General features: G+C 37.7%; 1 protein-coding gene and 1 long non-coding RNA gene across 3 annotated transcripts; both read right to left on the reverse strand.

Annotated features, from left to right (window-relative positions):
* Positions 1-11,475: 11,475 nt before the first annotated feature.
* ca10a (carbonic anhydrase Xa) lies at positions 11,476-201,704 on the reverse strand. 2 transcript variants are annotated; one of them, XM_081392295.1, is made up of 10 exons: positions 201,519-201,704; positions 200,698-201,098; positions 180,098-180,172; positions 110,420-110,562; positions 32,720-32,905; positions 28,115-28,210; positions 25,313-25,385; positions 22,459-22,613; positions 20,293-20,467; positions 11,476-12,285 (listed from the first exon to the last, which is right to left on the reverse strand). In XM_081392295.1, exons 2-10 carry the CDS (start codon positions 200,756-200,758, stop codon positions 12,263-12,265), a joined length of 987 nt encoding a protein of 328 aa, XP_081248421.1. In that variant the 5' UTR covers positions 200,759-201,098; positions 201,519-201,704; the 3' UTR covers positions 11,476-12,262. The 2 variants fall into 2 exon arrangements, with proteins under 2 accessions (XP_081248421.1, XP_081248422.1); XM_081392296.1 differs by lacking the exons at positions 180,098-180,172; positions 200,698-201,098; positions 201,519-201,704 and adding an exon at positions 111,618-111,710.
* Positions 201,705-204,082: 2,378 nt separating this feature from the next.
* Positions 204,083-209,816, reverse strand: LOC308707345. The gene is made up of 5 exons (XR_014032162.1): positions 209,601-209,816; positions 209,242-209,354; positions 209,103-209,146; positions 207,935-207,999; positions 204,083-204,673 (listed from the first exon to the last, which is right to left on the reverse strand). It is a non-coding gene; the product is annotated as an uncharacterized lncRNA (long non-coding RNA).
* Between the last annotated feature and the right edge of the window lie 78,542 nt (positions 209,817-288,358).

A 288,358-nucleotide genomic window follows, 5' to 3' on the forward strand; every position in this document is an offset into this window, starting at 1 on the left:
CTTGGTCTTGCATTGCATTTTTTGTTGTTTTTTTTTACTCTAAATGTGTTCAATGTCGCGTAAGTTGATGTGTTAGGGAATTTGGCTATTAACATGTAACATTAATTAGATTCTGCTGAAATGAACGAAATGACTTGATAAAAGATTCGCTCATTTTGATGAACGAGATTCAAAGTCAGTAAAATGATTGCAGCGATGGGCACTGTAGCTGAAAACATCATGTCTGTTGAGTGCATGAATATAGTGACCTCATCATTGCAACTCGATTTCTGCGCTATCTCGAATGATTTATAGCTAACAGTGCAAACACAATGTAAATAAGAGAATTCATTGTGCAGTGTAGATGGCGTCATTCAGTATAATGGGAGTTTTGGCAAGAGTCCAGAATTCAGTCACTATTAAACTAGTGTTGTGTGATTGACAGTTCCAGCGATTATAAAGAGAGGGCTTTTTAATCGCTTTCTGAAGGCTATTTAATTTAATCAGAGTTTAAATAACAGAATATTTTTCATGCTACTAAGAGAAACCATGTGAAGTTGACCATTTAGTCACTGGTTTGATTTACGGATGCATAAACGGCAATAAACGGGTTTGAGATAAAGAACGTCTGACTGTACACAAATCATTACATATCAGTAATCACTGATCACAAATTAGGCATTAGAATTAACAGTTACTTACATGTTGTGGCATTACTGTCGGATCCATATCTTACAGTAAAAGTCTGTTTGCAAATCCTGTGCAAAAAATATGACTTTTACCAAAGAATAATGCTCTACTGAGACATACACATAGTTGAAAAATAAATAACCACTAGGCCTATCTTAGCATTAGGATCCTTTGGAAGGTAATGTTATTTTTAGTCCAGTGATCCTGTATCTCTCTTCTCTTCTGAGTCACGCACCAGTGGGCGAGGCCAAAGACACAATGCTGTAGAAGTAGGCATTGATTTGATTCTGCAGAGGTGGTCTTTCATTGTTCTAATACGTCGTAATTTGACAATTCGAAGAGTCGTTTTCAGAGCTTGGTTTCAATAAAAGCTGTTTTTGGACTTACGTGGAAGTTTTAAGTTCTGAAACTTACAGGATGTTTTAATTACAATGACCTCTTACATGCCAAAAGATCAAGGAAAATTTGATTTCTCAATTCATGACCTCTTTAATCCGAAAGCTTTTGTATTCCTCAAACTTTGCATTTTCTTGCAAATGTTCTGTCTGACTGAACAACCAAATTTTGCCCTTTACCGTCCTGTTTACTTTCTTGCCATTGTTTGCTTCATCTGGCGGACTTTATCTGACAAATACACTGAACAAAATGATGAATGCAACACTTTTGTTTTTGCTGCCATTTTTCATGAGCTGAACTCAAAGATCTAATACTTTTTCTATGTACACAAAAGGCCTATTTCTCTCAAATTTTATTCACAAATCTGTCTAAATCTGTGTTAAGCCTGGTTCACACGGCAGGATAATTAGGCCGATTTTAGCCCAGATTCACCCCTTCCGACAATCTTAAGGATGCTCCGATTATCGTAAAATAATCTGATCAGATATTCCTGCCGTGTGTGGTGTGTTTTGGCCCGATTTCTCCTCGTGTGTGGTGTCCCCCGTGACAAACGAGCACGCAGCCTGTGGACTGTGGCATGTAGATTTTTTCTTTCATCCATTGGCTGCTCTATACTATAGTATTTTATCACGCTATCATTCATTCAAGTGCTAAGAAACAATTCAAGTGCGATAAAACGCAAAAAAGAAATCTCCTCTCTGTGTGATGAACACACACACACACACACACACACACACACACACACACACACACACACACACACACACACACACACACACACACACACACACACACACACACACACACACACACACACACACACACAGAGAGAACTCATGCGCACAGAATCCCGCTTCAGACAGCGTGCTGCCGCATTGAATTCTCTTTCACGCTTGAACGGACAAAAACACACAAAAGTATGCCAAAATGTTCACTTTGTCAATTATCCTCGTAAGCACAGTATTAAATTACGTTTGATCTCGAGGGATTTTGCGAGATTTCCCGTCTGACCTGGGAATGCTCGGGAGTCAAATTGGTTCGTGTGTGATGTGTTGATTTTGCCGTGTGGCTGCGCACCACACACTGTACGACCAAAACTGTTTGACCCGTGATTTTTTATCGCCGTGTGTGGTGTCTCTCAGTCCCGTGTAAACCAGGCTTTAGTGAGCACTTCTCCTTTGCCAAGATAATCCATCCACCTCACAGGTGTGGCATATCAAGATGCTGATTAGACAGCATGATTATTGCACAGGTGTGCCTTAGGCTGGCCACAATAAATAGGCTGGTTGGGGTCCGAGAACCAGTCAGTATCTGGTGTGACCACCATTTGCCTCACGCAGTGCAACACATCTCCTTCGCATAGAGTTGATCAGGTTGTTGATTGTGGCCTGTGGAATGTTGATCCGCTCCTCTTCAATGGCTGTTCGAAGTTGCTGGATATTGGCAGGACCTGGAACACGCTGTCGTATCTGAGATCCAGAGCATCCCAAACATTCTCAATGGATGACATGTCCGGTAAGTATGCTGGCCATGAAAGAACTGGGATGTTTTCAGCTTCCAGAAATTGTGTACAGATCCTTGCAACATGGGCCGTGCATTATCATGCTGCGACATGAGGTGATGGTCGTGGAAGAATGGCACAACAATGGGCCTCAGGATCTCGTCACGGTATCTCTGTGCATTCAAAATGCCATTAATAAAATGCACCTGTGTTCATTGTCCACAACAAACGCCTGCACATACCATAATCCCACCGCCACCATGGGCTACTCGATCCACAGCGTTGTGGGAAAATTTTGTCATGTCCCGTAGGGATGGGACGAAATATCGTTTGACGAAATATCGCGATACAAAACGTGACGAAACGCATCGAGGTCGAAAAAAATGGATCGCGAAATAAAGATAGATGGCACTGCTGCATGATTTGCATAGTATATGTAATAAAATATGTATATTTTATTGACACTGGAACAGTATGCATTCAAAAAGAATGCTTATTTAATTCAATAATAAATATTACAAAAAGTTGGCTTTAGCTGGATTCGAACCCCAGTCTCGGTGAGCACCTGCAATAGAAAACAGTGTAATATAAATGCGTGATTTTCCCACACGAAGAAACCGGAAATTGTATCATAAGACCTATGCTGAGGAAGACATATCTCTGAACGTCACATTTCACCTTTTCTTTTCGATTTTCTGCGTTTTTCGCATCCACAGCCTGTATTTTGAATGGTGTTTGACAATTCAGAGCCACCGTGCAAGCGAACGACAAAATCCAGCTGTTCGGTTCTGTCTGCCCAGCGCTTCCGCCGGCCGTGTGTGTGTGTGTGTGTGTGTGTGTGTCCATACCTTAGACATACTGCCAGTCTCTGTTCAGGATCGATTGGTTCACAGAAATTGGTCGTCTTCTTTTTAATATGTGGCTCCAGTATCGCTAGCAAAGCATCAAACTGTTCCACTGACACTCTGAGGTAAATTTTGAATTGCTCGGGATAATTTCGCAACTCCTTGATAAGGAGGTGAAACTCCTTCCTCTCGGCGCAATCTCAGGATTGGATGGACCCAATATTTTCCTCTTTCTTTTTCTCTTTTTAAGAAGAAAGAGGGCAACGAAATCATCCTCACTGCTTGACGAATCCATTTAGTATTTTTTGCGGGTTTTTTTGCGCAAAGGTTTAATAAATACGCATCGGACTCAGTGTGCAAGGTTTCTGTGCGTGACGAATTTTAAGACTGACGAACACGAAAAAACGCATACGAAAATTTCGGACTCAGTGTGCAATGGCCTTAAGACTGTCTGTAAGCTATGCCATGCTGTCATTCCGTACACCACATCCAACACATCAAACATGAACCACCACCTTCAACGTCACCATAATAAAGTTGTTGTTATACAGTAATATTTTTTTCTTTTTTGATATCGTATCGTGACGTATCGTATCGTGACCCTGGCATATCGAGCTGCATCGTATCGTGAGTTTAAGTGCATCGTCCCATCCCTAATGTCCCGACTCCTGAAACGCGAGAGTCTAGTATCAGCGCCTGCAGCGCGCTTGACGCTTGCCTTGTGCAACCCATTTTGAGAGAGAGAGAAGGACGCTGCACCGCTGAACACTCGTGCGGTTTGTGAAATTTCTTCTCTGAGAAAGTTTTAAAATGATTGATTTGATTTTATAATCTGTGTGGATTCATTTAGGCTACTCATACAATCTACATGCTAAAGTGAATCAATCTTTGCAGGGGAATTTCCTGCATTATAAGAGGGAGACCTGCAGGAATAATTAAAATTATGCACAATACCCGCAATCTCGCGCCGGAATTCGATCCCTGTGCTAGAATCTCTTCCTCGTGTACCTTCATAGGTACATGTTGTGTTTCCACCTTTAGCGGTAACAGTTTTCTTGCATATTTTGCAAAATATTGTGCTTTGTTGGAGGTCTGACCTCTTGTAATCAAACCACTTCCATACTATTGAAGTGGCTCCCTTTTTTAGGTACTAAATCGTATTCGGAGGTTGACATCCTGCTCTTACTCTGACAGGTGTTGTTGTGCGCGCTAGAAAACATAAATGCGTCATACGTCATTGCGTCACTATATCATTGATATTGCGATATGATACTTTTTTTTTATTATGTAAAATGTATACCGGTGTAATCGTGGACGGTATGATATGGCGCACCCCTAAGGTACAGGTAACATGGAGAAAAGTACACTTATACTATCAACATTGTAAAAATACAAAGCTGGTTGAAAATCTCCAAACTTATCCTTTAAATTACTGTAACAGGCAAGTATATTTATTTTGTAACAGTTACAGAGTTCAGAAAGTGCTGCATGTCAGGAATGACCCAGCACTGACCAGCACAGCCCTTTTTGAAAATTTGAAGTAGCAAATTTGAACTAGAGGTGAAATAGACTGCATTACCTCTCTTGATTCAGATCACACTCTCGTGTCAACAAACTCTGTAGTATGGTTCTGATGTGTGCTCTATGTTGCCAGTAAGCATTATGGATCCAGCGTTTCCTGGGAAGTAGATGTTAATGTCTGCGTGTGGTGAGCTGACGTGTTGGGGCTGCGTTTCTTTAGAGAGGCTCCAGATGAATATGACCAGAATCAGCACATCTGGCAGGGCTGCGACTTTCCCCCTGTTTAATATGTGCAGGAACCCGCATGGATCTGGTGTAAAAACTGGAATGAATAATTGATGCACTGTGGTGCCACAAAGCACTTTCTTTCAGCTAATTGGATTTAAAGAGAGAGGGATAAAATATTATCATTCAGCCTGTGTGCGCTGAAATGGTCAGAGAGGTAGAGAATAATAGCATCTGCACCTCGCTCATTAATCCAGGTTGCCAACTTGTTAGAGGCTGAGTATTTGATGTTTCAAGGGGCACTGGCACAGTACATTCTGGCATAGATGTGAAACTCTGATGATTCTCTCACCACTGACCTCCTTTATATTTAGCTACATCTCATTTTCTCAAACTCATGACTAATGCTGCATCTTTCCAAGTGATTTGTGTCACTCTTGGAGAGACATTGCGGCTTCGACGAGGACTCCAATGAGCAATGATCTCCAGAACATGGACAAAGCACTCATGTGTAATGCTTGGGAATTAAGTTTGTAACTATAATCAGCCTAAAGAGGAGTACATCTCCAAATAATCACATTTTGTGTGGACTGATTTGGCTAGAGTGGTGCAGTCTGGGTAAAATAACGAGACGCACAAAACAGAGGGATGTAAGTGGGTGGAGAGAGGGGGGGAGAGTGTCAGAGGAAGCCAAAATGAGAGGAGAAACTCTGAAATGCAGCCCGACGGGCATCTTGTTTTTTCTATACGTTGAGGAGATAAACAGGAGAGCATACATTGTGAGCTCTGCTGGGCTGTGAAAATAAAATCCCAGCGGACTGGAGAGAACAATTTGCAGCCATGCTCTTGTGAAAGGTTTCTTCAACATATACTGGCAGGCAGGAGCATTCCATCTGTTGGCTAATAAAAAAGAAGGGAGAATAAGAATAGGACAACAGAGACAGACCACACTAATAACACAGTATAACATCACCATGCATATTTTAGTTCAACTGTGAAACCCCTGTAGATTGGTTTTAAAGCAGTGGCGGTTCATGCATAAAGATGTATTTTTTTTCTTTCATGCACAGTAGCCGGGGAATTAATCACTGCATGAAGGCTCCTCTGATTAGTAAATTGACCAATCAGAATGGATATTAAAATGATGCGAATTGATTACGTCGATTACGCATGTTTTGTTCCTCCCTAATCCCCTTTTACGTTTAACAAAAACAAAACTCTAGAGCAGATGTCATGATAATGGCTAGTATGGCAGTGCCACTTAATAGGAGCCTGCACATACTGTATTCAGGACTTTTCAGCGACAGTATCAAAAATGGCCATGTCCATAACATCGGGAAGTTTTATCACAATTGACAGCGTGTTATTAAATAAACAAGTCCAATCGAGGTGTCAGTTCATCCATCAGATATTTTAAACAACTAACAAGGAATTTAAATGATTAGTAACCGAGTGCAGAAAGTACGTTTGAGCCACACAGCTCATAGCCACTGCAGCTTTGGTGGGTCTGCGGATGAACACAAATCATTTCTCCATCTCCGTGAGTAAACTAAACCCGTCATGATTATACAGTTCAGTGTGGCTCTCACATTATATGATGTAGTACTGTGGCAGACAACTAGTTCAATGCGGTTCCGTTCATTCAGCGCGGGTTTGTTGAGCATGTGGTTGTAAGTCCTGAAAATGCGCAGGTGTCAGTTCGGTTATAGAACGAGGTTGTCATGCTCAAAAAAACAATCGATTACTTCAATGCGTCGTTCCAGTCCTAGATGCAATGACCAAAAAAAAAAAAAAAAAAAAAAAATCATTGTTACGTGTAACCTATCAAACCAATTAGCTTTCAGTATCACATTAGTGTATCATCAAGCCTGCTTGTGGCTAAAAGGGATAGTTCACCCAAAAATAAAATTTCTGTTATTAATTACTCACCCTTATGTCATTCCAAACCCGTAAGACTTTCATTCATCTTCAGAGCACAAATGAAGATCTTTCTGATGAAATCTGAGAGCTTTCTGTCCCTCCAAATACAGCTACGCAACTGACACGTTGACACTTCAATAAGTTCATAAAGAGATTGTAAAACTGATCCATATGAATAGAGCTGTTTAGTCCAGATTTTTTGAAGAGACATGATCACTTTACATGATGAACAGATTACATTTAGGCTTTTATTCAAATATAAACATCGATCAGCGAACATAAACAGAAGCTCAACCGAACCTGCTTGGTGGGCAATAACAAAGCTCATTGCGGAAGCTCAAACATGCTGCGTAACACGAGAACAAACCTCATTGCGGAAGCTCAAACGTGCTGCATAACACGAGAACAAACCTCATTGGTTCTTGCGGAAGCTCAAACGTGCTGCGTAACACGAGAACAAACCTCATTGGTTCTTGCGGAAGCTCAAACATTGATTCTCTGACATCGAGTGAACATGCTTGAGTTTCTGTTTACCACAACTGATGAATAAAAGCCTAAATTCAATCTGTTCATCTTGTAAAGCAATTGTTTCTTCAGAAAATTCTATTCATATGGGTTCATTTTATGATCTCTTTATGAACTTATTGAAGTGTCAAAGTGCTAGTTGCGTAGTAATTATTTTATTGTTTTATATTAAATTGTAGTAATTAATAACAGAATTTTTATTTTTGGGTAAACTAACCCTTTAATGCAGAAGGTGGAAAAATAAGAATAAAAACAACAACCAATGTTATAATATGCATAAATGAGTTAAGGATAAAGAACAAGCAGAAGATACAGTTACTAAAATTATGAAAAGGTGTTTTCTTGTTTATGTTGATCATATGCTGTAAACCAGCGGTCGGCAACCATATGGGATGTGGAGGGATAATCACAGAAGCGTGCACCTCTAGTTTTGCGAACGATTGGTTGAAACAGGCTTGCCTCAAAATGTACGTCCGTATGCAAGTTCGAGGGACTTTATTTAAATGAAGTACTCATCTATAGCTGTTGTCACATGGCAGTTGATTATCCCTCTGCGTGCCAATGTGCCATAGGTTGCCGACCCCTGCTGTAGACAAATTCTTGATATGTTGTGTTGGTGACTGGAAAGGTTACACCACAATGTTAATAATCAAAACTTTTTTAAAGATATCAGGAAGAGATATCTGCTTTCCTGGGAAAATTCCCTTACAGATCGCCACTGTTAGATAAAAAGAGATTTAACAACTGAATAAAGGGCAGGGGCCACGAAAACAATCTGTTTGAACTTTCTTGACCATTAGCAAGAGAGGCAAAGAAATGCCCATGAAGCTCTTTAGAGCCAAAAGTTACTCTAATGCTATCCACCTTATTCCTACGCCCCATGAGGCTTTGCGCATATTATGGGTGTAACTTCCATTAAGCTGTAAACAATCAGTGAAAAGGCTCGCTTTATGAATGCAATACTTTAAAAAAGTGTCACAATGAGATGACATTAATCTACTCACCCTTCAACCATCGAACATTAAAAAGAAATTTAAAAGTGTAAAAGCATCAACAAGGTATTTCTAAACAGATCAAATAACCCCAAAAGCGTGAGTCTTTCTATAGCAATAATGGTCGGGTTAAATACTTTATCACTGTAGTAATATGTATCTGTATCTGTATTATGTAACTTATGTTGCCTTAATCAAAAATGTTCATTAACTTCAGCACTACGTGATACTATTTAAATGTGATTTCTATCATTTTGACAGATTATTAATTGCATTTACCTGTGAAAACAAACCTGGAAAGAGACGTGAGGATTTGAGGAGAATAACGAGAGATTCTTCGTGCATTCCAGTGAATTATTAATGGAATATACTGTATCGTAAATTAAATTCGGAAGAACAGACCACAAATGTGCAGTATATGTTGTACTTTTTCATACTTTTACAGCGGATTGCAAAGGGAAAAAAAATAATCACAAGGAAAAGAAAGCAGTGACTGAAAAGAGCTCTTGCCATAGATATTCTTGTTATAACATGTCACGTTTAAATATCAAGTATAACGTTATTCTCATGATGTCTGAAAGTAAATCATAAAGGAAAATTGGCAGCTCATCCAGTCAAACTGACGGATCAGCTTTATTTGTAGGGCAACCTTATGATTTGAAATGATTCGTTTCAGCCCCTTTTGAGTGGAAGCTCCCCAAACCGGAAGTGCCGCCCATAATTCAAAACGCAGTAAGGTCGTCAGGAATAGGTGGATAGTACCAAAATGAAATTGTCAGGCAACACTTTTACATATTTATGAGGGGGAATGGCTGTGACTTTCTTGACCCTAAAACTTGTTTTCATTGGATTACAAAGCAGGGATGACTAGCAACGTTTGTCTTCAGGTGAAGCTGAATGGCAACCATGAGAGAGAGCACATTCTCTCAAAGACTGACACATTTCAAAGAGTTTACCAGTCACCTGCAGGCTGTGGGAATCACAATGAGAATCTGGATGTTTTTTAGGATGAGATAAAAACAAAAAGAAAGGAAAGGAAAGGGAGCACACCAAGAGTCACATAGAGGAAGAAAATCATGACTGAATTACAGAAGAAAAACATACTTACTGGGTGAAAATCTCATAAACACGTTCAGGTCACATTTAACTCAAAAACTAAAAAAAGATTAAAAAAAAAAAATTACATTTGCATGAAGTTAATTAAGCCTGTTTTGAAATGTGACAATGTTCCCACACACTCTCATTACGGCATTATTATTTTATTATTATTATTGTGAATCCCATTGGTAATTATTAGGCCTACATTTACATTAGATTCTCATTACTGTAATATAATTGTACTATATTGCAATATTAATAATGGAAGGATTTTCATATAATTATATACATAAAAAGCCAGTATAAAATGCTAATGTATTATTTTATCATATAAATGTTTTGCATTACAATTTGCAGAATTTTGCATTAGAATTGTTTCACATTAAAGTAATACGAATTGGGAGGCAAAGTCAACATCTCATAAAATATTGAAAAGGATTTTAATGATCCAAAATTGAAGCTAGATTAAATTTAAAATGTAATTTATTTATTAAAAATATTTGTTCATGATTTTTGTGAGTTGGATGTGCTATTGACAGGTTTTGTGTGATTCAACCTACCATGGCTAAAACGGGACATATAGTGGTCTCTGTCTCATATAGCCTTGTTATTTGTACACGCTGTGACTATACAGACCACAACATGTAAATAGGAAAATGTTTGCATTATTTTGTCACTTATTGGGATTAGTATGCTACCTTATCCATTTACATCCAGTCTTTGTGCTAAGCTAGGCTAGCGGTGGGTGCATCAAATAACACTTACAGAACGCACAGAAATGAAAAAGGTATGTATGGACTTATCTAACTCTGGGGGATACTGTGAATAAGCTAAAGTCTCAAAAAGTCGGAGTGTTCCTTTAAGATGACCGTTATTGACATTCAAAATGATTGTTATGGGTCGAGACTCGGAATAGATGTTTGTTGAGGAAATGCCGTCTGACCATAGCACTGAGCACATTTATTACACATTTGAACATCTGGACATCTTTGTCTCCGTGGACTTTTAATAAAAGTCTTACATCATTTCATGCGGCAGCTGCTGCACTTAAATTCCCTGAGAGCCAGAGACCTTTTCATTGCTTTATTAATGTAATATCATTAATATCCTTTGAACGTCTGAGTGCCTCTTTTTCAGTTTTGGGATATTTATAGTCCTTAGCAGGAGCAGGTATCACAGAGAGGAAAAGTAAGTGTGCTCCACTGAGATTTACTCAATGGGAGGCGTTTGAGGCCGGGGGTGATTATTTGTCAGGAGTAAAACACAGGGAGTATTTATCTATCAAAAGGCTCAATTCTGTTTCTTCCTCTGCAGGCCTGATAGAAAAATGGCCACAATAACCATGAGTGCTTGCTGTTGGAACTTTCTGTCTCTCGTTATCTTTTTATTAGCCGTCTGTGAGGTACCAAGATAAAATACTAGAATCACAGGCTGTGTTTTTCTTCACACCAGGGTTAAAACAAGAGGTATGCTTCATTGATTGAGATATAATTAAACCAAAAGGTGGTGTGGGGAGGATCAATGTGGCTTTCACTCGCTGACGGCAGCGAAGTCCACAGCAAATCAACACTGCAGTGTTCCTCGAACCGGCATCAGCCTCATTAAACATTCATTAGAAATCATCTCGCAGACAAAAATGGGATTTTAAATCAGCTGATTCCAGTCAAAAATAAAACGAATCGCCTAAACAGCTCCACATCAAACACTGATTAAATGTAAACTTTTTTTGAAAAGTTATCTAATGCTTATGTAAAAGAAATGACCAAAGTGAAGACATTGAAAAATATTCACAGAAATTAACTTTCCAAACACATTTATTGGGCCAATAACATTACTCAAACACAGTGTATGACCATTGTAAACAATGAAACAGAAAAAAGGCATCAGCTCTGCTCCAGAAAGTGCGCCAAGCGTAAAATATTCGACTTTTTTCCCCCATTTATTTTCCCTCTGATATTACTTTTTTTAAATGTTTATTTGTATCTTTACATATTCATTTTCAGCATGAATAATTATATTTACAAGGCCAAGACACTTTTTTTTTTCCACAGACAACATCACCCCACAGTCTTCTTTATGATGTTTTTTGTCTTGACAATAAACTTGCAAGGCTGCCTCTCCCTCCTCTCCACAACGTGAACGAGAATAAAGATTGAGAATGCAGTTGTTTCAAGGATGTTTTTGTATTGGTAGGGTGGTTCAATGTCCCTTTTTCCAAGATTGGTAGCAAGTCGTCCATATGTACAAAGGCTAAAAACATTCAGTTCCATTTGTGAAGAGCCTATGAAATAAATGTTATTTTTTTTATATATAGTGCTTTTCCCAAAAAAAGGTATCAAAACATTTGTGTAGTTATAACTGTATGTCACTAGCTTTGATTGGATGTATGAAATTGGATCGCTTTGCCAACAGTGCAAAGTCTCTTCTTGCTGGGTTTTTTTTTTTCTTTACAATGCCATGACTTTATCTGGCAGGACACATGTCAGTCTTCATTCTGTACTTATCCATGAGCATTTCTCTTCATTCTCCTCCACGTAGTTAGTGTTCTTGGGCTGGTCCGCATGCTGGCTCTATTTCAGTAGCCATTCATTCACTGTATGGGGCAAAATAATAATTATGATATTCTTCACTCTTGATGATCACCCTTCATTTTTAAAGGTATAGCGGAGGATCTTTCCAAATTTTAGATAAGACCTGCCCTCTCCACTTTTTGAAAAGTTTGATTGATTCACCAGAATGATTGACAATTAGGAGGACCAATAGTTTAGGTTACCCACCAGGAAGTAAAACATCCTCCGCTATACCTTTAAGTCATCATAAGATCACATATTTTTTTCAAATAGCCCATATAAAGTGCCCTGTATTGTGTGAAATGGCCTTTTCTGGACCTAATCGACGACACTCTTGGTTTGCGAAAGACATTTTACAAATAAAACATTAACTCTTTTCCCACCATTGTTGGAAATTCCTGTCATTTGCGAGACCACTCTTCCCTGTCATTGACAGAAATTTCTGGCTTTCTGTGTTTTCACTGTTATATGTTAAACGAGCGATATGTAAAATAGTGCAATCATCAACATTAAACATCATATAAATCAAAACTGCTTAATGTTACTGAATGAAATGTCGGCCCAGGACGAGCTAGGAGGATAACTGTGCAAGCTTTAGGGGAGTTGATGGACTCAATCTACTTCATCTATGTTTTGATCATAATTCATTCTGAATTCGATCTGATCTTGTCTGACAAAAACGTGTTTTTCTCAGCTTTTTGCTATAAATGTTGCTTATTTTGTGGAACTTACCCACATTCAAGTGTTGATAAAAAAGGATGCATGCAGCTTGAATAAAATATTTTTTTTGTTGTTGTTTAAAAGCAAGAGGGTCTGTTATTTTTATATATTGCATATATATTTAGATATGCATACAACAAAATATTCTGAGGGCCATGAAAACTTTGTGAAAATGAGAAATTCTGCCAGTGGCTGGCAACTTTGAAAAACAATGCTGGCGGGGAAAGAATTAATATTTAACAATATATATCCTGTAGCCACTCAGAAGAACAACTCAATACGTTTTGAGCATGCAAAGAAACCTTAAGGGCTATCAAAACAAATACAGTGTAAATATATTTATTTAGACTATGCTATAAATGAACTGCACAATGTATCGTTTCAGTATTGACATCACGATGAGCGCATCCGGGATCGTAGTTGATCAGTGATCCATACGGACCAGATGCAACGGTTCGAAACTTGGTTGATTCGCTGATTATTTGTAAAGCTTAACCAATATAGAGGCAAATCCTGTCAGTTTAAACATTCAAGTGAGTTTAAAGCATTTAAGCGCAAGAAGACGTGAAAGAGAATTCAATTCTGAACATGTGCTTTCTGCACAGACAGAATGCAAACACTGAATTCTTTCTGAACCTTTTTGTGCTTGAACAGACGTACATGCAAAATTGTCACAATGCCCTTCTCGACAAGTATTATTGTAAACACTGTCTTAGGTGAATGTAAAAAAACCCAGATGCACATAGATCCGTGCATTAAGTCTTAAAGTGACAGCAGCCAAACCTGCTGCCGTGTGTCATTCATTTGAATCAAACAAAAGAAAAAGACAATCACTTTTGTAGCTTTATCAACGATTAATTATATTTCATTTATACAGTGCAGACTTTGCAGTGTTATTTTACATAATTACATTTCTGTTAAGCTTACCTGAAAAACAAAACACTGTTTTTGTTCCATTGTATTTAACTATATACTTGTAATTTGATCATTTTCAAATCACTCCCCTACAAAATCACCCAAATCATTCTAGAATGGTTAATTCTTTCCAAATATAGTTATTCAATTCATCTGGTGAAATCTTTTCATGTATATCGCAGAAAAAATAAATATCACTGTTTTTTCCAATATCATTCAGCCCAACAAAAAAGGCTTAACAATTGATTTTTAATCAAATTAAAATCACTAAATAATGTTAACTGGTAAGAACACATTCACTAACCTGAACATTGTCCATTACATATAGGCCTGTCGCGATAGTCAATAAATCAATTAATCGCACGATAAAAAAAAAGAGCTATTAAGTAAGGGATAATGTATAGTGAGCCGGTTGTTATAGTGAATAACAACCCCGACAGGCTGAACGGGATCCCGACGCGAAGCGGAGGGATCTTGAATCAGCCTGAAGGGGTTGTTATTCACTATAACAACCGGCTCACTATACATTATCCCGCTTATTACATGGCTACCTACAAAATAAATAAATAATTTGCCGCGAATTATTGATTTAAAAAGGGGTTATTGATTTAAAAACGATTGTATTGCTTCCGCTAAAGAAAATAGTCCGTTCCGCGTCCATAGCAATGCGCTGTTTTTCATGGCAACGGTCTGTTATACTTCGCAGCGGTCTGTTATAAAGAAATAACAGACCGCATTCTATATTGGAATTCAGCCAAGCCATGTAATAATGAGCGGATAATTTTTCCGGCCGCGATAATTCCATTTGCATGCTTGTTTGTTTTCCTCGTCTCTCTCTCTCTCTCTCTCTCTCTCTCTCTCTACCAAATAGACTGGATGACCACTCTCGGTTCCTTAGCGTATAGGAGGAGTGAACCCTCTTGTCAGTTGCATGGTTTTTGTGTGGGGAGGCGGCGCTTGTCAGTCGCATGGTCTTTGTATGGGAAAGCGCCGGCGGGACTGCCGGGAGAGAGAGAAGACGCTAGTTGTGAGTTGAAGGGGGGAAAAATAGAAAAAGATGGAATTGGTTTCAAAGCCAAACGCGACAACGAGCCCGATCTCATGAAAATGCGTATCTATACAACGAATGTTATTTCTCTTGCCATTTATACGCCAAAAATAGTTTTTGTGTGCATATGATATGCACTTTATGGCGTGTAATACGCACACACACCTCACCCCTAATCCTAACCAAGTATTTTCAGGGCGTAGCATAAACACGCAATAAAGCGCGTCTCCGTCTTCCCGACAGTAAATTACACAATCACTCGGGCGTTTGTTTAGTCGACAAGTAACAGGAGGATAGTGCAAAATGCTGTGGTATCCTGTTGAGGCTTTTTTTTATTTGTTTACAAAGGTCCTAACTGGCAGTTTTGCCTGTTATGGAATGTATCACTATATGTCTGAGCCTATAGTTTAATATTTTTTGAAGTGCAATTTTGTTTACATCCATTTTATTTATTGTTTTTGGTATTTATTCAAGTGAATTTTTTTGTTAACAGACATTTAGAGTCCATTGCTTTTATTGTTTTTGGTTGTTTTGTTCATTTTTTGTGGATATTTAAAATGTTTTTCATTTTCAATGTTTAATATTCTTAAGAAATAAAAGTTTATAGATCTCTGAAAAGGTGTACCTGCATTATTATGCCATTATCATTATATTAGATGAAAATGGTCTCGAACGACAATATTATCGTTTATCGAAATAATTTCTTGGACAATTTATCGTCCAGCAAAATTTGTTATCGTGACAGGCCTAATTACATAGTCCCTTTAGAGTTACTGCTCTCATAAAATGACATGTAGAATTTTAAACCAATATATTTAAAACGTACTGCTGGACTATATTTAATAACCAACAATAAATGTTTTAGCAAAATGTATATTTTAGTGATAATTATGCGTTCGTTCACTGAAGTCTGGTAAGTTTACCGGAGACTCGCTTGCTGTCAGCACTAGCCTTAATGCAGAATAAAAATTCTTTGTGGCAATCACAAATAAGGATATAAGCGTAAGATGCAAGTTATGCGCCTGGAAAACATCTCAATTGCTCTGACAGGCCAAGATGTGTGCATTTTATTATGAGTTAGTTTGAAGCGCTTAATACAAAGCATATCTCACTTTTCCCTCTGTATCCTATTGTTTATGCAACAGTTTTAAATAGTGTCATTTGAAAAATATTTTCGATACTGTATATCTTTTGAAGTCAATGTAACATCCAGGCACAACTGTCACAGTCCTGCAAATAGTCACTGATTAATATTAATAACTAAAGGTATGTGAAATTTTGAACAGAATCATTAGTTTAAATTCAGTTATTTTGTCTTGTGGAATATACAGTGAGGAAAATAAGTATTTGAACACCCTGCTATTTTGCAAGTTCTCCCACTTAGAAATCATGGAGGGGTCTGAAATTGTCATCGTAGGTGCATGTCCACTGTGAGAGACATAATCTAAAAAAAAAAAAAAATCCAGAAATCACAATGTATGATTTTTTAACTATTTATTTGTATGATTCAGCTGCAAATAAGTATTTGAACACCTGAGAAAATCAATGTTAATATTTGGTACAGTAGCCTTTGTTTGCAATTACAGAGGTCAAACGTTTCCTGTAGTTTTTCACCAGGTTTGCACACACTGCAGGAGGGATTTTGGCCCACTCCTCCACACAGATCTTCTCTAGATCAGTCAGGTTTCTGGGCTGTCGCTGAGAAACACGGAGTTTGAGCTCCCTCCAAAGATTCTCTATTGGGTTTAGGTCTGGAGACTGGCTAGGCCACGCCAGAACCTTGATATGCTTCTTACAGAGCCACTCCTTGGTTATCCTGGCTGTGTGCTTCGGGTCATTGTCATGTTGGAAGACCCAGCCTCGACCCATCTTCAATGCTCTAACTGAGGGAAGGAGGTTGTTCCCCAGAATCTCGCAATACATGGCCCCGGTCATCCTCTCCTTAATACAGTGCAGTCGCCCTGTCCCATGTGCAGAAAAACACCCCCAAAGCATGAGGCTACCACCCCCATGCTTCACAGTAGGGATGGTGTTCTTGGGATGGTACTCATCATTCTTCTTCCTCCAAACACGTTTAGTGGAATTATGACCAAAAAGTTCTATTTTGGTCTCATCTGACCACATGACTTTCTCCCATGATTCCTCTGGATCATCCAAATGGTCATTGACAAACTTAAGACGGGCCATGGCATGTGCTGGTTTAAGCAGGGGAACCTTCCATGCCATGCATGATTTCAAACCATGACGTCTTAGTGTATTACCAACAGTAACCTTGGAAACGGTGGTCCTAGCTCTTTTCAGGTCATTGATCAGCTCCTCCCGTGTAGTTCTGGGCTGATTTCTCTCCTTTCTTAGGATCATTAAGACCCCACGAGATGAGATCTTGCATGGAGCCCCAGTCCGAGGGAGATTGACAGTCATGTTTAGCTTCTTCCATTTTCTAATGATTGCTCCAACAGTGGACCTTTTTTCACCAAGCTGCTTGGCAATTTCCCCGTAGCCCTTTCCAGCCTTGTGGAGGTGTACAATTTTGTCTCTAGTGTCTTTGGACAGCTCTTTGGTCTTGGCCATGTTAATAGTTGGATTCTTACTGATTGTATGGGGTGAACAGGTGTCTTTATGCAGCTAACGACCTCAAACAGGTGCATCTAATTTAGGATAATAAATGGAGTGGAGGTGGACATTTTAAAGGCAGACTAACAGGTCTTTGAGGGTCAGAATTCTAGCTGATAGACAGGTGTTCAAATACTTATTTGCAGCTGTATCATACAAATAGTTAAAAAATCATATATTGTGATTTCTGGATTTTTTTTTTTTTAGATTATGTCTCTCACAGTGGACATGCAATTACGATGACAATTTCAGACCCCTCCATGATTTCCAAGTGGGAAAACTTGCAAAATAGCAGGGTGTTCAAATACTTATTTTCCTCACTGTAGGTAAATATGTTGTGCAGTACTAAACAACATACAAAATGTCTTGCTATGTTTCTAGTTCTAGCTCCTGTTCTGTAAGACTCCATAACATTGTGTGGTTTCCCAGAACGACAATTTTCTCTTGCACTCTGAATATCACCACCTTAAGCTAAAATGTAACATCAATTAGCCTGCAGACACTTTACTGTGTGAGCTACAAAATAAAATGTCTTCCTGGTTAAGATACATGACCTCAGATGCCTAACCAACACTAATTAAGTGCTCCTCTAAGATATTTACATCTTTTAACAACCCAAATGTAATAAATGGAAGGAACCTTTTTTGTATTGCTCATTTACCCGCCGGGGTGGTAAATTCAACCTCTCAAATAAGTGCCGCACGACTCCGATTTATCAGTTCACTGCTGTATCAACAGTACAAGAGAATTCTCCATAGTGAAATTTTGAGATAAGAGCAGGCTCAATAAAGAGACTTTTTCTTTTTCTTGTTAATGATGCTTTAGTGCTGAAACAATATGCAAAAATATCTAAGGCATTCTGGTAGAAGCACACAGACATCTTAAGATGCCTCTCCGAGCAGACTTATGCTTTACTGAGACTCCTAAAAATCTTAAACAAGCTAAGTCAATAAATGATGCATGGTCAAGAGGAGATTACCAGTAATTATCTGAACACTTTCAACAGGTTTATTTTATATATAACACACATTTTCTGTATACATGACACATTTAAGGAAATGGGTAATTATACGGTTGTTTTGAGGGTAAATATTTGCTCGTAAGCTACTGAATAATTCATTTCACTCATCTAATATCTTCAGAATGCTTGTTATGTTTATGTGCATGTGCTCATATTTTGGAGTAAAACAAAACATACTTGAATCACACATTAGCTTATTATTAAACCTGTTTGAGCTACCTGGTTGCCTACTGCCTACTAACGGCTTTATGAAGTAGTGTTCATTTTGACAGCTACATTTTATTTAGTTTGTCATAGTCTTTTTTTTTTTTTTTTACTAAAATGCCTTTTAGCTTTAGGCATATTTTAGTCATCTGAATTGTTTTAGTTTTAGTCGACTAAAATCTAATGGCTTTAGTTAAATTGTAATGCATCAATTAAGCATTTCTCTAAAATTTCCAATCTCATTATAAAATCCTGGAGAAACATCTATTAGACTGTTAATATTAATGGTATTAAGGTTTAAACATGCAATAGAGACAGATTTAACTGCTGTCTTTTTAATCTTAAAATGAAATAAAACCACTTCTCATAAAGAAACATGAACATTTAATTTTTAGTCTTTTTAATTAATGATGCATTCTTTAGAACAACTTGCAAAATTAATTCTTTCAAGCATTTCATATTTCAAGAATATAGATTAATCCTTATTGAAGCTATTAAAGTTATTCAGTCAAGAGCATTGAGGGATTTTCTCTATTTCTTTTTCTGTTTGATTAACATGACGGACAGCAGCAGGTTTGTTAGATTGCTGTAAGTTTAAGGCTGAATCCACAGATCCAATACACTGATACACATCCAATATTCTCCCAACTGTTTACGTTCATTTAAGACATAATCGACTGTGTTTACATGAATACTTGCCGAAATGGACATTTTGACTTTCAAGTTTTTCAAGCACGGAAAGACGTAAAAGAGAGAACAATGACTTGTACGTTGACATCTGAGAGGCGGCTTTCTGGACATGCAGAAAACCGGATTAAATTGGGCTCTCTTTCGCCTCGTCACACTTTTTCAGTTTCATCCAAATGTCTGCTCTTCTCTTTCTCCCAGGCGTTTACATTTTTTAATGTTTTATGCAGCAAGTGTATGCTAACTTATGTCCTGGCGGGTTGATAAGGCTGTTACAATTAAAATTGGCTCATCTACTACACATGACATCAGTTCTGACTGTATCTATTCCCCCCCCAAAAAACTCCCTCACAATTTTTTTTTTAAAATAAAAATGTCAATGGATTTTGTCATTCAAAATGTTTTTTTTTTTTTTTATTTAGTTACTTGTTTCATTTTCATCAGGGAAAATGACATTATTCGTCAACAAAATTAACACTGTAATGAAGGTGTTGCAATTAAATCTTTTGAATAAACAAACATAGCAACTGCCTTTACAAAACACTTCAAAATGTCACAAATGTTTAAAGTGAGGTAAAAACTGAGGAGAATAAAGGAAAAGTCACTTATTTTTGATGCACCTTTTCAATAGTGACCTGGAAATTAAACTGTAACTTTTACCTTATAACTTTAGTGAACTTGTTCATTATGACCAACAATGTTACTCTGCTTTGGAGTCAGTGTTGTTTTGGAGAAGTGATGTAATCTGTAGAAACGCTTTTAGTTTAGTGTCTAATTCAAAGCGGGTTGAGAGATCACAGAGAGAAGCACAGAGACACTGACCTCGGTACTGCAGCTTCTGTGCCCTGTTGTTGGGGCAGTCCTTGCCCTGCATGCTGAAGTTGATGTTGGTGCGGATACAGCGGTTGTTCAGAGGCTGTACTGGGCGCACGTTGTCACTCATGCTGAGGAATATCTGCGAGGGCTGGTTCTGACTTAGCAGTCGCATGGAGTGCATCTGTAAGGATGACACAGACAGAGCAGACGTTTTATTTCGACTGATAGCAGGTCATGCAATTATCACAGTCAATCTGATCCCAACAGACCCGCATCAAAAAGCAACTTGGGAGCTACGTGAGAGTGTCATTCAAGAACAGATTATATTACATATCATCAAAACAGTGTATCTGCAGTGTCAAAAGTGACACATTCTGCCTTTAGGAAGCATGGCGTTAGCTGAATCCTTAAAAAAAATTATTCATAGATCAAGTAAATAAGATTTACTTGATTCTATTTTTGTTTACTTGCTATTTTGAAGTTCTGAGGACTTTTAGTAACTCAGCTAATGCATCTTGTTGCAGCTTTTCTATTATAATAATCTGCTTTTTTTGTTCAAGACCATAAAGCAGAGCCATGGATGACATGAATTAATGCTTTTTCTATTTAAATAAGCTTTACAGTGAAACAATGGTTTTCTTGTTAGGTCTCATTCGCCCTCTTCCCAGCATCCATTTGTACATGAATAATTAATGTTGCATTGTGTGACTGTTTGCCAGTTTTATTTACACTGTTGTTCTTTTGTGATGTCAAGATGAGTTTGTTCCTTTACTTAAAATGATCAGGTAGTTATTACTTTTGTTGTGTTCCAAGTCTTGAGGTCTGTGTGGCGTTTTAAGCTGAGTTTAAAGGGGTCATATAATGGTACATGCACTTTTACAAGTTGATTGTACTGAAATGTGTGTTGGCAGTGCCTGTACACAACCATCATAAAATGATGAAAATCCATCCAGTGTTTTTTTTTTAAATCTTCTTTTATGTTTTCCCCCATCTCAAATCAAGCCGTTCGATTTTGTGGCGTCACAAAATCGACGCCCCTCCCACGATTGTTGATTGACAGCAGCGTTTCAACACAGACCCGCCCTCACTCGTGAGCGAGCGAGCTGTCAATCATAGTCCGTGCGGACCGGCGCGGTCGTTGTTGATACGCTGGAGCACTGTGTATGAGCAGAATGGCGTCTAAGCGATTGTGGTGTTCTGTTCTTGGGTGTAATAACGAACACAGCAGTCATGTTGATGTTCCTAAATCTGAACCGCTGAAGACGCAGTGGCTGAGTTTGTTTTCGAAGGGAATATTCCCCACAATCAACGTCAATGCTTTCATTGCGCGAATCATTTCACACACCAGACTGCTTTACAAACGAGGGTCAGTAATGTTATAAAGCTGGTTTTGCTAAGAAGCTGCTCCTGAAAAAAGGATCGGTACCAACTATTCGTGTTCCTACTGCACCTCCAGAAGAAGTGAGTGAGTGTAACGTTTTATTAACCTTTATATTAATATTTATATTAATTTATATTTATGCAAAACGCTTGCTGCATGCTTCACGATGAATGCGTCTAAGGTTTACACTCAGGGTACATTACGGCATGTTTTCTATGTACGACATTCTCAATATAATACATAATCCCACGTTTATAATGAACAACGCGTTATGGTTATTGTGTTATTGTATTATTTCAAACGGTGTACGCACAGAACAGAGGGGCGGGGTGAGCAAAGCTCATTATCATTTAAAGACACGTGCACTTAAACGGCGTGCTGAAAACAGAGCTGTTTTTGACCAGGTAAAATGAGTGTTTTCTTACAATACTAATGAGAATTTGAGACTTTTAATTTAGACCCTAAAGAATCATATTAGCTTGTACAAAAATGGCATTATATGACCCCTTTAAGAAAACACTGATTTCTCATGGAAAACATTGATATTAGTTATATATTAGACATTTTGAACAACCATGAAAATACTGGGAACTATTTGCATAGAACAGAACTGATTAAAACTGAAATACTTCATACAACTTCTTAGAATGACTTGATCTAAATAGGTCATTGTTACAGTATGGCAGCAAAGAAATTCAGTCAAATTCTTACATTTTATCCTTCAAGTTTAACAAACAGGATTTTAATGTCTCTTTTTTTGTTTGTTTTTTTGACAGTGTATGTTGATTTACCTGCATCTTTGTGACGTAAATTGGCTTGTTCATCAGTATCCATGTTGCAGTCTCGTAGCACGGTGGGATTGTCATAGACCCTTCGTAAGTGATAAAACTTGCTGTCTCTGGATAGACCTCCTCGATGTTTAGCCCCGAGAGAAGGTATGCATCATCTACTCGCACACAAAGGAGGAACACATGCTAAAGGAGGAACACATGCTAAAGTATCTTATCGATTAAAACTCATCTAGAGAGCCTTTTCATAAACATGAATTTGTCATTTTAATTATATAAATGGTGCACTTTCCAGCCAAGTCTAAAATTCAATATATTAAGTAACAAAAGAATGTCTTGAAATTGTCCAAACAACAAAAGCAAAGCATAAAGCAACAAAGGTAACCAAAAAGTCTTAATCTTTGCTTGTCAACAATTCGTTTTAGTATTTATGCTTTGCCTTTGATTTGTTGGATGAATGGTGACAGCGCATGTTATTTTGACTTCACAATAGTGGGTCTACATGAGATAATGCGGCACTGAATTTATGAGGAACAGCAATATTGAACCCACCTTCCACTGACAACAGACGAGTAATAGGTTCCGACTCACGTCAGATAGAGGAAATCATTCGTTATTCTCCCTCCATTCCATTGATTACTACTCTATCTCTTATCTCCCTACATGTTTGCTATTCCGCCAGCGTCATTGCGCAGAACTTTGATAGCTTTGGTGGCATAAATAATTCCTTTTGGCTGTGGAGGAGGGGGATACGTTTGAAAAATACATGTGCTAGCTCCACAGCGAGGGCTGGTAGTAGTGCGTTTCCAAAGATTCAACGGGGAACGGAGCGGGAGGCAAGAGAGGCAGAGTGGGGAGCTCTGACAGCTGTCAAAGCCCACGCTCCTCTGCCCTCCCCCTGGCATTGCTGTCGAGTCCTCCCAGAGTTCATGCGCCGCTGCGGCCTGGGAGACACGCACGAACCACCAGGGGTCAGAACATTTTATCTATTCATCCGCTCTTTCCCCATCTCTATTAATTCAATTATGAAGGCCTTTTTTCAAAAGTCCCTCTGGTGAGTTAAAGGATAATGCCACGGAACATTTCCACTACACTGCATGTCAGTGTCGGCCATGAACTATTCCCAAACTAGAAAGTGGTCTGAGTTTTCGAGGCTGAATACATTTGTCTTGTGCCTTTAAACTGCTGCTGTCAATCAATGATTAGCATTAGGTTTTAGCATGAATCACAATTTCTAGAACAATAGGCAAAGAATCTCATGACTAAATTTCCAGGTACAAGCTATTTGTTTGTCCACAACACAATCAAATCACAAAACAGCCTATCAGAAGAGTTTCTCTCCGTTTGCACTTTCTTTCAGAACGCGCTACAGCTGAACAGCATAAAACTAAGAACACATCTTATATTTTCTAACGTGAAAATATAACGTGATGCTTCACCAGGCAACATGATTTTTATGTTTTTTCTAAAGGGATTTCTGGGATTTGTTAATTTGCGATTAAAATTTCAACAAACGAGTAATGAGGAATTATGTATCTTTAGCCCTGTTCAGATGGGACTAGTTATTTAAACGACGTTTGAGTTACAATTCTTATCACTCGACATCTGTGATTTCATGTACCAATTTGGACAGGTTTGACATGGGTTTTTTAGTTTACAGAAGCTCAACTGCTATGTTTGCGTGCATCACATATGACAGAGATGTCTTTTTAATTCATTATTTATTGATATAATTTTCATTTATTATAAAAACCCTATTTAAGTAAACTTCACAAGTTTATATAATTTTATGCTTATAATAAACAAAATTTGTTCAGACAAGCAGCATAAGGTTTCTTTTTTGGTGGATCTGACTCAAATGAGTTTTTTTTTTTGCAGTCTGAATTGCAAAAAAAGAGATGTTTACAAATACACTACAGCTCAAAAGTTTGTGGCAAGTTTTTTTTTTTATTAATACTTTTATTCAGCAAGGATGCATTAAATTAATCGAAAGTAACAGAGTAAAGACTTGTATTGTTTTAAAAGATTTCTCTTTCAAAAATTTTTTTTTTTTACTTTCTATTCAAAGAATCCTTACATTTATCATGGTTTCCAAAAAAATAATAAAAAGTTTTTTTCATACCAATAATAAATGTTTCTTGAGCAGCAAATCAGCATATTAGAATGATTTCTGAAGGATCATGTGACACTGAAGACTGGAGTAATGATACTGAAAATTCAGCTTTGCCATCACAGGAATAAATAAAACTTTAAAAAACATTAAAATAGAAAGTTATTTTAAATTGCATTAATATTTCATAATATTACTGTTTCTGTCTGGTGAGCATAAGAGGCTTCTTTCAACTCTAAAGTTTTGATTGGCATTGTATGTGGTTTAAAATCGGATTATAATTGGTATAAGTCTGAATGGTCAGATCTAATTTTCAAGTATGGATGTGACATGAATGTAGCATCTGTGCACAAAATTGTGGCTGAATACATTAAAATGAACTCGTTCTTTCATATTCTCTATGTAGCGAATAGCAAATGAGTCAGCAGTGTTGGACACAGTATGCATGAATGCGTAACATGCCTTTGTCGTTTATTGTCTCATGCGTCAGCACCGCTGCAAGATGTCATGATAAACATAAGCAGAAGCAAAATCTCCAGGTTTCCCCACTGACATCTACTCTCAGATCTCATGGTGATGCTTACATCAGAACTCCAGCAACTGATAAAGATACACCTGATATTGACTACACTGCCTGAACAAACAAATCTGATTTCATCACTTGCAAAATGTCAGTACCATTGATCGAATTTGAAAACCAAACTGGATTTAGTGTTAATGGTCAACAAAATAATTTTTCCCACTTACTCTTATATGTTATTCTTGTAATGGTGTCTCTGTTCAACATCCGATTCAGAAATGAATTTGACGTTTCTGATATCTGAAATGGAACAAATGTCAAGAGGGGAAGGGCAGAACAGTGAAAACAGATGAGAAGGACAGAGTGATGGACAGGAGAGGGGGAAAGTAAAGAGAAACAGCATTAGTGACAACTTTATTTCCAAAGTGCAGACAACATGACAATTATTTCTAAACAAAGATCTCAGGGGGAGTGAATCTTCCAGTCGTTCAGTTTATAATGTAAAAGTCTGGGGTGTTAGCACACATCTCTTGAAATTTACTCGATCCATTAAGGTGCTGTTTTTTTTACTGCATTCAAATGCATCAGGATGAACACAACAGGGTTCTGTAATTAAATGACACCTGATAGAATCATTTGACAAACTGACGTGTTTGTAATAAAACTACAAATGAGTTCTTCAAAAAATAAAAGCATTAGAAATTCTTTGACTCCACTTCAGTTGCTAATTTGAAATGCTTTCAATCTGAATGATTACAAGAAATGTGCCTCGTGACTACAACACAAATTGCTTCTCTTTTGACCTCCTCATTGAGTGAACAGCGAAGATTGAGGTTTAAACGTCTTTGGCGCATCATTTCTAGACTTTCTGTGATATAACCTGGGGCTGCAGCTAGCCATTATCTCTTCCGAGAAATAATTAGGGTTGCACAGCGTCTGGAGGAAGAAAAAAAAAAAACAGCTTTTGCTATCCCTTACGATTAAGGTTTTTGCCTTGCTAAGAATACTGCATTTGCTAACAAATTCACAATCCATACAAATAGCTGTTTATACCACAAGCAAAATGGCTGGCCTCTCCTCAGCCTCCTCCATTTTGTGTCTGTCCCTCCAAATGGTGCATTTTCTTGGGATTCTTTGCTTCAAACTATTAAGACTCATATGGGAGTCCCTCCTGGAGGCGTGATGACAGAACAGGGAACACAGCATGAGGTACCTCAGAAAATAGCTTTGGGAATGACTCGCGTCACAGAGAAAATAGGAGTGAAGTCTCAATGTTCTCAGTCAGATCACTATAAGCGGAGGACAATGACTGCAGTATAGTATATCTGAACACTATTCAACAGCTCTTGTATTATGAGTCAAATCTAGAAATATATCCTTCATATCCGGTTTATATCCCATATACATTTATCAGGGTTTTACTGAGTAACAATAACTTTAGAAATGCTATAGTATATTACCACAAATATTTAAACTAACACTTTAATATGGCAGATAATACAAATTCTTAAAACATTATCATTTCCACAAAAAAAATCATAAAAATGAATTTATATTTAAAAGGATAAACAAAAATATACATATCTGTAAATTAAATCTCTTTAAAAGTATATTATGTCCTGCTAGCATGAGAAAAAATTTTCCTCTTTAATAAAGTTTCACTGCTGTCTCTTTACTTTTTGTTAACACCATCAGCAATCGTCATCCAAATTGTGAAGAATGTATTTGAGGATTTCAAATAATTTCCCTCATTTAGCATAGGTGTTATTAGCTACTAACACCAGCAAAACAAACATGTTTGATATGCAAAAATATGGTTATTTTGACAACACTGTTTACTTCAATAGATAGAGCTGATAGTTAGTTTGAATGTGTTCTCAATTCATTCTTAATCAAAGTCAAATTTGTCATATCTATATTTGACAGGACAGTAGGCCTACACATTTCGTTTTTTGTTTTTTGTTTGCATGTTCAGTTTTGGCATATAGTGAGTGATCCCAACACTAATGCATAATTGTATGTACTCAATTCATTCACATATATCTTATGGTTTCTGATTAGTATATAGAATGCCCATATTGGTTTGATGTAGAGATGTTGTAGTATTAGCTCACTATAGAGTGAGTCAGTGAGCATAGGCACCAGACAGAAGAGGTGAGTGGACCCGGATCACGTCCAGGGCAGAGCAGACTAAGCCTGAGAGTGACACTGGATTGGTTAATTATCTTAGCTTGAATTCTTGTCCTGAGGGAAAACATTAGATTATGGTCTCCCCACAGTCCTCTAATAGAGCACGGGAAAGTTATTTCACAACCTTGTCCTTCCAGAATGACTGGGAGATGCACACTCAGTTTGCCTGTTGTCTAATTGCATGGCTAATTGACTCTCTTCCCCTATTCATTCCTCCAACCGCCCATCCATCCATCAATTAATTGAATGTGCTGACTCAAATTGAGCAACAAATTGAGAAATAAATGCTGTTCTTTTGGAACTTTCTATACATCAAAGAATCCATAAGAAAAGCATCACGGTTTCCACAAAAATATTAAGCAGCACAAATGTTCTGAAATTTTTAAGATGAAAAAATGTTGAAGACTGGAGTTATGATGCTGAAAATTCAGCTTTGATCACAGGAATAAATGACATTTTAAAATATATTAAAATAAAAAGCAGTTATTATAAATTGTAGTAATATTTCACAATATTACTGTTTTTACTACATCTTTGATCAAATAACTGGGAAACCTTTTTCAAAAATGTGTAATAATAATAAAATAAATAAATAAATAAATAATTTTATTTATGTATTTTTATAAGCATCCTTAAAACAGAATAAATTGAGTATAACAGCAAGAACAAAGCAAATATAGTGATTTGGATTTACTTATTTTTGCTGGGAAAAAAAAAAGTACTGATAAAGTACTAGTAGTATGGAGATCAGCTGAGATAATGCAGTGAAAATATTCAAGTTTAGAATACTTGAATTCTGTGCTTTCACTTTGAGTGTTAAATGTATGATCATTACTCACCTTCATAAATATAGACACTATCACCAAGCCATTCGGACTCTTAGCAGCTTCTGTGTAGTTTGTGTACAGTTCATGGTTGTAATGTATAAGCTGCACCTGTATAATTAAAAAAGACAAAATGGGCAATTATAAGGTTTTGACTTTGTTCAGTGAAAGAAATGCCTCCCTACTTCTCTATTTGCTCACTATGAAGGACAAAAGTGTGTCAGCATCAATACATAGCAAAAGGAAACTTGTTACATCTAGCCTACTGTCTTTGCTTTCATATGAAATATGAAAGCATAATTAGGAATAATTACTGATTGATAACACTTTGGATGGTAATCCAGTTTTCATAGTGCGGATTTAATCGTACAGCCTATTTTCACCCCCCATAAATATGTGACAGTTTGAATGAGCTGAGAGTCCAAAAGTTTTTGACACAAATGGCTCTGAATCACAATCACAGGTAAACAGCTGCTTCGGTCTTTGTTTGAACATGTCTGTCAAATTTAAATTCGAATTCATTGTGAAGCACGGCTAATCTTCCACCGGTGAATCGCTTGAACGCACACTGTCCCTGTGAAAGAGCTTTAAAACTTAGCAGAGCCAACAAATGTAGAGATTACCTTGAGAAAGACCAATTATTGTAAAATAACTTTTTCTAATGGAAAAAAGGGTCCCCTCCAAGTTCGTATTTAACTACAGAACACTGTTAACAATTTAGGACCGTTTCTGGGAACAGCTTCGTACATCTTTTTAGTCAGAAGTGATCAATTCTTTACCAAGCCCTGTTTAGCCTGCTGTGTTTTTTTTAAAGAAATAAATTAAAAACTGTGGCTGATCGTAATTATGAAATATGCAAAAGGGGGAGCCAGGGAGTGACAGATCGTCTATAAACTTAATCAAGTGTGGAGGAACGCGATTACAGAATGAATGTTAATTTGATTAGATTTTTTAGGGGAGGGAAGCCAGTTCTTTCTCTAAACTCTTTAAGCAAAGAGAGTTTAAAGGATAGTCTGAAGCGATTGAATGCCAAACTTTAATACACAGTCAGCTGACATTATAGCCTTTCTAAGAAGTTGCATTATACGTGTGAAAAGCTGAGGTGCTCATCTCACTGCATCTGTTGGTTCTGTGAAATCTGCAGATGGTGGAGAGGTGTCGAACATTAGCAGGAAATGTTCAGTGCATCTTTGCACACAGACGGATCTGTCAGAGCGAGAGAGGAGAGCTGTCTCTGCTTCGATGGGAGACGGCTTATGCCTCTGGTGGGCCCCCTGACAAGCTCTTTATTGTCTGATAGCTGGCTTAGGCCTACCATCGGCGAAATATGAAGACAGCAAGTCGATAGCAAAAAGAGGGGTGGACAGCGCTAACAGGGCAAATGAAAAGCAGTCGTCTGGAACCACCATCTAATAGTGGATGCGCTCAAAGCAAATAAACGGAAAGCCTGGGAGGACGGAGAACAGTCCTTATTTAACTACATTAAGATGTCCTGTGAAGGAGCATGTAGCCAGTGAAACCTGACCGACTGCAGCTCAGCTAACTTTACCGGTAGCAATGCAGTGTTTTAGCATGTTTTTTAGTAGGATGGGACAGAGAGGGCTGTTATGCAATTTTGGTGGAAGTTTGATGGTTTCCAATTTTATGCGGCACTTTTTAGATGGCACTTTGCTATATTTAGGACATATGAAAATGGGATTTTACTGAGCAAATATACGGTGGCATCTAAGCACTGAACAGTGATGATAATTTGTTATTTTGCAACCATTGATAATTAGAAATTAATGAAAGGGTGAGAAGGGGATCTAAAACAGAAGTGTGGGCTATTAGACAATTCTGCAAATCACCAAATATGGTGTTTATTTATTAGTTCAAAGAAACACAGAAAAATGTAAGGCATGAACATTAAATAGACTTTATATATCTGCAAAAACATCCGAGACGTTAATTTAGAAAGAACATTATATCTGCATAGCTTTACATGCATGTCTTATTAAATGTAGATTATGCCAGGATTCAGCCAAGAATATAATACTATGTGGTAATAAAATGTATCACTGCATAATGTTATTTTATGCAATTGTGATGTATTTGGAAAGTTCACCCAGCTTTTTTTTTTTTTTTTTCATCATTTACTAACCTAAGTGGGGTCCAAAACCATATTGGACTTCATTGGCTTTCATTGTATCGAACAACATGAGAGTGAGTAAATGACGACTTTAAATCTTTGGGTGAACTATCGCTTTAATCTAGAAATGACGGCTAAAATGCTGAACACATGTACTGTATTCTCCCAGAATGATTACAAGGTTTATTGATAGTCACTGAAGCATGTGAAATGGAAACAGACACATATTAAATCTTTGTGGAAAGCTTTCCAGTTGTTTGCATGCAACTAATAGTATCTAAAATGGAGTACAAAACAAGTTGTTTTGTTTTTTCCAAGGGGAAATAAAGAATGGAGGGAAACAACCTGTGCAGGTTTTTTTTTTAAGCGAGGTTTCTGAGAAACACCTTGAATATTTTAACACTCATTTCATCAATGGTGTTTCATTTTCAGCTTGTGAGTAAGACTGGCCATATCGGATCTGGGAGAATGAGGCATGTATTAACTCAAAGGTGTTGCAATGCATCTGCAGTGAATCAACTTCCTTGTGGGTGCTGTGAGCATCAGTCAAACATAATCTTTTATTACTAGAGAACAAATGAGAGAAGAGGAAGGCAGACGTGTTGAATGTTACAGAGACAGACATCCAAATAAAGGTTAAAATCTTGGCTGCATTTGAATGCAAAATGAATGTTTGGCATTTTAAGTTGTAAGATTCTTCCTCTCCTTTCTCTTTTCAAGAACAGACATGGGCTCATTTGGTTTAATTTACAATCTCAGACAGGTTTTTAAACCGAGCTATTCCTGAGCATGAAGAAGAGTGTTCCCAAAGGCTCTTTCATAAACGCCATTTTCTTGAGAATTTTTAGTCACCTGGTATTTTTGTACACAACAGCAACAAACCTAGCTGCACATTGATAATGCTTGTTAAATTTCATTTAAATTTTAATCGTGGCAACAAACAGGGTCTGTGTACCTTCTGGTAATTAGATTTTCTACTTGAAAACAGAAAAACAAGACTTGAGGTTTTTCGAATTTTTGGTTCATGGGTAAAAAAACCGCCCCTTTAGTCAACCCTCTCCAGTCTTCTGTATGGTATACGCAAGCGAGCCAAGCTTTTTCACGAGATTCCTGCAGCTTTGTCGTGTACAACTGCTAGCGGCGCTTACAAGCCAAAAAAAATCTAGATTTTCTAGGATGATGCATGTTATTTGCAAATCGGTTTACTTTATTCATAACCAATAAAATGCCATTTGGCTTTATGCGATTAAACCAATATTGAGGAAAAATGTATTCATTTTATTTTCAAAAGGTCTATTTAAGAAAAACCTCAGATGCAGCATGCTTTCACTCGCTATTACAAGCAGAATTAATATTTTTTAATAATAACTGTGTTTCATGGGGAAAACCCAACCCCACACAAAAATAACTAATATTATTCATAATAAAACTTTACTTAAGTTTTCATCGTAATAATTAGTCTACTGCAGTGTCTTAAGGCCCAATTGGGCTGTACTTTGGAAATTATGAACTGAAGCGAGATCATATTAATGCCTTTACTGTCACTATTCCAGATCATTTAAAGTTCTGCATTGATTCAGTCTTTCACGTAGGATATAGTTTGGGAAAAGGCCATCTAGTTAGTCTGGCTATCACCAGACCAAGCTCAATCTTTTAAGATTGAACATTAGTCTGGGGAGTCTGCTCTGTATTTTCTACTGCACAAGAGGCGTGATCAACGGGCATAGTTCAAATGACTCTGTACGCAATTGGATAGTCCTTCAACCAATCAGACCAACAGTCCGGGTGACGTACTTTGCAGCGAAAACTCCAGGCAGGAAACGTGTCAACAAACGTGTTGGTTTGGAGCATTGATCAACGGTTTGCAGAAGCAGCAATTATAATCATTAATTACTGAGGATTTGCCTGTCAAGCTCACACTTAGTTTGTTGCCACACAAATCGTTGGTCTTATTACCCTCAAAGGGAAATGTCAGGACTTCACTGACTGGTGACTTTATCAAATGACGGAGGCCGTAGTGCAGTACATGTCAAATGTACACAGCGAGTGTAATTGAGATGCTTTTTTCCATTGGTATTGCTCTGTTAGTGGGAGACTACTTATATTGGAGAATGAGAACAGTAAGTCATCAGCAATACAGTTAGGACTATTTCTGCCAAAAATACAGATTTTGTTTTTTTAGTATGTTAAGATATATTGTTCAGCAGGGTGCAAACATTACTGTATCATAATCTGATGCAAACCATGTTAAACATTTCATGAAATGCGTGCTCTGAGGCACTTTGTAACTATTTGTCGATGCATAAAAACCTACGCCATTTGCTTTCAGCGTACACCCGCTGTTGACCTACGAGGCCTGCTGTCTTTACACATTTCTCTTAGATTGTGACCTTAAAAGATCAATAGACTGCCAAATACTACCAGCTACTGGCGCTTTACAGATGATCTGTATCCCACTCATGACGCAAGACTAACAGGAATCAGAAGCTCACCTCCCCAGAGAAAGCCTGGCCGTTGAGGAGATGCTCAGAGCCCTGTCCGTCCTCACTGCCAAAGTGCAACCTGATCTCCTCCAGACGATTGCTGTACGTCATTGGTCCACCCGAGATGTTCACCAGGTGCTCTTTGTCCAATCGGAGAGATACATGGCGACCAGTGTTGTACATCGTCCCTCCCACCTTTAGAAAAAAACAGATATGGTTAAAAAAAATAATAATAATTCAACAAAGAATTAAAACAAGACCTACTCATCAAATAAATGAAAAGAAAAGACCAATGGCATGTCCAGATTTTTTACTGAGGCTACACCTGGGGCACAGACTCATTCAAGGGTGGCTTCTCTGATTTATAATGTGCTTGTCTTAGAAAAGGTTATGTGCTAAATGAGCTAGAAAGGGTGGTAAGTTAAAGCCAGATGGCAACCAGCTGCATATTAACTGCTATTTGTTGGCTTTAGAAAAAAATAACAACATGCTTTCCACTCTAATTAAACCAAAAAGACTGTATCTGGTTTAAGTATGAACGCCAAGCCTCTGATTTGGGAGATGGGATAAATTTGGGGAGAACCTGAGTTTGCTGATCAAATTTTAGGGCTGGCTAGAGCCATCCCAGAACACCCATGTGGACACGTCACTAAGATATTTCTGATACATATCCCAGGTGTTGATTTTTATTAAAACTAACAGATTTCAACTATTTGTTATAAGGAGGACACATTAAAATGTCTTAAACTTTTTATACAGATTATATTGCTTATCCATTGTCCTAGACCCAGACATTCAATCTTAAAATATGAAAATACATCATAAAAACACCAATTATTACATATTTTAAACTATCATGAAATCGTTTCAATATTTTTGTTGAAATTTGTTTCTAATAAAAAAAAAAAATCCCTCATAATTTCTAGCCTGACTATGTCAGACTTCGTACTTCCGCTCAATTTCAGTTCGCTTCTGTACTCAGTCTGAGATAGTGACCGCTTTCCCCGTTTTCCTCCGGCCTCAAAACAGCCGGCCAATCAACGAACAGAGGGCGGACTGAGAGCCGTGACGTAGACGCTGATTGTACCGTGGATGCGTAGATTTACTTCACATAATCTGCAAAAGTCGTTCACAGCCATGTTCACTCATGTTTGTTTTCGCATCATACATGTGTTTACAGTGGATATAACCCCCGCTTTTCTAATATGCCATGCCAGACTCTGTCTACGAAGCAAAGCGAAGTAGCAAAGTTTGGTATTACCAGGCTACATAATTTCCACCACATCCAACAATTTTGCCCATAAATCTTTCCTGCAGAGTTTGTGTACCCTTTTATGAAGCTAAATCATACTAATATTTTATTGTGTGTCATTTACAATCAAGCTGTAGTGATGTAACGATCACCAGTGAGAGTGCCCTGAATTACTATCAGAGGACACACCAACCCGGACAATCACCACACATCCACAGACTCCATTCCCCATAATCCTTTGTCCAGACTAATCAGCCATGATCACATCAACCTGTATGTCATTACCTTGTTTAGCTCACCCCATATAAGCCTGATTTTCACATTCATTTCCTGAAAAGTCTTGTCTAGTGTTTCTACTGCTGTTTGTGTATTCCTGTCGTTGTTCTCCAGTCTCCTGCCTTCTCTTTGTGGATTTTTCCTTTGTTCCTGGATTATTTCGCGTTTATGTTTGTCTATTAAAACTTGTGGTTGCATGTGGATTCCCTCTCTGCCTCGTCCCTTCTTACGTGTTACAAGTGACAGTTTGAAAATATAATTTAATTGTGTATTTAATATACATAAAATGCAAGCTTTAAAAATTGTAGTGTGTAAGACAAAGGAGTCTTCCATTTTATTCTACAAAGATATTTAAAATGTAATTTCCATCAATTCATTTCCACTCCATGCTAATGAAAGCATGATAAGTGTGTTTTAAGAGAAAAGTCTACAGGGCCAACAGTGCCTATAACTGAAGTAACACCTCTACATCGAATCGTTTTACTGACAAACAGATAGTGGTCTGTAATTAAATTATATTCTCATTCTCGATGATACTGTAACATGTAAAAACTCAATTGGAAGGAAAGAAGCTGGTGTGACAGATGGAAGAATGAAAACAAAAGAAGTGTGTCCTTAGAGCCGAAGAGAGTGAGAATCTTCTCGGAATCGATTAGATCTGAGGCTTTAAGAAGAGAGCACGGAGATACAAAAACCACGGATCGCAATCTTTATCAGCGTATCTGCTTATTTATTTATATTCAGGAGTTGTTCCAAAGTGAGCCATTGAAATTCCAAACACAATGCTAGAAAGGCTTCCATGGCTCTTATCTTCCCTTTTCTTTTTTGCCTCTTTCTTTCATTCTTTCATTCTCTCCTCTTACGACTTTGCCTTCAAAATTATTTTCCCTCGCCAAATTCCCAAAGAAAGAGGCCTGCCCACACATTGTAAATATTTTATAGAACCTCTGAAAAAGCAATGATTTGTGTAGGGTAGAAAGAAGAGGTGAGGAAGAGAGGGGGAGAGGGGGAGAGGGGGGGGGAGGAATGGGAGGCGCAAAGACCATCCTTGAGAAAAAGGTGAGTAAAGACAGTATAGCCACACTCAAAGGATCTGCACAGTTACCTCTGGGTGCTGTACTCGTCTGAGAAAAGGGCAAGACATTTGAAAAACCCTGAAGAGGTCATTTCTCAATGATTATTCATGAACTAGAGATGGCAAAGTGAGAAAAACGAAAAAAAAAAAAGACTCCCTGCCTGTCGCACATGCTGAACTGAGATGTTTCTGCTACTATCCAACAACAGCGCCGAATGGACCTCAGTTAGATGTTTTTATTTCTTCCAAAATTGTCCATTTGTCCATTATTGATGGCCAGTCTATGCTGACCATCTTTGTAACACTGTATGGATGTTTTATTTGAGAGATATATGTGGGGGTGTATTCACTTGCAATGTACTACCCAAATGATTTCAAATATCAGATGGAAAAACACTACACAGCTCCCATAGCAAGACCAGTACAGATGTTACCGGAGGGTATAAAGATCCTCACATGGAGCACGTACTCGAATTTCTTGACTTCATGCACTGCGATTCTTATAAACATTAGTCTGTGTATTGTTTCATCTCGGCATTTTAATTTTCCCAAATGCGTTGAGCTGTTTCACCTCATAATTTGTATTAATGTATTCAAAATCATGCTAGTAAATGCTCTGCTGCACTTTAATTTGTTGATCCAACAATTTTAGGAATGACACATCGCATTGCTCTGACAACAACTGCAAAACACCACAGCATTTTGAATTAAACTAAGCTGATGTGGCAATATACTTGACATCTGTAGATGTACCAACACAGGAGTTAATTACATTTCAAAATACATCAAAATAGAAAACAGTACCTCTGTGTAATATTTTAATTTGACATGTATTAGTTTTTTTTTTTTTTTTTGTTGTTGTTTTTAGTGTTTAATCAAATAAATGCAGTCTTGCTGGGCACGAGAAACTTTTTTCAAAATCTTACCAGTCTACAGTATGTGTGCGTGTACTGTATGTAAATATCAAATTACATAACAGCTCTAAAGCTTTCCTTCTGGACTGCTCTGCAGCAATAACTAGCTATTCCAATGTGTAAAGATCACATAAGCATGGGTTGAATCTATGAAACATTGTTTCCAATAGCTTAAAGCCAAAAGGCCAGTTTTTAGATGCTGCTAATACTCTCTGGTCAGGTAATCATGATTGCATGCTTTGAAATTAATATCATGAACACTTTTATAATGTACCAGTGAGACAGCAATGAAATAAAGAAATTAGAGAGCACATGCTCTGTTAAGGGGATTGGCATTATGAGATTCTGTAAGGATTTGAAAGGCTGATATCAGGATGAAAAGGATGTAAACCAATTTATTTCACAGTCTCCAATGTACTGTACTGTTCGGTCAGTATAAGTGATCACTCACTTCACTCGTCTTTCAGCAACATTGTAGAAATTACAGCATTACAGGGAAGATGGTTTAGCTATATTTGAATGACTTTATAAGTCTGGTAAAATTCGGTGTTTATTAAAGCATCTAATTTTTAACAAACAAAATATTTTATACAAAATATTTTAACCGTTTTAATTTAATTGTTAATACTTATAAAATGTAATAAGGTATACTATAAAATGTTTGGTATAATAATGAATTACCTAATCAGTTATTTATTTATTTTCATATTTTCTAATGCCAGTGTTATGCCAGAAATAAACTTCCATAGTCACAAATGAAATCCTTGATCCAATCAATCATTGGATGAACTTAAAATCCAACAAACCTCTTGAAGGCCATGAATCACGGTATGAACCAAAAAACAAGCTAACCACAAGTTACTCAATTTCAAATAGTCACTACAGTAACAAGGTTACACTGAAAGTTAGCTACACAAGTTAATTATTGTAAAGTAACTAACTATTTTACACTAACGTTTCTGAATGATGAAATGAACACACATTTTGACAGACCTGCATTTTGATTCAGCCAAAACAAAATTCAATAAAATGAATTGGATGTCTCAATTCTAGAAAGGTTAAAACAACACGCATACTGTCAATAAGTGAGAGAGTAAGATTCCAGAGTTTCTTATGTCGGCCCTTTATTTTGAACTTCTTGTTTTTTAGCCCAGGGCTGTGTCCAAAACCTAAGCCAGCTACCTTTCTGCCCAGTCAGTCAATGCCTAACCAGACAGCTTCTAGACAAGCTTTCCTAGGCACGATAACATCATGTCTAATGATCTAGAACAATTTCAAGTGAGTGTTAATTACCAAGTGGATATTTAGTGGCTACAATGCTCCACACTCCAGAAGTGGAGTCATAAGTGGATTTTTTTTTTTGTTCACATTTCTAAGTACATTTTCTCCTTTCTTCAGACAGTTAATTCATTCCACCAATCAAGCATGCACAGGATTGTGGGATATCACAGGAAGCACACATTACATTCAAAACAGATGACAAGCACAATGTCTTGTTGCCTTCCTACCGCAAGATACGCCAATGTCATGTGTAACGTTCACTGATCACTTGTTTAATCATTCGCTCTTGTGTATTTATACCCTCTCAGGTTTCTCTCGTCTAGCATAGTTCCACAATGTGTTCTGAGAGTTTTGGTGCCATTAGTCTTGCTTTGAACTCTTATCTGATTCTAAATTTAGTACTGCACTTGGGTCCTTCATCACAAGGTCACTCCCTGCACTGGATTGTTGTAAACTCCCAGCAGCTCTTGTGGTTTCAGTTGTAATGAGCAAATTTTAAGGCTGTTTCTGGCACCCTGTGAAGAAAATCAGGCTAAGACCATAATGCATTTATTAAATGACAAGATTTTTTTCTTGCCAACACAGGAGTTAATTACATTTCAAAATATATCAAAATAGGAAACAGTACCTCTGTGTAATATTTAAATTTTACATTTATTAGTTTTTAGTTTTTAATCAAATAAATGTGTGACAAATCAGTGTCACAAATCAGTGACAATATGCTGTTTTTAGTTTTTAATCAAATAAATGCCTCTTCTTTCCTCTTCTCACCTCTTCTTTCTAGGCAGAGCATTTACAACGCTACACTGATAAAAAGAGGAAAAATATTACATACTTCTCAATCTTAACAGAACCTTTTAGTCAAATCAGTGACAAGATGCTGTTTAGTGACACCACACTTAAAAAAAAAAAAAAAAAAAAAAAGGAGTCAAGATTAAGGCAATAAAAGTTACACTGAGCCAGCCAAAAACAACTATCATGAATATTTGAGAAAATAAGGGGCCTGTGTCAGTCTACTCTCTAGTTTAATAGTGAACTTTTCCATTTTTTAGGACTGTCCCATTTGCAAAATCATTCCAGTGCACTGATCCCAAAATATCATAAAATTAAAAATAAATAAATAACTTGCCAGAGATGTCATGATTTCTAAATCATGTCATGAAGTGTAAATGTATAGACAGTCTTTTTTTCTGTCTGATTTTATTTTGTTGTTACTAGTGTGCATGATTTCATCAGTTGTTATAACAAGATTAAAAAGACCCTCGTTGTAGAGGTCTGCTACCCGGGTTCGGGTTAATGTTTAATGAATAGCCTTGGGTTCGGGTCGGGTTCGGTTTTGTAACTTAGAAAAACTATATAGGCTATACATACAGTGAGGAAAATAAGTATTTGAACACCCTGCTATTTTGCAAGTTCTCCCACTTGGAAATCATGGAGGGGTCTGAAATTGTCATCGTAGGTGCATGTCCACTGTGAGAGACATAATCTAAAAAAAAAAAAAATCCAGAAATCACAATATATGATTTTTTAACTATTTATTTGTATGATACAGCTGCAAATAATTATTTGAACACCTGTCTATCAGCTAGAATTCTGACCCTCAAAGACCTGTTAGTCTGCCTTTAAAATGTCCACCACCACTCCATTTACTATCCTAAATTAGATGCACCTGTTTGAGGTCGTTAGCTGCATAAAGACACCTGTCCACCCCATACAATCAGTAAGAATCCAACTACTAACATGGCCAAGACCAAAGAGCTGTCCAAAGACACTAGAGACAAAATTGTACACCTCCACAAGGCTGGAAAGGGCTACGGGGAAATTGCCAAGCAGCTTGGTGAAAAAAGGTCCACTGTTGGAGCAATCATTAGAAAATGGAAGAAGCTAAACATGACTGTCAATCTCCCTCGGACTGGGGCTCCATGCAAGATCTCACCTCGTGGGGTCTCAATGATCCTAAGAAAGGTGAGAAATCAGCCCAGAACTACACGGGAGGAGCTGATCAATGACCTGAAAAGAGCTAGGACCACCGTTTCCAAGGTTACTGTTGGTAATACACTAAGAAGTCATGGTTTGAAATCATGCATGGCACGGAAGGTTCCCCTGCTTAAACCAGCACATGTCAAGGCCCGTCTTAAGTTTGCCAATGACCATTTGGATGATCCAGAGGAGTCCTGGGAGAAAGTCACGTGGTCAGATGAGACCAAAATAGAACTTTTTGGTCATAATTCCACTAAACGTGTTTGGAGGAAGAAGAATGATGAGTACCATCCCAAGAACACCATCCCTACTGTGAAGCATGGGGGTGGTAGCATCATGCTTTGGGGGTGTTTTTCTGCACATGGGACAGGGCGACTGCACTGTATTAAGGAGAGGATGACCGGGGCCATGTATTGCGAGATTTTGGGGAACAACCTCCTTCCCTCAGTTAAAGCATTAGTTAAAAAAATCATATATTGTGATTTCTGGATTTTTTTTTTTTAGATTATGTCTCTCACTGTGGACATGCACCTACGATGACAATTTCAGACCCCTCCATGATTTCTAAGTGGGAGAACTTGCAAAATAGCAGGGTGTTCAAATACTTATTTTCCTCACTGTATAGTTTGCGTGCCGTGTGCTTGGCTGCTTGCTGTGTTGTGATCGTAATTATATGAGCACGCCAAAGAGAGAAAGTAGGCTACGTGCGCAGTTTCAGCTGTCCTCCTCTGATTGCGGTGTTGTGACCGAAATAGCGTGCACGGGAGCACATGCGCAAAAAAGTTTTGTAAAATAATATATATATCATTTTTATTTTATCACATATCATTTTACAAAACTGTTTTGCGCATGTACTCCCGTGCACGCTATTTCAGTCACAACACAATCAGAAGATGGTGCTGAAACAATCAACTCTCAATTCTGTTCTCTTCCTTCATAACTCTTACTGAGAAGGATATGGTTGTGCAACTGCATGAACTTTGTTTTGAAGTTTAATGTTTGAGTTCCAGAGGAATTTGTGACTGTTTCACCTGTTCAACCACATCAAAGTTTCGTAATTAGTAAGTCCGTACTAATATTTACTGTGAGAAACGGACCTCGGGTTCGGGTCGGGCTCGACTTAAAATATAACCGTATAATCGTGATTACATGATAAATGATTTCGGGTACGTGCTGGGTTCGGGCTTAAGTTTAAAGCCCGTGCAGACCTCTACCTCATCGTAATTTTTATTTGTTCATTTATGCATGTCCTGCAGCTTATTAAAAAAATATGAAAGCTATGCATGTAAAAAATAAAATAAAAATTTAATAAAAATGTAGGACAAGCACATATTGCATAACGGTGCTGTACTTTTTTTAACAGCTAAAATGAAAACATAAATACCAGCTATGTTTTATTGTGTAACAGCCCAATTGCAATTATTATTGTCCCAGTGTTTAATGGATCAAGGCCCTTAATAGTCTCCAAATTTATGTTCATTGAATTGACATCATATAGGGAACTAGAGAGCGGAATGAGACACAGTCAAACATATCTGCATTGTTGTCTGCTGAATGTGCCCTCCCTCAGTGTATTACACACTTCCACACACATCCAGACAGACATGCTTGGTCTTTCCGATGTCCTGCCTCAGTTATTTCCACCTCAGAGATCCCTGCCTTCAAATCTGAGCAAGCTAAAAGGAGTTTACAGTTTTCGCCCATGCATCCCTACACATTAATGCAAATTGACCTCTGAGACTCGGTTAAATTTAGAAATGATCTAGTTTCTCAAAATGGTCAGTAATGCCACTGCTCCTAGTTTTAATTGCCAACACGCTGCTAAACGATGGATTACACAGAAGACCCAGCATGCAACCCCATCGCATGTTGCAAAATTTGTTCTGAAATAATCCAGCTAGCACAATTAAATGTGCCTTAAAAGGATCTGCTAGCTGCACTGATTCACCAGACACATCTATCCCCCTTTTAAACAAGTTTCCTTGTCCCTAGCATTTCAAGTCAAGCGTATCAGCTCGCCCCCATTTATTCACTTGATTGTTCTTTTGTATGCTGTTTTGTATTAATTCACCATTAGTTTGCTTGTATGCTGACTGTCAGCTATAGTTACTGTTTTCTGCTACTAGTTTCGGTCCCACTAGAAAGCAATTTTTGTTCAGACCAGTAAAAGAAAAAGTGTGTAATAGAACATACACTTCTTCACACGTTGCACACAAAACAAACAACTTGAACAGTGTAGTCCGATTCGCAAATAAATGGCTTGCATGAACTTTTTAGTGAATCAAAACATACAGTGCAAGCAATGGCTGTGGCAAAATCGCCCCTATACCCTCATTCACTATTCCCTAAATTACTCCACTTATATAGTCCACTTTGTGGGACTGAGTGAGCACACTCAATAACATCTACTATGGCTACAAATGGCTGTGCTCACAAATAATTACCTATTTGAGGGTATGGGGGTGATTTCGGGACACAGCTAATGAAGCTCAATTCCTGAAACAATACATCGAAATGAATTTTTACAGAAACACTGAAAGCAAAATTAAGGTTTTCTAAAGTTCTAAACTAAAGTTTCAGTAATTGGGTAATCAAACTTGATATGCTGTTCAAGGTTTTGTGTTCACAGGTTTTAAACCAGTCAAAGGAAAAATTCTTCAGGAACAAGCCACCTTCAGCCAAACAAATTTCCCATATTGCAGTCAAAAAAAAAAAAAAAAAAAAATAATAATAATAATTATATATATATATATATATATATATATATATATATATATATATATATATATATATATATTTTTTTTTTTTTTTTCTGTCAAGAATATTTTCAGTTGCTGAATTTTTGGTGCATCATTAGTCTCAAACAGCATGTATAATTTACAGCATTAGCAGAGAAAGAATTTAAAATGAAGAGTTTGTGAATTTGAATCGCAATGAATCGAATATCTCCATTGACCTATGTGTTGAGTAAGATATTAGTACAAACAAAATGTCAAAAATGTATGTAAATCATTCAAATTTAAGTAAAACAACTGAGGGGTGCACAACTTAAAATTTCAATGAAAACACATATATATAGTAAGCTTTTGATAAAAACAACTTTGACGGTGCAGCTTGCCAGGCTACAAAATGACTCATTAAGTAGTTAAATTGCAGTCATGCTGTCTTTTTGAACATAGTTACAAGTCCATATTGGCTGTAGGATTGTCTTTCAGTAAGCTGCTTTTGTTCACTGTTTCACATTTATCAAAGTGGGTAAAAGCACAAGCAAAAATATCCCTTCTGCTTTTGCTTCTGCAATGACTGCTTTTGTTACAGAGCTGGTTCAAAGAGTTTAATAATGAGACCCTTCAGAGGAAGAGGAGAGAGGGAAACATGAAGGTCTAGTGGCTGATCAGAAGATGCTGATTCAATAAATAACTCAAAGCCAGGTGTTCCAGATTCAAGGTTCAACTATTATCACGCCAATACGAGTTGCTATAGAAATACACAGGGAAGAAAAACAAGGCACATGCTCACAAGCAGCACATCTGCACTCGGAGTACATTTATCATGCACTATTGTGTTCATGGGAGGATGTGTGGAGCAGAGGCGGGCATTGCAATTAGGCATCCATATATTGTAGCATATCACAAGGAATCTCCCTGAGGATGAAATCTTAAGCTCTTCGATGTCAAATTTATTTTGATTATAATATCAACCTAGATCTAGACATCCATTTAAGGCTCAAATAGAGAAGTTAAAGCCTTCAAAGCTGGTGTTACAACCCCAAAAGGGCAGTTACAATGAAAACATTCAAGTGTACAAGTAACTAAAAACTATGCAGGAAAATCACTGCGGGCTTGTGTACAGTATCAAGGGAGGTAGATGGAGGCGTTGTGTGAACTGATCAAGGTCTGGTCATTTTTATTGCGGATATGAAGCCCTATATGACAAAGACAAGCTTCTCTCACTTCAATGAGCATTTTCTGGAACTTTGACAATCAGAGCCTCGGAGGCAGAGCAGACTGGAGATGAGAGGGAATATGGTGGTGCTCCAATAAATCATACATTACAATTGTTTTATTACAGCAAGGGGTGTTCCTGTCCCTAAATCCCTCTTAATATAATTTTTTATAAAATAGCAACAATACATTTTTGGAATAAATATATTTTTATAAATATGTATTCATATTATTACAAATAATTATTTTGTAACGGTCATTATGCCTGTTTTCCCCAAACATGAATACACATTTTTATATACAAACAAATAGTTCCTATGAAACTATTTGAATATTTGATTAAGTGTATAACAAAAAAAAAGTAAAAAATTGGTGTTTGAAAATGAGTGTTACCAAATAATTAAAACAGTTAACAAGAGTCAATTGCCTTTAACCTTAGACACACAAGAATTCTCAAGCGCAACAATTTAATACAATATAGCCTACCCTTTTTTCCATTCAAAAACAACATTAGATGTGTATATTTCTTTGATTTAAGATATATATATATATATGTGTGTAACTTAGAAATAAGTTTTTACTTTTTTTAAATTGGTCTATATATATTTTTTTATAATTTAATTATATAATTTAATTAAATAATATATTTTTTTATTATAATTATAATATTTGTATTAATTTCCAAAAGAAAGAAATTAGGTAAACTTATTGAAAAAGAAATCAATGCAAAAAACTACTGTAAATGTGTGATCAGAATTAGGCAAATGCAACTTGAAGAGTTGTCCTCAGACAGTGACAATGGCAGCATTTATGTGCACGATTAAGAAGCCACATCTGAACTCCATCTGTTCCTGCTGTGTGCCCGTCGCACCCATGCCAACACAGCCAACCTGACGCCACCCCAGCGCCGTTGACAAATTAACACTTAAACACACCCTTGGCTCGCTCGCAACTGAAGAAAGCCAGAGGGGGAGGAGAGTGGGTGGAAGATTAAATTAAAGAGCAGAGAGGTACTTCGCAGGACTCGGACGAGTTGACACGAGAATCTTGGCCTGGCTATTGACAGTGAAGCCAACTCATTAAGATGCAGGAGCAGAGGTTAGCTGTAAAAACCGATGTCTTGCCACATATCATGGTGAGCCGGGACGGCAGGAACACGTTTACAGTTATAAGTTATTGTGTGCGGCTGCGAGGGGATTGAGAGATGGGATAAGGATGTAGCCTAAAGCTTTTGCTGTTCTGGTAAACCAGCACTCAGACTTCCCCTCGTGAATTCGCTGTCATCGCATGAATAAACAACGTGCAGGTAACACTTCAGGGGACGTCAACGGGTAAATAACCAGTGCTAAGTGGCACAGTTGCTGACTGCTTTCATATAGAGATTTAACAGATGTAATTTCCCAAATATACACACAGTGTGTGGACAGGTGTGGTTAGATTTAAAGTTTTTCACAGCCATGTTTCTCTCTCAGACAAGTCTGTCAAAACTCTTACTGCATTCTAAATACCAAAGAACAGATGTTTGGAAGAGATTCTATATATATATATATATATATATAGAAATTTTGTGAAATATATACATACAGTATATATATAAAAATCCCAACAGCTGTCAAGTTATGGCAAAAAAGTCAAATCACAAGATTTGTATTCTGCATAAAACACATTTGGCAATGAAATTAGAAACAGCGAAGACGGTTTCTGCAGTGCCTGTAGACTTTGTCTGTATTTTTTTAACGTTTGATTTATGTATTTGCCTTGCTGTTCAGATGAGTTCATTCTTCAAGGAACTGCCATTCTTGGCCCGAGGGTCTTTTTTTTTTTTTTAAGGCAGCAATATGTATCGGGGGCTGTTTTGAGTGGGAGAGAGTAGAAGATCTGGAGGGAATTCAGCAGAGGAACATAACAAAACCCATTGCTCTTTGAGCAACTAGCATTTCCTATATTTTCCAAGCTAGCAAAAACAATCAAAATACATTTTTAATCTGCCAGATGATAAATCTTATTGCTTGATGGTGAGAGTTATTAAAACGTACGTAATTATTATTTTCAAGGCAAGGCAGGTAGCTCAACAAAACGATCCAGTATAGTGAATTCAGATTTCCTACCTGTGTTGACATCCCATTAAACAGGAAGTTAGAGATATAAAGCCCTTTTAAGCCATGAGCATGATTTGTTACTTGTTATTGGTAGTCAGAAGTAAGTTGTTTTAGGGGGAGGGACTTTCTATTTCTAGAGAGAATGTTACTGGACAATAATTTTGTGAGCGCAAGATGAATCATCCATGTTATAGTCCATTTTCCTGGAAGAAAATTTAATTTTGAAGAGATCGTTTTGTCAGCGTAAAAACAGCCTCAAACAAGAATGCATAAAACTGCTATTTTAAAACTGCGACTTTAAGCACAGATCTTAGACACTTAGTTGTGTCATATTTTATATATTTCTGTATAAAACAATAAAAATATTAAATAACTTCCACTCAGGTTTATCACTTTTAAAGAGCTCAGAGAAGTTCACGAGTTCAGGCCTCAGTAGATCATGAGACCATGAGGTAGATCAGTTAATTCTTAATATCATTAATTCATCTTTGTCACTAGGATATGTACAGACAACTTTTAAGCTGGCTGTTGTTAAACCTCTTATTAAAAAAACGCAACTTGATCCTAGAGAATTAGTCAATTATAGGCTCACAACCTCACAACTATGTTTCTTTTTAGAAAGAAATGGTATCTGTGAGGATTTTCAGTCCATGTGATTTAGACCATACCATAGTACTGAGACCGCTCTCATTAGAGTTACAAATGATTTGCTCTTATCATCCGACCATCTTTGTATCTCTCTATTAGTGCTACTGGATCTTAGTGCTGCATTTGATACCATCGACCACAACATTCTATTGACTCGAAAATTATGTTGGCATTAGTGGAATTGCACTAGCATGGTTCAAATCATACTTATCTGACCGTTATCAGTTTGTAGCAGTAAACAAAGAAATGTCATATCGATCAAAAGTTCAGTATGGCGTACCACAAGGCTCAGTACTAGGACCTTGGGAGATATCATTAGGAAGCATGGCATTATTTTTCACTGTTATGCTGATGATACTCAGCTCTATATTACTTTGCACCCGACGAAACGCACTAATTCACAAAATTAATGGAATGCATAGCTGATATAAAAATTTGGATGACTAGTAATTTCCTACTACCTAACTCAGAGAAAACAGATTCTAATTATTGGACAAAAAAGTTCCTCACTTAATAACCTAGAATACTGTCTAACACTTGATGGCTGCTCTGTCGAGTCTTCGTCGTCGGTTAGGAACCTGGGTGTGCTCTTTGATACCAATCTTTCATTTTGAAAGTAACGTTTCTAGCATCTGTAAAACCGCATTCTTCCATCTAAAAACATATCTAAATTACGACATGAAAAATGCGGAACAGTTAGTTCATGCGTTCATGACCTCAAGGCTAGATTATTGTAATGCTCTACTGGGTGGTTGCCCTGCACGCTTAATAAACAAAGTCCAGGTGGTCCAAAACACAGCAGCTAGAGTTCTCACTAGAACCAGGAAGTATGATCATATTAGCCCTGTTCTGTCAACACTGCATTGGCTCCCTATTAAACATCGTATACAATTTAAAATATTGCTGATTACTTACAAAGCACTAAATGATTTAGCTCCCCAGTATTTGAGCGAGCTCTTAACGCATTATAGTCCTTCACGTCTATTGCGATCTCAAAATTCTGGCCAGTTGATAATACCTAGAATATCAAAATCGACTGCTGGCGGTAGATCCTTTTCCTATTTAGCACGTAAACATTGGAACAGTCTCCCTAACATTGCCCGGGAAGCAGACACACTCTGTCAGTTTAAATCTAGACTAAAAAACATCTCTTTTACCTGCCATTCACATAGAACATTATACATTTATATTATTAAAATCAGTTAAATGATTATTAGGCTGCATAGATTAGGTCAACTGGAACCGGGGACACTTCCTATAACACACGATGAACTCGTTACATCATGAGAAGAATGGCATCTACGCTAATGTTAGTCTTTCCGTTTATTCCGAGGTTTACTGAAGTCAGCCGGATCCGGGCCGTATCCAGATCAGACGGTGAACCGTCTGGACACTACCACAACACAATCCCTGAAGTGCCAGCCTCATCAGCCCTGTGAAGGCCTCATGGACACCTCAACAAACCCGTCTCCATACCGGCGTGATGACTCCGACCTCCAACCAGATGGACCTGGATAAATATTGTGAATGTTCTAATCCAATCTAACTTGTCACCTGATGGAGTTTTGGTTCCTTGTCACTGTTGCCTTGGCTTTTGGCTTTCTTAGTTGGGGACATTTAATATTCAACAATATTATTGATTATTATTATAATATTAACAATATTATTATTATCTGCCTTACTTCAGGTGGACGATGATGCAATTTTCTTCTAGAAACAAACATTGGTGTATTATTTTCATGTTATCACTGTGAAGCTGCTTTGATACAATCTGTCTTGACATCATGAATAATGAAGCAAACAACACATGCCAAAACTACTTGTGAGTCATTATCTGAATCTTAGTTGGTCTTTAGAGAGTTTTTTTTTTTTTTTTTTACCCACAGTGCAGTGCTGCTGGCTGGATGAGGAGCACCTGCGAGATAAGAGAATGAACTCAGGGTCTCTCTCTTTGTTGCGAGTGTGTGACTCACAAGCCTCTACATTATCTCTCTGAGATAAAGCGTCTTTTAATGGGTAGAATGTGCAGCACTTGTAAGGATCCAAACCCAGGCGATGTGAATAATATAAAGCAGAAGCTGAAATGAATAAATGTAATATAATAGGAGGGCACTGAGATTCACTGTCCTGAGAGAGCAAGAACAGTCAATATGCTTTACATCAATGCACAGTCTGCTGCTTTCATTATTGAAATTAATCACTAAATGTCTAATTGAAAGGGGCTAATGGTAGCATTACCTGAGATCGATGGATGATCAATAATGCGGAATTATGGGTGTTATCATGTTGGTGTTACTCAGGGGTAATCTGGGTCAATATATGTTCATGTGACATATGAATTGGAATTTGCCTCTGGACTGATGAATGTTTCATAGCTGACTCTGACAATGAATCTCATCCTGATCAATGTTCTGCAATGTGCTGGTACAGCCATAAAGCAACAGCAAAGAAAAAATAAAACTGATAAGAGTGCTTTTATTTGGTGACATCTTTTGTTTTAGCCAATTGCTAGATCTGAGCTACTTATTAATTTTATTTTATTTTTTTTACCTTACATGTATTATTATTATTATTATTATTTTTTTTGATAGTTCATAGTGGCCATGGGTTGTAGAAAAGCTCCAAAAATCACATGCTATATTTTAAGTTCTCTGAAGCCAAATAATAACTTGCATGATGAACGGACCGAAATTAAATATATTTCCAGTTGAACATCAATAACAACAAACATTATTGGTTCTAAAGTGCTTAACAACCAAACATTATCTTCATCAAAGGTGTCACATTTAATTTGAGAGCCACAGTAAAAATAACTTAAGTTTTACTTTTAGTCTTATTTCAGTATACTAATGGAAAGAAGACCAAATGAAAGTAAGCGCCTTTTTGAAAAAGAAGTGCGCTTAACTGAATTGAATGTGCACTTGAAGTCTTAAATACGGTGGCTGAGAAGTGCAAAACAAACCACAATTCCGAAAACAAAACAACAAATTTATAAACGCAATGGAAAACTTGCTAACTTGTTAATTTGTTTTTAGTCTTTCCATTGCGTTTATAAATTTGTTGTTTTGTTTTTAGAATTGTGGTTTGTTTTGCACTTCTCAGCCACCGTACTTAAAAGTATAATTTTATTAATCATAGTTTACCATAAATGCATGTCAGTATATTTGGCAGTATATTTTAACCCTATTTAAAAAAGACAATAGAAGTATGAAATTATATAAAAGTCATCAAGTGGATCAAAAAAGCACTCTAAAGTTCAAGTAATTGAATTCAATATAAATTTAAACTATAATACATTTTATTTTAATTTTGACTAACATGCAGTTAAGTTTCTGAAAACATTTCATTCAGTTTGGACTTAAGTAAATAGTATATGAAGAGTTCAGATGCAAAAGCCTCTAAGTACCATCTGAAATTTTCTTCTAGAATGATCATTTTTATCAAGCTCATATATTTAAGTTCAGTAATTTCACTTAAATGACAATTAATAGGTAATTTTCATTACCATTTAAGTGAAATAACTGAATTTAAATATACAAGCTTGATACAAATTATCATTGTAGAAGAAAATTCCAGATGGCAACTCTTCATATTATTACTGTAATAAATACTCTTGCTAAATTGCACTTCTGCTTCAAAAGGGGTATGCAAAAACTGTGATAGCATCATTGCTGTTTGAATGGCAAACAAAGGGTGATTTTCAAAGTATAAAACTTACAAATATACAACTATTTAATAGCACAGCTGTTATGTATGCTTTTGGTGAATTATTTTGTGACACACTGCTACTGTAATTCATGCAGGTGCATTATTTTGTCACTGTCTGTCCATCATTATAAGAACATGTCGATATTCTAGTAAGACATAACACCCAAGACTGAAATTATCAACAAAACAAAGCTTAAATGGAGCTAAATTAACTACAGAAGATACTTTAGAACAAATCTCAAGTCATTATGTTTGAGAAATATCAATACATTGCTGTAATAGAAGAGGAATATCAATACAAAACTCTCCTCGCAAGCACTGTGATAATGTTCTAAATCGGTCTATTTTAGAAAAAAATCTTCTTGTCATACCTTCCACTGCCTACAGAATGCACTTTGCGCTCTAGTTTCATTCTTTATGAAATAAAACATCAATGCAGTCCTTTGGGTGGGAATGCACATGGGGTTAAAGGTGTCTGAATTGATAAAACAGTCTTGTGAATTAGTCAAAAATCAATCCACCCACAACCCCCCATCCGCAAACCAATCCGCTGCCATATCCATCGACCGTAATGGCACTAAAGTCGAGATGTGCTCAGCCACAGCCGAAAATTAAACTGCAAACTGGATCAGGGTGTTGAGACCAGGATCCTTGCAGAATTACTTGCATACCTCATACTTTACACAATTGTTCCTCAAAGAAAAAAAACTGGGTCATGGGATGTCATCCTATCAGCCTTCTGGGAAATCTTCTCTTCCATTCTGTTGACATGATTCTCCCTGGCAATGTTTCTTCCACCCTCAGAAGAAAGCACACTTATAGACGACATATGGCGCATAGAGGGAAGCTATCGTGTAGGTACATCAGGTTATGGGCTTCCATTCTTTTCCAGAGAAGGTGAAAGATTAACTATCTGCTTCTCTTCCAGCACTCTGTGTCATGCTCCTGGGAGATAGTGACCCGCTGTTTTAGATGGATAAGCTATAGTTTATTCAATCTCAAATGCCAAGGGTAGACTGAACCTTTGAAAAGCCTGACTGAACTCGCTCCCCAGCATAGCAATAGGGAGTCAGGCTCTGTGGGAGAGCGGGGTATTTAAAGGAGGTTGGGAATGTCAAGGAATAGCATTCAACAAAGTGGAAAAGAAGCCAGTGTGCAAAGGCTTAAGCTACAGTAACACACCCCAGCTGCTCATAGGCCTTATGTGATGGCAAACGGCAATCAATAGCATGTATGTGATCAGCCTGCAACATCAAACTGTACATATGTATCTGAACACAGTGTCCTGAAGAGCTGAGTGGCGGTGGCACTCTGATGGCAGCTTGGAAAGCAGGCAAAGGGCCATATTAAATGTATAGGCTGCTTTGGCTCCCAGTTGTGAAGGTTTCATGAGCACAAGCCAGCTGTTCCTGTCGGCCCCCCATCTTTCCCAGATGCACACAGCTGTAGTGCCTTTCACATGGCCTTCTCCAGAGACTCAGAGCTGTCACGTACCGCATAAACTGGGTCTCTGTGTCTGACACTGGTTAAACCCTCATTATAGAGACCAAATGCTTCTGAGATCTTTTGTCGGAGGACAAATATTTGTTCCAAAGAAAAAGATGTAGGCTGTTCCTCTCTGAAGATTCATATTGTATGTTGTTTACGTTTTCTTTTTTTACTTAAACATTTAGCAGTTGTTATATATCAGAAATACAGACAAATAGTGGACATTTTGTGCGACACTGTGGCACCTAGCGAAATTACAAAAATACAGCATATTTTGCAAACACCCCTTTCGCGCAACGCTTGTGAAGAGCATGTCTCAACAGGTAAAAAGTAGGTTACTTTTAAGATGATACATCACAAAAAACAGTCAAAGCAAAGCACCATCAGTATCATCATGAAGCTTTTTCATATTCCTATTGTACTATTATTATTGAGTTTTCAGCACTATTACGACATCAAGATGACAACAGTAATTTTAGTGAATAGATGAGCATTTATGCTAGCAGTCTGCCCGCCCCCCTGAAGTGCACTAAGACCTAACCACTGGAAATGAAGTATTAACAGTTATACTGTTCAGTAGTAGAAAATGAGACCAGGGGGCATCATACGAGACTTCACATTTGGAACTGTCGTAAAAACTGCAATGAGAGTTGCTGCCAATAATTAGCCTGACTCCACACTCTGAGTGCATGTGATTTTAAAGCTTTATAACTGACTCCCACATTGCGCTCTGAGCTGTGGATATTTTTAGTTTCATAAGATCGAGTCTGAAACGCTTGGTAACTAGGAGCCTAGCCAGGATTTCTTAGAGAAATGCTTGAAAAGAGACTACTATCCTATAATTTCCTACCGCAGCAACGGTAGGAAATAAATAAAATAAATAAACATAAAATTGTAACAAATATGTGTACGTCTAAAGGTGCTTTGTGGTACATGAGCACCATAAATATGAGGCACAGAAAGACTTAAAGGAACAATTCAGACAGAATTTTTTTCTTCTTCATGGTTATTTTCATACAGAAGATTCTCAAAGGAGAAAATAATGCCTAAATTCAAATGTCTGTTTCTGTTAGGTCAGAAACATGGGCAAATTTCCGAGTACATTAAAGATTAAGCATTACAAATGCATTTTAATATTGCACCTAACAGTAAAGCATTAAGGAAATTTCCACAAAATAAACTACAATATGCTAATTCAGCCAGCCAAATTAATGTTAAGGTGTCAATGTCAATCTTTCATTACTATTTTTACAGGGAAAAGTTTGAGGGCGAGAAACATTCAGTTTTCAGCATTCTAATTCATTTTCCAATTTCCAAATGTAAGTAACCGGCCCTGTGAGTCCGGTTGGAAGGCACACGATAGCTCATGAATTAACAATATTCATAAAAACACAAATAGGTTGTGAAGCTTTTAGCAATGTGAAGTGAAAAAAAAAAAAAAAAAAAAAACACCAATGCTATGCAATGTTACCTGCATATTTATTCAGATTGATGCCTTTTTTCTTGACCTTACATCAGTATGTGCCACTACATTATTCTACTCTCATAAAGTAAGGCATAAAAAGGCAGATGTAAGACTTTTATGAACATGAAAACTCTCTGAGGAGAAAAGTGTTACTTTCAGCGATCAGCCGTGCTGGGCTTCCATAAGATCCTTGTGTTGCCGTAATGTCTGCATGTTATCTGGGCTAAAGTTTACAACCTTCATCTGTATGCTTGGCCCCGCATGCCCTTGTGATTGATTTTCAATGAAGTAGAGATGCCACTGGGACTTTCCTTCCAAGCTGGACAGAAAGAGTGATCATCATTGTGTTGATTCCAAAAACACATTACATTACAGCACATCTTCGATTAATGTCGGGCTCACCCTGGAGTTTTACCACATGGAAGGGTGGAGCAATGAAACAGGAAATGAAAACATCATCTATATAAAAAAAAAAAGCTTAACCCTTAGAGGTCGGCAATCACGCCGGCGTGATCTGCACGCTTTTTTCCTTATGAGTTGAATGGAGACCCCAAATACTCTTTTGACTTTGATTTTACAAAACAAGTTTCATACATCAATCGATTCTGTTAAATGTGTATTATTTTTGTGTATACTCACAATAAAAACAAAGTGTTGTGCTTTTTGCCAAATAAAGAAAAATAAACACGAAGCGAGTTCTGCCTTCTCTCTGCCAGTGTAGTCCATTCTGAAACGTGTCCGAAAATGAACAATAACTCAGTGAATACTCATTCAAACAGGCATACAGTCACATAGGCATGAAGCTTGAATTCTCTTCTTTTAAATGAAGCAATTTATATAAAAAACAAATATTCTCATCTTGTGAAATCTGTATTAAAAGAGAGCGATTCCAGTCGACCTCATTAGAGCTAATTCAAATGTAATGTGACTCCGCCCACAGAGAGCGCGTGCTATTCAAACGCAAATGGCTGAGGCAATTCAAGCAAACCTGAACGCCCCCATCAGCTCGAGAAAACCAAAACACAAATTTATTGAGATCATTACTTGTTTACAACGCAGCGCTGTGAGGAATAATGAGGAATACGAGGAATACGAGCTGAGGAATACTATCAGAATTGAGGCCCTGGAGGTCTATCATTTCAGCCAACAAGGTTGTCTTTCCAAACGGTATGGAGAGAGCAGAATGAGCTGGAAAGATTGAGACAGCAAAAGACAGAGTGGAAAGGAATTGGAAGACATTGTGGCATGAGAATAATCTCTGTGTGCATCAGAAAATAAATAATGCCGTGTATATAACGATGATTATACATATAACAGTGTTTCTTGAATTAAATATTTGGTTAAGATAATTACTGAATAATGACTTGTTCTATAATTTTACACTATAAATTTCATCCTGTTCCTCAAAGCTATCATGTGGCTTCAGAAGCATTGGGAAATAATAAAATATAGTGCTTTAATGTCTTTAACCTTTTTTTTTTAATATGCTGCTTTGGTTCTTCAAGAAACATTTCTTATTATCAATGTTGAAAACAGTTGTACTGCTTAGTACTTTTGTGTAAACCATTTTTTTTTTTTTTTTTTTTTTACCAAATCATTTTTCTTAGGATTCTTTGATTAACAGAAGGTATAGAACATTTTAGTAACAATGAAAACGCATTTACCATCACCTTATACTGTTGTGGAATTTAAAATAAAATAAAAGTATTTAAAAACAAAATATTGACCCTAAACTTTTTTAAAGATTTTTGCTTAAAAGAAATGCAGATTTAGGAGTTGTTTACACGACACCGTTTTCAATTAAAAATGTAGAACACAACAACGGCGTTTTGGGTGCCTGAAAACGCAAACTTTTGAAACTTTTGAAAACGGTTTCTGTGTAAACAACAAAAACGTTAATCTCTGAAGACATGATGTTATGCACATGCATATTACGTGTTCAGTATATGTGATTTCAGTAAATCATCGCCATCTAATGGCCAGGCAGCAAAATACAGCGTTTTTAGTCATTTTCGCGGATCCGTCAGCATGGGTCAAACTAGTCAGTGTGGATGACATTGACAGGCTGTGAAAGTTAAATGTAAAGTGGGGTATGTTAACTCAGAGGGGTGGCCTTTGAACAAATTAGCATATTCATGAGATGGGACATAGCAGTCCACGATGGCACGCCACACTCCTTGGCAGTCTTGTGTAGGAGATGATGTCTGACTTGGCATAGAGAAACTCTTCTTAAAGCCGCATCCATCTAATTAGCTATCTGGTGATTTTAGCGCCTCTATTTCTCTACTTATCCATGTTTTATTCTGTTATATTAAGAAGCCTTCAATAAACCCTGAAATATGGATATCTTAGGATATGTCATTAAAGACCAAGCAGACTGTCAATTAATAGACAAAAAATATATATTTAATCTGCTCTAGTTTTACGATTGATGTAATTATTATGCTTCTTTTCTTCCTTTAATATAAAATGAATGACTAGTCTTCATATCATTCCACAATGCTGTGTTACTATAACAACAAATTGACTTAACAAATTGGCTTAATTGTCGCAATTAAACATTCCGATATCACAGGCACAATTTTCTGATAGTGGCTTACAAATTGGTTAATTGTATGTTTTGTGTTGGCTCTCAGTGGAAGGGAGCAGGGGAGTGCAATGGTTGTTTTTGATTCCTTGTCCAGTGTCGGTAATGATGCCGCTGCCTGGCTTGCTGCAGTGCTGATTGAACTGAAGGGCGCTCAGGAAAAGGATGAGGAATCTGAGCCAACAGAAGCTATTGCAAAAATCACACAAGAAACTTAATGACACACAGTGACACTGGCGATGATGTGCGCAATGTCAAAAGGGAGCGGAGACACTTAATTCAGTTCTCTGTGACCACATTTGGAGATGTTGGCAGGCACATACAGAGTTCAAATACACCAGCAGGCCTTCTGAGGATGGGCTGAACTGATTAAAAGAGAATCTTCAAATCAAATAGGGCTCAGGGTTCAAAAATAAAGACTTTTTTTTTTTTTTCTGCTGGCCTGGTCTGAATAATAGCAGCAGATTTCTACTGCTGTTGCCAATATTTTTGCTGCTCAACGCCATAAAAAATATTACTTTTGTTTTAGCAACATATTTTGTGTGAAAAGATGTCTGTTCATATTTTTTATTTAATGTGAACTTTACATCAATTATAAAAAAAAATAATATTTAAATAATTGTAAAAAAAAAACAAAAAACATTTTACATTTTTTTTTTTTTACTATATATTAACCAGACAGCTATACAGGGCTCTCAAGTGTCACGCTATGAGCGTGACAGTCACTCATTTCGGTCTTTTGTCACGCACTCCCGCCACACATTGTATTTCTCACGCGGAAAAACTATTTATGCCGCAGCGCCCAAAATTTCTCTGGCCGTGCCGATCTCACTATGGTTCGGCAGCCAGGAATCAAGCGCATCTCCCCTAGCCGAGCCTGCCACTTATCAGCCAATCAAAAAAAAAAAAAGAAAGGGGCTACACAATAGCCAATCAGAAAATAGCACTATTGTATCTGGGTAAGATTTAACGCAACAACCAATGAAAAAAAGCACATCCTGGAATTGTTCACGTGATTCTGCTACAGCGTCTTCGTTCAAAGTTTCGTTCACCCATAGAGGAAACCGATGGAGCTCCGAGCATCACTTTGAGCACAGAGTAAGTCATGATGATCTCCTGTTTTAATGTTACAACAAATTCACAACTTGTTTGACACAAACAAGGACAACTTGACTGCTGTTAGAGAATGTTTCCCAGATAATTAGCATCAGTTTTTCGTGAGTGTCTAACTTAACCAACAGTTTTACAGCCTGTTCACTGACAACACCTGCTCAGAACAAGTAGTCTAGGCCTTGTCATATTTTCGTTATCACACGATGACTGATATATTGTCACATTATAAACATCTCTCTCTCCAAATATGCTTAATAATTTTATTACCACTAAATAAATTAAAGTGTATTGCATAGTCGATGTTATAGGTCACTTTTAAAATCATGTCATATATTATAATTATATCCTGGCCATGGATGCATTGATCATTGCATCTGTCTTTCAAAGATGTCAGGTAAAAAGCAATTAAGCATCCTCTCATTCGCCCTGAGAGGAAAGTCCCCTAAAAAGGCCAGGTTAGAGGATGCTGTCCCAGAGAAGGTGGCGAAAAGGGTAGATCCATTAGAGGAGGAGACAGTGCAGGTGAAGGCAACAAACACTTTCAATAAACAACACCAGTCATAATCTCTCTCTCTCTCTCTCTCTCTCTCTCTCTCTCTCTCTCTCTCTCTCTCTCTCTCACACACACACACACACACACACACACACACACACGGAAATTGAATAAATACTTTGTATTTGAGCAATTATTAATAACAAAAACACTACTAATAATATTATTAATGAAACACCCCATTCTCGTGACCCGTCCAACCCCACCCCCCCGTCGTCGTCGTCGTCGTCAGGAGGTCGGTCGGTCACTCTTGCCTGTCTTCAAAACTTGAGAGCCCTGGCTATAAATGGCACACATAAATTCACGAATTTTGTTTCCATCTTCATCTCCTTAAGGGAGGAAAAACACTATAAAACTTTCACTTTTGTGAGTTCACTTGACACTGCACTGTAGTTTGTGACATGCATTTGGCATGCAGTCAATCTCTGCAAGGTCATGAAAAAAAGAGCTTGTTTGATTCTGGGGGGGAAAGTCAGTGACCTACTTCTCATATCGCTTTAAGTATGTAACTGATGCAGTTTATGTGTTGCAAATTTAGGCATAGTCAATTTTAACACTCCAAAAACTTGAGAAAGTGTTAAAGTATTTACATATTTACTTTCCTGCCATGAAAACAAAAATGCAGTACCAAACTTTCCAAAGAAAACCGCTTGCGGGAGATGCTGATATGGAGGTTGAAAAGTTAAAATGCAATAGAAACCCAAATTAATATATACAGATCTTATTCACACAGCATTATATTTTTCCTTTCTTTCCTCATTTGGTTGCATCTATATTTAAACGCATCGTCTCGCAACTAAGCGGTTTATGAAGCATTCTGACACGGCGATTATACGGCCCTCCACAACAGGGTCATTCCCAAAGCGCCATCACACAAACAACAAACACAATGACTCCTAACAACTCAAAAACAACTCTTAGGCGAGAAATCTTGCAGCAATTAACAAGTAACAGTGTCAACTGGGAATAAAGCCACTGTTCTTCTTGATGGCTCTGAAATGAGATTCTCTCCATTTTGAAAGGGCCCACAAAGGAATGGAGATCACTAAATAAGCCATTGACAAAATAATTGTCTGTGATTTTCAACACCTGTTTGGATTAATTTGACATCTTTGCTTTCCTTAAAGTCCAGTGATGAATGTACAGCTGAGAAAAAAACTGAATCAACAGCGATTATTTCAAGCGCAGGCGGTTCTGAATAAAACGTTGGCTTTCATCTCATTTGGCTATTTTGCTGAACTTTTGCTGACATTTGCTGGCAGATTTTTGACATTAATCTGTCATTTTGATGTCTAAGCAAATAGTAAAGTATGTGTGGTCCTTCAAACGTATTTATTATGAGCTCCATTCAGGATTCTTAAGTGAACAAAGATGGGAAACCCCCCGGGGGAGCGGAAGCATGTGGCTGCGGGCTGCATGCTTTAACAACAACATATTGGGGCAAAGGGCACCTTCTGTTCGACATGTATCCTCTGGATCATTCGAAGCTGCAACATCATTCTGAAACAAAACAAAACTACTGTAACATCTGACAACTGCCTTCCTAGGATCTGATAAATGACTATGTTAAAATTACCTTTAAATACTGAGCAGAGGAAAGGGATTATGGGAGATTTTTAAGCTTCTTACTCCCTCCTCCTGCTTTAGATTTTAATTCTGCTTGCTATTCCCTGGTGGCAACTTCTTTTGCTGTGGTGGCACAGAGAAAAAAGGAGTTCTTACTGTCGCCTAAACTGAGAAAAGGAGAAAAATACCCTGAAGTGGATCTTGTGAAGGTTCTCAAGGGCAGCATTTCCTGTAGTGTATACACATGATACGAACATTGAGGGACTAATGAAGGCCTGAGTAACTTTGAAACGAGTTGTTCAGAGGAAAAAGCCATGCCGGTCCATGTGTGCCCGATAAAATGTTCACGTCAAAGTATGGATACAACAACAGATGTTGTGTGCAGAATGTAGGACGAATCCTGCCCAAGAGGCAAAAAATAGGACAATACTGGAGAGGGTCAGAGAAAAGCGTCAACTTAATTACAAGAACATAATTTAAAAAAATGATCTGAAATATGGTTATGTACCTAAAATGACACTCCTGATTGGAAATACTAGAGACCTTGTGTCAAAATGTATGGCTATCAATGTTAATCTGATCCATTCAAGGGCTTTACATTTCAGTCAGACATAAGAGATTTCATTACATTGGCACATATGTGTCACTTTTGTACTGATATGTCAGCCAAACAGACCCTCCCTGGATTTGCACACCGTGAAATGCGATGACACTACTTGCTGTCATCATATCTGTCAAAATGTGTAGCAGATAGGGTCTGCAGATTGATTTTGTTCGTCCATTCTTCCACACAGTCCCCCTGCAGCTGCATATGAATAACAGATGGGATAAATTAGCTGGGAAATTGACGGCCAGTCAGATTTGTGATAACATGAACTAGCCCAGTATATTACAGTGCGGCTGTCAGATCACCTGGAAAAAACGAAAACAAAAACAATGTATCGCTCCACTGAAAATGAACGCTGAAACATCAGTGCCCACTGCCAGCCGATGACCAGCCCCATTAGCCATTTTTGGCTAAATTAAAGTGATTACATCTGACAGATCTATGCATATAGCCTGCAACAAATCTTAACCTGAGCAATGAGGTATGAGAAGAATACCCTTGAATTTGGCAAACGCCTGCTTCTGTAACTCACTTGCCAAGTGTCACATAATGTGTTGCACATGATGATTTTGCTCACTTGTGGATGTGTTGCCAGAGAAGAGCTGTTTCATCAGGCACAGAGACATTTGAAGCTTGTAAAAGCATCATAGAGGAATTTACGGCAGCTGTCTGCAGAGGCTGGATTTAGGACCAGTCCTAAGGATGTGTAAAACCATCTATTTTTTAAATCCACTAGGTAACTTAATCTGTCTTAAAGAACCCCTGTATAATTAGGTTTAGTTTATGGTTTCCTGACTAGACAAGTTTCTTACAGGGCCAAATTGTGTGTATAAAAAATAAATGCATTTGTCTCGAGACATAAACGCCACATAACAGCCTAAGTCTAAGATCCGTCTGCATGTTTATGGCGGTAACAGTAGTGCTTTTTAACATTATCTGACCTCATATTATGGAAACATGAAATAGAATACAGAAAATCAAAGAAAGTACAGAAAGAGAGGGGCAATTGAATGGGAACGAGATCTGGGACAGACTCGCACTGATGCCAACTTTTTAAAGAGGGTTTTACCGCACAATCAGAAAAGTCATAATACACATAATGCAAATATACGTTTTTTTTTTAGTTTTTTTTTTTTTATACAATTTGGACAAAGGCGTCTGCTAAATGACTAAATGTAATGTAAATGTAAAATAAAATAAAGAAATCTGAAAAAAAAGGTATCATGGTTTCCACAAAAATATTAAGCAGCACAACTGTTTTCAACATTGATAATAAAAAAGAAATTCTGAGCTCAAAATCATATTAGAATGATTTGAGAAGGATGATGTGACACTGAAGACTGAGATAATCTGTCTGTCTGTGCATCTGTCATTGTTGGATAACAAATGTTCTAACAATGTGCATAGAAAATGTTCTCATAACAACAGAATGAGATTAGCAAGGTTGGCTAGTCCATGTAAGAATCCTGACCTGATGAGAGGGTGAGCGAGTCTCCTAATCCAGCACATTGTTCTTCCATGGCCTGCTGAGAAGGTTGGAAAGCAATGCACGTTCCTCCAGTGTAATCCCTGGCCATGAACTGACCCCAGCAAGTGCCATCCCTGAATCACAACACATTGTTTTTAGCCTGTTGGGCGTCTCGTTGCCCCTAGAGGGCCAACGGCAAAATCCCAAACAAAAGCCTTGCTGCACTCTCCCTTAGAAGAAAGACAGTTTACAAGCTTGCTCTTTCCCAAGTGGATGACAGTTAGTACTGTAAAGAGACTATCTGACAAGGACCCTTTGTCAAGGACAAGTTCAAGAACATTCCAGAGCACGCTGAGCAAAACTAAAAGGAAAAGTCTAAGACCTTTTCTCTTTTTGGGGGGATGTGTCACATAATCTAATGCTACACTGAGTCAGTGGTCAGGGTGGAGACTTATGGGGCAATTGAGCACAGTGGTCAAATAGCACTGGGAGGTTTCTTCAATCACTTTTAGCCTAGAGAGCTGAGAGGCAAAGGACCTCTGCTAAACAACTGTGAGAGGAGCAGACAAACTACCCCTGAGAGGTGAGCGCTGGATACACAGAGGAGCAGTTCGTCTGAGCATGTCAGTTAGTACAGCACACCAATTATTTGGGCTGGGAGAAAAAAATCGATTCAACTAGGTATCGTGATTTTTTTTAAACGATTTTAAAATCAATCGATTTATTACAGAATCGATATTAATTCAAATTAAGATGAGGTTGACAGAAGTTAGCCACTTTCGTTTCAACAGAGGATGAAATGTGTCGTTATCTTTGAGTGTTGAGTGACGTAATATCCCTTTCAAGTGGACGCGTGAAAGCGACGTGAGACTGAATGCATTGAAAAGCCCTCGCGCTACTATGCTGAGAGAGAGATAAGACACTAGAGCTGCACGATTCATCTTTAAAAGACTGTGATCTTGATTCAAACACCCACGTGATCATCTTCCAGTTCGTCTGTCTATTAAACCTTTGACAAAATCATATCGCAACATTCAAATCTGTGTTGGCGCTGCCGCTGACCCGGAGAGAGTAGTCATGAAACAGCAGTCTTTTCAACCTCATACAAGTATCATTATTTCTGTACAATAGTTCAAATTATCATAAAAGTACTGGGATATAAGTTTCAAGTTCAAATATAAACACTGATGTCTATGATAGCGATCAAAATAGAGTAAATCAGCTTTGGATAGAAATTTGCCGCTTAAAATAACGCATTTATCGATTATATTGTTTCGCCACTAGGTGGCGACAAGTGACTTTTAAAAAATGTATTTGTTATTGAATCATTTAATAAAGAGAATGTAGTACTGTATGATGCTGCTGAAATAAGCCAGAAAGATGTGATGAATTCTTTTTGTAATATGACTCATCTTATACATCATGTACAGTCTGTATAAGTGAATGGTTTAACTTTTGCCTATGGTCCTAGTGTTAAAGAAATAACAATATTTTTAAGCAATATCAAATCCCAATACTTGTAGAATCGCAATTCGTAAAAAATATCGTATCGGCACCCAGGTATCGTGATAGTATCGAATCGGGAGATAGGTGTATCGTCCCAGCCCTACCAACTATATTGGCTTTCCAGCCAGATCTGATGACCGATGTCCGTGGTGCTGAAAATCACTGCCCTGCATTTAAGCTGAGATGGTGCTGCTCTCCAAGGTGCTGAACTGGGTAGATGACTGCATTAGCTCGATCATTAATCAATCTTTAATTACCTGCACCACAGAACTGCAGAATTTTTTAATGAATCTTAAAGTTTCATTTGACTAAAATGCTACTTTGCTATTCAGTGGTCCAATCTTTTTTGTGTCAGACCAGGTTTGGGGTTGTTAGCATCACTCAAGTGCAAAACGCTGCCATATTAGCAGTTCTTAAATGCTATTAAACTGGGGCCGACTGGCAAATTACAAAGTGGATGTGGAGGCCACAAAAGGGATGAAACAAAATAATTCTCGCAGCCCCAAGGAAGTAGCTGCATTGCCTCATTTAAGTTCTCTCTTTCACAAGACCCCTTGTTTTGTCTGATGGCTCGTCAAGGCGCTATCAGCATTTAACTACCTGCTGTTTAGTCCATCTGTCTTCTTTTTAAGGCAGCTCGGTGTGAGGGATGCCGCGGTAGAGTGGGGAGAAAGAATTATAGCAAAAGAAACGTTGTGGAAACAACTTGAGAGTGTGAAGGACTTTCAACTTATCATCCTCCTCAGTTTTTGCAGATACCACAAGGGGAGGAAGTGCAGCTGCCTGTGAGCTCACACCTGGGAACTTCAAAAAGATACCCAGATGCTCATGTCTGCTCAGAGCAGGCCTGCGATGACAGACTATCAGAGGCAGCGAGAGACAGCCAGAGCTAATGCAGTGAAGAATAAACATAAAATGAAACTTACCTTTCAATAAAATAAATGAGGTTTCCTTCACAAGACACAACGGGAGATGACAATAATAGTGCCATGCACTATTCCCTAAGTGTCTCTGAGAGTCAGTAAATCTAACTGATACTAGCAGTCAGCACAGGGAGCACTTGACCCCTCCTTTTAATGACTCTATTAGAGTCTGACTGAGAATCCACCATAAACCCGTTGGAAATGCTGATTCACCCATCATTAGTGCCTCATTTCAGGTCTCTCCGTACCAGTCAGGCACAGCTTGTTTGCCCCCAGGCCCCTCACACATACATTTGCTGACTGAGCCCCTATCTTTCTTCCTTTATTTCCCCCTGAGCAGCCAGCAGAGGGAGTGGGCAGACTAATAACTAAAAGGACCACGACCTTGATCAAGCTGGCAGGAATAACAAAAAGCAGGAACAACATTCCTCAGAAAGGCACACAGACTGAACAGGTAGGTCCTATTTAAACGCTCTGATCTGTGAAATAATAGCAGCCTACCCCTGAATTGTCATTTCATTCAGTGTCAACTGATCAAATCCGGATCGTTCCTCGCCTGTGAGCAAATACAAGGTGTTTTTCTTTTTTCCTGTTCCTGCCTTCCCTCACTGCCATCTGGAAAAGCTGGCTGCTCGCACAAGGACTTGGCTCCTTCATGAAGCTCATGTGTTTCTGTGGAGTGAGAAGGGAGAACAACAAGGGGAAGGTGTGGCAAAGTGTTTCTGGCAACTGTTTCTCTCATGGCAGTCACCTATTGTGATGAGGGCAGACAGGATGGCTGCAAAAAGAGAAGGGAAGGTTGAGCAGGGTCGTTGGGGGAGGGCTTAGTGAGGGGGTGGCTGGTTGGAGCCCTGCTGAATTTTACATGAAGCTGTCGATACGAAACAGCGTCACTGCTTTTATACCGGCACCTCCTGGGAAGCCTGTAGCGTCTTGTATGGTAAATGCTCAAAGGTTGGTTTTTAAATCCATTTTAATAATTGTCGTTACATTAACAAACTTTTAAATGAATTTAATTTAACCAAATGATAAAATAGTCTTTCATTAAAAAGTCTAAGTCTTTTTAGATGTGCCAATAATTGTGCCTATAAACACTTTTTAGAATAAAAAAAAAAAAAAACTACTGACAAAATGTGTATCTTGAGATAAAAAGAACAACCACCAGACAATAATTACTAACAGTTGATGCTGAATGTGTTTGATTCACTAAAAATAATCAAATCGGAGTCATTTGTTTGATAATAGGATTACAACACTGGTTGTGTGGTGTGTTTGATTAACTAAAAAGAGCCGACTCAGAATTAGTGTGGGAATCGGACAACACTGATCACGCTGAATGTGTTTGATTCACTAAAACATACTACTCATTAGAACCATTCATGTGGAAATCAGACTATACCATGCACTGTATATTTTTGATTCTTTAAAAAAAAAGCACAGCACAGTGTTCTGTAAATGGACCGTACTAGTCGCACAGAACTAGTCTGTTTTGCGCAGTAGATTCATTAGCGGTATTGCTGAATAAGTATTGTAGGAAACTGTGTCAGAGTATTTTATCTATATCGGCAGAAGAACACACATTTAAGAACCGTTAACGTAACTGAACGCCATTCATGACAAATTATAACAAAGCTTGTGCTCTCTGGAAGCCATCAGGCTATCTTAGGAGAGTTCAGCCACTGCTGGTAGATTTTTCAAGCTCTCTCAATCAGCTTTGTTCAGTAAATCTCTCTAATTTGGGCAGAGCGGAATTAAAAGGCCAGAGCTGAGAATAAAGAGCACTGACAAACATGAGGCACATGGATGTGGCTCGAGTGTTTATGGCCTCTCTTTAACAGGCAGTACTTTGCGGATGTAATCCCACTGCCAGGCTCCAGTACTTCTTTCCATCGACAGATTTGTGGTGTCTCCCTTCTATTGATTTCTCTCCTTTCTTTATCACTCAGTGTTTACTGTAAGCGAGTTCTGTAGCTCTTTGTGTCTCAAGCTTTGTTGCCTTGCATTGGACATCTTAAATAGAACAGAAAGGCAGAGAGAGGCCAATCTGGCTTGTGTTATGGAACATGTTAGGAAAAAGGTCTTTTGCGGGAGGAAACGAACACTAAACATGTCTCTCTTCAAGTTTACGTTATGAGCACATTTTCAACTTTTAATGGCTTCTGCACTTCGCCTAGAATGGGATGCTGTTGGTGGCATTGAGATGCTTCTGTTTCAAAGGATTACTGCTATCAGCACTCAGAGGCAATTTGTCTGGGAAATGCATCTTTCCCGGGATAGAAATGCACATTGGACAGGTCTGCTTTCCATAACTTTGACAAATTACCTCATTACTACACCTAGCTATGGATGAAAGTGCAGGAAAGATTATGTTCATCAAGTCCCCTACCTACTATAGAGGCTAACATGAGGGCGTTTAGCAGTACAACAACATTGTCTGACCACACCACATCCTACCACAGGTGATATCTCAATGTTCACAATCTCTAATATGAGTATCCTCTGTAGCCATATAGATTAAGTTAATAGCCCCTATAGGCGTTCAAATTTATCATGGTTCTGTTTGAATCAGTTTTGTGTTCATGATTTTGGTTCAGAAAATACACTGTAATAAAATCTTTTTCCATGTAATTCTTTTGGGCAATTTATTGAGTTCAATTTATTGTCTGTGTTGCATATTATTAGTGTTGTCAAATCGTTTGTCAAATGTGTTTGTATGCATGTATGTGCATATACTGTATGATATGTATATTTACATACATGCATACATAAACTGTATATTTAATTGTATATTTAAACGTCTCATTAAATCTATTTCAGTTTTTCACCATAATAAAGGACATTACCATTAACCAATCAGTTTTTATCGTAGCATCTTTTACAGTCTTTTACCGTCATTCAATTTGGCTAATATTAATATAAATGTCTATAAATGAGTAAAAAAAGTAAAAGTAAAAAGCAGCACATACATACACACACATACATACATATATATATATATACACACATACATACATACATATATAAATACACACATACATACATATATACTTATATATATATATACACACATACATACATATATAAATATTATATATATATATATATATATATATATATATATATATATATATATACATACATACATACATACATACATACATACATACATACATACATACATACATACATACATACATACATACATACATACATACATACATACATATATATATACACATACATACATACATATATATATATACACATACATACATATATATTATATATATATATACACACATACATATATATTATATATATATATATACACACATACATACATACATACATACATACATATATACACACATACATTTTATATATATATACACATACACACATACATTATATATATATATATATTTATATATATATACACATACACACATACATTATATATATATATATATATATATATATATATATATATATATATATATATATATATATATATATATATATATAACATTACACACATGTAGGGTATTTACTTGTATAAACCATATGCTTTAGTAAAATGCACCACACTGAAATGACACAAATCCACTTGCATTGTGTAAGATGTCAACATTTATTGTTTAATAAATATATGGAAAATAGATAATAGTTTTGTTGCAGTTGTCAAAGATGGGTCACTGTCAACTAAACATCACGAGTGTTCCACTTTACAACGTTGATATTTTTGTTTACGTACGTACAGTGTACATACACAATACTAGCACCACAAAAATGCTCCAGTGACAATTATTTGTGATTTGTTTACTATCTTTAGGGATTCTTTACTTAAATCATTTATAAATAAGCATTTGAAATAAGGTTCACTTTTTGCAGGATAAACAGTTTTTGCTATTATTGCAACATACTTAAGCAATTCATTTGAGTACCGTACTTAAATGGGTCTGACTAGTGCTGTAACTGTCTCTATCATGGCCCAGTTCGACAGCATCAATTACACTCAGATTTATATTTGCATCTTTGTACATACATTTGCAGCTTGACCTGTACAGTCAAGTATGGTAATGACTCTTGAAATTGGACAGCTTACAATTCCAACACATTTAAAATGTATGTTTTCAGAGGTGTTGTTGAACACGGAGATGAACCTTGGCACAGAAGCGTGGGTGGTGAACCGTGCAGTTCCAATTTTTGATGGGAACTTTTTCAGCCCTAATAGCCAGACATTCTAAAACATTTACAAAGCCCATTCACAAGCCTCTTTACACATTTCTTTATGTGGCCTTGCAGGCTAAGGCTTGTTTTGTGGGCGGACAGACTAATGGGATTCAAAGGGGGAACAGATTGTTCACCAGAATTCAGTACACACTGAGCATCTCCGTAAAAATCATTATTGTTTTATAACTCTCTCCTCCACCAGAGGTACAAACAGAGCCATTCCTTTCTAATCATTTCAGTTAATTTCGACCAGTCAATCTCACAGCCTCTGAAGAACTGGAAGGCTATCTTCCATAAATCAAACAAGTAAAGCTGATAACAGTCTAACCCACCAATCACGTCAGTTCTTCCTCACTCTTCGGCTCTCCCGGGCCGGTCCGAGTGTCTGTTTACACTGGCCGCTTGGCATCTCCATCAATAGTAAAACAGTATTTGAGCTGGCTTCACTCAGCTGTCATTCAAACTGTGAGTGCCACTAAGAACATGCCATAAACAATGCAAGGGGAAGCAATGAAAACAGCTAGAGGACCGACATGAACTTCTCCAAAGTAAACACAATGGAATGAGATGGCTTCATGTCTCCTCTGACACAACGGTTTCATCATCCAACCCTGTGCGCTTTCTTTTATGTGAACGGTTATATATATTGAAGAGTAGAACAAACTGAGCTGCAATATTCTTTCTGTCAATAGTCAAGCATCAAAGTCAGGACAACCTCATATCCTTTAGCTTCTTGTTTGAGGTCAAGAGTCAATGCACAAAAAATGGAAAAAGAAAAAACACCAAATGTCATTACATGTGCCCATATTCAAGGGCCCAATTGGATTTGAGCGTTTCTGACAGCTCTCAAATGGCAATGAACATTATGATGCTCAGCTTTATAATCAAAGCTGTTTCTTGTTTCTGTATGCTTTCAATCTCGCTGCATTTGCTGGGTTAATAGTCAGTACTTGGTGCTAACAGCCTTGGACTCAGGGCTGAAAAGAAAGCCATGTGTGGGTTCCTCAGAGTACAACTGAGCTAGAGAGATCTGCTTCATTCTCTAGCAGGTTTAAAAGAGCACTTGCAACATTAAATGCTGTGCAATATAACAGAAACATTTCCCCCTTTTACATTTTTCTTTCACAAGTTTATAGACACACGTTTGTAGCATGTATATATGAAGAGTTCAGATGCAAAAGCCTCTAAGTGCCATCTGAAATTTTCTTCTAAAATGATCATTTTTATCAAGCTGGTATATTTAAAGGGTTAGTTCACCCAAAAATGAAAATTCTGTCAGTAATAACTCGCCCTCATGTTGTTCCAACCGCGTAAGACCTTCGTTCATCTTCGGAACACAAATTAAGATATTTTTGATGAAATCTGAGCCATGTCTCACTCCTCCATAGGCTGCTATGTGACCGAAACTTGCTGGCCCAGAAAAGTTATTAAAAAGATCGTTAATATAGTCCAAGTAACTCCAGTGGCTCAATCTTAAGTATATCAAGCGACGAGAATACTTTTTGTGCGCAAAAACAAACAAAAATAACGACTTTATTCCACTTTTCATTTCCTTCTCTCTGGGCCTCGTAGTGTTTTTGCGCTGCGCGTCTGTGTTGCACGTCATCACACATCACACACATGACCGGCGTCGGCCAATAGTGAGCCTACGTGGTGACGTGTAACACAGACGCGCTGCGCATAAATACTACGCGAACCAACTAGAGGTCCAGAGAGAAGGAAATGAATAGTGGAATAAAGTCGTTATTTTTGTTTGTTTTTGCGCACAAAAAGTATTCTCGTCGCTTGATATACTTAAGATTGAGCTACTGGAGTCACTTGGACTATATTAACGATCTCTTTAATAACTTTTCTGGGCCAGCAAGTTTCGGTCACATAGCAGCCTATGGAGGAGTGAGACATGGCTCAGATTTAATCAAAAATATCTTAATTTGTGTTCCGAAGATGAACGAAGGTCTTACGCAGTTGGAACAACATGAGGGTGAGTAATTACTGACAGAATTTTCATTTTTGGGTGAACTAACCCTTTAAGTTAAGTTATTTCACTTAAATGGCAATGAAAATTACCTATTAATTGTCATTTAAGTGAAATTACTGAACTTAAATATTCAATCTTGATAAAAATGATCATTCTAGAAGAAAATTTCAGATGGCACTTAGAGGCTTTTGCATCTGAACTCTTCAGCAGAAAGGATACTCACTGGAGAATTTGGTTGAGGAAACAAATGAATGTGGCTGCAAATATCACCCATTTTATGTAGCATTTCCTTCAGTAGCTGTGTTGTGGGAATTCAGAACAGATAAACTTTGCCCCATAAACAAGGCTGAGCATTGCTAAGTCATCTGTTTGGGATAGTCAGGTTCACATTCCAACCTTTAGCAGGATTTAATGATGGAGAAGGGTCACCACACAGTGCTATTTCTGGGACACTCCTGTATGATTGCACCCTATCAGCGGTGTCAACAGATCAGTCTGCCAATGAAGGCTCAAAGGTCAAAGCTTTTAGCTGAACAAAAGGCCAATTTACCTCCAATTCAATCTTTCTCTCTTTCTCAACGCCTGTCTTTCATTCATCTATCCTCAATCTGTCATCCTCAACCCATCTATCCACAATGTTCATATAAATCTGACTGAGGTGACTGCCTTAGGAAATTGATTGCAGATCTAGAGAACAAGAGTAATGTTTATGGAATGAGGCAAAGAAATAATGTCTTAATTGATTTTATGAGCTGATTACTGGACACGTTCTGTGTGTTAACTTTTATTATTCAATTACATTAAGGTTAGAGAAAAGTGGTCAGTGATGATACTGTATGCTCATTTTGCTCATCCTATCAATTTATATATATATATATATATATATACTGTATATAAAAAAAACACTTCTATGATGAGCATGTTTTTAATTTCTAAACATATAGCCATACACATTTCAGAAATAATATAATAATGAAAAAAAAAATCCTTAAAATAATTAAATTAAAATAATTATATTCTTGAAACAAACCTAGTGTAGTTTGCCATGGGGATATGGGATATGGACATGGATCCTAATGAAACCAACATTCAGATAAAAAGATATGAAACAAGAAATTCTATCATAATGTGTTGTTAAAAAACATGTAACAAAAAAAAAAAAAAAAAAAATCAAAGAGTACATATAAGAACTTAGCAAATGCTTAAACAAAAATATTATTCTTCATCGTTACCCAAAAATGTGACCAATAATTGTACAAACTAGTAGATTAATCTGTTCCGAGTAGTGATGTCCAGTTTGCGAATGAATCGTTTTTTTTTTTTTTAAGCGTTTTTTTATTATTATTATTGAACTGGTTGAAATGAGCCAAAATCCTAAAGTAAACAATCCTATGATTTTTTTTGCGTTTTTCAACTCATTCAGCACTCTAGTAAGTCCAACAGTACACACTGATCTGAGAACAGGCTTTCGGACATACATTCAACACGTGAAAGGTCTGCCAATGATTTCATAAATTGGGGGTGAAATGTGTGTTTCTGATGTCTTTTGCTGAAAAGCATAAAGTATAGAGAAATAAAACATATTGGAAATATAATATAATAAATAAAAAAACAGGACCAAAGCACACGCATAACCGGCAAAAATATGCTCAGGATTGGGTGCTTGACAAAGGAAATAATCAAAAACAGATTTCTGACGAAGAGCCTGCTTAAATCTGAAACGTAACTCGTATTGTAACCCGTGTGCAAACAAAGTTGACTCAAAAGAGGGGGGAAATGAAAGATTTTTTTTATGGTTTCTCATGGTTTATGTAAGAAGTTGAGTTGATTAAGACAATCGTTTTTTTTATTTTTTTTTATTTATATGCTCTAGACATGTAAAACATCCACGTTTCACATTATTATTGGGTGCTTTAATAATAGAATTGCGTATATGTGACTTCATTGCACAATTACGTAAACAAACCAGCAAATCACTTTTTAAAACTGGTGAATTGAAAGGAACTGTCTGAAAGAACAAGTTTGCAGAGAAAAAAAAAACTGACTTCCCATCATTAGTTCTGAGCACTTCGAAAATTCGAAAAAATTTATCTCAGTCCTTTTTCATCAACTTTGATATACATTTTTTTCTAATTCTACCAGACATCCCTGCTCTCAATTCAAAATATCCATGTCTGGCTTGATCATTGAGCGTGCACTTAGTCCAAACTTAGATAAAAGCTATCAAGAATGCACTTTGAGGCTCGTATTGCAGCAATTCGTCAAGCCACAACATTTATGGCGAGCGGCCTGAGAAGGTTTACATTACAGTTTTGTGGGGTAGAGCCACTTAACAAGCAAAGATACTGTATACCAAACAACACTACTGTATTCAAAAGCCCCCAATATCGGCCATCATATCACATGCTCTCCTGTTTCTAAGATTATCTGATGGAATGTGAGTGAGAAACGTAGCATACTTAGCAGATAACAGGAGAAGAAACTAAAATCTATTATTCATATTTCAACCATAAGCGGCTGATAAAGAATCGAAGGAGGGCATGCTGCTTTTTTTTTTCCTTTCTCTTTTCATCAAGGTCATGCGTATTAGAGATCACAGAAGACATTGAAAGTATGTGTGCAATAATACACTCACAAACACACTCTCTAAAGTGGTCCAGTAGCATGTATCACCAGACTCCATCAGAGGAAGGTGTAAGAGGTATATGTTTCCAGGTAATGGAAGCTGGCAATTCCATTTAGATGCTGGAGTGTTTATGTCTAAACTTAACCCTGTTTTCTTCAGAATGCCAACTAAGACAAATCTGGGCGAGAGAGACATGCAATTTCAATAAGCACAGGAATACAAAGTGGTGGAAACCAAAGAGAACACACATAGTTTTACACATTTAAACAACTAAAAGCATTTTTCCACTAGCCCAATCAGGTCTATCGCAATCTGCTGCTTTCTAGAAACCTTCAGAAGAGCCTCATGTGCAAAAGCACTATAGTTAACATCTGATGAGACACTTGGGCCAAATTCACAAAACAGCTGCACTTTAGCACAAAGTATTTCAGCTCAAAAACCTGTCATATGCAGCTTCAAGAGCACTTCAAGTTGGGAAGCTGTTATTACGAATTGTCATGCATTCAAGATGGAAACAAATTGCCCAGGTAGCCAAACCAGAACAAATAAAGAAGAATGACTACAAAAACTGTTGAAACAGTAGATAAATATATTGAAACAGCATATCTGCATAACTTTACTCAACCTATATAATTTATTTATACACGGTATCTAATGAATTGATTCAAAATAAGTGTAATTCTTTATAATCAAATAAAAAGTTAATATATAACTAAATATTTAACATTTTTACATATTTACCATTTTATTCATTCTGCTTTCTAAAGACTGAGATTAATGTTGTTTTATTCAATGAACAGCCCTAAGTTTTAGCAGTCAGAAAAACAAAAAAAATATATTTTTAATCTATTTTAAAGGGGGGGTGAAATGCTATTTCATGCATACTGAGTTTTTTACACTGTTAAAGAGTTGGATTCCCATGCTAAACATGGACAAAGTTTAAAAAAATTAATTGCACGTTTGAAGGAGTATTTCTGTGCCAAAAATTGTCCTTCCGGTTTGTCACAAGTTTCGGAAAGTTTTTTTCGAGTATGGGTATGTGTGACGTCAGATGTAATGGAATTTCCTAATATGGGTCCTAAGGGCACTTCTCCGGTAAGATCGCGGGCGCGCGCGCACTCCTAGACCAGAGAAAGAGAGCGAAAGCAGTTCGCCATCAAAGCGCCCTGCCCGGCTTTAGGGAAGTCAATGTCACCAAAGAAGTGTGTTTTTGGTTGCCAGGGCAAGACAACCCTGCACAGATTCCCAAAGAACCCGGCGTTAAGGCACCAGTGGATGGAGTTTGTTTTTCCTGAGCATAAACGGAGTTGTGTAAGACTGTTGTTCCCTGCATTTCGACGATAATTGTTTTATAAACAAAACCCATATCGACGGATTTGCAGATCGTCTAATGCTTAAGGATCGAGCAGTCACAATGATAAAGGTTCGGTGAGTAAAACTGCTTCTATTGTCTCTGTGTGTTGTCACTAGCTCGGCGCGTTAGCACAGCTTTAGCTTCGCCCACACGGCCCGCCTTCAGCCGCTCGTTTTTTTCCGGAAAGACTCGGTACATCCTATCTTTCTTAATATAATATAATAAAACTAAAGACTTTTTGGAGATATGAAGGATGCAATACTACTCTATAGGTACTCAAGATTAACAGGAGATTGAGTGAAAAGGAGCATTTCACCCCCCCTTTAAAGATTTATACCTCTTGCAGTAATACAGTAATGAGTAAATCCAATATACACGGTCAACATACACGGTCAACATACAAAATAAAATAAAAACTTCATATAATATCTGAATTCCCTAATACTTCACAATATAAAAGCCAATTATTTAATTTTAAACACATGCTGTCTTTACAATGTCACGCTTAACATTTTCAGCCTGTATATTTTCATACATGAAAATATACAGGTGTGTTATATTTTAGAAAAGAGATATCTCATATTTTGAAAGTTTGAAAACCATTATTACTACTGAAAAACAGCACTGTGGGGAGAGAAAACAAAAATCACAAACCTTCACTGCCATCTACTGCAGACGTGCTGCCCACCATGTTTCATGTAGAAATGCTACTTGGATATCACTGAGAAGTTTCCCACTTGTAAAAAATAACTTGGCCATTGTGCATTTGAATCATAACTACAATATCTCTGACTCAATTTGAAGGGAGTATTATTCACTAACCTCTTAAAATTTAACTTGACCAGCCGCTATATTTGCTGCCTTCAAAAAAGATGTTAGTGTGCATTCTCTGTAGATCCTGACAGCAGTAATTCATCAAAAAATGCTCAAATGATGAAGAAAAGCATTATAACTGCACATAAATCCAGATGCTGGTGCAGTTGCACACACATTCTGCATTTTAAATTCCCTCCATCTTCCACAACGCAAAAGTTGTCTGCAAGATGGAAAACAGAGTTGTGAAAATTGCATTCAGCACAGGTTTTTTGGCAGCAATTGGGCTGTTACCTGATTTGCATAACTCCTGTAGTGAATCTGGTGCTAGAACAGCACATACTATACACATTCCAAGTGAATTACATCCTTATGTTCTTTCTGTGCTTTATGTTTGGGTAAACTTGGACCGAATTACGTCAAGATTTCACTGATTTAGTCGGTTGTTGTTTCTCAGTACAGGTCAGGTCAGTACAGAATAAAAAAGTATTTTTACCAAACATCATTATCATTGTCACTAAGGACAAAGTTTGGAGTGGTAGAAGATCAAAGCATACACTAACAGTGGTCCCTGGTGCTCTCCGCACTGACTTGAAGAGGTGAAGGACACTTTCGCTGCAAGACCCAGGCTTTGTTCAGCTGTGCTTTGATGCAAACTTCATGTCCTAATTTCACTTGTCACACTTGGTTTCTCAGACTGCTGTTGCGTTTCTTCTCCATCTGAGTCCAAGTGTGTGGGTTTGTGTGTGCATGCGTGCGACCATGTGTGTACAATATTTCCTTTTCTCTCAGCCTGTGAAGGACTTTTATGAGAGCTCCATTCATATTTCCTCTCAAGGCACTCTCTGTAAAGACTGCACAGGAGGAAGCAGAGCTTCAGCTATGGACATGAAAACACTTGAGAGTTCTCCTGCAGCCTGTGCCACGTGCTGTTCTTATAGGTGGTTTGCAGTCACGTGATTGTGATGACGCGCGAAATTCAGATGGAGGGCAGGAAGTGAAGAGCGGAATGGACGAGATGGAGGAAACTACTTTTAGACGCTATTACAAGAGAAAGATATAACAAAAAATTGAAACATATGTTGGACGTGATCCTTACGTTATGAAGAGGAGCGATTTTTCAACTGAATTGAAAGATTTGCCTGTAACATTACATTTGTCTTCAGTTACAGAGGTAACTTACAAACTCAACGAAAAGAAGAAACAATTACTTTAACTTTACAAAGTTCGGAAACTGGTACGTTACACAAACATAGCCCCATAAGTTGTATTAACTCACCTTTGACGAAGTGAATACTCATAGGCGTCGATTTCGGTGGGGACGCGTACCCACCAGATTTCGTCACGAGTCATTTTGTACCCACCACTTTTAACTTAACGTCCATAATAATTGGAATTTTTTTTTACAGTTTTCAGTGGTTATGAGGAGCAATATGAGAGAGACATTTGGTGATTTGGTGATCGAGCCATTTTTTCCGGCGTTTTTCTGTCAATTTCTTGCATTTTTCCCCCTTATGAACAACAACTTTTGGTACACGATAAAAACTCCTTGTGGTTTCTCGGTTTGATCGATTTGAGCAACCATAAACGACGCAAAACATAGGCATTTTGAGTTTGTTATAGTGCTTCTAAATGTAGCACATTACTTCCTGCCCGCCATCTGCATTTCACGCCATGGCAACGCAACGCAGTGACGTGACGTCATATGCAAACAAGCTATTGCATGTTCTACGTGAGACTGAGGAAAGAAGGCACAACTCCATCAGAATACCTCATTTTGAACGGCTGTCAATGGCGAAAGATGCTTTATGCAGTCAGATGGTGTCACCCACCAGAAGGGGCTAACAGAGCCATGCTGTAAGGACACTGTAACCTTAACTACAGTATGAGATGGAAGATACAGGTCGTGTGGGTGCTTCGGGGGTGTCAAATGCCCCCAATTAAGGCTTGAACCCCATGCAAATTAAATCTTAATTTTAAAGGGCATATTTATGAAAAGCATACACTTTGGGACCCACTTCTTTCAATAAACAAGCCATGTTTTCGTAAAAAAATTAAACCATTAGCTAACATAAAATGAATCTAACATGAAAAGCAGCTAGTTTTAAACTCATTAACCTTGGTATTCAAGATAGGATAAAAAAAAAAAAAAAACGAATGCTCTTGATGATTTTTGTCATTTAAGTTTATTTAAATAATATATATATATATATTTTTAACTACAAAACAACACTTGGTCCCCCTACTGACCGCTTAATTTATATGTCATTTTCAACAATGTTAATTATAATCTGTTAGTCAAATTTTAAATTGTATTACCGTATACTCAATTTTGTTAGAGTTGCAAAAAATTTAGTTTTTTTGTTGCTGAAAGAAGTCTCTCAAAAAGTGGGAAAAAAACATGAAATGTTATTACAATTTCAAACTCTTTTCTATTTTAATATATTTAAAAATGCAATTTATTCCTGTGATGGCAAAGCTGAATTTTCAGCAGCCATTCCACTCCACAGAACCTGATTTTACGAATTGCAACATGTTCTTGGATCAACATCTTTGTTGATCCTGGATCAACATTCCAATCAACCAATCAGATTTGGGAACGTGCTTACAGTTTATGTCGTTTAGGCTTAAAACCAGGGTAAGGTGCTTCTACATCAGTGTTATTCACCTATCATTTTCCTCTGATTTTAGGGATAACTTAAGGGATAAGGATATGGTTAGGATTACATTTTTGGACAGAAATGTTGTTCCAGGATCAACAAAATATGTTGACCCAGGAACACGTCTAACTCCGCAAAATCAGAACGTGCATTACACTCTAGTCTTGAGTGTCATTATAATATGTTGATTTGATGCTCAATAAATATTCCTATATTAATACCAACATTTAAAACCGTTTTAATAAACCTGCTTAATATTTTTGTGGGAACTGTGATCTTTTTTTTTTTTTCAGGATTCTTTGATGATCAGTATCTGGCGGTACATAAATTTACTATTTAGACACCATATTTTAGTGTTTGTAACAGTTTTAGATGCCATGTGTTTTGTTTTGCGTTTTGCTCAGAAAGTTTGTATACCTAACTGTTTTATAGGGACACCAAATGACAGAGTCTGGCCTCAGTTTGCACCCTGAAAATGTCCTACATAGACTTCTTTAAAACGGACAACCCCCCTAAAAGTCACTGTATAATTGGGTTTGATCAAGTCATTATAACTACCTCATAGATGCCAATTAGGGAGGGAGAGACAAAGAGAGAGACGATGTACAGTGTAAAAAAAGAGATAAATAATAGTAAAAGAGATAAAGGGATAGAGAGCGTTAGGAAGAGGCAGACATTATAAAGAGGAGAAAAAGAGAAAGCTAGGCAGAGTAGAGAAGCCTCCACTGTCAATTTCTTAGCACAATCGATTCCTGACAGAAAGGCTTGTGGCAAGAAAGGGAATTAATAGCCCTCAGCGGAGTCCAAACAGTGCAGGCTCACTGACTCCAGAGAGTTTTCCTCTGACCCTACACAGGGAGATTAGTGAGCTGTGACTAGCATCCCCTGATCCTGAATCAGTTTAAGCACGTTGATAATCCAAAGCCTGGGGATTTGAGTCTCCCAACAATGCACAGGGGTCCTGCTGGGTGTGCTTGCTGCCTCTGATTTCCGTCGCTGGATAGGTTTGGAGGGCGTTAGGACAAGCAACCAGCACTTAAAGGCAACATGAAACAGCATTCCTAACACATTTCACTTCTGCAATGTGAATTTCTGAGTGAGATATAAAATATGGGTGGGATTTTGAAATAATTGAATCATGAACTGTTGGCTGCAGCAATACTGTTTTTTCCCCCTGCCTTTTAGTCCTTGGTTACATCAGTAGAAAAAAGAAAGATAATACATTTAAATGAATAATAATAATAACCCCCCCCCCCCCCAATTACAATAATGTGCACTCAAATAAGACCAGGGACATTCATTAAAAAAGTAAACTGGCTCAGTTTGTCAATGTTGTTATTAAGACTAATGGAGATTTATGCTTATTGCTAACAACTACAATTTTATCATCATGAATATGGCTAATGTCATCCAGTTGCATAAACAGTTAAACTGCTCTCTAAAAGTTTTACAAGACAGACCAGTTTTCATTTTTTTCCTGTAATGACCGAGTATGTTTACACCAAAAAAAAAAAAAAAAAAAAAAAGTGACAAAAGTCAAAGTGCAAAGACAGATGGGACGATTTAAAATAAAAAGCACCAGATTTCCTCACATTTTGAGAAGCATATGGGTGACGCACATCTACTGTATGTACGTTCTCTGTCAGATCTGAAAAAGCACTTCTGATATTTCAGAGCATGCAGCCATATGGAGTGAGAGACCTTGGATGAATGGATCTCGGTCAAAAGTTTGTTTGATGTAACGCGGTTTGGCAGGCAGAGATGCTGCTTTATGAAGACTGGTGAAAAATCCAGAAATTAAATTGCCCAAACCCACCCCTCCTGAATCTCTGTACACGTGAGAGAACTGAACTAAAACTGAAAATAACTAAATGAAAGTATGACTTAGACCTTTTCTGATTCATTCTGGCAACACAATCATGCAATATGTCAGCAATAATACTGTAAAAATAGATACTTTGACAGATACTTACAGTTCTTCAGATTGCCAAAACCCTCTAGAGAACATGCATGCAGGTGCTAAGATTGTCCCATTGTAAACTCAAGGAACTTCAATGTATAATTTAACTGCCTCAATTCCATTTTTTAAATACCTATTTCCATTTTTGTAGCTCTTCAGGGAACTGTACTTTGTAAAATTGTGCTTAGATGTTGTTCAAAGGGTTCCATCAGTGTGGCGACATGAGAAAAAATAAACATTAATAAGCAAAATATTAATACATTATTTATTGAATAATTAAAGTATTTTATTTTAAAAAAAATGTATTAGTAAATATTAATAAGCAAGCAATTTTGAATACCTCTTTCTCGCTGCCATTTAACTGCATAACATCTAGAAACCTGTCTAGAAATCAATATCAGCATCAGCCGTTTAACAACCCATAATGGTTGAACACTTGTGCTATTAGTATTAACCAAACAGTCTGTATTAAGCTGAAAACTTTTGTAGAACTTGTCTGCTGAGACACATGCTATATAAAACGAATGTCATTCACTGTTTAAAGCTAAATGACAGCAAGTATCATTCTCCAGTTCAAGTGAATGGTTTTACTGGCACAAAACTCATACAACACAAACAGATGTCTAATTTCTCTTAATAACCTTGACCCATAAATGCTAAATTCTTGAACTCCGATGTTCTCATTATTCTATTGCTCAGCTGTAGAACTATATGTTCTCCGACTCAGTGAGTCATATTTACTGGAGCGACAAAATAATTACCGTGTTCAATGTTACTGCAGTAGTGGCTAGGGATGGGAATTGAAAACTGGTTCCACTCGAGAACCGGTTCTAAGTTTTATGAACCATCAATATTGTATTGTGTCCCAGCCATATGTACAGAGCGTGAACTCACAACTGTCCCTTTTGTCCTTTATCGGGTACCATAGAACATCTGTGCGTCATGACGTCAAAGCACCCTTGAGCAAATGAGGGAATCATGGAGAGGAAGAGACGATCTAAAGATCTTTATTTTACTAAACGAGACGAAAATTATGCCGTTTGCAATAACTGCAAGGCTGTTATTTCGTGTAAGGGTGCAAATACAAGCAACATTCTTAAACATGTATCTACCCATGGTACTAAATTGCAGGAATGCCTTGTTTTAGATCCGCTGCAAACTGCCCAAGCTAGCAGCACCATAACCTCCGTTGAACAGGGTAATGTAATGTTAAATATCACTGGCGTCTTACAAATAACAGGCATATTCTATGAAAACATGTACAGTGAGGAAAATAAGTATTGAACACCCTGCTATTTTGCAAGTTCTCCCACTTAGAAATCATGAAGGGGTCTGACATTGTCATCGTAGGTGCATGTCCACAGTGAGAGACATAATCTAAAAAAAAAAAAATCCAGAAATCACAATGTATGATTTTTTAACTATTTATTTGTATGATACAGCTGCAAATAAGTATTTGAACACCTGAGAAAATCAATGTTAATATTTGGTACAGTAGCCTTTGTTTGCAATTACAGAGGTCAAACATTTCCTGTAGTTTTTCACCAGGTTTGCACACACTGCAGGAGGGATTTTGGCCCACTCCTCCACACAGATCTTCTCTAGATCAGTCAGGTTTCTGGGCTGTCGCTGAGAAACACGGAGTTTGAGCTCCCTCCAAAGATTCTCTATTGGGTTTAGGTCTGGAGACTGGCTAGGCCACGCCAGAACCTTGATATGCTTCTTATAGAGCCACTCCCTGGTTATCCTGGCTGTGTGCTTCGGGTCATTGTCATGTTGGAAGACCTAGCCTCGACCCATCTTCAATGCTCTAACTGAGGGAAGGAGGTTGTTCCCCAAAATCTCGCAATACATGGCCCCGGTCATCCTCTCCTTAATACAGTGCAGTCGCCCTGTCCCATGTGCAGAAAAACACCCCCAAGGCATGATGCTACCACCCCCATGCTTCACAGTAGGGATGGTGTTCTTGGGATGGTACTCATCATTCTTCTTCCTCCAAACACGTTTAGTGGAATTATGACCAAAATGTTCTATTTTGGTCTCATCTGACCACATGACTTTCTCCCTTGACTCCTCTGGATCATCCAAATGGTCATTGGCAAACTTAAGACGGGCCTTGACATGTGCTGGTTTAAGCAGGGGAACCTTCCGTGCCATGCATGATTTCAAACCATGACGTCTTAGTGTATTACCAACAGTAACCTTGGAAACGGTGGGCCCAGCTCTTTTCAGGTCATTGACCAGCTCCTCCCGTGTAGTTCTGGGCTGATTTCTCACCTTTCTTAGGATCATTGAGACCCCACGAGGTGAGATCTTGCATGGAGCCCCAGTCCGAGGGAGATTGACAGTCATGTTTAGCTTCTTCCATTTTCTAATGATTGCTCCAACAGTGGACCTTTTTTCACCAAGCTGCTTGGCAATTTCCCCGTAGCCCTTTCCAGCCTTGTGGAGGTGTACAATTTTGTCTCTAGTGTCTTTGGACAGCTCTTTGGTCTTGGCCATGTTAGTAGTTGGATTCTTACTGATTGTATGGGGTGGACAGGTGTCTTTAACTAACGACCTCAAACAGTTGCATCTAATTTAGGATAATAAATGGAGTGGAGGTGGACATTTTAAAGGCAGACTAACAGGTCTTTGAGGGTCAGAATTCTAGCTGATAGACAGGTGTTCAAATACTTATTTGCAGCTGTATCATACAAATAAATAGTTAAAAAATCATATATTGTGATTTCTGGATTTTTTTTTTTTTTTTTTAGATTATGAAAATTATATTTTCAGACCCCTCCATGATTTCCAAGTGGGAGAACTTGCAAAATAGCAGGGTATTCAAATACTTATTTTCCTCACTGTATAACTATTCCATCCCCGTTTTTATAGAGAATAGTTTTAATTCTATATTAGGAGGAATAATTTCTGACCTGTAAGCTTGTGTTTACAGAAGATTTTTATTTATTATTCAGTTTGCTTACTCAAGTGTAAGCTTTAAAACAAATAAAACCACTTGTTTTTTTTGCCTACTAGAGTATTGCATGATAGATTAGATTTAGGGGAGAGTAGTCACATGGGGAAGTTCACAAGATTACATCCAGTACAATTGCACACATTCTTACTTTCTCTAACAGTGGTTTTATATTTTAGTTTCTAAGGCCGGTGACACACTGGATGCGTGGCGTGAGCGTGGCGTTTCTGTTGCGTGTCAGCTGCGTGGCGGCTGCGTCGCGTTTTCCATGTCTTTGCACACCAGAAGCGTGTCTGACGCGGCGCTGCTGCTGCTAGGTGACATATTGGTGATATATTTGACATATGGGGAGAGAGTGGTGGAAGGCCTATACTTGATGTTAAACATAAATATATAGCAGCAAAGACAACGTCGGCAGTGTTGACGGCAATATAGACTATAGAATATTTCATTCTGTATTGACAGGTGCAGTATTTGAAAATCGATATTTTTTTAAATTGCATTTATATTTGCATTTATGTCAAACCCTAGACACTTTCAAACATCAAAATGACATTTATTAATATGTATTCGTGTCAAAATGTCATATAAACATCATTTCCTATTCAATTTTGCTTGGAAACGCTTCCAAGACGCTTGCGTGTCGCGTGAAAAATAGGCGTTGGTTCTATTTCTAGAATGCACGCGTTTTCCGCGCGGCTCGAGCCGCGCCTGAGACGCGCGTGTCACGCACGCAGTGTGCAAGCTCTAACCTGTTAACATGGGAGCCGAAATAAAAACGGACCCGCCACGCAGCTGAGACGCTTACGCCACGCATCCAGTGTGTCACCGGCCTAACATGCAGTTCGAAAGCATCTAAAAATGAAACATCAATTTTCATCCTCCAAAAAAACATTAAACAGCAAGTTTGCCATAGCCGTTTGGCAAATAACTGAACACAATAAAATCACACTGACAGACATCAAAACAAGTAAAATACTGTATATAATTAAGGTACATTTTAACTGAGTTCTCAGGACAAGGGTATTTTTCATACATTTTATGGTCGGGCAACTTGTCACATTTGTATTGGAGTGATTTTTAAAAGTTATAAATGTAGTTCTTAGCCACAACGATTAGTATCGTTAATTATTATTTCGGCTTGTTTTTTGTATCTTTTTTAAACAAATCTATGTCATTAATTGTTTGGAAAATATTTTTACTGTTTAAATTTAGCTGTAAAGCCTAAATTAGGCTGGTCAACATGTTGAATTAATCATGTATTTTTTTCCTGGGCAATAATGATCTTCAATAGCTTCTTATAGCCAATACTTTGATGTCTAAACAGAAATTGGCTTTCAAAAATAAACCAACCTTTAGACATACTGAGTTGAGTAAAAAGTGTAAACTAGCCACAATATAACAGAAAGAAGAGCTGTTATGATGTACTGATATGTGGGTCCCACAAATACAAACATTCTCTATACACATGCTTTTCATTGAACATCAAATCTCCAGTGTAGAAAGACAGCAGGAACATACAGGGGGGTTTATTCATGTGAAACTCCTCTGTAGCTCAGCTGTACAATAAAATATAACCTCAGTGTTTAGCATGCAGTAGCTGTCTGAAAAAGACCAAAACCCCATGCTTTTCTGCTCAAATTCTGGTCATGTATCGCGCTCCAGTGTTTTTGAGGTACAATATATAATAAACGAGTCTGTGACAAAAATGACAGATTGTAGTGTAGTGCATCTGTGAAAGTCAGGATTTTGGAAGCTTCCCAACTTAAAAATGTGAAACAGAGAGAGAGAGAGAGAGAGAGAGAGAGAGAGAGAGAGAGAGAGAGAGAGAGAGAGAGAGAGAGAGAGAGAGAGAGAGAGAGAGAGAGAGAGAGAGAGAGAGAGAGAGAGAGAGAGAGAGAGAGAGAGAGAGAGAGAGAGAGAGAGAGAGAGAGAGAGAGAGAGAGTGAGTGTGTGTCAGGATTTTGGAGGCTTCCCAACTTGAAAATGGGAAACTGAGAGAGAGAGAGCGAGAGACAGAGAGAGAGAGAGAGAGAGAGAGAGAGAGAGAGAGAGAGAGAGAGAGAGAGAGAGAGAGAGAGAGAGAGAGAGAGAGAGAGAGAGAGAGAGAGAGAGAGAGAGAGAGAGAGAGAGAGAGAGAGAGAGAGAGGAGCCGGATGAAACGGGAAAGGAGAGGGAGGGAGTAGAAGGGAAGTCGAGAAATAGAAACACGGGCATGCAGGAAAATGAGGAAGTGCCTCCAAACAGCAGAAACTTTGGGGAAGAATAAATGTCACTGTTCCAAAAAGACTGAAGCCATATTAATCTCCTGGATAGCCTTCAAGCCCACCGCACATTAGAGGAAATAGCCCAGCTAGACTGCCGACCCATTCAATCTTCCCTGCATTCCTCCGAGAATCTTTTGTACAGCCAAGGCCCAATGCAATAAAGAGTGATTGAACATCGCTTGAGAAACCACCCATGGAAGGAGCAGGTTTATATTTTAATTATATCAAACAATAAAGCTGGAGAAAATCAGTAGAAGCAGGTAAAGGCCACAATTTACTGCAAGGCAGATCTATTTACCTCATCAGACTGTGATGGCTTTTTATTGATGTTAAGGGCACTGCTTTGGAGAGGTGTGCTGTATAATTATACAACATCAATCTCACACAGAACACACCATGGTATTTGATGTAATTGAAATTATGGAAATTGTCAGGCGCTGTTTTAAAAGAAAGATTATTCTAGTGTGTGCGTGTGTGTGTGTGACAAATAAAATGTGTAATGACATTTATTGAATATAAAGAATTGTAATGTGTAATGAATTATTTAATCAGTCCCTCCAGTTTTTCGCGATTCCGCGATCGCTGAATACAACGCAAAATCAACAAATTGTCGCATTTTTTTGCGATCCAGCATAATTCCTAATTTAACCGCAAAATAATCACAAAAATGAAAAAGACCTCACAAAAAATTAAATTATAATCACCCAATTAAAATATCTCTAGTTTAATTAAAGTTTCAATGCATTTTACGTGGATACAGATGTTGCGCACACGTGATGTCTGTGAGCGGTCTGTCAGAAACATGGCGAAAGAAAATTTGTCTCACCTGCCCTCTCACATAAGCGCCAAGGAGCGGGCTACGCAATATCCTGATATATTGCACGAGAGCATGCACGAGAGTGGGGGTAAATTGTTTTGTGTTGACCGAGTGACTGCCTGACTGCAGTGTGTGTGTGTGTGTGTGTGTGTGTGTGTGTGTGTGTGTGTGTGTGTGTGTGTGTGTGTGTGTGTGTGTGTGTGTGTGTGCGCGCGTGTGCGTGTGACTGACTGACTGCGTGTCACCGCCTGTCAGCGTAAATTCTCTTTATAGCGCTTGAACAAATACACATAGCAACAATTACTTCAAAATATTCATCTTGGCTAGTATTTACGTAAAACTATCAGTAATAACTGATTGGGACGTTTGTCATTACTGTAGTAGGTCTTAAAGTGACAGTAACCTAATTTACCTGCTGTTGTCAGTGTTGTTAATGTTAATCAAGCAACAACAATAGCTACAGCACAATAATAAAAAACCCCCCCCGTAAATTATCCACTGTTTGTAACTGTATCCTTGTATTTATTTGTCCTGTTTTGTTTATTTTTGTTATTTGTTCCTTTGTTCCTTTGTTCTTATTTCATTACTGAGTGTTTACTTGATTATTTAAATCATTTCTTGGATGTTCCTGGTTGTGCCCATAGGTTGTTTTAAAAGTTAATTTGATGAGAATTTGATTAGACCAAAATAAACAAGCTTTATGCATTTTGTTTGTGATTTGTGTCATGTATGACGATTGTGCATCTGACATAATACTTTTATGGTAAATGTGATGTCCTAATTATAAAATATAAAAATCACAAATTTTTTCACAAATTTCTGGAAATTACCACCACAAAATCAGTCATTTTGATCGCAAAAATCACACAAAAAAATTGTGAAATCCTGGAGGGACTGTTTAATTGCTGTGTTAATACATATTTTTTTATATTTATGAAGAGAAAAAAAAAAGACAAATCTGGAAAAAAGTTAAATCTGAATAATTTTACTTTATGATTAAATGCATAATGTTCTGGAAAGACATCAAAGTGACAATAACAGCCGATTTCCTCTTAGATTCTAATGGTATAAATCTCCTCTGAAGTGTAGGAGAAATGAATTCAACAATATGCTTTACTTCCAAGGATTTTTAATAAGTATGATAAATGAAGAGTTGTACATGTCGAAAAATATAAGCAACGCAAGAGAGAAGGACAGCAATTACGTAGCTACACTTTCTCGGGTATGAAAAAAAAAAAAAAAAAAAGAGTGAAACAGCTTTTAAAAGACTACATGTAGTTCCACTTTTTTAATTAAATTTTATGTTGATGGTAAATAAGCCCTGAGCATTTTTATTCTTGTGGCAGAACTAAGGTTATATGTCAAGAATAGGGATGAGCGAGATCTTGCCTCATCTCGATTTTCCAGAAACAGTTCTCGAGTTAGAATATCATTATACGACATGCTGATTGGTTTACGGATTGGTGGCTGATGGGATTCTGGCTTGTTTGGCCTCTGCCCTTGTACATCTTAGAGGCATATATAGATCTCCGATCTCCCCAAGCGTGTGACACATTAGCGATACGGCTCTCTTGTGATGCTAAATGACAGTGCGTTGAGCCGTTGGTTATGCTAATTCAGTGCTATATCGTCGATAAACATCAGGGAAAGGAGGATAGAAGTGCATGCAGGCCTCTTTGAGAGGTTGTGGCCTTTAAGCCCCCCTTCCAACACCACGGTGCTAAACATCCCCGGGAGTGAGTCTCGACCCCCCAGAGGTAGTCGTGTCAGGCTTCATTCTGACACAAGGCTAACCGCAGCAGGCACCGCCAGACAAAGGTCACGGTGCATATACAACACCTCCTCTCCTTGCTGATTTTCCTAGCGGGACAGAAGAGCCTCTGTAATATTCATTAGGATTGTGGGGCTTCCTGTAGTTGTGGGATTACACAAACCAAACACATAGAATTGAAAATGTTGTTTGTCAATTTGCTCAAATTCTTGACAGCTGAGGTAAAACAAACCACTGTGGGAATGTTTGATGGGGTTTGATAGGAAGCTCTGATTAGAAGTTAAGTAAAACAAATATCTAATGATGAAATGTGATTGGATGAGACAGAAGACCAGCTGATGCTTGTCTGGAGTGCATGTGTGCCTGACAGCACAATCTTAGAAAGCAGCGTATCAAGAGTGCACTATGTAAACAGCTGAAAAATCAGATAGATTCCATCCATACATTCATCCATTCATCCATACATACATACATACATACATACATACATACAAAAATAAAATCAAATATTAAATCTCATTAGCAATTCTGCATCCTGTTTGGATGTATACCTCAACTCAAATGATTTAAATTGACTAAATAAAAGGAAACAAAAATGTCTAAAAGTAAAGTTAGATTAATTTAAATATCTATATATCACAAATAAATATTTAAAGTAACTGCAACAAACAAATAAATAGATATCTAATACTGGCCGATTACTGATATAATACCGACATTTTGTGCATCTCTACTGGTTAGGATACTGTGTCACAAAATAGAACAGACATAAAATACTTATTTATAAGTTACATAGATGAAGGTGTTGTCAGTAAAGTAGACTGGGTCAAGCAACTGAAAGTCTGTGCTCCTCTGTGCTGTACACCTGATATTAGGGGTAGTAATGGAGTCATTTACCTCAGCTGTCAGAACATACAGAATAACTGCCCTTCCCTGGATCCCCTGTGGTATCCGAGCTAAAAGATAACATTGTGTTTGGCTGGCAATAAAGCCCTTCGAAGTTGCATCTAAACAACTGTGTGACATGATGAATGTTGAGGTCTGGTTTTTCTGCCTGGAGTTTTTCCTAACTCTGTCTGCACTGTCATGTTCACACAAGTTTTACATCAGAAACTAATGCTGTTTTTCCTTCAAAATCAGATGTGGGATCTTCCGACTTGAATCTCTGCCTTTCAACCGTAAAGTGCTCCTTTAAGACATTTGAACATTTAACATTTGAACATTTAAAAGTTTGGGTAAACGGGTGTTGCAAAACCTTGCATGAAGTTCAATATACGTTTTTATATAATATAAATTATAATTTATAATAATAATAAAAAATACAATTTATATAAACTACCATGCAAAAGCTTGCCTTGCCTTGCCTAAACCTTTTTGTGTGACACCACGCAGGTTCTCTGTAAAATCGGGGTTGCAGATTTCCAAATGTCCTAGTTAGAAGTCCATCATCAAGTGTTGTTCATTACATTTCTCCAAGTATGGACTGCAGCCTGTGCTCAAAGTAGGCTGGTACGCACTTCTATATTTTAATCTGTAGTGTACCCTCACTTTTTCATGCACATTGTTATGCCGAATTCTGTTATGCCGAGGCATTTTCCTTTCTGGTTCGGTTGAAACACGCCCCATAATCAAAGGTCAATGGAGCAGTATCAGACTCACATTCTGACTAGAATCTGAGTGTGATGACGTCAGGCTAAGGTTTAGGATTAGGTTAGGGGGTGGGGGTGGGGTTAGGATTAGGCCAGCAGGTAGCGGCCTCAACGAGGGGTGTAATAATATGGCAGAAAGTTAAAATTTGGCACAACTTCTCATATGTTGTTGGTACTCTGACCGCCAACACCGAAACATAGAATCAAGCTATTAAAAAGAAACATGGATTGACACCAGAATGTAATTTCACCATAAATGCGTGTAATTAAACTCTTCGTGTTCCACAGTCAACAAATGGCTTTTTGCCCAGGTTAAAGCAAGGAATACTACTATGGAAGTCAATGGATGTCGTCAACTGTTTGATTACCAACACTCTTTAAATTATCTTCTTTTGTGTTCAACACAAGAAACAAACTCAGGTTTGGAACAACTTGAGGGTGAGTAAGTGATTATAGTGAGTAAGTGAACTATCCCTTTAACTAGGCTATTACTTTATTGCAGTTATGTTATCAACCAACTTTGCATGTGTAGATAATACCACAAAAGACCATTTTGCAAAAATAAATTAAACAATCAAATAAATCTCATGAGGGAACCTTGCAAAATGGTTCACACTTCAACCATCCAATGTTCAAACCAAAAGTGCGCCCTTGCAACCGAGATTAAATAATCTGTGGACAGCAAAACATATGAAGGACTAAAAATGACAGAACGAAAAATAAATAAATAAATAAAAGTAGAAATAAATAAATAAATGCAGAAATAATAGTAAAAATAAATACATTTTGGTAATATAAATGGCTATTTCTGTATTTTTACATGTATTTATTTATTTATTTATTTATGCATTTCTATATGTATTTATTTATGTATTTATACATTTATTTATATATTTATGTATTTATATACTTATTTATTTATATATCTATATGTGTATTTATTTATACATTTATTTATTCCTACATTTATTTATTTCTGTATTTCCACATTTCTACATTTATTTATTTCTGTATTTCCACATTTCTACATTTATTTATTTCTGTATTTCCACATTTCTACATTTATTTTTCCCTGCGCATGTATGCTAATTGACCAATGGCTAACCACGCCCCCAAACGCGATGAGCCAATCACAGTACGCATAGCTAACCCAATACACTTGGACGTTCTCTGCTTCCTCGTCCATTGCAATGCATTGCGGTTATCAGTTTTCATTCGTTTTTATGTTTTTTTCTTGTCATTTTGGCTTTAAAACAGCGTGTGTGTGTGTGTGATTTTGGTTGGGTGACAGTTGTAGGTTACAGTTTGACAAGAGTTTACAGTTTGACAAAAGCACAATGTTGTGTTTTACACAAATATAAGTAGGCTAAACACTTTGCAGTTTTAATTATGTCCTGTATGAACAAAATGGAGTATGTTTTTATGTTTCCACTGTTCGATCGCGCCCCGGCGCCCGCTCTCTGACACACACACACACACACACACACACACACACACACACACACACACACACACACACACACACACACACACACACATTCCAGCAATGCAATCTTGACATCGCAGCCTGTCCATTATTCTGCGCTCCCACCAAACGCGAATAGGGCGTCAAATTCGCGCGTATCCGCGTCTATTTCGACGCTTGAACATTTTGAATCCAAAGCGAATAGGACGCGCGTATAAAGCGAGCATTTGAAGCGAAATAGCACCAAACTATAACGTTTACACTGTGAACTGTAAATCTTTGTTCTGGAGCTGAAGCTTATCGACCTTCTCAACAATAAAATTATTAATATAACCCTCCGATGCATATTTAAGGCCCTTTTGGTGACATCGAGATGATATATAATCTTTCTGTCTCCAAAAAATCATCAATTGCCTCCTGTGAAATGTATCCTACTGACAGCTGCCAAAGCGCCTGTTACCGAATGTTGACTGAGTGAGTGGAGGGGGCGTCGTTAGCCATTGGTCAATTAGCATACATGCGCAGGGAAAAATAAATGTATAAATGTGGAAATACAGAAATAAATAAATGTAGAAATGTGGAAATACAGAAATAAATAAATGTAGAAATGTGGAAATACAGAAATAAATAAATGTAGGAATAAATAAATGTATAAATAAATACATATATAAATATATAAATAAATAAATATATAAATACATACATATATAAATAAATGTATAAATACATAAATAAATACATATAGAAATGCATAAATAAATAAATAAATACATGTAAAAATACAGAAATAGCCATTTATATTACCAAAATGTATTTATTTTTACTATTATTTCTGCATTTATTTATTTATTTCTACTTTTATTTATTTATTTATTTATTTTTCGTTCTGTCATTTTTAGTCCTTCATAAAAACAAGCCATGTGGTTAAAAATTGTTTAAGAAGTGACAGAAAGGTGGATCTGCCAACATGACACTCAGTTGAGAGGACTGTGTGGCCAGTGAGCCTTGCCTGTTTGATGTGTTGATAGTGCTGTGCACAGGAAGCGAAGCATAAAGGGCAGAGTATGCAGTCTCTTGACAGGTTAGTGCTGGCATACCTTTTATCTTATGACTATTGCACCCAGACGCAGCACCTGGCACCTACCTTTATAGCACAGAGGGACTTAAACTGACCCAGATAGATGTTTGATCACGGTTAAAACACAACTAGTTTAACATGGAGAGGTGGGGTAAGGTAATAATACCATAATACCAATAATACCAATAATAAAAGTAATAATTACCAGAGCTTCTCTGTGATTTTAGTCCCGTCCGAAAGTGCCATCTCAGTATTCATTACGGACAATGTCAGTAAAGATAACGGCGACTTTTACCTTCAGTAAAAAGGTCTGGAAAAATTACCTCAGGTAATACTAATCCCGTGCGAATAGACCCGCTGTAAATATGTGCGTAAATATTTTGTCATTTCCTGTTTAAAAGTAGTTTTCCACGTTTTTTCAAGTATGGAGACGCTTGAAAAAGCATTCAGTGGGACAAGACGCTAGACGCTGGGACAAGTCTGTGGCAAAACTTCAGATCAGAAAGTAGATCGAAAGCACTTGTTAGAGGCACGAAACATCTTTTAGCGTTAGGTAAGTGCCTATTACCAACACAATCCAATCTGAAGTTAATTAATACATCATTCGACCAGACATAACTGTTTTATATATAAAAATAGGTTATATGTTTTTCCGCACGTGATATCAGGAAGCAACGTAATACGCACATGACGACAGGTGGTTGACGGCAATGTGCAAATCGAGTTTCCCCTCCCACTTCTGTTCCATTAATATTACACACGTTCTGTGGTAAAATTGCATTACTCCATCTACCCTTGTAAAGTTAATCCCGTCCGAATAGGGCTTTAGTCTACCTCTGAGTTTTACTTCACAACCACGAGAACTAAATTATATAGAAGTGAAGAGAAATCATAAGCCCTATTCGCACTGGATTAGTATTATCTTGGGACCACGTGTGATTTAGAAATTACCCATCCACATCTGAATTTCGTGTGGCGCATTCGCACGGGATAAGCGAAGCCTGTGATTTTACTCGAATTTACTGACTTATCTCCCGGATATGATGCCATTAGGCTATTGCTTGGAAATGTCTTGTCATTATAGTAGGGCTGTCAAAGTTATCGCGTTAATAACGCGTTAACGCAAAATCATATTAACGGCACTATTTTTTTTAACGCTCGATTAACGCAGCGCGTATTTTCTGTTTGACCCGTGGCCCAAAACCTAGTTGGAGAAATGGAGATACACAGTGTTGCCAACTTAGCGACATTGCAGAACCATTTAGCGATTTTTTCCCTTCAACAAAGCACCCAAACCTTATTTAGTTTCTGAGAATCTACCGGTACCGCCGGTACTGCTCTCCCAGCACGCGCGCGCGCCTCTCTCTCTCTCGCGCTCTCTCTCTGCGTCTCGCGCCGGAGAGAGGAGCAGCGCTTTAATTCAGTTAAACACAGATATGATGTTGCTTCTCTAATTTTACATGCAAGTATAGCCGAAATCGCAAAACAGATATTGTGTTTATCTTATGTGTATTTGATTTCATCAGACGACGGCTCGATTATCAGGATTTTTGTGCAGATTAACATCTTGGAAGGGAGAGCTGGTTATGTCTTAATGGGTCGCGTTTCAGTCACCATTTCATATTCATTCCGTTGTTTGACAACAGAAACAGTAAAATATACAAATGAAAACAGTTTTATTGAGAATTTAGCTTCATCAAAAAGGGCACAGAGAGAGACAAACTATAATGTAGCCTAATAATAAATAATAAATGTACATTTAGCATTTTCAGAAGAGCTGCCCTGTCATGCAAAAATCTAAACATGTTTGTGTTAATTGCTCAGTGCAAAGAAAGAGAAGTAATGGGAACCTGGTATTTCTTTGTTCTTTCTACATGTGTCTAATAGACATGAACAAGTTCTTTGAAAAACATCTATGACCTTTGAAACATGTCTCGTCTTCATGCTCTATGTTGACTATGGTTTCAATAATAAACATACATTTGCATAAAGCATCCATATTTATCCATGCCCACGTTGATTAGAGTATTACAAACTTGAAAAGTATTAATTTAAGGTACATTTAGAACAAATAAAAAAAATGTGCGATTAATCATGAGTTAACTCATGACAATCATGCGATTAATCGATTAAAAATTTTAATCGATTGACAGCCCTACATTATAGGTCTAGCTGTATGGAAATATCATAAACAGAAGAATGTTCCTCACTGCGCATGCTGCTAGTCATTCATCTCCATCTAATCATTCTTTTTGTTTTTGCTCTTCTGATGGTTTTCAGCTTTCTCTTTCTGCAAATTGTATAGTTGTATGGTGTAGCCTATAGTGATATGACCCAGCACCCAAAATACTATCACCAGGTAATACTTATCCCGTGCGAACAGGGCTTTAGAATCACCAAACATCATAGCACAACTCCAGCAGGTTATAAATACTTAACCAGTCCATACACACATAAGAAATCGTGCGTGGTTAGGCAGACTGGGCCACAGGAAACTGTACCTTTAAGTGTTTCACATTTCAGACGTCTTGTAAGGCTCTTATAAGATGTTCGTTTGCACAAAGGTTGATCTGCATCATAAAGGTTTCTTAACCTGGCAGCTCTCAGCAGTCTTGCTAAGAACTGTCAAAACATCGACTGACACATAAAATGTGTAAAATGGTGCAAAGTTAATTACATTTAGTTGAATGAATCATTTATTTGTCATTTAGCAGCCACTTTTCATTTAACATGCCTCACAGTTCACACCTGGAGCAACCTGATGTTAAATGGGGAAGTATAGAAAGGGTGAAAACCAGCAGTTCACAAGGATACAGATCACTGGGATTTAAATGTGGGTTTACAATCCTGAGCTTTAACCCGGAATCTAGCTCAAAACTGACAACATAAAAAACAAAACAAAGAGAGGAACAGTTCTTGAGATGCAGTAATTTTGCTTGTGGTAATATGAGTTCCTTGAGGAGACACCTGTCATTGGTAATGGTGTATTGGTATTGATAGGGTTCGTAGGATGATATCTGGAATGGGGCTCAAAGATGCAGCTATGGTTTTGATATAAACACAAGATGGAATTACCGACAGAAAACCAAATCACAGTGATACCTGACAGACAGCAGTGGAATATGAGGCTTTACTATTTACCTCAGGGGAGCACTTAACCGACCGTTCACCCAGCATGCACTTCCATCAGGCTTTCAGGTGATTTTGTGCCTTTACATCCTGAAAATTATATGGATCTACATGCAGTTTTAAAACCCCAGAAATCCACAAGTCAATCTGATTTCTTAATTATTATTATTTTTATTATTATTATTTACTATTTCTTCAAAAACAATGAAAGAGTAAAACATATTTCATGCACTACCATTCAAAAGTGGTGGGGTTGTTTTAATGTTTTTAAAAGTAGTGCTTACTAAGGCTGCATTTATTAGATTAAAAATACAGTAAAAATGGTAGTATTATGAAATATCATTAAAATTTAAAATGACTGTTTTCTATTTTAATATATTTTAAAATGTAATTCATTCCTGTGTTAACAAAGCTGAATTTCGAAGTTCAAACAGCATTTATTTGATATAGAACCGTTTAGTCGTTATGGTCAATTTTGATCAATTCAATGCATCATTGCTGCATTAAAGTAAAGTATTATTATTATTTTAAATTTGACCCCAAACTAGATTGTATATTTTGTTATACAAACAGTATTATTATTAATACCTTCTTTTCAGACAATCACTCAACAAATCTGGTAAATTCTGCAAATGTATAATGATGGTCACACCTGTAATTTAAATAAGCTAAGTATTAAAATATGTCCCTCATATCATCGTATATTTAAATTAATTTCAAGTTTGTTCATTCAGACATGGATGGCAGAATGTGATTTCTTATTTGTTGAGTCATTTAAGAAAACAAGTTTTTTTTTCTGTGCAATTGATTTTTTCATCATTAAATTCCTCAGAAAACAAAGTGTTTTCTGGCACATTCTGTCCTGGTTAGCTTAAGGCCTTGAAAACACATATCCATCACCTTTGTATGAACCCAGTCCTTCTAAGTTTCTTAAAACATCCAATTAAACAACTTCAGACACATTGTCCTGTAAAAAAAACCCCTCAAGTTCACCTGAAGCAGAAAAAATATTCCATTTGAAAGGACATTTCCAGTGTGTTGCTCCATGATAATGATGAGGAAGGCATAATAATCATTCTATGTGGAACAAAGGGGAAATGATTTATACTCCTCTCTTCATCCATTTGCATTTTATTAAGTAACTGCCTGCCTGTAATGGCCAGACAGAAATTAAGGTACCGAAGATAAGAACTTTGGGTTAAGCATCATTACACCAAGAGAGATGAATTCTTTGATGAAGATGACAGCAAAGAAATCCATTGAGCGTACCTTCATCAAGGTCTGCATTGATCTTTTGGCACAGAGGAGCCGGGGATATGCATAAAAGTCCTGCAGTTATGGAACCTGGGAACAGAGCTGTTTCATCAAATATATGAGTTATGAGTTTACCTAAAGATGTCATGGCACGTTTGGCTTCAATACAAGGTCACGTATCTCTCTGGATACACCACAACTCTCGGCTTTGTTTCAACTTTAAGGTTAGCTGTAGGCGTATGCTAATTGTTTTTGGAAGATAATGCCCTCTTGACACTTCTTGAGATCAATACAGCTCACCTACACTGCTGAGGCCAAATTATATGAGTGCTGCAGAAAGTGTGAGAAAACCATCAAAACAGGCTCTTCTAACCCCAATGGTGTGATTTCATATCTGTTGGTGAAACACCTCAATCCAACCTCTGTCTTCTGCCGTACAGTGCATCACTCCAAAAACTGGAGCTGAATCAATCATTTAAAAATTACAAGGAGGTTCTTTTGAATCCTCCTTTTGCTATCTTTTCATAAATGGAATGGAAATTATGTTTTAATAGTCGTCATCTTCAAATTTGCAGATGCTGCTCACAGGGCAACGGAATGTATTTTTAAAAGGTTGAAAAGGAAAGCGTTTGATGATTTTAAATGCAATGTTGAAAGACAAAGGGAAAAGGCACAACTGACAAGTTAAGAAGCTATTTCAGACACTGATACATCGGTTGCCTGACTCTCACAAAAATACTGGATAGCAAAATGACAGGCGTAGAAATGAAAGAGAATTTTGAGGACTGAATGTGAAGAAAAGCTGATATGACTAATATTTCAATGTGAAGACATTTTATATGAGATAAAAGGCCCCATGCGTTACGTCACGTACACTGAGGCAGGAAAGATGGGCATCTGAGACAGAATTTTTAGAGTCTCTTTCAGGAGCAATTTTGTAAAGGGATGGGAAAATGTTTGAAGTAATATTGACAGCTAGAGCACAAATGAAAATTTGGGAAATGGGAATAAACTGAATAACGTTAATGTGCTTAAAGGGATAGTACACCCAAAAATGAAAAAACCTGTATGATTTCCTTTCTTCTGCTAAACACAAAAGAAGACATTTTAAAGAAGGTTGGTAATTAAACAGTTGCTGGTCCCCATTGACATCCATAGTATTTTATTTTTTTCTACTATGGAAGTCAATGGGGTCCATCAGTCTTTTGGTTACCGGCTTTCTTCAAAATATCTTCTTTTGTGTTCAGCAGAAGAAAGAAAGTCATACAGGTTTGGAACAACTTGAGGGAGAGTAAATGATGACAGAATTTTCATTTTTGGGTGAACGATCCCTTTAATATGCTAAAAAGAAAGTACAATCTAATGGGAATGCATTGAAACATCCCATGATTTTGTTAATTAAAAGTAAATGACCATATGCATAATAAAGGATAGAAAGTGCAAATGTACCTATCAACTTATTAATGTATCATTAATCAATACCTACCTAGATAATAGATGTCCTTATTCCTGTGAATTACTTGTTTGATACCTTTTACTAGTTCCATACAATACAAATAGCAAACTAAAGAACATAAAAATAAATAAAATAAATAGGTTGTGCTAATACTTGATGCTCATAATAGTGAGCTGGGTAAAACCACACACAGTATGTGAAAATAACCAGTGCTAGTATAATGCAATATACACTAATGAAAGCTGTGATGTAGTGCACTGCACTGTATGCTGAGAATTCATTTTTCATGCAGGACTCTTTGCATTCGGAACAATCAGTCATCCTGACAGCTGGCCAGAGGGTTCTTGCCCATGTGTCAATCAGCAGACAAGAGAGGCGTCACCATAAGACTCTTCAGCAAGCTAATATAGAGATATTTTACATCCTGTCCTGTTGTCACTAGATATCTTCATCATCTAGTTTTGCTCTCACGATGTGTTAATTTATGTGTTCTCAGTGTATCATTGCTATAGGGATATGATAACAGAAGTTACCAAAACCTAGTCTCTAAACTCATATTTTCATTAGGAATCGCAGGTGAAGAATATCATGGGCATTGATAACATTTAAGCTTCATTACACCAAGCATGATTAGGCTATATATTCTCAGATGTAGTAGAAAACATACAATGTTATGAATCTATATGGGATATTTTTAGATTTAGATCAATAGTACTTATGATGCAGTATAAAAGTTACTGAAATAATGAAATGATATATACACACAGACATACTATATATGAACCTGTGCGTTCTTCATTTGTATACATGTTAAATGCAGTAATGGAAATGTATTAATGGACTCAAATGTCTTGATGAAATTAATGTCAAATGAAAATCTTAAAAGCCATTCATTTTAATGAGCATTCCAAAAAAATATTCTAATTCTTTAGAAGAACCATTACAAACAACATATGAAATTATGGGTTCATATTATAAAACACTGCATGTGAATTAATTCCACTCATGGCCCTCCAGCTGATGTAAAACAACCAACACCACAACACTTCACTCCATTGTTTGCTAATTTCAACTTGAGCTTTATGGAACAATACATCTCTGTATAATTATTATAATGTGCATTCACATAACAAATGGGTGGTTTTAATATACAGTCACTTACTGAGGCAAATACATTAGCGCTCATGCAGACACAGAGTCTGTTTGGGTGGAATACGGCACAATTCATCTATAGGTACAAATGCTGAAATATACACAACTGGCTTATTTATATAGTGTACGCCTGCACAGTATATCAAAAGCTGTACTACAGGTTTCGAAAATGCAAATTTTTGGCAAATAGATCAATATTCGAAATATAAAACTAATTGGAATGAATGGGACCTTTTAGACACAAAGATTTCTGAATTGCGTGCTAACTGTTGCGATACGAAACTGGTGTAATGTGTTCATTTTAAATCAGGTTGTTCATTGACCTTATTAGCAACCAACGTCAACATGAGAACACACTATTCCCTCCACTGACTCACAGCTTAACTGCGCTTCCCCTTGTCACTATCGGTTATTTATGTCATTCTCTTTCATTGTCAGACTGTTGGCAAACATAAACGTGCAAAACATATGTTACATATCCCTGCTGATCACATCTGCTGGCTAATCTACAGCTAGAGCTATACTATGTCTATCTATTTTCTACGCAAAAAAATACAGCACCAACTAAGAACAGCTAGCAGATTACGCCATAAAACTTTAAAGTTTCAAACTAAGCATACATTTCGCCCATCACACAATGTTAATATTGGGTCAGTTGTGTTCATCATGCAGAGAATAGGAAGGGGCAGAGCTATACAGCAGGAACAAAAATGATCTTTTAATATTTATATCAAAAAGACTACATTTATATAAAAAAAAGACTACTCAAGGACCACTGAATCAGAGTTATAAATCAATTCACCAAAATGACAGTTTGAACCGATTCACAAAAAGGAATCAAACTAATCAACTTGTTTTTGCTACATGATTTTAAACACAAGATGCTTTTAAAACATCTTAATGCTCTCATACTTGAGTCTACGTTAATGACATGATGATGGTCTTTAGGAAACTTAATGGCCAAATAAAAAGTGCATTAAAATCATCATAATATTCAAGATGTTGCCTAATGCTCCCCTATGCTTTTTCAAATATTACCTTTCAGGCAGTGTAATATAGCTGTTTGTGAATGTAAAATGTCTGCTAATTTTAAATATCAAAGCGCACAACAAATAAAGTTATTGTCTCCTAAAAGAAAGAATCGATTTTCACTTCCTGTTACTAACCTATTTAACACATTTGTATAATTCCAGCCTATGGTCTTCACTGGCTGCTCCCAATGATGTCTACTTTGACCCGCTCTCAAACACATAGTTGTAGCTGAGGCCTGGAAGAGTTTGTTTTTTGGTTGTCGATGTGATGAGAAGACGCTGTTTTTAGCACCGTGATTACATTTTGCATGCACACAGGATGAGGACTCGTGCTGAAATTGATACAGAAAAACCAAAGGCATCGTTCATATCACTGTCTCAAGCGCTGAGGAAGCCTCCAGAGCTGAAATTCAGATTTTGTTTCAGACATGCGCTGTAAGCGGTAGACCAATCACAACAGACTCAGCCATCTGACCAATCAGAGCAGAGTATAGGCTCGTGGAAAGGAGGGGTTTAGAGAGACTGAATGGTCGAACAAACCGTGAGATTATGTGCAATGTACATTATGAGAAAATTAAAGTGTTTTTTGCCCTCGGATGCATGTAAAGGTCGACCGTTTGATCGGTTTTGTTGATTAAAAAACACCCTCAAGCCCGACCCAAATGTTTAGTCACGATTGTTACCACCTACACTCACCTAAAGGATTATTAGGAACACCATGCTAATACTGTGTTTGACCCCCTTTCGCCTTCAGAACTGCCTTAATTCTACGTAGCATTGATTCAACAAGGTGCTGAAAGCATTCTTTAGAAATGTTGGCCCATATTGATAGGATAGCATCTTGCAGTTGATGGAGATTTGTGGGATGCACATCCAGGGCACGAAGCTCCCGTTCCACCACATCCCAAAGATGCTCTATTGGGTTGAGATCTGGTGTCGGTGGGGGCCATTTTAGTACAGTGAACTCATTGTCATGTTCAAGAAACCATTTTGAAATGATTCGAGCTTTGTGACATTGTGCATTATCCTGCTGGAAGTAGCCATCAGAGGATGGGTACATGGTGGTCATAAAGGGATGGACATGGTCAGAAACCATGCTCAGGTAGGCCGTGGCATTTAAACGATGCCCAATTGGCACTAAGGGGCCTAAAGTGTGCCAAGAAAACATCCCCCACACCATTACACTGCACAGTGGTAACAAGGCATGATGGATCCATGTTCTCATTCTGTTTATGCCAAATTCTGACTCTATCATCTGAATGTCTCAACAGAAATCGAGACTCATCAGACCAGGCAACATTTTTTCCAGTCTTCAAATGTCCAAGTTTGGTGAGCTTGTGCAAATTGTAGCCTCTTTTTCCTATTTGTAGTGGAGATGAGTGGTACCCGGTGGGGTCTTCTGCTGTTGTAGCCCATCCGCCTCAAGGTTGTGCGTGTTGTGGCTTCACAAATGCTTTGCTGCATACCTCGGTTGTAACGAGTGGTTATTTTAGTCAAAGTTGCTCTTCTATCAGCTTGAATCAGTCGGCCCATTCTCCTCTGACCTCTAGCATCAACAAGGCATTTTCGCCCACAGGACTGCCACATACTGGATGTTTTTCCCTTTTCACACCATTCTTTGTAAACCCTAGAAATGGTTATGCGTGAAAATCCCAGTAACTGAGCAGATTGTGAAATACTCAGACCAGCCCGTCTGGCACCAACAACCATGCCACGCTCAAAATTGCTTAAATCACCTTTCTTTCCCATTCTGACATTCAGTTTGGAGTTCAGGAGATTGTGTTGACCAGGACCACACCCCTAAATGCATTGAAGCAACTGCCATGTGATTGGTTGATTAGATAATTGCATTAATGAGAAATTGAACAGGTGTTCCTAATAATCCTTTAGGTGAGTGTATTTGCATAAGTTTAAATCCAGCTGGTCGTTTTTATGCATTTGTTATCCAGTGAAGTTGCATATTTAAAGCTAGTGAAGTGAGACAGCAAAATGTATCATCATGCAGCCAACAGAAACATATAAACAAATCTTTTTTTTTATTGTCACTGTAATACATGCATTGATATTTAGATAATCGTTAAGTGTCCTAAAATAGAAGCTAATAAAGTGTGAATATAAAATATGCGTGTCAAATTTCAATGTCATGGCCTTTATGCAGATAATTAAAGACGGCCATCTTTAAGCATGACTGTTTGGATTTGTATGAAATGGTAACACTTTACAATTAGAGTCCAATTGTAACATAAGCTTAATACAAGTATTGATACATTTTTTACAATTTAAAAGTTGTTAAAGTCATTATCTTAACATTAGGTAATGCACTTTGACCTAACATGAATCATTTTATACAGATTAATGAATATATTCATATTTTTCATATTTAAAAAGTACAGTATATTTTCATGGTACAGTACTTAAAAAATGTATTAAAGTTCAGCACTACTTTATGTGTTATGTTTATTTTCATTCAGTATCCACGGTTATCGGCCAGCGTGGTCCAACCTAGTTATCGGCAAAATCCACTACAGGTCGACCTCTTAAACCCACTGTAGGAGACCTCCAAAACAAAATTAGGAACATTTAGAAACCGTTAAAAAAGCATAATAGGGGAACTTTTAGGGGCATTTTATATAACCAGCAAAATTATATCAACAGCAAAAATCATAGTGAACATATTGTGAATTTTTCCTAATATATTTTTATGCCCTATATTGTAAAATTTGTAATCATGCATGAGAATCTTTTTTTAAATAAGATTACGGACCTGGCCATGGTTCCAAATTGACCATGAGAATATGTCTAATTGGCAAACTGACATGTAAAACTGTCTAAACACTATATATATTGTAATGACCAGGGCTAATGAAAAGTCAGACAGTACTGCTGATGCTACCCGATGTTTAGTTCCTAAAGACTTAGCATCTTTTAAACAAGATCAAGGAAGAGGTCTTAACTAGATTATCCCTGAGATAAGGGATTTAGTGTAGTAACAGCAGGATGTCCACAGCATGTTTACATATCTATTCCATTCATTTATAGCCATTATAAGCCTCATAGACAAGAACACCTGCAATGAAGATACTGCAATTTTTGATATCCTCGCTATGGAATGGAACAAAAACATTTTCTAGCTCAAAAACTGTGAGAAATATCTTAAAAAACATTTGATTAAAGGGGGCTATTACATGCATTCTGGCTTATTTACACTGTTAAAGTGTTGGATTCTCATGCTAAACAAGGCCAATGTTTCAAAAAATGAGTTGGATGTATGATGGAGTATTTCTGTGCCAAATACACTCCTTCAGGCTCTGTGTAAGTTTCTGGAAGTGTATATTATAAAGTGTAAGTTTTATATTATATATAAAGTGTAAGTTTTTTTTTTTTTGAGTATGGCCCTGTATGACGTCATAAAACGGGGAATTCTTTATATGGGCACTTCTCCGGGACCACACACACAAGACACTGTACAGCGTATTATAAATCTAATAAAACTAAAGACTCTTCGGAGGATCCAATTCTACTGTATAGTTACTTAACCCTCTGGGGTCTGGGCTGTTTTTGGGGCCCTTGAGATGTTCTGACATGCCCTGACATTTGTGCTTTTTTCAGTTGCTTATAAACATATTAATGGCAAAGGTGTAAATTCACTCTATAAAGCACAAACAGGGCTACAATAATATGTGAGCCACGTGTATGTACATGTTTTCATTTTTGAGAGAATAATGTTTATGCATGGATATTGAAAAGACTAAAAACTAAAATTTCTGAAATAAGGCCACAAAACACATAGTAAATATGTGTCAATAAGATTTTTGACTAATGGATGTCCTCGCCTAGAATTTTTTCTTCAAAATTATGTGAAAATAGTCTTGCTTTATCGTTCACATAAAACCATACATTGATTTAAATTGATGTAAAACAGGTTTTGCTTGGAAAGCCAATATGCGAGGGGGAGGAGTAGTTTACACCTTAGATTACATTGTCCCACCCACTCTGCATAATGATGAGCCATTCACTCAGGTGTGAAACTGACTGAGCCACAATGCAAGGACAAAAGATATATTTAGAAGAAGACTTATATTGACCATTTAAGATTTTGCTTACATCTATCTTGTAAATATGTTTTGCTATTTTATTAAAAAGGTTACAATTACAACAATAATTACAATTTCAACAATATTTCAAGTGTACTCTTTCTTTGTAAAAAATAAATGATTATAGGCCTACATTTTATCTATGTATTCATTAGTTTGAATTTAGTCAACATTGGAACAGCTAACATCTTAGTTGATGACTTATTTTTGACAAAAATAGTAATTTATATATAGAAATTGCTAAACAAAAGCGTGGCAGTGTATTCTACAGTAAAAACTGTACCCAAATCTGGTCAACAAGATGTTGTCTTTCATATTTCGCCTGACTGTAACGTTGTTTTCATGAAATATTAGGGCATATTGTTAATTTGCAGTTTAATACGTTGCTTATACAAATAGCCTACATTTTATTTCAACATATTTCAGTCGATTTTTACTCATCTCAGTATAGCAATACAGTTTGCTAAAACATCATCATTCATTCACACACGCGATTTAAATTTAACTTCTGGCAAAGATGAAGTTGACGATAGGCTTTTGACTCGCGATCTTCGCAGTAGGCTAGTGAACGCACCGGAGAAATACACATTTATTAGGCTACATAGTTTTTTGTTTTGGATGGTTTTGTTTAGAACCAGCTTTCTGTAAATATATTTCACATTTTTTAGACATGTGAGGCGAGTAGACTAGTTCAAGAGGAGAGAGTCCAGTTCAAGCACCTTATGTAGTGATTGCTAGCCTAATTTACTTTAAATCCAGGAAATTTGTTAATGAAAAAAAATATTAAAATTAAGATACAATTGATACAAAACGAAATTTGTTTTAAAGAAAGGATTTGTAATTTCTGTTTTGAGGTCTCTGTGAAAGTTTGAAAGTCTTGTAGTGCTTTTTTTAGAGCGCTCGCGTCCATAATGGAGAACTGTCACGTAATATTGTTTTTGCCAGCTGTGGTAAACAGCGCGCATCTATGCCGTTCATTCATTCATAAACAGAAACCCGAGAAGGAAAAACTTACTAGTATTCCTCAGCTCGTATTCCTCGTATTCCTCATTATTCCTCACAGCACTGCGTTGTAAACAAGTAATGATCTGAATAAATTTGTGTTTTGGTTTTCTCGAGCTGATGGGGGCGTTCACAGGTTTGCTTTGATTGCCTCAGACATTTGCGTTTGAATAGCGTGCGCTCTCCGTGGGCGGAGTCACATTACATTTGAATTAGCTCTAATGAGGTCGACTGGAATCGCTCTCTTTTAATACAGATTTCACAAGATGAGAATATTTGTTTTTTATATAAATTACTTCATTTAAAAGAAGAGAATTCAAGCTTCATGCCTGTGTGACTGTATGCCTGTTTGACTGAGTATTCACTGAGTTATTGTTCATTTTCGGACGCGTTTCAGAATGGACTACACTGGCAGAGAGAAGGCAGAACTCGCTTCGTGTTTATTTTTCTTTATTTGGCAAAAAGCACAACACTTTGTTTTTATTGTGAGTATACACAAAAATAATACACATTAAACAGAATCGATTGATGTATGAAACTTGTTTTGTAAAATCAAAGTCAAAAGAGTATTTGGGGTCTCAATTCAACTCATAAGGAAAAAAGCGTGCAGATCACGCCGGCGTGATTGCCGACCTCTGAGGGTTAAGATTAACATCAGGTTGGCAGAAACTGTGCATGTTATGTCCCAGTTGTGGTTGATTCATAGTAGGTGAGCAAAGTATGCCAGATCACTGTAGTCTGCTGCATCCTCCACAACATAGTACTCAGAACAAGCACTTTGTGGCATGCAAATTTGCAAATTGCATTCAGCACTGATTTTGTTTGTTTGTGTGCCGTTATGTGATTTGCAAAATTCCATTAGTGAATAGGGCTCTAAAGCAATGCATATACAGTAGCAATTGCAAAACACTGTCTCAAGGAGAACAAATGTAGGTGTTACAGGGGGAGGGTGGTAATGCATCTTTCAAGCCATACTATATTTATATTTAAACAGCATAACCTTTAGAAACCAGCCACTGCCCTGATCTTCATAATCATAGTTCAGTCATTAGCTTTGACCCAAAACCAAGTGATAGTATCATAAGGACACTCCCAAAACCGGTTCCAAAAGAAGCACCAATAAAAATAAATCAAAGAGGGCAGATAAAGTGAGTGAAATATTGATTATAAATTTAATTAATCCAATACTGAAACATATAAGCAAAAAGTCCCATCACATGTGGAGCATTATTTGTGTGCTGCATGGAGTTGCAAGGAGAGTGCTCTAAATCAGTAACTTACAGGGTTACAGATCAGGCATGATGTTACCATAGAATACAACCACATACACAGACAATAGACAGCTCAGCAGGTTGCAGGATAAGAACTATTGTCTATACAGAGAAAAAAACAAAAAAAAAAACCCTGAAAACAAAATAATAGCACAAAACAAAAGCACAAAAAATAAATAAAAATAAAGCAAAACATGAAAACGTAGCAAAAGCACAAAAATAAAAAACAAAAAGTAAAATCAAATAAAATTCCTTTAATGAATAATTATTTATTTATTCTATTTGTTTTCAAATGATTTTATATACACTTTACATAATACTATTGATAAAAGCAAATAAAGTACTTTGAAATTGTAGCAAACAAGGACTACTAGGGGAAATAAACCGAATCTCACTGAAAGCCACACAGCGATGTGAAGATTTCAATAAAATCTTGCTATCATAATGTTGGGGTAGGATGTGAACTGTACAGACATGAAGGCGCACTCAGAATCTCTGTGGTGGAACATTCAGGCTTTGATCTGAGAATAGAGGAGAGGAGACTGCTGATCCATTTCCTCTTTCCCTGTGACCCATTTCCCTGCGACTCGTGCTACAGTGAGATTGCCTCGCAACCCTTGGACCCTACAAACACTCTTTCCTGAGGACGCAAGTGATTGAATTGAATTATTTCCTAATCCTTTTTTAGCTCCAAGTTTATGATTCAAATTTATACACACACACAGATGGACGAGCCACGAACGGCCGCTTAGGTTGTGCATTCAGCTCGTCGTGTGCGAATCAGGGTTTCGAGCTCTCGCCATCCAGCAGTAATTAAATCCAGTGCCTTGACAAGCAAGAGGCCGCGGCGAGACAGACATAATTGCAGCTTTTGAGATATTCATACGCAAACTGCTTTGTATACTGTGACAGCTTAGCAGGTTCAGCCAACACAAACTTGAGTCTAATTAATTTGAATCAGTAATTTGCATAACTAAATCAATTCTCATAATCACGAGGCGTTTCACCCTCATCAATAAACATCTGTGTCCTTTGTGGTTTATTACATTCACCATGAAAAACATAGCTGAGCTTTGTGTATGCACGTGTATTTTGAGGCACCCTTTGCAAACGTTTCCTCTAATAAATATTTTACATTTGCACTTTTATTTTAAAAATATTTAACTCCATATTTTATGCTAATGTTCCCCCAGGTTTGCCAACACGAGAAGCTTGCTAAGGAATGAAGCAGTCGTGCCTGTAAGCGGCATGTTCTGCAGACTTGCAGAATTACAACAGATAGAAATTCTTGTCTAGGAGCTACTTGGCATAATGTGTGGTGTTCATGAAATATAAACCACCAGCAACAAGGGCAAAGAAACGATTTAGTACATTGGCAAACACACAGTGAAAAGAGCTGAAACATTCAGGTACAAGGCCAACATGGAAGACACGTGTGTGAGAAATTAAAGCTAGGGGGGCCGAAAATGTAATATGACGCCCCCAACGTGTTCCCCTGCAGATCACTACAGATGTCATCCCATGGCTCCATGTTTGCCGTTCCACCGTGTTCCCAGTGTAATTATACTGATTCAGTGCTGCTAGAGGAGCGTTCTCTCCCTGTGGCAGCAGAACTCCCCATCTGGTCATACATGCATCTTGCATGTTAAATGGTTTCAATCTCCTTCTCTCGCTGGCCAGATTACAGGAAAAATAACATCACTGATCCTTGAACTCAGATGAACAGAGTATTTAACTGACACTGCCATCATCCCTTATTACATGGCTCCACTGAGCAAACAGATATTTGAAATGATGACTGCAGTGATTTTCTTCTGTAGAACACACACACACACACACACACACACACACCCACACCTGCATTGGGACTTCTCTTATGGGGACATTTCATAGACAATGATTTTTGTTCTGGACAAACTGTATATTCTATCCCCTAACTCTACCCCTTAACCTACTTATCACAGAAAACATCCTGCATTACACCACACACACACACACACACACATAAACAAAAGGTATTTTGAAGAGCATTGAGGCCAAACAATATTAGGACTCAATGGCTTTCATTGTATGAATTGTTTTGAAACAGAAAAAAAGTCAGGTAAGTCAGGTTGAGCAAATGATAAGAATGTTCATTTTTGGACGAACTATTAATTTAAGCTGTCTTACAACTAAAATAATAATAATAAATGATTTATTTTAATAATATTCAAAATGATTAACCATTATTATTCTTATCGATACTTATTCTCCTACTTTTTCTAAAGCCAAACCATTTTTACAAAAAAATATTTTCTTGAAGTACCCTCTTAGATTTTACTTTAACATTTCAATAATTTAACAGTACATTTGCATATAATAATACTAATAACAATAATAATTATGTTTTTATATTATTATTTTTAACAAAAAGTATATTAAATAATTAATTAAATCATTAAATATTAAATAAACGCACTAAGCTATATCGCTCTCATATTTATTTATTTTAATGATTAACATTTTTATGATTTCATTAATTATTAGCTTTTCTTCAACTCACAAACTCCCTGATTGGAAAACCCTGGCCTGTTGTAACTCAAATCGATATTCCATGCCCATATATTCACTTAATTATGTAGCCATGTAAAGAGTGGAATAATGTACAGTCATCCAATGCTTAAAATAAAGGGGTTACCTGTTTAACCCCTGTATAATCACATGATAATGACCGGCTGACTGTACATTACCCCTTACTATCATCAGTAACAGATTTACAGAAGATCCCCCAGAGAAAAATCATTTAAAAGAAGAAAAACTGGTGTCCATTTACACATATCACTGTGAATCTCTTTTCGTGTGTGCTGTATGTGTGTAATCAGAGAGTTGTGTTGTCCCCCAGTTCAAACATCGGCCCGTTTAAGCTGACTGATAGCCAAACTGATGCCATCAGTTTATACAGAGAACGTATCTCACACTGTCAACTACCCAAGCTAATGAAATCGCAATGACAAGGCTGACTCAGTGAGTAATCTAATATAACATTTATGTAACTGAATAAAATCTGTGTGCAGATCGTATCTGTCATTGTTTGTCTCTGGGCATGATTATGTCCCGATTTACCAATGCTGACAAAGGAAGGTGACTCACAGTTAGACAATGTACTATGCTACAGTATGTTTTACAGTATAACTACGCTATGCTAAATGGCATGTAGCCTGATTCGTTTTGGTAATTAGTCCCATCTCATATCTACAGTAGCCCAGAGGAGAAAAATATTTCCATGTGGCATATTTTCTCAAATTCTCCACTTTGCTGATTGGAGATTTCAATAAGGGACATGATACTGTCATCTTCCTCCCTTTTCAAAGCGATTAAATTCATTAAAAGCTCTTCAAGTAATTGCGGCTCATCTACTGTAGAGCAAATATTCAATTAATACAGACAATTTAATAACTGTGATTCCCTCAATCCAAAGCACATAACCTTGATGCATGTCTGCTTTTGATTAATTGGTTTTCTATTCTGAGGTCATTTTAATTTCCGTTAACTATTCATTAGTCCATTTATCACGCTGTGGAGAGCTAGACAATGAAACTCCTCTCTGACAGAAACTCAAACACACTCTGACTCTTCATCAAGGACTACAGACCATAGCCATAGGTTTTAACTGAAATAACAGTGTAAAAAAAAAAAAAAAAGATTTATGCTCCAGCACACCAGACATCACCAACCTATAAAAAGTTCAAATCTTTCTCCTTAATCCATACATTTGAAATTAGCACAAATGACTTTGGTTGAAATGTGCCACTAACATATAAATTACAAATAGTGAATCCAACTAATTATTTCATAAGACTTGGCATGTCAAGAGTGCTTTGGTCCAATTACCATGCAGTGGATTATTATCTGATCGGGTCTCTAGTCATTGACTGATCTGTATGAGTATGAAACTCTGCCTCTGGTGTATGACCTCAGTTACCCACTGCTGATGCATTTGAAGAGAGAATTTATTAATATGCAAAACATGCCATCCTCTCACCATTGATAAACAAACGATGGTTAGTATGCATAAAATACCCATGGATTTTTTTTCTAAATTAAAATGTACATGAACATTTCAATAAATGTATATGAATATATAACCTGTAAAATTTCTAAGAATATAGTATAACCAAATCAATGTCTATGAATATATAGCCAGAGAAATGTATATGAATATCCTAATAATTCTTTGTGAATACATAAAGAAAAGTGTTTGAATATTGTTATGTCGGTGTGTGTGGTTTTTCCAGCTGAGGCTCATTCTTGAGGCTAGAATATAAGAACTGCAGCGCTGATCATTTCGAGGGGGCTACGATGTGACTGCGCTTGACTGAGCGGCTGATATTATATTGTTTTTCGTTTGTTATATTTATTTCAGACCTTAAGCAATAGTCCTCTTTCATGCATGCATCCACTACTGACTTCCACTAATACTGACTACTGATTGTTTAAATACCTTTGTTAATTATGGAGAGAGAGAGAGAGAGAGAGAGAGAGAGAGAGAGAGAGAGAGAGAGAGAGAGAGAGAGAGAGAGAGAGAGAGAGAGAGAGAGAGAGAGAGAGAGAGAGAGAGAGATGTATGTAACAATTTTCAAATGTATTTGAAAATCCTAAGAAATGATATGCCCTGAAAAATATGAATAACCAAAGAAATGTATACGAATTACCTAAGCTAAGATATTGTATAACCAAATAAATGTATATGAATATATAGCTTAAGAAATGTATGACTAAATAACCTAATGAATTCCTATTAATATGAATCCTACATATAGTTTGTGTCATACTGTATCTATAAATGACTAGTTCATTTTAAATGGTGCTGTAGTAGTGTGACAAACCATCTCAATTAATATGAGGTCAAAACTGCTTGAAGATTCAATTTTAAAATAGTGCTAAGTGGAGTAAACTGCAGGATATCAGGTACCTATATACACATGTACACTTTCAAACACAAGGCTGAGTTTACAGTATGTGGTACTATACAGAAACAAGTGTATCAAACAGGTCAAACTAAGCACCATTATTCATGGTCCTAACCGTTCTAGCATATGTATCTAGCATAACCACTGACCTAGATACATTTTTTCACCAAAGTGGCATTTTCACAGTTGATCCTAGCACTTTGACACTAGAAACAATGTTTATTTTCCCCAAGCAGCTCAGCGCACTGATACTGTAGCTGTGCAGACATCAGATATAACATGGCTTACCTTTCGTCCACCAGTGTTGAGCCTCAGTGGTGTCAAGAAGGGATCAAATATCATGTGACTCGTCTCAATGTTGACTGGAGACTGTCTCTTCCCCACAGAACACAGATTCCAAGCAGAATTTACAAGCCCCCAGAACGATGGCACTACAAAAACAGAAAGTAAATGATGACACACAGTACATTCATCGAATGCTCACACTCATCGCAAGAAAAAACAGCTAATTTGTTCATAATTGATGAAATTATAATAAAACAATTATTCAATTTTGCAATTATTAAACTACAAAGAAAAAAAACCCTGATCAAAAAACACAATTTAAAAACATAAGACTAACCACTGTAATAAAAATAGTAGATATTCTAGACTTAATTTATAGCAATACTAATAATAAGAGCCACAAGTTATCCATATTTAAATATTTCCATAAATATCTAAATTGAAGCTTTTAAATGTTTAATTGTGTAATAATGGTGACGTAATTTCCTGCAATAACTTAGTTTTTGAAATGTAAAATTGGAGCAATATAGTTTTTGTGTAGAGTGTATAAATATGTCTGCATGTATGAGTATGATTAATCGGACAGCAACCTCTATAATAATAATAATAATAATAATAATAATAATAATAATAATAATAATAATAATAATAATACTACAATTATGAGCGAAAGTAATTTATGGTGATTTGATGTAATAAATAACAAAAAGGCACATGCAAATGTATAATTGCCATAATCTTGTATAATGTATTAAAATTATGCAAACAATCAGTTTTTGATCGTCTGATATATTAGTAAAATATAAAGTCAATTAAAATGGTGTAAGTGACTTTAAGTCAGACTATTAAATTGTAGGTACCACTGTATCTTTTGCTTTAAAAATTCCTTACAGTTAAAAGAATTAGCACAATATGAAGGTTAAAATTATGAAGTAATATTAATAGCTATTATAGCAATGATATTACTTGGAGGTATGCACTTATTTTAGCTACAGTGTGTTAATATAATTACTAGCATTCATTTTTACTGTCTTTAACACTCTAACTTCTATTAAATTACATTTTTATGATCTAGTCTTTCTTATTATAAGTCTATTATGGCTATGGCTAACAGCTGTTTCAAATGTCTCTAATACCAAAAGATGGCAAGTAGATTTGTTGCAGTCTGTTATGAAGGAAAATGTAAAATGTTAGAACTGACCCAGGTGTCCCTTGCTCATAACTCTTTTACTCATAAGAAAGTCGGTGCACCAATATCGCTTTATTCTTTAAAATAACTATTCCACCAGCCTGTGACATTTTCAAGCAATTTAGGCAATTTATACAAAGTGTTCGCCTTGGCATTTTCACAGCGTTGTGCTACATGCACCTCCAGCTGACAACCATTACATGAGATGATTGGCAGCCAGCAAAACAGGATTTTTCTATCAATAATTTATGAGCAGTCAACCAACGGTGTGGTTAAGATCTCAAAGCTTGCATCTTCTATCAGGTAAATTCCACTTCTGGAACTTTTTTGGTTGGGTGACTTGACCCAGTTGGCTTAGCAGAAAAGTGACGACACATAACACAATTCATAACGTTTATCCCACCACATTGACATCAGCACTTCTGCCCTCGTTTCAGGCCTCCAAATAAGTAAAGACTATTCATAAATCACTGTTCCCATTGTCCCGATGCTGAGAGAAGCAGGTGGTCTCCACACCATATTTTTCATGTTGCGAGTCGCCATAATTTGAGGCTGCATTTTTCTGAACAAGCACCACCTGCTGTTTTCTGTCATGTGAACACTCAACAGTTCTCCTTGAGAAAAGAACTTGACAAAATAGCAGCGTTTATACACACTTTTGTACACTGAAAAACTAAAACTAAGACGCATGTCACACACAGGATGTGTAATCTCTTCGACCCCCTAATACTATGCTAAGAAGGCTCACATATTGTTCAGGGACAATGCTTGATAAACAAAAGTGTGGCTCAACTGGGGCCACAACTGAGTAGCTTTCTGATTAATGAAAGTATGGCTGGTTGGTGTGGTCGGTCATGGCTTCAGCGGTCTTTGCTCAAAATTAACAGCCGGCTGCTATTCATATCTCATTTCTTGGCATAAAAACAATTGCTGCATTGGATAGTGCTGCAATAGAAAATGAAAATGGTTTCGGGGAGAAAAAAAAAAAAAAAACGCTGAGTCATATCTCATTTAGGAAAGCGTTGAATTAAGTTGTAATGTCCTCTAAGATGCAGGCAGAGGAATGACAAATAATCCAATGCTTCTACATCAGTCACTAAAACAACAGAAAATCCATAACCGGAATAGGGCTGCAGTGTATGAAATCGATCCGGTAAACACAGGTGACATGTCATAAATGGTAAATACTTATTACACATTGGGAGCTATAAAACGACAACCACAGTCAACAGTTTTGGCACTAAAAAAATCCATATATACAAATTTAAGCTTCACTTTATGTGCATGTTAGTGTTAATGACATATGTAAAAAACACTCACCTAAAGGATTATTAGGAACACCATACTAATACTGTGTTTGACCCCCTTTCGCCTTCAGAACTGCCTTGATTCTACGTGGCATTGATTCAACAAGCTGCTGAAAGCATTCTTTAGAAATGTTGGCCCATATTGATGGGATAGCATCTTGCAGTTGATGGAGATTTGTGGGACGCACATCCAGGCCACGAAGCTCCCGTTCCACCACATCCCAAAGATGCTCTATTGGGTTGAGATCTGGTGTCTGTTGGGGCCATTTTAGTACAGTGAACTCATTGTCATGTTCAAGAAACCCATTTGAAATGCAGGGTTTCCCATACATTCATTAATTTGTGGCGGCCCGCCACATATCAACGCTGACCGCCACGGATTGATTCAGATTTTTTAACTATTTAATATGGGTAAAATTTTATTTTATTCGCGCTGCTTGCTCCCCCTCTCTCTCACAAACTGACAATGGAGGCACGACTAGCCCCTCCTTCTCTTACCGCACAATCTGAATCAAAACATTAGCATGTAGAGGGCGGATTGTTGCCGGTGCTTAATGCTTATTCCCCCAGCGAAGATTCCAGAATCAATCCGGAGTTGAATGGTTAGTATAATGAACACTGTTGCTCAACATAACTCTGAGAAGTTGTCTAGATGTTAAGCGCGGTCGCGTTTCATTACAGATTCGCGCAAAACTTTTGCGATTTTTTTTTTCTTCTAAATATCCATTAACGTTACAACTAATGCGAAATGACGGCGTTTCCATGAACCGATGTTATGCGACTAAAACGTAATTTTTTCCTCTCGCGATCAGTCATTCCAAAAATCATTGCAACGGACTTTGGTAGGTTCATATCACAGCCACCAGACTAGACATTATATTATTATTATCTCCAGGTTCAGGTTGGTGTGTGTTGGTTTTTGTCCACCTCAATCTCCAGGTGTGCGTGTGTGTGTGTGTGTCTGAGTCTGTGTGTGTCCAGGTCCAGTTCTGTGTGTGTGTGTGTGTGTGTGTGTGTGTGTGTGTGTGTGTGTGTGTGTGTGTGTGTGTGTGTGTGTGTGTCCAGTTCCAGGTTTTTGTGCGCGCAAAATTTGCAACAAAGTCTGTGGAGCAGTCATAGCATAGAAAGTGTAGCAATGGCAAAGTCTTTAAGTTATCTGACACTAAGTGTTGGCAATGTGCACTTGTCAATAAAAATATATGATATATATATAAAGTTTATATATATGATGTATATATAAACATTATATATATATATATATATATATATATATATATATAAACATTATATATATATATATATATATATATATATATATATATATATATATATATATATATATATATATATATATATATATATATATATATATATATATATATATATATATTAGAGGTGGGCATAGATTAATTTTTTTAATCTAGATTAATCTAGATTAATTTTGAAATTAATCTAGATTAATCTAGATTAAAATGGCTCATTTGAATTCTGCCGAAGGCATTCAGAATATGTGTGCTACCCAAATAATGACTATAAAAGTAGCCTAAGTCTTTGAGAACGGGTTTCTCGTATATGTAGTTTTGAGAACATATATTGTGCAAAACTGTAAGTATACAACATAATTTTGCAGATAAATAAATTTTAAGTACACTAGCTGCAGAGATCTTAAGTAGGTCTAATGTTTATTATGGCTTGGAGCTTATGAAACCCCAAATTTAAAGTTATAATATTGTCTAACTGATGTCTTTTCAGTAAAAAAGAAACACAACAACGATTCTTTAAATCGGGCGTAGACAGAGATTATGTGTTAACGTTACACCACTAAGATATATTGGAATGAGAATAATACGCACGCGCTGGTATTCAGTGATGTCATGTTTCGTTTTGAATTTGAGGTGGTAGAACGGATTATTCGTGTGTTAACTTACCGAACCGTTACCCCACCACACACTCGGATAGTTTGCTGCTGTTTGTCGGACGGCTTAAATCCGAACCAAGTCCAAATAATGGATGTTGCAGCTTTCACTTACAGCCGTGTTTACTTAAGATGACGACGAATATGCGTTGCAGCCGGGTTTACCTCGCGGCCGCGGGTAGATTGCGTCATCATAGCTTGTGTAGTAGAGCCATCTCCCAACCCAACTTGGGGAATAGATTAACGGCGATATTTTTTTTATCGCGCGATAAGAGTCTCACGTTAACGCCGATAACGGCCCACCACTAATAACGGCCCCCCCCCGGTCCCCAAACACCACACCACCGCAAATAGAATCTAATTCTGTGGGAAACACTGAAATGATTCGAGCTTTGTGACATGGTTGTAAGAACTGATTTTCCTGTTAAAACAAAACTCACCCTGCAATAACGCCATAAAATGCACCCTGGACAGCGGACAACAAAGGCAGAGCACAGAACCTTGTACTGCCCAAACTTATCTCATTGTTCCCCTGTTTGACTTCAACTCATCCCCCCTCTCCCTCCTCAAGGCACTGAAAGTTCATTAAGAATGTCTATATATCACATATGATGTATCTTGTGAATATGTTGTTTTTCCTTTTCATGTTTGGTGTCATTTTAAAGGGCACAGTGCGATTGGTAAAATGGTCTTAATTTCATTGCAGTCATTGGTTTAATGAAAAAGATTGAAGAACTTAGGAGAATCCTGTATCTCCTCTCTGGCTGATATCTCTTTACGATATCTCAAGAAACCAGGTGCTACCCCCCTAGGGTACATGGATTGGCCCAACCAACTCTAAACAACATTTGTTTAACCCCTTTTGTTCTGGTCTGGTATTTAAGGTGAGGGGACAGAGCAATCATTGGGAATCTTTTACCAGGATCTTTCCCCCACAGTAATGTTTCAGTATTTTCCTGTTGGAAGGTCCTGACACATTACTGTGTGTCTCTGTCAGGAAAACATTACTTACTTTTAGAGTCATCTTTGAGTAAATGATGTCATGTATTTTTGAATTGGCTTTTAATAATTTACTTCTGTAATTGGCATGATACATTTTTACCTGACAAATAAATGTTAACCTTGATTTATTCTGCATTCTTCTGAAATCATTATTTCCAGTAGATTAATGTGTAGTCTGGTGTTTCCGCAAATCCTTGTCCAGAATAGATCAAACTGAAGGCACTTTGAATGGACCATGGGGCACATCTTAGGAGACCTTCTGATTTCTGACTATTCCCTGACTTAGCATGTTGTATGCTACAAATATTATATAAATTACACCTATGGGTCTGTAGTGTGCGACCGCATAGGGTAAAATATTTGTACTACACCCTCTGACTATTTCAGGACTGGCTGGTTTGTGATCGTGAGCGCGCAGTCGCGACGTGACGTCTCAAAGCGACACTAGGTCCGTAATGAACGAATAATTGAAAGTATGGGATAATCAGAATAATCAAAGATCTAAATTAATTCATAATCAATATTTATGAGTATTTTCTAATCAGAAATACGATCTAAATTTGGTTATCATTTGAAATTGGAGTCAGATTACGCATAGAGCTAAAGTAATACTAAAACTAAGTTCCAATAAATTAAGTGAACTTCACTGGATCGCTGAAAAGACATACACGCTTTAAACCTTCGCCAGGCCGTTGGATTCCGTCGTTGGGCCAATGGATGGTCCTTACATGGTGTAAGTAGCCATCAGAGGATGGGTACATGGTGGTCATAAAGGGATGGACATGGTCAGAAACAATGCTCAGGTAGGCCGTGGCAACGTTAAACGATGCCCAATTGGCACTAAGGGGCCTAAAGTGTGCCAAGAAAACATCCCCCACACCATTACACCACCACCACCAGCCTGCACAGTGGTAACAAGGCATGATGGATCCATGTTCTCATTCTGTTTACGCCAAATTCTGACTCTACCATCTGAATGTCTCAACAGAAATCGAGACTCATCAGACCAGGCAACATTTTTCCAGTCTTCAACTGTCCAATTTTGGTGAGCTCGTGCAAATTGTAGCCTCTTTTTCCTATTTGTAGTGGAGATGAGTGGTACCCGGTGGGGTCTTCTGCTGTTGTAGCCCATCCGCCTCAAGGTTGTGTGTGTTGTGGCTTCACAAATGCTTTGCTGCATACCTCGGTTGTAACGAGTGGTTATTTCAGTCAAAGTTGCTCTTCTATCAGCTTGAATCAGTCGGCCCATTCTCCTCTGACCTCTAGCATCAACAAGGCATTTTCGCCCACAGGACTGCCGCATACTGGATGTTTTTCCCTTTTCACAGCATTCTTTGTAAACCCTAGAAATGGTTGTGCTTGAAAATCCCAGTAACTGAGCAGATTGTGAAATACTCAGACCGGCCCGTCTGGCACCAACAACCATGCCACGCTCAAAATTGCTTAAATCACCTTTCTTTCCCATTCTGACATTCAGTTTGGAGTTCAGGAGATTGTCTTGACCAGGACCACACCCCTAAATGCATTGAAGCAACTGCCATGTGATTGGTTGATTAGATAATTGCATTAATGAGAAATTGAACAGGTTTTCCTAATAATTCTTTAGGTGAGTGTATTTGCATAAGTTTAAATCCAGCTGGTCGTTTTTATGCATTTGTTATCCAGTGAAGTTGCATATTTAAAGCTAGTGAAGTGAAACAGCAAACTGTATCGTCATGCAGCCAACAGAAACAAATAGAATTTTTTTTATTGTCACTGTAATACATGCATTGATATTTAGATAATCAAGTGTATATTAACCTGTTAACCGTTGCCAGAGCGCGGGCGCACTGAAGCGTTTTTTTTTATAAATAGTTCAAAGTTACTATCAGATTTAATGTTATACCTTGACAAACTATACATCATTACAAAGATATAAGACTCAAGTTTCAGAATTTGACCACTATTGTATTCTGAGAAACTTATAGCGAGTTATTTCTTAATTTGTGTCAGGAGTTATGAAATGAAAAAATGAGTCGATACCTTTAATATGAATTATGCGCGTCAGCCGCTTTCATTCATAAAAAAACTCCCGTGCCGTCGTCATGACAGCGATACACAAAACAACGTCCTTCCGGGCTTTTAGCTAAAAAATGTGCAGATTTGGAGAAATATTGATATATTCTCATAGGTTTACATCAGATTTCTATAGACAGGAATAATATGTATTGAATTTATACCCAAATGCGTCGATGTAATCATTATGAGCGTTTGTATACTCTGTTAATGTGTTTTCGATTCATACCAATAGCCTGAGGGCGCCCTCGCCGCCCTGTGCACAGTATTAGAACATGAAGAAGTGCCATAATCATGTGACAATCCAGGAAGCCTCGAACACACACACAGCTAACAACAGATCGCGCTGTAACTATGGCTGTAACATGGAGATACAGTCGTTTTGAAGACAATAAACATGTTTGCTATGATATTTGAGTTACCTGTGTTTTTCAATCCATGCCAGGTATTTCCATAATAATAGATTATATTTATAATGTAATGCTAATCTATATAGACTATCATTGTGCAGAACACTATACAATAGTATATTTTCTGTCTGATTTTTTTATCTGAAGCCAAATTAGATCACAGAAAATTATTTAAAATACTCGATTTGCTTTATAAAGTAAGTTTATAAGCACAAACATGGTTTTAATCTCATAAATTGTCGTGTATTGATGGTGTGCTAAGCTAACATGCTAGCTAGCCCTAGGTGCACCTGCCACCTAGAAGTTATATTTTTATTATTTTTTGAATGCTTACTGAAATGTTTCTTTATTCAAGAAATGCATTTAACCTGTTAAGCTTCACCAGTGCGTCGGCGCACTGAAGCGTTTTTTATTTATTTAATTCAAAATTACTATCAGATTTAATGTTATACCTTGACAAACTATACATCATTAAAAAGATATAAGACTCAAGTTTCAGTATTTGACCACTATTGTATTCTGAGAAACTCATAGTGACAGTTATGTCTTAATTTGTGTCAGGAGTTATGAAATGAAAAAATGAGTCGATACCTTTAATATGAATTATGCGTGTCAGCCGCTCCCATTCATAAAAAACTCCCGTGCTGTCGTCATGACAGCGATACACAAAACAACGTCCATCAGGGCTTTAGCTCAAAAATGTGCAGATTTGGAGAAATATTGATAGATTCTTTTAGATTCACATCATATTTCTATAGACAGGAATAATATTTATTGAATTTATACCCAAATGCGTCAATGTAATCTTTATGAGCGTTTGGTATTCTAATTCACAGTGTTTTCAATTCATACCAATAGGCTGAGGGCGCTATATGCACAGTAATATAGTCCATATATGGCACATGAAGAAGAGCCATGATCATGTGACATTCCAGGAAGCCTCGAACACACACACAGCTAACAGAGATCGGCTGTAATCATGCAGATAAAAGATGTTTTGAAGACAATAAACATGATTGCAATGATATCTGATTTGCCTGTGTTCTTCAAGCCATGCCAGGTATTTTTATAATAATAGATTATATTTATAATGTAATGCTAATCTATATAGGCTTCATCATTGTGCATAATACTATCAAATAATATATTTTCTGTCTGATTTTTTTATCTGAAGCTAAATTAGATCACAGAAGATTATTTAAAACATTCAGCTTGAGTTATAAAGTACGTTTTGAACATAAATATGGTTTTAATCTCATATATTGTCGTGTATTGATGGTGTGCTAAGCTAACATGCTAGCTAGCCCTAACTGTTAGTCACATGACATGGTCTTGAAAAACATTTAACTAAATACAGAGTTTTGGGCTTATTATCTTCAGATTTTAAACATAAAATGTTTAGACATGTGGCTTTAGCTGTAGTGCATTTCTAGATTGCTCCAGTTCCAATTTCAATTTTATTTTCATGAGGATGTTTCATAAAAAATAATTTCTAATAACTTTACAAAACTTTGAAGCTATTTATAACAATTTTTGTCATTACGACAATAATTAATTCTACATTTACAATAAACTGCCAGGTGTCAGCTTTCAAACGAGATCATACTTGTGCTTTTAGTACAAAGGGTTCATGAACTGTATCTGTTTTAGTTTGGGTATGTCATTTCTGGGGATTTTTCAAAAGTGGCGTTGCAGCTTAACAGGTTAAAACAGTTTAGAATGTGAGGTGAACTTTGAGAAAAGAAATTAGTGACTGAAACCATATGAATAGCATGTGAATAGCCAGTCGTTAGTAACTATAATGCAGACAAAAGAAATGCATATTTAGAGCCATAACCAGGCTGGAGAGGTGTGAATGTGTGCAGGGGGAGACTGAGACTGAATGGGGCTCGTTTGCACCACAAAACAATAAAGACAATATACTGCATAGATGGTAAGAAGATGACAATAAACATCAGTAGCATTTTAGCATCAAATCAAAATAAAGTCACATGACATGGTCTTGAAAAACATTTCACTAAATACAGAGTTTTGGACTTATTATCTTAAGATTTTAAACATAAAATGTTTAGACATGTGGCATTAGCTGTAGTGCATTTCTAGATTGCTCCAGGGCCAACTTCAATTTTATTTTCATGAGGATGTTTCATAAAAAATAATTTCTAATAACTTTACAAAACTTTGAAGCTATTTATAACATTTTTTGTCATTATGACAATAATTAATTCTACATTACAATAAACTGCCAGGTGTCAGCTTTCAAATGAGATCATACTTGTGCTTTTAGTACAAAGGGTTCATGAACTGTATCTGTTTCAGTTTGGGTATGTCATTTCTTGGGATTTTTCAAAAGTGGGGTTGCAGCTTAACAGGTTAACCTGTGTTTTGCATGTAAATAACATTTGCACCATTAAAGGATAGCAGTTGACATCTTACTGGAGCGGACGATTCTCATGGAGTAATGACTGATCATTTTAGTCTGTTCCTCATACAAATAGTTTGTATAGCTTTAGAAAATGCATAATGTTGTGTACTGATTCATATGGACTGCTTTTATCATACTTTTTGGTGTCTTGAAATCTCAAGTTTCCATTAAAAAAAATCATTGCATGGGAAAAAAAATAAATACAAAATGGCTTTGGAATGACATGAGTGTGAGTAAATGTATTTTTGAGTGCACGGTTTAATTGCTTCTCTCTCAATGTGGCTGGACACATCAGAGCTAGTCTTTAAAAAGACAGAAGAGGTTGTTCTGTTTAATGACCTGTAAAAACTCACTTAAAATTCAAACATCCGCTTTAGAGCAAGGCTGCAAGCTTTTTATCTTTTAAGGCCTCAGGACCGATGAAAGCTGGCGATTACAATAATAGACCATGCTTAATAATGAATAAAAAAAAAATAATAATTAAAATGTTTCAATCATATGTATTAAATAAGCATAATAGATCCATCTCAGCTCTATATAATATCAAACAAACTCAATGAGTTATCTTTTAAAACCGTATTAATGAAGTTGGTAACACTTTACAATAAGGTCCCATTAGTTAACGTTTGTTAATGCATTAACTATCATTACCTATCATACGCAATACATTTGTTACAGTATTTGTTCATCTTTTTTAATGTTATTTAATAACAATGCAACTGTTCATTGTTAATGTTAGCTCAGGTTCATTAAACAATATTAACAGATACAACTTTTGATTTTAATGTATCAGTAAACGTTGATATTAACATAACTTAGATTACCAAATGCTTTAGAATTAATTTTTATTGATAGTTCATGTTGATTAAGTGTATTTAACTAATGTTAACAAATCAAACCTTATTGTTAAGTGTTACCAAGATGTTGTCATATACTGTATGCTAGGCACTTATTGGCTGCGTTGCTTTCTCTATCAAGGTAAACTTACCAATAAAAATAAAAATAAAAATAATAATGTAAAGCACTGACAGAGAACTCTGACCACAAGGGTTGGATCTCATTCCTTGACATAAAAAAAGACTATCTTTCAGAATAATTATTGCATTCCCCTTTGTAATAGCTAAAGCTTGTGTTATGGCCACCCTCAAGGTTTACAACAGTTCAGGGTCGAGTGAAGGCTAGGGCTAAGAAGACACACTTGCACCAATTAAGATGCCCATTAATTACTTCTACTCCAGATCTTGCCACAAAATCATAGAGCCTCTGCCCCAAGATGCAATTGACTGCTGTGGAGTAGCTATGTGCTTATCATTCAAATGACAGGATGAGAAGGAAGAGAAAGGAACATGCAAGAAAAAGCAGTGAGTCTTGAAAACACAGGGTGCATCCAGATATATCCCTGGGTCTCTTAGACAAACATCAAAAACTGCCATTTGTGTTGATGTGCTGAAGCATATAATAAGAATACTCCAGGAAAACAAACAGATTGCCAATTAATACACAAAAGGAAGGCTGGAAATATATCTTAACAACAACACTGATGCTAAATGCTTGGAAGTTGCATTAAAATGTGTAACCTCCTCAAGAGAGGCGTCACTGAAACTTCAAAACAGGACTACCACATGGGGGAGGGGTTAATTTCTTGCCCCAGCATATGGTGGAACTAACTAACAACAACAAAAATTAAATCCTTGGCTATCAGTTTTATATCTCAAAGTAGTAAACATGAAACCAGAGGAAAGCCTTGAAAAAAGTATATGACATGTTAAAGTTTTTAATGTTGTTTATATGGTGTTTTTAATATGCTTTAAGTTCATAAGTCAACACCATTGCTCAGTATTTTTTCTTTAAAACTGCAGTGATCTGGAAAAACGCGGTATGAAATCGCTGGTGTTTTTACATCACAAACTACCTTGTATCAAATCCCGTCAACGTGCGGGCAGGCTTTAGCATATCTTTAACTATGACCACTCTGAAGCAGTGGAGTCTCAAGAGAATCCAGGTTATCCTGGTATGTTTTTCTGTTGATATGAAAAATCGGGTAAATTTAACAATATAGCCCAATATGATGTATATTACGATGTTATGATGAACTATATGCCTTTCTCCACTGAAGCTCTGCATTGTTCAAAGTGTTTCTAAGGATGTTGATTGTTAGAAGGCAGTTGTCTGACTCTGAGATGGTGAACGGGAACATGGTTTGTAACATTAGCAACACATTATTAACTGTTTAATAAAGTAGTCAAGTAAAAGGATAATCATATTAATTACTGTTATGTGTCCGACGCTGTAAAGAGTGATACCATTGTTCAGCGTATACCTCAGTGAAGTTGACCGAGTGGATCTATGAGCTGGTATGAATCTATGAGCTGGTGTGAGTGAGTGGAGACGGGCCTAATTTGCATATTCATGTATCCACGTACACTAAATGAAGCAAGGTTCAGAGTTACATTCAAGCTATTTTAAGGCATGAATTTTTACAGGAAAAACGTTTAAAAATCTCATTTTGGTGATCAAAGAGGAGTTTTAGGGGATAAAATTATTGACTACAGGGCGACTTAAAAAAAAAAACTACAAACCATGTATTCATACAGGCTAATTACAAATACGAGTGCCCACATTAAAGGAAAAACTGTTAAAAGCAAGTAGGTATGTACTCTCCATGTTGATTTCACTTTAAATACATGTGAGTGTATTTTTTTTCAATCATGAATTATTAATTCATACATATTAAGTTTTTCTACAAAAGTTTTAAATTATTAATAAGCATTGAAGCAACTGTGGTAAAATATTTTTACAAATACAAAGTTCTGTCATTAAAACTCTTGATGGTGCAGGCTGATAGGTCCTTAACGGAATCACATCATACTCTATAGGGCACAGCTGATTGGTTCCTGCTGTGTAGCCAATGAGCTCATTGTTCAAACTTCAAATACTTGGTAGCATTTGCTGTAGCAGTTGCTGCGCACTTTCAGAAACCCTCCACCTTCCCCAGCTCCACCTGCATAGATCTACTACGGGTATTCATTTATGCTATATTGTACAGCAGGATGTCTTGGTTACAGCAGTGCGTCGTGTATGTATTGACATGTCTCTGTACTTGATTTGCAGCAGCAGCAGCAATAGCAGCAGAGTAGCAGATCTATTCCACCAAGATCAAACATATAAACACTGTCATATCCATTACCATGCCAAACACTCCGGTTAAGAATTTCATTATTTGAGTCGTTTTTCTTCATTATGATATAAGCAGTTGTTTCAACGACATGCATTTTAAAAATATCAACATTAATTTTCATTTAGAAATTAAAAACATACTCAAACAAAAGAGGTGTATTCAAGAATTGAATTTTTTTTAATGAGCATAAGGTCAATGACCCATATTGCATATTTAAATAATTTTGCAACTAGAACGCATACAGTAATTTTGCTACAAATTCTTTCCACACAACTTGCAAAGGACAGCCATTTTGCGGTTGGAAAGTCAGAATGTCGTCTGAGTAATTCAGCTCGCTCTGCGTTAATTGGTGCAGTTTATCAAAGCAGTGCTTTATCAGGTGTAGCATTAGAACAAACAAGAGAATCAACCCTCACGTAATGATTAGTGGCCAAGACCAGGAATCATTCACAAGCTATCATTGTCTAGATAAACAGTACCAGGGGTAAAGTGGTGTCAGGCGGGACAAGTGTGCAGTCTGTGTGTTTAAATGGCACAGGACAGCTGAACCTTTTTGGACGTGTCCTCTAATGCCAGTGTAATCTCAGCACCCTAGGCCGATGGGCCTCATTAGGCCGGACCATCCCAAGAACAATAAACATGTCCGTCAAGTTAACTCTTCCTGTCATTTGTTAATAGGCAGGGATATCTGACCTGGCGGCAAAGAGGGCTTCTCAAAGCAGAATACAAATGAGAATAAAATGCAGCGAGCCCAGAGAAAGCGTCTGCGGCAGCGTGGTCACCGCGAGCTTAGTGGTTTCTCCACAGGCGGCACACGTCTGCTGGTTGCTCCGCCACGGAACCATAAACAGCAAAACACTCAAGAGGACCTTCCTCTTGCTTGCTAATTGCCACTCGCCTGTTTAGGAAGCTTTGCATCTCCGAGGAGTCCTTCAGCGCTGGCCTTCACAGGATACGCTGAAGAGCTATAAAGCAGCTCTGCAGAAAACAGTGGTGCCGTCATCCAGCTAAATTCAGTTCAAGTTTTGTTCTCATCCAACAGTGTCAGTGTAGTCAAATCATTAATATTGCTGAAAATTAAGTCAGCCAAAAACAAACTTTACACAGTTGAGCTGAATAATGACAGTCTACTGTGTTCTGTAGAGCTGCTTTACAGCAAAATTTGAATTTCTCATATTTGATGAAGTTTGTATCATTGATTCTGTTATTTATTTCCTGGGTATTAAAGTGAATCTGCTTTGAAACGATCTGTATTGTATAAAGCACTAGAAATGAATGTGACTTGACTATCGGAGACACACACTAAAAAAAAAAGATTAAATATTTGTTAACAAAACAGATTATTTGAGTATGTTTTACAAGAAAATGATATTTCTGTAGTTCTGATTCAAAACTTGACATTTAATTCAATGTTTACTAGCCGTTACTTTGTAATTTTGAAATTTCCAAGCAATTCTGAGTGAATTACACCAATTTTTTTTTTTCAGTGTAGTGGCATTTAATCTTTAATTCTCTGTAATAAAAAGTTATTCTACATTCTGTTTCACAAATGTGACATAAAATGGATAATGGAACAATATGGATAATATTTGAATAAATGTGTGACAGAAGCAGGGTAGCAGGCTTGCTTTCATTCGGTGTGTAAACACTCATTTGAAGAGGCAGTCCTGATGCTAGCCTTCTTCTCAACTGAACTGCTGAAGTTCTCTTCTCTCTGTCTCTGTCCTGTTTTCTCCATCACTTAAGCTCTTTTTGGCTGTCTGTTAAGGTATGTTAGAGTGTGGATTTAGCATAAACCTCTCAATGATTCTGAAAATAATCCCCAAGTCATCCTGCTGTTATCTTGGCCATGCTTGTCAGCAGAGAGGATTCCTGTGTCATTGAGATCTAAATTCGTGCTCATTACATGTGTTTACCCAAAACTAACAGTGGCGTAAAAATCTCTGTTTAAAAAAATCTCTATAAATCCATGTTACAAAAGGTCCCATGCATTCACAGCACAATTAGCATACGTAATATGATGTATTTCTGAGTCAAACATAATATTCAATGGCCAATAATGTGGCTTTTTGTCTATCAGGATTTGATTGAATCACACATTAAATCATGATATTATTGGTTAATATACATTACTATTTAAAAAATGTGGGGTTGATTTGATGTTTTTGAAAGAAGTCTCTTGCTCACCTAGGCTGCATTTATTTGATCAACAATACATTATAATTATAAATATTCTTGTGATCTAAAATAACTTGTGTATTGTAAAATGTAATTTATTCCATTAATCCAGTCTTCAGTGTCACATGATCCATCAGAAATCCTTCTAACAGATTTGTTGCTCAAGAAACATTTATCTAGACGTGCTGCTTAATATTATTATGGAAAGATATGATAAGCATTTATTTTAATTGGAAATATTTTGTAAGGTTATACATTTTTAAAAATATACTGTGTACACACACACACACACAATTCTGTGCAAAAGTCTTAGGCACTATTTTCACCAACCAAAAAAAAAAAAAAAAGGTTTTAAGCCAATTATTTATATCTTTTGATGTAGTGTAGTGTGTCAGTCAGTTCACATTTCCTAACATTCCTTTTGCCATTAATTGTAATAATGTGTCTGACAACAGCCGGTATGATCCACGTGGAGTCCATCTGTGATTACATGAAAAAAAAAAAAAAAAAAAAACCTGCGACAGACTAAATCCAGAAAAACTGCAGCAACATATCTAAGCCACTTGAAGAAACCTTCCTGCAAAGCTACCTGAAAAACTATATGCAACCTAGGACAAAAACTGACACAAAGGGTGGTCACACCAAATATTGATTTCATCTAGTTAACAGAAGTTAATTGATAAATAATCTATTCATGAGATTTTTTTGAAAGCATTATTTTTTACAGCATTTTTACACAAGTGCTTAAAACTTTTCACAGTACTGTAGCTTTGCAGATAGGTTTCTTCAAGCGTCTTGGAGACGTCGCCACAGTTCTAATGACACACTACGGCAAAATATATAAATACCTGGACTAATAAGTGACTTTGTTTGCACAGCTGTATAATGTTAGCCTGGGTGCCAGCCCAAACCCCGCCCACAACATTTTTTGGTCGGGAAGTTCGGTCTGGACTCGATCCGTTGAGGAGTATTTATGCTCGGCTCCCAGAAGGCTGAGCCAATCAAATTGCCAGGGCGGGCTTTAAGGATTCGGCAAAAGTTTAATTTATCAGCTGACTCCGATGGTCGCTAAGAAGATGGGACGCAATGAAAACCCTGTGGTCATTGTGGTTTCTCCTTTGGTCGCACTCATGGAGTGCTTTATTACTACTTTACGCATTACTTTACTACTTCTTCCTGCGTGTGTGCAGTTGTTGAGCTCTGTTGACAACTATGCTTCGCTCTACATACATCACTTACTGCGTTGCTCTGGTTGGTTGTAGGTCTATCCAATTGAGTGCAGAGTTTTTTTTTTTTTTTTTCTGGTTCGGTTAAGACACGCCTCATAATCAAAGCTCTATGGAGCAGTATCAGACTCACATTCTGCCTAAAATATGAGTATGACGAAGTCAGGCTAGTATAATGTACTATATAATGAAAGCTTTGCAGATTTTAATCCTTATGTGTTGCATTGAGATTATCTGTGCATTAAGTGTTATGTTAACTGTTATAAAAATACTTTTAGCAGAAATCTCTCATTGATATGTTCTTTTTCTCTCAGGAAACAGCAAAAATATGACTAATTTGGACAAATACTTATGAGAATGCACCTCTCACTAATTCCACCTGTAACACACTGGAAAGTAGAAAATTTGTGGTTCATCTACTAGATATAAAATTAAATAAAAAAAGGTAAAAACCGTTGCAATTTGATATGCATCATGCAGCCCTATCTGTCCTTACCACAGCAGTAACTGCATAATCAGTCTTATGTCCTACAGAAGACTAGTCTGAGTTGTCTCAGAAAAAACACTTCCACTCAGCGAATCAAATATCTTCACAGCTGTTATCCAGCCAGATGTCTTTGTAACCCTACATAGTTCACTTTTACAACACTGAAGGGCATTTACAACACTGTGGGGAAATTCGGCTGTGGGTGGACACCTTAGTATAACTCAGGCAGTCGTGAAATATGTGATAGAAAAGGGAAGAGGCTACACAACCACCACTAGACTACAAAATGCAGGTGCTGTAACAGCAAAGAAAATGGATATAACAAAAAACAATAAATAAAAAAGAAGAGTTACAAAATGTGTCATTTGTAGGTAGTTTGACAATGAATACCTGTCCTGAACTGATTTGATACCAATATCTCAATGATATCTACCCATCGTTCTTGATTCTCTGTCGCCGTCGTAGATAACCTGCCATTTTTGTGAGAAAAAAACCCTCCATCTTCAACATCCAAACCATCAACAACAACGGAACAATGCGACTATGGATAAAGACATGAAATGTGCAGCCTGACAGAGCACTGATGCTGGAAATATTGTGTTATTGAGCACTCTGGCTGAGCACCAGGGGGACAAATATTAATCAGGTCTTAACGACAAGGACAATTCTGGGCTTCATGCCGCAGAGCTGGGAGACTGACAGATGTGCAGATTTGAGTTCTAAGAGCAATTCCGACAGCAGTCACAATGTTTGATACCCACACGTCACCAGAGCTTGTCAGCTGTATGGAAGAAAGTTGGAATAATCATAAAAAATTATTATTATAAAATTATCATTACACTTGGTCACTTCATGTTGATTGCTTTGCGATTGGGTATGCATATTACATTTACACTTCGCCACATAATTGGGTCATTGCAAAACTGATAAAAACCCAATCACTCCTGTATTATATGCTAACATTCAACAATTTTACTTACATGATACTAATGTCATTTTCTGAAATACAGAAGCTCAGATCATGGCCATGTAGTTATGTTTATAAATGTTTAAATTAAAATAAATACATAAATACATGTTTTATATTTTTAGAAATTAATAATTGCAATATTTGTATAGTGTTGAACCAATCCCACATTTCATGTATTTATATGTATAAATAAATGCTGTAAAAACATTGTTCAAGTTAAATTAAATATTAAAATGTAAAGTGTTTTCATAATACGTAAATTCAAACAGTACTGTAATATCGTTGCAGTGTCAATGAAAATATTTCACTATCATGTATTTAATTATTTTGCAAATAGTCATTAAATTAGATACAGTTCAATCAGTTAGGTCATTATTGCAAAAACAAACCAGGTAAGTAGAAAATGCCAAAACTTGATCAGGGACCAACATAAACATAAAAAGAGTGAAATTTCTCAGAAACATGTCCAGAAAAAAAAAAAAAAAAAGGTACAAAATCTGTCACTGGGGCGGTATCGTTTTCAAAAGGAAGGCTACACCCTAAATATGTGTAATCTTAGTACCTTTTAAAAGGGTACTGCCTCAGTGACAGCTTTTGTACGATTTGTTCTAAGAGTGTGTGCTAACAACTTTCTCATTATTGATCATTGTCTAGCAAAATCAAAATTGGCTCTTTTATAATTCCTTTATGGTGCCAGTGGGTTCAAGTGCCAGACAGCGTCTACAACCGCCGCTGCGATACACATGCAACTGTCAATGTGTTTCTTGGACATATTGAATTATTCATCCAATGCCAGGTGGACTGAACCAGAAGATGTCTGTGAATTAGAAAAACTCGCTATGATGAGAAGTGGGTGAGGTATGGCTCAAGGTTGTCGGCTAGTTTCCTTTGTGCACGTGTCCAAGGTATCATTTTTGGTGCCTTTCTTTATTTGTGCATGGTACTGGATGCTAGAGGGTTGCCTGAGGCTGCTTTCAGCAACGTCTATGTGCTAGGAATATGCAGCGGGGTGCGGGTACAGTGCTTATATTCACGGAGGCTGTAACGCATCAACATGCGCTCTGAACTTGATTAATATTTGAGTACGTTCGACCCAGCAGGAGAATGAGGAGACCATTTTATGAAAAGCAGTCTTTTGATGTCTCTTGATGTACCTCCAGCCCTGACAGTTGTCTGCGCCGGTTGTAAGGAGAGAGTAACGTCTCTCAAAGGTGAACCGCGCTGATAAATGACTCACTTCGAAATGGATTACGGTCATACGCAGAGTCTTTTTATGATTTAGTTTTATCCACCCGGTTCCGATTGCTCTGAGGAAACAAGCAGCAGAGGTACAAAAACACTGCCCATCTACCATCTAACGCATTCGAATCAAAGAGCCTTCAAATGCCACAATCACAGAATAAGAACGGAACATCTCTTTTAAGCCCTCCCTCTAATCACGCAGATCTAAATAAAACTTAAGCGAATTACCTTATGAACATTGAAAGGAAGGACTTCAATCAGCCGCAAGACCTCTGCCATATGTCACGATTCAACCCCATGTGACGCCGTGTGATTTAAAAAACACTGCTTGTTTTGTCAGGAAAACAGCTGTGTTTGAGAGAAAATGCTGGTTTTATGCCTTGATTAGAATACTGATTATGTGCCTCAGCCATGAATCCTTTAAGCTCAGAAGCAATAAACAAGCATGTGGTTTCTGAAAGGATTTCAGAGGCGGCTCAACCTCACCCCAAGCTCTTTGTACTTATTACAGAAACTGTTTTACAGTGGCACAACTTCTAACAAGAATGAAAGCAAAAGCGAGAGAAAGACAGCGCAATTAAGAAATCAATTCCCTTGGGCTGCGCTGACCATCCTCCACCATTTTGCCCTGTCCCAACCCCCCGAATGACCTGCTGTTCAAAGATGAAATGAAGATGCATGGCTATATGAATGAGACAATGCATAAATGGGTAAGTGGGCAAATTAAATGCCTTGATGAGTCATCTACAATACATCATTTGCTCTTAAATCCTGAAACTCCATTAGCTGCAGCTACTTAATCAAATAATTCAATAGACCCCGTTGCTTTGTTGTTTTTGCTCTCATTAATTGCGGGGAAAAAAGAATGACACCGTGCCAAATGAGCAGGGCGTGACAGAGGACACAGCAATGCGTCTCACATTCAGCGGGTTTTAAAAGATGAAAGGGCGATAATAATGTTTACCTCCACAGCTGAAAAAAAAAGCATTACGCCGAAGGCGGAGGTTGTGCCTGGCTGCCAGGACTAATCACAGGCAGACATCTCTTACATCTTTAATTTAATCTGATTGTGGGCTATGAGTTATGACGGATGGAGGTGTTACCAACCATTCCCACTTTTGGAAATGTTTGCGTTTTTTGGAAAATACATTTGGTAAAACTTTATTTTGACAACTGCATGGTGTAAGACTAAGCAGAAGCTTCTGCCAACTGGTTGCATTGGACTCAATGAGTAATCCACTTATCTACCCTTAAGCAAATCACTTTGAACAACTGGCCAAGCATTACATCACCTAATTAATATTCATGAGCCAGGCTGATAAGGCTAATGATTATCAAAAATCTGCAGATGATCATCATAGGCTACTATTCTAAAGGAAGTTCTTTTATTTAATTTGACAGAACTTGCTTGGTCTTAAAAGAACTGTCTTAAAAGTCAGATACAGATCTGAGTGAAGCTACGCAACACTGCTCAACACGTTTCTTCAGTCTGCAACAGATGTAAGGCAGCTCTCACTCCCTTATTTTGGATGTGAACTAAATTAAAGGCTTACTGGAAGAGTGTATTTGACTTTCAAAACATAAAAAAAAAAAAAAAAAACTAGTCTGCTGACGGCTATACTTGGCAAATCCAGCAATTTGTGGATGACAGACATGTACTGTATGAGAGACAAGCAATATCACTAGGCATTGTATGATAATTGCTAAGAAGCGGATTCTGCAAATGAGAAAAACTATTTGTGGTGTCTGGGTTTGAAATGTGGGCTAAAAGACTAGTAAACATACTTTCACTGGAGCTAACCCAGTGACAAACCCAAGGCATTTGCCGAAATATGGAGACTGCTTCAGGACAAACTTTAAGAAAGGAAGTGCATTCCTGGCCAGTTATCAGTTGCAAATCATCATCAGAAAGCTGGAAATATTGAGGATAGTTAATACACTACCAGTAAAAATCCTGTTAAATAGTTACGTAAAACACATACACGCACACATACACACAAAGAAAATGTGTGGTGATATCCACCATAATAACACAGGTAGCAAAAGAGGAGGCCACATGATGAATTAGAGTCAGCATGAAACGGAAGTTGTGATAGCCTTTTCTTCCCAATTGTAACCTATATCCAAGTGAAACAAGAAAATGTAGGACAGGACTTGATTTTGTCCATCGGGAATTGATTGGATCGTTGTCATTTGCTATTGCTGTGATCTCATGAGAGATCCAACATTTGTGCCAAGTAAACACGTCAACAGAGAAGTGAAGATATGTTAAATCTCACAGATAAATAATTTATAATAAATATTATCATTATTAATATAAATATTTTATGGTGATAAAAAGTAAAAGGACATTCACAGATATAAGTGAAACATCACATACAATTTTATTTTTATATAAATGGTTTCATTTATTATTATTATTATTATTATCAGTAATGTACATTAGGGTGTTGTTTGTTACAATGTAAATTATTTAGTCATTTTTTATATAATTATTTTAGTATCATGTATGTTACCTTGATGGTGTTTTGTCTTTGTGTGCATGACCCTGTGCACTCTCTATATGAGAGTACAGGCTTAGTTTTATGGACAGGACACCTGTATTACCATGGTGGTTATCATTGTTATATGTTGTAAAACATACAAGCACCAATGAAAATTGTCATGTTTTTATAGTGAATATTTGGAAACCACAGCTGCAGGGTTGTTTTTGTTTTCCCCAACAACTTTTCCAGGATATTTTCAGTGTAAATTCCAATTTTTTTTTTTTTTTTAGGAACCGGTTTAGTGTCATTTGTAAAAGTAACAGAACTGAAATCACTAAGTTAAGCCATAACCCTAGAATGATCAACTATTTTCATAGGCAGTACAAAGCAGGTCAAATTGTTTGGGTATTACACATTGAAAACCTTAGAAACATTGCAAAACAATGCGCTGAACGGTTTCAAGAAATGGAACAAAAACCTTACATAAAGGTGTAAAAGATATGATGGCAGCACTCCTACAAAGCATGTGAGGAGAGAATGTGTGGGAGAGAAAGATAGGAACGAGAGCTCTTCAGAAGATGTCTTGGAGATGATGTGCTAAAGAGGAGAGCATTGAGGGAAGACTTTATCTAGATCTTTTATCAGAATTGAGATTCTGGTATAAAAAAAAGAAAAAAAAGAAAAAAAAAAGGTAATTAATGTGAGAAAGGAATCTTGGGCAGAATTTCTGAGGCCTATATATCCATGGGGGATGATTTCAGAGTCATTTCATGAATGATAAGAAAATGGCCAGAGCACTGAGGACTGATGTATTAATAAAAGCTACGGCATATGAGCCTCTAGCATAATAATCATGGCCTTGGATTGCAGTGAAGCTACACCACAATGCAATTCAAGTGATGTCTGACATCAGACTTATTTTATTCATACAAAACATGTTTTACAGGGGCACACTCCTGCAATTCACCTCCACACTCTGTTGGTAGAAAGCTTGAGATGGACCTAAACAATACTACTATTGCCTGAAATGAAAGGTATATGTGAAAATCAATTTCTTTATAGCTTTTCACCCAAGGAAGCAGCAAGATATCTTGAGGTCATTTCCTGTTTGTGCTGTCTGCTTTCATAATCTCGTGGAATGGATCTGTATGAAAACATCGCTGAATAAAAAGGAGTGTATATGAGTGGAAAGCAGAAGATCTTGTTCTCTTCTTGTTCTTGGATATACTGAATACATGAATCCTCAATATATTATAGAAGCTAACTACTCAAAAGGTTGGGGCCAATATTTTTGAAAGTTTTTGAATAAAGAATCTTATGCTCACCAAGGCTGCATTAATTTTTATTTTATTTTTAAATTCACTCTATTATTGTGAAATAATATTACAATTTAAAATTTTAATTTTAATTTTAAAATATTTTATTGTAATTTATTCTTGAATTTTCAGCAGCCATTACTTCAGTCTCACATGATCTTTCAGAAATCATTCCAATCATTCTTGGTGCTCAAAAAAAAAAAAACATTTATTATTATTATTATTAAACTTTATTATTTAAAACAACTAAATCTGTTTGTGATTTTTTGTTTTGATGAATAGAAAGTTCAAAAGACCAGCATTTATTTAAAATAGTAAAGACCTCAAACTTTAACAACAATATGTATTGAGGATTCATCAATTCAACATGCATAATGATATTAAAGGTGTAGTTTATCTTCAGAATGAACTTATGTAGATATGTAATTTACTGCCATTGTTCTAAACCTATATGACTTTTTACCTTGGAACACAAGAACATAATTATGTTCGCTTTATTTCCCATGCAATTACACAAATGGGGAGCTTCAAAAACTCCTCAAAAACATTTCTTTTTGTGTGATAGTAATTTTGTGTCATAAACAAGCTGAAAATTAAGTCATTATTAACTGATAATCATTCCCTCCAGTAGGCTGTTAACCATAGTGGCTGATCAGGAATCAGTCTGATTAAAGACCTGTTCACGCCAAGAATGATAACTATAAAGATAACCTTAACGATAACTAAATTAACATTGACACCAACGAATGATAACGCTCGGTTTATTCCAAGCGTGCAGTTTGTCGTCTGCTGCTTTATATGAGCTCTAAAGCGGAATGGATTCTGATTGGCTGTCAATGTTTTTATCTTTCAAAAATAAATTCTCAAAGGGATTCCAATGATTTTGTTTCTGCGCCATTATTGTTATAGACGTGGACTATTCTTTTATATATAGAACGATGTATTTTTTTATCTTTATCATTATAGTTATCATCCTTGGCGTGAACGTGCCTTCTTGAACGAATCATTCAAACTGGTTTTGTGAAATGGATTCATTGAAAAGATTTAACACAAAAACAATGATTCCTGAATCAGACATTGCCACTCAATAAACACACCAAGGAGAGTTTCCAATTAAAGGATTAGTTCACCCCAAAATGAAAAAAAAAAAAAAATGTCTTTCTTTCCTCAGTGGGAGAGAAATTATGTTTTTTGAGGAAAACATTTCTGGATTTTTCTTCTAACAAAAGGACTTCATTGGTTACATTTTTTTTTAAGTCCAAATCAAGGCAGTTTCAAAAGTCTTTGAAGTGTTTAAACGGGCTGTACAACTATTGAAGGTAAAAAGTCTATAAATTATAAAACATTTTTTTGAAAATGACCTATCGTTTCGCTAGATAACAACCTCTTCTTCAGCTGTGATCGCGTACAGCCGGTTTAAACACTTCAAAGACTTTTGAAACTGCATTGATTTGGACTTAAAAACAATGGTAACCAATGAAGTCCATTGTTAGAAGAAAAATCCAGATATGTTTTTCTCAAAAAACATAATTTCTCTCCCACTGAGGAAAGAAAGACATGGATATCTTGGATGGCATTGGGGTGAGTAAATTATTAGGAAATTTTCATTTTGGGGTGAACTAATCCTTTAATAACATTTTGAAAATGTAAGTCACACAAAGCTATTGTATGACTTCAGATGAGATGGAATAAGCCATGTGGACAACTTTTCAGCTTCTTTTATTGAAAAGAATGGATATTCTTAAAAAAAAAAGTATATTTCACAAAAGAAAGTAATTTGGCTTTATAGCACTAAAATAATGAGAATAGATGAGTCAATATATTTAGGGAGAAAAACCTTGAGAGAAATCAGACTCAGCTTGGGGAGCCCATCCGCCTACGGCAAGGCACATATTAGAATAAATGTGCATACAAGTTAGCAAATTACATGTTTAAAACAAAGTTAAAATCTTGTATACAAAATGTTCTTTGTACAGGCATGCTGCGTAAATCCTGTGACATAAATAACTTAAGAACATTAGGAAAGAACAGAACCAGGATTTCCACTTACAGGAGTTCAATTAGAGATCCCCTCTGACCCACTCTAGGAATCCTCGGATATTAAGCCTGATGCGTCATCCAGATTCAGGAAGAGCAAACTAACCAAAACACCTATATGAATGCGCACACACACCAATACACACTCAGACTCATAAACAGCTTCAGGGTCATACAGGTGTGTTGTGAAAACATAACCCTTCAATGCCCACTCCCAGACATCTGGCCCTAAGGATCAGACAAAACAATATCAGTTCACGTAGAGTTCTGTAAACAATTGTTCTGTGCTTTTTCTGTTTTGGTTTGGTTCTTTTTTAGCAGCTCTGTGCGCTAAGCAGCGACCTGATAAGGTACAATCCAAACAGGATCTGTATTTAGTGCTCTAGTTTTCACATCACAACACATTGCTGGTGGAGTTTAGAGCAGGGGAAGTCTTGGCAGCACAGCCAAAAAAAAAAAAAAATAAATTCACACTTTAATCTAGGATCTAATCAAAGATGCCACACCGTCCCATCTGCATGCTACATCCGGTTTAAACATTTCCCTAGTTTAAGTAGGTCTGTAAACCGTCCAAATGTATGTTTTTTTTTTCAAAAGTTTACAAACATTCTAAACACTATTATTTTAGTTCCCCTCAGTCCACAAAACTCCTTCAAATGTAATGGTGTGCTGGAAAAATAAGTGCAAAACAAACAAAGGTAACACTAGTTTACAGTGTCCTTGTTACATGTTAAATGTAGTTACTATATTATTTACTATAAACTGTTCATAATTGCATGCACCTAGCCTAAACCAAACCCTAACCATATAGTAAGTATATGTAGTAAATTATCATTACTCCGTACTTAAATGTATAATTACACTGTAACATGAAGTGTAACCCAAACAAATTATAAAAATGCCATTCACATCCCTGATCTATATCAGTTTTAAACTTTAAAGGATGGAAAACTTATTAAGGAGGAAAATAAACATGCCCTGCCAAAAAGACCAAGGGTGAGACGTGATTGAGGATTTGGAAAGAGAAAAAAAGATGCATGTGTAATCCAGTGGAATATCTGTTAATAAAAATGTTAATAAATAAATAATAAATTTTGTTCAATCATGGAAAAAACAGGTGAGCAGAATTCAACAGAATACAACTCCGACATGGTATCTTTGTTTTGGCATCTTGGGTAAACACAGTTTTGTACTTTATTTGTCCCAATATCCACATAAAACAGCAACATTCACAAGTACATAAATGTGTTGGGCATACACTGCTTTGCAATTTAAATTGAGCCGTGCAACTTTGTTTTATGGACTACATTTTAGTTTGAAGGATTCAAAAATCATTTTGTTCACCCTAAGATTTCTGTTCTCCTTCAAATTTTACATAAGTACAGTTCTTTCAGCAGTCTAACTTTTTTGATTTACCTAAATTATATATATGGACCAGCTACAGTGAGAAAATATTAGAAAATCAAGGGTTATCTCATGAGATTTTGACAGGACTTACAGCAGTCTTTGAAGTACACCAGTTAAGGGGTTAGTTGATCCAAAAATGAAAATTGTTATCATTTACCCTCATGCTATTCTTAATTTTCTGCGGAACAAAAAAGATGATATTTTGCGAAATGTCTAAAAAAAATCTTCAAAATTTCACTGTGTTTCGCAGAAGAAAAAAAGTCCCACATGTTTGGAACGACACGAGGATGAGTAATGGTAACTGATATTTGGGTGAACTATCCCATTGATTTCTTGAACCAATTCATTCCACATTTGCAAAAGTCTCTTTTAATATTTGAACTGATATTTATAATTTTTCTCCATTATAAAACTGACCACATTAGAGAGAGAGAGAGAGAGAGAGAGAGAGAGAGAGAGAGAGAGAGAGAGAGAGAGAGAGAGAGAGAGATTCAAACAAAATAATAGAGTAAAATATTACAGTATTAAAGTGATAAGAGTTGTTTGTCTTCTCTACATTGCACCGTGTCAAACTCACCAATAATGTAATAATTTTCAATAATTAATAAAATAAGTAATAAAAAAACAATAAGTAATAAAAAAACAATTTTCATAATCACGGTTGCAATTCCATGCAAGGAAAAGCTTTGTTTTTCAAAAAAATAAAAAAAATCACAGAGCCTTTATAGGAAGCCAAAACAATGACACTGTATTGTTTGTATTGTCTGTTTAATTTACTGAAATAATCCTTAGGAACAATCCTGAACCAATATTTAGATGAATTTCTTATGACAACATACCTGCCGTATGAACAAAAGGACAAAAATTGTAATTGTGCCATTATTGTAAGATTTAAGTTTATTTAAATTTAAAGACACCTGAGATTACATATTTTCTGGCAAATAAGTCTCATCTGAATATAACTCGCATCATGTTTGTAATTGTAATGTCACATTTTGTTATTACTTTCAGAATTAAATATACTGATACATAAAGTTAAATGTTTACAAGTATTCTAAACAAAAAGAAATCCCCACAATCCACAAAAATCTTGTAAATTTAATGGTATACAAAAACATTAATTAACTATATAAGTATAAAACAATCAATTTTTTTTTTTTTTAGTCATTCAAATATCTGATCTACAGCAGTTTTTAACTTTTCAAGGATGCAGGTATAGAGATTTTAAGTGAATGTAAGAAGGAAAATAAATATATAAATAAATGTATTGCCAAAAAGAAATAGGGTGAGACGTAATTGAGTTTTGGAAAGAGAAACAAGAGTTACATGTGTAGTGTAATGGAAAAACTTAATAGAATAAAAAATAAATAAAAAAAACATTGAAAATCAGGGGAGAAGAATACAACAGAATACAAACCCGACATATGGCTTAATCCAAAATTTTGGGCTGACGTAGCCCTTTCATTCAGCTCAAATACAAATGTTTCCATATTCACAACAGAACATTTTGGGTGGCAATTTACATGACACCGTTTAAATTAAAACTGGAAAAAAGTGCGTTTTGGCCGTTCATTTACTCGACAATAGCGTTTGTAAACTACAAAAACACGAATTTGTGAAAAAGGTGACATCGTGCACATGTGTTTGATGGACTGCATTTTACTTTGATGATAAATAGGCTGTGATGTTAGAAATGATACAGAATGTTGTGTGTGCATGCAAATTTGTGTGTGCTTTGCATGATTGATGTCAATTTCATTATAAGCCCCTTTGGAATAGAAGTCACAGCAATAGGTTAAAAAGAGTTCTTGTTAGTCTGATGTAAGAACATCCTACATAATCTACACAGACAACATTACTCAGCTTAATGTACATGCTTAACTGAAATAATGCAGAATTATGCTTGTCCAGTACTTAGTGTTACAAACGTAATTAAAGAGCTTTACTCTCGCAAACTTAGCAGCATTACAATACTCAAGGACACACTTTAAAGAAACTTAAAATAAATATTTTACTCCAAAATTAAAATTCATAAAAGACATGCAAATCGTCTGATCCTAGCAGGGCACATGATATGGAATATTTAAAGATGCAGCTGCGACCTAGTTAGAATTGGCTCATCTCGTGTAAATATAACGCAAAAAACACCTCCCCTAATACATCAATTTCTAATTAGGGCTGTCAGAAGGTAGCACGTTAACAAATTAAACTTCATTATAGGGTTAACAGCAATAATTTAAAATGCACATACGTATGTCAGTAATGCAGATTTTTTTTATGGTGGAATTCAATTATCATCAAAGCTTAAGTATAAAATATCACCTTCAAGTGAAACTCACCCTCAAAAGACCATCTGTGAACCGCAGGCGAACATAAAAAAAAAAACTAAAAAAAAAACTAAGCACAATTAAGGTGAACATAAAACCTGAGTTGATTCTCATTTTGAAGTTTTTCCATTTCGTACAGCAAAGTCTGTTTACATTTACCATTCTTGAGAATTAAATGAATATGAACTGTAAAGTAATGGCCTTTCAGCACCCCAGAGGAAATGGAAAATGAATGAAGGCCCCAGAGGGTGCACTTTGACACTCAGTGAGTCATTCAGAGTACGAGAGATTCATCCTTCATTTCACCTGCAGTCATACAGGGCCGCCCGTTCCTTATGTCATTTTAACATTAAATATAATCAGAGAAGCAGAAAAGATGGTTTTAAATCAGTGGCAAAAGGTAACAGACACTCAGCAACACAGGCCAGTGATTGGCCAAAGGTTTTGTGGAGGTAATCCACTATCTACTGTAGTAAATTTATTGCACTGCTGGCTGCTATCACCAGATCCAACTGACTGCACACCTAGAGCCTTGCAAAGCCCTGTCAAATACTGCTGCTTATCAGGAACTTCACAACTTCAGTTCTCAAGTTTCTGTTTGGCAAAAATTAGTTATGATGCTAGGCATATAGTGGGGTATGAGTGTTTTTTATTTATTTATTTTATTATTATTATTATTATTATTATTATTATTCAAATACTTTTCTCCTAATACAAATTACATTACCAGTATAACAACTCAAGTGAAAAGTTGATTAAAAAAAAATTGTGTGAAATGTACACTACTATTACAAAGTTTGGGGTCAGAATTATTTTTATTTTTTTTGTGCACCAAATAAGCATATTAGACTGATTGTGGAAGATCATGTAACACTGAATACTGGAGTAATGGCTGCTGAAAATTCATTGTCAATTCATGACAAATTTGTCATCAAGGGAATAATTACATTTAAAAGTATTATTAAAATAGAAAACATCTATTTTGCAATTGTACATATATACATACAGTATCTCACAAAAGTGAGTACACCCCTCACATTTCAGCAAGCATTTTAGTATATCTTCTCAAGGGACAATACTATAGAAATGAAAGTTGGATATATTTTAGAGTAGTCAATGTGCTGCTTGTATAGCAGTAGGGCTATATATTTACTGTCCTCTGAAAATAACTCAACACACAGCCATTAATGTCAATATAGCTGGCAACAAAAGTGAGTACACCCTAAGTGAACAAGTCAAAACTGTGTACAAAGTGTCCATATTTTGTATGAGCACCATTGTTATTGCACTGCCTTAATCCTCCTGGGCATGGAGTTCACCAGAGCTGCACAGGTTGTTGCTGGGATCCTCTTCCACTCCTCCATAATGACATCACGGAGCTGCTGGATGTTAGACACATGGCGCTTCTCCACCTTCCGCTTGAGGATCAGGACAGGTGCTCAATAGGGTTCAGGTCTGGAGACATACTTGGCCACTCCATCACCTTCACCTTCAGTGTCCTCAGCAAGGCAGTCGTCATCTTGGCAGTGTGTCTGGGGTCGTTGTCATGCTGTTTGGCCCAGTTTCTGAAGGGAGGGCATCATGTTCTGCTTCAGAATATCACAGTACATGTTGGAATCCATGTTTTCCTCAATGAAGCTCAGCTCCCCAGTACCAGCAGCACTCATGCAGCCCCAGACGATGATGCTCTCACCACCATGCTCGACTGTAGGCAAGACACAATTGTCTTAGAACTCCTTACCAGGGTGTCGCCACACATGCTGGACACCATCTGAGCCAAACAAGTTTATCTTAGTCTCATCATGCCACAGGACATGGTTCCAGTAATCCATGCTCTTGGACAGGTTGCTTTCAGCAAACTGTTTGCAGGCTTTCTTGTGAGTCAGCTTCAGAAGAGGCTTCCTTCTGGGACGACGGCCATGCAAACCAACTTGTTGCAGTGTGCGGCGTATGGTCTGAGCACTGACAAGCTGACCTTCCGCTTCTGCAACCTCTAAAGCAATGCTGGCACGATCATGCGTCTGTTTTTTGAAGCCAGCTTCTGCACCTGACGCACAGCACGAGGACTCAACTTCTTTGATTGACCCGTGCAAAGCCTGTTCCAAGTAGAACCCGTTTGGAAAACCTCTGTATGACCCTGGCCTGGACTGTAACTTAGTTTCAGGGTGTTACCAATCTTCTTATAGCCTAGGTCAACTTTGTGGAGAGCAACAATTCTAATTCTCAAATCCTTAGAGAGTTCTTTGCCATGAGGTGCCATGTTGAACATCCAGTGGTCAGTATGAGAGAATTGTACTCAAAGCACAAATTTTAACTGCTCTAATACAAGATACACACATTTCTATGGTCTGTCAAGCAGACAAAAACATGAAAATGATGAGTAGGATATGTGGTTTTGCATGGTTAAATGAGACATAAAGCTATTATCACTTTTGTTGCCAGCTATTTTGACGATAATGGCTGTATGCTCAGTTATTTTATACAGGACAGTAAATATATACTGCTATACAAGCAGCACATTGACTACTCTAAAATATATCCAACTTTCATTTCTATAGTATTGTCCCTTGAGAAAATATATTAAAATGTTTGCTGAAATGTGAGGGGTGTACTCACTTTTGTGAGATACTGTACATACATACATACATGCATACACATACATACATACATACATACATACATACATACATACATACATGCATGCATGCACGCACATACATACATACATACATACATGCATACATGCATACATGCATGCACGCATACATACACGCATACATACATGCACGCACATACATACATACATGCATGCATGCACGCACATACATACATACATACATGCATGCATGCACGCACATGCACGCACATACACACACACACACACACACACACACACACACACGCACACACCATACATACATACCATACATGCATGCACATACATACATACATACATACATACATGCACATACATACATGCATACATGCATACATACATACATACATGCATGCATGCATGCACATACATACTGTACATGTATGCACATACATACATGCAAATACATACATGCATGCATACATGCATATATTATATATATATATATATATATATATATATATATATATATATATATATATATATATATATATATATATATATATATATATATATATATATATATATATATATATATATATATATATATTTGCATGTACATCAAACTGATGAGGGAAAGTAACCACTAGGGGTGTGACGGTTAGTATATACAGTAACCGTGAGACTGACGGTTATAGTTGAACACCGTCATTAGAACTCCATAACCGCCAAAACCGTGTTATTAATTTTTTTTTTACAAACATTTATCATAGAGAATGTTTAAATACTAATTAAAAACAATTTTTAACAGTCGGTGTTATTAATGGTCTACATCGTTTCCAACTGTATTTGATTCTTTGTCAAGTACCCCCTGACCGACCTCCAATCATTTGAGATAGAAATAAAAGCTATGACTATGATATAGTGATGAGCCATCATTATGAGATTTATTAAACAAATGAAAAACATTTGCAATAATAAACATTAGCAATAAACTTTTGCAATAATAAACAACGTATCATTACTGATAACTGATAGTGCAGTTACCCCTTGACTGGCCCCAAACATGTTTGATAAAAGAAACATACAGTGTGTATTAGGGATGTTGCGGTGACGGATTTTTTCGTGCACACGTCTCAATTTACTTTCACTTTAATTAGCGGCAATTCAGTAGCATTTGTTTGAATTAATCATGGGTTAATTTATTTTATTCTTAATAAAAATACACAAAACAATAAGACACTCGCTTGTATTACACACATCTTTATTGCAAAATGAATAATAACTTAACACACCATGTAAAAACTAAACAAAAGCACTTATGAAACACCTTTAAAGTGCATTTATTAACAAAACGAACCACTGCACACATCGTGCAAGTATCAAACAAGAAATTATATATTAAAAAAAAATCACTATTCGTTAAATAAAGTGCCTGCCTTTTTCAGCAAAAAAAAAAAACAAAAAACAAAAAACACCGCACAACCATCGAATATGAAACGAACGAACATCAAAAACTTCGTTAAATAAGGTAGCCTACCCGAATAATCACTGGACACTTAAGTGCAAAAAAAAACTAATATAAAAATTAAACTCACGTTTGCATTTCTCTTTGAAACCAGATCTTCCGCCATCCTTTGCCAGTTAGCTCGCCTCACTCTCCTCAAATGATAAATGAAATCGGACACCTGCTGCTTTACTGCGGCGCACGTTCCGCTTACGCTAAATTACGAAGGCACGTAGTCACTAACTGAATTAAGTGCTTTATTACTATAGGCTAAAACTTCAACATGATGGGGACGGTGCCGGTGGTCAAGTGCTATGACCGGTAGGTGGGTTAAACACCGTGTATCACCGGTAACACCGACTATAGCAACAAGCCTAGTGTGTATATAGCCTATATGATGTGCATTACATTTTAGCTAAAAAATAATTGTAATAAAAGATAGGATCATAAGATGCGCAATATATCAGGAGACATGGTTTTTACCACTTAATGAAGTTTTGATTTGTAAATCGTCAGACATGATTTTTACCACTTCATGAAGTTTTGCTTTGTAGAAAGCCTTTCTTTAAAGCGAATTTCTTTTTGTACAAATTGTATCTTAATTTTAATAAATGTTTCATCAACCAAGTGCATGTCCTATTTAATAAATAAAAAGCAAAAATAGCAGACAATATAATAACCGTGACATGAATGCGCCGGTGTGCCGCCTTCACTTGCATTGCATTGTGAACTAGAGCGCATCTCATCGTAAATTAATGAAACTCAGCATAGGCCTATGCCTCATACATTAGCATTAAATATCTTTGCTGCATCCTTTCTAGAAGAGACAAGGGCTTTCTTGCGGCCGCATCAGAAGAGCATTGCATCGTCCATAGACCGCAAAACAATCAGCGGATGGCAGGCGGGTGTGGCTTTGAAATTTGGTCCAAAACGTTGATGATGAGTTTTGTGATGCGGTTGCGGACGAAATAATACCCCATCCGCGTATCTCTATTGATAACAACATTAAACACTACACAAATATTAATTTTATTTTTTTAATTTAGGCGATCAAGTAGCTAATCAGTGTCTGCTCGTTTATTCAAACTAAGTTGTCCTATAACAGACGAACGTCGCAACGCCCCCCACCCCCGACGACGATGACGACGACGGTTATGTTACGAACCGTCACATTTGACTCACGTCATAACCGTCATCACCAATTCTGAAACTGGCACACTCCTAGTAACCACACATAGTTAATTGCTGTCTGCATTTTACCATGGATTTGTGGCTGCCAGACTGCATATGAGATTTTACGGCGTTGATTCCCATTGTAGCTATCCAACTTAAATACCTTTTTACAAACGTTGCAAAATCCTTTTTTATTTTGACCACTAACGGACTGCAACCATGTCCTAAATTGTTCGTCTTACAGCCACTTCTGATGGAATTTGCACTTTCCCATTTTTCTCGTCTAGTTTTATTCCTGTTGTTCCTACTGTTCAAAATGCCTGCGTCACCTCCGCATCACGCCAATTTTGCTCTGGCCTGAAGCAATTACCAAACTGGTTCTGCGTGTTTATCACACTAATGTACATATTTTGCGATAGCAAATAAAAATGATTAATTATGAAGGCTGTATTCAAATAAATTGATAATATAAAATTTTCTTCAAAACTATCTAATTTTTTAATACCTGTAGGATTAAAATTGTATGCTTTTTAATGCCATTTAAGGCCTTAATTTTCGCAAATCCATTTTAAGACTTTTAATGCTTTTTAATGCCCCACGGAAACCCTGAGTAAACTTTGCTATTTTCCAGGATGAAATACAGGAGAGAAGTAAACCTTTTTTGTCAATTTTGAGCATATGATGTTTAGTGTTGTTTCCCTCCTCTCCGTTTCCTCCTTTAACAAGCCAAGTTCTGTCCACTGAATTGAAGTTTGAAACCTCCAGCCTCCACAAAAACACATCAAGCACCAGAGCACTGAAATCTGATGAGCACATAAAAGATTAATTCAACAAACCGGTAAAGCCAGTGTTAGATTAGCATGATTCATGGGTGCAGCAGCATCGATCAAGTGATCGTCTTCTACTGGCCTAATCTCTCGGGTATGCAAAGAGTCTGTAGAACAAAGAAATGTGGCTAACACGGGTCAGGAATTGGTGCTGCAGCGAGAAAAAGCATATTCCTCATTACACGGCACTCTTTGGTGACAGGGCTATAAATGTAAGTGTGGGAGGAAGCAGGTTGTCAGATGCCTAGAGGGTGGTATGCAGCGACTGTCGGAGAGCAGAGCTGTAATTGTGGAGGAGACTGGCAGGCCCACGGTGGCACGCTCTGAGAGACCGAAACGGACTGGTTGAAGCATGTGTTACATGACTATGGAGGTGGTCGCCCTGGCTTTGATTGGTCAAGATTTGTTGTGTTCTTGGAAGGCAACATCTAAGGATCCATTCTTAGAAGTTAAAAGTGGAATATCTGCACCTCTAACATCACTAAACAGTATCTTCAAATACATTATCAAAATGGTTTCCCCCAAATACCTCTGCTCATCTTTCATTGGTTGGGCAAAAGGACAGTCCTGCCACAAAACTTTACCATGTCAGTTTGATTGAAATGTTCAAAAAACCAAAACCAAAAATGTCATAGCGCCACTTTCGGAAGCCTACAAATGGTTGTCCTTACATATCAAGCTAGGATAGGAAGTACTTTAACATCAAAAAAATTACACTTCAGATTTAAAGTGTATGCTAAACCTAATCTTGAATTCTAGCTACAGCAGATGACAGAAAATAAAAACCCTATATGGACTATTGTGAACCATAACTAAAGGTATGAAAGAACAAAGCATTTAGTATTCAGCTGCAAAGAACAGTAGCATTGTATAGTACACAGAGTCCAGGTCTAAAAAAAATAACAAGCGGGTCCAATAATACTGTGACTATCAACATTTCAGAACATGCAGAACGTGCTAGTTGTGAGCCAGGAGTGAAATGTGACAGTATGACAGATTATGTCTTCATTAAAGTGAAGTTATGGACATGACCCACAGAATTAACAGAAATAACCGTTCAAAACATTGGGGTCAGTAAGATGTCTTTGAAAAAAGTCTCTTATGCTCACCAAGGCTGCATTTATTTGAACAAAAATACAGCAAAATATGTAATAATATGAAATATTACAATTTTAGATATATTAAAATAGAAAATGTATTTAAAAAGTTATTTATTCCCGTTATGGCAAAGCTGAATTTAGTTTTCAGTGTCACATGATCCTTCAGAAATCATTCTAATATGCTGATTTAGTGCTTAAGAAACATTACTTTTTATTTATGTTGTGCTGCTTAATATTTTTGTGGAAACCACAATATTTTATTTTTCAGGCTTCGTTCTTTGATGAATGGAAATCTCAAAAGAACGTTCATTTGAACATTTGAAATAGAAATCTTTTAAAACATTGTAAATGTTTTATAATAGATATAACACAAAAAAAATGTAAGTAAAAAAGTACTGTAAATTGCACATAAGGCAGGTTTTGCATTAACTTCCTAAAATCTAATTATAAAGTTAATTTTCTACTCCAAGTTCATTTCTGAAATATAATAATTTACACCGTGGCTGTCAAAAACTATCAAGACATTACTAACAGGTTAAGTAAATATAATGAATATGCTAATATAGTGCATTATGTGAAATGCTTCTTTCTAGAGTTAATTTCTCTAGTGAACTAACCTGCTGTCGACACTAAATGCCTGAGGTAAATGTAATGCTACGTGAGATATTATTCTCAAGCTGTTTTATTAATATCTTTCCCCACTTGAAACACTGGTTGAGAGGTGTAAACATATATAGCAATCATCTCTTCTTCTGCATTTTTTACTGGTAGAAAACAGTGTTGCATTGCTGCACACGCCCCCTTCTGGATTGGAGTGTGGATCACCTGAACTGAATGTATTGGTCATGTGACTGCATGCACCGAAATGTGATGTCCTTCCCGTATGGTTCGGGACGAATACATTGTACCGTTACACCCCTACCCACATGCCATTTCAAACCTATAGTTATATAGATACATAAGTAGATAATCTGTTATATAGGTCTGTAAATCAGAGATGTATGCTGCTATATGCATTAATATCTGGGAAGCGACTCACAGCTTATTAGAATGTGTAGTGTGTATCCAAATCTGGAGCCAGAGGCAGACGTGCCTGGCCCTCTCTTGGGGTTTCTGGTTGTTTGGCAGCAGTTAAAAGGAAAGATAAAGCCCAAAGAGAATCAAACACTGCTGGTATGCAGTTAAAAGACATGTTCTGATAGTATTCCATGTCTCTCTCATGTATTACCATTTAAAAGAGATTTCAGAAAATGGACCAAAAAAACAACAAAAAAAACTAGAGCATATTTCCTCCAGCAGTGTTACTGAGTGTGGGTTTAGATTTTTCTCCTATCCCAATAGGCTTTGTTGATTCTAGTAGACTTGGGATACTTTATTGTACTTATTGTATGATAACGATGACCTTTTTGGATGACTATCATTTGGGGACCTTAGAATGTTATCTTCGCAGAAAAGCTGCATAGTGAAACAGTTGTGAAGCAGATCAGCCATTTCAATCTGACAATGAGCAACAACACCGCAACACGGGGCAGAGTCCATGTTGGTGCAACTGAAAAATCGCCGCATATGAGAAAAGCAAAAGCTAAACACAGTTATCAGTAGTTGCTGATGCTCACAAAGTTGTTGAACTTGTACTGGCTTTTCACTGCACACCACACAAAAAACACCCCCCAAAAATGAATTGGAAATGCTTTCTTAAGCTGCAAGAAACATCTACAGTAGATACAGCCCCACTTGGCAATACGGCATCAATATTATCAACTATCACTGGCTTTGACACCCTCATCTTTCATCTGAACAAGATAATTATCTTCAGATTATATTCATCTAATGGCAGTTTTTACAATATAGCTTTATAGAAATGTTAATTTTCAGATCAATCATTTCTCAAATTCTTAACTTTTTCTTTTTGATGTCCATGGTTACTTTTAAATATTTAACCATTGATTCTTGCCAATATCTATGACAGGATGATAACCTAATCACATCCAGGAAAGGCAGAAATTCTTAAAACTATACCAGATAAATCCTCATATAAACGGCATGTAAAAGGAGTGTGCTTCTGGGTCTGAATAATCTGAAAACTAGACCAGATGTTGTTGATAGTCAAAAATTTGGCTACACTTAGTCTCAGCCTCAGCCTCAGACGTCACACCCACGGACTGTTGACTGAACGTCTGATGCATATGACACAAATAACTGGAAACACTTCAGGATTTTCAAAGTCGTCACCTGATTGGTTGAATTCTACAGGATGTCCGGGAGACGTGTGTGTTGCATTCTTTAAAGGCCCACCTGTAAATTAAGCCATTGTGATGCCAAACCCCCTCATGGAAGAAGAAAGCAGTGGTAATTACAACTGTAACAATGAGCTAAAAAAAAGTAATTTTTTCAACTTAAAATCAACTAAATGCTGGATTTTCAAATGTATGTGAAACTCGCCGCTCCATTGTTGCAGTAAACTTGCACAACGTTTTTGAATGAATAATTTATTAGATGCACGCCACCTGTTATCGTAGGGGCATCAACTTTACATTTGTAACGCCCCTAAACATGACGCGGAACAAAACAAACTGTGATTGGTTGCGTTACGTGTCAGTCAAACATCCTCTTGGGCGGCCCTTGGCTAATGAAAGCTGCGATGGAGCCCACACCTTCTGCGTCAGTCTGAAAGTCTGGCTATGCAAGACTAGGCTACACTAGACTATTTGGCCGTCTGGTCACCTTAAAGTTGAAACAGTTTACATTTTACAGTCCATGTCCCCTGTCCCAGTAACAGTCATGACACCATTTGTACCTATAATTATTCTTAGCTTTAGTTTGATTGAGATGGACTAGCACCTCAACACATCACTGTATTGATATAATGGTAAATATTAAATAAAGAACTACAACGGTCTCCTCAGAATAGCATGTGAACTATCCTACAGGCCACATGGCTTTTTTCCCCTGTGGTCTTCAGGTCACCCAATTCACATCCAGTAAATATTGTTCATTCTTCCATCATTTATCAGAATTTTACATGCTCTTGCTTTTCACACCTTCAAGATATCCGCTCACACCCTCAAATAAAATGGCACAAATCGATACAATCTTTGCAGCCATCTTTGCTTTTTTCCTAGACATCAGATCACAGAAACCTTACTTTTTCATATAACTTCAGAAAAACGAAACAGAGTATATAGTCCATTTTAAAAGGTTCTGACATGAGCCCTGTCCCAAGCAAAGGGTAATATACTATAAAGTGGTTAAAAAAGCTATATAAATGTTTTAGTACTCAAAAGCCATACTCAAAAAGAGGTACCTCACTGTTGATGAAAGTACCCACTGCCTTTCATTGAATTAACAAAAACCGTTTCCATTTTTCAAAATATCTTCTTTTGTTTTCTAACGAAGAAACTAAGCCATATAAGTTTGGAATGACATGAGGGTGAGTAAATGATGACAATTGTAATTTTCGAGTGAACTACACCTTTAAGTTACCCACTTTCTGGAACATCCTTCTCATTGGGAGGATGTCTATTATGTAAATTTGACTAAAATGAAGATGAAAGTTTCTGATCTTTCACTCTAGGAATCGGTTTGCCCTTTATAATCTCTTATTATCTAAAGAGATTGACTCGCATTCATATTGATAAACAACTTGTTAAAAACATGTTGTGACACGTCCCCATCCATTTGTCATCTTTTAGAAAGATTGATTTTTCTTTATATGGGATTTAAATTGTTCTATCCCGCTTGGCCATGCAGAGGAAAGAAAAGGTCAAGCAAAGGTCACCACACACACACACAAAAAATATTGTACTGAAGCTAGCTAACACAAACGTCTCAGTCTCAGTCAATTTCTCATCTCGACACTAAACCCACTTTCAATTCACATTTCCAAGACTTTCTATTTATACACACCTTCCCTGTGTGTCATCCCCATGTATTACCCAGCTAGGCATGACTGCCATCGAGCAGTACAAGAACAACTGAATTCAATTGCCATTATCACCACGGCGAGTCAAAGCCAATAACTTTATTCATACAAAGCTATCATCTTGTCGCTCTAAGATGTTCCAGGAAGATTTCCTGAGCAGTAGGGGTCATTTCTCATAATAGGACTCAGAGCTTTTTAGCATTCATGTCTAGGGGATACCCAACTGGAGAGGAACGTTCACTTCAAGATCCCAACGGAGCAGCTTAGAGAGCAAGCTTTATCGACATTAATAGGTCTTCTATGGTGCACTACTAAATATAATCATTCTAATATATTTACCCAAGGTTACGACTCAATGTTAGACAAGGGCACTGTGGACAAGATAGCAAAGGTGTTCCTAATACAAAATACAAAACCTGTCCTAATTAAAAGAAAACAAGCTGACAAAAAGATTGAATCCAAAAATGGTGATAATATAGCATAAATTATAAAATAAAATTTATGTTAAATTTTATTTATTTATAAAATTAATATTAAAAAATATAGATTTTTTTTTTTTTTTTTTAGGCTGGCAGTTTTTAACTGGGAACACCACAAGTGTGACTTTGTTCCATGTTGTACTAAATAAAAAGCATTTCAAAATAAGCTTCCTGGTTAAACATTATGATGAAGCTCCCTTTTTAAAGGCCAGACTCCACCTTCTTTGGCAAACACCCACTGACAGACTTGTTTCTTACCTATTACATTATACACACAAAAACGTTCATCAATCAACATTAAACAATTCTCACTGGTAATTATAAAATAAATGCACTGCTCAAAAAAATAAAGGGAACACTTAAACAACACAATGCAACTCCAAGTCAATCACACTTATGTGAAATCAAACTGTCCACTTAGGAAGCAACACTGATTGACAATCAATTTCAAATGCTGTTGTGCAAATGGAATAGACAACAGGTGGAAATTATAGGCAATTATCAAGACACCCCCAATAAAGGAGTGGTTCTGCAGGTGGTGACCACAGACTACTTCTCAGTTCCTATCCTTCCTGGCTGATGTTTTGGTCACTTTTGAATGCTGGCGGTGCTTTAACTCTAGTGGTAGCATGAGACGAAGTCTACAACCCACACAAGTGGCTCAGGTAGTGCAGCTCATCCAGGATGGCACATCAATGCGAGCTGTGGCAAGAAGGTTTGCTGTGTCTGTCAGCGTAGTGTCCAGAGCATGGAGGCGCTACCAGGAGACATGCCAGTACATCAGGAGACGTGGAGGAGGCCGTTGGAGGGCAACAACCCAGCAGCAGGACCGCTACCTCTGCCTTTGTGCAAGGAGGAGCAGGAGGAGCACTGCCAGAGCCCTGCAAAATGACCTCCAGCAGGCCACAAATGTGCATGTGTCTGCTCAAATGGTCAGAAACAGACTCCATGAGGGTGGTATGAGAGCCTGACGTCCACAGGTGGGGGTTGTGCTTACAGCCCAACACCGTGCAGGACGTTTGGCATTTGCCAGAGAACACCAAGATTGGCAAATTCGCCACTGGCGCCCTGTGCTCAAGTGCTAAAACTAAAGCGCAAGTTGCTGCAGCCTCGAGGAAAGTGAATGTGCAGGCAGCCAGTTGTAAAGGATTGATTGATTGGTCGGGGCACTGTGTGCAAAAAAATACTTCAGCCTTATGTCTGATGTTGGGTTACACAAAGCAAATTATCTACACAAATTTAGTTGTAATAATAATTTTGGCATAAGGCTTATTAGCAGTAGGCTATAGACCTTATGTAGCCCCGCCCCTTTTTTTTTTTCTTCTGGTCTGTATTTTCACAGCGATCTTGTGTATTTATGAATACGGCTCATTTTAAAATCTTCCCGGTCTACTGACATTTGTTAAGACATCTGCTTTAAACATTACAATCCTCATGATAACTTTCGTTAACTTTACATTAAGTAAATCCACTTCAAAAGCTAATTACTCCTAGACAGCAATGCCATAGAAATATACAGAGTGACCGCAAAAACTGAATTTAAAAGACAACATTCTAAAGATGGCGGCGCCCTCGTTTCTCTAGCACATAAGGTCTATAGCCTGAAAGGTCTGATTTACGCACTGTTACAACAGCCTTTTTTTTTTTTTTACAATGACATTTGAGTTCATGGTTTTAATGTTGTTGTTTTTGTGCCAGACTAAAGACTAATGACAAACTGTTGATCTTTGAATAAAAATGTGTTTGGTTCAGGTTTGAAATTCATTATCTTTTATTATAGGCTATGTAGTCTAATATCATAGTAGCGATACGGGAGACTCCCGGGGAAAACGGGAGTGTTGACAGGTATTCACGAGGCAGCCACCACAAGTTTATCCTCCATCATTGCAGTCCCCGGACGTTCAAAGCAACTGTAGCTTTCGTCACTACAACGGAAGGCCCGCCTCTTCATTCATTCGGTTGGACAGTGGAAAAAAACGTGATGTCGAGCGCTTTTTACCCTTGGAGTTGCTTTTTTTTTTTACTGCAAAAACGTGAGGCGCAGCAGGCATTTAAAACACGAGGCGCTCACTGCCATAGGAAAACAATTTAAAAAAGACGCCTCTCACTGCAAAAAAACGCGTTCGGTGTGATCAGGGCCTTAGACATACATCTTTTCAGTATATTGTTCTATTTAATGTGTTTTTCGGATTGTTCTGCTGACAAAACAACACAGTCTCACCCCAAAACGTCACATACTGACGCGTCTTGACCATACGGCAACATACGACGAAAAGGGTACCCCTAAAACGTCAATATGAGACGCAGACATAAGCGCAACAACAGCGCGTCCTAGCGGTACCCTAACTCATACCTAAACCTACCCATAACCCGAATCGTCACATATGGACGTTTTAGGGGTACCCTTTTCGTCGTATGTTGCCGTATGGTCAAGACGCGTCAGTATGTGACGTTTTGGGGTGAGACTGTGTAGGACAAAACTGTGCAAAAAAAGAAATTTCAGTAGACAAAAAATAAATTAATCTCCAGACAACATGAGATGTGGAAAATTAAAAGTGATCTAGAAGATTAACAGCTTTTTACAGTGATTTTTTACAGAGAAGTCTATCCCTCACAACCTCGCTTTCATACCTGTCATGGCCTATGGCTGCGGGAAATTCAGCTTTGGCATCACATGATTATTTAAAATTAAATTTTAAAATAAATTAAAATAAAACACAGTTACTATTTCATATTATTAAAAAACTTCTTACCAACCCCAAACTTTCAAACACTATTGCACAATTATTGTTAGTAAATAGTGTTTGTCTCAAAATCTGTGGCAGAATTCACACATTGCACATCTACCTTTGGTCAGCACAACTGAGTTGAACCTTCCGCAGGTCATTTAACTCACCATCTGCCCAACCTCACGTCACTTATTGAACACAAAAGAAGTTCATTAAAATGTCAAAACTGCTCTTTTCCTTTCTAAGTAAATGTATGGTAATCATTAGCTGTCAAGTTCAGCTGCAATTGTGCTTAGTTTTTATGGAAATGGAAATGTATACAGATTACATCGGGATTTGAACACGGGTCCCCTTGCAAGCTAAACAAAAACTGTACCATTAGAATAACTTGCGAGAAAAAAGAAAAGAACGAATATTATTTCTTTGGTCTAATTTGTAGAGAGAACCAAAAAAATAAATAATTGTTGCATAAGCATAACACACCTGCTAACGATGATTGACAGACAGTGAACATATATATATAAAAAGGTGAATCTTCCCTGACTCCCCCTTTTTTGACAGGTGTAATTTCACATGACACCCATTTCAGTGATATATGTCAGGGGGTAGCCGTATTTTATGCATGGTACAGCACCTTTAAAATGGGCTCTCTAAAATTCTCAGTGCTATTTTGTTTTATACAAAATTGTGCCTTTATTATTTTTATACATTTAAAAGAGTAAAAACGACTGTCAGGTATATGCAAGAAAGACTTCATGGACTTCAGATCTGTAGTGATTTTTTTTCACAAGCTTGTTAAAAACATTTGAATGACTCTGTGATAAAATTCAAGCATTCTCAAAGCAATTCATTTATGGGTGGGTGAGAGAGTTGTGAGGTACACACTGCAGCTCAATACAGTTGTCACTATTTGTCTAAGTGCTACATCGAATTCTGCTATTTAGGGAACCCAAAGCCACAATCCACTCCCAAATGAATGTCAAAAACTTTACAGTGTGTATTTGGTTATAGTTAATTGTCAGATATTCTCAATAATGTTCAGAGGTTCTCAACATCAAGCATCCTCTACGTCAAATACTGAAAGTGTCAAAAGTGCCCTATGGTAAAAGAGTCATAGATGGTGAATAATTGTGGTCAAAAAAAGACTTTTGGGGCAGTTCCCAGTGATCATAATTTGGATGGGAATTAAAGGGATAGCTGAACCGAAGATGAAAACTCGGTCATAATTTGCTCACCCTTGTTCAAAACCAGAGGTTGCATTAGTCTTACTCATTGTCCTTAATTTTGATGGACAGGGTCGTAAAAATTATGTCAATCTATTATTACCAATTATTTTAATATTTGAATAAGACTTAATCATTTTTGTTTTAGGACACATTATTATTTTTAAACATGCACTTAGTGGACGAGCAAATAAGCTAGATTATGCATTTATTTATTTATGAAGAGAACAGCTGAACCGAGACTGTGCATCACTTTTCATGTTCAACACCACATGAAGCAGATTAATCAGGGCTACAGACTGCAGCCTTTTTCCTGCTGGTGCGACTAAGCAGCATTCAAATTCAGCACAGCATTCTCTGTTATAAACCATATCAGACCAACCAGCGCTGACATGGAAACCAGATGAAACATTGTGCCATGAATGAACAAGTTATAGAAGGCATTTCAATCCACAAATCACCAACATTCACCATGGATTTAATGTAGCAACGCTAACTGTAACCATGATATTGTGGCAGAAATATATGAAGTTTTTTTTTTTTTTGAGAAATATTTTTTTCATTTTTCAATGTGTTATTCATCTCAGGGTTCGTATAACATTTTGAGTGAAATCCAAGCACTTTTCAAGGGCTTTCAATTGCTTCACACTTTTTCCAGCCCAACAAAGCTCTAAATATCAAATTTTAATGTTATTTTTAATGTGATGATTTGTAAAACTAAAAGTTTAAAGATGTAGGAAAAAACTTTGTAGCAAACAAACACTTATTAAAAAAAAAAATACAAAATTACCACTTTAACCAGTAGATGGAGCACTTATTGACTTATTTGCCATTTCCACCCTCTAATATATGTAGACAGTGGATACAAAAAGTCTACACACTTTTTTCTGACATTTTCTTAGTTGCATCTCAGAGCAAAAGCCATGGTCCGCAGAGAGCTTCCAAAGCATCAGAGGGATCTCATTGTTGAAAGATATCAGTCAGGAGAAGGGTACAAAATAATTTCTAAAACATTAGATATACCATGGAACACAGTGAAGACAGTCATCATCAAATGGAGAAAATATGGCACAACAGAGACATTACCAAGAACTGGACGTCCTTCCAAAATTGATGAAAAGACGAGAAGAAAATTGGTCAGGGAGGCTTCCAAGAGGTCTACAGCAACATTAAAGGAACTGCAGGAATTTCTGGAAAGAACTGGCTATGTGCTACATGTGACAACAATCTCCCGTATTCTTGATATGAATGGGCTATGGGGTAGGGTAGCAAGACGGAAGCGTTTTCTTACAAAGAAAAACATCCATGCCCGGCTGAAGTTTGCAAAAACAAACATCAAGTCCCCATAAAGCGTGTGGGAAAATGTGTTATGGTCTGATGAAACTAAGGTTGAACTTTTTGCCCATAATTCCAAAAGGTATGTTTGGTGCAAAAACAACACTGCACATCACCCAAAGATCACCATACCCACAGTGAAGCATGGTGGTGGCAGCATCATGCTTTGGGGCTGTTTTTCTTCAGCTGGAACTGGGGCATTATTCAGGGAGGAGGGAATTATGAACAGTTCCAAATACCAGGCAATTTTGGCAAAAAACCTTCAGGCGTCCGTTAGAAAGCTAAAGATGAAGAGGAAGTTCATCTTTCAGCACGACAACGACCCAAAGCACACATCCAAATCCACAAAAGCCTGGTTTCACCAGAAGAAGATTAACATTTTGGAATGGCCCAGCCAGAGTCCAAACCTGAATCCAATTGAACATCTGTGGAGTGATCTGAATAGGGCTGTGCACAGGAGATGTTCTTGCAGTCTGACAGAGTTGGAGAGTGAAGAAGAGTGGGCAAACATTGCCACGTCAAGATGTGCCATGCTAATAGACTCCTACCCAAAAAGACTGAGTGCTGTAATAAAATCAAAAGGTGCTTCAACACAGTATTAGTTTAAGGGTGTGCACACTTTCAATTGAATTGTTCATGTTATAGGTCACATTACATGTATATATATATAAAATAAAAAAAAAAATAAAAAAAAAAATATATATATTATATATATATATATATATATATATATATATATATATATATATATATATATATATATATATATATATATATATATATATATATATATATATATATACATATATGTATACACACACACACACACTATATAATATGTCTCTAATATATAGTGTAGAACTGTTGTCCCTATAATGAAAGTCGATAGGGCCCAAAACAACATTGGACCCTACTGACTTTTATTGTACATGAAAAACATTCGTACACCTTTTCTCACAAAACAAAGAAAATTTTAGTGTGAGATAAGCACATTTTATCTTTTTTTTCTTTCAACCGTCATTTTAAGTTACCACACAAAATAAAAAAAAAATAAAAAAATACAGTATTTATAAATTGGACATTTTCTCATATGTAGTAGGGGAATTGCATCACGTTCCAATGTAAACCAATCATAATCTGAACAGATTTTATCTACCATCCAAGACTGAAACATCTTGGTTCATTTTCATTTAAAGCCGTCTTTTATTTTTTACCAATAATTTATACGGGACGTACATAAAATCTTTATAGAAGCTATAACATTAGCCCTTCTTTTGCTTTTAGGGCATCTCTAAAGAGCCTTGTTTGAACTGCACATGTAAAAATATGGAACGGCAGCATTTTAATATAATCTGTAAGACTCCGCAGCACACCCCCGAGACTTCAACTTCTCTGTATTTCTCTTAAATGAGAGTGGCGTCAGAAATCACTTACATCTTTCTTCACCCCCTGGAGTGAAATTGGTTTGATCTGGAGCAGATAGTGCTGACGTACATGCTGAATAGTAAATGTAAAAAATCTACCACCTGTGAACCAGACATGAAAGTTCGGTTCAAATGACGGTGGTGAAGACATCCAAGAAATCGGAATGAATAGCACATTTATCTTCACTAACGAGGGCTCATTCAGCACCAGCTCTTGTATGCAAATGAACTGCGTTTATTTAGCGAATTTAGGATGGTCTACAATACATCACAGATATTTCAAACAACCTAATATATAAATGTCATTTAAAACTTTCAGGTTTCTAGCCAGACCAGGAGTCTTTTGGCTTCCTGGTGGTGTTCTGACTGATGGATGATAACAGACCATTCAGGCTTGAGTGACAGGAAGGAGCGACTATAGTTTATCTCTCTCTCGAGATGTCCAGAGCAGTCTCGCACACATTCCGAACCATTCCAGTCCTCTCCTCCAGACCTTATCGTGCTCATACTCATCCCTGTCAGTCAAGCGGCAGTAAATAAAGAGCAGGTTATGAGAGTCTTCCTCCCTACACCCCATCCATCAGCCAGTCCCTTAATACCTACAGCTGTCATCATTTCTGAGGGGAACTGCCGTGTGATGCATTTCACCACCGAGGAGAAAATTAGCTGCTCTGGATATGTTTTTCCACCTAAACTTAGCATTCCTGCATGCCTTCAGGAAAAAGCAGGGATGACTGTCAATGAGATGAATTACCATTCAGCTGTGTTGGGGATTTTTGTTGTCGGACCTCTTGCACCCAGAGATTATGGCGGCAGCGTAATGTGTTTCCTCTATGGTTTACTCACACACAAAAGGCAAGAACTGCGCTGTTTGTGTGTTTTCTTTAATTACTATACTGTGTCACGCTTGATGGCTGGCTATCTTAGATCATTTGAATCATTTGATGCTATGGAGACCAAGATGAGATGTTAACTAAACTATTTTTTTTTTTTTATTGTTGTTGAAGGTCACACTAAAATGGTTTTGTACTGTATTAATACTTCTAAACAACAATTTGAAATGGTTTTGGGGACTTCCAAAACAGACATAATGGTGAAATAGTGGGGAGAACAAGTATTTGATACACTGCCTATTTTGCAGGTTTTCCTACTTACAAAGCATGTAGAGGTCTGTCATTTTTTAGGTACACTTCAACTGTGAGAGATGGAATCTAAAATAAAAATCCAGAAAATCACATTGTATGATTTTTAAATAATTTATTTGCATTTTATTGCATGACATAAGTATTTGATCACCTATCAACCAGTAAGAATTCTGGCTCTCACAGACCTGTTAGTTTTTCTTTAAGAAGCCTTCTTGTTCTCCACTCATTACCTGTATTAACGCCACCTGTTTGAACTCGCTACCTGTATAAAAAGACACCTGTCCACACACTCAATCAAAAAGACTCCAACCTCTCCACAATGGCCAAGACCAGAGAGCTGTGTAAGGACATCAGGGATAAAATTGTAGACCTGCACAAGGCTGGGATGGGCTACAGGACAACAGGCAAGCAGCTTTGTGAGAAGGCAACAACTGTTGACGCAATTATTAGAAAATGGAAGAAGTTCAAGATGATGGTCAATCTCCCTCGGTCTGGGGCACCATGCAAGATCTCACCTCGTGGGGCATCAATGATCATGAGGAAGGTGTGGGATCAGCCCAGAACTACACGGCAGGACCTGGTCAATGACCTGAAGAGAGCTGGGACCACAGTCTCAAAGATAACCATTAGTAACACACTACGCCGTCATGGATTAAAATCCTGCAGCGCACACAAGGTCCCCCTGCTCAAGCCAGCGCATGTCCAGGCCCGTCTGAAGTTTGCCAATGACCATCTGGATGATCCAGATGAAGAATGGGAGAAGGTTATGTGGTCTGATGAGACAAAAATAGAGCTTTTTGGTCTAAACTCCACTCGCCGTGTTTGGAGGAAGAAGGATGAGTACAACCCTAAGAACACCATCCCAACCGTGAAACATGGAGGTGGAAACATCATTCTTTGGGGATGTTTTTCTGCAAAGGGGACAGGACGACTGCACCGTATTGAGGGGAGGATGGATGGGGCCATGTATCGTGAGATATTGGCCAACAACCTCCTTCCCTCAGAAAGAGCATTGAAGATGGTTCGTGGCTGGGTCTTCCATCATGACAATGACCCGAAACATAATATTTATATGTATATATTTGTTTGGGAACTATGAAATACTGTAAAAGTATAAGCATTTCAGCAATTACCAAACGCATTTTAAAGCTTCTTTAACGTGTTGAATACCCCTCTACCTCCTGAGGAACTTAATGTGCGCAAGAATACTCATTCATTAGTCAGAAGAGAGGAGACACTAATCATTTATTTATACATGGGATTATTAGGAGGCCATGATCAAACAGACCACAGTGTAAATGGGGCCAGGATAGCTGGGGCAACACCATTACCCTTTGAAAGCAGTTCCGGGTACATAATGATTACCTATATCTCGTCTGATGTTATGGGGTACTGGAGGTTATGTGGTACCTTTTCAAATTGCTGAAACTAACTACGTTATATGAAGGTCACACTAAAAATGTTTTACCCTTGTCCCAGACTTCCAATCTTAAACGATTAAAATCCATCATTAAAAAAAGTATTAAATTCTTAAATAATAATAATAATAATAATAATAATAAAAGAATCCTGAAAAAAAATGCATCACGGTTTGCATAAAAAATTTTAAGCAGCACAACTGTTTCCAACATTGAAGACACTGTAAAGACTGGAGTAATTGATCCTGAAAATTTTTTTTATTATTAAATATTAAAATAGGAAAAGTTATTTTAAATTTTAATCATATTTTACAATATTACTGTGTTTACTGTATTACGAATCGGATAATTACAGTCTTGGCAAACATGAGATACTTATTTCAAAAACATCAGAAAAAAAAAAAAACATGCAGACCTCAAACTTTTGAACACTATGTACACATCAAATGACCAGATCCATGCTGATTCTCATCCCTATTATATATATTCAAAATATTTTTGAACTTGAAAAAGTGTCAAAAAACCTCTGAGACTGCATATAAATATGCAGTATTATACACTGTAAACCCTAACGCTCAATTAATTGGTTTTGAGTAGGACAAACTTAAATTAAATTAAACTAATTAGTTCAGTCAAATTACCTTTTTTTGAGTATTTAACTCTTTCTTTTTCACATATATATACACACATACATACATACACACACACACACACACACACATTTATACACATATATACACACATATATACATATATACACATACATATGTATATATCTCATTTGAAGTATTACCATTTAAATACCATTTGGAATTTGAAATACCACCATTATATATATTTTGGAAGTCCCCAAAACCATTTCAAATTGCTATTTAGAAGTTCAAGTTCACAGAACTGATATATTTGAAGTAAACTGAACTGTTTTGTTGCTTTGAATTTTATGAAATTCTTTATTTTAATTTAGACAAACTTAAGTTTAACTGAAACGGCTGGGATGTCTATTTCCCAGCATGCTTTGCCAATGGCACTCGAAAATGAGAGTGAACGCTACAATTAATTAATTGTTATGCTAATTTAGATAAAATTCTGTTAATGTTGGTTTTAGGATAGTTACCATCATGGTGACAAGTGGTGCATGCAGCTTGATTTGAGAGCAAGCATATTAAACCATATTGCTGCACTCATACAGCAAGTGCTATAACATTATATTGTTAACATAACAAATTAGCATGTTAGCAAACTAGCTTGTTAAAGCTAGTTAAGTTTATAATAAGAGTGTTCACATTGAGATTACATGAAAATGTTAAGCTAAATATGAATTAGTGTACTCAAACATTTCAAGTTAAGAACAATGAAAATGTATAAGTACAAAATATAAAACTGCCGCAGTTCTGCTTACTTAAACTTAGGATTAAAAAAAATGTGAGGCAACTGATTGCCTTAAATTTTTTTAGTTTTGCCAACGGATCCGAGTTTACAGTGTACCTATGATAGTAACAATAGCAACAATAATGTTGGGTACCCAATTTTCATATCCTGATGGTAATTTCTGCCTAAAGTGAAAGTAGACTGGGCCATTTAGTGCCCAATGATGTATGTGCTGAAGGGAATCGATGTCTGTGGACTGCCTAATTGACATAACGCTTGTTAGTATATCAAAGTTTGCTACTTCAACTACTCTGTCATGAAAAACAAGTGTCTTGATTATTAAATCATCTACAAGCCATTTGCTTTGAAATGACAGAAACATCACTACTACTTTTTTTTATTTTATTTTTTTACTTATGGTGCGCACAGGTTCTCTCATCAAAATTTCTCCTATCAGACTGTTGTATCACAGTAATTTTCCAGTGGCGTCAACATTCACGAACCAAACACTGTCTCAGCTATAAAATCTGTGTTGATCAGGACTGACTCAGACAGATTTATATGAAAATGTGCAGATATTCTTCAGTAATTCACAGAGAGAGAAAGATGCTTAGCACGACTTCCTCCATCTGCACCCTCTTTTTTTCTGGCAATGAACAGAATTTGTTTTGGCTGCCTTGAAAGTTGTGACAATTGCAGATTTGACACAAGCCATGTGCATGATCTGTGATGCAAGATAGGGCTCAAAAGCACTGTGATATGCATAAAATCATTTATGATGACATCCATGGGACTTATTGCAGCATAAAACAATTTCACATGTCAGCTGATAAATGTCAAAGCACATAAAGAGAAATTAAATAAGTTTTCAGTACAGTCCAACATATTTCTATAGGGCACACATGCTCTGTTTCAGACACAGCTCAACTGGAGCTCCAGTGGCTATTTTTCTCTGTTCTTAATTACTTTTCGACCAGTGGCTGTCAATCCGTTAACCGCTTCTAAGTGCTTGACATGCAGGATCTACCTGCCTATTAGCATCATTTATTGATTTTGTGTAGCTTAACCACAGCTTAAATTAAAGCTTTTGGTGACTCTCTAACATTATACACGTGTACGATATGTGACAGGACAAACAGCGTCAAAACAATTGTTGAAAGCTTCTTTACATAGTACATCATGTAAATATAAATGCATGCTATGATATGTCCATTTGACACCTGTTAATTTGTTCAAATGTTTTAATTTGATCAAAAATAGTAAAAATAATTAGTGAAATATTAAATTGCCCCTATTATGTTTTTTCAAACATGAACTTTCAAGCAGTGTGTATGGGTACAAAAATACACACTGTTTGTGAATGGAAACAGTCGGAAAAGTTGTAAAGTCGAAAGTGCACGTTAAATAAAGTTATCGCCTCCCAAAAGAAAGAATCGACTCTGAAAAGCCCAAACATGTCATCGGGAATTCCAGTCTCACTTCCGTGACCTGCAAACAGTATGTAACACAGTAACACATTTGCATAATGCCCGTATATGGTCTTCATTGCCTGCCCGCTAACACTGTAGCTGGTTCGTGTGTATACATGTCGAGAAGACACTGTTTTCTGCTCTGCAAAACAAATTCTCTTTGTAAACACTTCCAAAGGATGAGGACGTGAAGAGTCAGTGGTTAAAATTACCACAGCGATGCAACAGCAGTATAACCTTTTGATTGCTCAAATCTCCGTGAGGTCTAAATGGGATTTACAAAATGCTTATCCATTAAAAAATGGGACAGTACCCACTTAATTTGAACCAACTTGCTCCTCAGAATCACAACCTGTGAATATGATTAATTATTGATGTATATATTTTCTACCGGGTGTTCAAAATACGTATAGTTTTGTGCTTTATATTGTGTAGGCTCCGGCTAACCTCTTTGAAAATCAGCTGGGGGCCCACTATTACCTAAAATTGTCCATTAATGCAGATTGTCTGTTGTTCTTGTTCCTTTAAGTAATGATAAAGGATGGAGCAAGATTTGTTTTACAAACTTTGTTACATCAGTTATTCACATTAGTCCTCAGCTAATGCATGTGGTGTTATTGATACGGTTAATGATAGTTCCCACATGTATACCGCAATAAACTAAAAATATAGGCTACACATTTGGTTTGTTGATAGACATTCAAATTGCTGATTGTGAGGATACAGTTGCAACATCTCAATGTATGTCAAACTGAGTAGCGTATCACTGAGAAACATCCTGCTCAAAGTAGTCCTTGCGATGAAGGTTCAGGTTGAATTACTAGTTTTTCCAGTATTTCATCATTGGACTCGTGCTATCATGCCATTTTTACAGTGGGTACAATCGCTGAGCTTTAGGAAACCTCCAGAGCTGAAATTCAGTTATGGTAATGGGCGTTTCGTTTCTGACACGCGCAGTAAGAGGTAGACCAATCACAAAAGAATGGGCCATCTGGCCAATCAGAGTACAGTAGGCTCATGGAAAAGGGGGGATTAAATCACCCTGAATACTCAGACCAGTCATTAGAGAATCATTGAGAGATGTGGTGATGTGCAATGTATATTTTGAGAAAATGAAAGTACTTATTGACCTTGGATGAATAAACCATTGTAAGAGACCTCCAAAACAAAATTATGAACCTTTAAAATAACATAATAGGGGCAATTTAATACAATTTAGTGACATCAAACTTTGAGCGGTAGTTTATATTCATCTTGAGGTTAGTATGCATAATTAAATATCAAATATCGATACTGTTAACCAATATGGTACTAATATGTTGTGCATCCCTGGTTATATTTTATGAAGGTGTCTCCAGTGGAGTCTCACGATTTTCTGCTCCGTGTCAGATTTATTTATTTTATCGTGCCGCAAATATAACAGTACTGCAGCTATATAACATCATGGCACACTTCTACTCTGATTTGGAGATGGTTCTGTGACCGGGTGTAAACCAGTCTTCATTTATCGCCATCTTTTACCACAAAAATCAGCCAAGAGTTGAACATGTTCTAGCTCATCAACCACCAACGGTCAGGGGCACCATCCATTCCACAGCCCCACAGGCAAACACAGATCGCACTGATACAAGATACAGTACTGCAACAGTGGGACTCACAGATAACAGGCACTTTAGTTTGCCGGGCACAGCGCATTTAACAATCATCAAAATACAGCTGTCCCTTCCCCAACAAGAAGTCCTTCCCACACCTCTGGTGAATTAACAGGAACCAGATTGCCAATCCGACACCCCTCTCAGCACCTCAAGATGGTGTGCATCTGCGCCCAGCATGATATTCCACAGGATGTGACTCGGACTCAAAGACAAAGGTTTAAAACCTTTCTCCAGCTTTACCTCTTTAAACCCTTCTTTTTGCCCTCCCTTATAGCGTCGAACAGTGTAATCCTCTAAAAAACGATCAAAGAGCTCATAATACCACAAACATAAATAAGGTATCATAAACTATGAGCTTGGACGTCTGGCTTGCTCATGTTATGTAGGCTGATGCCCCTTTTCTGACCCCAACTAGGGATGGGCATGATTAATCGATGATCGATAATTGATCATTAAGAATTTATGTACCTGTGCATCCCGGCAATGTCAGTCCCCTCAGAGCGGGTGTTTTCGGCGGCTGGACTGACGGTCGCGTCTGACCCCATCACGTCAACATGCTTATCTTTCTCAACAAAAATCAGTAGACTGGTGCAGAAGTTGTGTGTGAGTTACTAGTTGTTTTTTTTAATGAGGCTTTGTTAAGTAGCCTAATTCATTAAGTAGCCTAATTAATTGTTAAGTAGGCTAATCTCTCTCACCCTCTTTCTCGACTCCGTGCCTTGGATAGTTTTGAGTTATATTTTGACAAAACCTGTCAGATCTAAGTATTATTGTGTTTTTGGTTAAGTTATTGTTTAACATGATTCTTTTTTTTATTATTTATTATTTTGGAACAAACGAGGGTCTCTGTTTAAGAACGCCGGCTCACAGCTGCAGGTTCCGCTGTTTTAGAGCATCGCAGCGCATATATCTTCAAGTTTAGCCTAACCAAATGTCCAGTTTACCTGCCACAAGTTGATCTTCTTGTAATAAAGTTCTCATCGAGGAAAACGCTGTATTTTTGTATTTTCATGGCATTTTTAATTTATAAAAAGTTAAATAATGAATTTTAATATAAAAATATTAATGATTAATCGATAGTCGATCGTTATTTCTCCCGACGATCGACTAAGAAAATTTAATAGAATGCCCATAACCCCAACAGACCCTCACTACACCACTGTTCCATAAAGAGGTTTATAGCTTACAGAGAGTGACAGAAAAAAACAACTGGTGATAATCTAATCTGCAGATAATGGGTTTCATTAGCTAACAGTGTACGTACATACAATAAAAAAATGGTGTAATGTGTACGTACGTTATATTGACCAAACATGACATTCATAAAGTTACAAATGATTCCCATTTCAAATAAATTCTGTTCTTTTTCATTTTCAATGCATCAAGGAATCTTTAGGGGAAGCAGCACAACATTTATACTAAGAAATGTTTCTTGAGCTCCAAATCAGCGTTTTAGAATGGTTTGACACTGAAGAAAATTTCACATGATAAATTATGAATTATGATTCATTAAAAAGCAATTAATAATTATCAAAGACTATAGTATAACACGACGCATCACTTGTATTGTTTTGAATGGGGAAAAATGCAATGCTCGTCCCGCCATCAAAAACAAGAGTCAATGGCTGATTGGTAAAGTCATCGCGTCACTGCAGCTGTCATTAGAAGCTCCGGTTCCTATAGAAACAGTCAGACGCGCGCTTCCACTGCGCATGCGCATTAGCTTGATCCAGCCGGAAAATTTGTTTTCTGTCATGATTCGAGCATTTAGAAACAAAATTTATGAGACAGTTGTTTTCAGATTTCAAATATGAAATTTAATCGGATTTGTAAGCTTGGCGAACAGTTTTGGAGAATTTGATGTTTCCCCATTCAAATAGATAGGAGCTGCACTTGTATGCCCGAGAGGCGTTTCAAAGATGGCCGCCAATTGAAATTACTTGTCTTAAAGGGACTTTGATAATTATATATGAATTAATAACATTTTAAAACATTAAAATAGAAAACATGGATTTTAAATTGTAACATTCCACAATATTACTGTTTTATGCTGGGCGTATGCAATATGCATATGTCGTAGAAGCTCACACACAAGCTATTTTTTTCCATCTGAAAAAGTAGGAGCCGAGCCGAGGATCTTACGAGTACCTCTCAAGTTCCCCATAATTTTTAAATGTGTTGCAAAATATAAGAGAGTTGGTCTGAATTGGACCATACAGGCTCTCCCCTATTAAATATGACATATACAACCACATCACATACAGTAGGCTACTAGCAACCCTATAGAATGCGCATACACTGACACACACTAGTTGTTGAAAAAAATTACCATGCTGTTCTTTTTCCATGTTTGGTGTCAAATCTCACATGATTGCCGTCGTCTTGCCATGCGGTATGGTCGCACTGTGTAATAGCTGCTTTGACAATTATGAAGTTAACTGACTCATAACATATACAAGGGCTCTAAACTTGCACAGTGTGCGCCCCGGCTTTTACTTTTTTGGATCAAATTAAAAAAATCTTCTTTCAAAACATGTAAAATAATGTTACTGACCCCAATCTTTTGAATGGTACACTGTTGCATATGGATGTGGTCAAAATGCTTGATTGTGCTGGAGGCGTCATAAAAACCTTTCCTCTTACCATTTTATTCAAACTTGATCACTGGCCCAGCCCTGAATAGTTGCAAAGCAACTTCTCTTCAAAGGCTGTTATCACCTCTGCTCCCCTGGACTACCCTAACGGAGAGGGTGTCTGGAGCTCTCCTCAAGCTTCAAAGACAGCACAGGAGAGAAGGGGGTGATGTCTGATGACCCCAACATCACCAGCCATAGAGACTACAACAAAACTTGCATTGCACTACAACAAAACTTGCATTGCACACAGGAAAGCACACTGACATTTTATCCACAACCAAACTATATATAGTATTGTCCCGTGTTTTATGCATGTCCCTATGCCATGTTAACTTAGATATACCTCTGTAGTTGTGGTAGTGAAACTCCAAATGCTTGTATCCATGTATAAATATGTATCACTGTTTTTAATGTTTGCAGACCCTATCTGTTTGATATTGAAATAATCCTCTACTTGTGTCTTAATTAATGTGTATAGTATGTTACTATAAATGCATGTCTTAATTGATGGTGTATAGCATGTTACTATAAAATGAATCATACTATTTTTACCATACTGTGTTGTAAAGCTGCACAAATTCTTCAGACCACCATAAATATGCAAATAAGGTGTGAATGGAGAACAAAGACTTTCTCCCAGTCATCTCTGATTGGTACAGTAACTACACCAAAAATGGGTGTGACTGATAAGGCTTTAAGAGCTCCCTATAGAAACATCTTGGCTCAATCTCTGAGATACAATGCTTCCTGACTTTTTACGGCAACTTACCTTCGAGTTAACTTTGGATTCAACGTGGACCATCTAGAAGAACAATCCTAGAAAATCATCAAAAATCTCTGGACTCTACTGCATCTGGACTTGTTCAGCAACCAAAGTCAATACAAGTAACCTCTTCGCAGCCATTAGATGCATTTCTACGTTTTTGCCCCTTTTAAAGGTGATTCTGATTATTTGATGATTCTCAAAGACTGTGGTTAACTAATTCTATAATCTGTATAATCTTTGCTTTGCTGTATGTAGTCCACCCGTAGTTTCATTTATTAAACCCATTATATCCCCGCCTGATTGTCTCTGTGTTTTCTGCTCACTGATCAAAGTCACTTAAATGTTCGATTGTGCTACATGCTTTTGCACTGTAAGCATTATATAGAAGAAATGTATTATTCTTGGCCAGAAGAATAATGTTTCTTAAGAGTTGAAAGAAGATTGTACTGTCGTGTATGCATCAACACATTAACTACTTTAAAATATTAAAAAAGTGAATTAAAATGTTTAATTTCTATAGTATTGTCCCTTGAGAAGATATACTAAAATGTTTGCTGAAATGTGAGGGGTGTACTCACTTTTGTGTGTGTGTCTGTGTGTCTGTGTGTGTGTCTGTGTGTCTGTGTGTGTGTGTGTCTGTGTGTGTGTAAAAGAATTTTACTTGCCCGACCAGACAAGGAGCCTGATTACAACGTCAATAAAAAAAAAAAAAAAAAACCTTACTAGGGAATCACTAATACTAGAGAATGATTCTGATTGTATTACATTTATTGTAAGTTGCAATCAATAGTGGATAATAAATGTATTACTGACGGTAACAAGGTTGCGCCGTTGAGGCTCGCGCAGCCTCTCAAGGACAAATCTAAACAAATGAGCGCAGCTCACACAAAAGAAACTCAGTTAACAACACACAAAATGTGGAGTTTTTATATTTTTAACATGTTAAACAACCTCACACGACGAGTGCTGTTTTCCTGAATACCATCACGATTGAAAAGTGACATTGATTTCCTACAACAGTTCAATAAACATTTAAAATTAAGTCACTTACATTTTAGATGCAATATTGGCTGTTTTTGTTCGGTTTCAGCCACGAAAATAGTTCCAAACAAAGATCACAGGAGAATTATTGCTCATCTCACAGCAACACTCAACCGTGTTTTCATTACTGAATGATTCAGCATTTTGAACGAATCAGTTGAGTCAAAGATTCACTGACCCATTCATAAGAATTGTTTGAATTAATTAATCAATGACTCACTGTTATGTTTAGTGTTATGTTTAAAAAGTATCATTCTTTCCAACGTTTCTTATTTGTATATTTAAAACAATCTCATAACATTATTAAATGCAATTGTAATTTTTCAGTGTAAATTATTTAATTTGATCAGCCTGGCCTTAGACCCCTCGGCCACGCTACCCCAACGTGGCTCCTTTCTTGGGCCGTTTTCTCGCCATTTTTTCAGAAATAGAGAAAACATTTGGTGCGGACCTTCATCGTCAGGCTCTGAAGCCCGCCGAGTTCGGCCAAAGAAAGCAAAAGCGGCTGAGTTTGCAAGAGACCGGGAGCAAGCAGTGTCACTTCTCCAGTCTTTTCGCTTTATATCATAGCATAGTGCCTTCTAAAATACAATCTTGGCAGCAGTAAATCGAACTCACGAAGAGACTGGACCCTTAATCCAGCACCTTAGACCGCTCGGACACGCTACCTTGTAAGACCCCCTTCTGTGGGCCATTTTCACCAATTTTTTCTTTAATGTCTTGCTTCTCCACAGGTAAATCCGTTGAAACTCCAAAACTCTCAATGACTAACTCCATTATTATACACTATACATATTATTATAATATTTAAATTCATTTTTGAAGTGACATTATAATAATTGTAAGTTTTTGTTGTCCCTGATTCAAGAGGGTGCAGATTTTCAGCCGCTTTTGTGCCTTTTCGGAGCACACTTAAAGGGATAGTTCACTTTGAAATTAAATTTTGGTATGTTTTTTCCAAGATGTAGGTGTCTTTTTTTCCGCAGTAGTTTCAATTTTGATATATTTAGGTCAAACCGTTCTTGTCTGACAGTCATATCATGCAGGTCTATGGTCACCCCCTCAAAGAGCATGCACAGAGTTATTAAAACAATTCCCCATCGTCCAAATTAAACAATTCCCCATCGTAAGTACACATTGATGGCCTAAGACACGAAACGAGCGGTTTGTGTGAGAAAACGAACAGTATTTATATCGTTTTTAGCTCTTATAACACAGCCACGTCCAAGTGATCTGAGGGCGCGGGCGCTTCCTGCTGTGTGATGTGTGCGCAGACTGGTGCATAGATATATACACTAGATCGCCTTGGCTACGGCAGTTCATTGGAACGAATGTCTTTAATGCGACATCTAGTGTATATATTTCTATGCACCAGTCTGCGCACACGTCACACAGCAGGAAGCGCCCGCGCCCTCAGATCACTTGGACGTGGCTGTGTTATAAGAGCTAAAAACGATATAAATACTGTTCATTTTCTTACACAAACCGCTCGTTTCGTGTCTTAGGCCATCAATGTGTAAGCTAAAACATACCAAAATTTCATTTCAAAGTGAACTATCCCTTTAAGGTGTCTGGCTGTATTTTCTCAATTTGACTTTCATTAGGGCAGTATAGGCTATTACTAATATCACGGCCTTATGTCCGCATTAACCCATCCTCTGTGACGGCCGAGAAACCACACCTTGAAATCGGATGATGCCGCAATACGGCGGTGTGCATTGTCCTATTTGTCAAGATCAAGGGTCCATAAAGCCAAGTTCAAGGGTCCAGAATATAACGGCCTTATGTCCCCTTTAACACATCTTCAATGGAGGCTGTGAAATGGGCTGATGACGCAATATGGCTGTGCGCACTGGGCTGATAAAAATCTTGGATTTCGTTAGAGGAGGTCAGCTAGTACGAGGAATGAATCCAGCTTTATTCGTTTTTCTTTTTTTTTTTTCGTGAGCCTCCCCTTTATATCTAAAGTCCTTTATGTCTATGGCTCTGCTCGCAATAAGTCCTGTTAGAATTGAATCAATAAAATAAGCATTTCTCAGCCACCAGGATGCGTTAAATCAGACAAAGTGTTTTAATAAAGGGGGTTTTGATCTTGTGAAATACAAAAGTTTAGCACATTTTACTGTTCCAATATTTTTTTTTAATGGGACAACATAAATACACTGCCCAAACGAAATCCAAACTATATATTTTTTTTTTACTGTACCAATGGTTTTTTTTTTCATGAACCATCCAGAGTTAAATTCGTTAAAGTTGACATAAGGCCTTGAAATATGCGCATCCATTCTTTAAGAATTTTCTTTATAGTAAAACGGCAGTGATGCACAAAGGAAATATATTACAGAGACAGTACACATAAAACAGAAAAAAGTTTCTTGTGTGCACGCAAAAGTATGTATTTTATTTATTTTTGCAAAAGGTCCCTTTAGGGGCTCTGTACGGCATTTTAATTGTTTAGAACCAACTGATACTGCGCACACACACAAATTATAAAATATATATATATATATAAAATATATAAAATATATATATGTATAAAAACAGTAATTTTTCAAGTCATCATTTAAATATCATGACCTTAAATATTCACTTTTTAGAAGCCTTGCCCCAAGGATTTACGCCATGGAGAAACGTAACCTGGCCAAGAAGAGGAAGTAATCACATGAAAGAGAAATTGATCTTACTCCAAGAAAGAACACCCATTAGCCTCATAATTGCAAATAATTACATTATAAACACTATAGCCTAGGCTATTTTCCCCTCACTCCACAACAAATCCTTTAAATTTATCGGTATTCAGAACAGAGCAAGTATTTTAAAAAAAGTAGCTATAAATGATATATTAAACTATAAAATAAAACACAAATTAGGCTACAGCGGCATTCATTATAATAAACAACATAAAAACATCAAGCCAAAATGAATTGTGACCCATGCTGGCAAAATGAGTCGGAATGCGCACGGGCTGAGCAACAGGCGAAATGTGTACATTTTGGAATTTGAGGTTTTCACAAAAATTGTATCATTATGGTCAAAAAATTTGATCGTTTTCTTAGAGTACCACCTTTCCATGAGTTTTCATGCTAGTACTTGATAGGAATTGATTGCTCCTGTCTGCCTGATCGATTGCTCCTGTCTGCCTTGCTGCTGGTCTGTAAGCTCCGTATAGCCTTCTGTTTTGAATCTCTATTTAATATCATTCCTTGTTGTTCTTACTTGCTAAATTTAACTTACTCATCAACATATATTAGATATTGTCTAATATTACCTATCACATTAATCTAACATCGCTAGCTTTTATCTAAATCGTTATCGCTAGCACAACACGCAAGCATGCTTGCCGACTTTTCTCTTGTGCGCGCTTGCACCTTTTACAGATCAAACAACTGTGGTGAGTAGGAGCAGTCAACAAACACGGTGAGTCATGTCTTGCTCAAAAGATTTCTTAAAATATTTCAGAACTAGAGACACGCATCCAAACTTTAATCGAGGATAAAAGGCTAAAAGTTTTTGAAATGCATGTCTGACATGTGAGTGCAAGCTGTTGAAGCTCCGCCCTCTGTGCTGGGAGCAGCAGCTCATTTGCATTTAAAGGAACAGACACAAAACAGTGCATTTTTGCTCACCCTCAAAAATTGACTTTTAACATGCTATATAAAAATATCTGTGGGGTATTTTGAGCTTAAACTTCACAGACACACTCTTGGGACATCAAAGACTTATTTCACATCTTGTGAAAAGGGCATTATACCACCCGTTTAAACACTGTATACATTTTAAAATATTGCTGATTACTTAAAAAGCACTAAATGGTTTAGCTCCGCAGTACTTGAGCGAGCTCTTAATGCATTATAGTCCTTCACATCTATTGCGATCTCAAAATTCCGGCCAGTTGATTATACCTAGAATATCAAAATCGACTGCTGGTGGTAGATCCTTTTCCTATTTAGCACCAAAACTTTGGAACAGTCTTCCTAACATTGTCCGGGAAGCAGACACACTCTGTCAGTTCAAATCTAGACTGAAAAAAAAAACACATCTCTTTGACCTAGCATACACAACACATTATAGACTTCTATTATTCAATGTTAGACTGCATAGATTAGGTCAGCCGGAATCGGGAACATTTCCAATAAAACCTGATGTACATCATAAGAAGAATGGCATCTACGCTAATATTAGTCTCTCTGTTTATCAGGAGGTTTACCGCAGTCCAGGCCGTATCCAGATCTGATGAAGGACCTGCGCCTGGACACGACGACAACGCAGTCCTGAAGTGTCAACTAGTCTCTCCCCTGTGAAGGCCTCCTTCCCTTCACTTTACCTCTATATACTATACAGATAAAACGTTGTCAGGATAATTCCGGTTCACGTTGCTACGCAGAAGCGATAAAAATTCTGTATTGAAAATTAAGGCCAGACAAGTAGTTTGTTGAGGGTTGGTTTGTAAAGAAGAACTCCACGCCTGCGCAAATATATATTCAAACACGCATACCTATAGACTGAACACGTAATGCGCATGTGCACGCCATCAGCGTTCTCACAGGTTCATGTTTTTAAAGTTTGTGCAGAGAGAACCTAAGGGTTTTCTGTTAGAACGGTGTCGTGTTAGCTAATAACTAGTCGTGTCTTAAGTTAATAACTAATGATCATTGCGACGTAAGTGAATCAATCAAAACTAACTTTAGCTGGACAATAACTTTATTCTAGAGCTGCTGTAAAGCCAAAACAATCTGTTACTTTAATTTCCTATTATCACTGTAAAGCTGCTTTGAAACAATCTGTGTTGTTAAAAGCGCTATATAAATGAAGGTGACTTTCCTTTGCTGGTGCTTCCCCTCAGCACAAGTTTGGTATAGTTGTAAAGTGCAGCGTTCAAACTTTGTGAATATTCAGTGAATTCTAGATGGCATGAGTCTGAACCAATGAAATGTGATTTTCATACCCATGCTGATATAAACAAAACCAGCGTGTTGCTAACCAGTCGCAATAACACCTTCTGTGATTAATCAAAACACCCACCGTGGTGGCGCATTGTGATATCATGGAAGTGTCCATCGTCTGAAAACACGACAGAAATTAAAAAATTTCAAGCTCTGAAGTCAATATTCCATTGTTATATGCCTGTTTTGTAGTGGATATGGATGATAGTGAGTGCTCGGTCTGTGGCTAATGCTAAATGCACTGCAGTAGCCGAATTTAGTTGGAGCAATTGACATGGAACATTTGCTTATTAATGACTACTTCAGTGCTAATTTGCCACCACCAAAACAAGATGATTGTGGACATTAATGTAGCAAATCTTGATAAATGGTTGGTTGGGCTAGACACAATATGGAATTGTCAAGACTGTATTAAAATTAACTTTGCTACTGTAGCCGTGTTGATCATAATCTTTCCACACATCCATGCAGTAAAAAAAAATCATGCAAGTTCTTTAACAGAATTTAGTTTTTTTTTATATAATCTTGTTAACATGAGATGGGTAAAAGGTTCTGAAAAGGTTCCCCTTTCGCTTCTTCAGGTCAAGCGTATGTGGGGTAACGCAGTAAGCTACTAAAAATAAAGCTGCATCTGATTATGGTATGTTAGCCACTTGACAAAATAGTGTTTTTCTCTGAGGCATGATAAAAACATGGTACTCACGGAAAATCAAGAAAACAAGCAATTCAAACAATAAGACTAACTGTAGCCGCGTTTCCATTACCCTTCAAATTGCGCAAATTGAAATTGCGAATACAAAATACGGCCAATGGAAACACGTCAATTTCGCAAAAACTCCCATATTATCGCAAAAAAGTTTTTACGCTCGCATGAGGTGCTTTTTCAGGCAATTCGAAAAAGGAATAATTCGCAAAACTGCAATGGAAACAGTTTTTTCGCATTTACAGTCACCTGACTTAGAAGGCGCGGTGTGTTTGGACAGAATACGAGACAGAGTTCTTTATTAAATTCATAAAAGACAAAATAATGACAGAAATACTGGATTCTAAACCTCAAAGAAATGCCACAATCAAGACCTCGGAGCAGAAATGAGTGAGAAAAACCCAGAAACACCTCATATGTGCCATGCTCATATAGGGTCTTTCCTTGCCATTAATGCTTGGATAACAAACCTACGTTTCCTTCCATTAATAATAATAACGTCTAGTGCGGTACGTGGCTGTGATTATATATATATATATATATATATATATATATATATATATATATATATATATATTTATATATTTATATTTATATTATTATTATTTTTTCTTTTAATCTTTAACACTCCAAAGATTTACTTAAGCATATGATATAGCTTAATTATCTGATTATTAATTAATGTATTTCATAAATGGGGCGTGTTTGCAAAACGCAGCTTCTCATTTCCCATTCCGAAGTAATATAGTGAGTGAGTGAGCGGTTACTGTGAGAAAACTTTCAGTGGCCCTGGAGGTCCATCCATCTGTAGTGAGAGCTACGTGGGCTGTGTTGGACAGTTCTTTGTCAATTTCTCCTCGTGTCTCGTCATCATAGGCGTAATTTGCGGGTGGGACATGTTCCCACCACTTTTTGCCGGGTCGATAGTATCTCGCAGCACGGATGTACCAATATACAAATAAATAAAACATCTCCAGTTAACTAGCAAAGTATTTGGTTCGTTCGTTTGTTAAATAAGAAGCAATCTAGCGCTGAAATGTGTTTTTTTTTATTTTTTTTTTATCAAGTGATCAAAGTGCTCGTTGGCGCTGATACCATGTTCTCTTGTGGAACACGCCGCAGCGGCCGCACATTCTTCACTCGGTTCAATCCGTTGAGGAGACTCTACTCTATTCGTTCCGGGGAAATCACAACACAAAATTCACACAAATCTGTCCCTGCTTGATATACAACCACTGATAAACATAATTGGTTTTGATGAAAAAGAAAAAAATATATGAGTGCGGATTAGATCTCAGAACCTATGACACGCTTGGCAAAAGTTCTGCCACTGGACCATTAAAGTACATACGTGAAACAGTCGATCTATGTATTTATTCACGTGAAAAAAAAACAACATATAGTGGAGTAGATCTCATTAAATGTCTAAGTAAACCCAGTGTACTATTTAAATCGATTGCTGGAAATCGTAATGTTATTCTACATATGTCTGATTTATGATTTAGCATTGTATTAGCGCGGGCACGAGGCTACATTGCGCATGCGTCAAACCGTGCGAACTGTGCGACGCACACACGCTCCGAACCGAGACAAGCGAACCGAACGTTTTTTCATGTACCGTGCCACCCCTAATATATAAACTTACCAACGTCCTTTGCCATGACTTATCGCGAGAGGAAAAAAAAGACGTTTTAGTCGCATAACATCGGTTAATGGAAACGGCATCATTTCGCAATAGTTTTTTTATTGATATTTAGAAAAAAAAAAGAAAAAAAAAAAAGAAAAAGAAAAAAAAAATCGCTAAAGTTTTGCTCAAATCTGTAATGGAAACGCGCCTAGTGTTGAGCTATATAACAAGGATTAGTTTTCTGTCTATAAATGTATCCAAACAGTTGTTCCTTTGTCTAATAAAACATAATATATTAAAGCGTCGTTGGTGTTTCTAATGTTTCTGAAAGAAAAAAAGAAAAAAAAGAAAAAGGAAATCGTGGGTAACGCAGGTGTGGTATCACTGATAGGTGACAAAATTACATGGTCCATGACATGTCCTGGTTAAAATTGCTTATTTCTCTGGATTGAAACATCCTTGGAAACATCTGGGATAATGTAAGTACACAAGTCAACAAAATATATAACACGGTTCTAGTGGTTTTTGGATATTTTAATCCATATTGTGCTTTTAATCATTTAAGTGAGATATTTCATGTAGTCCTATTTAGGCCTTTTTTATAGTTAATCTTATCTGTTTTTCTCTGCTGCTGAATCCTTGTGTTCTGTTGTTTATGCTGCTATTTGTGCATGTAAAGCTATAAGCTAAACCCCTGGAAATAAAACATTTGTGGTATTAATGGGTCACATACACCCATCTATTTTATCTTAATTAAATTTAAATTTTCTATTCTAATCTAGTCATTTAACGGTTAATGATTTGTTCGGTTGTCAGACTCGGTCAGGAAAATAATATAAATCAACCAAATGTTCTCATTACAAGTCTCCACCCATTTGACTATGCTGCACACAAGTTCATGCTAACTTATATAAACTTACACAAGCTGAGACCTGGCTTGAGATTTGATCTTAGCCACCGCTCAAGTCCATATTGATAAATGCCAAGTTTTGCATGGAAACGACTGTACTACCAGTTTTCTGTCGTACGTTCATTTCTTAAATGAGGCCCAATGTCTCTGAGATCTGTATAAATGTGGCACTGATATTGAAAGTGGCAAACGTTTATTGATTTTTAAAATCCGCATTTTAACTGATTAAAATCTCTTACACTAAATTATTGCTTCAAAGTTTATTAAAAAGGATAGATAGAAAAAAAAAACTTCTGCAGATGTTACAACCCTGTAACGGAAAGCAGATGATCAGGTCTGCCTTTTTGTTGATTAATCAAATCTAATCAACAAACAAAAGGTACTGATTAACCCCTCAAAACAAAACAACAGTGTTAGCAGATGCTCGGTCAGGTCCCCTGAGTTAATCTCATCAACTCAAGAAGATATTCACACTGAAAAGGAAGGACAAAGTTCGCCACGCGGTTCCACGTGTGCACGACTCTGCATACACACACACAAAACACAGACTCCTTATCATGCCCGACCACTTGTGGTCAAAATTACCTTTGTAAAATGTTTAAAATGTATTTCTTGCTGTGCTTATGATCCTTATACCCGAAATACGATATCTATAAGCTTTATTGATATGTAATCAGTTTAATATGCATGTAATCACGAGAAATCCTGTTTCTTTGTGTTGTTGACTAACAGAATTGTCATTCGCGGTATTGTTTTGTTCAGAAGAACACAACGGTGTTGAATATTTAGCACAGAATATTAGAGGATGCATTATTTGATTAATACCAGTTTTATAAATGTTTATGAACGAAGTTTATTCCGCCAGCATTAGTTAGAAGAGGCGTGTACCTTTCCAAATGAAAGGACATGACCGCAATACGTCCTCCCAGGCGATTGGGTCACGCACGCAAGGGGGCGTGACTTGAGCTCCTTCAAAACACAGCGGGCTCTCTCACCACTCTCTCTCACCTCGCTCTCATCCTTCCTCCTCTTCTACCGGCGCGACGCTTCCCCGAGGAACATCCCGGAAGGCCTCGGACAAACACATGTTCGAGTCGTAGCAGCCGTTCCTTTGCAACTAAGTTATATTTGCCTCTTCCTTCACGGAAGATGAAGACGAACTTTCTCGGTAACGTTACATTTCAGTGAGCCTTTTCAAGCTTCCCGCGACACCGGAAGACGCAGTCGAAACAGGACCTCGTCCGCGCTTTCAGCATCAACCAAACAGAGAACAGACGTGCAAGTATATTTATCTGATAAAAGCTGCTTTTCTGGGGTCCGTCGTTTAGGTTTCTGTATGTAACAATTACTAGCTTTTCCCTTCTCTCTATTTCTCTCTTTCTTTCTTTCATTTCATTTTATTCTTATCACGTATGTTATTATTGTTTAAATGTTTGTTTGTGTTTATTGTTTGCATTTTTACGTACGTTTCTATTCATAGCTCATATAATCTTTAGTCACATTTATTAAAATCCATTTATACTTTTCACTGTCTCTGTGTTTGAAAACCCACCATTCTAAAGTCAATGAAACAAAAGATCCAGCTACAAGCTCGATATTAGACTACATTCAGTAGTTTTAATTAATAAACTCATAAAGTTTACTGTTCGTGGCCAGAACCTAAACTTTCTTGGAGTTTGTAAAGAGATAACCCTTCTTAACTGTGATAATCTCACCTTTACTCGCTGGACGAATAACGATTAGATCAGTTACAGAACCAGTTAATCTCTATAATTGATAAAATAAATGTGCATGCGACTTATGAATTATGACCATGAGTCATAATTATTAATATTTCCAAAATTCCCTATATTCTTGAGCTAATTCAAATTTACCCAAAGTCGTATTCGCTACAACCCTCTTAAAAAACGAATTTACAAAACTGGCATCCTCACTTCCCTATTACTGAAGTCAGAACATCTTGGAAAAATTGGACAGATTCTTGATCTTGTAAACATTTCAGAAGAATCCTTAATCTGAACAACTGAAAAATATAATATTTTTACAAAAATAGAGGAAACTTAAATATTTCATGCATTTCAACATGTCTGGCATTTTAATTAATGCTGTGAACTCTTCCACTTTCTTTCGGGAGCTCTAATCCTGCATCATGCTGTCAATGAGAAGTACAAAACTGTTTTTAATGTCACACTGTATGCAAGCAGCTTTACTGCCAGGTAAGCGAAAGTGAATTAATCAATCTCCAACAATCTCTACAGGAGTTGAAGAATTAAAGAAAGTCAGAATCATTCCAGTGAATTGGTTCATGCTGGTGGTTTTTGTAAAAAACACGCTTCACTGATTCCAACACTGTTAATGAACTTTAATGAATAAAGTTGTTAGTGAGATAATATTTACTCAATGATTAAAAAAAGTGATTTTACGTCACAAAGCAATAATTGCTCTGTAATTAGTACAATCCATGTGTGTGACATGAGCATAGGGAACACCATTTGTGAACTGATAAAAAGCTGTTGTAAAATGATTACCTGGAACAAAGCTCCCCTGAACAACTTCTTTGTAAGCCCACCATCCCTCATGGATTTTGGGTGGATTTGGCTGAGCTGTGAGGAAAGAAGAGGAAAATTAGAGTGATTTAGCATTAATTACAGTATAGAAAAACATTTTTATTGAATTTGACCATTCATCGTTTTCTGTCGTTTTTCCATTCAAAAATTATTTCTGGCAAACAGCCCTGCAAGAGAGGCACAAAGCAAACAAAATTGGAATTAAAAACCTCCACTTTAGTTCTTCAAACATTAGAATGGAGAGGCATTCTGGATGGACCTGACTAGAGATCCGATGGGCTGTAGTTTATAATTGAAGTGACCAAGTAAAGATCCTGCTGCTAAAGGAGTTCAAGGCCTGAATTACGAGGCAAGATTTTAGGATATTGCATTTTTACACCTAAACTTTCTTGTCCTTGCTGCCACTGAAAAACATGACTGTTGGGCCAGAGGTGGCAAGGCTGCCTTTTAATGGAACTCGAGGAGGGTTAATCCTTCCATCAAGGACAAGAACTAATGCAGGAGAGTGGTTCAATTTCACAAAAAAAAAAAAAAAAAAAAAAAGGTGGCGGCTAGAGAGGTGAAAATGCTTCCTCCTCTTAGGGGATCTACTAGGGGGAAAATAAGCACCACACTGAAGCTAACGATTTCACTGAGTGCTACTTTATCTAAACATACGCAGTTGAAAGTCCAAAATTAAAGTCGACTGCAATTGCTAACACTGCTTTATTAAAGATCCCCATGAATGAGGATCACTAGATATGGACAGATTTTTCAGACGGTATTAATACTTCCGAATAACAATTTTGAATGGTTTTGGTCTAGTTCTCTGATGTCTTTCAAAATAGCTGATAATGGTGGTATTGAATTTACAGTGACACCTACAGGAGAGGATGCAGTATCATGCAAAGTAAAAAGGTTTGCTTTCCGATGTCAATGTAGACATACATGTACCCTTTTCGCAGATATGTTTTTGTCACACAGTTAATTTATTCCGCTATCATGTTTCCAACAACAGACCAAGATAAAATAAGCAGTATTCGACTGGTCATGTGATTAACATACTGTAGTAGACACCTTAGAATAATAAAAAAAAAAAAAAAAAACAGCTTTTCCTTGGACGGTGAAATGACTGGAGTCATCATCTCATGTAAAAATACATCATTTCCTGGCTATGAAGATGCATCCCTCTCTTCTGCTTTTTTAATCCATATTATACCATCGTCTGGGTGAATACTCGATTATGATTGGCTGCAGGGTGTCCGTTAAAAAGTGATAATGGACACCTAGGAAAGGCGTACCGTCAATTTGCCTGATGACAGTTCTAAATGATTGCGCTGGCTCAAACTCACTGATCAACTGCTCCGGTCGGGTCGCTGTGGCCACGTTGCTTGGGCAACGCCTGTATACGGGAGATATTAAATAGTGCGCTCGACTTAATAAATAAAAACCCTCACGATTTTTACTCTAAAACACATTAAAGTATTATTAATTGATTAAATATTTCTTTCTTTCGTAAGTAACCATGGTATAATCGGGTTAATGCCCTTCGAGGTGCCCATTATCAGGTTTTAATGGACTTCGGCGGAGGCAACCGTCCTCCGCTGCGCGTCGGACAGTTCACGCCTCGCCGTCGTCCATTAAAACCTGATAATGGACACCTCGTCGGGCATCCTTACTTATATTGCTTCTTGGTGGAACAAAAAAACAAAACAAAAAACTTTAAACATAATAATTTTATATAAAGCACTGTGCATTAAATTATCATTATCAATGTATGCAATGGAAGGCGGGTGGCCAGTAAGTTTGAGTGACCCCTCAAGAAAACAAAACTGAGAAAACTGAGAATTAACATTTGAACTCTCTCACATATGTAACAGCTAACATCCAAGACGCACCACAGAGAGTCTCACCATCTCCCCCTCCCCCCCCCCCCCTTCCCCTCCTCACCTAAAACTCCAAAACTCGCTGAAAACCTATGCAGTGTTAAGTATGTACAAAAAGTAACTATACATGTTTGGTATCATTTAAATTGTCTCAGTGCGTCTGGTAAAATGGTCTCATTCTCCCAACCATAATGAAAAGCTAAAAGAAGTTAGAAAATATGAGAAAAGTGATGTGTCCCTTAAAGGCATCCCCTCACCCAGATCCTCTATTCAAACTACATCCTGTATGTAAAACAAGAACCCATTCAATTAAAAATTCTGATCTCACAGTTGTGAACCCATCAACAGGGGACCAAAATCTAATTATAAATGACAGACGCAACCATTTGGTAAGAATACTGAATTATCTGGGTTTATAAGGAAAATGGGAAAAATGTTCAGGGAGTCTGTAGGAAGTCTTCCCACACAATCGCTGTGTGTAGTTTTTCATTGCCAGGTAAATATTTCTTTAATTCCTCGATTTCCGAATTGTTGTTATTATGTTTGAGCGACCAGTGATTTTATTAAATGAATTGGATTTTGAATTATTGTTCCATTACCTGGTCAATAAATTGTAAACATTTGATTTTATTTGACTGACTCTAAAATTGTTTTCCCAATGTTCCCGCAAGTCTGCATCAGATTAATGATGACTAATATATGACATTCATTCAAGTGTACTTGGTTTGCATAGACAAGTTATTTCCATTTAGGGCAGCAAATGCTATTTGATCAACCTAAATCTGGGTGTTTAATTACCTCTGTTTTAATGTAATGTTACTTTAGATAAGTTTACGTGGGAAATCACAACATTGCCAATCCAAAGCTATTATGAGAGAAGTAATGCTGTTCAACTTAAATCTGTAAATGTGGCCATAACTCTACTGAAGTAAACGTTTAAAATAAGTTCAAGTGTCTGCAATTCCATGGGGGCTATACCAAAGTATATTTGATTTTGTAAACGTGAACGTGACCGATCTCAGGTATAGCAATTACCTCTGTTTGATGACCAAATCTGATGAGATTGCTATCGTGAGACCTGCAGAAGATGTGAGGACCTCTAAGCGACATAGCTTCCTGATATGAACACTTATCATGCCCAGATATCATAAAAGTCAGATGAAATAATGAGTTAATACATATGAGTAAATGTACTTCATTTAATCTTGTTGTGTTGCGTAAAAGGAAAGACAGTAACACGCAAAAACCTTCACCCATATTATTGGAGACCGCCCATTGGACCGATATACGGGCTTACAGCAATTTTTTTTTTTTTGGCCCGTGCGAAACGTACAGACGGCCCTTTCCATCATGCTGGAAAATGCACAGATGATGACCAAACTGCTCCTGGATCATTGGGAGAAGTTGCTCTTGCAGGATGTTTTGATACCAGTCTTTATTCATGCCAGTGTTTTTGGGCAGAATTGTAAGGGAGCCCACTCCCATGAATGAAAAGCAACCACACATGGATGGTCTCAGGAGGCTTCACTGTTGGCACAGCACAGGACTCATGATAGTATTCACCTTTTCTTCTCCAGACAATCGATATTCCAGATGTCTCAAACATGGAAGGTGGTTTCATCAGAGAAAATAACTTTGCAAAATAACTGTCCAATCTTTGTACTTCCTGAAGAATTTCAGTCAGAAAAGCGGCTTCTTTGCTGCCCTTCTTGACATCAGGCCATTGTCCAAAAGTCTTGTCCTTGCACTGTGTGTGTGTAACTGTGGATGCACTCACACCCCCCTGCTGCCAATATTGAGCAAACTTGCACTGGTGGTGACACGAATCCATAGCTGACTCAGGAGGAGACGGTCCAGGCGCTTTCTGGATACGTCCTGAAGCCTTCTTCACTGCAGTTTAACCTCTCTCCTTTAAGTTTTTGATGATTCGGTAAATGAAATGATGTTAGCTGGCCAATGAATATTTTTGCAACTATTTAAACTGCATCTGATCACAGCACAATATTTTAGAAACAATGTAAATCAACACAAGCAGCAAATTTTGCAAAACACATACATTTGTGGCCGATAGATTTGGCCATGGCTGTAGGGATCAAGTTTGGTCATAGGGTTCCAAGTCTCACACCCAGCAAATAGCAAATTAAACAGCATACTGTAGCAACTGTTTAAATTTGTCAAAACCATGAAAACTTCAAAATCTTTATATCTCTCCACCAATTGATGAATGTCACAAATCCCTCTCCCTCTCTCTGTCTCAGGTATCTTGTCAGGATCTATCTTCAAGCAGAAGTTAGTGTGGAGTGAGAGGCAATAACAATTCATCAGCCATGTTCTCCTGAGGGACACTGGCGTAATAATACAGGGGAGCTTTAGTGGAAGCTCCAGGACAAGCATCAGACACAGCATCTCTCTCCCTCTTAGTCGGGAAAACAATGCTCCCATCCCTGCAGCTTAAAGCTGCCGTCATTATCGGGATGGAGACTGGATAGGAAAACATAACGCCAATTGATCATTTCTGAAAGCAAAAGACTGAAGCACTCCAGACTTGATGTGAAAAAAGCTTTCCACAGAACCTCCAAGGAAGAAGTTTTATGTCTAGTGTGATTAAAAAGAGTTTTGATGGCTTTTATGCAAGTGTATACGGCTGTGAGCTTACAGGGACTAAAGAAGTGTTGTGATTGAATGTAATTCGTTGCACTCAGATCTTATGTGTGTCCCAGTTGAATGTGCAGGGCTGCATGAAAATGAGACATCACATATTTCATTATGACAGCAGTTTGAGCAAAGCAGCTAAGTTCTATTCCATTTCCCACACAGCTTGGCGGTGACCCAATAACATATGTACTGGCTTCAACAGAAAGAAATACCTCAAATCTATAAAGCGAAAACTAAGTCAGAGCAGAGGTCATACGGAATTTAAAGCGGTTAATTTCAACATGTCCCGTCCAAATGACTTCACATAATTGCCGGTGTGCTGGAGGTCCAGAGTCAGGATGTTTGCAGTGTCATCTGCATCGCTTTGCTGTCACAACTAATCAAAGGGAGGGTCAAACAATGGCACCACTCTCAGTGGAAGACAATACATCTGGCTCTAAGGGACAGTATCAACTCAGGGTTTACATTTTATGCTTTAATAATGGGATTCAAGTGATTGGTTTAATAATATCATTCAAATTATTGAATGCTGCTGGCGTTGCCTTTTCAGCATTTTACAAATGGTGTCGCTTTCCCAGCAGCTGACTTGCTCATGCATTATTCAGAGAGTTGGGTAATCAAATGAATAGATGAGGGCGATTGCAGCACAGAGGTAACACACCTATTGAATGTCTGCAGAGTTAGTGCCAATAGATCAAAAAGTAATTAACACTAATTTTCTGATCCCTGTTCCCAATGGGGAGACCCCCCTGCTTGGCAAAGGATTTTCAACGAGGCACTTCACAACAGCTAAACATAGAAGGCACAGAGGAAAATGTGTCTACATTTGTCACTACTAGAGATTAGGGATGTGTACGAGTAATTAAGTAGTAGAGTACTCGTTCTGCACCAACTACAGTTGTTGACTAACACACATTTGCCTGTTGTAGGCATGAAATGTACTTTCCCACCAAATCTCTCACCTAAATCTCTAAATGCTTTCTGGTGCATCCAAGTGCAGCTATATTCGTCATGCATCCCTGTGATCCCATCAGAGATCAGGATCTGCTATTAGTGCTACAACAGACTTCATATAGGCCTACAATCTGTGTTTATAACTGAGTTTCACAAGAACATAACTGAAAATACTCATCCATTGTAGAAAGAAATTAGATGAAGAGCAACATTATTCGTCCAAATGGTATTTTAGAACTTATTTAGTGTGGAAGTTCTATTTTTGGACAGATATGAGTGATCCTTGATATTATTAGCATATATCTGGCATGCGGGACTCTTCAGTGTGTATATTAGAAATCATACAAACTATAACATTCACACAGCTGCAGGCAGAACTGGACCTGTGGGAGCACATGCAATTGTGCCCCAGATACACATGAAAATAAGCCACTAGCGTTTCGGTGCATTTGGGTGCAAGGTATGCATTTTCCTGCCACATTTAGCTTCCCTTAATTACAGCATATTTAGAGGCTGCATACGAAATATATACTACTATAAATACTAATATATAGTAGGCAAAAAAAACATTGTGTGACAAACGTAGTATGTCCGAATTAACAGTACTCATAATAAAAGAGTAGGCAAAAAGTACCCGGATGACCTACTTCTTCCGGCGTGAATCTGAAGTGTTCATACGATGGACCCTTTACTATCTCATGAGGCCACAGGAGAGGATGATAATCCAGATTACATTCGTACTACACAAACATTCATACTATATAGAACATACTTTTTTAATGGTCGTGAGGTAATTACTTATTCAAAATAAGTACCTACTCAAGAGTGTGCGATTTCAGATGCAGCTGAATAGAGACATATAAGTCTTAAAATACAGTTTTAAGATAAGGATGTCCCTTAGTTTGATTTACAGTTTTTCACCATTTTACCCCGATGTTTAATGTTTCTTGACTAGATGATGCTATAAGTCAGGGTATAAAATTGACATCTACATTATTTAAGATGATTGTAAGCAACTGTTCTGTTGATCTTAAGTATTTTGATATTAAAGCTACACTATTTAAATTTTAAACTAAAGTTTTTTTTTTTAAAGTAATAAATGTAAAATGAGTGAGTACATCACAAATCCATCTTCCATAACATGTTTTTGCATTAGCCCATATCACTATGGTAAGCCTATAATAATTATCTATTTTAGAGCTGTCGGGGCGGATTTTGCAGCCAATGCTATTTCCATTATTCATCCATGCTTTACATCATATCTTTAACTAAAAGGAAGAAAGTCAGGCTACTACTACAATATATGCAGTGGAAGGTGGTGTTGTAATAGTTGAGGCAACAACAAATTAATCTCAGACTGAAAGGAGTTTTCAGACAAAAGGCAAAGCAACAGTGCTCATAATAAATCACAAGGTTCATAAAACAGAGTTTATCTCTAAACCAGATACCACTTTAGTCCATTTGCCTTAAAGCCTACTAGCCAAGTTAGTTTACAATGTTTTACCTTATCCAAGTACCGCTCCCAAGCATATGTCAGGAAGCTCGCATTCCAGAACCTTTTGCCCGAGGCTGTGGATTACAGGTGATAATGTTGTTTGCACATACAGTACCGATCGTTTCGCTTCATAAGACCTCAATGAATCGTCAGGATCCACAGGTATTCATTTTGTTTTGCCTGTATTTTTTTTTACAGTTTCAGCTAAAAATATTTTTTACATTTCTACTGAAGAAAAAAAGACACCTACATCTTGGTTGGCCCGAGGGCGAGTAAATTAAAGGTAGGGTAGGTAGGATTTTTATAAAAAACTTTTTTTTTTTTTTCAAATTTGTTTAAACTGTCTTTATATACCAAGACATAATTAAAATGTAAGTGCTCTGAAAAAGAGTTTAAAAAAATCGAGTGACTGTAGACGTTTTAATCTGCAATAAACACAGCTCATTATTTCCATTAGGGACGAAACAATTAATTGGTTTGGGCGACTGTCACTCACTCACTCTCAAAACCATGGCTACCACCCGTTGCTAGATCTGCCCATATGCGCACGCACCCGTTTGATTTGAGGAGTGCAAGAGAGGTGCGGAACCTACAAAGAGTAAAATTATGGCAGAGAAAGAGCATTCAAAATTCAAAGCACCTGCATATGCAGTCAGCGAAGGCAAACGAGGCAAAAACTACTTCCTCGGACCCTGGTTGCCCGCACTCTTGAACGACCTCCTCTGCTTCGCCCTCGACCCCGGACCTGTCCTCAAACTGACGAAGCGGTACTTGTCTCCGGAGTGTTAGTCCTCATTAGAGTCAACAATGTTTTCATCAGGGAAACTCTTACATGCAAAACACCATATATGTTATGAATCTTACATGAAATTCACCTTCATCACAGTGTAACTGATGGTAATGGAAAAACGTGTATCAATGCAACCTGTTTTTAGCTTTGCCTTATAAATATAGCTCGTTACTGAATCAAACAAAGTATATTTTAAACTTTACCAGTATAGATATGCTAGCTTGATAGTGAGTACTAAAAGAAATCTTATGTTTATATTTATAGTGATAAAGTTAGGTATTTTATTACATGTGATTCTGACATGATGTCACTGCATGCACTGCGCTCCTTCCTCTCCACTCGTCTCAGGTAAATAAATGCGTCTTCCAGCTGAGCCTGAGCGTTTGGCGTCGCGCGTTCATGTGTTTTGGGGGCGTGGCTTTGGAAGGAGCTCAGATGGAAGGGGGTGGAGTGAATGGAAATAATTCGCTGTGTTTACAACAGGCGTGAGAGGTCTACAGACACTCGATTTTTATACTCTCTTTTTCAGAGTACTTACATTTTAATTATGTATTGGTATATAAACATCCATACCAATACATATGGATGTTTACCAATACATATGGGGAGGGGGTAACGTTTTTTGGTATTTTTGTATACTTTTTTTTATTTATTATTATTTTAATTTTAATACTATCTAGGGCTGTCACTTTTCGTTCGAAAATCGATTGCACAATCGATCAGACCAACCAACACAAGTTTCGAAAACGAAAATAGGGAATTGATTTTAACGTCTTTTCTCGGAACGCGTCCAGCTCGTCACGATACGCCCGCAGCGAAACGCGCATCACACAAGCGACTCTGACAAACACACATTATACTTCTGCGTAATGTTTCTATTTTTACTACAAAAATGTGAATTCTGCCGGTATTCAGACGGTCTCATGCATACAGATACAGATTCAGGCTACGGTCAACAATCGCCTATGTAGGCAACATTTGTTTGACTTTTCTAACCGTAAACACAGCCATGTTGAAGACTGCAGTAATGTTTTTCATTGATGTTATGGCAGTCCACTCTGCTTATTGCTTTTCGAGAATGTTGCACTCCTGTTTGTCATTGTGCACGAAACTTCACGCCAATAAATCAACAGGAATATTGCTGACTTGTGCGCGTCTCAAGCGCCCTCTTTACGTTCGTCCTAATGCCTGTTAGTTGTCCGTGGATTTGCCCATATTTGGCGTTTAAAATGGAAACGTCTTTAGACATGGAAAATCGATTTTACAATCGATTCAATGAACATGTCTCAAAAATCTAACAGGATTTTTCACAAAAGTGACAGCCCTAATACTATCCTTTACACCTTGAGACTCACTTTTGCTACCCTCCAATTACTGTTCTAAAAGGTCAATTTTATGTTTTGTTGCCTTCTTTTGGTAACTAGGGCTCTGATACGGTTTCACATATTGTGATTTGGTTTAAGATTCTGCTCCAACCCACAGTATCTTATTAAGCATTTGGTTAAATCCAAAAAAAATGTGTACAACAGAAAAGAACTACAGGTGTTTTCACACCTATAGATCGTTTGTTTTGTTCCAAAACAGGTACTTAATTTGTTACAATGTTGCATTTTATTCTTGGTGCGGTTTGCTTTCACAAGGCAACCATTCAAAGCGTACCAAATTGTGTTCACGCAAGTCACATGCAAATAACTGTCCTCTTATTGGGAAGAGTTTCTTCTGCATCATCCATCAAGATGATTGACAAGTTTGCTCCATGAGCTTTATTTGTAACTGTTGAGACACACAAACGCTATGCAAATTTAGCCATCATTTCCGCTGTTAAATTATATACTACATTCGTATTAATACTGCAGCAAATTCAAATACGCTCTCTCTGGATCTCCCAGCGCTGTCTAGAGGTTATCAGTGTCAAGACACACTCAAACACTAGACGAATGTTATAATACAGCTAGAGCAGGAATCAAGGCTTTATCAGGACAGCATTCTCGTACTGAGAAGCGCAATTACACAACATTTTAAGGTGAAGGTGTGCTCTTTTGGTTTTCAACTGTGATAACTATTGTGCTCACTCTAATCAGACACTACTGCTATTTATATAGCACATTTCCCGTTATGAATTATAATACCATTTGGTTCATTGTTCTGTTGGGTTGGATTGCATTGCTTTCACACCACAAGCGAACTTCCCCAGAGTTCATTTGCAATCGAGCCCGAGACTACCTCGTTCAGGCGATCTCGGACCAAGCGTGATTGTAGTGTTCACATATGCCTAAACGGACCGAACCAAGGATGAAAATGCACCAGGTTCCGAAACAAACGCTCAGGTGTGAAACCACCCTAATACTTTTATATCCCTGATCCCTCTAAACAGAATTTCAAAACCAAGTGATAAACTACCTACACAAGGCACTTCCAGAAGTCTCAGAGAAACTAGGTGATGCTGTAAATAAACACTTCATCAGAAACTAATTGTCAGAGGCGACCATTAGTATTCATCATGGAACTGAGGCAGTCCCCGGCAGTCATCCATGCAGGGTGAAAAGAGAGAGAGGCGCAAATGCCGCCCATAAATGAAACTTGACCTTGCAGACAGCTGTGCTTACTGACTTATGAGATAATTGTCTTTCACCCCGCCTGTTTGTGGCACCAAATTATGGATCCAGCTGCACCAGTGTAATGTTGCAGGGCTCATCCCCTGTGGACTCTTTCAATCAAGCCCAAGCATCCTGAACCGTTTATCAATATAAAAAGGCCAGGCAATATGCTGTATGTGTAATCACCCTTGATACGTTTCATCATTCCTCTGTGCCACTGATCGGACCTCCGAACAGGCTTCTTCAAAGCCATGGCGTAATCGCTTTAGGAGTAACACAAAGATTTAGCAGCAGCAACGACACACTTTGCATTAGGATTAGTCGATTATTCTAACGATTATTTTTACAATTAATCAATCAGATTTTTCAGATTAGCCCATTAATACAGCAATAATTTTTACAGGTAATCTATTGCTTATTTTCTAATCAGTCAATAAACCCTTTAGTTATTTACACATAAAGTACTTACACAAACGGTCACTTCTGGCAGCAGAAACTTCCTTTAGCAGATTAAAGTCGCTGCTTGGATACAAATCTGTATGAACGAACAGCAGACACAACCGTATTCTAACAAGGTATAAAGTGACAGTATCAAAGAAGGGCGATTTCCATAACACCGGGAAGTTTTAATCGCAATTGTATGGAAGTAAAACAATGACAAATGTTTTTGAAACAAAAAAGCTTGCTGAATTGCACTACTTGAAAAAAATATGCATTGCATTAACCCTGCTTGCAGTTTAAATGCATTGTATTTTTAGGGCTTGCATTTTTATGGTTGTATATTTAATCTGGGAACATTTCAATTCAAAACATTTCACACACGTTTTCATTACTCAAAATTCAAAAATCCATATTCACCTTTCAGATTTCACTTCCAAAATATCCATTCTGTTTAAAAATACAACCTATAATATTCAACAGGCAATTTTCAGTCCATTTTATTTCGCTTTACAAATTCGCTTCCATAAATTCAGTAGTTCAAATTCGATAAATTCAACATTTGACATCCGGGAACGGCAGGAATATCAGTAGATTCAACAAGCTTTTTTGTATCAAAAACATTTGTCATTGTTTTACTTCCATACAACTGACAGCGTGTTATAAATAAATCCAATCGAGTGCCGTGAGATTATAAATCTTCAGATGAACGCAACTCATTTCTCCTCCTCCGTGAGTAAACAAACCCCTCATGATTAACACAATTACACAGTGCAGTATGGCTCACACATTATACGACAAGGCAGTCAACTAGCTGCCCAGTGCGATTCCATTCATACAGTGCAAGATGTCAGAGATTGCGAAAAATGTGCCAACTCTGTTACATAACGCTGTTGTCAAGCATGTAAAAAACTAAATGCTGAATGTAAACGTTAAGCGCCGTTGCTATACTAGCAATTAGCATCTGCTCTAGAGAAATCATATGAAATCATCTGAAATCATATACGTCTACTATATTGCAAGACCATGGGGTCCTTATAAGCTGCAAATGCTTTCATATCCAAGCCATTAGTGGGTGCGCTAATAAACATTAACTATAAATTACTACAAATTCCCTTGTTTGGGGTGTACCATAAAGCTTACATGATAAAACGCTGGCAATACGTGTGTAACCATCCGTCATTTATGTATTTTCCAAACGACGATAATTTTCTTCAAATTTGCCAGTCATGGATGGTTTCGGGTAAGCGGATCCACAGCAGCTTTGGTGTCTACGCTCTGTTGTTATGCATTGTCATCATTGTCCCACATTCTCACTGATTTGCTGGCAAATGGGGAAGACTGCCAGATCTTGATCAACGAAAATCCCATTGTATTTGATACAAAACTAAATAGACTAAATCAAGTGAAAAAAGTCATAACTGAAACTATTTTCATAGTATTTTGTTTTCTCCATAAGGAAATTTATTTTTAATGAAAACTTATAAAACTGTTAAAGACACCGCTCGCCACAGCTATACTGCAGGTGCAAAACAGTATGTAAAAATAGTATGCCCGAATTCACCGAAATTATAAGATAGTTGGTGAAAAGTACCCAGCGACAGGGCTCTCAAGTCTCACGCATTGGGCGTGAGACACACGCAATTCAACCAGTTCACACGCTCACACACCACACCGTGTATTTCTCACGCTGAAAAGGCAATGCCAACCAAGCTGTCCTGCGAGCTTTATATATAACGTTGTATACGAGGCGCAGGCACACAAAGTGAAGTTTCCTGCCGCCAGCACGTATCTCGGCCAGATTGCGTTCGTTACAAGGCAACACAGATGCGCGAACACACGGAAGTTGACGGAACATTCTCGGCCACCGTACGTTCGTTACTAGGTAACCAACAACATCGCGTGAACACACGTCGTGATGGAGAAGGTGAGTTGGAAGAAAGCTCGTCTAACATTTTTAGTTATATTAACATTTAATATATAGCCCATCGTTTACATTATTATTGATGCAGTCAAAAACTCTACAACTACTCTGCAACCAGGCCAGAAGCTTTGGCTCAGTTTGGATAGCTTACGTTATCTGAAACTAAGGGAATGTTAGTGGGTATGGGAAGGAATGAAGATGTATTTCTTCATTTTATTTTAAATACATTTAAATTTGTTTATTTTATTTTATTTTAAATTATATATTATACTGTATTAATGGTCTTTCTAATTACATTAAGGCTACATGTATTAAAGCAGAGTGCTCTGGGTAATATTTTATATCCTGTCAAAACATACATTAATCATTGCCTTTGCATTTGTATTTTTCAAACACAAAACACATTTCATAAGCTGGAGTGTGTATTCTTGTGTACACACACACACACACACACACACACACACACACACACACACACACACACACACACACACACACACACACACACACACACACACACACCTTAATAATACTCTAATATGTCATTTGTTCACAATGTCCCATGCACCACACAATAAATAATTATACCATTTTGACTAGACACATTCAAAACGCAAAAAGATTTGTTTTTCCAAACTGTTTGGAGCAATTTGTTATATTTTTGTAATTTTTGTATAACTTATTTGTAATTTTGAAATATAACATTAAAGAGTATATTTTATGTGATGAATTGCTCTGTCATTTATCAGATTTACCAATTGTTATAATTTCAATTTGTGCTGGTTAATTATGAACAATGGGTCAAATTGGGGGGCGGGGACATATGGGGCGGGGCTCCATTAGGGCTCCTCCCCTAACCGCATGTGATCTCACTCCAAGCTTTTGGTAAAACTTGAGAGCCCTGCAGCGAGATTCTGAAGTGCACATCTGATGGACACTTTACTATCCCATGAGGCCATGAGAAATGATTTGTTGGTAGCTGGTAGCTCACATGATGGATGTAGTGCATCCTTATATTCATATTACACACTATATATAGAACATATTTTTAATGGGTGCAAAGTAATTACTTATTCAAAAGAAGTACATACACAGTACACATTTTCATATGGAGCCTGGTTTTGTGAAACATGACCATCATTGACCTCATCGATTCAGTCGAGATGTCATTTTAGCCTATTAGGATTATTACGTTGACTACACTGGTCTGAAGCTCCAGCCCACTCCACCAGCGTCGGTCTACACAGTAAGCTAATGGCCTGTATCCTTTGTGGATCAACAATAGATTTAATACTGGAGGTTTTTTTTTTTGTTTGTTTGTTTTTTTTAGCTCTGATGGCCTTACTATGACCCCAGCAGCACCAAAGTCTTAAAAAAAGTTATTCTACAATAAATAAATTATATGACAGATGGCATGGTATGAAATGCACACCCACTGCCTTGACCAGCAAAAACAACATGGAGAACTTAGCACTTCCCTCGGGAAATGCATCGAGGCAAATGTGAGAGTGGAAGTTTTACTACCAGATATAAACTTTATCAGTATTACTGGAGCATTTGCAGCGATTTCCCTCAGAGACTCACACACTTTTATCAACAAGAACACAAACTGCTTCAGTATTATGCATTCAGGTTCCCTTAGAACAATTCATTTGGCAATTTACATCATATCTAAACGTTTTGAACTGTGACATAAGCCCCTCATTCCGGAAGGGAAAGGATAAACAACCAAATCACGTACGGAGGATGCTGACAATCTTGCAACTCTCTCGCTCTCTCTCGCTCTCTCTATCCACATGCACAGATGCAAACTCACTCACAGACACATCTGCATGGGATTATCAGATTAGTCAGCTGAGACAGTGTTGCCCAGTGTGTGCGTGCAGGATCACCCAGCCACAGCGAAAGCCTCTGTACTACCCTGTAGATATCAATGCTTAATGTTCCGGCCTTCATCCGTGGCATTGCCTACACATTAAAAACACCTTCTCGCAGTCACATGCTTGGCAGCGGCGAGGCCTCCCTCATAAAGAGAGCCAAAATCACTGTCAAGCTGCGGCGAGTGTCGCTTGTTGAGCTAAGAGTGGTCAGGTGCGCATTGTGGATGATGTGCCACAGGGCACCTGAGAGCTAGTGCAAACATGTCATGGTGTCTTGCTTCTGTGGGTTTGTGACAAGATTCATGGCTGGGTTTTTACAAATGGCAATGCCCGTTGCATGTGACAGTCAATAGTGTTAGCTACACCCACCCATCAGGGAAGACCTAGTTAAACACAGCTGCTCCTGACTAACGGCTGATTTAGAAGTTCAGCAAGTCTTTAGCCTTTCAGTGTTTTAAAATATGGCTTGTGTCTGGTTTTACTGAATCAAATGCTTAATTAAATTAAATGCTTCTTCAGGCTAATTCAAAATTCACACTAAAATTCTCAGGAATCAGGGAAAGTGGGAGTAATTTTATAGAGAGCATGAGATTAGAAACATAGGCATGGTTATTAATGAGAAACATTACTCCAATTTTATCTAATTATACTTTTATCATACATTCTTTAATTTGAGCTATAAAAATAGGTTACATTTTCTGCATGGGACCAAAATAAAAAACAAAAAAAAGCATTAATTGAATGCATTCATTTGAATATTCCACAATCATTCACAAACATATTGTGCCCACAACTGCTTAACGAGTTCGAAGAACCATGCAAAAAGCTACAAGAACCATGATAAGATTTGATAAATTACAACATTTAGCCACCATGGATGAAAGTGCACACAACCTCTTCAAGTCTTAATAATGCCACCATAAATGCCTCACTCCCAATAAGCAAGAGATGCTCTTTAAACGAATTGGAGACAGTATCCAGCTCTGATTAATCCAGTCCTCCAAGACTAAAGGACTGACTTTTTTCATTGTCAAGAGGTTTGAAGGAAAAGTATGTGAATGGTTACTAAAAGCTACAATCCCATGCTGCTATCAATGAATCGAGTGGCAAAACAACTTCCAAAATGCTTTTGATTGGACTTAATCACACATTCTTCCAATTACCTGGATGAATGCATTCATAACAGCAAAGGCAAACTGCAACAAACTAGGACTGTAAACTCTAGTGTGTCACATTTTTGATTTTTAGATTCTCAGTCCTATTCAAACAAACCTGAAAGGCATAATCAAGTCTGTTTATCAGAACTTCCACTGAGACAGGTTTGAAATATCAAAATATCAAATATTTTTTCCATTAACTCACTTCATAATGTCAGTTGAGTGTTTAAAAGCATCCTTCTATGAGATGATGTGGCTTCTTACTAGAGCCCGACCGATATATCGGCGGGTCGATATTATCGGCCGATATTAGGCATTTTCCAAACTATCGGTATAGCCATTTATAATGGCCGATAAATGAATATTTTAAAAATAAAATAAAAGCGGACGAAACACCCTTCAACCATGTTATGAGTGTTGGCGTTGCATAGTTTGTCCACCAGAGGGCACTATACAAGGAAGATCGCTAACATCAATGAGCTTGGAAATCACAACAAACTTATTCTGCCTAAATAAAGTAATGATTACTGTATTTATAACTAGTATATCTGTAGTTCCAGTCTCTGCATTGTAAAATGAAAGTTAGGCACGCGAGGAGTGAACATTTAGACAGAGAGAAAAAGTATCAAACATAGCCTGTGCAAAAAAGTTAGCTTTTCTTTTACACGTGTGTGAAATCCAAGTGTGCGTTGCTGACTTCGTTTAGCCGCAGCATTAACGAGTCACATAATGTATTTAGTGCATCACTAAGTAGTAGATTTTAGAAGGCAGGCAGCAAATGATGATTGAAAATGGTTTGTTGTAGCTTGATGGAATAGATGGATAGAATTAAAAGAGTGCAGGTAAAGGGATAAGCAAGTTGACATTGTAATTATAAGGTAGCTTATAACATTGACATTTGGCAGACGCTTTTATCAAAAGCGACTTACATTGCATTTCAAGGTATACATTTACAATCTTATCAGTTCTTCACACACACACACACACACACACATTATTACATAATTGAATTATTACTGTCAATATTAATAATAATAGTTTACTTTTTTTTGTTCAAAGGACTTTAAGTTTCATATCTTAAGTTTGTATTTTTATACATTATATTTATCAGAACTTTAATATATTCTGTTCTGTTGTGACAATAAAGCAAACAAGTTTATTTTTAAACTGCATTATCATATTATTTTAGTAAGGCTGAGGACTCTTAAATAACGACAAATAACTAATGTTAGGGAAATCTGTTGATGTTTTGTTATGCGTTTCTGGATTTTTTTTTTTAAATATATATCGGCCAATATATCGGAATATCGGATTTTTAAATCACCAAATATTTGTATCGGTCGGGCTCTACTTCTTACACAGAATAAGGTACACAACATAGCCTTTATCACTGTATAGAATACTGTGAAATAATATGCTGATTTGAAGTATAAATATAATTTATTATCATGAAAATACCCGAGAATGCTTGAACTCATATAAAACATATTCTCATAGTGTGTCATGTGTTTATTAGTCATAAAGTCTAAAGTGTTTCAATCTTCTGTTTATTCAGCTACAGCGATAGTATGATGCCCATAGGGAATTAGGGATTTCCTGGAACGATGAGCGTTATACTTCTGCAGGGCATATTTGCAGTGTCTGCATGAGAGCGCCCTCTGGCTTTTATAAAAAAAAAATATATATAAGAAAAAAAATTATTAATAATAATAATAATAATAATAATATTTTATATATATATATATATACACACACATATATATGTATATGTGTATATGTATATGTATATGTATATGTATATATATATATATATATATATATATATATATATATGTATATGTATATGTATATGTATATGTATATGTATATGTATATATATATATATATATATATATATATATATATATATATATATATATTTGCAGCCTTTGTCAAATCACGTGTGGTTTATTTAGATTCACTGCGGTTTATTTAGATTCGTTGCACAGCCCTAATATAAACACACACACACACATATACACATACATATACATATATATATATACTAATTGATTTGACAGCACTATATTGATTGATTACATCATTTGCAGTGTTTCATGGGAGTGGACGAGGCTAAAGAGCCCTTTTGGTGCAGTTTGCTTGTTTCGACTCTCTGATTGATGGAATTTTCTGTACAGCATCATGGGTAGTGTAATTTTTCCACTACGGTTTCCACTGTTAAACAATTATTTTAAAAAGGTTGAAAAGCTTTTTCACTCTATTGCCATTACACAGAGTTAAATATTATACCACAATACCAAATATCCAGTGAGGTTCAAAAATCCAACACTGAAAACTTTCTGTACCTCATTGTATATCCTAAAGAGTATGATCATTAAATGAACTAGAAAGAGCACAGAATAAATCAGTTCCAATAAGAATATCATACAGTATCATAATTAATAGAACTGTAATTGATTTTATATCAACAGTCCCTCTAAAACTGCAGTATTTTTGCACAATGACACAAGGAGATGCTCTGCACTTTTTGAGAATCTGTGTTCATGAAGCGATCCCTGTGCCGCTGGATCCAGAGCGGCATCAAAGCAAATGTTAACTGCCATAACTAAACAAATGCTCATGCTCTGCAAATGTCAGCTAAAATCTATGATGTTCCGGTAAGAATGCCTGAAAACCAAAGGGCTAGGGAAGTTGGGACTCGTTACAGTCCAATTACGACTGTAGTGGGGACAAAATGAAATCTTTGATCTTTGTGAGCATGTTGCGACAAAAAACAAAAAAAAAAATCATTGAGAGCTTCCTTGTTATAACAAAAGACAGAGAGGCCTTCGAAAAAGATCAAATAAAGGTTTAAATAGCAAAATGGTGTGTTTTCCATCTGTCATAAAACAATGCAACTGCTTACAACAGACACGTCATCAAGAATACTGCTGGGGCAAACAGTGTTGAAAGTAAATAAGAGGGCTTTGCTATTTGGGGATTGATGGCTGTGGAACAAATTGGAAATGCTTTGAAAATGATAATAATGATGCACCATAGCTACACCAGGAAATATCTGAAAGGCAATGTAAACTCAAAATGTACCCGGCCTATTTTCTTTTTAAAAAGCACATTCCTGCTCTTATTATGAATGATTTATAGTGCACGTTATTCCAAAGGGAAGAAAGGCCATCATCATAATCATAATCAAAATTTTAAAAACCTGCTCTTCCTCTGAAACAACCTTTTCCATTGACGTCACTTGGGCTGTGTGAGCTACAGGGTAATGTTAACCCAATGCCAAATAGGAAACTTACATTCATTCTGGCTCTGCTTTGATACAGTATGTAATTTTCACAATCCAATCAATTCCTGATGGCTAAAGACCTGTATTTCCAAATTATATAACGTTATAGAAGTCAACTGAGCTGTGCACAACAATTCACGTAGACAAAGTGGAAGAGGTACAGGGAGACAAAACTGGCACCAGATTTAAGGGCACTACTAAACATAAAACAAAAATGCTCATAGCAACTGATATCATGATCATATTTAGAGATGAATCTTTGCTGGAACATATTCAGCAAGACACAGGAGATATTTATAAGAATCCTTGGAGTCACATTATAAACACTGCTAGTATTTCGCATACATAAAAACACATTAAAAGCAAACCAATCACACATTGTGCTCATACGTAAGGTAAAAATTATTATTGCAAATCAAAAACAGTTTGAATTTCCATATAAGTAACCTCATGTAAAATGTTCACCATCGTTGAAATGTACATGCGGTTACTAAAAAGGAAAGCTCGCAGGGGCCATGAACACTAGTCAAGGACGTTTACGTTGCCTGTCCTACGCATCATGATGAGAGAGACTGATGTGTTGCGCGCTGAGTTGCCATCAATGTCCAGTTCTCGCGTGGGCGACACTGCTGGAGTCTGGACGTGTTCCATAACCCTCTCGCGAGGAGCTTTAAAGTTGAACCAGAACGGACTTTATTTGTTTAGTCATTTAATAACATTCGTGACTTTTATTTGGACGGCTTTTGGCAGTCATTTAGACTTCTGCCCACTGAATAAGTTATTTCCGTGGGTGTTCTGGTTTTTAACACTATAATGTCTGAGAGGACAGCATATAATCGACCTCACACGAGCTCCGCATTAAACTGACTAAGTGATAGTAACTGGTAAAATGGTAACAGTTCGAGTAGACCAGTTCGAGCTGCAATTTGGGTTTCCATTGCTCCTACATATGGTCTTTGCAGACTGCCTCCAAAAATCACCATTTCACATTTACAAAACCAGTGGATGAAAAACTCATAGCCTATGACTAATTTAATGTAATTTAATTTTTTATGTAATTTAATTTATGCTTCACTTAGCCTACTGTACGCCTAGCCTTACAACACATCCACCCGAATGAGTTAGTATGGCAAATAGACCATCATTAAAATATAACAGCCACACAGTATTAAGCAAATATATTATTAACTTAAATTATTTTAATTAATGAAGGAATAGTGGCCTAATTAATGTAAATGGCGTGGCTATAAACGTTGTAGGCAACATGAAAAATAAGTGATTTTTATATAATCAAAAACTGGATTTTGATGGAATTCCGCGCCTTCCGAAGGATTTTACGTAATAATTTTATATTATTTGAATAATAGTGGACAAACTACGTACAGTGAATGATTTTGTAATACATGTTTTATGGTTTTAACACAACTCAAGCTATAACACGAATATCAAAGCACTTCTTGTAAAATAATAATAATAATAAATAAATAAATAAATAAATAAATCATAATGTACAATCTTACCTGAAGTGCAAACAATCAGATTGACTTGAAGGATAATAAATATTTCCCAGATTATATCCATGTTTTGTCTTCATTCCAAGTCCATTGCGCTCAGAAAACGGGGATCAGTTGCAGATGAGTCCACCCAGTCTCTTTCCCACTGGACACCTTCCACAAGATCCTCTCCAAATCACACACATAGCACATTTATCTCGAGGACATAACGCCACATTTCAAACGGGCTGAAATCCAAACAATTAAGACTATGTCCCGAACTAAAGGGGATCTGGAGTGATATCCTCAGTGCGAATACTTTAATAGATGTTTCGTTGCGTCCCACAAGCCTCCATAAAAATGACTCAAGCGTTCCAGAAGTGCTTCTGTTATATGCCACGCAGACGCTGGACTCCGTTGATGTGACCCTGCGAAAAGAGAGAGTACAACTGTGATTTGACGTGTCCTCGTAGTGGGCAAGGTCGGAGCTATGCGCGAGAGTAACAGTTTTAACTCAGCCAGGTTTAACGGGTAAGTCACGGGACCGCGCACTTGCTGTAAGGGGGCGTGCTTCCCTCGTTCACGACATGCCGTTACACTTACCAGCGCACGCGAGCACTGCTTCATTTATCCATCTGCTTTCATATAGTGTCATTAAAAAGAGGAAAGTTGTAAATATAAGCTAACTTGTTGTGTTTTTTGGAACACTTACGGGAGTTGACAGTTTCTGTGACAGGACAAAACGTCTTACAAACAAGTTTACCAGCGGAGTTATGAAATACTGCAGAGGAAATGTCAGTAAACAATCCACAACGTACAGCACTGCAGGCGAGATAGTCTGCGCTTACCTGTTACTTTTATATAACGGGACAGTGCAAAAATGTAAAAAATTAAAAACAACAACTAAAAATCCAAATCCAGTCCATGAGATAAACAGCTACTGATATTTCCTGAGGTTCACGAGGTAAACGACTGTATACCAGTCTCCTGTGCGCAGCGGGTACGCGGACCGCTAAAACAGAGAGCGCGCTCCCGCTATTAATTGTGTGATCACGTTACCTAGGCACAGGTGGATGGAGCAGAGCGAGAGAGAGAGAGAGAGAGAGAGAGAGAGAGAGAGAGAGAGAGAGAGAGAGAGAGTGAGAGAGAGAGAGAGAGAGAGAGAGAGCGGCGGGTACATCAGAGATACGCCAAGAAGATTCTGCGTTATTGGTTGCATATAGACTAGCCTATCCATACACGCAAGCAATAACGATATAGACTATAAGTTTTCAAAAATTTCAAACCGTCACCATAACAATTGCATCATGTTATTATTGCTTTGCAACAAAATACGTTCACTAAGTGGCGATATGCATGTATATAAACTATTATGTTTCATGGATAGTTTATGTAGGCCTACTGTAGGCACATAGCCTTTTACAGTTGTAAAGATACCGAGACTTACCTTTTTCAATGTAGGCTACTATATTAAGTTAAAATGTCGTTAGGCAGGTTAAAGCATAATATCTGATGCTATTTAATATGATTGTCAGGAAAAAAAAAAAAAATTGGGGGGGCAAAAAAACCCTCATAGTTGCTAGTCATGAAACCAAATAAATCCTTTCTAGATAAATTTATCCAAGCGACTTACAAATTGGACAATAGAAGCAGTTAAACTAACAGTAGGACAGCAACAGTAGGAGAGCCATGACCTTTCTCAGTTTAATCTAACACAGTACATGTACAAAAATCTAACTTTTTGTTAGCTGTCTTCATGATTTACCAGTCCCTGGTTTTCTCATTGCAGGTTTACATTAAGCTGTGATCTTTAGACTAATAAAGGTGCTTTCTGTAAATACAGTATCAGTACTCATATTCAAAGATACTCATGTTTAAATATACTGTACAGTAAGTGAGAACACTGTGCTTGGTACGTTTTTTTGTCTTCAAACCAAACTTGGGCCTTCAGCCAACAAAGTTCAAATCCCCTCTGGCTAGCGCGCTTCCTATAATGTTTTAATTGTTAGGTCAGTAGGTGGTCTTTGGCTGTTCAAACGTATTTGATCACATGAGCATTTACACAATCAAAGTGCATTTTCGACTACCTCTGAAAGTGGTCGAATGTGGACAAGCTCAAAACATTTTAGACCCCGTTTACACCTGTATTTAGTTTTGTCCACTTGTGATCCGATCAAACAAAACACATATACCAGGCCGGTTGCATAAACATAGCCATTATGCTAAGACAGTGTCTTAAGTTCAAGTATAACCCACTAGCAGTTACCCAGCTAGAAATTTTTTGTTCTAAAAATGTTCTAAGAACATTAGCATGTATTGTTCTATAAATGTTTTCAGCGGCTAGTTTTAGTTTTGTTCTCAGAATGTTCTTTTAAAAGTTTGGAGAACATTCTTTAAAAACATTATTAAAATGTTTAGTAGTAACATTCTTTTAACATTATTCTCTAACGTTCTTAGAAAGTTTTCAGCGGCTAGTTTTAGTTTTGTTCCCAGAATGTTCTTTTAAAAGTTTGGAGAACATTCTTTAAAAACATTATTAAAATGTTTAGTAGTAACATTCTTTTAACATTATTCTCTAACGTTCTTAGAAAGTTTTCAGCGGCTAGTTTTAGTTTTGTTCCCAGAATGTTCTTTTAAAAGTTTGGAGAACATTCTTTAAAAACATTATTAAAATGTTTAGTAGTAACATTCTTTTAACATTATTCTCTAATTTTCTCAGAACGTTTTCAGCGGGTAGTTTTATTTGTGTTCCCAGAATGTTTTTTTAAATGTTTAGAGAACATTTTCTAAAAACATTATTAAAATGTTTAGTAGTAACATTTTTATAACATTATTCTCTGACGTTCTTATAATGTTTTTAGCGTGTAGTTTTATTTTTGTTCCCAGAATGTTCTTATAAATGTTCGGATAACATTTTTTTAAAAACATTATTAAAATGTTTAGTAATAACGTTCTTATAACATTATTCTCTAATGTTCATAGAACGTTTTCAGCGGGTAGTTTTATTTTTGTTCCCAGAATGTTTTTTTAAATGTTTAGAGAACATTTTCTAAAAACATTATTAAAATGTTTAGTAATAACATTCTTATAACATTATTCTCTAACGCTCTTATAATGTTGTAAGCGGATAGTTTTATTTTTGTTCCCAGAATGTTCTTTTAAATGTTCGGATAACATTATTTAAAAACATTATTAAAATGTTTAGGTGTACCATTCTTACAACATTATTCTCTAACGTTCTTAGAAAGTTTTCAGGGGGTGTTTTTATTTTTGTTCCCAGAATGTTCTTTTAAAAGTTCAGATAACATTTTTTTTTACAACATTATAAAAATGTTTAATAATAATATTGTTAGAACATAATTTCTCCTAAAAGGTAGGATAACATTCTCTAAGAACACTCTAAAAATGTTTCGTGATGATGACCTTCTATAAATGTTTAATCATAACATTTTTAGAACATTATCCCTTTATTCTTATAAAGTTTTTAGCAGGAAGTTTTATTTTTATTCTTAGAACGTTCTTCTAAAAGTTAGGATAACATTCTCTAAAAATACTCTTAAAAATACTAGGCTACTTAACATTCTTATAAATTTTTTAGTGGGAAGTTTTATTTTTGTTCCCAAAATGTTCTCTTAAACATAAAAAATGCTTAGCTATAACATTGTTAAAACATACAATTTTATTAATCTCTAAAATAAAACAAAAATCTAACAGGTTTATGAATGGCATTCACATAAATTATTAGAAGTTCTGCGTACAGTAGATGCCCAACATTAAATGAAGAACTCAGTAAAGTCCAATGTGCAATCACACGTCTTGACTGCTGTTTGCTCAGAGCGCTCATCATCAGTCTTTGGTTGTCTTGGTTCTTGCAGAAAAAGAATAAAGTCATCTGCATTAATAGGTGTTCTACTGTTCTTCTCTTCTTCTTTTTCAGCTGCTATCCCAGTTAGCAGAATTGAGCTTCATTCTCTGTGTGCATGGTAGAGTTTTTCCTCATAGCCTATAAAAGAAGATCATGCAACAGTGTAAACAAAAATAATACAAATACATATTACATATTAAGATCACAAGCAATATTGACTTTGAAAACTTTCAAAATTAGCCAGCCTAATTATTAATCAGAAATTAATTAGATTAGTTTATTTAAATTATAAATATGATACCTTATGAGTATCTATTTTGTTTCTGTAATTTAAAACATATACTTAATCCATTATATACATGTTAAAGGGATACTCCACTTTTTTTGGAAATAGGCTCATTTTATAACTCCCCCAGAGTTAAACAGTTGAGTTTTACCGTTTTCTAATCCATTCAGCCGAGTTTCTGATATTTAGAAGAATGTCAGTAACCAGACAGTTTCTGGTCTCATTGACTTCCATAGTATATTTTTTTTCCTACTATGGAAGTCAATGAGACCAGAAACTGTCTGGTTACTGATATTCTTCCAAATATCAGAAACTCGGCTGAATGGATTCGAAAACGGTAAAACTCAACTGTTTAACTCTGGGGGAGTTGTAAAATGAGCCTATTTCCAAAAAAAGTGGAGTATCCCTTTAATAACACAACTAGAGGCTAAATTATTTTAACAAACTACAAACTTGGCTTGAGAAGTGTGAACCTCGAACTCAGGTAGCCTTGAGCACAGCTGCAGCATGTCACAGTACTGCCCACGATGCTTTTGCTCTGATGTAACAGCTCATTTTCATCAGTTATATTGTCTATGGATTGTTACATTTCTTACAGATTTCTGCTTGTTTTAAATCAGATACAGATAATGTGAGCTACTGTCTGTGCATATGAAAGCTTGTTTCCGCCATGGAATACAATTTTTAAAAAAGGTAATTGCGAATCACAATTCAAACTTTTTTTTTCTCAGAAGTGCAAGATATAAACTCGCAATTGGCCGTTTGAAAGTCAGAATCACAGGATAAATTAGTAAAACCTGAGAAAAAAAAGCAATTCTGGCTTATTTCTTTTTGCTGTCGTTTCTATATGAGAACATTAATGCACTTCATCAATACAGCTGCTCTGAGAGTCACTTCAGCAGCATTTTAGCTTCATTTGAGAAAAACTATCATCATATCATAAAACACAGAGAAACTCAAAGGTCTACACGGCAATCCGTCAAATAAAAGTTTGGTTTAACCTTTGAAGAACGTTTTGCTTAAATCATTACATTTTAAATAATTGGTTATACAGTAGCAATTTAATTAAACCATTCAAATGGAATCAAGAAAACAAAAAAAAAATTTACTTTTGGGAGATGCGAGAGCGAAGTAGTCCAGTGATAATTAACAGGCAGCCATGGTTAATGCAATTTGCAAAAACCCGCCCCCTTTAGTTACTGTTGCTATGTCCAACAAGCCATGGCGCTCTCACGCCACACATCATGTTGTCACGCAATGAAAAATACATTGCGGATCACAGAAAAAACGCTGAAACGTTTAAACGCAGAGACAAGACAGAGCAGGTTACTTTTGATATGAAAGTTGAAACAAAGTCTCAACGTTTAATTTGTGTAATTTTTTTAGAAAAAAATATTTTTGGTAAAATAAAAATGTAAAAAATACCTGTCAATCAAACTCCCTCGAAGGGTGAATTCTGAGGGGAGTAAAAAAGACAGCTCACAATTCTGATATTTTCTTGCAATTGTGTGTTCCTGCCTCACAATTCTGAGAGAAAAAAAAATACTGTAATTTTACTGATGGAAACAGACAGTAAAAAAGTGGACTTCAAGGATTTCTTATTCTGTAGCTCCCTGTGGGATTTTTTTGACAAGTCCATAAAAATGCATCCATCCATGATAAAAGTACTCCACACGGCTCTGGCAGGTTAATAAAGGCGAAAGGTGAAGCGAAGTGATGCGTTTGTGTAAGAAACATATCCATATTTTATATTTTAGGGCTGGGAATCGATTAAAAAAAGTAACTGATTATTTACACAATTTGCTGTAATTAAATGCAATTAATTGCATTTCCCCCAAGCTTGTAATCATCAATATTTAAACTTAGAATAACCTAATTAAACAACAAAAAGGAAAAAAAGGAACAGAAAATAGCCCTGTATTAAAATAATATTAAACATCAATATATCAATATATTATTATTTTCAATAATCAATCAACATAATAAATTTAACAATTTATTATTATAATTTTTTTTTTCTAATTATCAAAATAAAACATAGTCCTACAAAGCTATTATTACAAGAGCATGTGATCAGAGCAGGTCATTTTACCATTGTTGTCAGCATGACTATACCAGCTCAGTAGGGCTATTTCACAGAAGTCTACTACTGAGAAATTTCACGTTATTTGACTTTGCTTTTCCAGTGCATGATCGGTACATGATTGGAGCGTTTGGGCCGTTAACGACAGAGCAGAACGCGCAGCGCAAACACGGAGCAGAACATTGAGCAAAGAGCTCAATGTTTGCTCAGTGTTGTGTGTGTGTGTGTCAGTGCGCCGACACACACACACGGAATGGAGAGCGCGGAGCGGAAAAGACCCGGTCATGAAAGCTGCGCGAGAATAAAACCTGATCGCCAAACACGGAGGGGCGGGACGGCATATTTTGCAGCCTTTTCCGCAACAGGAAGTCATTAAAATGAGGCAAAAAAAGTGCTGCGTTAATTGCATTTTTTTTTATAAACTCGTTAAGCATCTCAAATTAATCGCGAAGATTAACGTGTTAATTCCCCCAGCCCTACCATAATATTTTATCGACTTAAATAACTAGCTTCCAGCAGACAGCCATATGCAAGTCAAATTACGCCCAAAGAGTTAGTCAACGCATCGATACGCATATGCGCCTGCAAGGCTACGCATCACTACACTTCGGCCACCATATTTGTCTATGAGTAGAAAAATGTGTCGTCCCAGTTTTTGATACGCGACGCACCGTTGTATGCAATACTATGCGTTGTTGGTGGGGGCAAAACTGCAAGTTGCTTGCGTCCGACGTGTTGACTATAAAAGGCTCTTGTCGGTGCATGACATAGGAATAGCATAAGCTTTGACGGCTCTCGCGGTTCAAACAAACAGGGCTAGGCAATAAATTAAAGCTCCTCCCACATTTCTCTTTATATGATTCTCTTTAATGATAATTTTTCTAAAAATCTCTGTGGAAAGAAAGTCAGATATAAATCTGGGACAGATATAAATCTGGCACGAGGGAGAAAAAAATAGATCATTTTTATTTTGGAGTGCATTGTGCGTTTAAAATTGACTACGGTTTTATAAAATGCAGTGGATACTTACTAGTGATGGACTTGTTTCTCTGTTGGTGCCTGTTCTGCTCCGTAAACATTGGTCCAATGCTTGATCTTAAGAAAATGTAAAAAGTGTGTTAATGTGTGTTAACAGACTATTGATCTGGGTGACATAGGACCATTTTTTATGTTTTCCTTAAGTGTTAGGCTATATAAATCTGGAGAACCCTTACTAACATTAACCATGGTTTTGCTACACTAACTAAATGGTAATAAATTATTGTAATCAATCCACCATAAAAATATTGTTTCTACACTTTACTATAATAAAAACCATGGTTAATTTAGCAAAGGACCCTGGGAACATGTCCTAAAAAGAACAGCTCATCCAAAAAATAGACTCTCTATCGTTATTTACCGGTACTCCATGTTGTTCCAAAACTGTATGAATTTATTTTGTATAACCTTAATTAAGATATCTTGAGAAATGACTTCACTGTTTTTTTTTTTTTTTTTTTTTATAAAATGGGTTCCAATGTTGTTTAATTCCCAACATTCTTGTGTTTCAGAGAAGTAAGTCATACAGGTTTGAAAATAATTTCATTTTGAAAGGACATTTATGTTATGTATAAAGACACAATGTTCTCAGTTCCCTCATTGTAAAGCTCCTATGCTGAGGTTTATTTAATTTTATTTTTTCAAAATGTTGCAAGTAAAATGTTCTAATTGTGTTAACTTGTCACATTAGAAGAACGTTTTATGAAGAACATTCAACATCTCATCTCTCAATGATATCCTCAAAACATTTCCCTAATGTGACAGAGAGAATGTTCTTCTTTTGTTATCATGAAACATTGGGACAATGTTATATTGAGATCATTGTACAACTTTAACTTTAGCAACATTCCCAAAATATGCTCAAAATGTTGCAAGTAGAATGTTCTTCTTTTGTTATCATGAAACATTGGGAACATTTGTTTCCATAAAATGGGTTCCAATGTTGTTTTATTCCCAACATTCTTGTGTTTCACAGAAGTCATACAGGTTTGAAAATATTTTCATTTTGAAAGGACATGTTTGGGTCAGCTAGGCCCATAAAAGCTCATATCAAGAAGACAGGTACAATTTTGACTGGCGGGTTTGGACCAGTGTGCCTTTGAGCAGAGTTTACATGTTCTGCCTCTATTTCACGTGTATTTTACTATGACAATACTCACCGCAACTGAAGATCATGTGGCTGGATAATTTATTCCCAAAATTCCTGGATAATGGGAAACACACACATACAGCAATATTATTAGCTATTTGTATTTACTTACTAAAAGAGACATAAAAAGCTTGCAAATTTTTACTCACCAGCTCAAAAACATATTATGATGATGACTCATCATTTTGACGGTAACGTTAGGCCGATATCCCGCGATCATTCAAAAGCCTAGTTTTCATAACTTAGTGGTTCGAGTTCCTCTCTGTATAAAGACACAATGTTCTCAGTTCACTCATTGTAAAGCTCAGACTATGCTGAGGTTTATATTTATTTATTTTTATCAAAAACTAACTTAGCTGACAATATTTAGCCTAACGTTACACATGCAGCCTGAAACATTGACATAATATCGATATTGCTCTAGTCGCATTTAAAATTAGCTTCTCAATTTAACACACTATATTTTGATGTAGCAGAATGGATTTTTATATAAAATAAAGTTATTTACCTTCCGCAGATTGCAATATGTCCGTTACACGTAGGCTACGTTGTTAAAATTCGTTGTCCATTTACATCCCGCAACTCGCTCAAAATAAAAATGTAACTGTACGATGCAAAATAATCCATGTTTTAAACAATGTAAAAGCCACAGAACCGAAGGAGGCTAGTACTGAAGATCCTCCCGAGCAGCAGCAGCGCGCGCACACACACACACTCTCACTCTAACAGACGAATATTCAAACTTCAAACTTGACCAGTAAAAGGCGCGCATAGCTGCCATTGGCCAGATTCCTGGATGACAGTCTGAATAGCCAATCATGCTCAAAACAACTCGAAGAGACAGCCAATAATGTGGTAACATTGCAATTACAGGAAAAGATTACATGTTTTAAAAGAAAGAATATGAAAAAAATGTGCACGGCTATTTATTTAGTTGTATTTGTAAGCTGGCTGTTATATTTAATCAATTGGTTAAATGGTGTCTTCATTGCAGTGCATGATAAAAAAATAAATAAACTTACAATAACATATAAATAATAATAATAAATTACACAAATAATATATACCATGTATAACAACATATATTTACCACTGCTCTGCCAAACAGCAGTTTAAAAGAGCAAACATATTATATATTAAACAGAGCAAACATTGCATATGTAGGCTATTCATATACAATTCTGTATACCTACCTACATGAAAAACTAATGGATTGGTATCATGGTAACATTAGAGTTACATTCATGTGACCCATAATGATCCTTTTGCACTTTAACAAAATATTGACCTTTCCTTTAGAAACACTCTTATGCCTAATAATGTCAACTTGCTTTTCACCCTGTGTGGCACAGTTACACAACCTGTTGGTTTAGGGTAAATCCTCTGTCCAACACAACACTTTGGTAACATTGGCATAATTCTATACAAGTTGCAACATATACCCCGGGTTTCACAGGCAAGGTTTAAGCCTGTAGTCCCAGACTAAAATGCACGTTTGAGCTGTTTTACCTGAAAGCAACTTGCACTAACATATCTTAAAATATGTCAGTGCCATTGTTTTGTCTCAAGATGCACACCAGTAATGTTTCTTTTTCTTTTTTCTATAAGGCACATTTTTAAAAGCTAATTAAATGCACTAAGGCCTAATCCTGGCTTAATCTAAACTCTGAAACCGGGTCTGGGTTAGAAATTAAGGGTTAAGGTTAACCCTAACCCTAACCCTTGTCTACAGACTTTTATTTAACAGCATGGATACTCCAAGGTGTTGACTGCAGTGGTTAGGCCTTTAGCGTTGATACAGGACGAATAACTTCTTACTGTGACAGTCTGTAATGTATTTTAGCAAAGAGTGTTTGTATGGATTGTCCCTAATTAAGCTAGAGCTATTGGTGCATTCAAGTCATGTCATAAAGATCGTATTTACAAGTTGAACGCCACCACAATGATGAGAATATGAGTAGGAAGCTCAGGATTTTCTTTAACCCCGATCTTGAAGAGTTAGGGGTGTGTCAGTGGGAAACATTGTGGGATACCACTATACTTAGGTATTCAGCAGTGACAATGAAGTAAGCTAATGCCTGCACAAAATATGATAGCATTAATATGTAACAGTATAATATGTGATGATAAAGTTTACAGTGGCTTCATTAATTTAAAACATTAAACAAAATTGTAAAACCTCATGAATACAAACTTCCCAGGAGGACTTAAATGCACCATATGTTCCATCGTGAACCCTGTTGGCCTGCTGTCTGACCAGCAAGCTCAATTTAACAATAATTGTGTAGTTTGATTGCTAAATGTTACATTTAAAATGTTCTAGTTTTGTTAACACGTCACATTACAAGAATTTTTTTTAAAAACACTCATCATCTCAGGTCTCAGTGATATCCTCAAAACATTTTACGAACGTTGATTTGATAATGTTCCTCCTCTGTTATTATGGAACATTGTGCCAATGTTTTACTGAGAACATTATATAATCTGTTATCTCAACAACATCCTCAAAACATCCTTAAAATGTTGCAATTAAAATGTTCTAATTGTGTTAACACATAACATTACAAGAACGTTTTATAAAGAACATTCAACATCTCATCTCTCAATGATATCCTCAAAACATTTTCCTAATGTGACAGAGAGAATGTTCTTCTTTTGTTATGACAAAACATTGGGACAATGTTATATTGAGATCATTGTACAAACTTTAACTTTAACAACATTCCCAAAATATGCTCAAAATGTTGCAAGTAGAATGTTCTTCTTTTGTTATCATGAAACATTGGGACAATGTTATATTGAGATCATTGTACAAACTTTAACTTTAATAACATTCCCAAAATATCCTCAAAATGTTGCAAGTAGAATGCTCTTCTTTTGTTATCATGAAACATTGGGACAATGTTATTTAAAGATCATTGTCCAAACTTTAACTTTAACAACATTCCCAAAATATGCTCAAAATGTTGCAAGTAAAATGTTCTAATTGTGTTAACTCGTCACATTAGAAGAACGTTTTATGAAGAACATTCAACATCTCATCTCTCAATGATATCCTCAAAACATTTCCCTAATGTGACAGAGAGAATGTTCCTCTTTTGTTTTTATGAAACATTGGGACAATGTTATATTGAGATCATTGTACAAACTTTAACTTTAACAACATTCCCAAAATATGCTCAAAATGTTGCAAGTAGAATGCTCTTCTTTTGTTATCATGAAACATTGGGACAATGTTATATTGAGATCATTGTACAAACTTTAACTTTAACAACATTCCCAAAATATGCTCAAAATGTTGCAGGTAAAATGTTCTACTAGTGTTAACTCGTCACATTAAAATAACGTTTTATAAAGAACATTCAACCTCTCATCTCTCAATGATATCCTCAAAACATTTTCCTAATGTGACAGAGAGAATGTTCTTCTTTTGTTATGACAAAACATTGGGACAATGTTATATTGAGATCATTGTCCAAACTTTAACTTAAACAACATTCCCAAAATATGCTCAAAATGTTGCAAGTAAAATGTTCTAATTGTGTTAACTCGTCACATTAGAAGAACGTTTTATGAAGAACATTCAACATCTCATCTCTCAATGATATCCTCAAAACATTTCCCTAATGTGACAGAGAGAATGTTCCTCTTTTGTTTTTATGAAACATTGGGACAATGTTATATTGAGATCATTGTACAAACTTTAACTTTAGCAACATTCCCAAAATATGCTCAAAATGTTGCAAGTAAAATGTTCTAATTGTGTTAACTCGTCACATTAGAAGAACGTTTTATGAAGAACATTCAACATCTCATCTCTCAATGATATCCTCAAAACATTTCCCTAATGTGACAGAGAGAATGTTCCTCTTTTGTTTTTATGAAACATTGGGACAATGTTATATTGAGATCATTGTACAAACTTTAACTTTAACAACATTCCCAAAATATGCTCAAAATGTTGCAAGTAAAATGTTCTAATTGTGTTAACTCGTCACATTAGAAGAACATTTTATAAAGAACAATAAACATCTCATCTCTCAACGGTATCCTCAAAACATTTTCCTAATGTGACAGAGAGAATTGTTCTTCTTTTGGTTTTATGAAACATTGGGACAATGTTATATTGAGATCATTGTACAAACTTTAACTTTAATAACATTCCCAAAATATCCTCAAAATGTTGCAAGTAGAATGCTCTTCTTTTGTTATCATGAAACATTGGGACAATGTTATTTAAAGATCATTGTCCAAACTTTAACTTTAACAACATTCCCAAAATATGCTCAAAATGTTGCAAGTAAAATGTTCTAATTGTGTTAACTCGTCACATTAGAAGAACGTTTTATGAAGAACATTCAACATCTCATCTCTCAATGATATCCTCAAAACATTTCCCTAATGTGACAGAGAGAATGTTCCTCTTTTGTTTTTATGAAACATTGGGACAATGTTATATTGAGATCATTGTACAAACTTTAACTTTAACAACATTCCCAAAATATGCTCAAAATGTTGCAAGTAGAATGCTCTTCTTTTGTTATCATGAAACATTGGGACAATGTTATATTGAGATCATTGTACAAACTTTAACTTTAGCAACATTCCCAAAATATGCTCAAAATGTTGCAAGTAGAATGTTCTAATTGTGTTAACTCGTCACATTAGAAGAACATTTTATAAAGAACAATAAACATCTCATCTCCCAATGATATCCTCAAAACATTCTACAAATGTGACAGAGAGAACGTTCTTCTTTTGTTATGACAAAACATTAAGACAACGTTATTTTGAGATCATTGTACAAACTTTAACTTAAACAACATTCCCCAAATATGCTCACAATGTTGCAAATAAAATGTTCTAATTCTGTTAACTCGTCACATTAAAAGAACGTTTAATAAAGAACAATAAACATCTCATCTCTCAATGGTATCCTCAAAACATTTTCCTAATGTGACAGAGAGAATGTTCCTCTTTTGTTTTTATGAAACATTGGGACAATGTTATTTTGAGATCATTGTACAAACTTTAACTTTAACAACATTCCCAAAATATTCTCAAAATGTTGCAAGTAAAATGTTCTAATTGTGTTAACTCGTCACATTAGAAGAACGTTTTATGAAGAACATTCAACATATCATCTCTCAATGATATCCTCAAAATATTCTACAAATGTGACAGAGAGAATGTTCTTCTTTTGTTTTTATGAAACATTGGGACAATGTTATATTGAGATCATTGTACAAACTTTAACTTTAACAACATTCCCAAAATATTCTCAAAATGTTGCAAATAAAATGTTATAATTTTGTTAACTCGTCACATTAAAATAACGTTTTGTAAAGAACATTCAACATCTCATCTCTCAATGATATCCTCAAAACGTTTTCCTAACGTGACAGAGAGAACGTTCTTCTTTCGTTATAATGAAACATAGGGACAATGATATTTTGAGATCATAGTACAACTTGTTATTTCAGAAACATTCCCAAAACATCTTTTGAATGTTGCAGTTAAAATGTTATATCTTAGTTTTCATATAACGTTATAGGAACATTTTTTAAAATGAGAAAACATCCTTAAAATGTTCGGTAAACATTACATTCAAATGTTTTCTTTAGAACATTAACCAAACTTGTAGGGAATGTTAGCGAAAGTTCTGAGAACGTTCCCTGCTAGCTGGGTAATCAGGGGCAGTCAGTCTCAGTTTTTGGTATCAAATTAGGCTAATCTACATTTTTATGTAACTGATTTAAAAAAAGATATGAACAGTTTTAAAGAAAATAAATTGATGTCTAAGTTGTAAGACTGTCTCAGAGGTTTATGCAATCGGCAGGTGTAGCCTATACAAGGCCTGAGTCTTGTGGGGAATTATATGACAGTTTTATGATGATATGATTTTGGTGCACATTAACATTCAAATGTGACAACTGTATCATTATTTATCAGTGTTCATTTAATGTGCTCAGATGTTTGTATGTTCATGTCCTCATGATATAAAAAAAACAATCTCCTTTCAATTTGAGAACAATATCACAATGCAGTCGCTAATGCTGACTCATTGCTTCCTTTTGCTTTTTTTGCGGCTTATTCAATACAATACAGGATATGGCAGAAGGGGATAAGAAAGACTGGAGAGTCTTACTTTTATAAAGAAGATTATCTGTATAAAAAGTCATAGAAATAATCAGACGCACTTCACTCATGACATTCATAGTCTGGAATTTCAAGAATAGTAAATGACAATTCAGAACATGAATATAAAATAAATATCATGTAAATAAACAAATTTGATTCTCAAAAATATTTTAAATGCAGCATAAAGTCTGAGATATGTAATATTTTACTTTATTTTTGTCAGACTCTCAAAGGTAAGTCATGATTTCCCCTTTATCAAGGGCAATCAAATTCCAGCGATTCCGAGAAGAGGAGTATGATCTGTATTTTGGACATTTTAATTGTTGGTATACTGCATTAACCCTGTTGTCATTTATTGGATAAATGTGAACCAGCCAAAAATGATGTGTATATATTGACTTCTATTCAGATTACCAACAACATTTCTATTTTTATGTGTGTCTCAAAGGAAAATGAAATGTCAAATGCATAAAGCACAGTTATGCCCATAGCACATGAACTACAAACTATAAAGAGTGACCAAAAAAGGCAAAATATCTTTTGAAGAGTGGCAATCGGGATATTGTGAGAGAGAGGAAGTGCATTGTGAAATAAGGAAGACATTAATGCATCCGTTCGGAGGTCAATAGCTGTTTGACTGCGGGGGTTTGCACTTTGCAGGGGTTATAATCCAAGTGTGCGGGTGTCTCCCTTTGCTGCGGGCCAGGCCATGCCCTAATCGATTGGAAGTCAACCTTAATTCTCCCATTACCATCAAGGGACTCGTGTTGGGAGGTTGTTCCAAAGCCAGGACACATTAGCCCTGCAAATGGAAAGTGACATACACAAGCAGGTTTAATGCAGTCAGGGTTCAAAAACCATCTCTGGCTTGTAACTCAGATCAGTGTTGTAAAGCGGTGCAGGTAGTGCCAATCAGCATGGGATCAATGCTCTACTGGTTCAATTGACTGCAATAATGCAAATGGTAGACACTAATTATGATCATGCCAGCATGAATGCCAGAACGACTGGCCTGCTAATGGAAGAATCAAAACACATTAGGACTGCCAAATGATTTGATTTCTACTTCAGCCATTCCGATGCAAATGGACATTGTATGCCAGCTGTAGGACAATCATAAAAGGAGCACCAACCAAACCACACAACTAAAACTTCTCAAAAAGACTTGTATGAAATAAATCAAGACAGAGTTTGAGTTAATTCGGCAGCCTTATTTGTAAAACACAACATTTATGGGTAACACTTTATTTTGATGATCCCTTTTTAACAATCCTGTTGACTAAACGTAACTTTACAACTACATGTCAACTATATCTCATTAGTGTACTAGTAGACTGTCTGCTTAATATTTGATAACTCTTTATTGTGATGATCCTCCAACAGACATTCTACTGACTATAAGTAACTTTGCAACTACATGTCAACTTATTCTAATCCTAACCCTACCAGTCTACTAATACTCTACTAACACTCTAATGAGAGTAAGTAGACATGTACAGTAGGTGCAACGTTACTTTTAGTCGACAGAATGTGTTAAAGGGACTATCAAAATAAAGTTTATGATGTATGCATAAACACCTACAAGGTGACTCGCATACATTTTTTCGTCCTAGCATTAATCCCGCTCGTCTGCTTTTTTGCAAAGCTTTCTCTATTTGGCACAGTTGAGGGTGACCTCCGGGGCAGCATTGATGATCTTCATGTCATCATCATGTCGTCTGTCAAGTCACCGCAACTGGTGCCACTTCATCCATGCCGCATTGACCTGTGCTTTAGTGTCGGGGAAGGTGCTGTCGTCACTGGTGATGATGGATCCAAGGTATTTGTAGTCCATGGCCTTCAGTTCTTTGCAATCGATGCTGATGGTGCCATCGGTTTTGGGGCTGCTATGATCTTCCAAGCATTGCTTGCACATCTTAACGTGATTTGCTCGTGAGGAAGATGTCATTGGCATAATGGAGTGACCATGGATGAGGCTCTTGCAAGACCTTAGTGATTGTGTCCATACACAGGACAAACAGGAGAGGTGAGAGGAGCGAGCCTTGGTGGACACCCATGGTAATTGGGAAGGGCAGGGATGTTCCGACAGGGCAGCGGACGGTGCTGGTGACACTGGTGTAGGGGGACTTGATCTAAGTCTCGTAGGGTTCAGTGACAACGTGAGCCCAAAGCGCATGCCAGATGAGGCTGTGGGGCGTGAGGTCTGTCAAAAGCCTTCTCCAGGTCAAGGAATGCCATGTGTACAGCTTGTTCTTCTCACGGTGCCTCTTCAGGTTCAGGAGCAGCCGGGCGGCATGGACTGCATCAGTGGTGCTGCATCCTTGGATGAAGCTGCATTGGTTCTGTGAAATGGAGAGTGAAGCCGGCCTTTGATAACTTGCTCTAAGATCTTCATTGCGTGGTATAGGAGGCATCATCATTTTGTCTTTCTCGTGTCATTCCAAACCAAACTTTATTTATTTAGTGAAAATGTTTTTTTTTCTCAAGTCTCAAGCTGCAACCGAAATCACATACTGTATAGTAGTACTACATTTAGTTTGACACTTACTTTGTGGCCGTTAAAAAGGTTGTATGAATGTGTGTAGTATGAATGACATTTGGACGTATACTACAGTACATCCACCATGTTGTCACTGTCATGTGACCAACTGTGTCAGTTGCGTCACTTCACTGCCATTCACAACTCCTCTCCGTGACCTCATGGAATAGTAAAGTGTCCATCGAAAGTGGACTTCAGAATCTCGACAGAAGTAGTAGGTCATCCGGGTACTTTCTGAATACTGTTTTTTCGAATACTATGCCCTTGGACATCCTACTCTGTTGGCGTACTGTATTTCGCATAGTGTATAGTACTATATATTTCTGCAGCATCATTGTTTTTTGTCCATACAATGAAAGTGAATGTGGTCCAATGTTTTCCACTTTCATTGCATTGAAAAAAAGTTGAAATACTATTCAAAATCGTTTTGTGATCCACAGAATAAAGCCATCACACAGATTTGGAATGACGAGGGTGAGAATTTTATTTTTCGGGTGCTTTCCATAGTTATATCAAGGGAACGTGTGAAACACAATTAGTTTTTCATGTTTGTTTAAACTTATCTACAGTTCTCCAAAATGACTCCATCATGTTCCATTTTGTTTAATATTTTCTCAGCAAACCCAACACCTTATGTGTCACTCACTCTTAGCTCCTCATCTCCCATGTTACTCACAATAATGGGATGTATTTGCATTCATTTGACCATGCCTATTTGCTGGAGAGGAAGTTATAAACAAGACATACGTGACCAGACTGCAAATGACAGATATAGTGCACTGTTACTATTTGTTATGCTTTCAATAATAAAAGTGCGGGTTGAATTTGTAGGCACAGCTCTCTTGGGTTGACAGGTATTAAGAATTAAATGATATAATGAAAGTAATTTTTCTTCCTCTGAAGAGAGAGTGGCAAAATTAATCTCAAGGCACAAGAAGTTTGTATTCTTGATTGCACTCCTCGACCTCATTGACTTGTACTCAGGATAAACATTTCTATTTTCAAATTGCAAAATTATAATTTCCCTCAAACTTTTAAATACACTACATTGCAGGTCTTAAAAGTGATTTGTTTGCCCTCTCTGGAGTAGATGTGTTTGTAGTGTTTGTGAAAAAGCTTTTAATAAATCATGACTCTTCCAACAATCAACAAATTGCAATGTGTTTAAAAAAAAAAAAAAAAAAAAAAAACCTTGTGGCCCTAATACCCATCAGATTAACAGCACTAATGGGAATTGTTTCATCCACACAAATGGCTCATTTGTTTTATGTGATTTTTGATTTAGTGCTAGTTGATGCTAACCAGAGGTAGAGCATGTGGTACTCAATTATACGGTTGGCTGATGTTCAGATGTTGATTGTCCTTAATCACAGCTATATGGCTATAGTTATTTGCTTTTAATCTCCCCAACCGCCACCCCAACCTAACAAAATAGATCACTTGATTTATTGATAATCCCACAACGCATGATTAAATTAGGATTTTTTATTAGCTGTTTTAACAGAAAGCAACTTGCACTGACTATTGTGACACTGGATCACAAAACCAGTCATAAGTTGCACGGGTATATTTGTGGCAATAGCGAACGATACATTGTATGGGTCCAAATTATCGATTTTTCTTTTATGCCAAAAATCATATTTAGTTAAGATCATGTTCCATGAAGATATTTTGTAAATTTCCTACCGTAAATATATAAAACATTTATTTTTGTGAGTGAATGCAGCACAATCGCGAACATAAATGGACAACTTTAAAGGCGATTTTCTCAATATTTCGATTTTTTTTGCCGTAATATTTTTCGATTTCAGATTCCAGATTTTCAAATAGTTGTATCTCGGCCAAATATTGTCATTGTCATTGGCCTTTATGTTTAGTTTAAACCATCATGACATATTCAAAAAGTTATTGTTTGCTTGAAATAATTTACACAACAATTTAAAAGTTATAGAGGTCATTAGGATCACCAAAGCTGCAATTATTTAATCTAAAACAGTAAAAACTGTAATACTGTGAAATTTTTAATTATTCCTATGATGGAAAAGCTGATTTTTTTTTTTATTCAGTGTAACATGATCCTTCAGAAATCATTCTAACATGCTGATTTGCTGCTCAGCGTTTTTTATTATTATCATATTGAAAACAAATGTGCTGCTTAATATTTTTGTGGAAATTGCAATAGTGTTTTTTAGTGTTAATATTTTGAAATATTCTAAATATCTGTACTGTAATTAATAAAAGTATGGATTTCAATATATATCTTAAAAAAAAAAAAAAAAAAAAACATAATGACCCCAAACTTTTGAATGGTAGTGTGTTTTAAAATGAAATAATATATTTAACTTTTTGTACAAAAAAAGTTATACTTTTTCCACGAACAAAAACGAACTGCTGTGACCAGAAAAATTCTATTTTCACATTTGTGACTCATGACTTATGACTCAATAAATTGCAGAAGTTCAAAATAAGCCATATTTACTGCTTTAATTTTATTTTTTTGACCTGCGGTGGTTTTTGGAAAGTTATGAGTTTCCATAGTAGGCCTACATGAATCTCTTCAATCTCAAAAGAGCATGAAAAATATGATTCCTCATGGTTCTGTAATCCGGTGGAAACAAAATCTGGACACTGAAGAGTATGTTCAGCATGTTCCTTTCTGAGCATGATTTTGATATAACAAAAAAAAAAATATATATATATATATACTTCTTGCAAGCTTGGAGCTTAGCTGATAGCATTACAGACTCCATGGAAACTGTGTTCAGTTTCATTGACCGAATAAGTTACTTAACTCTGCAGGACTCCTGACGTTCATAGCTTTTTAGAGAAATATAACACCTACAGTCAAAAATGTGCTTCACCCACACACCATTTGGTCTCGGAAAAACAAGAAGCACTAATATCGCCATTAAAGCGTGATGTACATTGGTCCACCTTATTTATGTTTTCAAGATTTCTTCAGTGACACGCACAAACACAAATGACTCAAACATGATGAATGCGAGCATTTTATATGTTTTATTGACTTTTTTTATGCCCACTAAAGCTCTGTTTTGGGTTATGTGGCTATGGTGGCACTGTCCCATTTCCAGCCCTAATCCAGGACACCTGTCGTAATGATAAACATTTTGACTGATTAAACGAGTGCAGATTATCTGTCCCTTCCAGTGCACACAATGGACCCAGAGAGGATTACTACTAACTACATGCAACAAATTATGAACACTGAATCAAAGTCATAATACAAAGTCGTAAACAGTTTTAAAAACACATCTCAATGTTTATAGTTAAATGAATGCCATTAATGCATGATGCAGACAATCTGTAATAATAGTCACAGATGGATGTAAATTACAAGTATTATAAAAGGGAGACATATCAGATTATCAGACTATTTACTCTAGAGAATATTTCTAGGTATTTCTAATATTTCTATTTACCATCTCCATTATTGCCCAGGGGGAAATAGTTACTGATAGTAATTTCATGTCAAGGCTTCGTTGCTCTTGCTCCAGGTAGAACAGTTGGATGGCCGGCAAGTCCATAATAAAAAAATGGCGCAAATAAAAATAAAAATAAAATCTTGGTCCCTTGTTCTGAAACCACACAGGTTGCAGCAATAATCCAGACTCAGGAAATACGACAAGATCAGTACACGCAATTTTTAATCAATAAATCCAACTGGAACAGGAAAATGTATCTTTATTATCCACCTTATTTTTAACATAATTGTATGTGTCTTGCTTCCGGTGTCATCCGCTTTCAGTTATTTTTAGCTGTACAAAACAGCTCATTATGCAGCTTGATATTTCAAACAGTTTTTTTTTTATCATATTATTTTAATGTATTGTCATAAACCACACTGGTTTGTAGTGCAAATAGTTTTACAGTTTCTTGCTGAGTTCAAAACAGCAACCTTCTGGTTACCAGCCCAGAGCATTAGGTACCACACCACCCGACTTATACATAGCAGAGAGATTTCTCATGAAATGTGTAGAAAAGGCAATCCCAAAATTGTTTGTAGTGAGCTCTGAAAAATATTAGTAAAATAGTTATGAATAGTACAATGAATTCACATGCTATTTTGCTCTTATGCTCATCAAGGCTGCATTCATTTGACCAAAAATACAGTAAAACTGTAATATTGCGTAATATTATCAATATTTTAAATTACCTTTTTTAATTTACATATATTTTCAAACGTAATTTCTAGCTGAATTTTCAGCAGCCATTACTCCAGTCTTCAGTGTCACATGATTCTTCAGATCCTATACTCATTTCTTATTAATAGTAACATTTCTTAGGGCGTTTTGAGACCTGTAGATCGTTTGCTTGGTTCCAAAACGAGGATTAAAATTATTACAATGTTGCAACTACTTCTTTATTTTGGCTTATTAGGGCTTTGTTTGTAGCTGTTGTTATATTACTTTATAATTTTGAGCAGGAATCAAGGCTAAGTCGGCACAACATTCTTACGCTGAATCTATTTCAGGACTGAGCAATTAGGCGGCATTTTAATATGAAAAAGCAAACTTTGTCTTTGCTTCAGGTTAACCCACGATTCATTCTGAGAGGCATTAGCAAAACAAACACTGCTGTTTTTCACGCAGTGTACGTAATTACCCATCCTCCATTGTAATACAGCCTGAGGTGCTTTTCCCGAACAACGATGTAACTTGCTGATTAACTATCATAGTATGAGGCACCACTGGAAAAACTAACTTAGGCACAACCGTTTCCTGAAACCGTAGTAACATTCATTGTGGGTTCCCTCATACGTCATACTCTGTAGTAGGCTAACCTTGCGCACATGCACACGCTTCAAAAATGGCGCTGATTGTTGACAGGCTAAAATATATAGATTAAAATGTATATGGGTAGTTGACAAACAGTCAATAAAAAATGCTTTTTTTGTAAAACACCATTATCGAAGAAAAATATATATATATTTATGTAGTGTGAAGTCTGATGTTTGAGAAAATATAAGGGGTCACTAACTTCAGCTATTCTTTCACTGTTTTTTTTTTGAACATTTTTGATGAACTACTGCAAATTTGTCCATTGATTATTTGGTGTTTTTAATTTGCTTTAAGTCAAACCATGACATTAACTATTTTCTGAAGCAGGGGAGTCCCAGGTTATCCCGGTATATTCCTGTTGATATGAAAAATCGGGTACATTTAGCAATATAGCGGGTGAATTATGTATATGATGTATTACGATGTTATGGTAAACTATATGCCTTTATCCACTGACGTTCTAAGATGTTCACAGCGTTTCTAAGGATGCTAATTGTTAGAAGGCAGCTGTCTGACTCTGAGGTGGTGAACTCAAACATGGTTTGTAACATTAGCAACACATTATTAGCTGTTTGATAATGTAGTCAAGCAACTCAGAAACTTGAGTAAAGTTGAGCGAGTGGATCTCTTAACTGCTGTGAGTGAGTGGAGGCAGGGCTAATTTGCATGTTCATCGATCCACGTACACTAAATGAAGCAAGGGTGTAGAGTGACATTCAAGCTATTTTAAGGCATGAAGAATTTGTTTTCACAGGAAAAAACATTACAATATGTCATATTGGTGATCAAAGATAAGTTTTAAAGGATAAAACTATTGACTACAAGAGGACTTTAATATTTTTATGGATACCTAGTCATTTCTTTCTGAAATCTTTGATGATTAAAAAATTCAAATGAACAGCATTTATTTATACATTATACATTTATTTGCTGTCACTTTTGATCAATTTAATGCATCCTTGCAGAATAAAAGTATTAATTTCTTAATATATATATATATATATATATATATATATATATATATATATATATATATATATATATATATATATATATATATATATATATATATATTCTATAGCCACATTAATTCTGCAAGGGTTTCAAGTAACAGTGTCATTATCTTGCTGTAATGATTTAAAGGGCTACAATAGCGAAACACTCAAGCTTTTTTTTTTTTTTTTATCACAACAAGCTTTTCAGCTGAAGTCTTGTTATCCTTTATAATTATCTTCACACTGCCCGGCCTGACACTCCCTTCCTTTTCCATTTCATCAACTTACATTTCAACCCGACCTATCAGCCAGAAAAGCTTATGAGGCATGTCTGCAAGCAAAAGCCATGGGTAGTTCTGTGTCTATTGATTAAAGCTGGCACAGCCTGGGCTCCAGTACCAGGTGAGGGCTGCCTAATGTAGCCTTTTAGTCTGCGGTAGTGTCAGAAATAACAGGGAGGCTGATTGTGTTAGATGGACACTTCCTCCCATCTCTACATTAGCTCTCGCTCTTCATCTGTAGATGCTGTTATGCCGCGGCCCATAAATCTCTGAAACTTTTGTATCAGCACTACATTGATCCAGCCACTGTAAATGTTTTGGAGTTGGTGCTTGGAACTAATGCGAGCATGACAGTCTCCGTGGTGCTACTTCCTTTTCTCACAGCTCCGTCTGATTTGTTGTCACTGCTGACTAACATTTCTGTGTGCTGGAAGTGATACAGGGTTATATAATCCAGTGTCAGTCGATGCCATTTACAATAGAATAAGAAAGGCATGCTCTGAATAAAGTGTCGTCCATTAACAAGTCTTTCAAGCTCACTAATGGATATGGTTTGTTCAATGCAAGATGTATCAGAGCATCTCTAATCCATGGATGTGGTAATGGAAATCACTCACAATGGAGTACATGCATGCTTTTAATGGACTCGGACTGTTCTGCGAGTAGACTCCGGTGTTGTAACTGACACCCTACCTCCACCCGTCCCACATAGCTCTATGTCTTAATTACTTTATGAACAAATGTAAAGTCACACACTGCTAACATTGTTTAATTAGGCAGTGAGATACAATGGAGGCAATGTTAATGTAGGATTTTTCTCCCTGCTGCTTATTGCTGTAATTCTCTCTTGGTTATATTTGTAATGCTGTTAATTATCCAAAAAATATCCTTGTGTTGCATTTAATACATTTAGCCCAAAGCAAAATGGTGTCTACAGATCTTTTAAGCTTGTGACTGCTTAATAGAAACATTTACTGGCCAATAAGACTTTATATTTAATTTGTAAAAGTGCATTTAAAGCCTTCAAGTGTACATGAAAAGCTCCAACTTTTGAGTTCATTATTATGACATCACACATTCAAGTGAGAAAAATAAATTTCATTTCTATAATATAATTATTTGAATCATTTTATTTCCATATTTATTGTAATTTATAGCCCTTATTCATGTGGCATCTAACAAAAAAAAAAAAAAAAAAAAAATGTGCAAAGCAAACTGTTAAATGTGAGTGATTAACCTTACATTTGTCTATATGCTCATTTGTTCATAGCAACTTAATATTATTGAATTCTCATGAGGCTTCATTTAGCGAGCATATAGACAGAGCACAACACAGTGTAACAAATTCTGACAATGGAAGAACAGCAAGGAAACAAACAAGGTCAACAGCCGGGAAGAAGAACAGTAGTAAGGATACGTGGTGGAAGGATACGGAGGCAAAACAGTGGAAGAGGTTGAAGAGGCCAAGACTGTAGAGATGTTTCTGATGAAATAAAGGCCACTTTTGTGGACCATGTTTTCAATCATGACCTTATGGACAAGGCGGATCAAAAGGTACAGCTGAATGTTGGGAGAACAACTGTGTCCGTCATCATTCAAATGTTTGTAGAAAGAACAGGTTCAGTATGTAATCAGACAATGTTCACTATACGGTAAAATTTGTACTGTAATGCAATATCACTTAAGTCCACTTGCATTTTACATTATACAGTAAATATAATTTATAGAGACATAATGTAACACACACACACACACACGTACATATATACAGTATGTGTGTGTATGTATATAGTCTTGTCGTTTTTTTATATCACAATGACATTGTACTGTAATTTGTTGACAGACCTAATGAACTGTGAAAATGAACTGTGAATCCTGTTCAGTCTCTTGTAATCAATATTCCAAAGTAATGTGTAAATTTGAGTTTATTTATATATGCCACAAGCACACTGTTATATTAACAACATGACTAAGCATTTTGACTATCTTGTTCGTGAACGATGACACAAGGACTTGTCATTCTGAAGGCGCTGATATGTTCATTGACATAAATACTTACTTTTGAGAGATTAAATAAGGATTTTGAGTTAAAGGATTTTGCAGGTAATCCATTGTGTGCTGCTGTTTGAACAAATTGCTTTGAGAAATGCTGGTTTGCAAATCTTAAGGATGATTCAAGAAATGTACCAAAACTGTTATAATGTTAACAGATCCAACCTTTGATCTTAAAACTGTATTAGTAAATGTTGAGATTAACATTAGCTAAGATTAATAAATGCTCTAGTAAATGCTCAAGTACAGTATTGTTCATTGTTAGTTCATGTTAAGTAATGTAGTTAAATACTGTAAATAGAATATAAATACAAATGAAACCTTATTGCAAAGTGTTATCATAAAAAATTACCATTTCTAAACATTGGTTGTAAATAACAGGATTAATCAAAATCAATTTTGCAGGTCTATATAGCATAAAAAAAAAATATATATATATATATATATATATATATATATATATTAAGGCTGTCAATCGATTAAAATTTTTAATCGCGATTAATCGCGTGATTGTCATGAGTTAACTCGCGATTAATCGCATTTAATCGCACATTTTTTATTTGTTCTAAATATACCTTAAATTTATACTTTTCAAGTTTGTAATACTCTAATCAACGTGGGCATTGATAAATATAGATGCTTTATGCAAATGTTTGTTTATTATTAAAACCATGGTCAATATAGCATGAAGACGAGACATGTTTCAAAGGTCAGATGTTTTTCAAAGAACTTGTTCATGTCTATTAGACACATGTAGAAAGAACAAAGAAATACCAGGTTCCAATTACTTCTCTTTCTTTGCACTGAGCAATTTACTAACACAAAAATGTTTAGATTTTTGCATGACAGGGCAGCTCTTCTGAAAATGCTAAATGTACATTTAGCATTTATTATTACATTGTAGTTTGTCTCTCTCTGTGCCCATTTTGATGAAGCTAAATTATCAATACATTCTCAATAAAACGTATATTTTACTGTTTCTGTTGTCAAACAACGGAATGAATTTGAAATGGTGACTGAAACGCGACCAAATAAACATAACCAGCTCTCCCTTCCAAGACGTTAATCTGCACAAAAATTCTGATAATCGAGCCGTCGTCTGGTGAAATCAAATACACATAAGCTAATAACCGTGCTCTGATTTCGGCTATATTTGTAAAATTAGAGAAGCAACATAATATCTGTGTTTAACTGAATTAAAGCGCTGCTCCTCCGCGTGAGACGCAGAGAGATAGAGAGAGAGAGAGAGCGAGAGAGAGAGAGGCGCGCGCGTGCTGAGAGAGCAGTACCGGCGGTACCGGTATATTCTCAGAAACTAAATAAGGTTTGGGCGCTTTGTTGAAGGGAAAAAATCGCTAAAGGGGTCTGCAATGTCGCTAAGTTGCCAACACTGTGTATCTCCATTTCTCCAACTAGGGGTTGGGTCACGGGTCAAACAGAAAATACGCGCTGCGTTAATCGAGCGTTAAAAAAATTAGTGCCGTTAATATGATTTTGCGTTAACGCGTTATTAACGCGCTAAATTTGACAGCCCTAATATATATATATATATATATATATATATATATATATATATATATATATATATATATATATATATATATATATATATATATATATATATATATATATATATATATATATATATATATATATATACAGTATATGATCTAGAATTCAGAAGTTTCCCAGTTGTAAATACGACTTTGTTTATTACACTTACCAGTCTGAAAAAAAGTGACAATGGTGGCAAGGTTAGCAGTGGATGTCCTTCAAAGATGTCTTATTTAACAGACAAAGAAATTTGCTTAAGGGCTCCTTGAAAAACAAACAAACAAACGAATAAATAAATAATCACATGCAATTTCTGAACTTCACACAAGGATACTTGTCCACCCCCGAGCCACTGTTTCATAAGGTGTTTTGTCACAGGAACCTCATCAGACAGACTCATTATGCATCCAACATTTCCTCTTTTAGTCTCTTTACAATAAACAGGGAATTTAGTAACCCCTTTCTTTACTGAAACACGTTTTGTTAGAAGTCTGGGATTGTCTGTGGCAATGCCTCTCCGCAGGAGAAATGAATTCAAGATCACAGCTCCCATGAGCCCAACAGCAGAGACAGAAAGATATTCATACCCATGCGACTTTGGATTTTAGCAAGCAGAAAAAAAAAGAGTGTTTACCAACTTCTTACAGAAGAGAAGAGAAGCTACGGATTATCTTCAAACCTCAATGCAAAGGTATTACCTGATGGTCTGGACACTTGTGCCTCTCTCACAACTGTCAGCATAAGAACAATTTTCAAAAGCATAAAAGAGAGATTATCTCAAGAATAGGAACAATGAGAATCAGGCAGTTTACCAATCCTGCTGAAGCACACTCCCTCCATGAAACAGCCCTCCAAGGCTGACAAAGCCCCCCAAAGAGATAAAACAGCCCTTTAATCTAAACTTGGTGGGAAGTATTTGAAAGAATAGGGGGATCAGATCTGTTTTTTTTATTTCATTAGGAGAATTTACAGTTTTTCTCAGTCGCTTTGGTGCATTTCTCACATCACTATTTACATTTGCACAACAGTTAGTTCAACCTCCACAACATTTAGTCATTTGGGCACATCATAGTAGCAGTTTCTCATTCCTTCCAACAAATTGCAAATGCTTTTGGACATGCATCAATTGCTTTCATACAACTCTCTGCTGTTTTATAACTTTATCATTTGCTTATGTCATGTCAGTCAAAATTAACTATACTTGTGAATGCTGAATAGTCATTCCATATAAAACTAATAGTCCTCATTTCATTGCTTGAGTCATTACATACAAAAATGTTGAACTAGCTGTCAAAATTTGTCATTTAAAAAAAAAAAAATCCTGAAAAAGTCTCCTAAATTGAACAATTTGCAATTGAGCAAGAGATGATATTCGCTGTGATGTAGATTACTGTAAATTATGTGACCAGACAGAGAGGAACGTCTGGATGTGCATGAATGATTACAGTACCATGTATGTTGTATGTTCAGTTCCAATATGTTCTGCAATATTGTGTACAGTTGTGCACAGCTCTACCCAAAGGGAGTTTATGTTTGTTGTAAATAATGGTGTATTTTTTCTTTGCACAATGCTGTGAACAAATTAGAATTGCAAAGAGCATATGCAGTAAAAATGTGAAACATACATATATTCAGTGTCTTGTACTCAGTTACCTCATAAATACAGTAATGTGTAACTTTACTGTATTTTTCAAATGGCTGTGCAAATAGTATTTAGTGCTGTATTGAGCATTTTCAGGTAGTGTCACCAAGATCTGACTTTTATCATTGGAAAACATTTACAGAGTAAACTGTCATAATGAAAACACGACTAAGCCATTTGACTATCTTGTTCATAAACGATGGTGTCAGGACTTTTTATTTTGATGACACTGACACTTTCATTGACATAAATACTTGCTTTTGAGGAATGGGCTATCCATTTTGAGCAAGTGACACGCTTTTGCAGGTTATCAACTAGGTTTTGCAGTTTGTACTATTTGTTTTGAGAACTGCATTAACTGTTGTGCAAATGTAAATAGTGTTATGAGAAATGCACCAAAGCGACTGAGAAAAACTGTAAAAGACAGCAAGACTTCATCACATGCTTTAGACACAAAATACAAAACTAATGTATGACTTCTTATGTTTTCACATTCAGACAGACAAACATGGATAAAAGGACAGATACATGGATGGATGGATGTATGGATGGATGGATGGATGGATGGATGATACTAGATAGATACAAGGAAAGACAGACAGACAGACAGACAGACAGATAGATGATAAATGGCAGACAGACAGACAGATAGATGGATGGATGGATGATAAAGGACAGACAGACAGACAGATGATAAAGGGACGGATGGATGGAGGATAAAGGACGGACGGACGGACGGACAGACAGATGGATGGACAGACGGATGTTACTAGATAGATACAAGGACAGACATAGACAGATAGATAGATGGATACACTCTCAGAAAATAAAGTACATAATTGTACCTTTAGGGGTACAATGGCTTGTCACTGGGGCTGTACCCTCAAGGGCACAATTATTGTACCTTAACCTTTAAAAGAAACGGTACATATACCTTTTAATGCTTTTTGACCCTCAAAAAGGTACATATATGTATCTTGAGGTCCAATAATAAGCCCTATGGGGTACGTTAGTGTAGATTGTACCTTGGGGGACAGAAATGGACTCCTACTGTACCCCTATTTCTGACAACAGATGGATAGATGGATGGATGATACTAGATACAGACAGACAGACAGACAGACAGACAGACAGACAGACAGACAGACAAGATAGATACAAGGAAGGATGATAAAGGACAGACAGACAGATGGATCGATGGATGGATGAATGATAAAGGACAGACAGACAGACGGATAGATGGATGGATGGATGATAAAGGACAGATAGATAGATAGATAGATAGATAGATAGATAGATAGATAGATAGATAGATAGATAGATAGATAGATAGATAGATAGATAGATAGATAGATAGATAGATAGATAGAAAGATAGATAGAAAGATAGATAGATAGATAGAATTTATGGCGCTTCATTGTTTATTTGTGGCACTGAAAGTGTCTGTTGTTTCTCTCAAAGTGTGAATTGGCCAAACACTTCAGGTATGAAAATAGATCATGTTTTATCCACTACACAGCTAAAACACTCCCTGTACAGAATCTGGCTCTGTATGGAATTCAAAACAAGACCATCACATGGAATATAGATGACTTCTGGGATTTGATTCTAGCACTCTCAGACAGAAAGAAGCTTGAAGATAATGGCGGAACCAAAATGCACGATTATTCTGATATCAATGGAAGTAAATTGTTTCAGATACAATTCTTGGCACAGTCACACAGACCTGTTAATCATATCCAGAGCGTTAGGCTCATTTACCAGGCTGTCCTACTCTCTCTAAATGATCCTTATGTCAGCAAGTGGAAGAGTGTCTGCCATTTCTCAATACAACTCCTGCATCAGAGAGTCTCCTATTAATTTGTCTACATATTAAGAGAAATTCTATTTGTTCAACTTGCCATTTTGACACCAGATAATGCATTGTAGTATTGTACAGTAATTATGGTTTACCTCATTTATTGTGCAAAAAAACACCCTTGTCTTAAGGTGAGTAATTTACCCTTCCGCTTGGCCTGTTTACATTATTAGTCTTACATATAGACTAATATGCAGGTTAATATCGGCTTAAGGTTTGTTTGTTTTTACTAGTATAATCTATCATAAACCATATTTGCATAGAAAGGTATGTTTGAGTTGAAAAGAATGACAATGACTTAATTTAAATTCTGAATATATTATCTATGTTGGACAACAGGCTTTGGGCTCTATTATACACTCTGCACAATGTAGCGCCAGGTTGTGTTTTTTGCTAGTTTCAGCCCAATGCAGTTATAATTTTCACATCCTGTGCCACATTGTTTAAATAGCAAATGCATTTACACCTATTTATACGCCCATGGGTGTGCTGGTCTGAAAACTAGGTGTGTTCAGGCGCATTGTTGGCCTGTTGCTATTTTGAGGCAACTGATATAGACCGCAATTTATTTATTTATTTTTATTTATTTTATTTAAAGGTGCTCTAAACGATGTCACACGTTTTTTAGGCCGAATAATTTTTTGTCACATACAGCAAACATCTCCTCACCATCCGCTAGCTGCCTGTCCCCTGAACACACTGTAAAAAAACGCGGTCTGTCTAGACAGTCCAGGCTCCACAAACGGCAAGAAAAACAAACTGGCCCAGCCTGGACCACAAAACATAACAAACAGTGTTCCAGCCAATAACCGATTTGGGGGTGGGGGGTTAGTGCACGTGCACATGAAGGGGGGGTGTGGGGAGTGGAGGAGAGAGAAGCATGAAGAGGGAAGTTAGCTAGAGGAGAGATTTCCTAGACAACGAAAACGACTAAAGTTAAAATGTTATATTCTTGAGAATTTTGATATGTCTAAAGCACGACCAAAGAGACAACGTTCCGATGAACACATAACAAAGAATAGGGAAAAGGAGAAGGAACGCGCAAAGTCGCGAATTTACATCGGAAAAGCATTCAAAAGGTGGTGAGAACTCCGCCGACAGAAGGGCTTCCGATCCGACATTCAGGTGGCTCTGTTTTTGCTGGACAGGTGGGTAAATCCAGTTTGGTTCTTCTAAGACCTCATTTACACTGTCAGTGAAATGTGACCCAATTCAAATGTGTTGCTCATATGTGACACAGATCCGATGTGTTCTATGACAGTGTAAACAGGAATAAAACGCATGCATTCGGATATTTCGAGATCGGTTTCAGGCCTCATTCATATGTGGAAATAAATCGGATAAGTGCCAATGCGACAGATTGACAGACAGAACAGACAGATTGGATTTTCTGAGGCATTAGGCAACGTCTCCGCGGTTTAATGACGAGAGAAACGACGTGCATCTGTAAAGGGACGGATGGCCCGACAAAACGTTGTGTCGTCGTAGGAAAGGAATGTGAACAAACATTGACACAACATATTGTTGTACACAACAAAATTTCGGACCCACTGATCCTTGTTAAAGCCAGGGGGAAGGGATGAGTAGGAGGGAGGGTCAAGCTAGACTCCGTTTTGTTTGACAATACTTAGAACGTCAACAAGAAGTGATGTCACCCAACATCGCTTAAAGCCCCTTTAAAGAGCGTGTTAATAATGTGCGGCTATAGATTGGTCCGCAACGCGCGGCAGCACACAAACTAGCCAAATTTAACGTTGTATTACGATTAAGACGTATTCAGTCTTTCCGCTTGCAAATTCCGCCATGTAAATAGCAATCCGCCAAGGCGCAAGCGCAACTGGCTTTTAAAGGGAAAGGGAGATAAGACCTTTGCAATGGTTTATGGTTTATTGCATGTTACACCCAAAACACACACATTACTCATTAAGAGATAGAGACAACCCTTTAGACCATGCGCCGCGCGCCGTCCATTTTTTCCCATCATTAAACTTGCAAAAGTGGATTTGAACACGCCCTAAGTGCACTTGTGCCCTGCGCTTTAGACCATGCGCTTAGATTGTAAAAATATGGCCCATTGTGTTAAAATGATAATAAAAATAGGTAAAACAACAAACTGAATTCACTCACCTTTTAACTACAGCATTTACAAGCAATTTGTTTGATTTCCAATACGTGGAAATTATTCTATACTGGGTTGATCTTCCAGTAAATAAGATAGCAGAAGGTAGGACAACATTGTCATTATATTTCTAATGTGACTTCACAGAAATAGTGTTACAGTAGTGTAATTCTACAGGGAGTCATGTGAGAGGGAACACTGTCTCTTCACTGCATATGGGCGCCACACATAGTAGGTATCAGAAATTGATCAGACCACTGAGATGTTCAAAAGGAGGCAAAATGTTTTAGTAATGCTCAAGAGGTTTAGCTATGATTTATGTCCATGGCATTAATCTATATTATTCTCTCTATATGACATAAAAATGAAACAGGAATACCTATTGCTTTTTTCAAGATAATTTCTGAGTTTATAATGCACTCTAATGCAGACTGTTTATTTATATCTGCAGTGCTGCTCATTGACCGAGCCAAGAGTGCTATCGGCACAATGCCATGATGATGGGCTGCTGCAATGTTTTCTTTAGAGAAACAACATTATAAATTTATTATTACAATCTTCTGACTGACTGGCTCAATTAACTTTTCTGAGACCACTTCTCTAGGTCTAGGCCACAGTAGCAGATGCGTTTGTGGCAACCTTATACATAAGTTGTATATTATGTTAGACTTTTATATAATTTCATTTACTATTGGCACAAGATACAGTATGTGTGACACTAAAACATATTATTAATACTGGGAGCCTCTAAAAAGCAAGCATTTTACTTACAGTTTGAATAATTTTAGAGACATGCAAATGTTACAAATCCTTTTAGAATGAAAGAATAAAATAATAAGTTAATTGTATTGTATTTAATCAATGAGATTAATTAAATATCTTAAATTATATCACATTTTATGCAATTACCTAATTTTACAATATAAATCGCATTCCCGTTTTGTTTTTTTCTGATTCTGTATTCAAAAGGATTTTTCGAGAAAAGGTTTAGAAAGAATTACCTTTACACAATCCTAAACTTTAAAATATTCACAATTCTAAACTTTAAGCTATAAAATATCAAAATCATAATAAAAGCATCTATATAATATTCTAACAAAATCGTTGTCACTGTATGTGTACTGCCAATATTATTTTTTTCTTTTGCTTCACATGATTCTTTAGAAATCATTTGAATATGCTCTATTATTGGTACTCAATTATTAATAATGGTTCTTATTATCGTCAATGTTGAAAACTCACTTTGTATATAGCTTATTAATACATTAACAATATAGATACTATAATATATTAACTATGAATTAACTGTGAATTAACTATAAACTAATAGTTTGTGAATGATTTGTTAATGTTTCCTTGCTGACTAAAAGTATTTATGTATTTTTAACATACTTATCCAAAATTTTAAATGGTGTGTGCATTGCAGTTTCCACAACAATATTATGCAGCAAAAGTTTTCAAAACTTTGATAATAAATGTTTCTTGAGCAGCAAATCAGCACATTAGAATGATTTCTGATATCATGTGACACTGAAGACTGGAGTAATGGCACTAAAGGTAATTTTCAGCAGTCATTGCTGGAATAATTTACCTTTTTAAAATGTAAAAGTTTTATATAGAAACCTTTATTCATTCATTCATTCATTCAGCTTTGTTGAGCATAAGAGACTTCTTCATTACAAACTTTTAACTCTTCAATTGTTTCTAAAGCTAGAAAATAAATACTTAAAATACATGTTAGATGCTGTTAATATGTCTGTATTGTACTTAAAGTGCTTTACACACAATTTTATCTCATATTTTGTCAAATTTGCAGTGTTAATTTTGTTTTTCATTTAATTTCTTATCTAAGAATCGCTTCCTTCCTTGCCTGTTTGGAGAAATGGCCATTCAAGTAGGCTGTCAGTGGAAGTGTAGTCAGTAGTTGTCACGGTTCATGAATTCACTGACATTTTCTCACTCTGTGTTTTTGTGTGTGCGTGTGGGTGTGGTCGCTGATCACCACTTTTCTGATCATTGGCGCCAGCTGCATCTATTCATTTATTTATACTCATGGTCTTTCGTCTTGTGTTTGTCAGATCGTTGTGGATGTTTCCCAGTGTTTGTGTCTTGTCTCCTGCCTGTCTCCGAGTTCCCTGAGTTTTCACACTGGATTATTGGACCAGTCTGATCGCTCTGCCTTCTTCCACAGAGGATGCCTTTGAGTTCCTGAGTCTTGTCTGGGTTCGAGTTGGACTTCTGGTCGCTCCTTCCCCTTCCACGGAGGAAAAGGGGTTGCCCATCTGCGTCCCTGCACTGCCAAGATAGACTTTTTCCCGGCACATGCTTCATCTGACCATTTATTTCTACTTCATCACCTTGTTATCAATAAACTTCCTGTATGCACTCGCGATTCAATACGCTGTCTTACTTTGTGTGACAGAACGATCAGACCATCGTGGATTCAGCGAGTTCACCTGATTTGAGTGAGTTCCTTTCCCGAAGCATCGTTTGTATGGATCAACAACATGGCTGTTACTGTTCCGAGATGGTCCTCACTGCAGAACACGAAATCCAGGGAGAGGAGTTGGATCCAGATCAAACCTTACATATACCTAAACCAACCCATCTCCACCCCCTGATCCCTAAACCCACCCCTATACCTACCAATCTCCATCCCTTAGATCTGGATCCAACTCCGCCCCCTGGATTTCGTGTACTGCAGTGAGGTGCTACTGACTGTTGCTGCAGTGCAAGCCTTGGTAGCGCAGGTGTCCGAGCTCACCCAGCAGCTTCAAAAACTAGTGGGTCCCACTGCGCCACCCCCGCCGCCTTTCCCCCCGACTCTTCCAGCACCCAGCCGTCAACCGGAGCCACGTTTGCCCACCCTGAAGGCATATTCTGGTGGGCCTAATTTTTGCAGAGCATTTTTCACCAACTGCGCAATGTTTTTTCTCTCCAGCCACAAAAATTCAATACTCAACAGTCTAAGGTGGCTTTTGTGCTGACGCTGTTATCGGGGCGTGCGGCTCTGTGGGGAATGGCAGTGTGGGAGAATCAACATCTGTGCTGTTCCTCGTTCCAGGCACTTTCTGAGGAGATGAAGAGAGTGTTCGATCGTGTGGTCGCGGGACGAGAGGTAGCCCGGCAACTCGCGGATCTTCTCCAAGGTAACAGACCTGTCTCCGACTACTCCATTGAGTTTCACACTCTTGCTGCGGAGTGTCACTGGAACGAGGAAGTGCAGTGGGACATGTTCCTGCATGGGTTGGCTGACTGTATCCAGAAGGAGATATACACCCTGGATCCTCCCAACAGCTTAGATGGACTGGTTGAGTTGGTTCTACAAGTAGACGCTCGTCTACATCGCCTGGAGCAGCGAACACAAACCCATGCAGGTGGGTAGAGCTCGGCTTTCCCGGGAGGAGAGAGAAAGATGGAGATCCAAGGGAAGGTGCAACACAGTCCCAGTGTTGACTGGGGCCACAATTCTGTTTCGGCTTGGAGCACTCAATGTTATGCATCTTGTATAGTGTCTGCTTGTTCATCTGTGTCTGGTTCTGTTTTGCAGGAGGAGTCAGTGAATTTGTCAAATGTGCCCGGCTGCCCGCAGAGTACCTCGACCTGAAGGAAGTGTTCAGTAAGTCCTGGGCTGCTTCTCTTCCTCCGCATCGTCCCTATGACTGTGCTATAGATCTACTGCCAGGTACGTCTCCGCCTAAGGGCAAAGTATACTCACTTTCTGCTCCAGAGAGGGAGGCCATGGAGAAATACATTTCTGATTCTCTAGCAGCCAGGCTCATCCATTCTTCCTCTTCGCCAGCGGGGGCGGGGTTCTTTTTTGTGCGGAAGAAGGATGGTTCTCTGCGACCGTGTATTGATTACCGAGGGCTGAACAACATCACGGTAAAGAATACTTATCCTTTGCCGCTGATGTCTTCAGCCTTCGAGTGGTTGCAGGGAGTATCTGTCTTCACAAAATTTGATTAACGTAATGCTTATTATTTGGTTCGCATAAGGGAGGGGGATGAGTGGAAAACTGCTTTCAATACCCCCAGGGGCCATTTTGAATATTTGGTCACGCCTTTTGGTCTGTCCAACTCCCCTGCGGTTTTTCAGGCACTCGTCAATGACGTGCTGAGCGATATGGTTGATGTATGTCTACCTGGATGACATATTGATATTTTCATCTTATATTTTCATCTTATATTATTGATATTTTCAACACGATCAGCACGTCAGATGAGTGCTTCAGAGGTTGCTAGAGAATGGGCTTTTTGTCAAGGCGGTGAAATGTGCTTTTCATGCACAGTCTGTTCCTTTTCTACATCATCTCATCTGAGGGAGTGCGCATGGATCCTGACAAGGTTAAGGCTGTGGTAGATCAAGTCAAGGGTCAACACGGTCTTAAAAGGGGTAACGCCTCCGCCCGGTTGCCCACCGAGTCGATTGTTTGTGCCGGAGGAACTATGGTCCGACATTATTCGGTGGGCTCATTGTTCCAACGTAGCTTTTTCATCCAGGAGTAAACCGTACCAGTTTTTTGGTTAAGCAACGATTCTGGTGGCCGTTGATGGCTGGCGACATTCTGAGATTTGTTTTGGCTTGCTCGGTTTGTGCCACTGGTAAGACTTCTAATCAACCCCCATATGGGTTACTCCAACCGCTGTCTGTCCCTTCGAGACCCTGGTCCCATATTGCACTAGATTTTATCACCGCCCTCCCACCCTCCCAAGGCAAGACGGTCATTTTGACCGTTATTCCCTTGCCCAAATTTCCCTCTGCCAAGGAGACAGCGGTGACTGTCGTAGATCACGTCTTTCGCTTACATGGCCTACCGATGGACGTGGTCTCCGAAAGGGGTCCCAATTTGTGTCCAAATTTTGGCAGGAGTTTTGTAGGTTACTGGGAGCAATGTTCAGTCTGTATTCGGGTTATCATCCTCAAAGCAATGGCCAAACTGAGAGAGCCAACCAAGACTTGGAGAGAGTGTTGCGATGTTTGGTATCTAAGAATCCTTCCTACTGGAGTCAACGACTTACAATGGTTGAGTACGCACAAAACTCGTTACCAGTGTCATCCACGGGCCTCTCTCCGTTTGAGTGTAGCTTCGATTACCAGCCACCTATTTTTCCAAGTCTGGAATCTGAAGTCGCGGTCCCCTCCGCCCACACATTCGTCCAGAGGTGTCACCAAACCTGGAACAGAGCCCGTAAGACTCTCCTCCAGGTCGGGGCGCACACCAAGTGTTACGTTCATAGGTGTCTTGTGGGAGTGCCTGTGTTTGTTTTCTCTCCTGCTCTCTCTCCTTTTCCCTGTCGATCTCTTAGGCTGTCTTCCTGGACCGCTGATTGGCTCACGAGGCTATCAGTCATCATTAAGCGATGTGACGTCGACCTATCCGCTGCCAGTAACGTTTCTGCTGGCAGATAAAAGGATGCTGGAAAGGAGTGAATGGAGTCTCTTTTGTTTTCTGGTTTTGCTGTCATTTTACTTGGTTTTTGACTCGCCTTATTTGTTATTTGCTTATGCCAACATCTGTTGTTTTGTTCTAACTTTGATTTACTATTTTGTTCGACTATTCTCTTTTACTTAGATGGTGTTGCTCTTACACTATACACTATAGCTTACACTCTCTGATGTTTACTCTTTACTCAAGAGGAAGGTGGATAGGGAAGATGTCGTGCGACTTCCATTGTGTAACATTTAGGTAACTCTGTGTATAGAAACCCCAGGTAAGAGGTGAATGCCACCCATTGTATGTTTTTGTTTTGTTAGTTGAAGTAGGGAAGTATACAGCGTTTGGCGCTGAAGATTTAATTATTTTCTTTTCTTTCCTTTAGTTAGGTTAGAGGTTTAAATGAGGTAGAATTGTTTTTTTTTTTTCGTTTGTTTCTTTCTTTCTTTTGGCGTCACTAGAGTCCCCTTTCCTTTGGGTTGATTTGTTTAGTTTTTTTTCTTGTTCATTTTTCTTTTTCTTTTTATTGTAAATTTGTACATATTGTTGTGGCTTTAATAATTTATACTTTTGTAAATCTACTTTATAGTTTAATGGTTTCTTTTCCTTTTTGTATAATAAATCATTTTCATTGGCAGTTTGTGTTTTTGCATTGTTTCTTGCCGCCTCCTATTATTCTTACAGATTTTGCCATATTTTTAGTGTTACTCCTCTTGCTCCTAGACAAATCTTAGAGGGGTCGTAATACCAAGGCTAAGGGCGTTCGCCACCGGTCGAAGCCTCCCGGTTATGTCGTAGGTCAAAAAGTATGGCTTTCAACCAAGAACATTCCGCTCCGCTGCGTTTGTAACAAATTAGCTCCCAAATTCATCGACCCGTTCACTGTCACCAAAGTCCTTAGTCCAGTGACAGTCCGCCTCAAACTTCCTCCTGCGTACAGGAGAATTCATCCCATCTTTCATGTCTTTAAATTAAAACCCGTGTCTCATTCACACTTTAATCCGCCAGCCCCGGTTCCCTGTTATCAATAAACTTCCTGTTTTCACTCACGATTGAATCCGCTGTCTTACTTGGGTGACAGTAGTCTTTAAAGATACAACAGCAGTTTCCCTAGCCATAGGTAAAATAACTCAATGTGCAGAAAAGCAAAGGATTTTTTATTGAATAATAATAAAAAGTGCATTCAACAGGGCATATGCTCATTTCCATTTCTGTATATTTTTATGCCACAGTAACATCCAAAATATTCCTGAATTAAACAACTGGGGTGAGAAGTCCTGCCGCTGCTTTCACACGTTAATGAGATTATTGAACAGTAATCCCCCATCTAATTTCTGCTGTATTGTTTTATGGTGTGTCCCAAAAGAGGATTTGTAATATGTGTAGCACAATGTCTGTTATGTAATTAAGATTAATTGTTGCACCCTTCACATGCGATTAGGAGATCTCATGGGGAAATGTATCACAGAAAGTACAAAAAAGACAAATCTCTTCTCTAGGTTGTGTATAAAGGGAATCTGTGCTGAAATGTGTTTGCTAATCTCGAGAATATGGAAACAAGCTCCATCGACACACATATGTATGTGTTTTCAGTGTTTTTCAACATGCACTCGGGAAGCTGTTTCACACTCAACATAGTATTTACACATCGCTTCCTCCAGGGAACACACACCTAGCAGCCACTGCAAGAACAGTATGAAACAAGCTTGTCTCGATTTGACTTCCCGAAAGCTGCGTTATAAATACAATCAGTGCTCAGTGCATCTGAACAGTTGCCAAGACAGGTGGTGCATGTCTAATTTATTTTCTCTGCTCTAAAATAAACAGACCTACATATCTTCAGAATATGCACTTCTGAAGTCTTTGTGAAAAACCGCTATGTTGTCTAGACAGGCTTTTTCAACTGTTAGGCAAAGAATGGAAGGCAGAGGATAAAGAGGAGTCGATCAATCTTTACAATTCTAAACCGTGAACAAACTAGGCAGCGTTTCTGTTTAATATCCGCTGTTTGCTCTCCGGTTACAATTAAGTGTCCAAACTGTTGAACATTTGCAATGCCATTTAGCAATGTCATCTTAATTAATCAGAAAATGGATGGCACCAGTGCCGTGTTCCTATATCATCTACAGTAAAAGGGCACCTTTTATAACATTTTTAAGAAGCACATACATATCTTGTATGTGGCTGGTGCCTGCGTGCAAGAAATTAGAGACAGATGGCTTTTAACAAAATGGTGCAAGCTGTCATCTCAGTCTCAACTGATTGGCAATATTTTTACTCTTATTACATTTCACATTAATATTCAAGCCAGCCATGATCATTTTCTGTTACACAACCTCACCAGTTTTGTAAATTTGTGCAAACATTTGTTTGTTCAAATATTGATATACACATTTATTTGTTTCAATTTCTGTTTTCATTTATCCAAGTATGAAAATAAATCATCCATTTAAATGAACATAATACCAAAAGAAGTAGACAAAATATGGACTTGACACTTCAAAGGCAAAGTAAAAGCAAAATCAAACAAACTGGAGATTTTTGTTTTTTAAAGGTTAATGATGTCAGCCCTTTCCAGTTATTTTAGCTGTACAAAACATATGTTCTCTTACGAGAGGTTCTCTCGTATTTGCGTAAGCTAGCTTACGCTACGGGGAAAAGTCATCTTTTCTTGAGATACTGAAGCTAAAAAATTATCCTAATTTTTCATATATTGTCAACGCAGTGCAGCAGGCAGCTCAGCAGAGCTAGAGCGGGCAATACTGCACGCTCATTGGCTGCCGCGCGGCAACTGCTTAAGCCTACCAGTGAGCCCCGCGTGACATCACGCCCAATGAGGGCGCGCACGCCCTCGCGTGTCACAGCCCGCCATAAGGGGCGGAGTCAGAGCGTATATAAGGAGGGCTCGGAGGCTAAATCTCTGATTTCTGTCTCTTCAGCGAAGCGCTCGCATCGCTGTTCTCCGAGAGAAGCCGCCGCCGTCGAAAAAGCATCGAGCCAGCTTAGGACAGCGCCTGAGGAAGCCGGACGAATTCTTGCCGCCTTCAGCCTGCCGTGCCAGCTCAGCTATCCGGCGACATATCCTTTTCTTGCTGTGTGTGTGTGTGTGTGTTGTCGTTCACGCGACACCACTAAAAGAGCAGAGGCGTTTGTTGCAAAATGCCTCACAATTCCTGCGGCTCCTGCCGCTCTCACCTCAGTGACCGAGACCGCCATATGATCTGCGCTCTCTGCCTGGGACGTGACCACACCGGCGTTGCTATGTCTTCAGGCGGCTGTGAATTCTGCGAAGAACTGCCGATGTCGACCCTGCGGGCTCGACTCGCCTTGTTCAACGCCGACCCCACTTCAGTCTCCGGGCCGCGCAAGAAGAAGCGCCGCTCTCAGAGACCGCCGGAGTCCGAGATGCGAGACAGGCTTTCGCCGGAGGCCCTCCCGTGAGCCTCGCTCTTTCCTTCTCCGCCCCCGCTTCCCGACGCGCAGCCGCCGGCTACCGCCCGCGATGCCGACGCCTCAGGGGATGAAGCAGAGGACGACGCGCTACTGGACAGCTGCTCTCTACTGGCGTCAGACAGCGAAGGGTGGTCCGGTTCTCACCGCTCCGCCGCTTCCTCTACTCACGAGTCTGGGAGAACCCATGCCAGTGTGGACGCCGAGCTTCTCCGCCTCCTCACTATGGCCGTCGAAAACCTGGGCCTCGATTGGTCCCCGCCTGCGGCGCCCGTGCCGAACAGGCTCGACGGGTTCTTTTTGCCCAGCCGCCGCCAGTCACCAACGTCCAGGTCAGCGCCCTTTCTACCGGAGCTTCACGCAGAGCTTTCTAAGTCGTGGGACGCTCCAGTTTCGGCCAGACTTCGCTCTCCAGCCTCAGCGACCCTCTCGCACGTGGACGGAGCCGCGGAGAAGGGATACATCAACATCCCTCCGGTCGAACAGGCGGTCGCAGCGCACCTTTGCCCCCCATCCGCGAGATGGCGTTCAAAGTCTGCCCTCCCGTCTAAGGCCTGCAGGACCACTTCAGCCTTTGTCAGCCGCGCCTTCTCCGCCGCTGGCCAAGCCGCTTCAGCCCTGCACACTATGGCGGTCCTTCAAATTTTCCAGGCGGACCTCCTTCGTCAGCTCGACGAAAAGGGCCCGGATCAGACCGCACTGACAGACCTGCGCAGCGCGACGGATCTCTCCCTCCGCGCTACGAAGACTGCAGCTCAGGCTATTGGGCATTCGATGGCTTCGTTGACCGTCACAGAGCGCCACCTCTGGTTGATGTTGGCTGACATGGGAGAGGCAGAGCGGTCCGTTTTTCTTAACGCCCCGCTCTCCCCCACCGGCCTCTTCGGCCCAGCACTGAGTGGCCTAGTGGACCGTTTTTCTGAGGTCCAGAAAGCTTCACAGGCCATGAACCTGTTCCTGCCCCGCTGCTCGAGCTCTGCTGCAGGCCACTCGCAGAAACAGCCTCCTGCACGCAGCTCTACCCAGCGCTCATCTCGCCCTCCGCCTTCGCAGCAGCGTGGCCGCCCGAGATCACGGTCATCCAGCCAGCACAGGCCGCCGGCCCCGCGAGGTCCCCGGCTTAAAGTTTCACTGAAACCAGAGCCTGCGAAGTCGCGGCCGGACCACCGTCCAAACTCGTCTGCCTCCCTCTGTCAGTCCCCTTATTCAAGGCTACTGCAGTAGTGTTTTCCGCAGCCAACGAGCCAGTTTCTCAACTCGCTCGCCTGCACACAAACGCCGTTTTTACGGCGACCCAGATAATTCGCAAAAAGAGCTCAATGTCTGGTCATCCGGCTCATGCCGGCAGTGTTATGAGTGTAGTAAAAATGCCCACGTCCCCGTGTTCATGTCTACACACAAGCACGATCACCCCCGTGTGTCCCACAGAGCACACTCACATAAAGCGCGCAGCTGCCGCTCGAGTGTTAAGAGATGTGCCCACGCCCAAGTGTTCACCCCTACATACTGCCCGCTCTGTCTCACGTGCTCGGGGTTTAGATCTCATAAAGCCCCATGCCATCGGCGGTGTGCTAATAGAGAGTTCTGTGCCCGCTTCTCAGCGCTCACACTCGCCTGTAAACACCCCCGTGCTAGAGACCGTGTCAGTGAGCACCGCTCAGCCGGTTGTCATTATCAGCTAGCCCCCGCTCCCCAACACCGACAGCGCGCTCGCGCTGCCGCCGTGTCGGGTCTCTTGCCCCGCGCAGAGCAGCGGGCGAGACCCGGTGGCCATTCGACCCCTAGCTATGAGTGCGGATGCATGGAAAGCTATTCCGGGCGTGTCGAATTGGGTGCTGAGCACTATAATACAGGGCTACTCGCTTCAGTTCCGCTGCCGTCCTCCGCGCTTTCGAGCACGCGTCGAGACGAAGTTGAATACAGAGGCAGCTTATCTGCTTCATGCAGAGATAGCGAATCTGTTGCGGAAAGGGGCCATAGAGAAAGTTCACCCTTCTTTAGCCGAGGCTGGCTTTTACAGCCGTTATTTCCTCGTTCCCAAGAAGGACGGAGCGCTCAGACCTATATTAGATCTGAGATGTTTGAACAAAGCTCTCATGAGCCGGCCGTTCAAGATGCTCACTACCAGACAAATTCTCGTGCATATTCGCCCGAGGGACTGGTTTATCTCTCTCGATCTGAAAGACGCATATTTTCAGATTCAGATTATACCCCGTCACAGGCCATTCTTGAGATTCGCCTTCGACGGCCAGGTATATCAATACACCGTCCTTCCGTTCGGTCTATCCCTGGCACCTCGTACATTCACGAAGTGCATGGATACGGCGCTCGCTCCCCTGAGATCACAGGGGATGCGAATTCTGAACTATCTGGACGATTGGCTCATTGTAGCGCAGTCAGAGGAAGAGCTCACTTCCCACAAGATGACGCTTCTCAGTCATTTAGAAAGCCTGGGTCTTTCGGTGAACTGGGCCAAGAGCATGCTAACCCCCAGCCAGTCAATATCCTTTCTGGGATTAGAACTGGACTCGGTGTCCATGACAGCCAGGCTGTCGACACAGCGCGTGCGCTGTATTCAACTCCTCGCCGAGTCTTTTCAAAAAGACAGGTGTTTCCCCCTGAGAACGTTTCAGAGGATGTTGGGCCATATGGCATCAGCCGCAGCAGTTCTGCAGCTGGGTCTGCTACGAATGTGCCCGCTTCAATGCTGGCTGAATGCGAGAGCGCCCCGCAGAGCGTGGGTCTCAGGCTATGCCCGAATTAGAGTGACTCAGGGCTGTGTTTCAGCCCTGCAGCCCTGGCTGGCAGCCGACTGGTACCAACAGGGAGTTACGATGGGAGCGATCTCACACCGCAAACTGATCTCAACAGACGCATCCAACACGGGTTGGGGAGCGCTTCACGAGGGCAGACCGGTCTACGGCCACTGGTCAGACCAGGAGAAAAGCCTTCACATAAACTGTTTGGAGATGCTAGCGGTCGAAAAGGGGCTCAAACACTTTCTCCCGTATCTGCACGGGCACCACGTGCTAGTCCGTACGGACAACATGTCGGTGGTGTCTTATGTGAACCATCAGGGCGGAACCAGATCCAGAACTCTGCGCGCTCTGACAGAGCGCCTTCTGATCTGGGCCCAGGGACCGTTGCGCTCGCTGAGAGCCGTGCACGTGCCCGGTTGCCTGAACGACAGACCAGACAGGCTGTCCAGAGACAGTGTTCCCCCCGGGGAATGGGCTCTACATGGCCAGACAGTACAAATGTTGTGGCGTCGCTTTGGCAAAGCAGAAGTCGACCTTTTTGCCACGAGCGAGAATGCTCAGTGCCAGAGGTTCTTCTCAAAAAGCGAGGACGCGCTGGCCCAAGTTTGGCCCAGCTGCCCGCTTTACGCATTTCCCCCGATCTCAATGCTGCCGCAAGTGATAGCAAAGATCAGGGAGGCACGCTCCGGGGTGCTCCTCATAGCCCCGCGCTGGGGGAACCAGTTTTGGTTCCCAGAGCTGACGGCGCTGTCAGATGCAGCCCCGTGGCCGATCCCGGTGAGGAGTAGGGTTGGGTATCGGTTGGGTTTTATCCGATACCAGTACCTACTCGGTATTTTTCAAACGGTTCCGGTGCTTAAACGGTTCTTGAAACGGTACTTAACAAAACTAAACCGCACACACTTTATCAAAAAAATAATACCTGAGTGTGTGTGTGTGTGTGTGTGTGTGTGTGTGTGTGTGTGTGTGTGTGTGTGTGTGTGTGAGAGAGTGATTTTCTGATTTCTGATTAAATGAAAAATTGTGCCGTTTAAAAGGCTACTGATGTAGCCGAAAACACTTGAGTTAACATCAAAATTTTGTCTTCTAATATTATGACTTTTACAAAACAGAGAAATATCTGACACTGAGCAGAAATATTTAACACACACAGTATAGCCTCATATAAATATACTTGATATTGATATACTTCATACTTGATATGCAAGATTTGCAGTTGGCATTAAAATACTAGACTTATCCGAAGAGGAACACTGGCAGCTGAACTTGAACTTTAGTCAGGCGTGTCAGAGGTTTTGGGTTCTAATCCGCATTCGTAGTTTATTTTTTTATTTTTTACGATTATGCTCATCAGTGGTTGTATATCAAGCAGGGACACGTTGTGTCCATTATATTTTGTGATTTCACCAGAATGAATAGATAGGCGTCGTCTAGGGCTTAAAGGGATACTCCACTTTAAAATGAAAATTCTGTCATCATATACTCACCCTCATGTTGTTTCAAACCTGTATGAATTTCTTTCTTCTGCTGAACAGGAAGGAAGATATTTAGAAGAATGTCAGTAACCAGACAGTTTCTGGTCTCATTGACTTCCATAGGCTAGTAGGAAAAAAAAATACTATGGAAGTAAATGAGACCAGAAACTGTCTGGTTACTGATATTATTCTAAATATCTTCCTTACTGTTCAGCAGAAGAAAGAAATTCATAAAGAATTGAAACAACATGAGGGTGAGTATATGATGACAGAATTTTCATTTTAAAGTGGAGTATCCCTTTAAATCAAACTTCATTCACGCATATGAAACCCTTGCATACACATATAGGCCTACTAAGTAGTCATACATGTATACTGCTGAATGCTCAAACTAATATGAAATGCTCAACATCACATCTAAAGTCGCTCACGCACAAACACGCAAACTCTACACACACACACGAGACGCGCGGAACTCTCCGCGCATACTCATCTGAGACGCGAGCACACACACACACACACACACACACACACACACACAAACTCTCCGCGCACATAATCATATAGACGGCGCCTCATAAATAGATCGATCTCCGCAACGAAGCGCGCGTCCGAGTGACAGTGCGGTGTGCGCGCGCCACAAGAGAAAACACTGTATCCGCGCCACTGATCGCAGCGGCAACGAGCACTTTGATCACTTGATTTAAAAAACGCATTTCAGCGCTAGATCGCCTCTTATTTAACAAACGAACTAAATTAATGCTCGCTCTGCTGGTTTACTGGAGATGTTTTATTATTGGATCATTCGTGCCGCGAGATGTTTTATAGGGGGCGGTAAAAAAACGTCAGGCACCGAAATCAGGCACCGAAAGTTTCGTTCTTATTCGGTCTGGTTACTACCGTTTACGTCGGAACCGGTTCCCTATTGGAACCGGGTCTCGGTACCCAACCCTAGTGAGGAGAGACCTTCTCTCTCAAGCCCGGGGCTCAATTCTACATCCCCACCCAGAACATTGGTCTCTGCATGCGTGGGTAATCAACGGATATTCGTTGATCTGCCAGAAGGGGTAGTTAACACGATTGCGCAGTCCAGAGCCCCCTCGACGAGGCGGCTCTATGCGTCTAAATGGTCGGTGTTTAACGAATGGTGTGCGGGTAAGGGCTTGAATGCTCAATCTTGTGGAGTTCCACAGGTCTTGAACTTCCTCCAAGAGCTTCTGGAATCGCGGGCAGGTCCCCTTCCACGCTCAAGGTTTATGTTGCGGCAATTGCTGCGCTTGCCGACTCGGCGCGCGGCCGCGCACTGGGAAGAAATGAGCTCATTACCCGCTTCCCACGAGGGGCCAGGAGGCTGAATCCTCCACGGCCGCCTTCTGTGCCCATTTGGGATTTGTCTTTGGTCCTAGAGGCCCTGAAAGCTCATCCCTTCGAACCCCTAGACTCGGCGGAGTTGAAATACCTGACGTTCAAAACCGTTTTTCTGTTAGCCCTGGCTTCAGTGAAATGCGTGGGTGACTTACATCAGTGAGCGCTACGTGTCTTGAGTTTTGACCTAATGACTCATTAGTCATTCTCAAACCAAAGCACGGTTATGTCCCCAAGGTGTTGGGTACTCCGTTTAGAGCTCAAATTATTTCCCTTTCTGCCCTGCCGTCAGGCAGTGGGGATGACAGCAGTCTTCTTTGCCCTGTTAGGGCTCTAAGGCATTACGTCACACGCTCCGCCGCCTTCAGGCTTTCGGAGCAGCTCTTTGTTTCGTTCGGAGGGCGCACCAAGGGTTCCGCCGCCTCGAAACAGCCGCTATCCAGATGGATAGTGGACGCTATTGCTACTGCCTATGCGTCCAAAGACCTGCAATGCCCCTTGGGCATATGGGCTCATTCCACCAGAGGCATGGCCTCGTCGTGGGCATGGTCCAGAGGAATTTCCATTCAGGACATTTGTATGGCGGCAGGCTGGGCCTCCCCCTCTACATTTGTTAGGTTCTATAACCTGGAAGTTCCCGCCTTGCAGGCTAAACTTTTGTCAGTCTAGTCGAGTATATGCCCTGTTCATGTGTGCACAGGCTAGCCACTCGATTTAGCTCTCCTGGTTGAGCTGCACTGGGGTATGTCAGATATATATTAGACCGGCTGTGCCGTTCTTTCTTCCCTATCAGTGCTTATGAACGTGTGCTGGCCCACCCCGCTGGCCACCCGTTTTTTCCACTTATGCTTCCCGGGCTCCGGGAATGTGATGTGGATGTAAGGCGCGCACGGCGTTGACAATAGGGTTCCCGTAGCGTAAGCTAGCTTACTCAAATATGAGAGAACCTCTCATAAGAGAACGATACTAGGTTACTTGCGTAACCCCGGTTCTCTCTAGAAGAGGGAACGAGTATTTGCGTTCCCTGCCGTGCTCATGCCTCGAGCTCATGTCGCTTCATTCGACAGAAACCAGAGATTTAGCCTCCGAGCCCTCCTTATATACGCTCTAACTCCGCCCCTTATGGCGGGCTGTGAGGCGCGAGGGCGCGCGCGCCCTCATTGGGCGTGACGTCACGCGGGGCTCACTGGTAGGCTTAAGCAGTTGCCGTGCGGCAGCCAATGAGCGCGCAGTATTGCCCGCTCTAGCTCTGCTGAGCTGCCTGCTGCACTGCGTTGACAATATATGAAAAATTAGGATAATTTTTTGGCTTCAGTATCTCGAGAAAAGATGACTTTTCCCCGTAGCGTAAGCTAGCTTACGCAAATACTCGTTCCCTCTTCTAGAGAGTACCGGGGTTACGCAAGTAACCTAGTATCGTTCGTTATGCTGTTTAATATCGCAAACTGTTATATGTTTTCATATATTTATTTTATGTATTATCATAATAAGCACACTGGTTCCTATTTCAAATAGTCCTGTATGGTTATTCTTCTAGTTATTTACCTATAGTCCTATACCTTTATTTTGCATGAGTGGAGTTACTGGAAAAAACTAATAGTATTCGGGTAGTCCTGTGATTTCAACATAACCTGCTCGATGTAAGATGAAAATCTTCTGATAGGAATGATATGTGTCTTAGCACATAATTTAAGCACACAGAAAAGTGTTAAAGTGTACCTATTATGCCCCTTTTTTAAGACGTAATATTGTCTCAGGTGTCAAGTTTCAGCTCCATATATCCCACAGATCATTTATTATACCATGTTATAAATGCCCACTTTTGAGTAAATTTATTCTCTTTTTTTTGTCTATTTAAATTCTATTTACAAACTCACCACACATAGTAATGGTCAATAACTGTAATTTGTTGAAAGCTATTTTTCTTCTGAAAAATATGACACCTTGCACATGAAGATAGCACATTGGTTTAGAATTTTACAGTCAAAAAATTTGTAAAACACCTCTTTTAGCTTCAGGTTCTAAAGAGTTAAAGTGAATATACCCTACACAGAATGATTAATATGCCCTACAGTATATAGGTTGAAAAAACAGTTTATTTTTTAAATGCACATAAACCTAGTTCATTTGTCTCAACAACAATTTCACTGAAGTCTTTCACGATCTTGGCCTACTTACGGCACATAGGAGAATATTTAACATTTATCCTCAACAGATGATATCTATTTAGTGCCATAATTATTTGGATTGCATGTGAAAAACAAACCCGGGATACTGGGGATGCAGTTCTCGTCCAACTCACTCTCTCAGTTCTCTCCAGGTCTGCGTCTCTATCAGAGTCACAGTGACATTTCATTAGTCACTATCTCCAGCTGTGTCAGTCGCCTGATTAACGCAGAGGAAATGAGAGCGCGTGAAAGGGAAAGGTGTGATTCTAAAAAAAAAAAATGTGTGACTTCCACACTGTCAGGTCATCCAAAAGTGTCGGTGGGCCATTAGATCTGGAGTCTGACCTCAGCAAAGATCTGATGGGAAAGTAGCATAACAGTCTATGCTGTGAAAAGCGCAGTGAATCTGCAAGGGCACATGCCAGTGAAACACGGTGATGACATTTGCGCAGATCAGGTGAAGGCTGGAAGCTTTTTTTTACCACAGGGAGACAGAAGAGATGAACATTTAGAATAAAAAACACAAAAGTAAAACGAAAGCATTTCTCCAGAACCAAAGTGTCTTTGGTAGCAACCGGCGCTTTTGACCGCCAAAGATTCCCGCTTCTAGCTATGCTCAGTAATTGATTTCACTCAATCTTCTCTGTTCAATCCATTTTAGTCCCAGTTACCTTACAAGACTGCTACAAGAGAAAATCTCATTACTGTAATTATTTGCTAGGAGCGAAATGGAAATTGAACATATTTGTTTTTCTATATTGTTATTATTATATCCTGACTAATTGTGTCCTGCCTTTGGCATAATCAGTTAATTGTTTCCCTCAATTATATAAGCAGCAAAAGGCTGCCGTGTGTTTTAGACTAACAGGATTAAAATGACTTTTTTGTGTCTTGAACTACTAGTGATTCTTTAATATCTGGCGAGTCTGCAACATTTGCCTTTGGTAGATATTCAAATATGTCAACAGTGATTTATAAATATTTATAAAAATTATTGAATGTTGAATTTCTAGTTCAAGCAAGAAAACCAAGATCAATAGACCAAAGGTGTGAGAGGTTTGTAAAATATAAATCTATAAGGTGTGTATATGTACTGTATATATGTATATATACACTAAATGAGCTAATTACATTTTTGGCTGATAATATTCTCATTTTTCTAGCTGCCTCCCTTTTCTTTCCATACTATGGTGGTACAATGACTGTCCAATTTTTCTCTTTCATACACATTAGACACTTTGTCTTGGAATACCATCCTTTAAATTATTAATGTGGACTGTCCGAACTCTTAATATTTCAAAACCTCTGCATGAACAAGGCTTAACTTGATGACTGAAATATACACAGTCTAGTACAATTACAGTACATAACATTTACGTTGTCAAAGAAATGCTTTAAAAAATTAGCTGATTGTGCATAATACAATGTACAGTTTTAATTAAGCATACCACAGGACAAAATAAAATAAAATAAAATAAAATAAAATAAAATAAAATAAAATAAAATAAAATAAAATAAAATAAAATAAAATAAAATAAAATAAAACAAAACAAAACAAAACAAAACAAAACAAAACAAAACAAAATAAAATAAAATAAAATAGGAAGTCTTTCTGGGAAGTCTTCTTCCACACTGATCCATTAAATGTTAATGTATTTATATATTATTCTCTTCTCTATACTTCTCCATCTGCATAAGATGTTTTTAACTTTTTCAAATAAGTCTTTGTCAAGCCAACTTCCAAGTTTATGTAAACGGACCCTCAGTGTTTGTGCAGTTCAGTAGTCAAAAACAGGGATATTATAGTTAACTAAAACAATAATAAAAATAAAACACACACACACACACACACACACACACACACACACACACACACACACACACACACACACACACACACACACACACACACACACACACACATATATATATATATATTTTAAATGTATATATATATATATATATATTTTTTTTTTTTTATTTTTTTTTTCATTGTATTATAAATGAATTATTTATAAAAAAAATATTCATGTGCTCTGTAATCTTTAATCAAAATAACTTCCCCTCCATCTTGCAGCAACATGGCTTGCGGGACAAACTGTCACTCACATGAGAGCCACCAATAGCAATTCACAGCCATCCAATCAATTCCCCATGGACAAAATCAAGTCCTGCCCTAAATTTGAGAAGCCGTTTCACTTGGATAAACATCACAATAGGGAAGAAAAGACTATCAAAACTACTGTTTCATAAGTCATCTTATTCTACTATCCCAGACTCTAACACCTAATCTGGCAATCTACTTATGCTGTTATGAGAGTTAGTTGAAAAGCATTTGCAAGTGTACTTGTAGTTAGTACTACAATTCGATTGCAATTCAAGTTCAAATCAGGGAAGTTCAATTCAATTCAACTTAAATTCAGGTGTTTAATGAAAAATTTTCAATTCCATTTTAAATGTTCAACAACCCTTGCATGCCTCAACTGTTTTAATTTAAACACGGAGCGATCACACCTGTGTCTACACAGGGAAAAGATGCCAATCTAGGCAGGCACCTGGCCATGAAGCATCCATTCTCCCTGCCACCAAAGCACAAAATAAAAAATCCTCTGGGCATTGGATTTAACACAAAAAATGAGCTAATTTTCAAGGGATTTATGACTGTTTAACCACAAAATCAAAAATCTAAATCTAGTCATTATTTTCTTTAGAATCTTTTTTTTTTTTAAAGAAATCAAATAATGGATTCCATGTTGATGGTGAAACTTACATCCATACACTCGAGGCACCAATAAAATGAAACATTCCAAACATCTAATGTTGTTCCCAGAGCAAAAAATATTTATGTTAATCAGATAAAGTGTGAAACAAACAAATCGATAGTCATTTTCAAGCAAACCTGAGCTGCAGAGTCCTGTGAGAGGAAAAGAAGCTGTGGTGATTATACAATTATAAGCTTTATACTAAGAGCTTATCGCACTGGAGAAATGAAATACTTTATTCACTGTCTTTGCTTTATTAATTTCTTGACCTCAGGTCAGGCCTCTGCTGTCACCATCTTATCATCTCAACTGTCAATTATTAAAACCATGTATATAGTTGAGGAAATTGAATGATTTGGCCTGACTTTGCTGTAACATTATTCTATCTGTATGCGACGGACCTTTCAGTGCCAAAGATCCTTTTCATTCTTGTTTTATGGGTAAAATTGAGGAATTTGATATTACACCTGTAGATAATATCATTACTATTCAGAAACATAACATAAAGTATAACATTTCCAGAGCCTGAAATCAAAAGTAATAATGGCAAAATACATTGGCAAAGCTTTCCGCTCTCCTGACAGGGCTGAGTGGTTGGGATTAATGCTGGATGAGATCCTTATCCTCTCTAACAGCTTTTCCTGTTTTAAGTGAACGAGGATCCCCCTTTTAAAATCCAAGAGTGGTGTATGTGTGTAAATGTCTTTGTGGTAAACCCTGAATAAATTTTTTGTGTACAAACTGACAACATGCAAATCATTCTCAGGCTTTTTAAATAGTTAAAACATGCCTGAATAATAATAATAATAATAATAATAATCACCTTAGAGAGCACAGTATGCAAAAGAAACATATCTTTGTGGTCTTCAATCAAGACATTTAGACACTTAAGCAAATGTAGTGTATTTTTTATTTACCAAAAAAAAAAAGGAAAAAAAGGGTATAGTCCTATAAATTTGCAACTAAAAATATGCCGTAATTTCTCTTTGGGGTCATCTTTTATTGATTTCTGTGCGTAGTTCAGCCAAACATTTAAAGGGCACCTATTATGACTCTTATCACATGATGTAAAATAAGTCTCTGATGTCCCCAGAGTATGTATGTGAAGTTTAACTCAAAATACCCAACAGATCATTTTTTACAGCATGTTTAAATTGTCATTTTTTGGAGCTCAGAAAAACATGCTGTTTTAGTGTGTATCCCTTTAAATGCAAATTAACTGCTGCTGCCGCCCAAAGGGCGGAGCCTCACGAGCTCGCGTTCAGAGCCAGGACAATCTCATCTGATAATATCAGAACAGAAACTCTCAGTTGCGGTGTTTATTTCGACTCGGAGTCGGACAATAATGCCCACAGAGCCAGAGAATATATGCAGTATGGAGATAGAACAGGTATAGTTTAGTTTAATTATGGTTATAACTTATTTGTCATCTGATTTTATCCACTAATACAAGCCTGCTGTAGCAAACCCCGTCCGAATGATGACCAAAATATACTGATGAGTTCAATGAAGTTTATTGTACATCACACAAAAGATGAGCGTTAGTTTTACTCCAGAGAATCACTGTAAGAGCTGAATAAACACAGTAAAAGAAGTGCGCGTTAAAGTCTTATCCATAAACTTTCTCTCTCTCTCTCCCTCTCCCTTTCATTATCATCAACATAGGCTACACAAGTACACAAAACACTCGTTACAACTAACAGTAAACAAATATATACACACCTTTTCAGTGGGTGCTTAATAAACTGGTAATCCTTATATATCCGTAAAATAACTTGATGAGCTGTCATAAAGTGCGTGCTCTCACTTTCATCGTGGTCAGTAACATTAGTCTTGTCGCTCCGGCGACCATAAGCTGGATCACAAACAGTACAGATCCATCCTCGAGTAACAACGAGAGTAAATGAAGACTGCTATGTTCATTCTTACATCCAGCAACAAAACACCTCAATCGCTTAGGAGACATTCTTTTCTACAGCTGCTCAAGCGTCGAAACAATGGCAAACTCTGTGTCCAGCTAACTCAGGGTTGGTCTATGCTCAAACTGTAGTGTCAATCAACAGTCGTGGGAGGGGCCTGTGCAAAGTGACGTCACAGTGCTTATGATTTATGGGGATTATAAAAAAAGCACTCTGTGGATTTTTATCATTATAGGGTGGTTGTGTACACACACTCCCAACACACATTTATGTTCAAACACCATGTAAAAGTGAATTTTGCATAATATGTCCCCTTTAAATTCTGTTATTTACTCACCCTTATGTCATTCCAAACCAGTATAACTTTCCTTCTTCTGCAGAACACAAAACAAGAATGTTATTCATGCTGCTCTTTTCCATTCAATGAAAGTGAAAGAGGACCAAAAAGCTGTCAAAATGACAAAGGGTGTGTTCACGCTTGTAGTTTAACCTCATTGGTCAACTTTTATGACATAGCCTATATTTTGAGACAGAACTTACCGAACATCTAAAACAATGCATGTCCTGGGCTAAATGCATTCACTGTATGTGCGTAGTCTGCATATAATGGTATTTTGACCAGCTGAGAACTTGTAAAGAGCTTATAAAATGTGTAAAGGAGTCAAAACAGCGGCAGGAATCGCTCCGTCAAAAACACAAAGATCCACAGTTCTGATGCCTGTACCAAACTGTGATGAGCAACATCAGGACCAGGACTAGAAAAAAAACAGGTACTGTATGCGTGAGCATTCTGTCCTTTTTAGGGTCTCATCTGTCCTTTTCAGGGTCTCATCTCCTGTTTTTGGTTCATTTGCATGTCTTTGGTCCGTGTTGCGTTCATATTTAATTTGTTTTAATCGAACCCTGTTAATGTTCACACTCGGCATGTTTGGTTCGATTAAAGCAAACCCTGGTGCGATTGCTCTGTTAGCGTGGTTCATTGGAATATGGCAAGCCATTTGAACATTTAACAGCTAGACTGGATATGTGTTAAAGATATCTGTAATTCAGTTTTGCCTTGTCAAAAAGAACATTTCAGATATCCGCAACTACATTCTTCCTATCCATAATTGTCATTTCAGAAATCCACAAAGACATTCTTCCTAGGACAAATGTTGTCACTTTCATTTGTATGGGGTTTATCATTACAGCTATCTACAATTCAGTTGCAGATATCCACTATGTGAATTACGGATATCTGCAACTGATTTGTAGATATCTGTAATTCCAGTTTGAGATATATCTACAATTTGATTCTGACTAGTCATAACTGCAGTTCAAGATGTCTTTAATTCACCTCAATTCAAGATATCTACATGTATCAGATATCTTAAATTAAGTTGACGTAGATATCTGTAACTGGAATTATGACTAGTCAAAATGGCGTTGTAGATATCTCAAACTGGAGTTAGGGATAGTCATAATTTAATTGTAGATATCTATTATCAAGTTATAGATATCTTGAAATGAATTTTGATTAGAGATATCTGAAATTTGAGATATCTGTAACTTTCATTCTGCCTTGTCAAAATGTAATTACAGATATCTTGAATTAGAGTTTTGACTAGGCGAAATGACGTTGCAGATATCTGTATGCAAATTAGGCCCGCATCCCAATTAGGCGGGAGCAGAGCGTGTTGTTGTTCAAATCATCAAATCACATAGCACATGTTAACTGTTAACTTGTAATTAGCACTGATTAGCACCATGCCAGAGGGCGAAAGAGTTTTTAATCATCTTTTATACCTTTCAATACCTACAGGCTATCATGGCTTTTTACTGTGAAAAAAATAAAAATAAAATAAAAAAATTAAGAACTAACCTGAACTAAGAACTTTTTTTTCTCATCTAAGGAATTTAATGTCAGCATCTTTATTAAAGTGAATCTCTCTCAAGCATAAATCTTACGTCAACAATAACCTACGGTAATTTTAAGCATGATAATGAACATAAAAATGCATGGTAAACATTGCATGTTGCCAATATTTTTGAGAGAGAAACCCCCATGTCATGCTGGAAACATGGAAACATTTTCTGGTGATTTTTTCGATTACAGCCAACACCATGACTGCTTCTTTCTTCTTTCATTCATAGAAATAAGGAAATGAACCCACTTCTTCTTTGATTATGGCGGGGGGATAGATTATAGATATTTTCTATCTAAAACAACGTCATTCACAATAATTTGAACTAGTCATAATGACGTTTAAGATATCTTTAACTTTCATTCTGCCTAGTCAAAACTGAATTACAGATATCTGCAATTGTCATTTAAGATGTGTGACGAGTTGAAAGTCGTTTTTAATGACGTCATTGCAGATATCTGTAATTCAGTTTTGCCTAGTCAAAACTGAATTACATATATCTCTATCTGTCGTTTCGACTAGTCACAATTACGTTACAGATATCTTGAATGACAATTCCAACTATACAAAATGTAATTACGACTAGTCAGAAAGAAGTTGTTGATATCTACAATATTAATTCCGGATAGTCAAACTTGGCTTTTAAATGTTAAAAGGGCTTGCCATACACGCATACCTGTTTGTCGTGATGTTGCCCATCACAGTTTGGTACAGGCATCAGAACTGCGTCTCCTCGTAACAGATCCTCATTTGTGTGTGAGATGGAGGGATTCCTGCCGCTGTTTTGACTCCTTTGCACATTTTATAATCTCTTCACGAGTTCTCAGCTTGTCAAAATACCATCATATGTAGGCTACGCACATACAACAAGCACATTTAGCCCAGCATTGTTTTGGATGTAAGTTCTGTCTCAAAATATAGGCTACGTCATAAAAGCCGACCAATCAGGATGTGAACATATCACTATGCCTTTAGGTTCTGTGTTAAATGCCAATCTGAACACTAAGCCCAGGACTAAAAAGCTCAGATCAAACGAACCAAGTGAACTGGACTATAAGTGTGAACACACCCTAAAAGTACCATAAAGTACCAAAGTTTTAAAATCTCATTCATATCAGTGTAAATTCAATTGCAACACACCAAAAATTTGCATGAATATACACAAAGGTTTGGGGCAGGTAAGATTCTTTGTTTGAAATAAATTAATACTTTTATTCTGTAAAGATGCATTAAATTGATCAAAATGTCACAGTAAATACATCTATAATATTTCTATTTCAAATAAATGCTGTTTTTTTGAACAAACTATTCATCATAGAATTCTATATCACATTTTATTAGTGTTGTGTAGTGTAGTGTAGTGTAGTGTAGTCAGAAGGTGAAATTGCACACACAGCCTCTAGTCATGTGAACACTGAGACCCACACAGCGTTTAATCGATTTAATCATTTCACTTTTCAGAAGTGTTTTCTCAACATTGCAACACTGAATATCTCTCATAAACTCTTGACAAACACATTCATTTTTATTAAATGTATATAATAAATGTATTTCTGTCGTTGGAAGGCTTTTGTCTTACAAATACATTAAAATGTAAAAATGTATATGTTAATAATTGTATTTATTGATAATTTAATATTTATATACAATGCAGGGATTCCCTCAACTTTGACCTAATATATTTACTTGAAGTATCCTCTGAGATTTTAAGTTAACATGTTGGGTCAATAATAATAATAATAATAATATTTTTTATTAAGTGATTTATTTTTACTGTTTCTATTTTAAAACATTTTCTATTCTATTCTATTTTTATTTTACATTTTTATAATTATTATCTTTTCATTAAACTCATTTAAACTCATGAACCACCTGCAGTTCCATCACAAACCCCTGATTGGGAAACCCTGACACAATATATACTGTATATGATTGAAATATATGGTTGAAATAAAGTAAAATTCTGTTTATTTTCCTCACACAAAACTATCGTAACCCAAAGCTTTTGACTTCAAAGCTGTTGTGTTCAGTGGGTGAGTAAATTATGATAAAATGTTCATTTTGGGGTGAACTATCCCTTTAATGTCTGTTCTTTTTTTCTATGGTATTGAGGTCTGTCATGCCTGACTGAACCCTGTTGATTCCATCACTTAACTGCCACTCCCCAGAATATATTTGCGCCTATTCGGATATTCCTGAAAGTATTAGGACCAGTGATGTTTAATCCATTACAAGAATGTGTGAACCTTTTTTTATAATGAAATGTTCAAATATGGATTATAGCAGCAGTCGTTTCACTGCGTTTTGTGGAGAGAATACGAAATGGAAATTTGACAGAAGCCACAGAATAAAAAATAAAAAATAAAAACGAACAGAGGCTATGACATGCCCTTGTCTGACCATCATGTCTATGAGGGCAAATGAAATTTGAGGCTTAAATTGGGCAACTGGTGACAGGAGTGGGTGTAACACCTGAGGGACACAGTTCAGACCTTCCACAGTGCACTTCCCAGTCATATTCCATTTCTTAACTGCAATATTCATGAATGAGCGTAGTGAGCAGATGAACTGTGACAGGTTAAAAGACTGCGGAGATGTTTAGGGACCTTTCTGTGTTTCTCACTGCTTCTATCTGCATGATTGTCACACACATTTCTTGACAACACAAGACGCTGCCTTTCTTCACATCCATCAGTAGACAATCCCTCACACTGATTATCATATCTATTTCCGTAAGTAGATCACAGTGACTATTCAAATGCTTAGTTCCTTGGGGGCAGCCGCAGAAGTGTATTTATGTTATTTGCTCTCCTGACCTCTGGATCAGAACTGATCTGTAGAATCACAGGGCCCCAGAGCAAAACCTGCTTGAGGGCCCCAAACTTCCCCAAACAACTACCTCTATAAACACATAATCAAGGTTAATTAAAAACCTTTTCATAAACTGAAACACAATAAATGACTAAAAATGAATTGAAATCAACTAAAATAAATAATTGTTTTTGTGGACATCGAGCATTCATCATATGCCGAAACTGTCTGACCTGTGAGTCTGTGTGGGAGAAGACATCCCACATGCAGATGGCAATATGGCGCGTGGTGGCAGTAAGGTTACTGATACTGATACAAAAATGGCATACAGTAGCACTCTTGATTAATTTATAAACATCTAACTATTACTTTTCAACTGTCGGTGCACATGATCATGAAACAGCATTAAAGTTCAGGGGCCCCTGTGCTGTTCCTTGTAAATTGTACCCATTTGGCTCCAGAAACATGTAGGGTAAACGTACCTATTAAGCTCAAGTACCCATTAAGCACACTACCATCTTGGAGCTCAGATTATAAAAAGAAACAGCAATGTATTATCCTATTTGATGTATTAACCAATTGATGTGTTTGTTACTATATACCTCCTGTAATTTTAAACCAATCAGACCATTGCACACTGAGATATGTGTGTCCATGTGTTCACACTGTCTGGCGGCTATTTTCAAAGCTGTCTGAAAACTTTCACCAGAAGAGGAGCCCCTCAGATGTGCATTTTTTATATGTTTAAGCCTTTATTTTGAAGAAGTACATCTTCTTATTGCAAAATTAAGAGATTAATGTTTAGACTTTTGAATATTATAACCTGGAACCTGGATGTGGGAAATAATTACAGTTAGATCTAAAAGATAGTTTTAGCAACATAGCCCAGATGCTACGAACATAGCTAGCTTACTAGCTGTATAAGATTGTGTGCTACATTAATATATTACTTCACAGGAATTAATGGCTTGTACTTTTAAATCCATAATATTATAATTTTACATTTTATTGATAGTCTGTGGTTTTAAACTGCTGTAATTTTTAAAGAATTCATATTATTTTTAGGTGAGCTTAAAGGGTGCACTACTATGACAATCACACAGCTTCAGTGTGACATCAATTAGAAAAAGCATAATTTCATAGATATTGTCTATAATAGTTGTTCATATTAAAATTGGTATAAACTTAATACATTACCTAGATTATTAATTTAGCTAAATATTTTCCTTTAAATTTTAATTTAATATTTATTAATTAAAAAATGTTTTTGCTCCAATTAAGCACAGTGTGTGCTCCCTTTAAGCTCACCCACATTAAACGTCTATGTAAATACTTAATAATCAGAATTTAAATATTAACTGATGGTTGTCACTATGTTAATCTTCAAAAAAATTATTAATAAACTTATTTTCACAGTCTTAAGATGACAAAAGCTAGACGAAACTATAGTGTATGCCCAAAGATGAAAGAGGCATGTCATACAAAGAAGGAGCCATCAGAAACCTGTCGTATCTGTCCAAGAAGTTTGGAGTAGACAGGAAAGCTCTGACCCAGAGAGTTAAAGGGATACTCCACTTTTTTTGGAAATAAGCTCATTTTACAACTCCCCCAGAGTTAAACAGTTGAGTTTTACCGTTTTCGAATCCATTCAGCCGATCTCCGGGTCTGGCGGTACCACTTTTAGCATAGCTTAGCAAATGAATTGAACCGGACAAGACCATTAGCATCTCTCTCAAAAAAATTACCAAAGAGTTTCGATATTTTTCCTATTTAAAACTTGACTCTTCTGTAGTTACATCGTGTACTAAGACGGACGGAAAATGAAAAGGTGCGATTTTGAGAGTATAGTTCCTAGCCATATCAGCCTAGAAAATTTAAACTTTACATTTTCTGTCGGTCTTATTACACGATGTAACTACAGAAGAGTCGAGTTTTAAATAGGAAAAATATCGAAACTCTTTGGTCATTTTTTTGAGAGAGATGCTAATGGTCTTGTCCGGTTCAATTCATTATGCTAAGCTATGCTAAAAGTGGTACCGCCAGACCCAGAGATCGGCTGAATGGATTCGAAAACGGTAAAACTCAACTGTTTAACTCTGGGGGAGTTGTAAAATGAGCCAATTTCCAAAAAAAGTGGAGTATCCCTTAAAGGAGCACATTGGTTTGTTTTGTTATTTGATTTTTCAATATGGGTTACATAGCTGAACGTGGACTAGTCTAGATGTTGCAATGAGTTTGAATGACACGTCACTATGAATAGGATAGGCTACCTGATCAAATTGAATGCCTTGTTGCTTGATTTTAGTGTTCTGTTTTTTTGTGATTGACTCTGTACCTTCAAATAAAACTTTTTTCAATTATTCCTTAAAAAGGTTGTTTAAAATAAACAAGATTTTTTAATAAAACTTGTTGTGAGCTTATTGGGAACAGGGGTGTGCTTAAAGGGTACAAAATGTACCCATTAAGCACAGCCAGACTTTTTATATTTAATGATGTACATCTTAATTGAAATACTTTTGTCATTTAAAATAAAATGAAATATTATAGTGTGAGAGATTAATATTTTATTTTAAAATAACTTCTTGTACTAAAACCAATATCTTGTGCACTAAAAATGTCTCAATGTAGATTTTGGTGAGCTTAATAGGTACGTTTACCCTACCCTTTACATGCAATCTGATTTAATTAGTATTTGTCTGTATCTGTATGATTATTTTTATTCTTAAGATTTATTTTTATTTCAGTTTTATTATTGTTATTATTATTATTTTAGTAATTCAACTTTAACTTACTTCAGTACCAGCCAAAGCAACATTAAAACAAATTTCATTTAAGTTTTTCATCTAGTATTTATATTGTAACTTTAAAACTAATAGAAATAGTTTTGTATGTATTTTTGTTATTTATTCTTGCAGCAGCATGTTTGTTGTTTTAACTAAGCTGAACAAATTCTTGTATTTGCTCAGCATAGCAGATCTCATCTGCCAAAATCAGGCATAAGTACAATAAATGCAGAGAGTTGTCAAGACTGAAACGTGTTTGTGCTAACTAACTATGACGTTTGACCTACAATTACTAATGAGACCATGTCGATACATGGATAATTCGGTGATTCATACAGGGTGTTTGGGCTCCTGAGTATCGAGGGTCTCACTGCTTGGAGCCCCTGAATATCGGTTCCCCGCTCTGCTATGGATATTGCACACGATTCTTAGACACCTTTGACAGTGTGTTGTGACTTCGGAGTTAGGAGAGGGTACATGTCAGGTTTTTATTCTCCAGTGAGAAATGTGGTTTTCCAGCAGGCTCCTTTAGAGGTGTGTCTTGTCTGTATAGAGGCTGTTTTGTTGACAGCCATCATGCATGTCACTTTTATTAAGCTGTAATCTTGAGTGGCAGGCAACTCTGTCACTCCACACTACGGGGCCTATGCTCACAGCATTTCCCCTGTGTAATAATACTGGCAAACAAGGCTTACTGTCATCCAGGAGTTACAATGTAAAGAGAGCGAATAGGGAGGGGAGACCAGCGTGTGTTTGTTTCCTGATGCTGAACGCTACCGGCAGTGATCTTCTGAAGACACGAGTAATCTCAATTTGGTGTCACATGTGTCATCTCACTGTCAGGAGCAAATGTATTGCAGCAAGTAACATATCATATGTAATCATATGAAATCATATGCAGCTTCATGTGTGGGGAGAAATGATAAACACTAGTCTTCTCTAGTGATGGGAGAAAACCTCTAAAGAACCTCAAACTGACACCTGTAGTATGTCAGAACAGATAGAATCAAATAATGCTTTAATATCTGTCTATTTCAATCTTTCAGTTTTATTCGTGGTTTTTTGACCCCATTTTATAGCATATATCTGTGCCGTAGCAGCATTTTGTTCCTGGCTTCCCATCAACACTGAACACACACCACGCTCTTTGCCTCACAGAGAGCTCTGTCGATCCCATCATCCCGTGTGTGGTATGTGTTTTACCCCAATTTCCAAATGCATTTATTCATAACAGCCTGTTTTGCATAGAGCCATGAGAAATGAGTCTGTTTACTGTGCTGCTCTGAGGTGAAGATTATGGAAATGTTCAGTGTTGCATCCTAGGAATATGTAATAAAATCGCAACCAGCCTCAAAGTCCCTGCCTCAGATATGCTTCTCTGAAGTGCGGAGCACTTGAAAATGATCTATATTTCGTCTGTTTAGGACGAGAAACCCTGGGCTAATCCTTGGGTGTGTGTGTGAAAGAGAGAGAGAGAGAGAGAGAGAGAGAGAGAGAGAGAGAGAGAGAGAGAGAGAGAGAGAGAGAGAGAGAGAGAGAGAGAGAGAGAGAGAGAGAGAGAGAGAGAGAGAGAGAGAGAGAGAGAGAGAAAATGACTGACGGACATGATTAAATACCAAACTGTAATTGTTAGGGAGAAAAAAAAAATACAAAGAGTACCAAACTGGTTCAAGGCAACAATGTATAATAGTAAGGGTTTGTTAAAGCTGTCATAATCCCACAACTTGGCAACTTGGCCTATTAGAGGGAAAAAGCTGAACAAATTCATTAGGAGCTGAGGGGGTCTCTGACTATGATTATCTGCACTGGTTTGTGATTATTGTGAGGAGGATCTAAAGGTTGTTAGCAAACTTGAACAGTTTACCCCAGTTAAACTTGCATTGTGTTTAATTAGCAGAAAGATTACTGATGCAGTGCACTTTACAATGAGATCAAAGTAAACATTGCTCGTCTTTGATATACCATTACACACAACTTTTCTGCCTTAAATGTACTAATTTCTAACTTAACCTCTAACTTACGTAATTCGTTCACATCTTTGATCACTAATGGAAAGAAATGTATTTTATGTAACAAATGTTTTCCTTTGATCACTTATTTCCGGTATGGCCTGATTTTGTTATGTTAAATAAGGCTTAGTCTGAGCACATACAGATCATAGCATATGATGGAATATTAGGTAAACCACTTGTCTAGATTAAAAGGGTCACATCATACATTTTCTAGCATTTTCTTTCCCTGAGGTCCTCTTATACTTAATTATGCTCACATTGTATGTGACACAACCAATTTTTTTGACCTGAAAGCCTTACACTGTCCAACGATATTCATATATTATAGTTGCTTATATAAATAGTTGAATATTATATATAAAATATTAACATAAACTAGGAATGTCAATATAGGTAAATTAATTAACAATTCATTTTGTGATTCCAGAATTTTTATGTTCTTCAATAAAAACATTAGTTGTTTGAGGGGGAAAAATGACAGTTTTAGCAGTTTAATAATAATAATAAGACAAGAATGTCGTGAACCATTTGTTCTACATGGACAACCTCAAGACCTTCGGCAGAGACGAGGAGCAGCTCAGGCAGGCAATGCACATCATCAAGACGTTCAGTGAGTTTGGACAAACGCGCAACGAACCAACAGCCACAACATCCAACTGAGCAGATTCATCCATGAAGAACCTTGTCCATGAAGGTTATTCGTCCATGAAGAACCTCTGCAGGACAGAGTGTACAAGTACCTGGGCGTTGATGAAGGCAATGGTATTCAGCATGACGAGATAAAGAGCAAGATCAACAAGCAGCACTATCCCCGAGTCCACCTGACATTTAGGAGCAAGTTAGATGCCAAGAACAAGATCAGCAGTATCAACAGCTTAGCCGTCCCTGTCTCCATTTACAGCTTCAGCATTGTGGACTGGACAGTGGAGGAGATCAAGAAGATGGACAGGAAGACAAGGAAACTGGTAACGATGCATGGCATGCACCATCTGAAGGCAGACCCAATTGTATATCAAGAGACGTGACGGTGGCCGCGGGCTTATCGAGCTCGAGTCTGCATACAACATCGCCATCATCGGCCTTAGCAAATTTCATGAGTTCACACTTACATATAATTAGAGGGAGTAAAGCTTTTAATGGGTATTTGGCATGTTGTCCGGGGGGAGGGCTCCGAGCTACTCCCAACGTGTATAGAAGTGGTTAGAACTAGAAATGTGGAGAAGGGGTGGTGGAGGGATGCTGATAAACTGTCAACGAACAGAGGTAAGACTGCTGTATATATATACTGTATATATATATATACTGTATATATATATATATATATATATATTAACAAATATATATATATTTGTATATATATATATATATATAATATATATATATATATATACCTCTTATCGTTGATTAACTGAATGCTCTCAATTATCGGAATGTGCTCCTTCCAAACTTTGTTAATAAAACTGTCACGGTTCATAGATCCAATGTCTCTCTCTAGTCTCGTGCTTTGTTGTTTACATGTGTGTGAGTGTGTCCGGATCGTTACTGTTGATCAGTATCCAGCTGCAATCACTCATCATCACCAGCTGCCACTCATCTCATCTCCTATAAATGCTCACCGCTTTCTCATCTCCTTTGTCAGATCGTTGCATGAAGTCTCTGTGTTGTCTGATCCTGTTCCCGTGCCTCGTGTCCCGTCTTGAGTTCCTGTGTTCCGGTTTCACGTCTTGTTGGATTACGTTTCATGTCTGGATCACGTCATCACTCATCAGAGCACGCTGCACTTCATCCATCACTCCGTGTCTGACCATCAAAGTCCCTGCGCCACCTCCTGCATCACCCGGATTACATCACCATCATCATCATCATCATCATCATTATTGACTATAAATAAAGAGTTTTTGTACTTGCATATTGTGTCCTCGTTTCTGACGTAACAAAAACATCATACATCGAGCAAGGTAGTGACAAGTTCATGAAGATGGTGAAGAAGCATGAAGCCAACAAAACCAATTACTCCCCTTATGAAGACAACAAATAAAATCTGCAAACACTAAGGTCCTTCCCAGGCACAAGGAACATCCAGGATGAAGGTCAAGCACTGAGAGAGAATATCGAACAAGATTGGATTGAGTGTGTGAAGGAGAAGGCTCTCCACAGCTGGCAAGTTCTTCAAATACCTGAACGAGCCGTTCGTAGATAAGGAAGCCAGTATAGCTTGGCTTCAAAGTTCCGGCCTGAAAGGAGATATGGAGAGCCTGATCATCGTAGCCCAGGATCAAGCACTCAACACCAGGTACCACCAACGCAAGATCCTTAACTTGCAGTAGATGTAAAATGTGTGGAGTCAGTCAGTCACATATTCCACACTTTCTGGCACAGACTACATGGAACGACACAAAGTTGCCAGCTACATACATTGGACGATTTGGTGTTGAAGTGATCAACAAATGGAATGAGAATGTCCAACAACCAGTAGTGAACACCAACGGCTGTACCATCATGTGGGACAAGGGTGTGTTCACCGACCTGAACATCAGGGCAAACCACATCATTGTCCACAACAAGGACAAGATGTAATCATTGACATCACAATCCCAGTGGACCACAACATAGAGGAGAAGGAGAACGACAAGGTCACAAAGTACAAGAGCCTTAAGAAAGGTTACCACCGATAATGGACCAGATCCCAGGGAAGCCAAGTTCCTTCAAAATACAGATGATCCCGCTTTGTGGGGGACTGCACACATCCTACGCAAAGTACTCTCTTAGAGAGGAACTCCCAAGGACTCTGGTTGAGCCCCGGATAGAGACTGAGAGATTCTCGAGGAAATAATAATAATAATAATAATAACTCCATCCATTTTTTAACTAAATTTTAGTCTTCTTTAATTGTCTTTTTTTTTAAAGACGATGTGTGTTGAAAAATGCAAACAGTGTTCATAAATGTTAAATTATACATTTGTTTAGTATAATTTTGTAAAGTATCGATAAAGTACTTTAACAGGAAGACAAAATCATTTCTAACTCTGTTACACAAAGGTATTCCAGGACTGTTCCACTTCTACTCAGAAATCCCACGAATTCTTTATTCAACCTTAAAGTATATGCACGAAGCAAATCTAATAAAGGAAATTCAAGAATTTCAGATGTACAGTATATGCAAGGTATAACTCATTTTTCATTTGGTGCAAAAATCAGAACAAAAAACAACACCAACAAAAACCTTACTCTGCCCTGTTAGCCTTCTGCTAACCTCAAGGTTTCCTTGCTGGCTTGTAAGTTGTTATTGATTTTGGGCAACAATAGCCCATTTATTGAAACTCAGTGACATTGTCTGTATTTGTGAGTGGAGAGTGATTGCATTTTAGATAAACACTGTAAGTGACTGTAGCGCAGGTGCTTGTGTTGTAACAGAGGTTCTGGGGTTAACACCTTGGAACATTGCAGATTGGTATCTGCACTGTGATTTTAAGTGGAAATAGGCTCTCAAGAGACTCAAAGAAAACAAGTGCAAAAAAGCAAGAGCATCAGTGGGAGCCAAAAGCATCATGAGTGAAATGGCCTTTGCCACTGATGTAAGATGAAAGACAAACACAGGTTAGGATCAAATGAAGCAAAACATCCACTGAGCTTTATAAACAATGTCAACAGAAGCCCACTTTTCCACAAGTCTACTTATTCTGAAAGTTAACTATCATTTAGACATAGTCATGATGGTAATCGGTTTTAAACCATTCTGACAAAGTGCCAGAGTCAATCTAGTTCCATGTATCAAACTTTGCTCTGGTGCCCTACTCAACTAGAAAGTAGTTTCTAGAATGAACTACTAAAAGTAGTTCATTCTATTTGTGTGCTATATTCTGTGTACGTTGAAGCCATAGAGTGTAAAAGCATTGTATGAGGAATAGACCGTCACCATCCCATCTGCCATAACATTAATCTCACACTCTTTAGACCTTTACACTATAACAAGTTCAGGATCACTGAGGCTTATCGCTAATAAAGAGGCGTATCGCTTATCACACGTCTTATCGCTAATCGCAAAATACTAAAGTTTGGATATATCTTTTTTAATTAAATGATGTGTTTGGGTAACAAAAAATGTAGATAATAGATCATAATAACTGTACGTGCTTAAAGGTGCAGTATGCGATTTCTGAAAAAAATTTGAAAGTGGATGGAACCGAGGGCCACAGCACACTTGTAGCATTAGGGGGCGTATTCACTCATGATGGGGGAGAAGAGAGCAAGAGGGAGATTTGAAGAAAGACTGTACAAAAGAGAAAAGCTCAGAGGAATATTAATGGAAAAAGAAGGGTTATGATCCAGCCAAGAGCTTTAGGACCCACGTTAATATTAGAAAAGTTTTCCAGCACTAGAGAGACATCAGCAGGAAGGCCTGAAAATGGACGCAGAGGTTGCGTTGTTTCTGCTCCATATGTGAGTGTGTGCTGTTGGCGATTAACAACAAACTCTTGCTTGTATACTCTTGTGTACTGTTCATTTAGCAAATTTGAGTTCATTTTTTTTTTTTTGCTGAAAGAATTCAGCTTAGCCCTTGTGTTATATTTGACAATATTACTGTTTCTATTGTATTTTTTTTTTATCAAATAAATGAAGCCTTGGTTAGCATAAAATACTTATTTCAATATATATTTTTTTAATTCTGCATCATTTAAATGTGACAATATTTAGACTGAAATCTCTGAACTGAAGTGAAAAGGGTGACAGTTTGGTGTCGCTATAGACTGAAGTGAAACTGTCCTGCTGATAGTTAAGGAGCAAGGAGGACAAACACATTTGGATATGTTGTTAAATAAACAATTTGCCAGATATTACCCGAGTTGTAGGGCCATGTTTCACATCTACAGTCTTTGGCTAAAAAGCAAGAGGCTGCCCCAGCCTTCAGTTCACCAGGCTGTTTTTCTCGCTGTATAACACACTTATGTATTCAGTCAAGACAGCCAGTGCCCAGTATGACAGGACGGATGATCTGGCCAGACCAGTCTGATCATGCTAATGTGGCATCTGTCAAAGGCATGACTTGGAACACACTGCAGACTAACCACTGACTCCAATACGCGGCACCCCGAGCCACGACCGCTCTGCTTACTTCACACAAGAAGTGTCAAAAAACCATTTCTCGTGAGCCTGAGAAGGCAAACGCAGAGCCATAACCAGAATTTCCCAAAGCATCCGAATCATAATAGTTACTCCATGCGTAAACATGGATGTTTGGCGGCTCTCCGGGCTGTTTAGAATTCATCTCAGCGTGCGCCGCTCAGATTTGTCATTGTCAACACATTCTATGACAGATGCGAGTTAAAACTCATTACGGATGGGTCATCGAAAGGTTACGAAGTTTCTTGTTGATATGCTAGGCAGCCTTCCTCGGCCCAGGAGTTTTTAGAGATTAAACAGAGGTGGAAAAAACTAGCAGGCGGAAAAGGTGTGAAGACATCTTATTTCCTGCTCTTGTCTGTGGTGCAAACATGCATAGAGATAATGCACTTCTCATGCATTAATGGATGGTTTACAGACAAGCGATGAGATGTAAATCAATGCATCAACAGTCCCCACTAAATCAGATCCATCGCAAAGTGTTATCTTACCGCTGACAGAAAAGAGTTTGATAGCCCCGCTGGAAACTGAGGGAATGTCAAGGGGGGCATATTTACTTTACTCTCCTTGTGAAATCAAGCTCCCTGCCCTTTTGCCTGTGCCGTTGAAGACGTTGCAGGCTGAGTGGTCAATCCATCCGTTTGGATGAGGCATCAGTCTTGTCTAGCCACATCACTGCTCTCAGGTGCTCACAGGCCCCTTGTGGGAACGCTAAGTGCTTGCCATCAATCAGAGGTGACATCTGAGTCATAGATGGAGATTCTGGCAGAGGAAGATCTCCTATTGAAATAGAGCCACAGTGGTTACTCTTTTGTTGCACTGTCCAGGTGATAAATATTTGTCCTAAAAGCAAATAGGCAAATCATAGGTCTTGATTCAGCATTTACAGAGACCCCGCTGTTAAAAAGGATATAAATGTTACCGCCTTAAGCTCTTTTTTTGGTCTTCTCTGTTAACAGAGGAGCCATTTTCACACCTCAGTGTTTTGGGTCAAGTGTGAACTATAAGAGTCATATAGTTGATATTCCAGAAAGCCATTTTCTGAAATATAGTCATGTTTACACAATTAATGATTAAATGAACAACCAAAAGCTTTCACAGCCAAACATTTAAATGCCAATATGAACCTTGGCAGCTGTAGTAAACCATCTCTAAGTTTTACACCATAAAAAGAACACGAGTCAGACTACTTACAGATAGTCAAGATAGGCTAATAAATAAGGATTCTATTTAATTATATTCTAAGTCAAGTAGATAGAAAAATTTGTTTTGATTCAAATGTACAGTATTTATCTGATCATCAGTCATATGCTGCTTGTTGTGAACATTCAGATGCCAGTTTTTCTTGAGTGACTGCAACATGAATTATCAAGACATGCTGTTGATGCAAGTGAAGAAATCAAGGGAAAGCGTATTTACCTGATGCTGACATGTGCACTCTACCATTTCAACGCAACACAACAGTAATTCAATGGCAGTAATTTTATTTAATATTGGCACGGTAAAAAGAGAAACTTGGAAACATGCTCAGTAAAACATTGGGTCACACTTTAGTTTAGGGTCCAATTTTCACTATTTACTAGCTATTAACTATGACTTTTGCCTCAATAAACTCCTAATTACTGTTTATTAATAGTTAGTAAGGTAGATGTTAGGTTTAGGTATTGGGTATGATTAAGGGATGTTGAATTTGGTCATGCAGAAAAAGGCATTAATTTGTGTTTTATAAGTACTAATAAACAGCCAATATCCTAGGAATATGCATGCAAATAAGCAAGTTAATAGTGATAATTGGATCCTTAACTAAAGTGTTACCAAACATTGTTAAACCAGGCAATTTTAGTCTCCTTTTTAAGAAAGAGCTGCACAATGCAAAAGAAATCAGGTCAGTAAAAACTGACTTTGCAGTAAAACTGTAGTTTCATCGTATGTAGAGTTGAATTACATGATGCACTTTCCTGAAAGAAATGAGGCCAGTGTCATTGTGGTGTGATTGAATTTTGTTCTTACCACAGATGCAGTGCAGAATTTTTGAGGCCGATCTTGACAGTTTAAGTAATGAGTAGGAGGATGACTTCCAGCTGTGCTCAGGGAGGAAAAGACATATTGCCCTGTTGAGTTCAGAATACTAGCACATGGCTCATACCTTTTTGGAGCAAAGACTCTGAGGCAGTATCTGCTGATCTTCATGGTGCAACCATGCAAGAAACAAATCATTTAACTCTCTCTGGGTCAGATAAGGGGCCAGTCACAGTTAAGAATGTTAAACTTCACCTGCACACCCTGACCCGAGAATTACCACTGTAATAATGTTCAAATGGGGTTTGCAAAAAATAACCTCAATTTTCTAATTGAATGGAGCTTGTTAAGCTCAAGAAATCGCTTAACGCTCTTTTTTTCTGGCTCCTTTTCTTATAAAACTGCACATCATTTGAGCTGTTTCAAAACCTTGCTATACTGCCTACCTGGGAAGTAGTGTATATAAAGTGCATTCTAACGTGTGTGTAACCTCATTTGATGACTTATAACACTTCATAAACAGCATTTATGCACATGTGAATAGCACAAAAAGCCTGACTAATCTTCAAAACTGATTTGATCATTACAATTTGTCTAAGCAAACATGTCAATACTTTAATAAGAACAAAAAATAAGCATCACACAGAAACATTTCAATTTACTTATATGGAATAAGGTCCTGACAATACTTAAATAAAAATGTACAAGGAAAATATTTCACTGGCTCTGAAAATTAGAGACAAAATTCATGATGGGTAAATGTCCTTAGAGTCCATAAGAAAAGTGTAATGCAATTCATTATTGCCAGTATCTTCAAAAGATTATTGAATATAAATAAATAAGATGTCCAAAGTGCAGAGCTCCCATAAGTTAAAAACATTGTTTTGCACATTTCACCAAAAGCATTGGGGGCACAAAAGTTCAGGAAATCGATATCAGCTTCAATACTTCCACTCTTTAGACATTTAGATATCTAAGCTGTGCATTAGAAGGTAAAAAAATAACTCAATTGGTTTTGATAGCACCTTCGTAAAATGCTCTCTTTTGCAGGTTAGTTGCATAATGTATAACAGCAAAGCACACTTGCCATATTTGCTTTGCAGGCGTTTTTGCAGTGTGACACAATTGAATAGAAGGAGCCCTCATTAGAGGATATTTGATCTCAGCTATGGGCTTTGTTCTCTGAAGAGTTTAAAAGCTCTTTCTGTTGCACCATACAGTACTTCTAGAGTTTACAGTAGACTTTGTATTTATTTCAAAAAGTAAGGACTCGTTCAATCTTCAGTGCATTTATATGAGTATGTGTGACAATGTGTATTTGTAGGACTCAAAATTGAGAAAATGGCTCATTTTTAATTCACGAGGGAATGGCAGGAAGAGGAATTCACTGAACTGCAATTTAAAGATTTTCGACAATGCATTCTGGGAAATGAAGTGTTCCATCCATCCATCCATCCATCCATCCATCCATCCATCCATCCATCCATCCATCCATCCTTCCTTCCATCCATCCATCCATCCATCCATCCATTCATCCATCCATCCATCCATCCATCCAAAATGTATCAATCTACTGTATAGCATCTATCGCATCTATCACATCTACTCTACTGTTTCTATCTTCTGTATTGTATCTATCTATGACCATATTTATTTCTTAAAAAATACGATTTTTTAGTTAAATGTTACAGTTATGTGAATTTCTTTGAATTTCGATTAATTTCAATCATACTTACATTCAAATTGGGTAACACTTTAGTTTGTGGACTAATTATAACTTTTAACTTTGCTTATTAGCATGCATATTATTAGGATATTGGCTGTTTATTAGTACTTATAAAGCACATATTAATGCCTTATTCTGCATGGCCATATTTTACATCCCTTAATCCTACCCATAACCAAAACTGAACAACTATTACTAACCATTAATAAGCAGCAAGGAGTTTATTCAAGCAAAAGCTGTTGTTAATTGTTAGTTAATAATGATAATTGGACCCTAAACTAAAGTGTGACACAATTCTGCTCTCTATTTGCAACGTCATTTCCAATTCAATTCAAGAGCAACAAACTAAATAACACCTAAATAATAATAACTAAAAAATCTTTGAGGGTTAGGGTTTTAGGACCTAACCTTTTAGAATGTCAATGGAAAATTTGTGATGGATAAACAAACCTGTGTGTTTGATAGACCACATTAGATTCACTGCATAAACACTTCATCACCAATATTTGTCAGTGCTTGAAGTGTTTAAACACTTGCAGTGGCAGTACCAGGGGCATTGCCAGAGGCTCAGAACTAGTAGGACAAAGCCTGTCTCTCTATTGTGGAAAAGACAGACATTCATTCAGGTCAGGTTTCAAAAAAGTCAGCAGGCAAATTAAAACTCATTCTGCTATTGGCATAAATAATCAAATATTGCCAGGCGAAGTTATTCAGAACCTGATCAGTTTCAAAACACACAAATCTCTTCTAATGCCAACACCCATCATGGTGGAGGTTACATTTGTGTAGATTACAGCTGTCCCATAACATCATGTGCTTGAGGCATTGAGCAAAATACACAGACACGTTTGACTACATCTCTAAAGTTAAATAACTGCCAGTGAAAGAATCCTCAGAAGTTGTGTCTACAGAAATGTGTGACGGAGTGACGGAGCTTATATCTTCAAGAGTCCGGCACAATTTCAAAAGTAGAAGGAGATCAAAAAGAATAATGAAAAAGAAGAAAGAGCAGCTTTAAAGAGAGACGAGATAGAAATTGTGTCATAATATGACCTGGATCAAAATGAGTGACTGCAACGGAGGGACTGTTGACGTACCATATCGAGATACCACATCAGGGCAGATTAAAGACTTGGTGGACTCAAATATCAGAAGGATGGAGTTTTAAAATATACATTTCCTGATAGAATAGAGTCCTAAACACGTTTGGTGTTAATCAGCAGGCGATTGGGAATGGGTTACGCTGAACATTACGGGATTAATTGGAATGCTTAGTCCACGGAAGTGTGTGGATTCTCAGCCAGTTGTTTTCGCTGTTTTTTCCTGATTAGGTGACACCTTGGCTGAGGCACTCATGCTCCAGAATAAAAATGACTCCTCTAGGGGTCCGCTGCTCTCCCTCAGTCTTTGCCGTGAGCATCACAGAGCAGGTGTGGAATTTTAATGAAGGTGTTTGAGGAATAAACGAAGAGGCTTTTAGTCATCTACACAACTTCACATAATCAGCCCCTTTGTATAACAGCATCAAACTGTTTTGTGTCTGCCTTGAATGAAGTCCTCAAGGTGCTCAAGAGTCATGTTTAAAACACAGCTTCACAAAATCCCCCCAAAACAAGCACCTGTCTTTGTCTGGAGGCTGAGCAATAATAAAAAGCAGTACGGTGCTGTTTATGAGGTATATTAGAATATGTGTGCCATTCTTTCCTGACGTTTTTGCGGCACATCAGGATTTAAAAAGCATTGAAAGAGTCAATAATGGCAATGACTCTAGTCTGAGGGGAGTCGTTGACATTTTTCATGGGGCTGTGAGCCGTGAAGGGACCGGTGATCCTGTTCATACGCTTACATATCGAGGAGCCGATCCCAAACTACTGTAAGAACAATGGGTTGTACATTAATATTAATATTAGCTCAAATGATCTATAGGGAATTTTAATAATTAATCATGAATATGATTAATATTTTGCATATACAGTTACATTAATTTATCGCAGCTGAACTAGATTGATATATGAATGATTACCATAACGGGTTATGGTTCGTCATTAATACATCAATTGTTCTTATTTCAGCTCGAAGTTATGGGATAACTTTAATGGAATTAATTTAGTTATCAAACAATCTGTTTGTCCAGCAAACATTGAACGTAAGATTAACTTAACTCTCAAGGAAAATTATCCTTACAACCACGAGAAAGAGTATCTTTTCCAGGCCTTGAAAAGACACCTTCCTGTGTTTGTAAAATTAGGTTACTTAAATCGTACCAAGATAAAGCATATAGCTAAGATCGAACATTTCAGGGACTAAGTAATATGGGCATTTAAATCAGAGTCAGTCAAGGGCATATGGAATTTAATAATACATCGAACTAAGGAATATATCAAACTACACAATACACACGATTATTATATACATAAAATACAGTTAAACAATACAAGATAACGAATAACAGTGAGAGAAAATAAAATGATCAGAGTTAGAAAAGATAGAATGACATAAAAGGATGAGAGAGCGGACGAGAGAGAAGGATGGGAGATGAGATCGGAAGTGAAAGCAAAAATCTCTGCGATCAGAGATCGCAGTAGGCTATGGCAAAAATCACAGACAGTAACCCTTAAGACACAACAAAGAAATCACATTGTAAGTTCAATTCAATAATCGATACTTGCATGGCACATGGTTCTCTCTGTATGAGGTAGGAAGGCAGGGTTCTGCGTATCTTTAAAAGCAGCGCGAGTCGTCTGAGGGGAGGCGTGCGCGTGCTGTGTCTTCCGGCGCGCGTGCGAGCGCGGGAACTTCAAAGAGTCTTTCTTTAAGGTGAAGTTGCCGGGAATGATTCAGGCTAAGGTCATTCAGCTCGTGAATGAACAGAGGCGAATAGGAAAACGAAACTAGACTATAGAAAAACATAAAAGAAACAAAAGAAAAGAAAAGAGAAGCAGGCCGAAGCCGGTCCGGACTTGGGTTTCCAGAGTTTTGGAGGAGGGAGAAGAGAGTAAAGAAACTGAAGGTTTTGGCTTTTATCAGTGTCCCGTGTACCGTCCCCTTTCTCTGGATGACGAATCAGTTTAGAGCAGGAAGATTGTCCTGGTGTGTTAATGCCGCCCGACCCTCGTGTGGAATCACGAGGGGCAAAATGTGATATTATGCTCGGGGAATTAAAACGCATGGAACCATAACGTTTATCACAGTCTCTTATCAAAAATCTTCTTCTTCATGCCCAGGGGATCAAAATAACACTAAGAACGACTATTGACAAGGATAGCAACATAGAGATACATTATTTGTGGACACAAAGGCAGTTTAAGATTACATTGCTGTAATTCAAAAACACAACTACTCTAATATCATTCTGGGGAACATGCAAATCACCCAGAACACTCTTTACACAGTTGTAATAGTTGGTAAAATGAGATTTTACTAGTGGAAGTCCATATATGGTAGTGTGCGTGTCTGCGTGTATCTGTGAGGTCAGCATCGGTTGCATCTCGTGGTGCATACCACGTGAGGGGTTGGGGGCTATTTGAAAATGTGTTACTCGGCAAAAACAAAGGTAGTTCTGTGGGCAGACTAACTTGACAGCCTGAGGCGTCATATAATTTTGCTGAGAGAAGCAAGATAGTCCTAGTTGTCCAAAACAACTGAATGGGGTAAGTCTTGTAATTTTGCCTTCAGTACACAAAGGACAAACGTTAGACACAGTAAGGGAATTGTGGTCGCAGCACGTGATAGTATGAGAAACAAACAGGGGCCTGTTCGTTTATTTCATTAAGTCGTGTAAAACATTAACCAGGGCCTGCTTGTAGACACTTGTGTCAGAAAACTAGTCAACTAGGCCTTTCTGGGTATATGCTCATAGGTGTTTTAGCATGAGAGAAACAATCAGGAATCGCTAATTCAGAGCATCTGGCCGGATAGACTGTCAGTGTCGTTACATCTCCCCCTTTTCGTCGGATGAAGTCCCTGTGTGGACATCATCGGACGACAATCATCACGATGGGCTGATGACAGGTGAATCCTGATGGTCGTGTAGCAGGTGGATCATGATGGTTGTGTAGCAGGTGGATCATGATGGGGGAAGGCAGGTGGTTCTTGGAGCTGAGGCTTCAGCTCGCTGAGGTTTGGCGTGGTCTCTGACTTGACACCCCCTTTCCGGGGATTCCATCTGAGACCTTCGGACACAGCTTTCGTGAGCTTGGCTGTATCGCATCTTGTTGAGTCTTCTGTACAGGATGGAGGCCAACCTAGTGTTAGGGTGTGGCTGATTACCTGCAGAGGTGCACTGCACAATGTCGGCAGCGTTCCAGCCTCGAACCGCAGATGAAGTGTTCAGAACGGGCCGTCGAGCCGGTGCTCGGAGGGCTTTGTTGGCAGGAGCAATGTCATTGAGTTGGGACCCCCTTTTCTCACTACGGGGTTCTAGTTCTGGATCTAAGGTGAGGTTGTAGTTCTCGGAGGATGGGAGTTCCAATGCTGTCTGGTACTCTTCGCTCGGAAGATGGTACCATGCCAAGCCATCAAGGTGTAGGGTGACACCTTTCGATACTTGAAGTCCCGTATTCTGGTTGAGCATGTTGACACGGCTGTTTGTGTCATGCTGGTCGTGCGTGACAGTGGCTGTGTGCACAGGTGTGTTAGCAAGCCAACTTTCACCTACAATCTCTGCTTGCGTCTCTGTCACTTGTGTGTGAGGCTTAGCTTCGGCAGGGCAGAGATAATGAATGTCTTTGGTCATAGTACACAGGTGCAGGTTTGGAGCTGGGTACCGTTGTGTGTCGCTGTCGTGGTAGGCCACCACGTCTGGAGTGCGTATCTTGATGTGGGTGTTGCGTTGCCAAAACCTGACCTTGCAAATGTCTGTAAGTCTGTAGACTTGGCTTGACTCGATGATAGGCAGATTTAGGAGAAAGCACACTTCTCTCTGCTCGGGATCGACGCAGAGTGAGATGGCGCTACCCAGAGAGTAGGCCAGGTGTTTTTGTAGAAGGTCAGCTGGCGTGTTGATGGCGGAAGCCAGCACAGTTAGCATCAGGCTTAGTATCAGGTACGGTGGGATTACACCTGTGGCTATGCTGTCATTGGAGGAGCTAACCTCCCACAGCATGTCTGTCGTTGGCGCTGTAACCAGCTGAGTCTGGACAAAGTCACTCTGTAAGACAGTAAACCACGGCTTCATGGAGTTTGCGGTCTGGTTCGCTGCATTTACACTGGACATACCAATGTTAAACAGAGTTCTGGCGGCAGCTACGGCTTCGAGCAACGCTCCCAGAAACCGGCTGGAGTGGTGGTTGGTGCTTAGGAGTCCCGATTGTGCAACAGTCACTTTCTCAAGTTGGTTGAACATGTGTTCGACCTTGGCCTCGGCGTGAGAGAGGGAGTCCTCTGTCCGTCGGACACTTGTCCAGATGTATTGGGCTACGGAGCTGGGGTAGTGTGCTCTGTAGACCGGGCGGGGCTGGATGAGTCGAACATGCACTTGCTGGGGGTAGGTCCTGTCGTCGGTGATCTGGAGTCTCAGTTGTTCTCTCAGTGGCAGCTGTCCTCTGGTTGGCTGACAGTACAGCATGGCGAACCACGGCAGCAACCTGGTACAGACAACAGGGAGAGAGAGAGAGAAAGGGGAGGAAGAAGCCAGCAAGGGTTGTCTTTGATTGGACAGGGCAGTCTTTTTACTTCGTGGGCAGCGACTGGGTTTAGTTCGCCTTGGCCCATGTTTTGCCACATCTTGCTGCTGGCATGTCGCTTGCTTCAGTGTCTCATCAGTGTCTCTGGTGCCGCGGTGTGCAGCACATGATGCGTTAGAGACGAACATTAGCAGTTTATCCCCCTTTGTGCGCCGTGGCATTATAAGCCTTGGCATTGTGATGTCAATCGGTGCACAACTCATAATGTTGTTCTGTACGCGCAGCATGTGTGTTGTGTTATGCAGTGGTCTGAGGCACTGGTTGTCAGTGGGGTCAGACGGCGTGTGAGGGTGGATAAGGAGAGTCTGTATGTAGGTGACAGAAGTCCGCATGTCCATTATGGTTGTCTTTTCCACTAGCGGAGCCAGCGTAAGCGGCTCTGAGGTAGGCAGTTGAGCTTGTAAAGTTTTTATGCTGTGTGTAAGCCCTTCAACCTCTAGGGTGGGTGGGTGGGTTGAAAGTGACCACAGCTTGTTGTTTAATGCACCAGGCTTGGCAATGGCTTGAGTGAGGTCATGTCGCTGCAGGTCAGTCATGACATTGAGGCAGCAAGTGTCAAAGTCTTTGGTGGGCTGTAAGGTGCAGGGTAGCGGATTCAAACCTTCAGTTGGTGCTGAGTCTGTGTCTTCCTGGCTGGCTGTGGGAGTTCCCATGAACTCTGTGACCTGAAAGTCGGGCTCTGCGGAAGTTCCCGTGACCTTTGTGACCTGACCGTCTGGCTGTGACTGGAGGGGGCAAAGTTCTCGTACTTGAGCCCAGATCTTGAGCTGTTTCAAGTCCAGTAACGGTTCAAAACGATCTAGAAGGTCTCTGCCGATGAGGAATGGAAAGGTGTCCATTTTTGAGATGAACACTGGATGGAGTAGACTCAAAGGACCAATTGTCAGGTGAATGTGAGCTACCTGTTCGAGCCGGATGTCATGTTGACTGTATGACTGTACGTTCAGTTCACAAGTTTGAGGTGTAAGAGTTCGGTCTTGTCTCTTAGCTTCAAATTGGAGTCTTTGGAACAGTTGAACTGAAATTATCGTAATGTCTGATCCTGTGTCGATCAAGGCTTCCATGCTCACTTCTTTTTCCAACGTGATGTTCAGGTAGAGTTTTCGGCCTGTGCCCTTTTCAATGAGGTTGCCCAGGAACATTGGCATCGGGACAGGTGTAACGGTCATCGGGTGGTTAGGACCGGTCCCGTGTAGCTTGCTGCGGAGACAGTTAGACAGAACAGCGTTTCCTGGTACCTTGGTATTTTGGTACCTGGTGTGAGGAAGTGTGCCATCTCGTTCAGGGTGTGCCGCTGTCAGCTGTGGAGCTTTGGTGATGCTGTCACCTTGTGATGTGACAGTTAGCTCTGTGATCTTTGGATGACGAGCAGTGTTCGGGGTGCTTGGCTCAGTCAGCTGGCGGTCAGATGGTTTGGTTTCAGTTCTTATGCTTAGGCATAAGATGTCTGGCTCGTCCTTCTTGTCTTTCTTGCAACGTTTCTGGTGAAGAAGCTCTTTCAGCACCCTTAGGATCTCTGCTGTTTCAGACGTGGCTGCACTGTGGTTATGTGATGTGAGCTCAGGCTTGAGCTTACCAGTGTCGTGTCGAGAGTGGTTCCACTCTCTGTCGGGGCTTGTTGTCCTGGACGGTGGAGGTCGGCTCTTCTTGGGTCGCCGGCCGGCTTCCCGGAATCTTTCAGAGCGCTCGCTCTGGTGCTTTGGACGAGCACCACCGCGATTGTGTTGCCCTCTGCTGGTTTGGAACGGTCGTGACTCTCTGTAAAAATGTCTGTGACTGTGGTGTTGTGGGGCACCCTCTAAAGTCAGTTCTGAACAGTGCTCAGAAACAGAATAGATTGTGGGGTTTTTCACAGTCTTTTCAGAAATAGTCTTTTGCTTGGTGTAAGCTTTATGGGCTAAGTCACGCAGCTGTTGGGTAGACATGGTCCGTGCATCGGCCAGAACCCCAATATGATGGGATAAGGTTGGATGGAGATTCCGCAGGAAAAGAGTTTTAAAGGTAACATCCTGTTCCATCCCGGGCTCATTCCATGCTCCAAAGAAGGCTTGTCGGAGTCGGTTGTAGTAGATCTGGGGGTGTTCACGCCGACCTTGCTTGAGGTCTACAGCAACGATGAAACCTTGATCGGAGTCTGGATCAGAGAATTCGCGGATCAAAGCTTGCCGTAATTGTTGGATGTCCGTTTTGACAGCCTCAGTTTGACGGTCTAGGAAGCTACGAACATCACTGCTAGCCGTTATTCTTAACAGATACAAATTGTCCCAAGCTGTCAAATTGGCGACAGTTTGCAAGTGAAAGTCAATATCTTTTAAATAAGCATGAATGTCACAACCTTCTGCAGAATCTGGATCGAACATAGGAATGTTTCGGGCTAGCTTGTCAAGTTCTCTGGGGGTCGTGCCGTGGTTAGTGGCATGGGTTGTCTGAAAGGGTCCTCCCCCTTTTGCTGCTGACAGGTGTTCTTGAAAGCTGGCTGGTGATGTCTTGAGCCGTGGGCTTACATCTCCCTTTTCAGCTCTGGGTTCTTGGCTGAAAGGGTTGGGGTGGCTGGCCGGGAGAAACTCTGTGATGTGTGTTTCTCTGTTCCAGTCACTCTGTAGTCTGTAAGAATGTCTCAGTTCTGCATGAACAGTGTCAAGTTCATCTTGGAGCTCGTCTCTCTGCAGAGTAAGCTCGCTGATTTTCGCTCGGGCCGCTTGCAAGTGTTTTTCGCAGGCCCTGGCTTTAGCGTTTGTTTCCTTTAGTTCAGTCTCGGCTCTCTCTAGGAGAGCGTCACTTTGTTGGAGTTTTTCGTCGAGTTCTTTTCTGGATTCTCTCTCCAACTGTTCTCTTTGGTCTGTGTCAAGGCGCAGATCTTGCAGGGCATTTCGAAGTCTTTCTACTTCTTTCTGTAGCGCTGGATCCGTGGCGTCCTCTTTCTCGCGCTGGTTCTGGGTCTCGAGGAGGAGCTGATCTAGACGACTCTGGGTTCGGGCCTGGTCTTTCCAGGCCTCCTCCACTTGAAGCTGTAGCGCTGCTGCTTGCTGCTCCAGGTCAATGTTGCGCCGTTCGCTGAGCCTCGCCTGGGCGACGACGTTGTGGGTGACGCTGCTGACGATCCTGGCCCAGTCTTTGTAGTTGTAGCTTTGGGTAGGATCGTGTGTTATCAGCTCGTCTAGCTCGGTGTCCAGTTGCGTTTGGCTCAGATGCTGCAGGTCACTGGCGTCCTTGGGCAGGAAGGGGGTAGTCATTGCTTTCAACCATGTCGAGAGGCTGCCCCCGTGGACTGCTGGACTGGATGAACGGGACATCCTGGCTCACTGTGGGTGAGAGAAGCACAGCACACACAAAAAGAGACCAATGCAAGTTCGTTCTAAGGTTAACGAGCTATACTCATACGGGCTATGCCGTTTATGAGAATTTTGGGGCTAACTGATGCACAGTTAGACAGTTCCAATTAACTTGGGTCGACAAAGGACCTGCAATGGAAATTTGACAGGCAGTAGCCTAGCGGGTCACGTGGTGACACTGGCTGCTGGTTATCACTCTACTATTTAGCTTCCTTGGTGGCTCTCACAGGTTACTGTCTCTAGGTGAAATGAAAGAACCAAATCACAACAGAACAAAGGATAGAAAAGACTGAGGTAAAACAAAACACTAGTGATGACTAGGTCTGAAATTAAATAAACAGAATAGTAACACAGTACGTGTTCAAGAGGATAAAGAGACCTAAGCTATTACCACTGCTAGGGTTTGAGATAGGCCAACAGGTGAGTGGGGCTATCGGGGTAGGAAACCTAGGAAGATGGTATGGCTTAGAGAAGAGATGGGCCAAACATCTAGAATGTACCCAAGGGAATATCTAATCTTTTGTGGCTTAGACAGGAAAGGGGTTTTACTAAATTTAGTTTACCTGTGGTGAATTGAAGCCGCTCTGGTGGGACCCGTGGCTCAGTCAACCCCTCCGACGGTTCCCAACACCTGACCGCAGTGTCCTCAGGCAGCTTCGTTATCTCCCTGTACCTCGCTGCGCCCTCTCAGACAACTTGCGACTTTACAGCACAACCTGGCAACACCAAGGTTTCCCCGGCCAGACAACACGGCAAAATTGGGTTTTAGCCCGGAACTCTCCTGAAGAGTGGCCCACTTTTAGGCCCCAGTTCGGGTTTATTGTCCCAAAATTGCTTTGTGTGTGTCGGCTGGCGCGGTTGACCTTTGGAGTGGCAAATTGCTAATGTCGCAGTTGCGTGCCGCAACGATGGTACGGGATTTGGAAGTGTCTGAAATTCACGTAACGGCAAGTGTCAGTAACGCCAGTTGGGCAACCTCGCTCGCGGAAACCAACCCGAGATGACTGCAACTCCCCACAGTGCTCAAGTGAATGCCACCTATAAATACACAGAGGATAAACAAGTGAAACTTAAAGTGAATTAAGGCTAGTTTGTTTAAACCAAATGGATTGTTTATGTGGCAATAGGAGTCAAAGGTTTTACTAAATAATAATAAAATGAAAAGGAAATTATGATAATGATGGTAATTATCAAAATAACCTAACCCAAAAGAGAGATAGGAAAAAGTAGAATAAAATAATAGAATAAAAATAAAATTTGAAAATCAAAATCAAAATGAAATGACAGGATGAACCCAGGAGAAGAAGCAGGCCGCAGTAGTGTGTTTTCACCACAAGGGGGCGTGCTCCCTCTCTGTGCTCAACCTGGCAAACCGAAAACTTAATTCAAATTAAAAATTCAAAACTTGTTTAAATTAAAATTTAAAATAAGCATGTAAGGAAATGTAAAGATCAGAATGATATCTTATACTAATCCAGATACCCTAAAGTATCAGTCCTACTTATAAAAATAATCAGGAGAGAAAGACAATATAAAAGAGTGAAAGGAGGAAAATAGTGATGCCGACTTAGTATCCACAAGGCCACACGATGGTGCTGTTTCCTTCAAGTGGATGTCAGTGGCTGAATACACAACTCAATTTAAATTTAAAGTTCAAACTAGTTTAAATCAAATTTTAATGAGCATGTAAAGAGCATGTAAAAGGAAAACTCAGAATAATATCCCATAATAATTAATGGTAACAGTGAAGTTTCATCAATAATTATTAAGATAATCAAAAGAGAAAAGTGGAAGTAAACAATTCGAAAAGAGAGCTGAGTGAACCGACCTCGCGGGTGACGGCCACTAGGTGCCGTTGTTTCCTCTAAGGGAATGGCTGAGATTTAATCTAGGTTTTAATTCAAATCTTGTTTGAACCAAACTCAGAGTAAATGTATCAGTTAACAGCAGGAAAATTTTCTAACACAAAATAATATTCGCACGAGCAAAGCTGTAAATGCGAATAGTTATTTAGAGTTTAAACATTAATTCACAGGGAAATGAGTTCAGCCGTGAAGAGAGCGTTATCTGATAACTGGCCACGAGATGGCGTTGTTGCGCTCATGCAGGCGGAAATCAGAAGGCGGGGGTAATTTGAAACTTCTAAACACTTAACGAACGCCCTCTGGCGTTTAGTTAATGGAATTACACCCAATTTCCATGTGATTCAAAGCTAAGAGCTTTCAGATCGCGTAACGCGCTGATTTTCTGCAACAATCACAAATTAGACAGAGGTCTCGGCGGACCTTTTGGTGCTATTAATACTGCACAAGAGAGTATGGCGGGGTTTCTTCGCCGCAAATACTCAAATGTGGAGAACAGGAATTGTACGTCTGTTGCACTCCCATACGCACTTTATCAAAATAGCACTTTATGATTTAAGTGTGTTGGTTTAAAAATTGGGTAGCTAATCCATTTTTTCGACCAGGAGTTTTATCGTTAATTTTTGAATATCACTGTGGTTCACCACAAATTCAATAACGACATTTGCATGCAAGGTATGTTTAGAAGGAAGCTCGCTTCAAAACATATTTATTAATACCGGTAATACGCACGTGAGAATTATTCGTTCACAGCGATTTAAAACAAATATTAGAAATGTATCAACTGCAGAGATATTTCTTCATCTCTTACTGACATTTGTAATATTAAATAGGCTACTGCAGTGTACGTAGCATTTAACAGTGCTAAAATTGTTTAGGCATATTTTAGCAATGTGACGTTAGGCCTACTGACTTTGTTGTCAGCTGGTGAGTTTGAGCACGACTCATTCTCACAATTCACAAAAACGCGCGTGTAATGTTACAATTATCAATAGCCATAATACACATTTAACTGAAACTGAATTTGCCCATAAACAAAGTTTGAAATGCCCCGCATTCGTTCCACCATAACTGTAAGAACAATGGGTTGTACATTAATATTAATATTAGCTCAAATGATCTATAGGGAATTTTAATAATTAATCATGAATATGATTAATATTTTGCATATACAGTTACATTAATTTATCGCAGCTGAACTAGATTGATATATGAATGATTACCATAACGGGTTATGGTTCGTCATTAATACATCAATTGTTCTTATTTCAGCTCGAAGTTATGGGATAACTTTAATGGAATTAATTTAGTTATCAAACAATCTGTTTGTCCAGCAAACATTGAACGTAAGATTAACTTAACTCTCAAGGAAAATTATCCTTACAACCACGAGAAAGAGTATCTTTTCCAGGCCTTGAAAAGACACCTTCCTGTGTTTGTAAAATTAGGTTACTTAAATCGTACCAAGATAAAGCATATAGCTAAGATCGAACATTTCAGGGACTAAGTAATATGGGCATTTAAATCAGAGTCAGTCAAGGGCATATGGAATTTAATAATACATCGAACTAAGGAATATATCAAACTACACAATACACACGATTATTATATACATAAAATACAGTTAAACAATACAAGATAACGAATAACAGTGAGAGAAAATAAAATGATCAGAGTTAGAAAAGATAGAATGACATAAAAGGATGAGAGAGCGGACGAGAGAGAAGGATGGGAGATGAGATCGGAAGTGAAAGCAAAAATCTCTGCGATCAGAGATCGCAGTAGGCTATGGCAAAAATCACAGACAGTAACCCTTAAGACACAACAAAGAAATCACATTGTAAGTTCAATTCAATAATCGATACTTGCATGGCACATGGTTCTCTCTGTATGAGGTAGGAAGGCAGGGTTCTGCGTATCTTTAAAAGCAGCGCGAGTCGTCTGAGGGGAGGCGTGCGCGTGCTGTGTCTTCCGGCGCGCATGCGAGCGCGGGAACTTCAAAGAGTCTTTCTTTAAGGTGAAGTTGCCGGGAATGATTCAGGCTAAGGTCATTCAGCTCGTGAATGAACAGAGGCGAATAGGAAAACGAAACTAGACTATAGAAAAACATAAAAGAAACAAAAGAAAAGAAAAGAGAAGCAGGCCGAAGCCGGTCCGGACTTGGGTTTCCAGAGTTTTGGAGGAGGGAGAAGAGAGTAAAGAAACTGAAGGTTTTGGCTTTTATCAGTGTCCCGTGTACCGTCCCCTTTCTCTGGATGACGAATCAGTTTAGAGCAGGAAGATTGTCCTGGTGTGTTAATGCCGCCCGACCCTCGTGTGGAATCACGAGGGGCAAAATGTGATATTATGCTCGGGGAATTAAAACGCATGGAACCATAACGTTTATCACAGTCTCTTATCAAAAATCTTCTTCTTCATGCCCAGGGGATCAAAATAACACTAAGAACGACTATTGACAAGGATAGCAACATAGAGATACATTATTTGTGGACACAAAGGCAGTTTAAGATTACATTGCTGTAATTCAAAAACACAACTACTCTAATATCATTCTGGGGAACATGCAAATCACCCAGAACACTCTTTACACAGTTGTAATAGTTGGTAAAATGAGATTTTACTAGTGGAAGTCCATATATGGTAGTGTGCGTGTCTGCGTGTATCTGTGAGGTCAGCATCGGTTGCATCTCGTGGTGCATACCACGTGAGGGGTTGGGGGCTATTTGAAAATGTGTTACTCGGCAAAAACAAAGGTAGTTCTGTGGGCAGACTAACTTGACAGCCTGAGGCGTCATATAATTTTGCTGAGAGAAGCAAGATAGTCCTAGTTGTCCAAAACAACTGAATGGGGTAAGTCTTGTAATTTTGCCTTCAGTACACAAAGGACAAACGTTAGACACAGTAAGGGAATTGTGGTCGCAGCACGTGATAGTATGAGAAACAAACAGGGGCCTGTTCGTTTATTTCATTAAGTCGTGTAAAACATTAACCAGGGCCTGCTTGTAGACACTTGTGTCAGAAAACTAGTCAACTAGGCCTTTCTGGGTATATGCTCATAGGTGTTTTAGCATGAGAGAAACAATCAGGAATCGCTAATTCAGAGCATCTGGCCGGATAGACTGTCAGTGTCGTTACACTACGCTGCCATGCCGTGCCCCCCCCCAGCCCCCCCCCCCCCCCCCCCATAATAAATGCTTTTTTCATAAGGGATTATTTAACCTTGACATTTCTCCCTGGCACAAGCAGAGAATCTTTGCCAGAACATACTCATTTAGACGGATGCCCAGAGAAGTTCTGACACGGAGCAGAAACGGGGTGTCAAGGAGCCATCATACACTGGTTTCGAAAAGCAATTTGATTATCAGCCTAACAGTGTGAGTTTAAATAGGATACGAGATATGAGTTGCAGAGACCTATGGCTATGGATCGTGATACTGTTATGAATGACTCTATTCGAATGAGATATTCAGTGTTATGCAATCATTAGTTCAGTTCATTACCTACTACCACAGCGACATAACACATTTTGGTTGTGTGACACTGCTTAACCATCTAAGCTAATTTGTGCTTGCTTGTTTTGACAATTTATTTACATTATAACACCCCTTCTCAATATAATGCCACTAAACTAAACCAAAAAAGGATTAAAAAAAACAATATATATATATATATATATATATATATATAACTGTGCAGTTGTAATGTGCAGGCAGACTAAGAAATCCAGGAGAGACGGATCTAAACGCAGGCTTACTTTAAAGGGGTGGTTGATTATGATTTCACTTTTCTAACTTTAGTTAGTGTGTAATGTTGCTGTTTGAGCATAAACAACATCTGCAAAGTTACAATGCTCAAAGTTCAAAGCAAAGGGAGATATTTTCTTGGCTTTTTAAGGACTACAACAAACGGCTGATAGGGACTTCACGACATTCCTCCCGGGTTAGTGACATCACTAACCCTAACATTTACATATGTTACAACCCCGTCCCCGTGAACGCAATTTATAGATTATCATGACAGAATATGCTAATCAATGACGAAGATAGACACATAAGCTACATAAATTCATCAACTAACCATTCAGAAATGTCCTGTTGCTTCTACATGTTGTCACTTCTTCTTGAGTCTCTCCATCATTGTCTGAATCCGGTTTGAACATAAAAGGTTTTCAGTGCATATCTGTGTGAGGTAAAAGGACACAAGCTCTTGAAGCTCCGCCCTCTCTGCCGGGAGCAGCATCTCATTTGCATTTAAAGGGACAGACACAAAACTGTGCGTTTTTGCTCACCCTCAAAAAGTGACAATTTTAACATGCTATATAAAAAAATATCTGTGGGTTATTTTGAGCTAAAACTTCATATACACACTCTGGGGACATCAGAGACTTATTTTACATCTTGTGAAAAGGGCATTATACCACCCCTTTAATGATTTAAATGAAGGTAACAACCAAGAAACACCAGAAAACATGGAGATGAGACTGAAAATAACTACACACGACATCCAAGGGAGCAAAACATGCGACAATGAACATGGGAAACACTGGGGTATAAATACACAGGGGGCTGCATCCGAAATCGCATACTTCCCCACTCTATAGTAGGCAAAAAACAGTATATGTGACAAAAGAAGCATGTCCGAATTCACAGTACTCGTAAAAAAGTAGGCAAAGTACTTGGATGACCTACTTCTTCCGG

This window comes from Scardinius erythrophthalmus (assembly GCF_964197995.2).
Source record: "Scardinius erythrophthalmus genome assembly, chromosome: 18".
NCBI classification, from domain to species: Eukaryota; Metazoa; Chordata; class Actinopteri; order Cypriniformes; family Leuciscidae; genus Scardinius; species Scardinius erythrophthalmus.

Bases quoted from the DNA above. Each gene is read 5' to 3' on its own strand.
- ca10a (XM_081392295.1), bottom strand. From the start codon at position 200,758: ATGGATATAATCTGGGAAATATTTATTATCCTTCAAGTCAATCTGATT. The intron at 180,173-200,697 runs GTAAGATTGTAC...CTTTCCTCACAG, and splicing joins TCTGATTGTTTGCACTTCAG to CTCAGCCAAATCCACCCAAA. The intron at 32,906-110,419 runs GTAAGCCATGTT...TTTTTTCTAAAG, and splicing joins TCAACACTGGTGGACGAAAG to GTGGGAGGGACGATGTACAA.